Source organism: Adiantum capillus-veneris, chromosome 6 (assembly GCF_014529385.1).
Source record: "Adiantum capillus-veneris isolate H3 chromosome 6, ASM1452938v2, whole genome shotgun sequence".
Classification (NCBI taxonomy): Eukaryota; Viridiplantae; Streptophyta; class Polypodiopsida; order Polypodiales; family Pteridaceae; genus Adiantum; species Adiantum capillus-veneris.
The window spans coordinates 169,597,689-169,886,046 of NC_140936.1; the positions used below are offsets into that span (position 1 = coordinate 169,597,689).

Sequence of the window (288,358 nt, forward strand, 5' to 3'; positions counted from 1 at the left end):
GAGCAACACAATGTTGAGAACGACTACCATAGACGTGATGTAAGAAGGCAAAGAAGGCAAAGGGTGATGTAATAGAAGGCATTCTCAATCATCAAGAACTTGGAAATTTGTAGTTTAAACATGAAGGAGCTAAGGAAGCCTCTCAAAATAGTAAAATATCATGATGGTCCTGAATTACACAACTAAAAAGCCAAAACTAGGAGTTGTGGCAAGGCTTCTTTGATTCCACCAAAGGAATCAAAGTTTCCATTACCATTCTATATCTCATAGCCACACACAATGAGTGTAGCTATATATAGAGGAAGTCAAAGACTTCATCTACAGCTACAAAAATAAAGGTGACAGGAATTGATGGACAAAGAGTAGCAAATAATCATTGTAATAGCAACAAAAGATGATGTAGGATGATGGCGCTCACACCTATATGAAGGTTCAGGCACTATGTTTTGAGGCTCATACTTGAAGGGTTAGGGTTAGCTTCATTGAAGACCTCCAATAATGTGTGTAAAAGGCCTTTGACCTTAGGTAAGCTAGGGCTGAGCTTGAGGCGCGGGAACCCGACCCAGCTCGAGGTGCTTGTCCTGCTTGTCATGCTTGATGACTAAGGTGCTTGATGATTGAGGTGCTTGAGATGCTTGAGGTGCTTAATTATTGAGATACTTGAGGTGCTTGACATGCTTGAGATGCTAGGGTTGCACTTGAGGTGAGAACCCAACCCAAGCTTAAAGTGCTTATGAGCCAAGCTTGTGGTGGGAACTGGGCCTATGCATGAGGGGCTTGAGGTGTCAAAAAGTCAAAGATTCAATCCGTACAAGGAGGGGGCGAGCCCTACATGAGGGGGGATGAGAGAGAACACCCACACACTCAAACAAAGCATGCATGGTACAAAGAAAGCAAAAGGGACACTTGTCAAGTTCCTCCTCATGTTGCCCTCGTGGTGTGCCTGAAGCCTATTGGTTGGCCACCCAAGGGGTCCAATAATAATTTAGGAGATTTAATTAAATGATTTATCATTTATCTAGCTCTCTCTCTCGAAGGGGAAAGGGGGACACTTGTCTCAAGGCTACCCTTGCTGCTTGTAATGCCTCCTGCTTGTGATTGGCTAGGCCTGGAGGGGTCCAATGAGCTTCAAGCATGAGCTACAAGGGGGGGTCGACCCAAGCAAGCTAGGGGGTTGCTTAGGGGGTATACTCACCCACACAAACTCACAAACACTCTCATTGCATGCTATGCAAAGTGCAAGAGCTCCCTCTCCTTCTCCAAGCAAGTAGAGGTTGAGAGCCTACACCAACACTTGGCTATGGAGTGCAACTCCAACCAAGAGCCATGATTCAATGCTTAATCTTTCCATCTCTTTCTTCTTCATTACTATGCTATTATGTATGCTAGCAACAAGAGTTATGATAAGTGAGGAACTAATTCTTTCTCCTACAAAATGTTTCTTCTTCCTCTTCCCTATCCTCATTCCCTGCTAGCTCTCTCCACCTTCGAAGGTGTTTGAGGTCTTGGGACTGAGGCTTGGGATAGTTAAAGCTTTCTTCAAGTTTATAATATTTTTGTGATGCATGAAGCTTTCCATCTTTATTGCATCACCTAGGTCACAAGGAACACAAAGATTGTATTGTAACAAGTCTCTCTTAATGGGAGGAATCATAATACAAATGCCTATTGGAGGGGGGACCGGCTCCACATAAATCCGGTCCTCAACTGTTGTCATGTTCTCTAAATTTTCTCTCTTGAAAAAGTATTGTTCATGCCAAGTTAGCTAATTGCTATGATTATGTTGCTATCTTCAATTATGTTCACCTGCTATGCTCACAAAGTCATTTCTCAAAAGTACTCTCATTAATTTCCGCTACTCTCAAATTAAATAGGCCAATTCCATTACACTAAAAGCTTGATTTCTGTTGATCAGCTTGATGATTTGGGCTACAACACCACATTTGGCAATGGTTCATGGATAGTACGCAAAGGTAATCTTGTTGTACTTAGAGGTCAGAAGCATGGTACCTTGTATTCCATGCATGTGTAAGATGTTGGTCATGATTACATATCTATAGCCAAGCTGCCGTCTACTGAGTTGTGGCATTGCCGGCCAGGTCATATTAGCCAAAAAGGAATGAGAACTCTGACTCGTTTTGGCTACTTACCTGTCTTGTCTTATGTTGACTTTTCTGTTTGTGAGCACTGTATCTATGGCAAACAGACTAGGTCCGTGCACTTACCATTGGGTCAAAAGTGAGCTGAACCTCTAAATTTAGTACATAGTGATGTTTGCAACCAAATCTCTAGGGGGGCCCAACTATTTTGTGACATTCATAAATGACTGTACTCGAAATGTGTGGGCATATCATTTGAAACATAAGGATGAGGTTCTTCCCGTGTTCCAATTTTTTTTAGCACTCGTTGAGAGTCAATCTGGCAAGAAACTCAAGAGGTTGCATATTGACAATGGTGGAGAGTATGTCTCCAAGGAGTTTTACAATTTTTGTGCTAAAAGGGGGATTAAAAGGTAGTTTACTGCACCATACACACCATCTCACAATGGAGTTGCTGAGTGCATGAATCATACGATTCAAGAAAGAGTCATAGCCATGATTTCTAGGGCAAATCTCACACAAGGATTTTGGGTAGAAGCCGTCTTGACCACAGTGCACATTAAATTTTTTTCTCCTAGTACGCATTGAATTATGAGATTTCAGAAGAGTTATGGTCTAAACATAAGCCCCACTATGACCATCTACGTGTTTGTGGTTGTGAAGCTTATGCTCACGTGCCTAAACAACTTTGGCAAAAGCTAAAGCCAAAGTCACACAAATGTATTTTCATTGGATATGGTGCAGATGGAGAGATGGGATATCATCTCTGGCACCCGAAATCTTGTCGAGTCATCCCTAGTTTAGATGTGATCTTCAATGAGTTGAAGATGCATAAACAACCTATCAAGGAAATAGAGATTCAAAGAGTTACTTTTAAGGATGTTGCCACAGAGATAGTGAAATCAACTCAATGGGCTAGTGATGTACCTTCCACTAGCAATGCTCCACAGGAGCGGATAGCAATGGTCAAGGAGTGAGATGGTCTACTAGAGTCTCTCTTCCACCTACGCGTTTCGAGCCAGGTCTTGATTACATCATGTTGACCGATTGCGGTGAGCCAAGTTGCTACCAAGAAGCCATGATGACGAATGATGCGGTGAAGTGGGAGCAGGCTATGCAATTTGAGTATAGCTAGATTCTGGCTAATGACACATGGGACTTGGTAAAACTGCCAAATGATGCGAAAGCTTTACCTTCCAAATGGGTTTACAAGAAGAAATTTACCTCAGTTGATCCAAATACAAAATACAAGGCTAGACTTGTAGCCATAGGGTTCAAACAGCAAAAGGGAGTCGATTTTGATGAAATCTTCTCTCCCGTGGTCAAGATGACAACACTTAGAAGTGTACTTGGTCTTGTAGCGATTGAGGACATGGAACTTGTCCAAATAGATGTGAAGTCAACATTTCTTCACGGGGATCTCAATGAGGATGTTTACATGCAGCAGCCTGAAGGGTTTGTTCAGGAGAACGCATCTCGTGAGGAGCTAGTATGTAAGCTAAAAAAGGCACTTTATGGCTTAAAGCAGGGTTCAAGGCAGTGGTATCATAAATTTGATGCATGTATGAGGGCTCAAGGATATAAAAGGAGCGAAGAGGATCATTGCTTGTACACAAGAAAGCTAGATGATGGCTCGATGATCATTCTAGTTTTGTATGTTGATGACATGCTTATAGCTGGGAAATCCATTGCGAAAATTGCCAACTTGAAGAAAACACTTAGCAATACTTTTGCAATGAAAGATTTGGGGGATGCTACACACTTTCTTGGCATGCAAATTAGAAGAGATCGCAAACGTCGTATTCTTGAGTTATCTCAGGAAACATACATTGAGAAAGTTTTGCCAAATCTAATGCTGAGCGAGCTGAAATGGCTAAGGTACCATATTCTTCGGCAGTGGGCAGTCTCATGTATGCTATGGTGGCCACAAGACCAGACATTGCTTTTGCAGTGGGAGTGGTGAGTCGATAGATGGAAAATCGTGGCAGCAAGCATTAGGAAGCAGTGAAGCACATTCTTAGGTACCTCAAAGGTACGGTTGGTAGGTGTTTACGCTTTGGGAACAATGATGCATCCATCGTGGGTTATGTGGATACAGACTATGCGGGTTGTGTCGACAATAGGAGATCGACATTTGGGTATGTCTTCATATTTGCTGGAGCAGCAGTATCTTGGAGGTCATGTCTTCAAGATTGTACGTCATCTTCCACTATGGAAGCAGAGTGTGGTGCATTGTCAGATGCAAGTAAAGAGGCTACATGGTTATCTCGCTTGATAAAAAATATTGGCATTGATGAGACTCCAGTGATATATTGTGATAGCAGAGTGCTCTTGCATTGGCAAGGAATTCCGTGTTTCACTCCAAATTGAAACACATTGAAGTCAGGTATCATTTTGTGAGAGATTTCTTGGCCAAAGACCTCATTGATTTGGTCAAGGTACACACTGACGACAACCCAATAGATGCTTTGATGAAAGGCTTAGCTTTGGAGCGGTTTACACATTGCAGTGAGTTGATGGGTATAGGTTGAAGCCACTAGATTGCTTCACGGTTGTACATACCAGGTCACTTGGGCTGCGTTGGCCTTCAAGTGGGAGTTTGTTGGGATTCAGGCCAAGTGGCCGGACATCGCACTTACTACTAACCCATCTACTAACTTAACCATGTATACACTTATTCTTTAATACAATAGAATAAGGAGCTGCAATAGGATAAGTTGTTGTGCGCTCCACCCAAAGCAGGTCTCTCTCTCTCTCTCTCTCTCTCTCTCTCTCTCTCTCTCTCTCTCTCTCTCTCTCTCTCTCTCTCTCTCTCTCCTCTTGCACTCACACACGCTTCTCGCGGCACCTTCAGCAAGAAGAATCTTTTGTCTGTATCTGCACTCGCTAGACTTGGTCTTGTAGTCAAATTTATGGATGAAAGATGTACAATACATGATCTTAATTTTGGTGATGAAATTGTTGCATCTCGCATTTTACATTGTGGATTGTATAAGCTCACTTTGTATGACAAGTGTGGGCAAAATTTTGTGAATGCTGTTGTTGATTCAAAGGTTGTTTCATATTCAAAACTTTGGCATGCACGTTTTGGGCATCTGAATTTTGTCGATTTGCTGCGTTTGTAGAAATCTAACATGGTTTCTTCTTTGCGGCCATTTGAAGAACCTGTCAAACATGTTTGTGAAGACAATATTTTGGGTAAGATGCAATGTTCGAAGTTTTCAAAGGATGCTTCAGTTAGCGCTACTTGCAAGTTGCAAATTGTGCATAGTAATGTTTGTGGGCCATGCAAACTCAGTCCTTGGGCAATTACCTTTATTTCACAACTTTCATTGATGATTACTCTAGGAATGCATGGGTGTATCTGCTTAGGCAAAGTCCAAATTGTTTTTGTGCTTCAAGCAATTTCTGGCTATGGTTGAAAACGTCTTGAAATGTACTATGGGCACCCTTCATTCCAATCGAGGGGGGGAGTATATGTCTCATGGCGATTCATGGGATAAAACACCAATGTACAGTGACATATATACCTCAACAAAATGGTATTGCTGAGAGGAAAAATAGGTCTCTTACAAAAATGGCACGATGGTCAAAATTCAAGCTTTACCACATTCATTTTGGCTTGAGGCTATTATATGTGCCACTTATATACTTAACATGTGTCCTAAAATAGCCTTTTAGTCTATGACTCCATATGAAGCATGGCATGATAGAAAGCCTTCTACTGAGCACATGCGTGTTTTTGGATGTTTGGCATATGCTTTGGTGCCACAAACGCAATGTAAACAATTGGATGATAAGGGTGTCAAATTTATGTTTGTTGGTTATAGTGCTAAAAGCAAAGGTTATAGGTTGTATCATTTGCAAACAAAGTGTATCTTGGTCTCACGAGATGTTGTGTTTGTAGAAGATTCTGTTCAGCCCTTGTTATCATATACTAGAGACAATAATGTAAGCTGACAGGATATTTATGACTCTTTGTTGCCTCTTTTCAATGGTGGAAGTTCAAATGAGACAAATATACAGCCTATGGGGTTTTTAAAAATGTTACAGATCAGCCTATTACTGATGCAAATGTACATGATGTACTTGATGAGGAAAGGGACAAGAATGAGGAGGCTAGAGGTATGTCAAAATGGCTGGTGCATACTTTGCGTGACAGTAAATTGGATGCACCTTTGTCTAGTCGTAATCGTTCAGGTTCTCACCATGTATCTTATGCATCACATTGTTATGCTTTGGCTATGTCTAGCTTATGTGATGTTGAGGAACCTCTATCTTTCAATGAAGCACAAAATTCAAAAAATTGGATGGCTGCCATGCAATCAAAATATGATGCACTTATAGAAAATGACACATGGACTTTATGTGATTTGCCTCCTGGCAAAAAGGCCATTGGTAGTACAAAGTGGGTTTACAAGCTGAAACGGAATACGGATAGTGAGATTGATCCCTATAAGGCTCGACTTATTCAAAAGGGTTATGCACAACAAAAAATCATAGATTATAAAGAGACTTTTTCTCCCACTTGTCGTATGACTACTGTGTGTTTTCTATGTGCACTAGCAACTCATTTTGGTTGGTATGTACATCAATCAGACATTGTTACTACTTTTTTGAATGGTGACATATTTGAGGGAGTTTATGTAACACAGCCTCGCGGTTTTGTCAAGAAAGGACAAGAGGATAAAGTGTGTAAATGTAAGAAAGATTTGTATGGGTTGAAGCAATCTCCTCGTGCTTGGTATGAGAAAGTTGCATCTTGAGTAGAAGTGCAAATGCTACCCAAGGAGGATCTGGCAAAGGAAGATGCGGTTAGGCCACTATGGGAAAAAATTGGCCTAAAAGATTACATTGAGATGGAACCATGTGGTGTAAATTGCAAGAGAGCCTATGAATTGCTACACAACATCACTGAAGAAGGTCGGGCTACCATCTCAGACATAAATGACACCCCGATCATTGTGAACATCACAGAAGATCAGGTAGAAAATGCTCTAAGATTGCCAAAGGGGTGAAATCCAATGAGAGACTGCAAGTTTCCCACCACTGGCATATTCACTAGCAGATCCACATCCTTCTTGGATCTCAAACAAAAGGAAATAGAATGGGCTCTTTGACTCTACCATCAGCACTTCCACTTTACTGCAAAGAGGCCACCAAGATACACAGTTCCAAACCATGTAGTGGCTTCTACTTTTACCTAGGCATCCAAGAGAGAGGGAGCCACTGAAGTAAACCATGCCTATTAAATTCATACCACCCTCACACATGTGAAGAAGCCATAGAACATCACCTTCTTAGGGGATCTAGAAGTACTTACAAGGATGACATATCATGGTATCGGCCAGATAGAACATCTACCACTAGCCCAGAACAAATCTATGGCTAACATGCAAAAGAGAAGAAGAAGAGGAAGTACAAACAAGAGCACCACCAGTAGTCACAAGGTTGCATACAAGACTTGTCAATGTATCTCAGCAAGAGGCAACCACAGTAGCTGTTGCCGCAACAAAGGCAACGAAAAGTGACAAGGAAGATGAAGAGGAAGAGGAAACTCCTCTAGAAAGGAAAACAAGGGACAAAGGGAAATCTAAAGTCAATGAAGAGGATCCCACGAAGAGACCATGCCCTACATCATTGGTAGAGAAGCCTATTCAGAAAGTGGCACGGGTAGAGAGAGAAGCTGCCACATTTAAGCTCAAAAGAGGACTCAAACGCAATTTCAAAACAAAATGGAAACCCTCACCCAAGAAATTCAAAGTTTGAACAAAAATCCCATGTAAAATTTGCATGATGATCCTATGGCCGGATTAAAATATCTATATCAAAGAGAGGAGAGACAAAGAGAACAGGCAAAGGCACAAGAAGAAGAGTCAACACCACCTAAAGAGGACCGGCCTAAACAAGAACAAGTACACAATGACGAAGTTCCACACTCAACTCCTCCAAGTGAGAAACCCCAACAAGACACAAGTGCTCCAAATGAAGAAAATTTAGAAGAACAGACAAAAGCTCTCTAGAAACCTGCAAAACAACAAGCCGACAAGCCATCTGAAGTATTCTCGATAGAAGCTCAAGATACACAATTGGAATCAGCCTGAAGCAAGAACTTCTAGAAAGTTTGAAATCTTGGAAGACATTGATGAGTATGCCCAATATGCACATGTAACTGTGGATAGAATGAAAAAGATATTTATGCTCTCCATCAGCAGCTTCACAACTTGTATCAGAAGCGATTGAAGTATACAAATGAAAACAATTGACCTAGAAAGCTCTTTTAATGAAGCATACAAAGAATCCATGGAAATAAAAAACAAGCAATTGGAAGAACTAATTGCAAAGTCCAAAGCAGACTTGGAAGCCCTAAGAGCAAAGAATTAGCAACAAGAGCATTTGTTTCAAGAGGCAACAACCGCGTTACAAGACTCAACCTCAATAGTTCAAAGGCTTAAACATTTCCAATACTCAACTGGAACAATTAGAATCTCACTGCCAAGAGTAGAACACACTACTGAATCAACTCAAAGATAAGCCCACCATGGCCACAATACAAGGCATGGATGAGGCCTACAAATCCCTAGAGCAAAAGGTTAGAGACCTTGAGATGGAGATAAAGATGGAACAAATGTAGTGTCAAGAACTTTCCCTTGGATTTATACAGTGGGTGGAAGGATAAAAGTTACATTCATCCACCTCGATAGAAGGAACGAATAGAGATGGTAATGGGAGATACAGATGCCTTGCAATTCATGAATTTTGAAGTAGAGACAACTCAAGAAGGCAATCTCCCAGAGCTAGTGATTCCCAAGAGGAAGCTGGACCCTCCACTATGGCCAAAAACCTTACTGCAAAGGAAGAAACTGCACTCAAGAAGCAAGTGGAAGAGGAAACAAAGCACATATGGAAATAGGTGATGCAGTGGCAAGAGCGCATCCTCCATTCAATTAATGTCAATCTTCTCACACCGACCAATATCAATGAAGAATGGCACCAACAGGCTCTCCCCTTCCCACTCATCAACCTCTGAAGTGTTACAGATCAAGGAAAGATTGCTCAAAGAAATTGAAGCCAACCCTTCAATGGTAAATCCAAAATGGCGAGGGATCTGGTTAAATCAACACCCTAGGTATCTCATCTTGTATACAAATGCACCAACACTTATAAAGTAGAATCTTGTGCAGTTTCCAATACCAAGAATCCAAAGTTGGAAACAACACTTTATCATCCAGTAGAGGCATCCAACCTGGCTAGATTATCCTAGTTTCCACCACCACCAACTGGTAAACCCAGTGAAGACTATATGGTGGATAGCCTTTCCTCGACTATTTAGCTGTCTTGTGGGATACCAAAATTGATATGCATCATGTTGGTCGAGATATCCAAGATTTTCCTTACCTGCTTACAAACCCTCCACTACACGGAGCAAAGAGATGCAACATGGATGTCCTTCCTTAAAGGTAAAAACAGATTATGCTATGATCTATTAGGCCAACCTTCGGAGGAATATCTCCACGACTTTTATGCCCAGGTGATGTTCTTGCCATCCTACTGTATGCAAAATTTTGAAGAGGCATTCTATACAAGCTTCTTCATTTACAGATCCAAGATTTTTGGCCTTGTCATCACATAAATCTCCAAGCAAGGTTTGTAAGCTACTCAGTAGTCGAGCAGAGGATCAAAAGCACCATGCAGTTCATGTCCACTGCATATAAAGATCTTCACCTAAAGTATCAACAAGGCCGGGAAAAACATGCAAAGTGGACTGAAGCCAGAAAGTTCAACGACTACTTAGCACCCTAAGTAGTTGTGTCGCGGACGACACAATCAAGGAGGGGGAGATGTTAGCTGCTCAACTAACAAAAGGACAACATTCTTATTTTAACCCTCATTGATTATATCACAAGTTTATGTATTAATGAGAAATCCCATAAAAGTTTAAAGCCGTTGTATTATCATTCACTGTCAAAGAGTGTAAAGGGGGGAAGGGCTTCCAAATTTGTAATTATGTGCAATTTTTGAGCCTTATCATTGAGTCCAATCAGCTAGGTTTCCATCGTTCAACCTTGTCTAAGGTATAAAATTTAACTTTTGTAATTTTGAACCTAATTTTTTGGATAATGAAAGTGAGCGTATGCTACAGTTGAGTACTATGAGTTTTGTGTTTCTTTCAATCGCTTGTGTCTCCCTCATGCGGTGTTGCATTGTGAATTCAAGCATACCAACACGCTCGCAGGTGAAAGCTCTCTCTTTCTACGTAAGTTTCTTACGATGAAGTTGTGTTTTTAGGCGTGCCTATGTCTACAAGCTAATTTCATTCTCTACGCACAATACATGCATCTAAACTGATTTTTGACCATAGGGATATATAGATCATGTCCTAAGGAAGCTATAGAGTGCTTCAGAGGCTAAAACCAATCTAGCCAAAATAGACTGGTTATCTTAGGTGCAATTTTATCCAGGTGTCAGAAATGACTTTTGAGTACATGGGGATGTTGAGGATACTCTGCACATTCTAAGTAGTAAGTTTCATTGCATTTGAAGCATGGTAGCTATACAAAATCATCGGGTGAATCTTGCAATAAAAGTAGCTTTTGATGTTTGACACACATTTGAGACCGATTTAGGCAAGAGCACATTGGACGTGGGTTTTTCGGAGATTAGCTATCTCTTGTAGCCTCCAAGCACTAGTTGGGTCAGCTACGTCCCATGGATTGACATTTTATGTTTGTGGTTCTTGCTTTGCTAGCATCGATAGGGTGAGGCTTGGCAGCCAGCCGACACACTCATTTCTTAATGAAACGTGTACACTAGCTCAAATTTGGTCCCAATGCGGGAAGGTCAGTATACGATAACTTACTTGCAGTTTTTCTAGGAGTGGATTATATTAGAAGATCTCATTAGAAAATTTGTTGCAATTATATTTTGCAAAGGCCTTTGACAGTTTGCAATGGGACTTCATAGCATCTATGTTAGGATTTGGGCCTAGAAAGTCTAGATGCATTTATATGCTGGGTGAGCATGCAATCTCCATAATTTCGATAAATTGGAGACTCTCATGCAGGGTTATTAAAATTAGATTAGGTAAACATGGATATCCTTTAAAGCCTCTCTTATTTGCAACTGCTTCTCCACTATTTTGTTTCTTACAACATCAAGTAGATAATGGTAGTATTACTAGTCTTACTGTGGATAGAGAATATTCGGGTTTTGTAGATGGCACTATCACCTTTTCTCAATTAATTAGTGCTAATATAGAAAGAAAACATGGGATATAGTCTTTGGCAACTTGCGTGGAGCTCTATTTGAGTAAATCACAACTCATAGAGATATCAACTGAGAACTTTGAAAGCCTCATCTAGAGAGGAAAAATGCTCCCTAAAGGACACATCTTTAGACACATGGGATACCCATTGCGAGTAGATATAACTCAAAAGAAGAAAAAGAAAACGGGTTATTGAGAAATTGCATATCAACTTTCCTCTTGGCACTACCAAGCATGGCCACTCCATGTCAACCTCAAAATAATGTGGGCAAGATCTAATGTATTTTCTTCCCATGCTTGACTGATCTAGTACTCAATCTAAATTGTTCAACTCAATGATCTTGAATTTCATTTGGGTGAAATGTAAATCTTCTACATGTATGGATAAAAATTATGTCACCAAAAGAGCATCCATTTTTGTAGTCACTTGCTATATTAATCATCATGATTACCCCTTTTATGCTTTCATGGATAGAGATCAGCCATTTGTTGATTTGAACGAGGATGTTGCTTGTTTTAAAAGGCAATGGTGATGCTATTTCCTTTGGGGATATGAATTCCTGCATAAAAACATTACAACATGATATTCAACAATTTGACATGCCATGCATTTCAAGGGATTTGGAAGAAGCTCACTTCAATGATCATACTTTAATGGATGAGAAAGAGGCAGATCGCTATGAAAAGATACTTTTACATATGTGTAATAGTATTGGTGTGTTCATAAAATGGAACTAAGGGATTTACATGTAGAAAATACAATGGCGCTAGTGTGATTGACTATATTATGGGTAGACTCATTGCCAATATTTATATCTTTATGAAGTGAAATTGATGGATTTACATGTAGAAAACACAATGGGGATAGTGTGATTAACTATATGCTACTCTCCAAAGCCATCATGTATCACATTAAGAGTTTTACACTTGGTCAATGGACCTCTAGAATCATACCACAAATCTTATGTATTGATCTTACATATCAAGAAACAAGTAAGAATGAAAATCTCAACCAAAGTGAATAAAAGTTCTCTTTGTATGGGTTTTAAACAAACGCCAATGTATAATGAAATGGTTAAAAGTTATGGATGACAAAGATTCAATATGATGCACCATTGGAAATGAAATGGGAAGCTTTCAAGAAATTTTTTTATTCTTGTATTGAAGAACGATTTTAAATAAAGCATGTCCATGTTATTAATAAGGTAGATCACACAAAAGGTGGCTCTATAAAGAGTGTCAAGATGCTTAAAAGTCCTTGATAAAACTAGATACAACTATGGACAAAGATAACTATCAAAGTCATTTGCATGCATACAAGGAATTGATTCAAAAAGAAGAGAAGAACATGGGAATGAAAGTGTGAATTTTTTCAAGTTCAAGAAAAGGCACATTGCATATGGGAAATTTTGGAGAAACTTGAAGGACAAGCATATTAAGAGTTTTGGTGACTTGAGTCTTATGGATATCTATCTACATGTGTTGCCTCGACGGGTTGGGGGGGGGGGGGGGGGGGGATTATCTTTAAAAAAAGGCCTATCACTTGGGTTCAATAGTAGGGATTATATCATTCTACATTTCCTTTATTTTCACATACAAAAGGGTGTTGAAAAAATGATCTTGAGAAAAATATTACAGCTTGAATAGCAAAAAGGTTCCTTTTATTGGTGAAAAGTTTACATCTAAGAGGTTTTATAATTAGTCTTTGAACGCAAGCGATATATATATATATATATTACACACAGTGACCTCCCCCCCCCACCTTTCCCCCCTTCCGTGGGCCTTGAGAGGCATTGTAGGCAACTATATGAGAAACCAAATGCCAGAAAGATGCCATTTTGTGGTTTACTTCCATGAGTGCCCTCTTTTTTAGTATTGAGGGTGTGTGTGTGTGTGGTGGTATTGAAAAGCTGGTCACTCTCAAAGCAAGAGATCTTCAAGGTATCAAGTTAGGAATGATTAAATGAATGGGATATTTATCACATGATTGGATGTGTGATATGTTCAACCTTTCACTTCAACATGGTATGCCTTGTGATTGAGCACTAATTCTGTCCAAGCCTTTCCATAAAGGAGGGGATGTGAAGAATATAAATAGCTATCAAACTATAATGATTGGGTCTCTTATGGAAAAGTTATTTGAATGCATAATGGCAATAAAATTGAATGATTGTGCTGAAAAGAATAGCAAGCGTGCAAAAGGACAAGCATTTTTTGTCAGCTTCATAGAACCATTGACCATCTCGTCTCCTCATAGACAAAAAGTGGTTAAAAGACAAACAATTGTATTGTTGCTTTGTGGACTCAATAAAGCCTTTCATATGATTCCATGTAATAATTTGTGGAGAAGGATGGAATAACTCCAAGTGCCAAGTGATTTTATGATTGTGGTTTCTTGAATCTGAGATAGTGATATGTCAATTGCGCATGAGAATAGGAAATTTAGAAATTTTTGCAAGCACTATTGGGGTTAAAAAAGGATGTCTGTTGTCACAAACTATCTTTGGTCTATGCATTGCTCAATTGGAGCAAATGGTACTTGACTTTATGCAGCAAGAAGGCATTGAAGAGGCTACTATTTGCAATGTGACAATCATGATTTTGTTGTATGCAGATGATTTAGTACTTCTATAACACACTTTAGAGGATGCACAAAAGCTTATGGTTGTCCTTGAGAACTTTTACTTGCATGGTGGGCTGATTGTGAATGAATTCAAAACAAAGGTTATGCTTGTGAGAACCGACCATAAGGAAGGCATGCATTGTGTACAACAATGAGACACTTGAAGTTGTGGAGAACTTTAAGTACCTTGGCCTTGCGAATCCGAAAAATCACAAGTGGCATGAATTGTTTGGAATCTTGGACGAGAGCGTACTATGCATTTGAGAAAATGTGTAATGTTGGGGATGCCAAATATTGGGTTCTTAAGAGGTACCTTCTTGACACATTCATGACAATGGTTCTTCTTTATGGAGTTGAACTGTGGGGCGAGAGCATATCAAATTCTATTTGGAAAGAGTTCGAGAATGTTCAAAAGCATTTTCTTACAAAATATCTCCAATTTAAGCACAAATACCATATATGCTCCTACTTCTTAAGTCGGAATATCTTCCAATTGACGTTATGGGCATTAAAAGGGTTGTAGAGTACATGATAAACATGTGTCAAAAACCCTCACATTGACTTCCTACAATTGCATGGGGAAGTAAGCAAAAAGGTTCAAAAGATGCATAAAAGTAAGATCTTGAGCACAGGATGGATGACAGACATAAAGAAGTGGTTTGGGAGATAGGATGCATTTCACTTGCTACATGATGCCTAAGTAGACTCCCAAGTGAATAAAGATTTTCTACAAGGCCAATGTATTATGGCTTGGAAGGAATCTGGTGGGTCATGTTTCATACATTACAACACCCATATTACCCCCAACTACAAAACCATGTTCTTCATGGAGATGTAACAATACTCACCCTTATATTCTTGAACTTATCTCCTTATCAGTAATACAAACTATCGCAACCATTTTTCTTAGCTCCCACCCCCTTCAATTTAAGACAAGCTACTAGGACAATGGAGAAGAGGCAAATCGACTCTGCACATTATACCCACTATAATTTTGAGAGTTTGAGGACCACATACTACTAGAGTGCTAAACTTTTGCTTACATCCAAACTTTCTTGCCTCACATTTTTAGCCACCATGACTTAGACCTACACACATCCCTGTCCCTGCCACAATGTGGACTCTCCATTGCAACTCTCATCATCACAATCTTGAAACAGGTCACGTCCTTCGACCATTGTTCAAAACATACAAAGAATACATTATGTTAGAATCTAAAAGTACAAACAGACATAATTATCAAACCTAAAGAGCAATGCAAAAACACTTACAAAATCGGCCTCAAATGATGCCCACCCGTCGCTCCCCAAGTGGTGCGAGCTCCCTGCTTCTACTCGCACTTTGGCTGCTTCCTTTTGTTGCTTCCACTTGTCACGATTCTTGCTTGCTGCTCGCTTTGCATTCTTCCAATCTTCTTTGGCCAGCCAATTTGGCCTGTTCCACCCATGCTTTATTTCTTTTTGTACTTAAGAACGCTTGTGCTTGGAGCATTCGCGCATTCGAACCTTCATCAAGTCTTCATTGAAGCGCTCATCCCAACTTGACACGAAAAACTTGTTATGCAGCATGCTGATGACTATGTCTTTTAATTCATTTGGCACTTCACTCCAGGTGTTTAGTATGTAATATCAAAACACCTGAGAGCAAATATTGTGCATGTGCGAGGTCACCTTCTTGCCTTCGTCATCCAAGATGATGCCGTCGTTGATGTCGATCGAGTATGGCAAGCCCTCTTGCCTGTGATGCGTGAACTTGGGTGTCTCGGTAGGGGTCTCAAGTGGTGTCTCTAGCAACGTCTCGTTTGGTGTACGGACGTTAGGTGTCTCCACTGGAGTCTGGGCCCCGAAGCGAGGAGTGTCGACGGGGTGACTCCCAGAGGAGTAGCTAGTGGTGTGTAGCCAGGAACGGCCGATAGCCGCACAAAACCTGGTGTAGATGGCAATGTAATGGCTGGCATGGGGACGAGCAAAGAAGGGGAAGGTAAAGAGACTCATCAAACACGAGGCGATGTCGAGGCATCAGCGACGGCATCCCCACAACAACCACCATCGCCACCACTAGAGCGTCAATGCCTAGAAGAGTGTGAAGATCGTCTCGTTGACACCGAAGCTTTGGAGCGTGCTGAATGCTTCGAAATAGAGGGGGATGATGAAGGAGTGGAACGATGTGATGGTGCTCCAGAGCGATGACGCTCCTCGTACCACCTCCTCTGCTGGGGTGACAAAGAAGAAAAAAACTCATCATGATCTATACCTACATTAAACATACGAACATTTAATCTTAATATTGAATGGAGAAGAAAATATGGAAAAGTTATAATCTTATACTATAGATAATAGGGGGAGGGATTCTGTGTGTGTGTGTGTGTGTGTGTGTGTGTATATATATATATATATATATATATATATATATATATATATATATATATATATATATATATATATATATATATATATATATATATATATATATATATATATATATATATATAGAGAGAGAGAGAGAGAGAGAGAGAGAGAGGACTCATAAAGGGGGAGGGATTCCTACGACAAGGAGTTCATGCCGGCTTCAACTTAAACCTTAGCAAGTAGCGATGCACATTTCTTGCTTCTTCATTAGAAGAGCAAGATCTACCTGCCCTTTGAGGACTCCTTCGGCTTGGAGTGGAAGCAATGACGATTAAACACAATTTAAATTTCTCAAGTATAGCATATAGACAAGAATGGACAAAAAGCCACGTGAATACAATATATATTATAAAAGGGAGAAAAATTGTTCAAATACAATATTTATGGCTGTAAAAGGTCTCTCTCTCATCCTTGCATAGCTTAGCATAACTCCCTATGTCTATATAGAGCTCTCTGTTTAGGCATATGTCCTCCGTTTCATTTTGTAGATCCTCTGCATGCACCCCATGGAGAGTAGTAGCTTGATGCTTGTCTGGCACCACCTCAGTGGCTTCTGACTGAGCATCCTCTCCAATCTCCTCAATTGATGCTACTGTGATTGGCACATGGTAGCCCTCATACAACCGAGCACTACGAGGGGCTACCTCTATGACGTGCCACCAGTTTGATGTAGACTTTGTAGGATGAAATATCACCTGCCAGAGCCACATAACTTAAGTGCTTCCAGGCACATAACTTCTAAAATTGGGTGTTAAATATTTACAGACTTACTTGTTCACAATGCTCAGGTAGTACGGAAGTTGTCTCTTAGGTCGGCCCATTTTTTAGTTGAATTCATCTCAAGGAAACCAGACTCTCCTCTGCGCACAATAGTGTTGTGACCCTCCATGTTTATCTTGAACCATTGCACGTTGAACAAGTTGACAAAAAATCCTCTATTATCGATCCTCAAAATCTCTTGTAGTGTGCCGAAGTAAGTGAGTTCCACCACCACAGGATCTGCATCAGAGGAATGTCGTCGATTAGAGTGTTCAAATTTTTCCATGATTCCATAATCTTGTGTAAAACGCTTTTTGTCGATCCGTTCCACCCTAAAATGTCGACCTTTACACCATGCTACTGTGTATGACTTATACTACAACCAACAAAGATTATGAGTGGCCGTTCAGACATCTAGAAAGTTGCTAGTCGTACATTGCAAACCTACCTTGGTCGTGCAACCCCGAGAGTACTCCCACTTCTCCTCAGCCACTTCTTCACTGCTCTGTTGTGCACTTTTCAATTGGTTGTGCAACCATCTTAAGCTCATGAATCTTGGTAGGCTCTCCAGACCCACCGGATAATGCATTGGTGGTTGTCTTCCCGTTTCCACTCGATTCATGCCCTTTGTCGCTCTTGCTTTGCATCCTCATATTGTGAAATCCACTTTTGCATCACTAGATTGTGAAGCATGCAAAATCCGTTAGCCTCTAGATATTCCGTCATCTTCTTCTCAACACCGAGTTTGCACATGACAATCCCAAATATGTGCTCATCATCTATGGTTCTCCATAGCGTGTCTCGGGCTTTATCGAATCCGTCTAGTCACTCTCCAATGTAAACTAGGGACTCTGATACTAGCCAACTTTCTGCCATGCTACCCTCCGGATGATGTGTCTTCTGACGCACATATCCATTGAGCGTTTTCATGAAACATTCTAAAAAGAACATCCATCTGGAATGTATTGTGCCATCTATCTCCATCTCATCAACTATGTGAACAAGAAGATGCACTTGAATGGTTAGCATGGTAGTAGGAAAGTGTTTCTCAAACATGCACACAACCTCTGTAGCGTTTAGTTTGGCAAATGGTATGGAGTCTACATTGATCTCCTTTTGTGAGATCCATTGCACCAACTTTGTAAGTTTGTAGATTGTGTTACGGACTTCAGTAGACAAACATCCCTCGTTGGCCACCGGTAAAATAAACTGCAAAACACGTCTAGCAATGATATTAAAGTCCACACACAAATTTGTTACACAATTCCCACTATGATATATTCTACTTCAAACATACCTGACACATTTTATGCCAGTCGTGTGACTTCAAACAAGTAAGCTTCCCTTCTTTAGTGGGACACATTCGGAGCAAGTGCATTACGCTAGTGGGGATTTGCATAGATTGAATGGTCTCTTTTACTTTGCGTTCTTGGTATCCTGTCAAAATCCATGGCACTTTAGGGAGTTTTATTGATTCATTGGGTGCTGTCTGCGGCCAATATTTCTCCATATGATCCACATCTCTAAGGTCAACTCTGGCTCCCAAAGCATCTTTCTTGCCGGTCAGATGGTCCCACAGCAGATTACCCACATTCTTGAATACGTGCATTGGATTAAGCAAGTGATTGATCATGAGTCCAATATTGGTAACTCGAAGATATACATCCATATTCTTCACTTTATACCGCCCCGGCACAATCAAGCATAGAAACATGTGGCCCTTCTTGGTAGTCAACCATTGGGGAATGTTGTTGTTGACGATGACAAAGGGCCATACACTATAAGATGTTGATCTCTGAACAAATGGATTTACGCCATCCATAGCCAGGCCTATGCTCAATTTTTGAGCTTCTTTGGCAAAATCCGACCATGTATTGTTTATATGTTTCCAGGCTACACAATCTGCAAGAATCCGTAGCACACCATCCAAAGATCTATTCTCCTCGTGCCATGACGCTAGGGTGGCCATGGACTTACATTCAAAGAAATGCTTGATGCGAGGAAGCAGAGGAAAATGTTGCAAAACCTTTTGTGGAATTTTTTTGTTCGTGGAGATCTACTCGATATCTCTCGAAATCGCATTTTAGACACTTCTCCATGTCTATGTATTCCCCTCTTAAAAGAATGCATTCGTTATGACAAGCGTGAATCAAATTGTAATCCATCCCCAAGTTTTGCAAGATCTTTTGCTTCCTCTTTGGAATCTGGCATCACATTATCAGCTGGCAGTATGTGCTCTTTGAGCAATCTACACAACGAAAAAATGCAGTACACTTGTGTAAGTAATCTATCAGATCATTATACATCTAGAGTTTTTTATTGAAGTAAACACATTGTAATAGATCACCTGAAAAGCGTTGTGACGCTAGTGTCATTCCATCCAAACTTTGCTTGCATGTTGAGAAGAACTAGGAGCGCCTTCAATCTAGACACACGTACTCCATCATACAATGTCGTATCGGCTTCACTTTTCATATCATCATAGATAAGCCTTTCTGAATCCATGATACAATGTCATATCGGCTTCACTTTTCATATCATCATAGATAAGCCTTTCTGAACATGATTGTCTCGATCATTTCATCGATCTCGGACTCAAACATTGTCTCGTTGGGAATGTGGTCTGCATGATCATCCTCTCAGTTGTCAGAGGCTACATCTTATGGCCTCATGTATGCTGCTTGAGCAAAGCGCCTGCGAACACGTCTATTGGGTTGCAAGATTGCTGCCTGTTGGCCAGCGTCAGAGTCCGACGAGTTATAATTGGCAACAACTAGATCTATAATAGATGGATCAAACTCACCAAATTCGTGAACATGCTGCAAAGAAACGCGTCTTGTCCGTTGCACAACATGTTTGCATTGATTACAAGGATATAAGATCCTTGCTGAGAGATAGGTGTTTCGGTTGGATGGCCCCACATCGTCGTCACTACTCATAATGAATGTAAAAACCTTATAACTTGGACATAAATTTAATCTTCTAGTGGCATCCTTCGTCTTTTATTTCTCTCTCTCTCTCTCTCTCTCTCTCTCTCTCTCTCTCTCTCTCTCTCTTTGTTCACACTGTAAACTACCTCACATTCTCTAGTCATGTCCGATCCCCGCACACCTCGGTCTAGAGGTGCAAAGAGATCATAATCACTGGGTTATAATCTCGTCTTTATTGGTCAATGCCTACATATGTGGGTACAAGAAATCTACACACCCACATCTACATGATAGTGCATGTAGTGGACAAAATCCCTTTGCCTCTTTTCTAGCTGTAACAATTCACAGCATCTTAACATTTCTTCACAGCAAATCCTTGTTTGAGGGATCACTTAGCACATTACATGTTGGCCTCCAATCTGAGTATCATGCCGTTGAAAGCTTTCCAACTTAAGGTCACATCCGTAGAGAGGAAGAGAGGGATTGCCGTTTGCCTAACTCTAAATTTTTCCAGTAATCCCAAAGGTAGACTTTAATATAAAAACTAAATCCAAAATTTAATCTTAAATCTAACCTAATTGAATATATGGTGATTCTGAGGTAATTGAAATTGATTAGTGGGTTAATTAATAGGTGTTAGATTCTGATGGGAATATACATATTGTTGTGTACCTAGTGTTTGCTCTTTAGGCAAAGCCTTCATTGACATGCCCTAAAATCTAACATAAATATAATCTAATCCAATCTTAAATCTGACATAAATCTAGATCTAATCTAATCTTAACCGCAACATAAAACTAAATCTAATCTAAACCTAAATGTAATCTAACCTAATTTTAAATCTAATTTAAATCTTACCCTAATCTAATTTTAAATTTAGCATAAATTTTAAATATAAGTTAAATGTAAATCTAACTTAATCTTAGATTTTAATGTAACCTAATCTTAAATGTAATTTTAAATCTAACCTAACCCTGAATCTTAGTATAACATTTCATTTCATATTTTCTCTACTTTTTTTAATCTATCTCTCTCTCTCTCTCTGTGTTTTCTCCCCTTATCTTTCTCTTTTCATCTTCTCCCCCCTCTCTCTCTTTGGTTTTCTCTCTCTCTCTCTCTCTCTCTCTCTCTCTCTCTCTCTCTCTCTCTCTCAAAGACACAATGTGTGTGTGTGTGTGTGTGTGTGTGTGAGGTTGAGAGGGAGAGAGAGAAAGAGGGGAAGGGAACATGACAGAGAGGAGAGGAAAGGAGCATACCTGGCGCTCCTTCCTCTCCTTGTGTGTGTGTGAAACAGAGAGAGAGAGAGAGAGAGAGAGAGAGAGAGAGAGGGAGAGTGCAGGTTTACCTGTTTTGCTAGACTCTCGGTTTTTTTTTACCCCTGCGTCGCTATGACCGTTGCTATAGTATTTGTTGCATAGCGACGCTCATAACGACACCATGGATTTTAACATTTGAGCGTCGCACTGCTAGCGTCGCTAATATGAAGAACCCCTTGTAGTGTCTCTTTCTAAATTTCTATTTTATTTTGCAAACAGTCCTCTAACTGTGTAAAGGCTATTTCTGCAAGTATTACCTTGGGATTAGATAGTGAAGTTTAGGTCTAAATGAATATCTACTTTGTCTATGCTTTCAAACTTATCTTTTTCTCAAAATTTTGCACTTTAATGAATACAATGGCCAAGCAATAGACAAAACAACTTTATTCAAAATGTACATGACATAAAATGCCCATGGAAACCATAGTCAGTACAAGAGTTGATACAATCCATGAAGATCCTACTATGTACAAAACAACAATCCTACACTAGAATCTTGTGGACTATGGGTGTGTCAGACATAGGATCAAAGAATACAACATCTTTTGGTCCTCTAAAATTGGGGTCTACATCCATGAGTCTAGCCCTACCTAGATAGATAACTTTAGACACCTGATCAAACACCCACTAATTCTGAGATACTTGCACACCATCTATTGCAATGGTGTCATCTAGCCTCTTGGTTCTAATGCAAAAGTGGACATGAATAACCCGGAGTGCTTCAACCCACTTGAGTCTCTTCAAATTGTGTGCAAGGCTTCCTAGATCTCCGGCATCAATGGGGAAGATCTCACCATATCTTGACCAATTGATCCCCTACATGAAAGGAGAAAACGTCCTATCTAGCAATTTCATCTCACCTTTTCACAATGAATAGATTTGAGATTTGCATGTACCCTCGAACATGATGTTGAAAATCATGAACCTGCGGTAGGCCTGATGGATATCTTCCTACATGATGGGAATATTCTCTCTTTATTTTTAATTTTTTACTTTTTAGACTAAATTAGAAATATACTTCACAATTAACACTTCATACAACTCACAGAATCTAAAGTCGGGATGTAGTCCTTGACATGTCTCTAGGCCTAATAAAAATTGGAGTCTCTAAGCGACAAAAATCCAGGGAAGATGCCCTTACCATTAGCAATGGCTTGAGTCTATAACCCTAGAAAAAAGACCTAGTCTTGTTTTGCAAGCAAAATTGGAACAAAATCTAAAAGACCTAGAATATTTCTGCCCCTATAACCTCCACAAATGGGCTAAGGAGTCCTCTTCCATCGCTTTTTCCCTTCTATGCAAGTGAGGGCGCAGCCATTATAGACTCCTCTTCCATTGAAGAAGTTTATTAGAAATTAATGTGCAGGGACAACATTAATCAATCCCCACTTACCACCGCGCAATCATCCATGATTCTTTATTTTACTATATTTTTTAGACACTTAAACTAATGGTTCCTTTCAATGTTTAGTAATAGTGATTTTTTAAAGCAAATTCTTGAAAGCATTATTATAGACATTTTTAATCAAATAGTTATCTTTAGATTTAAAACAAGGTATTGTCAGTAAAACAACGATCATAACAACCATTACCAATACTCCTCTTGTCTCAAGATCACCTATATAAGGATGAAAAATGACACCCATTCCTTTATTTTAAAAACGGGGCGACAGATGACATCACCCAAAAATTCGAGTGTCCATACACCCTAATCAGTTGCCCATACAATTGGACAACTTTCCTAAGATAAGATAACGGTATTCTAACTCATGTAGAAATATCAAGACATGGACATAGTAGAAACTCATCCTTCACGGGGGTGGCCAACTTAAAATTGGCCTTATAGCCATCATTGTTCATCACCTTTAAGTGAAAATATATCAAGGAACCACCGGTGGCCTTGAGACAAGTTGTCTTAAGGATGATCAATCAGTCCTTTCCTATTTCATCAAAATAACCAAAAAGCGTTCTTTCTTAGCTTAACAAACAAGTGCTTGGGGTTTCTTGGAAGATGTCCTTCCATTCTCAGTCAATTTTATTATTTTCTAAGTACCAATCCAGTTACCAAGCAACTTCCTAGAACTCTTACAAAGGGTATCAATGAGGTCTTGAAGTGTTTGATATCCACAAAGATAGCTTATGAGCTGAAAAAAGTGGATTTTGTTTTTTGCTTATGAATTCTAGCTCTAGAATTGTCTTTTATAAGCATTTCCAACCTAAACTGTGCCAAAAAAATGTGTTCTGATTTTGTACATTTTTCATAAAATTGGTCATAGAACACCATAAAATGCCTCTTAGTGAGTTCTAGGATGCTACATAAGTAGCTTTTGTCATTATATAGGTTTTCAAATGCTTCTAATGGATGGATAATTTATGAATTTGAAGTTATAGCCTTTGTATACAAATCATGCCATGAATATTTATAGACAAATTTTACACTTTGATCATTTTTTTTGGCAATGTATATAAAATAGGAAGACAATTTTGATTGTGCATATAGACTCATCACTATGTATTGCATCCCTCTTGAGTTTTGGGGCACCAAATACCCCCAATAGATAACAACACAAAGTCAAAAAAAAATCTAAGCTACAAAAATCAGGCTCATTTTGAGTTAGAAATGTATTATGTCCATTATTGCTCAATTGCTTCAATTAACATGGTCAATTTGTCGCTTAGGTCCAAACCTAATCATCCAATTTGACTACAAGTACTCGCTTATAAAAGGATTCTTAACAGGCACAATATTTTACTCAAAAGCTTACCATAATATTTTTCAAGATGTCTTTTTCTTAACTTGATTGATTCATTCTTTTAAGAATCTAGGCCTTTTTCTTGGATTATAGAACTATATGTAATCCTTTTATGTATGATATATTTATCATGGGCTTATAATACCTTGCTTTTGTCTTGAGTTTTATCATGTAATGTTTTGAGCTACATTGCTAATTTTTCCTTTGAATTTATGATCAAAAGAAGACTTTTTTTGCATAATAACCATCCAAAGACTTTTTTTTGAAGATTATCTTTTCACTACATTTTGATAGTAGGTCGCAACCGTGAAAATTACTCCTTAATTTTCAAAGTCAGTCTATTGATTTTCTTCTTTTTAATCTAGACTAAAAAAGATAATTTTAGATATAGTAATTTCTAAAATAATTATCTAGTTATGATATTATTATCACAAGTTTTAAACACTATGTTTTAGCTTTGAAAATTATCCCATTAATTTCTAGATTAATTTACTAATTATCTTTGCTAAGTTTTTACTAAAAAAAATAAAATTGGACATAATTATTAGTAAAACTAAATATCTAATTAGAAAACTTTTATCACAGCTTTCTAACATTGTATTTTAACTCTAAAAATTAGCCCAAATGTTTCTAGACCAACTTACTGAGTATTCTTTTTCATTTTTTGCTAAAAATATAATATTCGACACAGTAATTAGTTAAACTAAATATCAAAAGTATAAAAATAATTTTAAGATAATTAAAAAAATTAGTTAACATTGTAAAGCTTCTTTGATAATCACTCCATAAATTTTTAAATTATATTTCTAAACTTTTCATGAATAATAAGCTAAGGAATAGATAATTTTTATTTTAATAATTACCAAAATTGAGAAGATAATTTTGATATAATTCTCATAGCTTTTTAATAGTGTGTGGAAGCTTTGAAAATTATTTCATGACCATCTAGATTGATTTTGTATATTTCCTCTTAATTAGAGCCAAAATTGAGCAATTTCAATCCAAATATATTCTAATAATTAAGTAATTTATCATTCATACTTAGAGGATTTATAATAAGCAGTTTAAATAGATATAATATAGTTGATTATCAAAAGAGAGAAACCTAAACTTTTTTATTTACTATATCATTATGAAAATAAACCTAAATTAATCTATCTTTCATTAATCTACAAGTATTAATAAAAATTACCTCGGGTAATCACTTTGAGTTTTGCTCTCCTAGTGATTTTTGAGAAGATTCTCTTTAAGCTACATATATTTTTCTAGGGTCTCCGAGTTTGAGAAAAACTGTGAAGAATAGGGACCTATTTATAGTTTTTTGGCAAGCAGGGGTTGTGCTTAAGCAACCCCCAGCTTCCTCAAGTGCCCCCTACTGTTAAATGAGTCTTGAGAAGTCAAAAATATCTCCCCCTAGCATCTGCTAGCTTGAATTTCCAACCTATTAACTTTGGTATCATTTTATTGCTTCATCTGGATATATCTGGTCCATGCGATAATATATATGCTAGGGCATGTGATTTAATATCTTCTAGCCCATGTGATTAAATATCTGCAAAGGTTTTTAATTATTAAATTATTAAAGTGACCTTGAAACTTCCATGAGGGATTCACAGGTCACTTTCTATTTAAATTCGATTATGAAATTTATTGGCTGAAGTAAAGCTATGCTTAGGATTTCAAAAATACCAATTTCAACTATTTTTTTGGTGAAAAGTTAACTGATTCGTGTATCCAATATTTTCAATTTAAATTTATAACACATATTCTTTATTCCAAAAAGGTGAAAACCTTACAAAAATGCCATTGAGACCAATGATGGAAATATGAGCGTTTTCCAAATGGGGAATTGATTTTGTAGGACCACATGCACATTGAACGCATATGGAGTATATCATACTACCGATAGACTATATTACTAAGTGGGTAGAGACCAAGGTCACACAAAAAAATGCTGCAAGAACTACAAAGACATTCTTGTACAGAAATGTCTTTACCAAGTATGGCTTGTCAATAGAGATTGTTAGTGATAGAGAAACACATTTCTTGAATGATGTAATTGAACATCTCTTGGATGAATTTTTTATCATCCATAGAAAATCCGCACTCTACCATCCTCAAGCAAACGGATAGACTGAGAGTTGTACAAACTTGTCCAATTGTGAAGCATGACACTGGCTTCACTCCGCACCCATCGACTTCATGCAGCATGCAAACCACTTTGTGGAGCTAAGTTCTTTGCTACATCTGCAACGTCGTCATCTATATGGACTTTGACAAGTTTAATCCATTCATCTGCCAACACATTCCAAATGAAGTGATACCTCACCTTTATGTGTTTTGGTTTGAAATGAAACACAAGATTCTTTACCAAAGCAACGGCGTTCTGATTATCACAATGCAACACTAGAATTTGCTAACCATTGTCCAGATCTCCTACTAAATGTGCCAATCATCAAGCTTCCTTATTGGCTCCTGATGTTGTAACATACTCATCCTCTGTAGTGTAAGAGAGCATACAATTTTGAAGACACGATCTCTAAAAGATATCTTCTATAACAAATATGAAAACATAGCCAGATGTAAACCTCATGTTGTCTACATTCCCCAAGTAATCCATATCTATGTATCTAATAATAGATGCATTATTGTTTTTGAAGCGTGAGCACATGCTTGTTGTACCTTTAAAGTAATTAAGGATATACTTCACTGCATCCAAATGTTTCTTGCCAAGGTTATCTATGTAACAATTCACCATTCCCATTACAAATGCAATGTCTTACCTCGTAGCCATCATTGCATCCATGAGAACAACCACAACTAAGGAATACAAAATCGTAGCCATCTCTATCTTCTTAGTATGCAATTTAAGAAAATCATCCTTACTAATTTGCACATATGTGGGACGGGTTTCTAACTTCACTCCTATCTTATTGCAGACATAGCGAGAATGAACCACGAACATAATTGTCAATCCATGGGACGAAGTTGACTCGACCAGTGCATATAGGCTACATGAGGGTGTCAATGTCTTGGAAAACAACAGACAACTTATGTCAAACTCAAGCTACACTCAAATGACCAAAGTCACCAAAAGGTAGTCACTAACCATCCATGTGGCTCTTTTGATGGTGCATTGGCTTCTGTTTGTGGCCTTGTAGGTGGTTCCATTGATTCTCTTTGAGGCCTCGTGGATGCCTCAACTGGTTCTGCTTCAGTGGTTGTAGAGAAGGTCTTGCTTCAGTTCTTTTGGCTTCCTTGAGCTGTTCAAAACTTGCCTCTTCCTGTTGCTCATGCTCTTTTTCCTTTGCTTCCTCGCCTTCATTGAATTTATTGTTGGTGAAGGCCTTGGACTCGGCATCGGCTGATCTTCTTATTCTGCAGGTGATGAAGAGGGTCTTGGAGACATCTCTCCTTGTTCAAGATGTGACTCACTTTGTTATGCACCTTTCGCTTGTCTCTGTTGCATAGCTGCTTTTTTTTTTTTGCTTTTCTTTGAGCTTCTAAAGCTTCCTTAATCTTAATGCTTTGGCCTCAGCATACATCCACTCCAGTAAATCTTTTGAATCCTTTGGAACCTTCTTCGGAGGGTTCTTGGTCCTTGGCCCCTTGACCTCCCTCGAGCTTCATTTCTCAGGGTTTTCACCTGCAGCTTGGTGACTTCTTTCATATGATTATTTCTCTCTTTCGAATCTTCCTTTTTTTGCTGAGGTTCTTCTTGATGAGCTACCACTTCTTTCTTCTTCACTCCTTCTCTTCTTGCCCTCGTTTCTTTATTGTCAGAGCTTTCGCTTGTTGTGGGCTTCATGCAAGCTTTCTACAGATTCCTCATCTTATTTATAAACTCTTTTTGTTGATCTAGTGGTTCGTGGAGAAGATTGAGCTGAGATGATCCACGTGTTTTGATCTGGGACTGACAGCAAGGTGTCAGCCATTCCAATAGCATGGTATGCTATTCTTGTTAGCACTTTTGGAGCACCCATATATATTATCTTTCCCTCTCTCTTTGTGCCCTTCAGTGTTGTAAGCACGTACTTTGCGTGATCTGTAGCTTGCTCTGTTGTTGACTTCAACACTTGAGTGAAAGTAGTCGCGTGGCGGTCTCTTTGAAAGGAAGTGGAAATGTGGTGGTAAAGGCGACCTGGATCCTCCTCTTGCCTTAGGATGAGATCAAAGAAGGTGGCAGTAGTAGTATCCTTGGTAAAAGTACCTGTTGTTTTCCTATCCATGGCCCGCATTGGCATACCTTCTGTTGGCAGCTTAAGTGCCTCAGCCACTATGTCTTTGGTGATCACCACTTTAACTTTTTGCCCCTGCTGATCCATGATTTGAGCCGATCCAACTTCTTTGCAAGCCGTAACTGGTACGCTGGCAATTCTTGTAGCTTATCTTTTTGAGACATCCTTTTCTTTGCCTTCTTAGCCGCTTGCATTGCACCTATTAGGCAAATACAGTGTCAATGTTAGAAAATTTCGCGGATTCCGCTCCGAAATTCCCTGAGCCTGAATGGTTGGCAAATGATGTCCATTTTGCTTTAAAACATTTTTGGAGTATGCATAGATGTATGAAAACATGTAGAGATCAAAATCATGTAATTGAGGTAAAATTTGCAACAAAAGTAAATAATCGTGATTATTTATAGCTAGGGATTTTTTCCAACTTTTTGCATTTTTGACATCTCAAGCTTGAAACATATGGCATTTAGGTACACTAAGTAGAGTGTGGGCTCATTTGAGTGTACTGGGTGGAAATGGTGCTAGATTTAGGCTTCAGACTCTGAAACAATAGATATAAAGAGATTTTGAGTTTTCAGATCCAAACTTGATCAAACTTGATTGGTACGCTTGAAACATCATGTACTTTGGTCCCATAAGCTCAAAGTTAAAATTTGAACCCATTCTGGTATTAAAAAAAATCACGATTATTAACTTTTTCATTAAATTGTACATGTTTTGTTGCAATTTGGTTCTAGTCATGATGCAGAGTCTGTGTGTGAGATATGGGGTGATTTGGATCAAAAAATGTGACAGTTAACCCAAAAATTGGGCCTTTTGTGCATTCTTTTTGACAAAATTAGAGCTTTTCTTCATCATTTTGGCTCATACTTGACATGTGGCAGGTACTATATGTGTAAAAAGTGACAGGTGAGATGAAAAGATGAATTTCAAGCCAAAATTGCACAAAAGTAAATAATTACGATTATTTACATCAGTCACTTTTTTTGCATGAAAGGACAATTTGATAACCTAAACATCTTTAATACATCGAAAACAAGTCCTAAAATGAATTTGGTAAAGTTTGGTCGGGTCGACATCACTTCAATCTCTTTCGACTCTGAGATCACCGATTTTTGTGACTACTTGGCATGAGTTGGTTAGTCTTTTGAAGCCATGGACTTGTCCGTTACATAGTCCTGATGCTGCTCATCCAATTTGGGCTCATTCGGAGTCAGTTTGACTTCATATGTCAAATTTGACACTTTGTAGCCTTCGAGCTGTTTCTAGCTGTTTGAGAGCTTACCTTGTCTGCTTTCATGAAACCATGTAGGTACATTGTGTATAGACCTTGTCTATAAGTTGTCCATGGAGTCAGAATCCAATTCTGGCATGTGACAAAAACCTAGATTATTTACTTGGGACCTCCTCAACCCCTGCCCACTAATGATATGGAAATGTTCTATTATCTAGGGGAATGCTACATTTCAAGTCTCGTCCAATTCGGTTGAGCTCACAGGCCGCTATGGTTAATTTTGTGTCGTAGAAGTTCGTGCGCAGCTGGGATTCTAGGGTTTTTTCCTGAGCCTATACCTGCTCCACGATCGTATATAAATTTTCTTTGATGAGTTTAAAACTTACCCCTCATGTCTCATGTAAGATGGTGCTGTAAATGGGCGACTGTGGGCTCCGAAAATTGTACGTGAAGAAGACAAAACACTCTCTCCTCCAAGAGTGACTAGTGGAAATGAGGCTATTTGGGCTACCTTGGATATCTATACTCGGACTTCCCAAAATATTTTTCCCTAAATTCCTTTGTTAGTTCTACTAGGCCGTGAACACTACAAGAGGTTATGTGCTCTTGTGACGCTCTTAGCGACGGAAATACACTGGGTTTTTATAACCCCCGGCGTCGCTATAAGCGTCGCTAAAAGCGTCGCTACGAGAGCGTCGCTATATGCGTCGCTATAGGCGTCGCTATAGACGTCGCTATATAGCGACGCCTATAGCGACGCTCTCACAGAAGAGTATAGCGACGCATATAGCGATGCTACAGAGCCATAAATAGCGACGCATATAGCGACGCCTGAGAGAATATTTTTTTGGTGGCAGGGCATTGAATGCCTGCCACCCATCAACCATATTGTACTTGATTCACTTTTTAAAAAAAGTGCAAAGGTAAATAATAGACCCAAAATAGTCACCCACAAGACGCATTGTTTGCAAAATTGACAATTGTACACATCATAGACAAACTGAATTGATTGGCAAATGTAATAATGACAATTGTACAACATCATAGGCATAAAGAATTGATTGGCAAAAGGAATTGCGGTGACAAATGTAATAATATACATGGTTCAAAAAGACGTATAAAATCCGTCTCATGATACATAAGCTATGAGAAACCCTAAACTAATGCTATCTAGCTACGGCTAAACTGACGTCGTCTAATCAGACGTCTCATCGCGTCCAAGCGGCGTATCTGTCGGATTCTGCAAAAAAAGACAATAAGACAGTTTTCAGTAAGTATAAACATATAACGACATTTATAAAACAATACAAAAAATAAAAAAGAGTAAACCCTAATACTAACCATGCCGCTGCGAGAACTGAGAATGTCCATCAGGGCGTTTAAGCCCTTCCTGCCTGCGTACTCGCGCTCGTACGGTGTGGGATCACGTCCTGTCATCGACCACTGTCAAAACATACAAAGATTTCATTATGTTAGAACTAAAAAACTCATAAACCCTAAACTATCGAACATGCATAAAGAGCAATGTGAAAAGACTTACAAAATCGGCCTCAAATGATGCCCATCCACCGCTCCCCAAGTGGTGCGAGCTCCCTGCCTCTACTCGCGCTCTGGCTGCATCCTTTTGTTGCTTCCACTTGTCGGGATTCTCGCGCGCTGCTTTCTTCGCATTCTTCCAATCTTCTTTGGCCAGCCAATCTGGCCTATTCCACCCATTCTTGATTGCTTTTTGCACTTCGGAACGCTTGTGTTTGCAGTATTCGCGCATTCGAATCTTCATCAGGTCTTCATTGAAGCGTTGATCCCGTGTTGGAACGGGAAACTCATCATGAAGTATGCTGATGACTCTGTTTTTTAAATCACTTGGTACTTCACTCCATTTGTTTAGTATATAGTGTCTAAACAGCTGAGAGCAAAGACCACGCATGCGCGAGATCACCTTCTTGCCGTCATCATCCATGATGATGCCGCCGCTGATGTCGACGGAGTAAGGCAAGCCCTCTGGCCGGTGACGCGTGAACCTGGGTGTCCCGGCAGGGGTCTCTAGCGGCGTGTCGATGGGGGTACAGACGTCAGGTGTCTCCACCGGCGTCTGGGCCCCGAAGCGAGGAGTGTCGAGTGGGGTGGCTCCTGGCGGAGTAGGTAGAGGTGTGTAGCTTCTAGGAACAGTCAGCCGTGCAAAACCTGGCGTAGACGGCGATGCTGTGGCTGGTGTGGGGGCGGGCAAAGAAGGGGAGGGTAAAGAGCCTCGTCGAACACGAGGCGGTGTGGAGGCATCGGTGGCGGAATCCCCACAACAACCGCCACCGCCACCACTAGAGCGCCGGTGTCTAGAAGAGTGTGACGCTCGTCTCGTCGACGCCGAAGCTTCGGAGCGCGTCGAATGCTCCGAAAGAGAGGGAGATGCGGATGGTGTAGGAACGCGCGATGATGCGCCAGAGCGATGACGCTCCACGTACCACTGTCTCTGCTGCGGTGACAAAGAAGAAAGAAACTCCTCATCATCCATACCTGCATTAAACACACGAATATTTAAACTTAATATTGAATGAATAGAGTAGACAATGACGCAAAGACCATTAAATACAATGACGTAATGACGCATATAAATACAATGACGCAATGAATCGAGTGGTAGAAGAGGCAAGTCGAAAACTCAGAATTTTCAATCAAAAGATGTGAGCGCGAGTAGAAAAGAGCATTACACACCATGGAAGCTACTTAGAGAGCTAGAGCTTTTACAGCACGGAGCAAAATTGTTCAAATACAATATTTGTGGCTTTAAGAGATCTCTCTCTCATCCTCGCATAACTCAGCATAACTTCCTATATCTATATAGAGCTCTCCGTTTAAACACATATCCTCTGTTTCATTTTGTAGCTCCTCTGCATGCACCCCATATAGAGCAGTAGCATCTTGATGCTCGTCTGGCACCACCGCAGCGGCTTCTGATTGAGCATCTTCTCTGATCTCCTCCATTGATGTCGTTGTGATTGGCACATGGTAGCCTTCATACGTCCTTGCACTACGAGGGGCTAACTCTATGACGTACCACCAGTTTGATGTAGACTTTGTAGGATGAAATACTACCTGCCAGAGCCACATAACTTACATGAGAGCTTTCAAGCACATAACTTGTAAAAGGGGGATGTTAACTATTTATATACTTACTTGTTCACAATGCTCGGGTAGTACGAAAGTGTCTCTTAGGTCAGTCCATTTCTTAGTAGAATCCACCTCAAGAAAACCAGACTCTCCTTTACGCACAGTAGCGTTTCGACCCTCCATGATTATCTTGAACCATTGCACGTCGAACAAGTCGACAAAAAATCCTCTGTAATCGATCCTCAAAATCTCTTGCAGCGTGCCGAAGTAAGTGAGTTCCGCCACCACGGGATCTGCATCAGAGGAACGTCGTCGACTAGACTGTTCAAATTTTGCCATGATTCCACAATCTTGAGTAAAACGCTTTTTGTCGATTCATTCCACCCTAAAATGTCGACCTTTACACCATGCTGCTGTGTATGACTTATACTACAACGAACAAAGATTATGAGTGGCCGTTCAAACGTTTATAAATAAAGTCACTTGCTAGTCGTACATTGCAAACTTACCTTGGTCGCGCAACCCCGAGAGTACTCCCACTCTTCTTCAGTCACTTCGTCACCGCATTGTTGTGCGCTTTTCAATTGGTTGTGCAACCATCTTAAGCTCATGAAGGTTGGTAGGCTCTCCAGAACCGCTGGATAGTGCATCGGTGGTCGTCTTCCCCGTCTCCACTCGATTCGTGCCCTTTGTCGCTCTTGCTTTGCATCCTCATATTGTGAAATCCACTTTTGCATCACTGGATTGTGAAGCATGCAAAATCGGTTGATTTTAGCCTCTAGATCTTCCGTCATCTTCTTCTCAACACCGAGATTGCACATGACAATCCCAGATATACGCTCATCATCTATGGTTCGCCATAGCGTGTCCCGGGATTTATCAAATCCGTCTAACCACTCTCCAATGTACACTAGGGACTCTGATACCAACCAACCTTCTGCCATGCTACCCTCCGGACGTGCCTTTTGACGCACATATCCCTTAAGCGTTTTCATGAAACGCTCTAAGAAGAACATCTATGTTAGACTCAAAAATTTCTTCAATCGGATTACGTTAGCTTATCCTGCAAGAATTTGCAAAAGCAGGCCTTGGTGGCTTAATTTAGGCTTCCTGCTTCCACTGTGTTTTGTTTAAAAAATTTTGTGCCTATTTACCTTGTTCTTTTGATCATCAGCGTATCTTTAATCTCTCCATCTGGGCTTATTTGCTATTTATTATTAATTTTTGCCCATGTTTATTAAAAAAATCAAAGAAAATACTAAAACGCAAAGTAAAAATCAATAATTAAGAAAATCCTTTGAATAACACTATTTTATTGCTTTTTGGTGAATTTCTCTATTTTTAGGCTCCAATATCAAGAGAAATAATGAAAATAAGAAAAAAAGGCTATTTTTAAAATGTATTTTTTGATAGTATATACACTATTTACACTCATCAAGGAGATATTATAAGTTAAAATTTCCCTGTGGAGTATTTTTTAAGGGTATTATTAGGTAATTTTGTAAAAAATCACACGTTAACATCCAACTTTTTCCTCCCTCTTCAAACATTGCCCTTAATTACTGAAGTTCTCTTCCACCCGTTCTAGATGGTGTACTCCCGTACGACTGTGTGCATGGGTTGAACAATCGTGTCTATGCATAGCCGTGGTTGGCTTTACCATGCTTTGAAGATTAGTGCAATTCAAACCAGTATACTGTGCAAGAGTTGGGTCTTGAGTAATGAACTCAAGGGTTTCTGTGGTCGAGGTTTCCTGTTGATGTTTCTCAAAGTGCAAATCTTGTAGTTTGTGTTCTCTTTGCTTGATTGTACCGTCAGGATGTTTGGGCACGCTAATTTTCTGAGCTGTTGGTATCAATGATGACGGTTGTTGAACTTTAACACTGGTAGCTTGGTTTTCCATTGATGAACTGTTGTGGTTGAGTGTTTTGAGACTTAACTTTCCACTGCTTCATCGGCTTTACAGTTTGTGGAGAAGATAAATAATCATTTTTCCTCCAAACCCATCTAGTGCTAGTTTCTCTTCTGACTGATGTTTTTCTCTGAGTTATTAGATTTGGAACTTTCTTTGATATGGTAGAAAAAATTTTAGGCACCCAAATCTGAGACAGATTGTCATCGAGTTGTGCTTTTGGTACCCATATTTGCCCGATTCCTTGCATGCTACTTGCAGCATTTGATTTTCTAGAGGATGAAGAAGATTGCTTACTCCCTTGTTTCATTTGTGGGTAACCTCCATTCTTCTTTACTTGGTGCAATTGGAACGATGAGTTGTCCTCCTTTAGGTGATAGCTTGAGTTGATTAGTGTCCCAATCTGGTACTGCCTTGTGCGTTCGCATCCATGAGATTCCAAGAGTCATTGTTTCATTCATGTGTTCATCTTGTAAGCATACAAATTGATGAGGGCATGAACATCCATGTACTATCACATTCAAGTTGACTACTCCTAATGCCGGTGTTGGGTTTTTCTTGCATCCTTTGATAGCCGTTATTCCCGATGCTAAAGAATGATTCGTTGCTTTCTTTTACGTGGAATAATTGACTGCATTTATCCGAGCTTTGATATCTATCAATGCATTTGTGCTATGATTGTTCAGTTGTACTTTGATGCGAAGGTGCATTCCATCTAACCATTCATCATCTGCAATTCCCATAGTCTTTCATCTCGTTCCAAAGTGTTGATGGGAATAGGAGTTTGTTGATTTCTGAAAGAAACTTTCCTCTTGAGTACTCAAAGTTGAGCTTCCTCTTGGGCTACATCAATGACCTAATGTCGTTTTATATTTCTTTGCTTTGTTGCATGCATCTTCTCTAGCAAATCATTGGTTAGTGGCAAATTGTACTTCTTTAAGCGGCATCCACTAATCCAATTAGCCATTGGGTCACCATCTAGAGTGGACAACTTAACTACTCCACTTGGAGATACATCTTCAATGATAAATGATCCGTTTTCCTTTTTCTTGAAATTGGGAATGTGTTGCTTAAGGGAAATGACTAAAACTAAGTCCCCTTTTCTTAAGATTAGTGACTAGATGTGAATCAAAAAACTATTTCTGTTTCTATTTTTGTGCATAGATGTGAGCTACAGCTGTTAGCCTTTGCTCATCAAGCTTTTCTAAATCTTCAAGCCTCTCTAACAATTCATGTCCAGTCCACTCAAGATGCTTAGCTACCCCTAGTGTCGGCAATAGAAATTCTATTGGTAATATGGCATCAAATCCATAAACAAGGTTGAAGGGTGTAGTATTTAAAGTTGTCTTGAATGAAACTCTATAAGTCCATAGAACGGCATGTAGATTCATTTCCCAATTAGTTCGTCTTGAACTAACTACTTTAGTCAAGACCGAGCTAAAAAATTTATTTGTGTGCTCATCTTGTCTATTTGCTTGTGGATGATAGGGAGCGGATTTGTTATTACCATAAATTCATTCAGCAGATACTCAATTACCTCATTGAGGAAATGAGTTCCGCTATCACTAACAATTTCTATCGGAAGTCCATATCTTGTGAAGACATTCTCATACAAGAATGTGGTTGTGGTTCTAGCATCATCCTGGTTGCCTTAGCCTTCATCCACTTGGTCAAATAGTCCATAAATAGCTACAATGATATATAGAGCTTGAGTTCTATAAGTAGGTGGTTGTATTGGCCCGACAAATCTATACCCCATTTTTCAAAAGCTCTAGCCCCCATCATTGGTCTTAAAGGCATGCTATCTACCTGGGTTGGCATTTTAGCTCGTTGACATGCATCACACCTTCCAACATATTCTTTGGCATCTGCAAAAAGTGTAGGCCACCATATGTCTACCATTAAAATTGCTCTAGCGGTGGTTTCACTTGAAAAGTGACCTCCAACTAATCCAACATGTGCTTGTTCTACAATGGGAATGTATCCATCTTCATTTGCACATAGACACAAATGTTGATCCTTTCCTCTTTGATACAATTGGTTTTCAATAAGAGTATAGTCTCTTGCTTCAGTTTCAATTGCTCTTTGACGATGTTTACTCATATCCTCTGGAAATGTTATGCTTAATAAGTAAGTAACTAGATAGTTACTCCACTTAGGAATGAGTGATATTTGAAAAAATGTCACATGAGGTATGGGTGCTTGTTTCTGGCATTAAAGACAATTTTTGACAAATGAGTGTACATCACTCCTCATGGTTGTCCAAAATACTCCAAGTCTCAAAATTCGTTGCATAGTTTGGTCTGATGCAAAGTGAAGTCCCACTATGGTAATGTGTGCTTGACTTAGGTATTGGGTTTTCTCCTCGGTGTTAATGCACAAAAGCAATATTCCATCCCCAATTTCTTTTGTATAACCTTCCAGCTAGTAATTGATACATAGCCGATTGCCCAATTAGCCCGATTGTAATAGGAAGTGGTATTTGAGAATCCACTTGAGCAATGGTCATTAATGAAACCATAACTTCTAACCAACGGGGTATCTTTTCCATGGAGAGCAGATATGCATCTGGTAGATCATTGTCTACCCCTTCTGGTGGTTATCCTGAAATAATCCTTGATAAATGATCTGCTCTTTGGTGAATGATGCCCTTTTTTACAACTATAGTGAAATCAAATTCCAAAAGAATGATGAACCATATCACTATTCTTCATGTGTTGCATGGCTTGTTGACCAAGTACAATAAGGCTTGGTGGTCCACAAAGAACACAAATTTGTTTGGTATATGTAATATCTATACTTTTTCATGGCATAGATCATTCCTAATCCTTCTCTTTCGTTGGTTGTATAGTCTTTCTCTGCTACATTCAATTGTCTATTAGCATAAGAAATAGGAAAATCAAATTTTCCATCTCCTGGTTGAGCTAATATACACCCAATGGCAAAATTGGAAGCATCAACATGTATATGGAATATCTTATTCCAATATGGTGCTTTCAATATTGGGGCTGAAGTGAGAGCTTTCTTAAGCTTCATGAAGGTTTCTTCACATTTATCAACCCATACAAAGAGTGTAATCAGGCTATACACGGGTTTTGCGATTATAACATACATGTAAATGAATCGTCAGTAATATCCACAATGTCCCATGAAAGCTTAGACCCCTTTGACTATTGTTGGTTTAGGCAATTCAGTAATAACATGAAGTTTATCAATATTTGTCTGTATGCCATTTTTAGACACTATATGTCCAAGAATTTTTCCTTGTCTGCCCATAAATGTACACTCTTCAGGATTTAAGCAAATCCTATAGAGTCTACATTTTTTGAATACCTTTTTGAGATGTTCAAAATGATCAGCTCGGATTGATGAATGTACACATAAATCATCCATATATACTTCCAAGAAATTTCAAAGATATTCTTTAAAAGCATGGCTTGTTAATCTTTGGAAGGTGGCAGGAGCATTAGTCAACCCAAAAGACATAACCCTATATGCAAAAATACCCCATTCACTTGCAAAGGCTGTTTTATGCTGATCTTTAACATCAACCAAAAGTTGATTGTACCCTTAAAAGCCATCTAAAAATCTATAAGCTTCTTTTCTTGCAACCGTTCTAAAACATGCTCCATGATTGGAAGAGGATAGTTGTCTCTAATGGTGGCTGCATTCACTATTTTGGGATTGACACATACTCTTAATTTCTCAAATTTTTTTTCGGTACCACCACAATTGGAGACACCCAATCTATGTGTTCAATTTCATTAATGAATTCAGCTTCCTTGAGCTTTTCTATCTCTTCTTTGATCTTTCTTGCAAAGGTTTCATCATAAGTATATGACCTTTGTCTACTTGGTTTTGCATCATCTCTCATGGGTATGGTATGTTGACAGATTTCTGGATTAACACCCTTGAGATCCTTATAAGACCAAGCAAAGATATCTTGGTATTCTTTCAGTAAGCTTAACAAAAGCTCCTCTTCTTCTTTAGTCAAGTCGTTTGCAATGTAGGCAAGTCTAGGCTCTTCTCCTGGTTCGACCAGATCTATCTTTTTTGCATTGTCCTTCATAGGACTCACCCTATTTTCTTAGTTATGTTTTCTTAGTTCCCTGACAGGTTGTTCGACTATGATCTTTCGGTCTTGGAGAGTATATTTCTTGTAATGGGATGGAACACTCATTACATCTTTACTTTATTCTTCTGTCGTTTCCATTTCAATGGTATATATCTCCTTTAGAGTTTTCTTTAACTCTTGATATTTCTTCTTTCGTTCAACTCGGGTCATAGATGAATCATCATCCGGGTGTTTAGGTTTCGATTGAGTTTCCTTTCTCGTTTTCCTTTATGTTTTTGATGTTCCTTGTTTGTTTTTTGAAACATATCTACCCGTGATTTTATATTTGACGCAATCATGTGCATCTATCTGCATCACAAATTGTGTTTTGCTAGAAACTGATGGCATAGGTCAAGATTTCAAGTTTTTGGTGTCTTTTTTTCTTGTATACCATTTCTGCTTCCTTGGTTTTTGGTTTGGAAAGTCAAAAAAGTTTTCCTCTCCTTCTTTTATGAGTAATTTGGCTCTCACATGTTCTTTTCCCGACCCTGAATCATCAGATGTAGTTGAATGTTCTTCAAACTCGTCTCTTGAATCATAATAGAGGTCTGAAAAGCTTTCAGTAAGTCCTTGGGTTTGTGAACTTCATCTTGAACGTGAATGGTCAAAATCATTTGTATGGGAATTATGTCATAGCCATCCTTATTGCAAAATTGAGTAGGCATAGACGTATTCACACACACATCCATTTTTGCCAAAATTTGAGTCCGCTCAAATGGCTCAAACAAATGCTCCAAAAAGGGTTCATTTATATATGCTTCATGTATGCAATCCCTTTCTAAAATACATTCTTCTTGTTTTAAACTCCCGTTTTTGAGGCTCCACACATCCAAATAGGTGTGTCTTTGTTTAACCAAGATGGAAGCTTTGATTCAACCGAAGAGTTCGAGTCAAATTCTTGTATGGGCGTTTTCATGACATCTCTATAAGTGTGATCTTTTAGATTAACCCTTGTGATTGATTCCACTTGCTTCAAGTACAAGTATTTGTTTCCTCAATCCTAAATGAGTTGTACTTGTCGCTTGAATGGTCTTCCCAAGATGATTTCATAGTTAAGTTTCTTTCCAAAGTCCACTATTGCAAAAGTATGTTGATAATCAACTTCCACATAAACTAACTATCACTTTTTCAAGCAGTCTTAAGGTTCTTTCAATGTGTCCATTAGCCAATTGCAATTTCATTTGAATTTGTCTAATGGCCGGTTTTCTCCATGATTCCCATACTGCTTTTGAGGCTATGGCTATGCCTGCTCCACTATCCAGTATTGCCATGGTTTCTACATCATTATATCTTACCGGAAGGGTAGTGTTTCCTTCTTCCCCTTCATGGTATTCTCCAACTTTGTTCATTGGGACGGATCTAATCTCTTTGTTATCCAATTCATGTTTCAATTTTTTCATTTTTTTTGCAATTAGCACTATTATCCCCACTGTCTCTAGATTTTTATGTAAATCATTTTATAGATATGGTCTGATTTTTAATAGTTCTCCCAAGATAAGAGTAATTGGATGGGTGTAGACATGATTAAATGGATGTTGTCTACCTCTAGGGTCTGTTGTGCTCTCTTTATCTGAGTGGTTTTACGCCCTATGGATTCGTCTTCGTTGTCTCCTAAGTAAGAGGGTAGTGTTCTCAGAGTCAAAATTACAATGCCCTTTCTTGATGATGTGGCACTTAAAGGATGTGATGTAAGTGATATAGATGTGTCTCTGAACTTGAGAGGGTGCCGCAAGTATGTATCAAATCATATCAAAGTTTGTGATGATCTTGTCAAGGTTGGAAAAAGTGAACCTTACCTTGTCTAGACAAAAGTCAGTGTTTGGTGTGAACGAAGTTCTTATTGTGGGACATATGTGCAGTCCATATGGTAGAAGGCCTTGTACAACAAATATTGATGTGATTCAAAGAATGAAAGAGACGTGTATTAATGTAGCTAAGGTTCAAATGTTCTTGGGTGCACATGTGTTCTATGTTATCTAAATTCTACATTAGGCGCATGTGACAGAACCTTTGTCTCAACTTTTGAGAAAGAACCAATAGTTTCAATGGAAAGAAATGCATACCCATGCCATGAGAAAACTAAAGAAGTTGTTGCTTATGTCTCTAACTTATGTCTCCAACTTTGAGGACATGGAAGCAAAGGTCTTAAGTGCTCGTCAATGCAACTATCCACAAGTAAAAAGAGAGTTATGGGGAGTACATCATTGAAATGCGACAAAGAGTATTTGATAGGAGAAAATGTAATAGTGGAGACTGATTGTCTACCCCTTCTTGGAATGATCACAAGCTGCTCAACTCCAAACATTGCTATATTGAGATGGATTGCCTACATAAATTCCTTAAATACTGGTTTAGACATTCCTGATGCTTCAGATCCGCAATCCTCATACAAGGATTGGATTTCATTGTCCACATCAGGAGGTAAATGGTCTAACCAAACTTCCTCTATAGGAGCCGACTTTAAGGTTATGCTCCCATTGATAATCTCCCTTACTTTTTTTCATAAATGTCCTGGCCAATCTTCTTCCACAAATGGAATTCCATTTAAAGCATCTTCAATATCAGGCACTATGAGTTCTAGCTCTTTAGTTTCAAGGTGGGATTCTACCACCACTTCGGATTTCTCTTTACTGGTTTCTACCACAAGGTCCCCACGTTTTGCTAGACTCTCAAGCTTGGGTTTTTGTTTTTCCAGCATCTCTTGAGTATTTCTTACCAAATTTTGATAAGCTTCAAGCTTAGCTGCTTCCATATCTGGAGAAGGATAGTTTTCCATTTGTTTTTCATGTTTTGGCCTGCTTTAAGTTCTGCTTGGTAAGCTTCCAAGGTTGCATAAATAGGCTAAAAAATTTTGTCTACCAAAATCAATTCTCCAGATTTCAATGTGGTTTCTTTGATTTCACTTCCTGTTTCTTTCACTTTTTCCTGGAAAGGTTTTTTGGCTTTTTCCTTGATTCAGCTCTTTGTTTCTATTTTCTCATCTCCTACCTTTGACTTCTTCTTTTCTTGGTCTTTTGAGAGAAAATTTTAGTGTTCTCTGATTCATCATAGGAGTTATGTTTCTTTTTCTTAGCCTAGCCTCTAGTGATCACCTTGATTGGAACAATAGGTTCACGCTCCTATGAGCTACTAGGTATCACTTGTACTCATTCACTACTATTTTTTCCTTGTTTAAAGGATTTTTTGGACAATCTTTAGGGAAGTGTCCACCCTTTTTGCAACATTGAGTACAAAAAGCTTCAATTGGCTTAATGTTCATGTCAGGTTCTGGGCATTCATTTTTCCAATGATCATTTGCACCGTAGTTATGGCAATTTCTAGTCCTTGGCTTAATCATGGGTCTTACCATAGGAGGTCTAACACCTTGATTAGCTACATAGTACATTAGTGTAAGCTCTAGTGTAGCATAAGTTACAGGCTCTTCCATTGGTGGTGGATGTGAATTATACCTTTCTCCTTCTACCATTAGTGTAGATGGACTAGGCTCCACATAGGGTGTAACAGGTACTAGTGCTTGTTCATTTATGACTCCTTCTGAATGCATGTACTTTACAGGCACTACATTATGTCCAGGATATGGAGGTTGTTGACCCAACAGTGGTTGTTTCCCATTGGTGGTCCTTGAGTTGGGCCATATTAGGTTGATATATGTGCATGGGTTGTCCTTGCGGCCTCATGGGTACATATTGAACAATTTTATCGTACTTTGGTCGATAATAGCACTCATTGGTCTCATGGTTGGTAGCACACCATTTTTGTGGCCTAATTGGTTGTCCCTGTTGAGATATCTCTTGCCCTGGTCCTCTCATATGTGTTTGTTGCATGTTATTCATCATTTCGTTCATCCTTTTGAGCATATCTTCTATTGTTGTTAGTGGTACACAAACAACTATTCCCACTTGTGTTGGTTTTGAGGATGCTGTTTTCTCACTCTGAGTATCCTTAGGGATATCATCTTCATTGAAAATATCACAATTGTCTCCCAAGTCAATAGCATATGATACACACTCTTCTAGGGTCATATGTTTCTTGCTAAATAGTATAGCATAGAGTTCTTTGTTCAGCAATCCTTCTAGAACCAATGACACTAGTCTTTCTTTTGCAGGTATTTCTAGTTCTTGGCATCTTGCAATGTATTGTTTCATTCTAGTTGCACAATCCCTAACAGACTCACCTTGTTTCTGTTTGAAGCTACAGATTTGAGCTACCGTATTATAATTGATCCCAGTTTTGGAACATGCGGCTACAAATCCTTGAGCTAATGTATTTAAGTCCACGATTAACCTTGGTGGAATGTTTTGAAACCATGTCAATACTTTTTCTTCTAAAGTCATTCCAAATCCCTCAAATAATTACCATTCACTCACTCCTTGAAAGTCACATAGCCATCCGATATGGTTGGGTGGTCAAGGGCCATACTATGTGCTAAAATGGGACATATGGCTCATACAACCCATTTTAGCTCTTCTTTCATGGATTAGAATATGATCATCTAGTATTGTTGGCTCTTTGGCCATGTACATAATTCTTGATATGATTGTCTATATTTTCATCTATATGATTAGATTGATTGCTATATATGTGGAAATCAAATATGATTTCTGCTCTTAGCACTTGCTTAAAGTTAGCTAAGTGGTCATATGGATCCCTAGATCCAATGTATTTTCTAACCCATTTTTGAAAATCAGCTGGTCTGACAAGTTTAATTGGTTCTGCTCCAACTCTTCTGGCAGTTGGTCCTGTTTTGAGTCCTTCAAACCAATCTCTTGGAAATAGTGACTCATGTAGCCCTGGACTGGCTTTAGTGTCACCTGGTTTTCTTCGGGATGAGGTAGGTTTGGGTTTTTTAACATTAGTCCCAAAAGATCTCTCACGGAGTTCTTCTCTTGGAATAGTTTTTGGTCCTTGGCCCAATATCCAATCTCTTATAGAGTACCCTTAGTATTTGGTCTGCTGTACCTCCTCGGGACTCATCATAACAAAGTTATTATTATAACAATCCCTAAAAAGGTAAGTTGGTAGATCTGCTGAACCCTTGTCTTTGATTTTGAAGATATATATGATTTTCATGGGTGTTAACTGCCCTGATTTAGCATGAGAGGTCCAAAAAAGATCCTTGATGTTCCTTCCTCTCAACAATAGACTCCGATCCTAGGATTATCCGTGCTAAGCAATTTCAAAGGTTTCGGATCAACTTGATTGTATCCCTCAAATTCTAAAGTTAGTGGACCTTCTTTTGCTGCCATATCTGGAATTATGGTATTTACTTCTAAGTACCATTTGTCTATCACATTAGGGATTTCAACTTTTAAATACTAAGTCCCGTTCTTATCCATATGCATTTTCCCTTAATTTTTGCCCTTATTTCCTCTTTAAACTCTATGTCATGGTCATCAATGCGAATGGCATACTCTTCATTAAGATCAAGGTAAACCTGAGCTCCATGGCCATTATTCTTATAAAAGGTGAGTATGTGCTTATATCGCACTGTCGTTCCGGTTCCTGAATGAGTTGAATAGGAAGACATTTCAGATGTTGAGTCTGAATAAGTGTTTGAGACTTCTTCAAAGATAGTGTCCAAATGATTACCTTGATTCATACTCTCTTTGGTGGATACTCTACTAGCGGTCTCTCCAAACATGCCTTGATTTGCTAGTATACGACCAGATCTAAGGTTCATCTAGACTGGTTAAGCCCTGGATAGAGTACTTACCATCAGATTGAATTGAATACATCCTATCAAGATTTCAATTCCCTGCATGCAACCTGATTCCCACTGGTTCATACAACTTTTAGAGTGTTATCTCCGGCCGGATTCAATGGTTAATAGTCTTCTGATGATGTTTCAAGCCATAGACCTGAATTTCTGCAACTTCACATAGACAACTCACAATTGATTCTTTTGGAGTGAGCAATGCTTTGAGATCCCACCTCGGATTCTACTTACCCTACTTCTAGGTTCTATTGTGATGGGATTGTGAAAAGTGTCCACAAACACTTGTTTTCTTGTTTTTTATGGTTTTCTGAGCCTTGATCTTAAGATTTGTCTCGTCCATCAATCATTCTCAAAATCTTAATCTAATCCTACAATCATAAAAGGTACAAAGCAAGTACAATTTACTTCCAAGCTACCTCTACATAGCAAAAGACAACAATCTTAAGCTATGCAGTTTTAAAGAGAAAGTTTTAACTCTAGGTAATCATAGAGGAAGTCAAAGGACAACTACACAAAACGCTCGTGTTTCCCTAGTTTACGTCTATTCGATCTCCGACAGCAGCACCAAATGTGGGACGGGTTTCTAATCTCACTCCTATCTTATTGCAGACATAGCAAGAACCACGAACAAATTGGGTTCCTCGCAATTGCCAATGCGCTCTGACTGTCAGTGTAGATAGTGTTGGCAGTGTCCTGTCCAACACCCAAATCAGCCATAAGGCGTCTGAGCCATACACACTCAACCGTAGCTGTGAAGACTGCCCTATACTCAGCCTCACAACTCGAAGTGGCCACAGTAGGTTGCTTCTTGCTCAACCATGATATACATGAACTGCCAAGCATGAAACAAAAACCACTTGTGGACACTCGCGTGTCAAAACAACCAACCCAATCTGAGTCCGAAAAAGCATGTAAGTCTGGTAGCAATGATCCCCCCTTGGGATAAAACAAGCCAACAGCAATTTGGTAAAGAGGTAGCCAACAGCAATTTGGTAAAGAGTGACATCAGCAGGATCGCCAGCATCATGTAGACTCAACTTTAAACCTGTATCCATCGGAGTGGCAATAGGTTTGCAATCCTCAAGTCCAAACTTACATAGCAATGTCTCTGTGTAACTTTTCTGACACAAGGCAATACCACCATCGCACTGCTTAAATTGTATACCCAAGTAATGATGCAATAGCCCCAAATATTTCATCTTGAAAGTAGCATTCAAATCAACCTTAAATTCAGCAATATGTCTCTCATTTGGTCCACTGATCAGCAAATCATCGAATAAAGAACCACAATGAGAAATGCATCACCCTCATGCTTAACATACAAGGTGCTTTCTGTTGGACTGTTACAAAAGCCTTGTTTGACCAAATGAGTGTCAGCTTTCTCATACCAAGCACGAGGAGATTGCTTCAACCCATACAAAGCCTTCTTACATCTACACACTTTGTCCTCTTGTCCTTTTATGACAAAACCGCGAGGCTGCGTTACATAAACTTCCTCAAATATGTCACCATTCAAGAAAGCAGTAACAATGTCTGATTGATGTACATCCCAACCAAAATGAGCTGCCAATGCACATAGAAAACACACAGTAGTCACACGACAAGTGGGAGCAAAGGTCTCTTCATAATCTATGCCTTTTTGTTGTCCATAACCCTTTGCAACAAGTCGAGCCTTATGGCGATCGATCTCACCATCTGGCTTGCGTTTCAACCTGTAAACTCACTTCGTACCAATGGCCTTTTTGCGAGGAGGCAAATAACATAAAGTCCATGTGTCATTTTCATATTCTGATTGCAAGGCAGCCATCCAATTTTTTGAATTCTCGGCTTCATCAAAAGACAGAGACTCCTCAACATCATGTAAGCTAGACACAGCCAAAGCATAACAATCTGATGCATGCATGGTGAGAGCCTGAACGAGTACGACTAGACAAAGGTGCATCCAATTTACTGTCACGCAAAGTGTGCACCAGCCATTTTGGCATACCTCTAGCCTGCTCATTTTCAGCCCTTTCCTCATCAAGTACATCATGTACATCTGCATTAGCAATAGGCCGATCTGTAACATTTTCAGAAGCCCCTATAGGCTGTACATTTGCCTCATTGGAAATTACATTCATATTTCCACTACTAAAAAGAGGCAAAAAAGTGTCATAAATGTCCTGTGAGCTTACATTACTATCTCTAGTACATGACAGCAAGGGCTGAACAGAATCTTCCACAAACACTATATCCCGTGAAACCAGAATACGCTTTGTTTGTAGATGATATAACCTGTAACCTTTGCTTTCAGTACTATAACCAACAAAAATACATTTGATAGCCTTATCATCCAATTTTCAGCGTTGTGTTTGTGGCACCAAAACATATGCCAAACAGCCAAAAACACGCATGTGCTCAATAGAAGGCTTTCTATCATGCCATGCTTCATATGGAGTAATAGACTGCAAAGCTTTTGTAGGACACCTATTTAGTACATAGGTGGCACACATGATGTCCTCAAGCAGAAAAGTATGCGGCAAAGCTTGACTTTTGACCATACATCATGCCATTTCCGTAAGTGACCTGTTTTTCCTCTCAGCACCACCATTTTGCTAAGGTGTATAAGGCACTGTAAATTGGTGTTTTATCCCACGACTAGCCAGAAATCCATTGGTGTTTTATCCCACTGTACATTGGTGTTTTATCCCACGACTCCCCCCCTCGATCGGAACGGAGGGTGCCCATAGTACATTTTGAGACATTTTCAGCCATAGCCAGAAATTGTTTGAAGCACATAAAAACTTCGGACTTCGCTTTAAGTGGAAATATCCATGCATGCCTACGGTAATCATCAATGAAAGTCACGAAGTAAAGGTAATTGCCCAAGGACGGAGTTTGCATGGGTCCACAGACATCACTATGCACAAGCTACAACCTGCATGTGGCCAGAACTGAACCATTCTTTGGAAACTTAGAGCGCTGCAACTTACCCAAAATAGAGCCTTCACAAACATGTTTGCAAGGTGCTTCAAGAGGGGGCAAAGAAGCAACCGTATCAGATTTTTGCAAACGCAGCAAATTGGCAAAATTCAGAGGGCCAAAACGTGCATGCGAAAGTTTTGCATCTAAAATAGCCCTTGAATCTGCAACAGCATTTGCAAAATTTTGTCCACACTTGTCATAAAAAGTGAGCTTATACAGCCCACGACACAAAAGGCCAGATGCAACAATTTCATCACCAAAATTGAGAGCATGAACTATACATCTGTCATCCACAAATTTGACTACAAGTCCAATAGAGATTTTTCTTGATCCCATGTATATAAATTGCAACAACAAGTGTGAAGGAACTGCCATTTGCAGCAATAAGCACAATCTTTCCAACTCCCTGAATTGGATAAGAGGCATTGTTGGCACAAGTGACATAATTCCCATGAGGGACAGACTCTAGAGAGGAGAACAATTCACGATGTGAGGTAATGTGCTTTGTAGCACCACTGTCGAAATACCACACATGTGAATCTGCAGCATCTGACAAGCATGCATCATGGACAGGGAAGATTGTAAGTGCACTCTGCGCTAAAAGTCCATTCTGCATTAACATCAGCATTACACTCTCGTTTTACAGAAGACTCAACAATGGCTGCATTTGTAGTGGAACCACCCTCTTTCTTCTTAGCATCTTTGGCCTTCAACTTAGGACACGACTTGATCAAGTGATCATTAGCTTTACAATAATGGCAATGCATCTTCTTTTTGCCCTTATCACCAGAATTGCCAGACGAAGTGCTGCCAGCAGAAGCATTAGGAATAGAAGTTTTGCCACTCGCAACAGAACCATAAGAAGTGGTTGCATTGTTGTTACCACCCTTTCTTTGAGAAGCAATAAAAACCTATTCAATTGCATGTTGTCTAGTCCTGTTTTTTCTGGAAAGTGACTCTTGCAACAGCAATGTGCATAATGCATCAAACTTGACAACTTCTGGATTTCCTTGGGTCATAAGTCTCCAAGTACTAGCAAAAGTCTGGTAAGAATCTGGTAAGGCATCAAGAACAGTGTACACAAGGGAACTGTCTGAAATGACTTTACCTGCAGAAATAAGTTGCTCATTGATATCCTTGACACTAGCAAGGAAAGTGTCCATATCATCTTCCTCATGCATAATCTTTGACTCCAGCTCTTTACGCAGCAAAGCAATTTTAGCCTCATTGCGGCTTGCATAAAGACCTGCTAGAATATCCCAAGCATGTTTTGTAGATTTTGTTGAACGGATGTGAGGAACGATGGTGCGCTTCATAGATAACGCAATCAATGCATGAGCCTGCGCATCCTTTACATCCCAATGAGCTTGTTTTGCGGTAGGCAAAACAACTCTAATAGGAGCAATCCTTGCAGCAAGACCTGCAACATCCTCAACATCGCCTACATCCTCAGAACCAGGACGTACATCAATGCCCTGCACAATATTCTAGACGCCCTTTGATACAAGAACGTGTTGCATCATATAAGCCCACATAGGGTATTTGTCCCCATCCAACCTGTCCTCAACAGCAAACATCTTGAACACATCTGTGTTGTTGTCAGCCATGGTAAATGCTGCACATGATGTGAAAACTGCCCAAAAATAGGAGAAACGGAGCGGGAACAACACGTGCTATATAGCACAAACCGTAGAAGACTATAAGGCACCTATTATGTAGAAAACGGCACTGACAAAAACTCTGCACAAAATGACGAAATAGCCTATGCAGACCTGCCTGTAGTGGAAACGGAGGCCGAAATGGGCCCGAATAAAAAATCTGAGCAGATAGAGCTCTATGAGTTCCTCCGAAATTTTTGTCAACCTGCGAACGCTTGCCAAAGCTCACTGAAATCGAAGAAAGCCAGGTGTGTGCTGGAGCAGCTGGTGACTAAGCCGAGGAGGACATAACCTGCTCTGATACCAATTGTTGGAATTAGGGTTGCAAAGAAATGCACACAACTTCGGGAAGACGAAGGAAGCTCAAGGCACACAATAGAGAGAGTATTACTTAGTATGCAATGGAAAGATAGATAGCGCTAGATTGATGGGCGTATATACAATGCTCGGGGGAAAAAAACCTCCTAAAGAGGGGAAAAGTGCCTCGGCGGTCCTAGTGTGTTCACACACATCACTACCACATGTGTATGGTAACAAAGCATGGAGCTAGAGATCTCCTTGAAATTTTGCATGTTTTGTAGGTGAAATCGAGGATGAGATGGTGAGGAATTTTCATATGAATGCAATCGGGAGTAGTGACTGCTCAAGAATGAGGAATTTGCATATAAATGCGATTGGGAGCAATGACGGCTCAAGAATGAACCCGATCACGATTCAAGATACAAATCATGAATTTTGTTTGAAGTTTGAATGAATCATGATGATGAATGATTCAAGTACATCAAGATTCCTATATGAACGAGATGACTGGATACTGTATCGAGCGCATCAAGAGTTTTCGAGGGATTAGATGGCTACAAAGGGATCTAGGTGCATCAAGACTTCTAGACAAATGAGATAACTAGACTAATTGATAGAAACTATGTATTCAATATGAACTAAGTGTGTGATTTGTGGACTGCACGTTCAATGAATGAAGAACTTTGAAATGGGAATTCCCAAAGATGACTCTGATTTATGTGTGCTCTGATATGTGACTATGTTTGAGTGCGATTTGAAAGACAAAATGACTGCAAGAATTCGGTCTTGAGATTCTATGGACATGATCGCAATAAGAATTAGTTAATCTGACATGAATGAGGTCCGATGTGGATCTAGATGCTATTGCTAATCACGTTGCCAAGAATCATGGTCCTAGATGGACTTTATGTTATATGATTTGAATGGGGATGTGAATGTTCAATTACTGTCATCTTTGTGCAAATGTTGTATTTGTGTCGTCTAGTGTGTTAGTACTTAGAGTCGGTGTCTACGGAGCCCAAGGGACACAAGATTATTAAAAATAAAGCCAATCGTGCAAGAGGTGCTGACGTGGCAGTTGTACGGCATTGCACGAAATGCTTTGACACATGTTGACGTGGCACATCGTACGGATTTTTGCATTTTTTGCTGGAACTTTTGGGTCTAGAAGTGAGTTTGAAGCTTTGCATGTAGTGTTTTTGTGAGAGGCCATGGGCCTTTAAATATGTATTGAGAGGGCCGCCTACACGTAGACTTGCTGACGAGCAGCTGAGCAGAGAGGACCTTCGGACTTTGTACTTTGCTCAAGCATTAATATAAAAATAAATACCGGAAGGGACATTAGACTTTGGGACCAATATATATGGGCACAAAACTATGTCGGGCCGTGTCGACTCTATTTAATTGTGATAAAGTTTGTGAAGTATTTTTCTTGATTCTCTCATGTGTCGTATAAGATTAACGACTTGGGGTGTCCAAGTCCGTTACACTTTGCCGTGCCATGTAGACTCTCTCTCTCTCTCTCTCTCTCTCTCTCTCTCTCTCTCTCTCTCTCTCTCAAAGTTCAGTGATTTGAAGTTTCTGTTTGTGTGTTGCTATTGATTTCAAGCTTGAAGTGCACAAGCGTGTAAGAGCTTCAACCTATGCTTCAATTATACGCAACTTTTTAAGGTAAGTATATAGAGCCAAATTGTGTCTATTATCTCACCACAAGAAATGCATCACTATGTATGTATACTTTTCACATAATTGAAAAATAATACTTGAAAGGCTTCTACCAAGCATAGCCATCCTTATGCAAGATTTTCAAACACCGCAATTTTCAGCCCTATGCAGACGGAATGATTTGTCGCAGTTGCAACAAAAGCACCGTATGCATTACACAATCACTTCGAGAGATATTTCCATTCAAGGAGAAATTCAGATATGCATATCCTTTGACAAATTCACAATAAGAGGTAACAGCTTCACATATATGCCCTTTCAGCCTTTCACTTCCTACAATATATTTCGTGTTTGTTACGTCTATATTGATTATCATACAGGTACCTAGAGATGGTGATGTGGCATTGCAGGAGTGGTTGGAACTTGGGGCTAGGTCCCTAGACATTGTCCTCTTGCTATCGAGTTGAGACAACCAATCACTACTTAGTACAGGTCCGTGACAGCTAGGCTCATGATGATGGTAAAACCCTAGTCAAAAGCACTAAAAATTGGCGAGAAAATGGCCATCGCTCAAAAGGCCAGACGGCTACTTTGCATGGGTAGAAAAAAATAGAAATTGTGCAACTTTTCGCACGAAATTCATATCTAGAGAGAGAAGAAACGGTAAGAAGTTTACCGGACAGTTTGCAGAGAAGCAAGCCATGCGACCCTAGCCCTAGGTCCTCACACACCTATGCCACTGCAACTTTGAGCAAATCAAACCAAGGATCTTCGTATGGAGAGTGGTCAATGTCCCATCATTTAAGTACGCAGATTTAATGTATATCAATTTGCATCCACCTCTCTTCTCAGTATCTACTAACATAATATGGCGAAAGGGGGAGCCCTTTACATGTGTCGCAATATGTGACCTGAAGGCTAAAGTCCAAAACAAAAACAAGCCCCTTTGCACACGATAAAGAGGGAGAGAGGGGGAAAGAGAGAGGTCGCCGAAGGCAGCTGGCCGTACTAGTGTTAAATATACTTTAGAGATGGTGTTAAAGAAAAGCCTAACACGCTTGTTGTCCACGTCGCTCGTCGCTCTCTGATCTCCTTGATCCTCTTCCTAGTGTCCCTTGCATTCTCTCTTTCTCTCTCTCATCTTTGCAATCCATGCACCTAAATCTCTCTCTCCTTTGGTTTCTTCTCACATGGCATCATATATAGCCATCATGCTCCAAGCTTGTTGATTCGGCAACGCGCTTTGGACGAGGTCGATTTTAATACTTTGGAGGTGAATCTCTACATATTTTGGACTGTTGTGGTTGTGTTTTCATCATCAGGGTACTTGTTTCAGAGGGGACGATATCAAGTGACTTCTTGCCGCCCTTTCATTTGTAACAAATCCCTCAAAATTGCTTGCATTCTCAACGTAGCAAAGGAGGAAGGTCTTGCCCTTAATTAGATGAGCTCACCGAGGAGCCCTAGTGCCTGTAAGAGGAGGATTGGAGGGAGCCGGTTAGAGGCTGCACATTAGCCTTATACTTGGACCAAGAGGGCCCGAGGGCCCGATCCTCCACACTATCTCGCACGGGCATGCTCAAATGGGATCGACGGCTAAGGTGATTTGGGCCGTCGGATGTGCATTTGGTAAATTCGGGGCGTTTCGTAAATTCGAAAAGAAAAGTAAATTTGAGCAGGCTTGTAAATTCGGGTCGATCCGCACCCCATTTCTCGAACCCCCGACCTCTTCACCACGAGCCATGTGCACTAACCACTATGCCCTCATGCGTACGTTGAAATATAAGCGATTTGAGTATGTCATATTGTAAATGTGGGCCTATCAGTAAATTCGGGACAAATTTGTAAATTCATGCAAATTGATAAATTCGGGGCAACTTCATATCTGACGGTCCATAATTGACGCGTCGCCTTTTCCTCCTCCGCCGTTGATCCCATTTGACCATGCCCGTGTGATATAGTGATGAGGGAGCCCAATACCTAATACCCTTGCCTCATTTTCCTTTTCCAAGCTGGGAGGGATGTACATAATTAAGCTTCCAACCAAGTGGTAGTTTTGTCTGACGTATGTATGTGCGTTCTCTTATACACCTTTAGCACGTCACTGACTAGAATCAATATTGTCATCAATACAACGTCCAATTCAGGTGCCATTTGAAATCCAAATGGCATAAACAAGCCAATCGCATCTTCATCCATCAGATGGAACAAAGGAAAAAACCGCACCCCTTCGAATGGTGCAAAAGGACAAGCATTAGATCATTAACGTCAAACTAATCTACATACAAATTAAAGCACCTTCCTCTCCGCCAAGACGTGGAATGGAGACTATAGCAAGTGTTTAGAGTCATTGGACATACAGTGTACTGAGTAGGTATCCAAAAAGCAGATCTCGATATGATGCATGACAAGGTCAATTCCATTTCAATAGCTGGTAGCAGCTTGGTCTGTTGCTATGACAATAATCCTGTAGATATCGTAAAGTCCCATGGTGAACATGCACGAGGTGAACATGCAAAAACGGCTAATCACATGCAAAAGAGAAGAGTACTATAGCACGATATCTTGCCTTCCCGTCCTACGTACATGGAGCAACCCATTCTTGCTACCATTTTACTCCTCCATAGCTCGCACTCGGCTCACTCGGCTCCACATCGATGCATCGTTGCCACGTTAATAGTATCCTTCACCCAATACTGCAATCCACTAACTTTTGCATCATATGATCTGAATGTTCTTGTTACCGTTGCTGCATGTTAAGATACATTAGCAGCTGCAAATGGGCTAGGTAAAGGGGCCAATATAAGGCCACCTAACTTGTGGAGCCTTATGTCTCGTCTTCAAACTCAATTAAGATGAGTGAGTAGCTTATTTGATTTGTCTTGTCGGGAGCTTTCCCAAAAATTTGATCTCAACTTTTTTGACAATCGGAGTCGAAAGCTACAATTCTATTTGTGCAATCCCATGTAACAAAAATGGGTGTGAAAAGGGATACACACTAACCCCAAAAGAGAGACATGGGTGCCAATAAAGCTTGAACTCACCCATTGCCCAATGAACAGGCTTCAATTCAAATAAAGTAACTGTTCAGCATCCTTTTGAATTGTAAAAAATAGGTCCAACTTTGTCTTTTTATTGGGGCTGTCATTGTCCTTTCTTTGGGGGGTGGCTTTTTATTGGCCCCCTTACCTTATAATCCTCTCCATAGGCTACGTAGCATCCCGTTCCCGCCAACTTTCAAATGAAGGCTCGGCTTACAAGGCAAGTATCGTACAATATGAGGTACGTGGGTGCTTTTCAATTTTCTTGCAAATTGCGATCCTTCCTCCAGGTCTCGTCTCTTTAGTTTTAGTTGTACACAAGGAAAAATGGACTCATGCATTTCTCTAATAATCGTTTGGCTCAAGTGTAGTACACGCCAAATAAACAATGGCGTGCATCATCCTTATAATTTTATGTTTGAATGTTAAATTATTACCTTGTTGGCCTCATGGAATTTATATCTATATGTATACTATCTATTAAAATGAAGGGGTGATATGCCATGTATCATCATATGGAGCTAGAGAGAGCATTTTCAGGAAAGGGCTTGAAGAAAATGTTCTTTTAAGCTCCAACAATATATTACCACACCTGCACATACCTCACTTTCTCTTTAGCAATGTGTCCCTCTATCATCAACAAATTTCCACAACTCCTACAAGGCCAATGTCCACCTCCATTGTCTCGCCCTCATAGTGTCTTCTCTTTGCCAGCACCCATGGCCCAGTACTGCAAACTATCCCATTAATAACCTTTGTGGTGCACCCATGATTGCTTGACTTTTGCTTTGTCATATACGTGCATTATTGCATTCGTATGTGCACAACCACATATAGTACACATCCCGATCCACACAAACCTTATCCAAAGATACAAGCATGAAAAAGGAGACACCTTTGTGCAAATGCTAGCAGAGTACATGAGAAATAGACAACTCATGATCATCGTGTCTAAAGGAGCTTCGAAACACACATGCAATCATCAAAGGTTTCTCGATGCACTAGGAGTTTTCAATGAGCGGATGGCAGCTTTGTATAGCATAAGTTGTGGCTAAGTGGATGGAAACTTCATCCTCAATCCCCCTCTTTCTGACTGCTTGGTGTACCACGGTTAGAAGAGCTCATCTAGAGTGCCAAGTAACACGTACAACAACACAAGGTGTAGGAAGCAAATACAGGATTCCAATAACTTTGCTTGATGAAGATGGCACATCAGGGGTTGGCGTCTCTCTCTCTCTCTCTCTCTCTCTCTCTCTCTCTCTCTCTCTCTCTCTCTCTCTCTCTCTCTCTCTCTCACACACACACACACACACACACACACACATGTGTGTGTGCATACGCGATAGCAAGGTCTTGAGTGAGGTGTTGCCACCACATTGTGAGGAAGGGATGGCGCTACAAGACTAAAAGGGTGTGAGTTTCTGGGCCAAGGGAGGTGGCTACTTCCTTGATGAATATGGATATAGTGTTGATTCATTCTATGATGCATTGTCAAACGTCTGAAAATGTGCTCTTGCAAAGTATGAGTTTTTACTCAACCTTGCATGGAGCACTATCGTTGGCACTACCGATCTCATAATTTTGGAGCCATGGCCATAATCTCCACCCTTTGACAATATGGATGTATAGATAAACGGTTGATATGGTTGGCAATATCAATCTCAAAGAGGAATCTCGAGCACTCTTTCTTAGAGTGATTGTAAACTCTTTTTAAAAGTTTAATACTTTGTGGTATTTTATGTATAATCTTGATTTGAAAATCACTCGTGAGTTCATGAACAAGTTAAAGGGAAAACTTTATATATTTCACAAAAAAATTACGCATTTTCTTTAATTCCAGTAGTGTGTATCTGGGTGGTTCATAGTACCTGCTTTGATACATACCAAATTATTTTTTTGTACTATTAGCTCTTTGTTATTAGTAATGTTAAGATTCTATTATAGTACCAAGTTTGGTGGTCAGTAGTACTAGTTTTGGCACCCGAGAGTACCAACCTTGTATCCAAGGTAGATTGCTTTATGAATAAAGTTATTTCTCTTGTTATACCATTGTCTCTCTTATACATTTGATTATTTATTGGTTCTTCTCTCTCATATATCTTGGCAAGACATAATTTTTTGGCGAGCGCTTTTTTGGAATCCGGCGAGCAAATTCCAAGAAGATTCTTTTTTTCTTCTCAAATTTATTCTCTCTCTTGATTTTCCCTCTCTCTCTCTCTCTCTCTCTCTCTCTCTCTCTCTCTCTTTCTCTCTCTCTCTCTCTCTCAGGTGTGTGTGTGCTTTGCCGATGGTTGTATGTGTGTTAAAAAAAAAGCGGTAAATGGTTCTATCACTATACCACCCAAGCTTTTTCTTCTCCATCATCATCTGCTTCTCTCTCTCTCTCTCTCTCTCTCTCTCTATCAAACATTCATAATTTATAAATCTCTCTCTCTCATTATCCTCTTATTCATAGATGCAACTTGTCTTCTCAAATGTTGTGATATATAAGGGGCAACAAGATTAACCACCAACGTGATTAAGTGTCGTACTATTTTGTCACACTTGTGAGCACTCGTAGACATGCAACAAATCAATTTCAACGGTTCACACTCCATAATAATGAAACTCAATTTGGAACAACATTTAAAGACTGCAATAAAAAAACCACATACTGATATTAAAAGGGTTTAGGGTACACTACTTAAAACAATGACTAAAATAAGGTAGATATGGAGAAAAAAACAGTACAATATGCTAATATGGTGTCAAGGCCTTATTTCTCCAACATTAGCAAGAAAGGGTGAGATCTAGTTGTTGTTGTTGTTGTTGGCTCCATTGGTTGTTCCTTGCATAGCAACGTATGCCATCCATACTTCTACCCAAGCCTCCACATGTCATTCAAAGGATGCATGCTCCTATGGGGTGTGAAAACCATGTTCCCCCCAAATCACACTTGCATTGTTGGCTAGTGCGGCAACTTGATCGATATCCCTTTGATTGGATGTGCATTGAAATCAAAATTCTGCATGGTGTTGAATATAGATCTTGTGGCCTTGTTGATTGCACAAAGAGCATCCGTGTAGTTGTGTGCACTCTATGCTATGCAGACAACATTCATAGCATATACACTATTGATAATGTAATTGGCATGCACGTTGTTGATAGGGTCAACACAAGGAGGGGGTAGAACATGCTAATCGCGTTGTTCGTGATTTCCTCTAGGCATGGTAAATATGTGAAAAAACTAAAGGAATAACTTTAGAAACTAGATACTTAATTAGCGTGACTGAATGAAATTAGAGTTCTTCTAGCTATTTATGAAAAAGCCCAAAAGTCTTTACTTCAAAACTCATTCACACCATGTCCTCCGTAATATTTTCACTTAGAATATTACGAAGAAAAAAAATCACTAAAAGATTAACCCCATCGATTGACTTGCCTTCAAAAATTAAACATAGTTACAAAAATAAAATAAAAGACATAGTGGCAGACACATATCAGATTATGTGAAAATTAAAACATAGTATGACCAATCAGTAAGTTTAGGTGTGTCATTACATAGAAATAATAATCAATACAAGTCGAGATTTAGGTTCCCGATGGCTGCAAACTTTGTGGGGGTTGCGCTACTGGGATGTGTGCAGGTGGGGGGCCCATGGGCAGTGTGAGAAATAGTGGCCGATAGAGCGGTTGACAATAGCTTGGCCAACCAGGAACTATCACTGAAGGTCTACTCGGAGGAGGAGCAGATGGCACAACCGACTCTTAGCAACGTCGTAAAGGAGACGGAGGTGGTTGTGATTGTGCTCTACATGATACCTCGCCCACGTGATGAGTCGATCCTACACCAGTAGGAAATGGCTTCTACGGTTGAATACGTGTCGAAAATAATTTTTTGTCCTGGTGGTCAGTGTTGATGCAATGTCATTTTAGACGCTCGCACTTCATTGCCAAGCCACCACAACGTACAAGACTATCTAAAACTGCATCATCCCCAATATTTGGAAAGGTACCCAACAACCACCTATTTACAAAAACGCAAACATCAGACATTTCAATGGTACATTAGCGGACTAGTTCAACGGCAAAATAGAGCATAAAAGTGTCCTCCTTGACTTACCGAGCAAAGAACTTGCTCTACTCCAGTCCAGGCCAAAATGGTGCTCCAAGGGCATTTAGCATCCATGGCAACTCCCGTAGTGGCTCTCAGATCATGTCACAATCAAACTCAAACCGATCGTTGTCAGCTGCCACATATCTTGCTTGACGATTGTATAGTGGAATCACTGGAAGGCCTTCAATTTTACGTGTGAACATGACCAGCAATAAGGTCGCGACCTGCAATATGGGTAATGTTTCAAATAAAAAACACACCAATATCTACCAACCATGAAACTCATGGAGAAATGGTTGAGAATTTACTAGATCCGTGAAGTCATCTATCACAGCGTATGTGCGTGACAGCATACAGAGAAAATAGTGCGAAGATGGCAAATATCGTACAAGCGGGCCTATTGGGTGATGAGTGCCAAGTGGTCTTCCTGACACACCATGACTACTACACCATTCGATAATAAAAAATTTGCAGCCATGGTGAACATACTGGCAATGAGCTCAATAGAGAATGCATTCCATCGGGGTATGCCACCAATGGCGAAACCAAGTTTGCAATGTGTGGGAAGGTTTGCCCACACAAGTCGCACTCCTCCAAGCCGCTCATCAGGCTCCATTTTGCCGAAGTGTGAGAGAGACCCAATCAAACATTGGATCGCTTGAAGGCTACTGCAATACAAGATTGAGAGAGTGCTTATCAAGTTCAAATGGATGACAAAGTGTCATATACTCATTTAGAATAAATATTTGGATCTCTAATAGCCTTCCCTAGATGGCATACATAAGCAAGTGCTATGAGATGTTCTGGGACTACCCCAACACTTAAAATTTCTGCCATTTGTGCGTCAAAGTGAGCCAAAACTATGTCAATTGCAAAACTTAATGAAATGTTAGGTACTACAATTTTGTTACCTAGTGGTACCTAGTGGAAATGGATATGATTCGCTCAGGACCCCGGGATCTGGAAGGTTGGGAAGGACTAGATTAGTTGTGCTTAAATGGCAAAAAAAAATTCTCCACTATTAGCACATCCGGCATAGCCACATCTTGCCCCGATTGTGGAGGATCTTCAAAATAAATTGTATAGTCGTTTAAAATACTATATTTCAATGACATAACGGAAATCGTGCAAAATTGTGCTCCTTGAGCAAATCAATGAAGCCTTGAAGACCTTGTCTTGCTTGTTTTGCAAACATCAAATCCCCTTCTAATGCTCAAACTTCAAAGGAATACCAGCTTTAAAGAGCTTATAACAAATCCTAGAACAAGGCCCTTTAAAAAGGCGATAAATTTGTCTTTACCTTTGATCCAAACATCAATATGCAAATCATACTTAATTTCTGCAAAAAATACTGAGAAACCTCAAAAATTCAAGTGTCGAAATTTACTTGCTTACCGACTTGAGTGCCTCTTGAAGAGTATACCATACTACCCCACCATATTTTCAAGATTCTATAGAGTCTCAGAAGTAAGGAAATCCCTTGCTATGTGGGAAACCCTCTTAGGAAGGGGTGGCCAAAAGGCTTGTTTGAAATTAACCCCTAAAGGGTGGGTGCCCTAATGTGTAAAAATCTTCGAAAGAAAAGAGATGGTGCAAAACCTACTTACGACATTGCAAAAGTTAATGTTTCAAGTATAGACTGCTCAAACCTAGACTATGTGCCAAGAAAGATAGACAAGGATATGTTGGAGTACGCAACAAAATTGGAAGTGCATAGTGCAAACTACCGGCATACACATGATTGCATTCAACGGAAAATTGAAAAGACTAAAAGGCTAGAGAAAAGCATGCATAGAAGTTAGCCAACCTCCAGTATAGATTCAAACATTTCAATTTGTAGAATGCAAATCTTAAAGCCAAAGTGGAGCAGCAGGCAAGGGATCTGGATTCATTGTCTATAACTTGTTGAATGATCATCAGTACAAGGAAGGACTATGATTAACGAAAAAACCAAGCGCTTGAGGCACATGTTAAATAATTGTAGGATTATAAGGTAAAAGTTGATGAAAAATTGCAAGTGGCTATGGTGGTTTATTGATCCTTTAATAATACAACGAGTGCCGATTAACAAAGATATAGACTTCTCTTCATTATAGTTGACTGATAATTAAAAGAGATAGGTCATGACATTCTGCCTTAGAATGTGCCACACTAAAGCCTGAGGCACAAGAATTGGATTTAGACTTTGTCCTTAGAGAGCAACACAACTCTATTGCATTTGCACTTTTGACCCTTGCAAGCTTGATTGGTGTGAGTCGAGTTGTCTGTGGTACCTCCTACTTTTGTGTCGAAAACTTGCATCGACAAATCAAAATGTGGTGTTGCTTTGTCGATTGATGGAGCTACATTTGAAAATTCTAGAGTGGACAATTCCAATGAAGAAGCCAAATGAAGTTTCATCTTTCCATTGTACTATGTGTGCCCACATGTTGCCCAATTTACATACTTCCCCCTTTTGAGCAATTAAGTGTTTGTAGGTTTAAACACTTGGGGGTAATCAAGCCTCTAAGCCAAGAGTCTTACATCCATGTTGTAGAAAAGTTTGGCTTCTAAAGTTCATAATTTCTCTGAATCTTGTGTCAATTCAAGCCTTCAGAATCCCTTTGAATCCACCAGGTGTGCCAAGTGTTAAGGAGCCCGATAGTTTCTAGTTACCCACGCCACAAACAATCACCTTTTTAGTTCATTGTGCCGTTGTGCCGATGCAATTACGTTGCGGCATGGGTTGATTGTACATATTGATTTTTTTGGATGATACGAGCTTCTACAAAGTTCTCCTTCTATGCCATGTCTTGTCTCTGTTGTTTATTTCATTGTTGTTTCATTTCACTCATGAGAGGATGCATGCCTTTTGGATGCATAGTTTTTTATTTTCATAAACTTGGGGCGGACACATGCCCTTTTTTAAGTCTAATTTTGTTTCTGAATTAACTTGGCGAGATACACATTTCCAGTCATACACACCACATTCCCCCCCCCCCCCCCCCCCCCCAAACAATGTTTGTCCTCGCACACACGCTGCACTTCCTCCTGAATTTCAGAATATGCTTGAATAAATAAGGCAATCTATTGGGTCTACTATTTTCCTCGTTCAAATGCAATGAAGGCAAACTTTGAAAGTGCAACCAATGGTGTGAGAGCAAGTGGATTTACCATTGGCTATACACAATGCGAGCTTTTCATTTTAGGCCTTGTCACTATATGGCACGAGGTCAAGGAAGGGGAGTTCCAAGGTTGGAAAAGGATGTTGCAACCTGGCTTAATCTACGTTGGTAGATCCAAAGCAAACAAGCAAGAAATCCCCCCCCCCCCCCCCCCCCCCCCCCCCCCCCCCCCAAAATTTTTTTAAAAATAAAAATAAAAACCATCTCCTTTGTGGCCTCTCATGTCTAAATCAAGTCCTAGTTGAGGAACTTGAGGCCCTCCAAACTAAAATAAACAAGTGATTAAATCATGAGGCCCGCCACTTTGGAAGTAGAAGGTAAATTAGAGATGTTTAAAGTATGTTCTAGATATTTTAATTGAAGACCTTGTATTCACTTTTCTACTACTTGCAAACCTTGATAAAGCACATGAATATTCATAGCTAAGCCAAAGAAACACACGTATAGCCAGATTGCCAAAACTGCATGCAATCATACATGGTTAAAAAGTTAAATTTCATCTCCAAGCAATTACCTCTTTTTAACTCTTTTAAAAAGAGCAAATAACTTCCAAAACCTTTTGAATAGGAGGAGCATGCACAATGCTAAATTCAACGATGTTCACATGGAACTCTCTCTCTCTCTCTCTCTCTCTCTCTCTCTCTCACACACACACACACACACACACACACACATACTTGTGTTACTTGAAGTGCCTTCGTCTCCAAGCTAATCTTTTTATTTTTCCTCCACCTAATGTTGTTTGCACAACAAGTCCCATCCTCTGATGAACACACACACATGTGCTTTCTTAGAGTTTGGTGCTTCCATACTTGCACACAATCTTTGGTTCCTCCCCTTTTGATATCTTTGAATCTTCTCCCCTTTTCCACTATACAACTCACTTTAATGTGCATCATCCCTAACCATTTCAAAACCTATTTTCCCTAAAGGAACCTCACCTTACTTTACCCACAACTACTTCTCCTTGGAATGGGGGGGGTGAGAATTATTTCCTCTTCCTCACTGCAGCACACCGATCAATACATACGTCTACCTTCCATCTTTTCCTCTATTGACTGAGGGTACAAGCATTGAAGATGGCTTTCTCTCCCCCTCTTGACCTTTTTGTAGATGCAAGCCTTTACTCCCCGCACTATATGCCATTGACGGGCATTGATTTCGTGTAAGTCTTGCATCCTCTTGTCCTCATTGTGTCTAGTTCTTGCTTTTTAAGGAATATTATGCTTAATTAAGGATGTGTTTCCTTGGTTTTTGTAATGCATATGGTAGGCATCTCTACTACCTGCATATGGTCTTCTCCCATTTTGCTTAAGGAGGCTTGAAAGGGTTATGCAAACACTTGGATACTTGTAGCACTTGGACTCTAGCTTAATGCACTATTCCCTTGGTGAACACTCAATGCCATGATGACCTACTAGCAATGCTTCATCTCCCCTCTTGCCACCTTGCAGGTAGAATTTTTGTGCCTAAACCCCATGCTGAATATATTGTCTTGTTGAAGGGTCAAATACATCTCTATCCTACCTAAACTTGTACATTTGTGCTGCCGTGTTTAATTCTTGATTGGAATGTGAGCTGGACATGAACAACAACTAGATGGATCTAGAGATGGCTGCTAGCTTAGTCCCTTGCCATTCCACTATATAAAGGTGAGGGTTATCCCTTACTTAACCTTGCGATTTTTATTTTCTAATTGTCAAGGAAATAGAGTGTACATAAGGAAGTGGTACTGTGGAACAATGAGTTTTTGAGTGATTGAAGCGCTTTGGCTTTCTGATTTGCTATGCGGTGAAAACTGTGGGCTTTACTCTTATTTTCACCATGGAATTGTGGAAGCATCTCGTAGGTTTCCTCTTAAATCACTTGATTTTGGCTCTATCTAGATTAAGGAATGTTGGCATTACTAGACATTCATTATGGTTTTCCTTTGCTCTATTACAGTATTGAGTACATGGCCCATGTGGACATTCACTTAAAACATACAATTGATTTGATGTGCTACTGATTTGGGTTTGATCCTAACCTTGATGATCTTGGTTGTGACCTACTAACAAGGTCTACTATACATGGTTGATGTTCTTTCTAGCTCTAGGATGCTTTGATGCCTAATTAAATCTAGGCTTGCTAATTGAGGGGTTTAGATTTTTGGAAAATTTGGTCCAATGATGATGGCCCTTAAATTCCTCTAGCTCATATCTCTAGCATGACTTATATTTGCTTCACCATTGATGCTAATGGGAGACTTCACCATTTGATGCTAGTGCCTATAACTAATTTGGAATTGGTAGTTTCACTTATCTAAATTATGGCAAGGTTCTAACTGGTGGCTGGTTGGTTCTTGTCTATTCCTAGCCGCTTTGCCCCACCATACTATTGATGTGTTTTTGAAATTATGAATCCTCCTTGCTTTACTGCTTTTGAATGTTGCTAACCTTCTCTACTTGTGTCTAAGCACCTGTATTTAGAACTTGGCATGCTTGAAGGATTCCCTTAGACACAGGTTTTGTAGGCTCACTGCTTACCTAGTGACTTCCAGCTATGATATCTTTTACCCACTACTATACTAAGAATTTCCTAAAGGGCCATTATTGTAATGGTGATGGGCTCCTACCTTTGACTGACATAGAAGGCTGTTATGTTCTTCATCCACTACCATAATTTGAGCTTGGAAAGTTTTCCTATCTAGTTTCTCACTTATGGGCAATGGTATTGTTTTTTGAACATTGCATGGCCTATTGGTTTCTCATGTGCCATAATAAAAAGCATCTAACCATGAGAGGATACTGGGCTTAAACGTATTTGGAGATACTCTAATACTTTGCTACTCTCGGCATATGATTGTCCCTTGCTTTGATTAACCATTATCATTACTAGTAGATATTGTTTTTACTTAGTTTCTCATTCCTTAATGATATTATTAAGTTGGTGCTCTTTGATCTATTGTTGATAGTAACATTCTCAAAAAATCTATCTTACTTTGATTGGTTTGGGTTTTAAATTTGTGGCCTGGAACTCAATAAATCTTTTAAGATTTTCTAACCTTGGGCTAATTTGTTGGCTACTGGTCTATAGAAAGAAAATTTTCTCTTTTACTGATTTTGCTCTACTTGGAGAGATCTGTTCTCTTGAACTTGAAAAGTGCTCCTATCTTGACTCTATGGACAATGGTAAGGTTTGATGGGTGTTTTGAGATTTGAAGATACTAGGTCTTACACCCACTTTACTTAAATACCTAGCTGCATTTTATATAACAAATGATGCTTATCTTAATGATTACTTAGGTGTTGTACATTGCTTAAGATTCTTCTGAAACCCTAGGTAAGTCTATCCAGATTTCTCCATAGGGAATTTGGAGTTTATTGTTTCACTTTGGCTCGGGCTAACACTTTTGGAATTTGTCCTTACTCACTTGAATTTGAAATGACAATTGTTGATTTGTTTTTTTGTTTTTTTGGAGCAATCTGGCTACTTTTTACCTTGTGTCATACTACTCTTCTATATCTCTTGCATAACATGAGCTACATGGATGCATAACATGAGCTACATGGAGTGATCACTCTCCATCAAGTTGGAATTTTTTGGGCTTTGAAGCTTTTGTGCATTAACTAATAAGTGTACTATTTTTTTTTGCATGTGGTATGCTGTCTTCATGAGGTTTGGTTTTCACATGGTATTTTAACACGTTGGCTCACAAAATGGTTTTTAGATCGCCTCGTATTTACTTTTGACCTTGCACATCTGCTGGTTGTTTGGTTGGCTATGAATTCACCCTCTTTCACGCCTCATGGTCTTGATATCATTATCATTGAGTCTGTTTCTTATCTATGCCTTTGATTGTCTTGTAATGGTACCCTCTCCCAATTCTAGTTTAACCTAATTCGAATTCATTGAACCATTGGTGCTTCTTCAAAAAACTTGCTCTGATGATATTTTGATATGCCCTAATACTTCCACTCTAAAAGGTTTCCATATGGTTTAATTGCTGGATATGCCTAGCAGGTTGTCTTCTTTAACTGTATATTGTTTGAATATCAATTGCATATAGCACTTAACTTGAAGAAGGGTTATTGTTCAAGCCTCCAAGAGGAATAGCATGTGTAAAACTTGATTATGAAAAGATGTATTAAAAAACTCTACAAACTAAACATCAACTGCATATAGTACTTAACTTGAAGAAGGGTTATTGTTCAAGCCTCCAAGAGGAATAGCATGTGTAAAACTTGATTATGAAAAGATGTATAGAAAAACTCTACAAACTGATGGGTGGCACCCTCTTGGATAGATGAAGAAATCAGGGCTCTATGCTAACTACAAGTCTAGATGAATACTTTGATTACTGCTTGGGTACTACTCTGCTAATGAGTTACGATGCTAAAGTCTTCTAGTGGTTCAAAAAGTGCAATTTTGATGATTTATGCTGACTGAGTTGAGCTACAAAGGAAACCTGGTGTCAAAAAACATACATATATCTCTTTAACACGACACAAAATAATAATATTTTTTATAAAAATAATTTGAAAAACTTTAGAAAAATACACCTAAAACATTGAATATTAAAAAACTTTTAACAATGCTTATAGTGATGAACCTTTGATGGATTCATAGAAGCTGTTGGGAGGAGTTAAAAAATTCAAAGATAAAAACATATAGTCGAATAGGAGATTCTTGAGGAGTGTGCACAATGCTAAATTCAAGGATTTCACATGGAACTCTCTCTCTCTCTCTCTCTCTCTCTCTCTCTCTCTCTCTCTCTCTCTCTCTCTCTCTCTCTCTCTCTCTCTCTCTCTCTCTCTCTCTCTCTCTCTCTCTCACAAACACACACACACACACACACACCCTGCTTTCCCTCCGCGTGCTCAATAAAGAACTTTCTATATGATTGTATTGGTCCATGAAAGAACTCTCCCTTCATGAAACACCATGGGCCACCAGTTTTATACAATTCTGCAAACATGACTGACTAAAGAATTTGCTCCTCATGACTTTTTACTGCTTCCATTCAAGGTTTTACGTGTGACAGAGATAGTGTTTGAATTGAGTTTTTTTTTGGCAAAAACTTACTCTGAAAGGGGGGGGAGAGAGAGAGAGAGAGAGAGAGAGAGAGAGAGAGAGAGAGAGAGAGAGAGAGAGAGAGAGAGAGAGAGAGAGAGAGAGAGAGAGAGAGAGAGAGAGAGAGAGAGAGAGAGAGAGAGAGAGAGATGAAAGCAAGAGGAGGAAACCATGGGAAGTCATCCGAGCCTGTCTTTAAAACCCTCTACATCACACCTTGTGTATGTATGTGTGTGAGGCGCATGCATGTTGTTGCACCTGTTAGAGACCATGGCTGGAGACATTGATTTTGGCTCAGCAGGCAGTTTGCAGGGAAGTGGAAGTGGAAGCTCATCAGAATGATCATTATTATACAATGATGCCCAGAATTTAGTTTACGAAGTAAAAGAGATGCAGAACAAGCAGTGACACTGACTAAGGGCATAGAAGGGGTAGGGAAAGGTCCTTTCCCCATAAATTGTGCGACCTCATGGCGACCGGTGGGGAGCCGGGAGCCATGGCGGGAGCAGTTTCACGAGGGAAAGGTCAGTAAAAGACCTTTCCCAGCCATCAAGGTCTAGGGGAGTGGGGCCAAGCACTGGACTCTGACGATAAGCACGTGTAGTGTTGCAGCGCAAGTATAGGCAATTATTAATCCGCGTGCTGATGTGTCGCAAAATGATTGCCAATCATTGCCATGCGTGATTAGGTCCGCTGACTTGTCTCACATTTGACGGCCCATGCTAAAATTACTGTTGGTTATGGATAGTAGATGAGTGGCCGAGATCTCCTGCCCCGCGACCCTGGACCTTGATGAGAAAGGAAAGATCGCGCTCATGCTAAGTGTTATAGGTATAGGTAATGTTATGTAGACAACAACTGATGGAGGAGTCAGGGCTTGTCACAAATAGCGAAAGTTGGCGAAAGAATCGCCACATGCTAGCAAAGCTGCATATCTTAACCCTAGAGCATGTGCCACGACGAGAGAGAAAGAAACAGAGAAACATCTATGTGAGGCTGAAGTCATTTAGATATACATGTATGTATGTCCTCCATCTATCGGAAAAAACAAAACAATCCAAATTGGTACAAAATAAGTATTAGGATAAAAACCTTGGTTTGTGATGGGATTTATTGGGGGTGGGGGGGGGGGGGGGGGGGGGGGAGCTCTAGTACTAGGGGTATGTGCATGTCTATATGCTCAAGTAGTACAACCATGCAAATGCATCAAGCTAGCTAGCTCCATCCTATGCCAATAGGAGGATGTAAAATGTGGTACATGGAAGGATCGTGAGCAAGGGCTGTTCTGACGAGCACAGCTGGGTGAGCCATCATCTAGGCTCGTCGCTCCTCATTGGCTCGACGCACTTGGGTCTGGATCTCCTTAATCTATCTGCGATGAAGTCGTGGGGTCCGGCATCCAGTAACATGTAGGCGTCGTCTGGCACGACTCATCTCAGCCTATTGGAGAGTGACTCTCCTTGGTGGATCTGGGAGTGGAGGGGGTGTGGTCCTCTGGAAAAAGTCTATAAGTTGTGGCTATCTTCCCCCACTGTGTCTTTGTAGGTGGTTGTAGAAGTGTATTTGTGTGCGTCTTTATGTAATGCCCCAACTGTCTCTGATCTCGAGAGTGCATGGTCTTGCAGAGGGTAGGTTGCCCTCTGAAAAGTGACTCGTATCTACCTCTCATATCATCATAAGCTCTACATATGCAAACAAAGCGCTCCTCACTCTCCACCTCCTTTTTGCATACTCCTTCTTGGAAATGTCATGAGCACACCCCACCTCTATCTTTAGCATGTGTAATGATACTCTAAGTTGACCAATCGCCACTTGTGAGATGTGTGGGATGTAGATGTCCATATACCGTGGTCGTTATATGAACCCATCCTCCAGTATGGTAAGGAAATGATCTATGTAGTGTGACATCTTCCGTTGAAGGGGAGATGTGATCCAAGTATGTCTGATGCATAGCTGCTAGAGATCTTTTCGGAGCACTATATTTCTCTCACTGCATGAGATATGAACCTGGGGTGAGTCAAGGTCATACTGGAAAGGTGGCAGGCTCTCAAGATCAAGGCCATGTGCTCCAAACCATGTTATAACCTGTGTATACCAAGCTCTATCATATCTAGATTCTATTATTTGTATGGCTGACATACTGCTACTCCGTACATCAGGGCTGGGGTGACTAATGTATCAAATAGCTAGCCCTTCGTGAGAGCCTCCTGAAAGTGTGCCAGATGACATCTCCACTCTAACATGGCCAAAGCTGCATATCCTTAGGTGAGTCTGTTAGTGGAGGCTTGTGCCATGGAGAAGGGTCCCTGTTTGCTAGTGAAGGTGATTCTCAGGTAAACGTAGGAGGTGACCACCTCAGCAGGGCCTCCTGCTGCTGTAAAAGATGCTGCTCGTCGCACTGATCTGGAGTTGTGGAAGATCATGAACTTTTTCCTAAGGTTCAATGTTAGTCCTCTATGTGTACAAAACTCATCCAAGGTGCTCAAATGGCTCTCTAAACCCTCTTGTGACTTTGAAATCGAAGCAATGTCATCACCGTACAACATAATGTGGACTAAGGTACCTACTAGGTCAGCTCCTGCTCCTCCTGCTCGTACAATGTAATCGGATATCTTGTTGATGTAGAATCCAAAGAGGGCTGGGGAGAATGGGGTATCATTGCTTAACACCAATGGTGCTAGCAATAGACTCTGATAGACCACCTGGACAACAAACTCTCCCAGTCACTCTCTCTTAAAGAGCGTAGATAGCCCATATCATCTTTGATGGTATCCCCAGACTCTGAAGCCGCCGAAAGAGCTTCTCTTGTGGGACTATATCAAACGCTTTGCAAAAATCCACAAAGCAACAATATAGTTTCTTCTTTCGCACCTTTGCCCCATCAATGAGGCAGCGTTGCACAAAGATGTGGTCGATAGTGGAAAAGGTCTGCTTGGACCTTGCTTGGCCAGGAGCCCGTAGGCCCTCATTTTCTCGAGATGAACTGAGCTCAACCTCAAGTACTGCCCCATATAGTTTGTCCATTGTACGGCCAATCATAATAGTCATGTAATTCCCTAGGTCCAAGGTGTTCCCAGACTTGTGGATTGGCACAATGGTGTGCCAAGTCCACTCCTCGAGAAAGCCCTCCCCTATAGCCCTGTTGAAAACATGTGCAATCAATGGGACTATAGTGGCGGCTGCATAGATGAGGTGCTCGCTCTGTAATCATGTATGATCTGTAGACCGACGGTGCTGTAGATGGTGGATGGTCTTCTTGACCATCTCCACTGTAAAGAGGAGCTCGTGGGTTGAGGCCTGGGGGTGGCTGTGGGATGGTTTGGTACCTCATAGAGTTTCTCCGCATAATCGTGCCATATATGTGGATCCTCAATAAGGGTAGGCGATCGTGGCTCTCGAAGGTTGCGTCATGCTATGGCAGTGTCCATGCTCATGATAAGCGGTATAGCTCTAGCTCCTAAGCCTCCTCAAAGGCTCTCCGCTTTTTGACATGTGAGTATCTTCATCTATCGCGTGTCCTCTCGATTAGTGACTAAGGGTCAGGCAATAAAGGTCTCTGCACTCATCATCATACCATTTGTTTTGTGGCATAGTCCTTGGGGGAGTGGCATGTGTGGGTGGTGTACGGGAAAGTGCTAATGGCCGATGTCTGAAGGACAAATATGATGTGGGAGGTGAGCACGGGTAGTGGTGGAGTAAAAGGAGTCCCTTCCCGACCTCTGCCAAGTATAGGGGGCTAGCTCATGTGTGGAATGAATCATGGTGTGTGGGGGGCGTGTCATGGGTGTGGTGTTTCTAGTGAGGGAGGGTAAAAGATAGATGTGATCGGCTCGAATATGTATGGACAGGATGGTGAAAGAGCTAAGTAGGTGGGTGGCCTCTTTGGATCCATGATGTAATCCACAATACCCCCCCCCCCCCCCCCCGATTGTAACTCCATGTGGCATACATGTCAGCCCTCTTGAAGTGGGTGACTCGGCCATCCCGTTATAAATAAAGAGACGGTGTTGAGAGCCTAATCTAAGCAAATGATGGCCGTACTACTTTGTGATGCACCATGTCTGCTGAATCTCTCATGGTAGTCTCCTCCTGAGTGGCATGCAATGCCACCGGGTCCTCTATGTCGTATGTCTCACACTAGTCACAACATGTCCTGTCATTGAAGTCTCCCATAAGAAAACCTTCCCCCAATGTAGAGTACTCCATAATCTCATCTGATACACATGCATATGGGGATGGTTTCTCCTCTCCATGTCTCTCCATCTCTGTAGTAGAAAATTTGGAGCCTAAGGGGGGGAAGTAGTAGAGGGCAATGTAAATGATCATGTCCCATCATAGTTCATAAGAGAATCCAAAGGTAACGGGCATGCGGGTCCTGTGCAAGAATCTTTATCCTGCTTTGGAGTCCATGTCTGAAGAGTATAGCCACCCCACCGGACCCTTGTGTAGTGTGTTGGTGACTCGATGGCGAGTACTTTCTCGCCTCGGTAGAATCCGCTTTGGGCTCTCATGTGTCTCTGTTAGGAGAATGAGGTCCCATCCTCTCATCACCTCCTCAAGTCTCTCTAGGTGTGTCCATAGACCCCAATTGTAGTTCCAAACCGCAATGTGGATCTCCTCACACATGAATGCAGTTAGGTGGGCCATCATCTGGGCTTGTTTGTCCTCAGCAACTCAACGTGATCGGGCTTGGATCTCCCCAATCTGACTACGGTGGAGTCGTGGGCCAACAACATGTGGGCATTGTTTAGGCTGACTCGTCTCAACCTGTTGGAGAGTCACTCCGCTCAGTGTATTTGAGAATGGAGGGGGTGTGGTCCTCTGGAAAAAATCAGTAAGTTGTGACTGTCTCACCCCCTCCCCCCAGCCCGTGTCTCTCTAGGTAGCTATAGAAGTGTGACATTGTGCCTCTATATCTCTAGTAGGTAGCACCCCAATTGGCTTTGATCTCAAGAGTGCATGATCTCGTAGAGGGTAGGTTGCCCTCTGAAGAGCGGCTCGTATCAGCCTTTGCATTTGCCCGCACAAGCGAAACCTCTGACTTCCATTGTCATCCTCATCACCAGCTATGTTGATTCTCCACTTGCCCTCTGAAGGTGCCGCGGGAAGCGTGTGTGAGTGCAAGTGCGAGAGCAAAGAGAGAGAGAGACCTGCTTTGGGTGGAGCGCACAGTAACGTTATCTTGTTGCAGCTCCTTATTCTGTTGTATTAAAGAATAAGTGTATAATATGGTTAAGTTAGTAGATGGGTTAGTAGTAAGTGGGATGTCCGGCCAGTTGGCCTGAATCCCAACAAACTCCCACTTGAAGGTCAACGCAGCCTAAGTGACCTGGTATGTACAATCGTGAAGCAATCTAGTGGCTTCAACCTATACCCATCAAACTCACTGCAATGTGTAAACCGCTTGAAAGCTAAGCCTTTCATCAAAGCATCTGCTGGGTTGTTGTCAGTGTGTACCTTGACCAAATCAATGAGCTTTTTGGCCAAAAAATCTCTCACAAGATGATACCCGACTTCAATGTGTTTTGATTTGGAGTGAAACACGGGATTCCTTGCCAATGCAAGAGCACTCTGACTATCACAATATATCACTGGAGTCTCATCAATGCCAAGATTTATGACTAAGCGAGATAACCATACAACCTCTTTACTTGCATCCGACAATGCAAAATACTTTGTTTCTGTAGTGGAAGACGACGTATAATCTTGAAGACATGACCTCCAAGATACTGCTGCTCCAGCAAATATGAAGACATAGCTAGATGTTGATCTCCTATTGTCAACACAACCCGCATAGTCTGCATCCGCATAACCCACGATGGATGCATCACTATTTCCGAAGCGTAAACACCTACCGACCGTATCTTTGAGGTACCTAAGAATGTGCTTCACTGCTTCCCAATGCTTGCTGCCAGGATTTGCCATTTATCGACTCACCACTCCCACTACAAAAGAAATGTCTGGTCTTGTGGCCACCATAGCATACATGAAACTGCCCACTGCCGAAGAATATAGTACCTTAGCCATTCCAGCTCTCTTAGTATTAGATTTGGGTGCATCTTCCTTGCTGAGTTTCAAGAATGCCTGCATTGGGGTACTCAATGCTTTCCCCCCTACATATTGAAACGCTACAAAACTTTCTCAATATATGTTTCCTGAGATAACTCAAGAATACGACATTTGCGATCTCTTTTGATTCGCATGCCAAGAAAGTGTGTAGTATCCCCCAAATCTTTCATTGCAAAATTATTGCTAAGTGTTTTCTTCAAGTTGGCAATTTCCGCAATGGATTTCCCAGCTATAAGCATGTCATCAATATACAAAACTAGAATGATCATCGAGCCATCATCTTGCTTTCTTGTTTACAAGCAATGATCCTCTTCGCTCCTTTTATATCCTTGAGACCTCACACATGCATCAAATTTATGATACCACTACCTTGAACCCTGCTTTAAGCCATAAAGTGCCTTTTTGAGCTTACATACTAGCTCCTCACGAGATGCGTTCTCCTGAACAAACCCTTCAGGCTGCTGCATGTAAACATCCTCATCGAGATCCCCGTGAAGAAATGCTATCTTCACATCCATTTGGACAAGTTCCATGTCCTCAATCGCTACGAGACCAAGTACGGTTCTAAGTGTTGTCATCTTGACCACAGGCGAGAAGATTTCATCAAAATCGACTCCCTTTTGCTGTTTGAACCCTTTGGCTACAAGTCTAGCCTTGTACTTTGGATTTGGATCACCCGAGGTAAATTTCTTCTTGTAAACCCATTTGCAAGGTAAAGCTTTCGTAGCATTTGACAATTCTACCAAGTTCCAAGTGTCATTAGCAAGAATCGAGTTATACTCCGATTCCATAGCCTGCTCCCACTTCACCACGTTATCCGTCATCATGGGTTCTTGGTAGCAGCTTGGCTCACCACAATTGGTCAACACGATGTAATCAAGACCTGGCTCGAAACGCGCAGGTGGATGAGAGACTCTAGTAGACCGTCTCACTCCTTGACCATTGTTATCCGCTCCCTCTGGAGCATTGCTAGTGGAAGGTATATCACTAGCCCGCTGAGTTGATTTCATTGTCTCTGAGGCAACATCCTCAAAAGTGACTCTCCGAATCTCTATTTCCTTGATAGGTTGTTTATGCATCTTTGACTCATTGAAGATCACATCTGAACTACAGATGACTCGACGAGATTCTAAGTGCCATAGACGACATCCATCTCTCCATATGCACCATATCCAATGAAAATACATTCGTGTAACTTTGTCTCTAACTGCTGTCGAAGTTGTTTAGGCACGTGAGCATAAGCTTCACAACCAAAAACACGTAGATGGTCATAGTGGGGCTTACGTTTAGACCATAACTCTTCTGGAATCTCATAATTCGATGGCGTACTAGGCGAACGATTTATAATGTGCACTGCGGTCAAGACGGCTTCTACCCAAAAACCTTGTGTGAGATTTGCCCTAGAAAGCATGGCTGTGACTCTTTCCTGAATCGTACGATTCATGCGCTCAGCAACTCCATTCTGAGCTGGTGTGTATGGTGCAGTAAACTGCCTTCTAATCCCCCTTTTAGCACAGAAATTGTCAAACTCCTTGGAGATATACTCTCCACCGTTGTCAATCCGCAACCTCTTGAGTTTCTTGCCAGACTGATTCTCAACAAGTGCTAAAAAAATTTGGAACACGGGAAGAACTTGATCCTTATGTTTCAAAGGATATGCCCACACCTTTCGAGTAGAGTCATCTATGAATGTCACAAAATAGCTGCCCCCCCTAGAGATTTGGTTGACATAGGACCATAAACATCACTATGTACTAAATCTAGAGGTTCAGCTCGCTTTTGACCCAATGGTAAGTGCACGGACCTAGTCTGTTTGCCATAGATACAGTGCTCACAAACAAGAAAGTCAACATAAGACAAGACAGGTAAGTAGCCAAAACGAGTCAGAGTTCTCGTCCCCTTTTAGCTAATATGACCTAGCCGGCAATGCCACAACTCAGTAGACGGTAGCTCGGCTGTAGATATGTAATCATGACCAACATCTGACACATGCATGGAACACAAGGTACCATGCTTTTGATCTCTGAGTACAACAAGATTACCTTTGCGGACTATCCATGAACCATTGCCAAATATGGTGTTGTAGCCCAAATCATCAAGCTGACCAAGTGAAATCAAGCTTTTAGTCAACTTGGGCACATGTCTGACATTACATAAAGTAAAGTGCATGCCATTCCTTAGATGTAATTTGACGTTTCCGACACCCTCAATGTCTAGTTCATAAGCATCACCAAGTCTCACTTTTCCACAGAGTGAGAATAAGTAGAAAATCACTCTCTATGTGGTGTCACATGGAAACTTGCACCATAATCTACTATCCAATTATGTGCATACTACGCATCTTCTGTAACAAGATCCTCGATAGGTAGATATGATGTGAAGACCAATACGTCAGAGTAAGTGGCAACAACCGCTGGAAGAGTCTCTACAATAGGAGTATTTGAAGACTCTAGCACATTGATCTCCTCTAACTTTGCTTTGCCCTTGTTTGAATCATCACACTTAGATGTTTCACCGGATTGTTTATCCTTCTTGCTTTGCTGCCATTTTCTACAATCCTTCTTCACATGCCCTTTTATAGCACTCGACATTATGTATAGAACCCCAAGACTTATTGCGTGAGCCCCCATGTTCCTTGCTTTTGGCACGACTTTGAGTGCGACCCCTCTGTCTATCACTAGCAACATACATATCACCATCCTTCTTGCTTTCGAGAGATTTCCTGCGAATCTCCTCGGTAAATAGACTCCCAAGGACCTCATTGTACACTAGACCGGTACCAGGTGCTGAGTCGCTAATCGCAGTACAAAACGTATCCCAAGACGAGGGTAAACTGTATAGCAAGAAGATACATTTGATTTCCTCATTGAAGACCAAACCTTTGAGTGGTCAACTGAGTGAAAATGATATTGAACTCATTAATGTGAGTAGAAATAGTGCCCTCTTCCTTCATATGAAGGTCAAACAGCTTCTTCATCAAGAAAACCTTATTAGTGGCACTTTTCTTCTCATAACTGGAACATAACTTATCCCATACATCTATAGTAGTCCTTTCTTCTACTATAGTAAAGTACACAGATTCGGCCAAATGCAAACGGAGGGTAGATTTGGCCTTAGCATCAAGTTTCTCCCACTCAACATTTGTATACTCATCCTCTGGGCGCTCCATGATAGGATCCAGCTGGCCTTTTTGTATAAGAACATCTTGAATCTGCTCTTTCCAGATAGCAAAATTCGTCCCATCAAATTTTCGGATATTGAAAATATCCTTTTCACCACTAGATGACATGGCTGCAAACTAAAGATAATATGGTGATAAACACCGGTAATTCTGGGAAAAATTATGCAAAGTTTCCTCAGAAAAGCTGACAGAATCTCAATCCAAAACTGTCACAAGAGATCAGTAACGCATCAAAAGTAATGCTCTTAGAGCATAAGACAAGCACATCAACCACTAATTGTGCATAAAAAGTCAAAAGCTGACCCAAGACTTCCAACACAGCGTCAAATGCACCTAGCCCTCTCTATACATGTCATATGGCGAGGCCATGAAAAAAGGGGTACTCCAACAACCTGTATGACCGAAAGGATCTCAACATTTGAGAATCCCCCAACTCAAGAAAACCTCAAGCTATCGACCCTCACAAAAGGTTATGCAGACAAGAAACCAGCCCAGTCTCAGAAAGGGCCTCCGAACCGAGTCTCAGAAACAGTCGGGATTGCTAGAAACAAGCCAAATTGGCTCCACAAAAGGTACATATGGCAGTTTCCGCAACTCAATGTACATCCACTATCAACAATACTGCAAGGTGCAGTATACACGCTCAAACAAGCGCCAAACAAAATGTGCAAGCAGTAAACAAATCCCTGCGGGAAGTAAAACCACTCTCAATAGAGCTCAAGCACTATCAAAAGTGCCGAAACAATGCATATCCGCATCAAGTACTCCCACTGAAATCTGTGGTGATGCTAAACACTACAACGTGTAAGAAACCTGGATGTCCTGTATGTATGTAAGAACCTATGAGGAGATGGATGCCTGAAAACCCCCCGGGGCGGTCACTTTTTAGAATGTGTATGCTATCATGTGAGTTAACCGGAGAGGATTATTAAAAGATCAAAATGTATCAAAATGTATACATACAGAGGGGGGTGGGGTTTTTTTAAATAGGCACGTAGTGTAAATATAGTATGTATATTGAGGTATTATTAATAACCTCTTGAACGCACGTGATATAGGAAGCTTTTGATAAGTGACCGCCCCCGGGAAAAACCCGAGACAATGTCGATGCCAAAAAGTGCTCCTAATCAGCCCATAAACACCATCTGAATAACACATAATAGCCATAAAACGGCTATATACCATCCCAAAATAGTCTTTGAACAACTTGCACCAGTGTCCTGTACCTGTATCTGTATCTATAGCAAAAGTGGAGTTGAAAAATACAACTCCTAAAGCGTAGCTCGAATGAAGCTTTCGACTGCACGAACATCTTCAAAAGGAGGGTAAAACCCCATGACGCCTGCTGGAAACACTCTCGGAACACTGAATTTGCCGATGCCGAAATTGGAAACCTATTTGCACTTTTGAAAGTGCGCGTGCGCGGATGCGAAAACGGCAAGCACAAACCCTGCTTTGATACCAGTTGAAGGTGCGGCAGGAAGCGTGTGCGAGTGCGAGAGAGAGAGAGAGAGAGAGAGAGAGAGAGAGAGAGAGAGAGAGAGAGAGAGAGAGAGAGAGAGAGAGAGAGAGAGAGAGAGAGAGAGAGAGAGAGAGAGAGAGAGAGAGAGAGAGACCTGGAGCGCACAACAACGTTATCCTGTTGCAGCTCCTTATTCTGTTGTATTAAAGAATAAGTGTATAATATGGTTAAGTTAGTAGATGGGTTAGTAGTAAGTGGGATGTCCGGCCAGTTGGCATGAATCCCAACACCCTCATGCTCACACACTTTATCACACACTACCATTGCCATTCTTGCATGACCTTACTTGGTGATACCCAGGTCTCTCTCTCTCTCTCTCTCTCTCTCTCTCTCTCTCTCTCTCTCTCTCTCTCTCTCTCTCTCTCTCTCTCTCTCTCTCTCTCTCTCTCTCTCTCTCTCTCTTACTCTTATGAGGGTACCAAGTTGAAGTGCCCCCCCCCCCCCCCCCCCCCCCAAAAAAAAAAAAAAAAACCTCACCCTCAACGGTCGACATGCTGAAGAAAGCAAAGGAGGAGGTGGCCAAGCCCGATGAGAAGGTGACGGCCTACTTGACAAACACCATCAACCACATCTCCAACTACCTCCACAAGCTCGAGAAAGAGGTCAAGGCTTTGACCAAGGATAAGGAAGCATGGAAGAAGGAGAAGGAGAAGTGGGAGGAAAAGAGAAAAGGAGAAAGAGGAATGGAAGAAAGAAAAGGAAGAGTTGAAGGAGCAAATCGAACTCCTCCGTGCTTCTATCGCATCCCTCACCCCCGAAGAAGGAGAGATCAAAGCAGAAGCCAAGGAATCCCTCACGTGCATGCATGCCTAGAGTCAAAAGTTCACAAATAAGGGAAGAAGGTGGTATACCGAGATGGTAGGGTCATCATTGATGGCAAGACCATCACATAGGGACTCACGGCCTATGAGACACATGAGGAGTTCCACATTGCGGTTTGGAATTGCAACGGGGATCTATGGACATACCCAGAGAGACTTGAGGAGGCGATGAGAGGATGAGACCTCATTCTCCTGATAGAGACACGTGAGATCCCAAAACGAAGTTTACAGAGAATCCACGACTTTCAGTGGGAATCCTCACATGGAGGGAGTACTTTCCAGCACACTACACGAGGGTAAGGTAGGGTGGCTATACTCTTTAGACATGGACTCAAGAGTAGGATACGGATAGTAGCACAAGACCCACATGCCTGCTACCTTTGGATTCACTTTGAACTATCATGGGAGAGGATCATTTACATTGCCCTCTACTACTTCCCTCCCTCAGGCTTCAGATTTGCTACTACAAAGATGGAGAAGCATGGGGATGACAAACTATCCCCATACGCATGCCTATGAGATGAGGTCATGGAGTACTCTACATGGAGGGAAGTTTTCCTTATGGGAGACTTCAATGCCAAGGTAGGTTGTGACTAGTGTGAGACATACAACACAGAGGACTCGGTGGCATTGCACGCCACATAGGAGGAGACTACCATGAGAGATTCAGCAAACACGGCCCACATCACAGAGTACGGCCACCATTTACTCAGATTAGGCTCTCAGCACCGTCTTGTTATTTATAATGGGATGGCCTAGTGGCCCACTCGAGGAGGTTAACATGTATACCACATGGAGTTACAACGCCGCGGGGGGGGGGGGGGGGGGGGGGGGGGGGGGTTGGGGGGGTTGTGGAGTACCCTGGATTACATCATGGGATCCAGAGAGGCCAACCCACCTACTTAGCTTTTTTACCCGCCCATACCTATTGGAGCCAATCACACCCGTCTTGCACTCTCCCTCATTGGAAACAACACGCTCTCTGCACCCACGACACACTCCCCACACACCATGATTCACTTCACTCATGAGCCCCCTATACTCGAAAGAGGTCGAGAAGGGACTCCTTTTGCTCCACCCCTCTACATCACTACCCGTGCTCACCTCCCACATCACATTTGTCTTTCAGACATCAGCAATTATCTCTTTCCCGTACCCCCCCCCCCCCCCCCCCCCCCCAACATCCCAAAGCCACATAACAACTGGTATGATGATGAGTGCAGAGACCTTTACTGCCATTTGCATGCGGAGCGGGCCCTCGGGGCTATCACTGATCGAGAGGCCAAGCAACATATGAAGATACTAACACGTCGAAAGCGGCGAGCCTTTGAAGAGGCTCAAGATCTAGAGCTATACCGCCTATTCATGAGCATGGACAATGCCATAGCATGGTGCACCCTTCGAGCGCAAAGATCACGTACCCCTATTGAGGATCCACATGTATGGCCCGATTATGCAAAGAAACTCTATGAAGTACCAAACCAACCTCTGATTCCACAACCACCTAGGCCGCGACCCATGAGCTCCCAGAGATGGTAAAGAAGGCCATCCAACATCTACAACATCGTTGGTCTTCAGATCATACAGGATTACAGAGCGAGCACCTCATTTACGCGGCTGCCACTATAGCCCCGTTGATTGCACATGTATTCAACCAAACTATAGGGGAGGGCTTCCCAAAGGAGTGGACCCGGCACACCATTGTGCCAATCCACAAATCTGGGGACACCTTGGACCTAGGGACTTATAGGACTATCATGAGAGGCCATACAATGGCCAAACTATATGGGGCAATACTTGAGGTTGAGCTCAGTTCATATGGAGAAAATGAGGGCCTACGGGCTCTTGGTCAAGTAGGGTTGAGTCTAATCTTCTCCACCATCGACCACATCTTTGTTATGTGTTGCCTCATTAATGGGACAAAGGTGCAAAAGAAGAAACTTTATTGCTGCTTTGTGGATTTTCGCAAAGCGTTCAATAGAGTCGAAAGGGAGAGGCTCTTTCGGCGGCTTCAGAGCATGGGAATACCATCAGAGATGATATGGGCTATCTATGCTCTCTATGACAGAGTGATTGGGAGAGTTCGTTGTCCAGGCAGACTGCTAGAGTCTATTGCTACCATGATTTTGGCGTTAAGCAAGGATGTCCCCTCTCTCTGACCCTCTTTGGATTCTACATCGATGAGATCTTCGATTACATCCTACGAGCGGGAGGAGCAGGAGCTGACCTAGCAGGTACACCAGTCCACATTATGCTATACACTGATGAGATTGTTTTTATTCAGAGTCATCAGAGGGTTTACAAAGCCATTTGAGCGCCTTGGATGAGTTCTGTACACATAGAGGACTGATAATGAACCTTGGAAAGACCAAGGTCATGATCTCCAGATCAGTCAAGCGAGCAACCACCTTCATAGCAGCAGGAGGGCTAGTCGAGGTGGTCACCTCCTACGTCTACCTAGGAGTCACTTTCGCTAGTAGAGAGTGACCCTTCTCCATGGCACAGCCCGCCACTAACAAACTTACCCGAGGATATGTAGCTTTGGCCTTGCTAGAGCAAAGATGTCATCATGCAGGAGCCTCGCACGAAGGACTGGCTATTTGATACATTAGTCACCCCAGCCCTGATGTACGCAGCAACAGTGTGGGCTCCTAGATTGATAGATAGCCAATGAGAGCGGATCGAGAGACCACATGTATATATGATCTCTTGCCTGTTTTGAGGCAAGCACACAGTGCCACATGACATCATCAAGGCATATCTTTGCTTTTCCCCCATGGTAGTGGAGGCACTCTTTCAAATGATCTGCTTTATCGATAGAGAGAGTATTTGAGTCAGCCATACAGATAGCAGAATCTGGATATGACAGAGCTTGGTACACACATGTTAGAGCATAGTTTGGAGCACACGGCCTTGACCTTGAGAGCCTGCTACCTTTCCAGTACGACCCTGACTCATCCCGGTTTCATCTCTTACGCAGTGAGAGAAACATAGTGCTCCGATAGGATCTCTGGTAGCTATATATCAGATAGACTTGGATCACATCTCCCCTTTAGCTGGAGATGTCACACTATAGAAATAATTTCCTCACCATACTAGAGGATGAGTTCATACAACGACCACGCTACATGGACATCTACATACCGCACAACTCACGAGTGGCAATTGGCTAGCTCAGAGTATCGCATGCTAGAGATAGAGGTGAGGCGCGCTCATGACATCCCTCGGGAGGAGAGAGTCTGCCGAGTATGCACAGAGGAGGTGGAGAGTGAGGAGCACTTCGTTTGGGGGGAGAGAGAGAGAGAGAGCTTCTATAGCTAATAAAGCATACTTTTCCCAATTCTAAACCCAAACAAATAATTTTGAGGCGTGTTAATCGTAGTTGCAGAGCCGCTTCTGAGAAATGGTTCCCTCAAGTCGCGCCCTACTGCTTGTGCTCACTCTGCTGAGCCTCTGTAGCATCATCGCCGCTTTCCAATCGGACGAGCTGCAGGAGGAGGACGATGAGTGGGGAATTATTGGCGCCAAGAACAACAACAACAACAACAACAACGACCACCTTGAGCAAGTCACTGCCCGATCTCCTCGGAGGCCAAGCCAAGTCTCCACCAGCGATGGTTCTCCCTCCTCCTCCGATACCAAGGTGGCATTTCAGCTTGAGCATTCGTTTGGAGACTCCGCAGATTTTGGTCCAGCGGGAACCTTCACAGCGCGGCTGCGCAATTTGCATCATGGTGGTCAGGCATGCCTCTCTTTTCCCACCTCACGAGCATTGATTTTCCCTCAGTGCCTTTGAGTCGATGTTTGTCCTCTCACACATGCTGCACTTCCTCCTAAGTTTCACAATATGCTTGAATCAATTGACCTATATTGAAGCACTTCACTGATAGGCTTGTGTTCAAGCACTTTATCGATAACACAACGATGATTTTTTCGGAGAGTTCGTTGTCCAGGCAGCCTGTTAGAGTCTATTGTGGTGTTAAGCAAGGATGTCTCCTCTCCCTGACCCTTTTTAGATTCTACATCGATGAGATCTTCGATTACATCCTTCGAGCGGGAGGAGCAGGAGTTGACCTAGTAGGTACACCAGTCCACATTATGCTATACACCGACGAGATTGTTTCGATTTCAGAGTCACCAAAGGGTTTACAAAGCCATTTGAGCGCCTTGGATGAGTTTTGTACACATAGAGGACTGACAATGAATCTCGGAAAGACCAAGGTCATGATCTTCCACACCTCCCGATCAAGCAACCACCTTCATAGCAGCAGGAGGGCCAGTCGAGGTGGTCACCTCCTGCGTCTACCTGAGAGTCACTTTCGCTAGTAGAGAGGGACCCTCTCCATGGCACAGCCCGCCACTGACAGACTTACCCGAGGATATGCAGCTTTGGCCTTGCTAGAGTAAAGATGTCATCATGCACACTTTCAGGAGCCTCACACGAAGGGCCGGCTATTTGATACATTAGTCACCCCAGCCCTGATGTACGCAGCAAGAGTGTGGGCTCCTAGATTGATAGATAGCCAATGAGAGCGGATCGAGAGACCACATGTATATATGATCTCCTTCCTGTTTTGAGGCAAGCACACAGTGCCACATCACATCATTAGGGCAAATCTTTGCTTTTCCCCCGTGGTAGTGGAGGCACTCTTTCAGATGATGTGCTTTATCCATAGAGTGAGCATTTGAGTCAGCCATACAGATAGCAGAATCTGGATATGAAAGAGCTTGGTACACACATGTTAGAGCATGGTTTGGAGCACACGGCCTTGACCTTGAGAGCCTGCCACCTTTCCAATACGACCGTGACTCACCCCAGTTTCATCTCACGCAGTGAGAGAAACATAGTGCTCTGACAGGATCTCTGGTAGCTATATATTAGATAGACTTGGATCACATTTCCCCTTTAGCTGGAGATGTCACACTATAGAGATCATTTCCTCACCATACTGGAGTACGAGTTCATACAACGACCACGCTACATGGACATCTACATACCGCACAACTCACGAGTGACGATTGGCTAGCTTAGAGTATCACATGCTAGAGATAGAGGTGGGGCGTGCTCATGACATCCCTAGGGAGGAGAGAGTTTGTCGAGTATGCGGAGAGGAGGTGGAGAGTGAGGAGCACTTCGTTTAGAGAGAGAGAGAGAGAGAGAGAGAGAGAGAGAGAGAGAGAGAGAGAGAGAGAGAGAGAGAGAGAGAGAGAGAGAGAGAGAGAGAGCGCTTCTATAGCTAATAGTGCATACTAGCTTCAACAATTTTCCCAATTCTAAACCCAAACAAATAATTTTGAGGCGTGGAGCTGGCGTTAATCGTAGTTGCAGAGCCGTTGCTGAGAAATGGTTTCCTCAAGTCGTGCCCTATTGCTTGTGCTCACTTTGCTGAGCTTCTGTAGCATCATCGCCGCTTTCCAATCGGACGAGCTGCAAGAGGAGGACGATGAGTGGGGAATTATTGGCGAACAACCACCACTACCACCACTACCACCACCTTGAGCAAGTCATTGCCCGATTTCCTCGGAGGCCAAGCCAAGTCTCCACCAGCGATGGTTCTCCCTCCTCCTCGATATCAAGGTGGCATTTTAGCTTGAGCATTCGGTTGGAGATTCCGCAGACTTTGGTCCAGCGGGAACCTTCACAACGCGGCTGCGCAATTTGCATCATGGTGGTGAGGCATGCCTCTCTTTTCTCACCTCACGAGCATTGATTTTTCCTCAGTGCCTTTGAGTCGATGTTTGTCCTCTCACACACGCTGCACTTCCTCCTAAGTTTCACAATATGCTTGAAATAATTGACCTATATTGAAGCACTTCACTGATTGGCTTGTGTTCAAGCACTTTATCAATAACACCACGATGATTATGTTGTTCATGCCAAATTTCTTTTTTGGCGTGCCTCCCTCTCTCTCTGTGGAAAAGAGCATTGTGTTGGAACTGCTATTGCTTGCGTTGGATAGAAGCCAAAGCTGTGTGATACCCACGCTCTCGTCTTTTGTAAAAGATTCCCTGCGTGAGGAGGTAGCTGCCCTACATGTTGTAGTGGACAAAGTATTGCAAGAAACCAAAGGGTCTCTCTCTCTCTCTCTCTCTCTCCCCCCCACAAGTTGGGCTTACCCTAACAAGCTCTTTATATAAGACATCAAAATATTGTTGTAACCACATTGGTTTAGGGTAAGAAGATTGCTCTTCTACCTTGTTAAGTTTGACTACAATTTTTTTTTGTCCTTTGCGAAGACCATTCAAAAGATGCTTTGCTTTGACCAATTGAGCCTTCAATAATTCGTTCTTTGCGTGAGCTTATACTTCTTGGCCTTGGTTGTTAATAAATAATAGGCCTCCTTGTGCACAATGAATACGCACATGATGGCTAAAATTTAGGGAACTGCTATTTTGGGCCACGAAATGTGTTCGCGTCATTACCTCCGGTATGACTAAGGGAATACTTTACAACCCTGCCGCGAAGTCAAGTGGGCTACCAGTCGGGATATTTTTAAGCGGCAAACTCGAAACGGGCAAATGCTTGTAAACGCGCCAAGTGTCATTTTTTCATGAACGTGCCTCATGCAGAAAAAAGGGCGCTGAATTTTATGCAGGGAAGGGGCTTCATTTGCAATCTCTCACAGGTTAAGAGCTATGGAGTGCTTCCTTTCCCTCTTATGTACAATACGGTGCTAGGAGTGATGCCTTGCACGCTACGCACTACTCTCTCTGTCACAAAGTGATGACGTGGCGGACAGCAAAAACCCTAACCAGAAACCCTAAAATTCCTGCAAACCCTAATTTTTGCCAAAAACCCTAAATTCCGGAAATCGCGGAGGCGGATTATTAAAAAAAAAAAAATAATTTTTTTTTCTTTTTTTTTTTGGAAAATGATGAGCAACGCGAATTTTGCTTTTGCTTTTTTTTTATTAAAAAAAAAAAGAGAAAAGACTCTCTAAGAGAGAGAGAGAACTGATGCTTTTGATTTTAAAAGCTTTTGGGGCTTTGCTTTTGGGCATCCCTTGTAACCTTTAAATTAGTGGTGAGGGCCTCACTTCTGAGAGCATCTGGACGCAGAGTCTGAGAGTGAAACCCTAACCGCTCTCTTGTACTTTGATGATTGATTAATACAAAAAGAAATACCGAAAGGGGCGCCAGTCTTTGGGGCCAATATCTCTAGGCACGGAACTCCGCCGGGCCAGTGCAAATCTATTGTGATCTGTGAATTGTTTTGAAGTGGTTATTTGGTGCTGTCGCGGTTGATTCTTGACTTGGAGTGTCCAAGTTTGTTACAGTGGTATCAGAGCACGGCCGATTTCTCTTCTACGGGAAATCCGATCTCCGAATTTTTTTTATTTTTTTTTTCCGCGGCACCTATGGCTTCAGGCAATGATCAGTCGACTCCCTCTGCATCTGGAGATGCGGGCTGGGATCACAACGAAGATTCAGGCAGAGAGTATGGCCCGCCTTGGCCTACTTAGGCGGAGCGGCGAGAGATAGAGCGTCGCCAGTTGATAAGCGATGCAACAAAGATGATGCTCAATTTTGCCAAGGACCCGAAGATGGTAAAATATATGAACCAGACCTCTTTGAAAGAGGTACAGATGGAGTGGCAGAGAACCACAACACCACTCCCGAAACCCGCTCTCAAGAAACCTTCTACCTCCAAGAAATATACGGAGAAGGAACTGGAGAACGTGGTTGATGCACGGATTGCTCAGCTTTTCGACGTGCAAACGAAAGGCAAAAAGCACGGCAAAAAGCAGAACAAAGGTACTGACTTCCCGGGATATTTGGGTCGTCAGTCGACATTCGACAAAGCAAAGAAACGGAAGAAGCGTGTTCGATTTGAAGGAGTACCCAGTTCTTCTTCTTCTTCTTCTGACAGTTCTTCTAGCTCCTCGGATTAGAGCGAAGAAGACAGAAAAAAAGCAAAAAGCGAAGCAAGACACAAAGCTTCGGAACGGGCAAGAAAAAGGCAAAGAAGGCTACATCTCGCCCAGAGACTGACAGTTCTACTGAGGACTCGTCTACAGACAGCTCAGATTCCGATGACGGAAAGTTTTATGCGAACAAGAAGAATTTTTACAAAGCAATTTCGACAAAGCCAAAAGTAGAGAGTCTGGCCACTCGATCAAGTTTGATACTTTTCAGAGTACTAAGGATGCTTCGAAGGCTTTGTCATCTTATTTGAAGTCAGTTTGACATCGCTTTCGCGGAGGACGCTATTCAGAGCACTCCAAGATTCGGAGAGCTGCCTCTTACTCTGAGGGGAATGCTCGTACTTGGTGGTCCACGCTTCTATTAAGCAAGACTGTGCCAGTTACATGGCTGAAATTCAAGAGGCTTTTTATTTCTTCTTGGTTGACTCAAGAGTTTGAGCGAGATATACGAGCTGCTTGGAACCATCTCCGGATGACCAAGAGCGATACAGTGAATTCTTATTGTGAAAGATTCTGGAGCTCTTTTCTACCCGCCTCTTCATTCAAGAAGATCTCGTTCAGAGAACAGATTGAGCAGTTTACCTTGGGTCTACCTACAGAGATCCGAAATCACTGCTTGGAACAGAAGTCAGCTTCCATTCAGGAGTTGATGAGTCATGCGAAGCGGGGCTTTGCCATTCACTCTGGCAGTCTGACCTACCGCACAGATGAGGCCATGACACAACGAGCCGAACAGACTTCTGGGAATGAAAGTAGAATGAAAAAGAGCAACCCAGAGAAAAAAAAGGATGCACGACCCAAGCTTACTCCTGAGGAGAGAGCTCGCTTCATCAGGGAGGGGAAGTGCTTTGGATGCGGGGAAACTGGACATATCTCCGCGAAGTGCCCTAAAAAGGCACAGAAAGAACAGAATGATAAAGACGACGACAGGTCTGAGAGTTCGAGAGCAGCTGAGGAACGTGGCAGAAAAGGCAGATAGAAAAGCAGAACTGGTACCACATGGTGTGGGACCTGCACCGAATCTAATGAATGAAAGTACAAACTTTGCCGCTTTTTTTGGGGCAAAGTGAAGGATCAGGAAGCTCTTTTGAAGGAGCCAAGGCCAACTTCTTTTCTCTTGGAATTGGCGGCTCGATTTGGAACTACGCCCGACAGACTGACGCCATAGGCAGAGGTAGTTCGACTGGCACCCGGATGGGATGTTGCCATTACACCGAGCATTGGCAAACTTCGTTTGCAATGACAGGGGTGTTCAGGGCACGTGAGTGACGTTCTACTCGGGATCCCTTGGTACCACAAGAACTACGCCGTGGTTGACTACCGGGCCGAGAAAGCGACTTTGATAAATGAAGGGCTTAGAGATTGTACTTGATGAACTTCAGTTTTCTTACTCATTCTTTTGGGAGAACTGAATGATGGATAAAAGTTGAATATGTTTTGACCTGAAGAAAAGAACGCCAAGATTTTTTTTTCTCCACGCTCATGCCGATTGCTTTTGAGAGGGCCTGAAGATCATACCATTGATCTGATATCTGGAAACACGCCACCGAATCGGCCACCTTATCGTGTGAGCCGAGTACAGAATGAAAAGATTATGAACTCAGTGAAAGACCTCTTGGAAAAGGGTCTTGTCCAGCCTATTACTTCACCGTATTGCTCTCCAGTGTTGTTGGTTTTGAAGAAAGACAGATCTTGGAGAATGTGCATCGATTATAGCACTCTCAACGAAATCACCATCAAGAACAGATTTCCGATTTCTAGGATCGATGATATACTCGACAGGTTACAGGGATCCTCGTGCTTTAGCAGGATTGACTTGAAGAGTGGATATCATCAGATCAGGATAGCACCAGGAGATGTCTACAAGACAGCTTTTCGGACGACTTTTGGGTTATTTTTTTTTGGTGATGCCTTTTGGCTTAACCAATGCTCCTGCGACATTTAACCGGATGATGGATAGGATTTTTCGAGAGTATAGGCTATTTGTTGGCACTTTCTTTGACGACATCATTGTTTTCTCCAAGAATGAGGCAGAACACAGAGATCATCTGCTTCAAGTCTTTCAGGCATTACGAGATCACACATTAGTGATTAATGCTACGAAAAGTGAACTTTTCCTACCAGAGATACATTTTTTGAGACACATTGTGTCAACAGCAGGAGTGCAAATGAACCCGGCCAAGATAGAGACTATCCGTGATTGGCCCGACTTGAAGAATGTCCATGAAGTTAGAAGCTTCTTGGGACTGTGTTCGTACTACAGGCGGTTCATACGAAAGTTTGCAGAGGTTGCTTCCCCTTTGCATACCTTGACACAGAAAGGAGTACCTTTTCCGTGGGGACCCACAGAGGTGACTGCCTTTCGGACATTGAAAGAGAAATTGACTACGGGACCAGATTTGACTTTGCCGGACTTGCAGAAGTCATTTGAAGTATATTGTTATGCTTGTGGTCGTAGTCTGGGTGCGGTCTTGATGCAAGAAGGCCATGTCATAGCTTACGAGAGCCGTTTGTTCTCTAGGCCGGAGATGACAGCACAGATCTATGGGAAAGAGCTTTTGGCGGTTATCCACGCTCTTACTCAGTGGCGGCATTACCTACTCGGAGCGGATTTCATTGTCTTTACAGACCATCAGAGTTTGCGCTACTTCTTGTCACAGAAGCAGCTTTCGGAAAAGCAGATGCGGTGGGTGAACATCTTGTCACAGTTCCACTTCCAGATTGTCCATGTGCAGGGACAGAAGAATGTAGTGGCAAATGCTTTGTCTCGGAAACCGTTGGTTCTGGCTATTTCCGCGATACATCATAGGAGCTTCGAGGATATGGTCGATCAATATGCCACAGATACAGGTTTTGCAGATATTTTCACACGGATACGGGATGGGGAGACAGTAGCTGGATACTCCCTTCGGGAAGGCTACTTGATGAAAAAGACTATGTTGTGCGTTACACAGCCGTTGAGGGAAAAGGTTATGACTGATTGCCACTGTCCACCTTTTACGGGTCACCGCGGCATTGCTACCACCATGAAAGGGGTAGAGAGATATTTCTTTTGGCGGAGACTCAAGAAGGATGTGGAAGAGTTTGTGCGCAGTTGCTTGGTATGCCAGAGGTCAAGTTTGACAGGCATAAGGCAAAGGGATTGTTACAGCCTTTACCATTACCCACCCGCCCCTCGGAAAATATTGAAATGGATTTCATTTTTTTTGATCTCCCGAGAATACAGAATGATCACGATGATTTTCCGATTACATGGCACGTCTGAGACGATTCTCTCCGACAGAGATTCCAGATTTATGAGTTGGTTTTGGAAGGCAATTTGGGAGAACATTGGCACGTGGTTGCAGTTCTCGTCATCGTTCCACTTGCAGACTGACGGGCAATCTGAGATTGCCAATTCAGTGATTTTCGATTTATTGAAGTCTTGTATCTCGCATCAGAAGACTCAATGGGAAAAGAACTTACCTTTGGTGGAATTTGCCTACAATAACACGATACACTCTTCGACGGGGAAGATGCCATGTGAGATTGTTGAAACTGCTGCGAAGGTTCCATCCTTCCTGAGCACGAAAGATTAGAAATTTTGAAGCGGATGTATATTCGCGAGATTTGGATACGGCTTTTGCCAAGGTTCGCGAGACTTTGCAGGAGTCTCAAGAACGACAGAAAAAGGCAGCGGATCGCCATCGTCGCGACTGGAAACTGAAGGAGGATGATTGGGTGCTCTTACTTTTGAGAAGGCACGCCTAAGAAAGAAACAGGGAAAGGAGAGGCTTTTTCCAAAGCTTAGTATGTGATACTACGGACCTTTCCAGATTACTGACAAGATAAATGATGTCTCCTTCCGATTGAAACTGCCAGATACTTGGAGGATTCATAATGCATTGCATGTGAGTCTCTTGAACCCTGTTAAGGGTGATGTGCCTGATGATGGGGAGCCTGATGAGCAACCCGAAGTGGAAGAAAACGAGGAGATCCTTGTTCCTGAACAGATTTTGGCACATAATGATACGAAGAAAGGTAAAGTCCGAAGGCGGTTCTTGGTTAAGTTCAAGAACTTTCCTGCATTTGATGCGAAGTGGATGGAGGAGGAGGACCTAGCAGATACTCCTCGGATTGTGAAACTTTACCTCGATGTTTTGGTTTAGCATAGTCTACTCCAAACGGAATCCAGAAACTCAGCTTGGCCGAAGATCTGGTGCAGTGGGATGCACAAGAGGGGAGTCGCTCCACTCCTTTGTCAACAGATGCCTCGATTTTGATACTAAAGTCACTGATGTCTCTTTGAGCTTCAGGGATACTGAGAGCTGACAGTATTCTGCTGGATGACTTTATGAAATGGAATTCCTGATTATGATACTGATTTGTTCTTGACTTCTTGTGAGTGCAGGAACTGATAGCCGAAATGACTGCAGCATTTTGGTCTGATTGATCTCGAATAGACATGGTTGCAATAGGGGTTAGTCAATCGGACATCGATGAGGTCTCGATTGGACCTAGATGTGATTGCTAGCTACATTGCCGATAAATCATGGTCTAAGATCCGAATGAATGTTGAATGTCATGTGATGTCCTGTGATGTCTGGTGATGTCCTGTGATGTCATGCGATGTGACTGTCGATTTTGTACATGTGCTAGATGTGTGTTCCTAGTACGTAGGTACTAACAGTCAGTGTCTGCTAAGACGGTTTATGGCTTTTGTCGGTTTTGCAGGCGTAATCGCGGTCGATTACAATGCTTTCAAGAGGGGGGTATGTCACAAAGTGATGACGTGGCGGACAGCAAAAACCCTAATTTCTGCCAGAAACCCTAAAATTCCTGCAAACCCTAATTTTTGCCAAAAACCCTAAATTCCGGAAATCGCGGAGGCGGATTATTAAAAAAAAAAAAATAATTTTTTTTTTCTTTTTTTTTTTGGAAAATGATGAGCAACGCGAATTTTGCTTTTGCTTTTTTTTTATTAAAAAAAAAAAGAGAAAAGACTCTCTAAGAGAGAGAGAGAACTGATGCTTTTGATTTTAAAAGCTTTTGGGGCTTTGCTTTTGGGCATCCCTTGTAACCTTTAAATTAGTGGTGAGGGCCTCACTTCTGAGAGCATCTGGACGCAGAGTCTGAGAGTGAAACCCTAACCGCTCTCTTGTACTTTGATGATTGATTAATACAAAAAGAAATACCGAAAGGGGCGCCAGTCTTTGGGGCCAATATCTCTAGGCACGGAACTCCGCCGGGCCAGTGCAAATCTATTGTGATCTGTGAATTGTTTTGAAGTGGTTATTTGGTGCTGTCGCGGTTGATTCTTGACTTGGAGTGTCCAAGTTTGTTACACTCTCTCCCCTATGAGTAGTATGTTATGCCCCTCTAGTGGGCTTTTCATTTGACCAATGTATAGTTATGTGGGTTCATACGCGATTGCCGAGGCAAGAGTCTCTTGCACAGGTACTGGATTAGCTAGCGGCTAATCCCCCGCAGGTACAGGTGAATTCGAAGAGGTTTCACGGGAGAAATCTCGTCCGATTCAAAGGGCAAGTAGCCCTACAGGTGCGTGAGCTCGAGGTCTTACTACAGATGCGACCGGCATGCGAAACGGAGCCCAAAATAGGGAATTAAGCCTGCTGTGTATTTTTGTAGGTTTAGGGTTTCGGCCCTAAATGGACCCAAATACCCCCAGGAGGTTCGGGGACGCGAGGGGACCGTTGTACAGGTGATCTGGTGCATTTTCGGGGCAGAAAACAGAGAATTCAGTGTGCTGCAGATTCTCGCCAGGTTTTGCAAAGTGTCCGTATGCATCGGGAAAGTCACCTATTGCGTGGGGGTACTGACTGTGAAGCGTCCTAGTATAGTTATGTTGTCGAAATCGGGCCAGAACAGGTGTTTCTTAGCTTGGATTGTGCGGGGCAGCTCGTAGGAGATCACAGGTCTTATTCCCTCTGTTAAAGAATAAAGAAATACCGAAAGGGGCGCGAATTTTGGGGCCTACAGGTTGTCGGCGTCTGCTCGGAGCATTCTAGCTTCCGAGCTGTGTGTGTACTTAGGTGTTAATCCCCGTTACAGGTTACCTTTGCAAAGTGCTGTGTGTGTGTAAAGTAAAGAATTTCGAGTGAAAGCCAATGCCTAGCGCCCCACGGGCCGGTTTCAGGGACCTTGTCCAATGGGGCCCCAAGTGACATAAAGGACTCAAATAAAGCAGGACCTGCACACACAAATTGATGACGTGGTAAATTTTTCAAAAATTGCGCTATCATGATGACGTGGCAAGATGTACAGGATTCCGTGTTTTGCGTTGGTTGATGACGTGGCAGGCTGTACGGATTTCCGTGATCTACGTTGGCAGCTTTTTGGCTTTGCTTTTGGACCAGAAGCTTTTGACTTTTAAAGGCTTTTTACTGTAACTGCTTTTCAGGCCAAGGGCCTTTAAATAGGAGGTTAGGGTTCATTCTCTGGCATGCTTCTTGGAGAAGGTGCAGAGTATGGAGTACTGGCTTGTACTATGTTGATGCAATATAAAGAAATACCGAAAGGGGCGCCAAGGTTTGGGGCCAATACTCTCTGGGGTGGAATTTCGCCACTCTGTGTCGCGTGTCGTCTCTCTCTCTCTCTCAATTCAATTGTTATTGAAGTGCTAAAAGTCTGTTCAGTCTGTTCTTTGCTATTGGCACGTGGTGCCCGCCTTGTGACAGCATGACACACATGATTTGCATGATGATAAGCATGATGATTTGAATGATAATGACAAGCATGAAGAATTGCATGACAATGACAAGCATGAAGAATTGCATGACAATGACAAGCATGATGATTTGTGTTGCTAAATTGGCTTTATTTGACAGAAAAATAATTCTGAATGAATTATTGGATTTATAAGTGAGAGGGTTTTCTCGCTTGGAACACCAAGAAAATAATTCTAAATGAATTATTGGAATTTTAAGTGAGAGGGCTTTTCTCACTGGAGACATCCGAGTGCAAAGTATCCCTAGTGCGTCATTCAAAGTAATGACAGGAGCACTGTGAAAGGGAATATCTATAAGGCCACCAGGAATAGGTACTTCTGATGCGTCACAACGGATGGGTGATAGGGAGCATCAGTAAGAAGTATCCGACAATCCGGAAACGGACATCTCTGATGCGTCATAGGATGGGTGACATAGAGCATCGTGAAGGGAATTGTACCTTAAGTTTAGTAGGAAAGGACTAGGTGATGGGTATTCTTGATGCGTCACAGGGTGGGTGACGGGTGCATCGGAAAGGGGATATCCATAGTCGAGAGGAAATCCAAACTGGAAAGAGGAATACACGTAAAGACGCAAGCACAAGAATAAAGATGGGTTCTGAGAAGCTTTTCTTAAAAAGCGAAAAATTTTAACGAGTTTTCCAGGAAGAGCAAACGCTTTCCCGCGAGGAATCTATGTCTGCATTGCATTTGTGCATGTGGTTGCATCCAGGGACGCCTGGGAAGTGTTGTGAAAAGCATTGTTTTAAATTTATAAGGTTTTATTGAGTTTTTGGGCAGGTTAAGACCAATTTTAAAATATGCCGGCCGCCCACTTAATAAGTGGGCAACCACTCAGAAAATAAAGCAACAAAACCAGCCAGCGAATTCTCTCTCCCTATTTCAGGTAGAACCACAAAAAAAAAAAGCCGCGGTCTCTACGCGAGCAACTATTCGTGACGTGGCCAAGGAGCTATAAAAGCACCACATGCACTCACTGAAAAGGAACTACGAACGTCAGCAAGAGAAGACTCTGCCGCAAGAGATCGCGAGACTACGAAGCACGGAAGTCGCTTTTCCCGCGCAAGAGCGACAGGTATCTATTGTGGATTCGCCATATGAATTGTTGTCGCGTGTTTACGTGTGTGTTTGCAGGCGAAGGAGAAGCGAGAAGGCTTCGGCCTACGCTTGGGAATTCCGGAAACGGAATTCGGAAATTGTCTGCGGAGTCTCAACTTTGAGTACAGACGGGAAAAAGATTGAGAGCTCGTCTCTCGGATTTCCCTTACGAGAAGGAACGACCATCGAGTCAGAGAAGTAGAACGGAGGGGTTTTCTCTGGTTCTTGTGCTTGTAAAAAGATTCTCCTTAATAAAGGATTCTCTTTAAGGGGAGGGACCAACCCATCTCGATCTTCTCACTCTCTCTCTCTCTCTATTTATTTCTCTCTATACCCTTTGGCTTCAATATTAAGTGATAAATTCTATTTATTCGAGTATATTTTATATTATTATGCGCTCCCGTTTGTGACAATGGTATCAGAGCATGGTTTCCTCTCTTTCTATGTAAAGGAGGACGACTCTGGGAAGATACGGGAAGAAGCCATGACAAGCCAAGAGAGAAGTAAGCAAGCAGAAACCTAAGTCCTGCAGGAAAAGCTCGCAGAGTTGGATTTTTTTTTTTCTCTCTGCAGACGTTGACACAAGACTTGGGATTCTCTGAGAAGGCGACAAGCATGATGCTCAAGAACCTAGAGAATCCAAGGAGCCGAATGCTCAAGGTCCTTCAGAATCCAGAAAATATCCATGAACGTCAATCCAGAACTATAGCCATGAAATCCCGTCATTCTGGGAAGGATATGAAGAAGGTCTCTAGATCTGAGAACACTCCGGTCAAGTTTGATACTTTTGACGGAACGGAAGATGCCCCGAAAGCTTTCATTCGACAGTTTGAAGTTGCCTTTGCAAACGGCAATTTCTGAGAAGCTTTGAAGGTGAGGCATGTGACCAAACACCTCAAGGGGATTGCAAGTACTTGGTGGTATACCAAAGCTCTGCAAGGAACTTACAACAAGACTTGGATTCAATTCAAGGCTGAATGTTCCGACAATTTTTTTCCCTCTACGCTTTGAGGAAGGCATCCAAGAAGATTGGGATCGGTTTGCCCAATAGGAACACGAGTGAGTCAAAGCAAGTAGTGGTTCACTCTTGCCAAGGTAGCTCCACTCTCGACTCTCTCTAAGGGAGGAAAGATGAAGAATCCAATCCCCGCAGTGGGACCAGAACCATTGAACATAGAAAGTTTGGAGTATGGGAATTCAATCTAACTCCTGAGTTCTTGAATAAAAAACCCTCGAACTTTAAGTGAGAGGGCAGGTTTTCGATCAAAGTTACATCTTTGCGGAAATCATAAAGTGCATTGTGCTTGTTCGCTCTTTTGTACGAGGTATGGGTATGTCTAACCGGGACTACTCACTCTCGAGTGTTTATGAGAGCAGGATCAAATTGAAACATTGTTTTTTGAGATGAATTGGTTTGCTTAACTAATCGGAAGGTCCATGATTGATCTGGTATCCGGTAGTTCTCCAACAAATTACCTGCTTTTGCGGGTAGGAAATTATGAAGGAACCATTCCGAGCTTTCAAGCAAAGAAAAGCTTTCATGAAACTTGAATACTCTTTAAGCCCACACCCCCTACCCGGTAAGGGAAGATATGGTAGTGCTTTTCGCACAAGTGAAGGAATACTCTCTTTACGAGGGAAGGAACAAGCGACGACTACGGCCTGTGATCGAGAAATCCAAGGATTAAAATCCTAGTTTATTTGATGAGCGGGTTTTGCTCTAAGATTGAGCCAAGGGATCGACAGGTTGAGCGTCTTCGCTCTAAGGATCTTTCAAAGGGAAGGTAATTTCCTAGGCTCATTGAACTTATGTACACCTTTGGGTACATGGATAACACACGAAGATGCAGACCTATGCTAAGGTGGGTCATCTACTAATCGAATTTTTTTCTGCTGAACGGAATGAGATGAACCAACTTCCTTTTCAAGAACTGGACAGGAGTTTGTTATACTCTCTTGAGCGCCTTTTTGCGCGCAAGGATATTCAAACACGAGAATCTCTATTTGAGATGTGTTCGGTAGAAGGACTTTGAATTACAGTAGCAACTTTCAAAAAGTTGCGGTATATGTTTCTCCATGAGCAGGTCAAGTAGCATTTACACACTGCTGGAATAAATTCGAACTATTCTGTTCGTAAGAATATAATTCACCAACCGTTTCAAAATGGTAAGAATTACATATGGGAGAACATCCCTGAGAATCAAAGAGGGTTCGCTCTATTGTGAACTGGGTTTGAACGTACATTCAGAAAATGCTATGGCTAGAATCGTATTTGCTTGAGATTTTGCAAGGCGTCATTGATGCTCGCAAGGTGAATCATTTTTTATGATTCTGTAAGGAAGAGACTCTAATGGGTGTCTGGAAAACACTGCTGGTGGTAATAACTCGCAGGAGGAAAAAAAATTTGGAAGGAAGTGCCGTCGTGCACAAGGAATCTTCGGATTGGAACCGTCCGCCTACGTTGAGCGATGGCCCGGAACAAGAACCTTCTTTAAGGTGATCGCAAATTGTGAAAGAAAGACATCGAGCTTAATGCTCTATGACTTGGGCATTCCCTATGTGGGAGGACACAAGAGGTTTAATACCCTCTGGACTACCAGCGCAGGAATATGCGCAAGGACAGATACCTAGATTGATATCTAGGAATATTATTCTTCTTGAATTTGAGAAGACGGAATCAAGTTAATAGAGTCTTGGATAAGGAAACTTTGGATCAGAACAATTGGCCTACCCAAAGCAAAGGCCTGGAATAAGAACTTACTTTGGTAAGATGACACACTTTGTCTGCCGCAGGAAGATTCACATGAGCTTAATGCTCTCGACATGCCCTATGCGGGAGGACACAAGAGGTTTATATCCTCAGGACTAATAGCGCAAGGTTATGCGCAAGGACATAGACCTAGATTGATTTATAGGAGGATTATTCTTCTCGGAATTGAGAAGGTGGAATTGAGTTAACAGAATCTCGGATGAGGAAATGTCCAATCTGTTGGAAAGACGCGAATGACGAGTTCTTACATGGCTCGTAACTTCAATGAAAGGTAAAGGATATCCTCGAGGTACTAGAGGAAAGACATGAATTGGTAAGGTAAGTAATGAATTATTGAATTCTTGAATTTTTGTTTAATTTACATTTAAAGTTCTCTTTTGAGAAAGGACCAGCTCAACTCACCATTGAGCAAGATTTGGAATCTTTCCGGTTTCTTCTCGGCAGTTTAGTTCGACCTCTACAGTTGAGGACAACTGTTTATAAGTGAGAGGGATGTTGCTAAATTGGCTTTATTTGACAGAAAAATAATTCTGAATGAATTATTGGATATATAAGTTAGAGGGTTTTCTCGCTTGAAACACCAAGAAAATAATTCTAAATGAATTATTGGAATTTGAAGTGAGACGGCTTTTCTCACTGGAGACATCTGAGTACAGAGTATCCCTAGTGCGTCATTCAAAGTAATGACAGGAGCATTGTAAAAGGGAATATCTGTAAGGCCACCAGGAACAGGTACTTCTGATGCGTCACAATGGATGGGTGATAGGGAGCATCAGTAAGAAGTATCTGACAATCCGGAAACGGACATCTTTGATGCGTTGTAGGATGGGTGACATAGAGCATCGTGAAGGGGATTGTACCGTAAGTTCGGTAGGAAAAGACTAGGTGATGGGTATTCCTGATGCGTCACAAGGTGGGTGACGAGTGCATCGGAAAGGGGATATTCATAGTCGAGAGGAAATCCGAACTGGAAAGAGGAATACGCGTAAAGACGCAAGCACAAGAATAAAGATGGGTTCTGAGAAGCTTTTCTTAAAAAGCGAAAAATTTTAACGAGTTTTCCAGGAAGAGCAAACGCTTTCCCCGAGGAATCTATGTCTGCATTGCATTTGTGCATGTGGTTGCATCCAGGGACGCCTGGGAAGTGTTGTGAAAAGCATTGTTTTAAATTTATAAGGTTTTATTGAGTTTTTGGGCAGGTTAAGACCAATTTTAAAATATGCCGGCCGCTCACTTAATAAGTGGGCAACCACTCAGAAAATAAAGCAACAAAACCAGCCAGCGAATTCTCTCTTCCTATTTCAGGTAGAACCACAAAAAAAAAAAGCCGCGATCTCTACACGAGCAGCTATTCGTGACGTGGCCAAGGAGCTATAAAAGCACCACATGCCCTCACTGAAAAGGAGTTACGAACGTCAGCAAGAGAAGACTCTCCCGCAAGAGGTCGCGAGACTACGAAGCACGGAAGTCGCTTTTCCCGCGCAAGAGCGACAGGTATCTATTGTGGATTCGCCATACGAATTGTTGTCGCGTGTTTGCGTGTGTGTTTGCAGGCGAAGGAGAAGCGAGAAGGCTTCGGCCTACGCTTCGAAATTCCGGAAACGGAATTCGGAAATTGTCTGCGGAGTCTCAACTTCGAGTACGGACGGAAAAAGGATTGAGAGCTCGTCTCTCGGATTTCCCTTACGGGAAGGAATGACCTTCGAGTCACAGAATTAGAACGGAGGGGTTTTCTCCGGTTCTTGTGCTTGTAAAAAGATTCTCCTTAATAAAGGATTCTCTGTAAGGGGCGGGACTAGCCCATCTTCTGGTCCCAGTACTGTGTCGATCTTCTGACTCTCTCTCTGTATTTATTTCTCTCTATATCCTTTGGCTTCAGTATTAAGTGATAAATTCTATTTATCCAAGTATATTTTATATTGTTATGCGCTCCCGTTTGTGACAATTTGGATGACAATGACAAGATGGGTTAGTTGATATTGTGTCTAGTGAAGCTAACCTCATTGCAGATTCGATCAATCACGAAGAACCAATCTTGGCTCTCGAGCCTAGGTCCCAAGAACCCCCTCAGGAAGAACGGACCTTGGCTCTCGAGCCTAGATCCAAAGAACCTTTCAGGAAGAACCGATCTTGGCTCTCGAGCCTAGGTTCTTTGAACCTAGGCTCTCGAACCTAGGTTCAAAGAACCCCCACAGGAAGTACTATGTGTTCGAATGATTAGTCAGCACGCATTGTTCGAGTGTTTCATTCGTGTTGCTTTCCTGTATTTTAGTCACCGTCCTTATGTGATTCCTTTCCATAGGCATGACATATTGTTCGATGAGCACGATACGCTCATGAATGAGCACGGATGTATGCGGATTTCTCATGAAAAGCTGAAAAGTATGCATTCAAGGAAGTCACATTCCATGTCTCTTCCTTGGCACGACGCATTCGTAGAAAGAGCACAAGAAAGATTGAGCATCAAGCATAGGCATTTCCATTATGATTTGGCACAGTTGATTGATTTAGATCAGAAAGAAAAGATTCGATCTCAGTGTTTGCATGTGTTTGATGAACGGTTTGGCACTCCATCTCTTGTTTCATCTGCATTGCATACATAGTCTTTTAGGATGATTAGATTTTTTCCAGTCACTTGACATGGAATGGGTATGTTCATGTTTTTGCGTTGGAAGTGGTTTCATGAATTTTCAGCCTCGGAGATTCTAGAAGAAGATGGACCTACGTCCATAGACAAAGTTGAAGCATTGAAGGAGACTCATATGATTTTGTGTCGCTTTCAGCGCGGCCCAAAGAAGCAAGCATTGCAGACCTTTATGAAGTTTAAGTACCGCACGACCCACACATCAGAATGGGCCGGCGAAGAGTCCTTTCCCGGATTCCGGACTTTGTTGGCGATCCCCCTCGACGCCATACAGTTCGGTACCCGTACCTCACTTTGAAAAGGAGGGGATGTCACGTGACACATCCAACCCTATGTGTCCGTGGACAAGCTACATCATGACCAGGGTTTAGTTCAGTCAAGTCAGTCTAGAATAGAAAGTGTTCTGGCACTTTTGTGAGTCTGTTCACAGACCGTGCAGGACCAGTCACTTAGATTAGATGCACATCCTCCGATTGCACACAGCATGATCATCAGATTTTCATCAAAACCCATCAGGAGCATTTTTACAATGCATAGACCTATTTTTCCTATTTTTGACATTTTTCACTTATTATTTTTAAGTGACTTTTGTTGGAAAGTAGGTAGGGCAATTTTGCTAAGTTTGTATATAAGCAAACCTAGCGCTAGCACTTTCTGGCAGAAGAGGCAGCAGTAGCCCACGCTCAACAGACACCTTCTCAACAGGACCCCCAACAGCATGGCCTAGCGTTTTTGCAACTTAGCATCAAGCTAGCGTTTTTGCAAGGACAGATCAGCCTTGGCGGTTTTGCATTGCAGAGGAGCTTCGGCATTGGCAGACACAGCAGAATCACTTCATGACAGCAGATCAGCCCTAGCGTTAGTGGATTTTCCCCCAGCAGTAGAATTCAGCCCTAGCATTTTTGGAGCAGCAGGCGACCTAGCGTTTTGCAGTTCCTTCGCGACGGAATCCACAATAGCACCAGCGTTTTCAGTTTTCAGCATTCAGTACCTGCAGTAGAACCCCCAAACCTCGCAGATCTCACCTTCCCGCAGCAGATCCTCGCCGCACGGTCAGATCCAGCATAGTTTGCAGATTCAGCCCGGAAAACACAGATTTCAGCATCTGCGTTTTGAGCACGTCGTCGTCGCATCGTCGCCATTGACATCATCACCGACAAAGAGTCAGAATTCAACAAATAAAGATTTACAGATTTCAGCCCTTAGCATTTTCAGATTTGAGCCCGTCTCGTCGTCGTCCTCATAGTCGTCGACATCGTCGGCAAGTCCAAGCATTGTAGAGATTTGTGCAATCATAAGTAGACCGCTCTTGCCATAGAGAGTGGGGCCCTTGAAGGAGGGTTTGACATCTCTGGTGTCGTATTCTTCTCTCTCTATCTCTCAGTTTCAGCACCTTCATCCATAGTGTCCATTCACTTTGTTTGTGTCCATTGCACTCTCTCACTAAAGGAATGGAAGGCTCTCCCTTCCATAAGTAAAAGGAACCCTTGAGCACAGTTCGGAGCACTCATCTTGAGCAAAGTTCAACATTCACTTCCGTTGCACCTTACACGATGTGTCCCAAGAAGTGTATCTTAGGCAAGAAAAATTCGCTCTTTTTCTCATTTTTAACCAATTTATGCTTCCACAGTGCGTGGAAGATTTGCAACAGTTGGTGTTTGTGTTCTGCTTCATTCTTGGAGAAGAGGATGATGTCGTCAAAGAAAGTGCCCACAATTGATCGGTACTCTCTGAAAATCCTATCCATGATTCGGTTGAATTGTCGTTGGAGCATTTGTAGGGCCAAAGGCATAACCAAATATTCTTCGAACAGCCTCTGCCTGTGGCTCCATTTGCTTGGGCGTAATTCCAAGTCGAGCCGCCAATTCGGGTGAAATAAAGTTGGCCTTGGCTCCTCCGTCGAAGAAGATTAGGGCTTCTTGATCTCGTACTTTGCCCCATGCGCTGCAAAGCTCAGTGCTTTCATCCATTTGATCCGGGTCGGTCACACACAATCTTGTATCAGTCCTGCATTCGTCTTTCCTTTTTTTTCCGCGTTCTTTGGCTGCCTGGAACTCTTTGGCCTATCTTCTGATTGTCCACTGGGTGCCTTTTTGGGGCTCTGTGCGGAAATATGTGCTTTTTCTCCACAGTCAAAGCACTTTCTTGTTTTGAGGTACTCGGATTTCTATTTGAAACTTCGCTTTTCTTCTGTTATCATTTGTCGAATTTTGTCCTTCCTTGTTGTCAAAAGTTGATCAGTTGGAAGTCAGATTCCTGAATGCATAGCAAAGCCTTGCTTAGCATGTTCCATCAATTGTTGTATGGACTTGACCTTCTGTAGTAAGCAATAATCTCGTATCTCTTTGGGAAGTCCACAACCAAATCACTTGATTTGCTGCTTAAAGATGATCTTTTCAAAAGAAGAGGCAGGTAGAAAAGCATCCCAAAATCTCTCGTAATAAATGTCCAAAGTAGCTCCCTTGGTCATCCGAAGATGGTTCCAAGCGGTAATCACATCACGTTTGTACACCTGAGTGAGCCAAGAGGAACGAAAAAGTCGCTTGAACTTTAGCCACGTTGTCGGTGCTTCTTTTCGTATAGAAGAGTGGACCACCATGTCCGTGTATTTCCTTCCAAATAAGATGCTGCCCTCCTGATCTTGGAGTGCTCTGAATAGCACCCTCAGAAAAATGTATGTCAAATTGTTGAATAAAAGCGAGGGCCTTGTGAGCATCTTGAGAACCTGAAAAGGTATCAAATTTTAGTGCTTGTCCACCCTCCTTGAATTCTTTGGTCTTCTTGCTCTTATCCTCAAGGAAAGTCGTACTGATTGGCTCGATAGAAGTGCTTCCTCTTAGAATAAAACATCTGGCTATCAGAGTCCGAGCTCTCAGAAGAGGATGAATCCTACTCAGAACTGTCAAGAAGATTTTCGAGATCTTCGGTGGGATCTGCTCTTCTTGGCCTTCTTCTTGTGCTTATCGTGTCTCTGAATCTTTCTTCGTTTCTTGCTCTTTCGGTCCTCATCACTCGAATCAGAGGAGCTGTCTGAACTGTCAGAAGAGGATGAGGATGAACTGGAAACACCCTCCAAACGTATTTGCTTCTTTGGCTTTCGTACAGTTACAAAAGAAGACTGATGACCCAAGTAACCAGGGTCGCAATAATCTGATCTAAATCCTGATCGGGCTTTGTGGTCCTCAATATTTGGTGACTCGTCGTTCTATCACATCATCAAGTTCATCTTCAGTTTTTTACACCTGCAAGGCAGGTGGTTTCTTTAATGCCGTATGCCACGTCAACAATCAACGCATTTTTGACGTCCGTACAACTGTCCACGTCAGCCAGCCACGCAATTAGAGTTATTTTAGTAACTCGTGTCCCGTGGGTCTTGTCGAAAAGGGACCCATAAGTTGGAACAACTTATAAAGTTATTTTTCATCTGCTAGGTGCTAGGGGGTGTCCGGGTGGTCATGCTACGTCATCAATTTGTGACAACTGGAAGTAGTATAGCCCCCTAACTCAAATTCTACAAACCCCACAGAAAACTGGGATGTGATTTCCTTTCTGTTTCCTAATTCTACCCTCATTTTCCTTGTCGAATTTTGATTAATTCTTAACCTCCTTAAACATCTCAATAATGAGTTTGTTTCGATGGAAGCCGATCCCTGAGAGAGCTCGCTGCTGCTGCACGCTCCCCCCCCCCCCCCCCCCCTCCGCTTGCGCCATCGCTCCCCCTCACCCCCCTTCTCCTTCTAACCCTCGCGTTGCCCTCAGCCACCCCCGCGCTGCCCCCCCCCCCCCCCCCTCAATGTCGTGCTGCACCCCCTCCCTCCTCCCGCCTTCGCGTTGTTTCCCCCACCCTGCCCAGCCCGCCTCCTCCTGCCCCTTGCCACCCGCCGCCCTCCCCCCCTAGCCCTCCCGCTGCCCCCCCCCACTCCTTGGCTGTTTTCTCCCGCCCCCCCCCCCCCCCCCCCCCCCCCCCGCAGCCTTCTGTACCCCTGCTCGCCTCCTTTTCCTTCCCTCCATCCCCCCCCTTTTTTTGTCCGCATTATCTCCGAAGGGTTTTCTGCGCCTGGCTCTGCAACACCTTTTCTTCGGACAAGTGTTCGGCGTTCTCGACTGCAGATTGTTCTTCTCCGTCCGCTTCTTCGACTCAGCAGTAGACACAGATGGAGGCTCCAGCTCCGCCACAGAGGGACTCGCCTGAAGCCCCCTCGCCCGACCCCGCTGAGCCCACCATTCGACTTGCTCTTTCGCCGACAGAGCAAGCGAGCCTTGCCGCAGAGGTAGAGCGCTTGCAGGCGACTTCTGTCATCTGCAAGGTTCTCGGCACCCGTCCTAGCAGAGGAGAGCTGCGAGACCTTCTCCAGGCCCGCCTTCTCGCAGAAGTGGGCAAGATTTTGGATGTCCAGATCCTCGGACGGGGGTACTACCAGATCGAGTTCGAGACTTCCAAGATGGCCTCCAAGGTCATAGCTATGAGTCCACTGGCTATCCGAGCATCACGCGCCCACTTTCGACAGTGGCGACACGGTTTTGACCCGACTTCGGATGTGCAAGTAGAGGAGGCAGACATCCCCATCTCAGTCTGCTTTCCGGGTTTACGGAGGGAGTACCTTCCACTGCTCTCCAGGATTGGCTCCGCCATCAGGACTGTTCTGGAGACACCTCGTACGGCAGCAGCAGTAGCTGCCAAGGCGGCCGGCATCCCTTCAGTTCGAGTTTTGGTCAGAGATACCCACACGCTCCCGAAGGTCATCCATCTGCCTCGGGTGAGTGGGGGTTGGTTTAGGCAGAGTGTGGAGTACTCGGGTCTCCCGAACCAGTGCTTCAGTTGCAGACAGATGGGCCACCTAGCGAAGGCCTGTCCACGGAGGAGGCCTCGACCTGCACCTCAGCCTTAGCCCCAGCCTGCCAAGGCTGGGCCTCAGCCAGCGACAGCGCACAGATTCTGAGCCACCCTCCGAGCCTGGGGCTCCAGCGGAGGAGGGGTGGCAGCAGGCCCGTGGCCGTCGACGCCAGGGGCCACAGCGACAGCTTGGCACTCAGAGTGGCCCTCAGGTGCCTACTCAGCAGCAGTGGGTTCCCACGGGGAACCGCTTTGGTCCTCTTGAGCAGGAGGAGCCCCCTACGCCAGCCTCCTCTTCCGCTTCACCCTCGCCAGCCCCCCCACCTTCAGATTTCCCCTCTTCCTCCTCATCCCCTCCCTCGCCCTTTGCTCCCGCCCACTCCTCACCTCACCCCCTTGTCTCTGTCGCCCCGCCCCGCTTCTCTTCTCCTCCGCCCCCCCCCCCCCCCTAGCTCCTTCTCCCCCTCCTCCTGCTTCAGTACCACAGTCGACTCAGGAGACTGGTCCCTCGCCGGCGGCTAGGAGATCTCTTGGCAGCGCTTTTGCCACGAGTCGCCTAGCGAGAGAGGGCCAGCCCTTCTTGCGGCCCCCTTTGCAGATTCAGACATCTTCCCTTGCAGCTATCCCTCGTGGTCTGACGAGCATTGACCTCCGACGCTGCTGGGACTTCTTCGATTACGGATTCACTCGCTTTCTCGGCGATTCCGCAGCAGACCATGAGGCAGCCTGCTTCAGGGTCCACGCTCTGTTCCTCGCCGCTAGGGGGATAGAGGCCTTGGACTCAGCAGTTGGTTTCTCCTTTCCCCTCTGTGGTAGGACCGAGACAGAGTGGTCACTCGACTTAGTGGTGGGATGGTTGCATACACAGGTTCTCGAGTTCTCTCACCACATGGGAGAACTTGGAGTTACAGATTTGCTGCAGACTTTGTGGCCACTGGCCAAGTTTGCGGTGACACCCCCAGACTCAGCAGGATGTAGGCACATTGTGGTGTACTTTTTTGCTGATACACAGTGTTTGCCTTGCTATGTATACATACATGAGGACTCCTGGACAGAGGAGGTTGCTTTACGCACGGCTCGCTCTGCTTGGGCTTGGGCCAGGCACTCACTACAGGCTCGCCTATCTAGAGGACGCTCGGATGCGGAATACTCCCCATCCAAGCCTGCCTCGAAGATAGCCTGTCTTGCTGCGGCGGCAGCATCTGTTCTCTCTCGCTCCCCATGAGGATCGCCCCGTGGAACGTGCAGGGATTATGTGGGTCCCAGTTTCAGCGACAGCGGGGCCGATTGCGTCAGGAGCTTCAGCGTTGCCTTGTGGGAGGAGAGATTGATCTCCTTATGCTTCAGGAGCACCATTTGTCTGAGAGCCGCATTCGGCGATGTGGTCAGATTTTGCGTGGACGTTATGATACCTTTTGGTCAGCTGCTTTTGGACCTGGAGGCATCTAGGGTGGGGTATGTATGACTATTGCGGACTCATTGCAGCAGGCCATTGTGGGCAAAGGGATTATTGTGCCAGGCAGGGCTCAATGGATTACTGTGCAGGTTCAGGGTGGCCTTGTGGGCTTCCTGAACATCTATGTGCCCAATGTGGCGAGTGCTCGTGCAAAGTTTTGGCCACAGATTGTTGAGTCTTTGCCACATAATGGCCATTGGTGTGTAGGAGGGGACTTCAACATGTTGGAGGACCCCTCTGACAGGATCGGAGGCAGCCATGCTACTGTGCATGGAGTCGAGTTAGCAGCTTGGGAGAGGTTGTGTATGACTTTGAGGGTCTCGGATACATGGCAGCATTCTGGCTTTGTGAGGCCTCCAGAGAGTCTTGCCTTCTCTAGATCAGACTGCAGAGTGGGAGGAGTGAATCTATCGTGGATAGATTGCTTCTACACTAGTGACCACTTCAGTGACTTGGGGGGATCAGTGGGCATCCTGGCAGGGACATCCTTCTCGGACCATGCACCGGTGATCCTCACAGTGGCAGACAGGCAGAGGAGTGGGAGCACGATGCTTCGCATCCCAGAGCGGGTCTTGTTGGACACAGCACTGAGAGAGAGGGTAGAGGCTCTTTGGACAGAGGGCATGGACAGCCAGGCTCTACTGGCAGACAGAGTGGCCTTAGGCCTAGCTCAGCTTAGCCACTTTTTTCTCCAGGATTCTTTGGCTCGACGGGCTACAGCGAGAGAGGTGGAGCAGCGTCTCAGACGAGGCATTGCTTCACTACAGAGGATGCAGGAGCAGCATCCAGACAGTCCATGGTTGGAGGAGCAGTTACAGCAGGCGCGACAGGAGCTTGCTTGCACAGAGGAGAGGCGCCATGAGTTTGCCTTTCACCGACAGGCATCTCAGTGGACTCAGGTAGGTGACAGAGTGACAGGTGCTTTTTTTGAGACAGTAGGACCTCGGCACTCGCATGCCAAGGTCAATCAACTGAGGAGACCCGATGGGTCAGTTGCTTGTGAGCCTGAGGATATGCGTGCAATTGCTACTGACTTTTACCGTGAGCTACTGTCGGCTGAGCCCCAGTCAGAGAGACTGGATGCATGCAGGGAGCAGGTTTGGGCGCAGATGCCTTGTCTTGTGACTGAGGAGATGCGCCAGAGGCTGGAGATACCCCTTCAGCTTGAGGAGCTGCACACGGCTCTTAGGGCCCTTCCTCGTGGTAGCTGTCCAGGTGAGGATGGGCTGACTTCCAGCTTCTTCTTGGAGTACTGGGACTTGCTTGGCCCAGATCTTTGTAGTGCCTTTCAGTACATTCTACATACAGGAGTGATGCCGGATAGCATGAGTGAGGGCCTGATTTACCTCATTCCAAAGGAGGGTGGCTCCTTGGATGAGATTCGACAGTGGCGCCCCATCACCATCCTCAACTCAGCCTACAAAATTCTTGCCAAGCCTCTGAGTTTGAGGATTCAGCCACTTTTGGAGAGCCTTATACATGGGACTCAGACAGGTTTTGTCAAGGAGCGCAGTATCCTTGACGACAACATCTTCACTTTCTGGGAGGCTTCTGCCCTGGCACGTCTCCGTGGGGAGGACCTTGTGATTCTTCTTCTCGATTTTGAGAAGGCATACGACAAAGTTGACTGGGACTTTCTAGAGGGCACGCTTCGCAGGATGGGCTTTTCAGATGCTTGGATCAGAGGGGTGTCAGCTTTGTACAGACAGGCTCACAGTCAGGTGCTTTTGGCAGGAGGTAGAGGTGAGCGCTTCATTCTCACACGATCGGTCAGACAGGGTTGTCCTCTTGCCCCCTTTCTCTTTCTGTTCTATGCGGAGGCGATGAGCAAATTTTTGGTGTCAGAGCAGGTTGGTTTGAGGGGCTTAGCACTCCCTATACGGGGAGATGAGCTTCTGGACGCTGAGTTTGCCGACGACTCAGCCTTGTACTTAGAGGGCCAGGAGGCCAATTTACACAGGTGTGGGCAAGCTCTAGAGACCTTCTGCTGTGCATCGGGCGCACTGATCAACTAGAGTGCTTTCTCGGTTGGCAGTGCTCCTGTGCCAGAGTGGATGCCAGGAGAGGGTTTCAGGTGGATTCCTCTAGGGACTGCAGTTCGATACTTGGGTTGTCAGGTTGGTTTGGATTTGTCCCCCGAGCAGCAGATTGTTCCTCTTCTCCTGTCCATCAGGAGAAAGCTGTTACACTGGAGCTCAGCACGACTTTCGCTGGCTGGTAGAGTAGTAGTTGCCAACCAGGTGTTGTTGGCAACTATGTGGTACATCACTTCTTGCTGGATCTTCTTGAGTTCTTGTATCAGCCAGGTAGAGAGGCTGATCAGGAACTTCCTTTGGTCAGGTTGTGACACTCAGGTCGCCCGAGCCAAGGTGGCTTGGTCGGTCATCACACTCCCTTGTTCTCAGGGAGGGCTTGGGATCATTGATCCAGCACAGCAGAGCAGAGCCCTTCTTGGGAAGTTCGTCGCCAGAGGACTTCTTCCAGGCGAGGAGCCCTGGAAAGAGTTCTTGCTGCAGAGGCTTCGTGCCAGGGTGCCTCAGTCAGGAGGCCCTTGGCAACCTTCGACCAGATGGATCTTTACAGAGTTGTGCCGAGTTGGTTTGAGCAGGAGACTGGAGGACCAATTCGCTGTGAGTTTACTTCGCTCTTGGGAGCTCTTACGGCGTGGCCTAGAGCAGAGACAGCGGACATGCACAGGAGCGCCTACGACAGCCCCTCGTCTGGAACCCCATGGTTAGCACTCAGAGAGGCCACTTGGTTGGGAGTAGGCCTTATGTTTCTTGGGGTCCCATGGCAGCAGGTCCAGCGCGCTCTCTAGGTGACTGGCTAGAGTTCACAGGTTTGTCAGAGGAGGTGTAGGGTGTCCAGCTACAGGGCATGAGAGGGGTTCAGAGCATGTGTCAGGACATCTCAGAGTCAGTTCTAGTTGAGTGGCTCACGCCTCTCGAGCCAGTAGCACCCCGATGGATGGGAGCCTTCACACGACTGGAGGTTCTCATCTCAGTCAGGGCTTGTTCAGAGACTGTCCCAGCCCTGTTCTTCGAGCTTCAGGGTGGGGGACGATTACAGCGAGTTACAGTAGAGGCCCCGCAGGTAGCAGAGTGCCGTTTCCAGAGGATCCGAGTTGTGGGCATCTGTGGGAGGACTTGCGTCATAGACCCTGACCCAGCAGCTCTCGAGACAGGAAACTGGAGGCTATGGGCTTGGGAGTGCTGTCCACTGGCACGAGTACAGAGGGATCCTGGTGAGTGGCTTTGGAGGGACCCCTTCTCTTCTGCAGACCGCCCAGGAGTCCCTTTCTTTCAGTACATTGTTCGGCTTGGACATCATATACTTGCAGCGCAGAGAGAGGCCCGCCCCGCTGCAGCACGGCATTGCCAGGAGGAGGGTCTCACAGTTGAGTTCTTGGCAGCTTTTTGGCAGAGGCTGTGGGACTCCAGACAGTCGAGGCGCGTCACTTTGTTCCAGTGGTTGGTTGCACACAGAGCCACAGCAGTAGGGAGCTGGCTTGTGCATAGTGGTCTCTTGGCCGCATGTACAGCCTGTGACCAGTTGGTGGAGAGTCAGCGACACTGTCTTTGGGACTGTCCCTTGGCCCAGCAGGTGTGGCTACGAGTTCTTCGGCTGATGCCTGCCCTCTCCACGGCTCGACAGTACACTTGGGGGGCAGCGGCTTGTCCACCCTCACGGGCCCGGCACTACAGTTTGAGCTATCTTCCACCAGCAGGATGATAGTGATACAGGGGGGGCGACCTACACTCCAGCCTGCTACAGACCTTACTCCACAGGAGTGGTGCAGTGAGAGAGAGGAGTGATGGGAGCTCATCAGCGGCCTAGCTCTCTGGTTCATCTGGCGGGCCCGTTGTTTCCGCATCTTTGAGGCTCGCCCTGTGCCACCTGCAGAGACTGTTCGTGACTTTTGGCTAGAGCTGATCCATACTCTCAGAGGACAGCTTGAGGGACTACAGGGCAGCTCCGACCGCATGCGGGAGCGCCGCGAGGCTTTCCTTCGACTCTGGCGCCCTGGGCCTTTCTACACCATGGTCTAGGGGGTGCTCAGATGGCACTACTGTCCACCTGTGTGGCTCTTCCCTCCTCCCATCTCTTGATTTAGCCCCATTGTATATATGCTGTTTTTTCATTGGGAGAGTCTCCCCATCATGCTTGTTGTAGCCCTCTCTAGCAGAGGTGGATGTAGCCCTATGGGCAGTTTTCATTAACTAATAGAAGGATCTTTTTCTCGGAAAAAAAAAAACATCTCAATAATAAAAATCAAAAGAAGCTCAAGAGCACACAACACAGGAAGTACTACTACTGAGTGTGCCAATCCAAAAATAAGGCTTGCCCTAGGCACACCAGCTGCATCACCATTCCTTCAAATCTCCTAGCGTTTTCTGCATAACAGATGGGCGCCTTACAATTGTTATGCTTTGTTGCAAAGAATTTGGCTGCCACCTCCGCCCTTGCTTAAAATCTACGCAATCTGTACATCCGAGCCCAAAGCGACCTATACATCTAAGCCCAGTGTTGGCCTGCTGAGGCCTTTTCATCATAGATTACCACCTAGTTCTACTGGCATTTTCTGTTTGCTGCATTGCTTTTGCATCAGTTACATTTTCAGGAGCCTTGTCTGCGTTTTTTTATTTTTTTTGGGGGGGGGTTAGTAGTGCTACAGCTATGCCATGTTCTTGCCGGATCTGCCCTGATCTGGTGTGGCATTTGTTGCTGCGACCGGTGAGATCTCTTTTGTGGCACTGTTTTGCAGGCATCTTGGTACTGATTTTTCTCTATTTTCAGCCCCCTGTCAGCTGTGCACACAGAGCTTTACCCTTGTTGGACCTTTTGCAGTATTGGTACTTGCCGGGAGTGTACGAGCACACTAAAGTTTGCATTAAAGCTGCATTGTCAGCCCCTCACAGCTGCATTTTTGGGTGGAGAGCAGCCTATTGACTTGCGTTTTGTACATTGGAGCATTGGTAGCGCCCTTATGCTATCGTATCTTAAAATCAAACTCCCCCATGAGTTTGGCCCACCTTGCCTTGCGACCACAAAGGTCAGGCTGATTGTAGAGATATTTCAATGAATGGCGGTCAGTCCAAACCACGAAGCGAGCACCATAGAGATAATGATGCCAAATTTTCAGAGCATGGATGACTGCCAGCAGTTCCTTCTCCTATGCAGAGTAACAAGATTGCGTCTCCGTGAGCCAACCCACAACCAAGGGCCTTAGTGCATGTGAGAAAAGCTGTAAGCAAGAGTGAAAGCACCTGGAAGGTGAATGTAAAGCCCTAACATATTTTTCATTTTAGAGTTTGCCATCTGGAGTCACTGGGCTTGCCAGCCTTTTGCATTTGTTTCTCGTTTCCTCTCTCTTTCCACCTCATGTAACATGTTCCCTTGTCTCTCTCCTCTCGTCTTCCACTGCACACCCTGACATGGTATCAGAGCATCTGCTCCTCTCAGATCTACGATCACCCTTGCTTGGAGACCACGTGGACGAGTCTCGTTGCCACCAGCGTTTTGAACCCACGTGTGCTCTTTGGAGTCAGAGCCTCTTCTGCAACAACTCTTCCCATCGCCCTCTCTTCCTGAGGCTCCCTATAGCCTCTTGATCTCCAATTAAGCACTACTTTTTTACTGATTGTTCAGTCTTGTGGTACTGCACATGAGGTATGTACTATGGGAGTTCCTGTGCATTATGTATGAGGTGAAGACGCTTGGGAGGATCCTTGCACTTGAGACACCTTGATAAACCTTTCGGCATTGTCATTCCCTTCTATCCAGGCATTATTGCCAGCATGCCCCTCTTGATTGTGTGTATGTGCTTGTGTATTGTTCCTTATTGTTCGAAGCTCAAAGTTCAAACCTTTCTGACTTCATGGAGGTACAAATGAAGCTTTTCAGGTTATAGACCGGATCCATACTTTATTGCAGTCTTTTGCCCAAGATTGATCTTTACAAAGCTTCCATTGATGTTGCTCTGTCAATTTGATTAGGGTCTGGATTTATCTTGCCTTCTTTGTTTACTATCTTTATTCTTTGCCAGGATATATTTCTCATTTATGTTTTTCTGTGGTCTTTACTGAATTCAAATTTAATTGGATTCCATATCCTATGGTGCAACACCTGTGTAGATGTCCTACAATGTAGTCAGATATCCTTTTGGTATTATGTTTCTATGTCAGTCATGCTCTGTATCTGTACCTGGATCAATTTCGTTTGCATGAACTGGACCTGTTAAAAGTTAGTATCGGCTAGCAACTTTATGTTATTTGGTTCTACTGTTCTCTGCAGACCTTGAAGTTAACATGGATTTACATCTTTACGTAATTTTTCAGAGCTTTTAAACGGAAGATCTTAAAACAGCGGCAGACGTCACTCCTTACTTTTCTCTTGCCTTTAGTAGTTTCCTAACCATAACATGATTTGTGCTTGTCATTGTATCATGATTGCCACTATTTAAGTTCATTTAGCATTTGATATATTTTGCAGACTCTCACAAAACTTCGATTGACAAGGAATGCCTTCACAACCAAGGAGGAAGAAGCTTTTCAGGTCAGTGCATGGTTTTGGGATCCTTGGGGCATAGGCTCAGCTTAAATGTGCACTTCCTGTTAGCCTTTGTGGTCTAATTTTGCTTTTCAATGTTGGTGGTCAAAAGTATTTTGTTATGGTTAAGAGTCGCTGATTTTTGGAAGATTAATGATAATTTGGTTGCTGTAGACATTAGTGGAGGAGGATGGCTTCTATAGAGTACGCATGCCTGCAAATGTGCTGAGTCCAGGTCAGGATACAATCCTCTCATCGGTCAAAGCGGTAAGGTGAAGAAATACCACAAGTTCCATACCACTCTTCTGCTATTGGTCTCTCACCTGGTTTTTCTGTCTTGTTTGATTGTTGTACTTGCAGAGATGCTTAGCTGCAGTGAACCTTCAAGAGCGTTTTGAATTTTACATGGTATGAACTCTAATTTTTTATAGACAAAAGGGTTTCCTAAGATCATAGAGAGAAAGAAAGAAAGGCAGACAGAAAGAAAGACTTTATTTATGTCTTGTAGAGGTCGAATTTGTTCTCTTAGACAAACAATGTACAACTATGATGTTTACTATGTCATCTCAAAAAAGGAAAACATATGATAAAACTAAACTAAAGTAAAGCTAAAGCTGAAACTGGAACTGAAAGGTATGGTCCACTTGAGTATACAATGATTGAAAGAGGGTAGTGTGGTGTGCTGTAACATAGAGGGGGATGGAGCTCTATGGCTAGCGGCTCCAAACTCCAAAAAGATATGGAGGAGCTACGAGCTTTGTTGGATTCCAGTACTCAGGTATTGTGCACACTGTGTCACTCTGCAGGGCATCCTCCCCAGGATTGTCCCCAAAGGGCATATTGTCATTTTTGTGAAAATGACAGAGTGCTGACAAGGACTGGTACTACTTCAAGAGGGGCAATGGTAAAGCCTAAAATACATCCAAATAAAATTTTGATAACATACCCCTCCCTTGAAATCATAGTTTCCAAGGGTTTCGGAGACGGGAAAACAGAAGATTTGTTTGGCTCCGGAGTGTGAAGCCAAACGCAAATGCACCAGTTCGCTAGAGGACAGAGGCAAAGGCAAGCTTGACAAGGATGGTAGGGCGAGTGCTCAGTTAGCTGCCTCTGTATCTACAAGGTCCGACCACGAGGTTCGAGAGCGGTTGTTATAAATGGGAGAAGACGCTTTGTTTGGCTCGGGAATGCGAAGCCAAAGGCAAAAGCAGGAACTCACAAGAGGACAAAGGCAAAGGCAAGCTTGCTTGACAGAGATACTGGTGATAAAGATTCGACAAAGGAGATCGGCATGGCAGACGTGGTGGCGACCACACAATGGCCACTACGCTAGATTTCTAGTTAGATGGCCGTTGGCGCAACTACCTTCAGCCAGGGAGGCTTATGAGCGGTTGAGAGGGGCAAACAAAGCTCCCTACAAATGATTTGGACACATGTTCAAGTTATCAGCGTTTGAACCTATGGGTCGGAGTTCAAGGCACATGCATCTGGCAAGGAACTAACGCGACATATATGTCACTATGGATGTGCTGTAGACAATCCATCATTGCTGGCCGGATTATGGACAAGATGTGTTTCAAAGTTCATTGTCTAGGAATGTTTGAACGTAATTTTCTGGGGTGTCCATGGTAGCTTCTTCATCGACTTGGTCTTCCTACATGTCCACTATGAGTTGCAGAGAGGGTGTTAAGAGTTATTGTCATGTGCACACCTAACCCTATGTGCATGTGGACAAGCTATTCCTACTTCTAGGGTTTAGGTAGCCTAGGAAGTGTTCTGGCACCCTTGTGAGCCTGTACGCAGACCGTGCATACCCTCTGATTGCACAACCCATGATCACTAGCATCAGTACCTAGTACTCAGCATGAGCATTTTCCACCACAGGAACCCAATGTCCCAATTGCATGTGAACAACCTCTTATGTCATTTATTTACTAAGTGACATTTTTATTTGTTCCACAATCGTGGGGCTCCTCTAGCACTCCTCGACCCAGCAATTAGCATCTATATAAGCACGGCACGAGGCACCCAATAGAAGCAGAAGAGACATATAGAGCATATTGTCCAGTGACAACAAGCTCTCGAATGTTTCTCTCCATAGCAAGGCCAACGTTTTTGGCCGCAAAGAATTAGCGTATTCAGCCATCAAAGATCAGCGTTTTTCTGCCCAAAAACAAGCGCCTCTAGATCAGCCCTTAGCCTCGCCGTATTTGTCATAGTTGCTGGTTTCTTTTCCTTGATTTTTTATTTGATTTTTGCTTTTTGAAGTCACAAATGGTCGGACATTGTGTGGCCAGTGTGAAACGGTCCACGGTCGAGAGTTTCACCTGCAGTCGGGAAGGGCAGGTCGCCATGAGATGGTCGGGCCAGTCGGCACTAAAATACGAGCAGTAAAAGGTTGGCTAGGCTCAATTCAAAGTCATTTAGGCCCCTCTCTACACTTTATAAGCTGGTGGGTACTAGGAAATTAAACCAAAGGGAGTGAAATGAACACATGGCAGTCAGGGAGCTGCATGCAGGCCACCACATAGCTTCCAGAAGCCTTATCCAAGAGGGGGAGCCCAAAGTTGAGGGTAGAGGCTGATTTTTGGTTCATTGTGCTTTACAGAGTGTGGGTGAGTAGTGGGTGCGAGTTTCACAGCTTTAATGGAAAGCTTGCCTTCTCCCTTGTCTCATGTAGTGCGATGATTTGCTCTCGCGCATCTCTCTCTTCCCTTTGCACATATGGTAATGCCCCTCTGGTTGGGCTTCTCGGATGACCATGTACAGTTCTGGGGGTTTTATGTGCATTTGCCAAGGCAAGAGCCTTCTATATAGGAACCAGATTAGCTAATTGCTAATCTCCTTCAGGTACGCATAATTCTATCGCGAAGGAATGTGAAAACTGAGATTTTCCTCGCGTGAAAACTCGTCCGATATACAAGGGAACTGTCCCATTGCGTGTGGGAGCGTCTGAGACACGCGTAGACGTGTTTGCTCCGCCCAAAACAATCCAAAACAGAAAATTACAGCCTGCTGTGTTTTTATGCAGGTTTAGGGTTCGCACCTAAATTGCAGGAAATTGCCAGGGGAGCCATGGGAAAGCCGTGGGATGCTTAAAACAGGGCTTTGGGCACTTGACATTGACAAAATAGGGAATTACAGCATGCTGAAATTGACCTGCAGCTCACTAGAAAGCTTCCATACCACAAGGGAAAGTGTCCTTGACGTGTACTTTTGACCCACAAGGATTTTAGTGTCGTTATGTTGGCGAAATTGGGGCCAAAACGTGCAATTACAGCCATGGGCAGGTTTGGACACCCTGGTGAGAGTTTTGTATCGTTATGGAAAGTCACTGTTTACTTGGGATTTTGTTTGTGGAGACTTCTAATGTGGTTATGCTACCGAAGTCGGGTTAGAGTAGGGATTTCAGCCCGATAAAAGTGGGTCAGCTTGTAGAAGTTTATAGGTTTTTCTCAAGTGTAATAAGAATACCGAAAATGGCGCCAATCTTTGGGGCCAACAGGGTGTCGTCTGCTTTGGAGCGCTCAAGGTGCCAGGCCGTGTTTTGTTTTGAAGTGTTGAATTCCAGTCACAGGCTTATACGTGAGGTTTCTCTGTGTCGTAAAGTTTTTGAAGTAAAGAATCGGGTGAAAGCTAAAGTCTACCGCTCTACGGGTCGGTTTCATGGTTCCGTTGCCGGGACAAAATCTTTTTTTCCTTAAAGAGTGAGCCTTGGTTGGTTTGTGGCGAAGACAATTTCATGGTTCTGTTGCCGGGATAGAATCACTTTTTCCCTAAAGAGTGAGCCTTGGTTGGTTTGCGACGAAGACACAACACAAGAATTTGGAATTACACTAGGGTTGACAAGACAAATGACGCCGTGGAAGAGGGTTTCTCTTCATAGGACGGACATGCTATTCCTCAAGTGTTCGAGGCTAGGGACAGTTCACGACCACCCTTGTCTGTACCTTTTTGTTGATGTGAATGCTCCACCAGGTCAAGGGTTTATGACTGGGCAACTCGAAGATGATGCGTTCAGGACACAGTTTGGTTGTTGCTTTGAATGTGGGTCACACGATTGGTGCAAAACCCCAGGTTTATGGAATTTTTGCAAGGGCCACAATTGTCACAGCAGGCAAGGCAACTTAGCGAGCCTGTTGAGGCTCAAGCCGAGGTCCCTTATACTTCCCAGCAGGACAGGGAGCACTCACATGCTGCGGAGTCGGTTGGGGCTCCAAGGCAAATTCCTTTTTTCCACGAATAGGTGGTTGGGATGCTAGTTCCACAGGCTATACCAGTTCAGCCAGCCACCTTTCGGAGTCCAAATGTTGGTTTAAATGGACAGGGAACCAATTTGCAGGCTATGCGTCAGGTTTTTCCACCACCCACGGTGCATCCGGGTATTTCGAGGGTGGATCAATTTTTCAGAACATGGCTGGTTATGCGCTTGGAAACCAACAATATATGCGAGGAACAATGTGTGCAAGGCATGATGCCAAACCCCATGTATGGAAATATTGGCATGCAGCAAGGGTTTCAGTGCAATCCGGGCCAGTTTGGGGTGCCACAGGGCAATTTTGGCATAGGTGGTTTTTCCGACCAGCAGCCACATATGGCACCGGTGACGCACAATGTCAATGGCCAAGGGGCGCCGATGATCCCTATTACAGTGCCCATGTTGCAGACGCTTCCTTATGACAATTTGGGAGCACTGGAAAAGCCGAAGCCAAACAAGGAAAGTGGTGCAGCTGTGAAGTTTGAAATTTTCAGCGGCTTTAAGGATAAGGCAAAGGCTCTTACTTTCCTCCAGCAGTTTGATATAGCTTATGCAGGAGGGAATTTTATAGAGGCCTCCACGGTTAGGAAAGCTGCCACTTTCTTGAAAGGCAATGCGCTTACATGGTGGACGACGCTGTTAATGCAAGGACAGGCACCCGCTACATGGGTATACTTCAAGAAAATGTTTGCATCTGCGTGGCTGTTAAATGAATTTGAAGTCGATGTCATGACGGATTGGCACCAACTCACTGCGGCTACTTGCAAGAGCCTACAGGAGTACAATCGAAGGTTTTGTAAAGCGTTGCTCTTAGTAACCTCCTACAGGTTTGTGCCACTGACATAGCAGAAAAGTATTGTTGCAGACTGCCTAAAGGTCTTCGAGATTACTATACAAAGAACAGAGTGGCTACCCTCACTCACCTTATGGAAGTTGCCAACACTGGTCATACCTTGTTGAAGAGAGAAGACAGTGGGTTTCAGGGCAATGTGAAAGGGGGTACATCAAAGAAAAGGCCAGCAAAGGGGTCCTTTGCAAGAGCGGCTCTTGAAGCTTCCTAGGAATTTGAAAGAGAAGAGAAAGCTGAAGATTCAGCCGAGTCTTCTGGAGCATAGTCCAAACTAAAGAAAAGTTAAGGGACATGTTGCAAGATGCTATTTGGTGAAGTTCAAGAACTATCTACTTAGGGATGCAAAGTGGATGGAAGAGTGAAAACTTTTGGAGTCACCAAATGTATTGCAGCTTTATCTTGAGGCCTTTGGGTTACAATCTACGTATGCCCCAACTCAATGTGTTCGAAAGAGGGGTTGTCACAAATTGATGACGTGGTAGTCCTGCCTGGACACACACACGCAGGCAAACTATACGGACGTTGACATGGCAGACTGTATGAACTCCCTTGCTTTTGCACCGACTGTTGACATGGTAGGACAGTACGGATTTCCGAGATTTGAGCTGACAGTGTTGATGTGGCAGCCTGTACGGATTTTCGCAAATTGCGTTGGTGCTTTTTTGATGGTAGATTTTGGGAACAATTGCTTTTTGGAACATGTTGCTTTTGGGATCATTGCTTTAAGAACCAATTGCTTTTGAGTTTAACTGCTTTTGGGGCTCTGCTTTTGGCAACCCTATGTAAGAATAAAAGAGCCCTAAGGGTTGCACTTTGTAGAGCATTTGGACGTAGAGTATGAGAGCGGAGGACCGTGCGGGAGTTGTACTATGCTCAAAGATTAATATAAAAGAAATACCGAAAGGGGCGTGAGTCTTTGGGGCTAATCTCTCTGGGCACGGAACTTCGCTGGGCCGTGTCGACCAAACTGAATTGTGATTTTAAAGTTGTGAATATTTTAAGTGACTAGTAAAACGGCGCCGCCTTCGATGGCGGCAAGGCCCCTCTTACCCTCAAGCCCCTTCCTCCTCACAAATTTCATAAAGCAAATCAAGAAAAGTATTCTCTCTCTCTCTCTCTCTCTCTCTCTCTCTACTTTTGGTCTCATAGATAATAATGGCCTTTTGGAGGCATCTATACTACTATAATAGGGGAAGGATTCTGGCCCCCTCCCCGGGACACATGTCTGAAGGAGATTCATCCGGCTGGTGTGGACTGAGCAAAATGGGAACATAGGAGACAATGTCCGACTAGAGAGAGAGAGAGAGAGAGAGAGAGAGAGAGAGAGAGAGAGAGAGAGAGAGAGAGAGAGAGAGAGAGAGAGAGAGAGAGAGAGAGAGAGAGAGAGGCTTGCCTCTACCTGAGAACATTTTGTTTCATCTCTATGCAAAGGCATGTTTGAATTTGGAAAATGATTTGACATAGTCATCACATCTTTCCAAAAAGAAGGCTAAAAATAACAGTATGGCCGGCCGCCTTCAGCGGCCTGTGTGTGCGCGCGTGTGCTCGCGTGCGCTATCTGTCTATGTCACCGGGGCTACAGGAAACACAGCCGGATCAAGCTGCCTGCGATGTAGTCGGGGGAGGGGCCGGAATTCCTTCATGCCTATATATAGTATAGATAGTGTGTCCTTTTCAAGCAACTCACTATCACAAATATCAGCATGTATCCTATTGCCTTGGTACAAATCCTTCTTCTTAGCATTTGTCTGCCTGGTTGTCGTGCCATGCCTTGGGAGCCCAAGCTACAGATGTCTCACTGCAGATCTCCCCCTCTACCTTGCCATGTTTGCCTTCAAGATGCAAGCTACTTGTGATGTGGTCGAGGGAGGGACCGGAATTCCTCCTAGCCTATAGATAGTATAGATAGTGTGTCCTTTTCAAGCAACCCACTATCACAAATATCAACATGTATCCTATTGCCTTGGTACAAATCCTTCTTCTTAGCATTTGTCTGCCTCGTTGTCGTGCCATGCCTTGGAGCCCAAGCTACAGAGGTCTCACTGTAGATCCCCCCCTCTACCTTGCCATGTTTGCCTTCAAGATGCAAGCGAATGTGATTGCATCTGAAGAGACACCCTCGCTTGGCATCTACCGAAAAACAACACAAAGCTTCTTAGCCCTGCCCAAGTTGGACATATCCCACAATCAGTGCATTCCAAGAGACAACATCCCGGATAGGAAGCTCCTCGCACACTTTTTGTGCTTTATGAAGTGCACCACATTTGGGATGCATGTCGACCAAGGCAGTGCCAAGCGCGACATTTTCTTTCAACAACCCAGTCTAACAATATCATCGTGTATTCTTTTGCCCATATCAGCATGTTGTGTAATGTCACATGCCTTCAAGGTGCAAGTATACGCGATTGCATTTGGAGAGATGCCCTCTCTCTATAGCTACTGAAAACAGCATGGAGCTTCGTGACCATGACCCTTACCTTCCCTTTCTCCCATTATAGAGCTCGAGCTATAGACGTCTCGTCGCAGCCCTTCGCCTTGCCATGTTTGCCTTGAAGATGCAAGCAAATGTGATTGCATCTATAGAGAGACCCTCGCTTTGCGAGAGAGAGAGAGAGAGAGAGAGAGAGAGAGAGAGAGAGAGAGAGAGAGAGAGAGAGAGAGAGAGAGAGCTCATTTGCTGTCTTCCATATCCCACAATCAGTGTATTTCAAGAGAAGAAATCTCGCATAGCAAGCTCCTCAAGAACTTTTTGTGCTTTATGAAGTGCACCACATTTGGCATACATGTCGACCGAGACAGTGCCAAGTATGGCAATTTCCTTCATTTATGCATGACTACCAATATCATCTTTTGCCCATATCAGCAGGTGCGAGTGTACATCATTGCATTTGGAGAGATGCCCTCACTCTTCATCTGCTCAAAATAGCCCAAAGCTTCATGACCCTGCTGTTGGACATATCTTGCAATCAATGCACTCTTGCGAGTACCCATCGCAACCGAAAACAGCCCAGACCTCTCTCTCTCTCTCTCTCTCTCTCTCTCTCTCTCTCTCTCCTACAATTACTTGAGGCCCTTCATAGCAAATGGAAGAATGCAATGCACAGGTCCAAGTTTGAATACTATTGCAAGCACATAAACCCACGATACTGGGAAGAATACAAAACCGGGGAAACCCAAATACATATCAGGACACCCATGTCCTACCGTGCGAGACAGGCCATCACCTTGATGCAGACAAGATCACACATGCTCAAAAGTGAAACGGGAGGATGGCTGAATATTGATGCAAACATGAGGAGATGCACTCAATGCAACTTGAATTCATTGGAAAACGAGGCACATGTAACCCTTGAATGTCCAGCATATGCGCACATTGGGGTCGACTTTCCTCAACTTATTCAAGGATGTACTACATTTGAGGAGCTTCTCTCAATAACACATCCCTCTCCAGTAGCACTAGGCATCTATCTTGCCAAAGTGCTAGAACATCACACCACACTCACAAACAAGATCACCACACAATCATGACACGCCCCCTCCTTCACATGAGAAGGGGGGAGTCTCATATATGAGATTTTGGGTCCCATGGGTCATTCTGGCCCCCCGAGGACGTAAATATATCATCATCATCTCTCTCTCTCTCTCTTCGACATCCCGGACAGGAAACTCCTCAAGAACTTTTTATGCTTAATGGAGTGCACCACATTTGGCATACATGTCCAGCAAGGCAGAGCCAAGCACAACGTTTTCTTTCATCAAACCCTTGACTAACCATATCATTGCGATTTTCATTTGGAGAGGTGCTCTCTCTTTGCATTTACTAAAAACAGCGCAGAGCTTCCTGATCATGACCAATGGTACAATGGTAAGGCATCCGGCAGTGCTCACGCATGCCAACACTATCTACATAAGCCCATTTGAGAGAGAGAGAGAGAGAGAGAGAGAGAGAGAGAGAGAGAGAGAGAGAGAGAGAGAGAGAGAGAGAGAGCTCATTTGCTGTCTTCCATATCCCACAATAAGTGTATTCCAAGAGAGAAAATCTTGCATAGCAAGCTCCTCCAGCACTTTTTGTGCTTTATGAAGTGCACCACATTTGGCATACATGTCGACCAAGGCAGTGCCAAGCACGGCATTCTCCTTCAATTATGCATGACTACCAATATATCCTTTTGCCCATATCAGCGGGTGCTAGTGTACATCATTGAATTTGGAGAGATGCCCTCATTCTCCATCTGCTCAAAATAGCCCAAAGCTTCCTGACCCCGCTGTTGGACATATCTTGCGATCAATGCACTCTTGCGAGTCCCCACCGCAACAGGAAACAACCCAGGGCTCTCTCTCTCTCTCTCTCTCTCTCTCTCTCTCTCTTCTCGACATCCAGGACAGGAAGCTCCTCAAGCACTTTTTGTGCTTAATGGAGTACCACATTTGGCGTACATGTCCAGCAAGGTAGAGCCAACGGATTGTTCAAGATTTTGTAATCTTTATTCCTTTTTGACCAATGACAACTGAGAGTAATTTTTGAGTGCTTAGCATGTAAATTGTCATAAATTCCCTCGCAAAAACAGGCGGTTATGTCTAAAAATTGGAGGGATTAATCTCCAAAGCCTATATAACCAACTCAAATTCTAGTTTTAGTATCTTGTGTTGAAGGCAATCACTCTTCTTATGAAAAGCTACAAATTTTTTCAGCTTTAGAGAAATTTAATGTCACGACAGGGGTATTTTGGAAAATTTGAAGGGCAGTTTGGGAATTTATGAAAAAATATTGGGGGTATTTTGAGAATGTTTAAAATTTGAGGGGTATGTTGAGAATTTCCATAAATTAGAGGGGTATTTTGGTAAATTTCAACGAAAGGGCCTTGTCTCTCTCTCTCTCTCTCTCTCTCTCTCTCTCTCTCTCTCTCTAAGACTTGGAGTATGTCCACTATTGTGCCTATCTTCAAGTCGGGAGATCCTATGCTTCTCGGGAATTACCGAACCATCATGGTTGGTCACACTCTGGCTAGGCTATATGCATTAATTCTTGAGCATGAGCTGAGTGGATGGGCAAAGACAGAGGGCATACGGGCAACAGGACAGACAAGGTTCAGGAGTGGTTTCTCCACTCTTGACCAGATTTTAACAGAGCCATTATTGAGGAGGGTAGACACCATGGCAGGAGGATATATTGTAGCTTTGTGGATTTCCGCAAAGCCTTAATACAGTGCCACGAACCAGACTCATACGCAGATTGCAGGACATGGGGGTGCCCACAGAGCTGATCTGGGGGATCCTAGCTTTATACAGGAGAGTGGTAGGACATGTACGCACTACTCAGGGCATGTCCGACATGGTTCATTCCACCATTGGGGTGAAGCAGGGTTGTCCCTTATCTCCGACTCTCTTTGGGATATATGTAGACGAGTTTTCAGATTATGTACACATAGAGGGTGATAGAGGTGTCCAACTTGCAGGGACATGGATTTCGTTTGTCACGAGGACATGGCAACTGCTAACCTTAGTTGTTGGTTTCTTTCCAATGATTTTTGTTTAATTTTCGAGACCCTCTTTTTGAAGTTGCAAATGGTCGGACATTGTATGGCCAACGTGAACGGTAGTTTCACCCGCAGACGGGAAGTTGGTCGGCACTGGAATTCGTAAAGCAAGAGGATGTCTAGGCTCAGAGGAAGATCATGTAGGTCCCCCCGTTGCACTTAGCAAGTTGGTGGATACTAGGAAGTGAACTCAATAAAGGCATAAGGTCAAGGTGGGATCACCAACAGAAAGTATCCGACAGTTAGGTCACATTGCACTTTTGGATGCGGTCCCAATGAGGATAGATGGTCAGATGACCAGTGAGAGTGCAATGGAAGCATTTCCTAAAATTTAGGGAACTGCTATTTTGGGTCGTGAAATGTGTTCGCGTCATTACCTCCGGTATGACAAGGGGAACATTTTAGTACTCTGCTGCAAAGTCGATTGATGCACTAGTTGAGAGATTTTTAAGCAGGAAGTCCAATGCGGGGAATTGCATGCATGAGTGCCAAGTGGCACTTTTTGGTCAATTTACCAAGTCTGGGAGAACAGAACCCGAAACTGACTTTCTGGAGCAGTTTTGGAGGCTGATAACTATGATTTTCAGCCATTTCTCTCCATTTTTGAGCTTCCCATGACTTTACCTAAGACTATGGAGCTCATTTTCAGCATTGGAAGGCATCAGATGCGTGTTTACAAGGCTGTTTTGCTGCGTTTTCAGCGATACGTAGGTTTTGGCAGCCATGGAAATGTTCTCCTTTTTGCATCTATTTGTTCACAAATGCATTACAGGTCAAGGGCAGTAGAGGGGGCGCTCGATTTATGCTTGGGGGATGCTTCATTGAGAACCTGTCTCACAGGTTAAGAGCTATGGAGTGCTTGCTTTCCTCTCTATGTATAGTGTGGTGCTAGGAATGATGACCTGCACACTACACACTGCTCTCTCTCTCCCCTACGTACAGTTATGTGATGCCCCACAAGAGGGCTCTTCATTTGACTGATGTATAGCTGTGTGGTTTCATGCTTTTGTGCTGAGGCAAGAGCCTCCTTGAGCAGGAGCAGGGGTAGCTAACTGCTACTCCAAAGCAGGCACCGGTGAGGGTCATAACCTCACCGTACAGGTGCGTTTTCAGCGCTGTGTATTCGCTGTAAATTGACTGTCTTTCAGCCATACGGACACCAGAACCATTGGGAATAGTGCCCCACTGGCAGAGAACAGTTAGAGGACTGTTTGGGGCTGAAAACAGGGCAAAAACCAGTAAATACAGCGTGCTGAATTTACTGTTTTTGGGCAGGAATCAAAGGGTATATGCGAGTAGAAGCGAGTTCCAGCAGGGGAATTGGTTTCGCGCAAGTTTAGGGGCTGTTATGTTGCCGAAATTTGGCCAAACAGGCGGTATCTAGTGGGATATAGTCAAAGGATTCCCAGGACTCTTCTTTGTATTTTACCCTCATAAAGAATAAAGAAATACCGAAAGGGGCGCCAATTTTGGGGCCTATAGGTTGTCGGCGTCTTCTCGGAGCATTTTAGCTTCCGAGCCGTGTGTGTGATTAAGTGTTAATTCCCGTTACAGGTCTCCTTGGCAAAGTGCTCTGTGTGTGTGTCTAAAGTAAAGAATTTCGGGTGAAAGCCAACGCCTACCGCCCTACGGGCTGGTTTCATGGTTCCATCGCCGGGACATGAATCACTTTTTCCTTAAAAAGTGAGCCTGGATTGTTTAGGGTAAAGACACAGAGTACAGGAACGCGGGATTACACTATGGCCGACAAAGTGAAGGGCATTATGGAAGAGGTTTCCTCTTTACAGGACATAAATCAAATTCTGCATGTACACCTTGCTAAAAAGTGATCAAATTAGGGCTGATTTTGTGCTGCGTTTTTTGGGTTTGCAAGTATGAACCAAGATGAGATAGGGAGAGGTCTCACGGTGGTAGATTGGCCACTAGACGTTCTGCGGGAGTGATGTGGGTCTGCCAGGTGACACGTTGCTTGCCGATTCTCTGAGGCGATTGCTTGGATTCTTTGACGCATCGGTAAATCATCTTGAAATTTGAGCTTACTTGGTCATGGGTGGTACATCGGGTTGTGGAATTATGTCCGTTTGCAGAGGCAAGAGCCTTTTGCATATGTAAAAGTTAAGGGACAGGTTGCAAGATGCTATGTGGTGAAGTTCAAGAACTATCCATCTATGGATGCAAAGTGGATGGAAGAGCATGAACTGTCAGAGTCACCAAATGTATTGCAGCTTTACCTTGGGGCCTTTGGGTTACAGCCTACGTATGCCCAAACCCAATGTCTGCAAAGGAGGGGTAATGATAGAGCTAGCACATCAAATGTACTCATGGACTCAGTGCAACAACAGTGTACAATTTGACAAAAGTATGAACGTCTCATTAAGTCATTTATACATATGTTTTGACAGTCTTTCTTGCGGATACATGCGATGATAAAAGAGTGCTAACAACACAAGATCATCAGTGGCATGTATTTATGGTATGCAATCGAGGACGTTTGCAATTTCAAGAGGGGGGTATGTCACGAGGACGTGGCAACTGCTAACCTTAGTCGTTGGTTTCTTTCCAATGATTTTTGTTTAATTTTCGAGACCCTCTTTTTGAAGTTGCAAATGGTCGGACATTGTATGGTCAATGTGAACGGTAGTTTCACCCGCAGACGGGAAGTTGGTCGGCATTGGAATTCGTAAAGTAAGAGGATGTCTAGGCTCAGTTCAAGATTATGTAGGTCCCCCCGTCGCACTTAGCAAGTTGGTGGATACTAGGAAGTGAACTCAATAAAGGCATAAAGTCAAGGTGGGATCACCAACACAAAGTATCCGACAGTTGGGCCACATTGTACTTTTGGATGCGGTCCCAATGAGGATAGATGGTCAGATGACCAATGAGAGTGCAATGGAAGCATTTCCTAAAATTTAGGGAACTGCTATTTTGGGTCGTGAAATGTGTTCGCGTCATTACCTCCGGTATGACAAGGGGAACATTTTAGTACTCTGCTGCAAAGTCCATTGATGCACTAGTTGAGAGATTTTTAAGCAGGAAGTCCAATGCGGTGAAATTGCATGCATGAGTGCCAAGTGGCACTTTTTGGTCAATTAACCAAGTCTGGGAGAACAGAACCCGTAACTGACTTTCTAGAGCAGTTTTGGAGGCTGATAACTGTGATTTTCAGTCATTTCTCTCCATTTTTGAGCTTCCCATGACTTTACCTAAGACTATGGAGCTCATTTTCAGTATTGGAAGGCATCAGATGCGTGTTTACAAGGCTGTTTTGTTGCGTTTTCAGCGATACGCAGGTTTTGGCAGCCATGGAAATCTTCTCCTTTTTGCATCTATTTGTTCACAAATGCATTACAGGTCAAGGGCAGTAGAGGGGGCGCTCGATTTATGCTTGGGGGATGCTTCATTGAGAACCTGTCTCACAGGTTAAGAGCTATGGAGTGCTTGCTTTCCTCTCTATGTATAGTGTGGTGCTAGGAGTGATGACCTGCACACTACACTCTGGTCTCTCTCTCCCCTACGTGCAGTTATGTGATGCCCCACAAGAGGGCTCTTCATTTGACTGATGTATAGCTGTGTGGTTTCATGCTTTTGTGCTGAGGCAAGAGCCTCCTTGAGCAGGAACAGGGGTAGCTAACTGCTACTCCAAAGCAGGCACCGGTGAGGGTCATAACCTCACTGTACAGATGCGTTTTCAGCGTTGTGTATGCGCTGTAAATCGATAGTTTTTCAGCCATACGGACACCAGAACCATTGGGAATAGTGCCCCACTGGCAGAGGACAGTTAGAGGACTGTTTGGGGCTGAAAACAGGGCAAAAACCAGTAAATACAGCGTGCTGAATTTATTGTTTGTGGGCAGGAATCAGAGGGTATACGCCAGTAGGAGCGAGTTCCAACAGGGGAATTGGTTTCGCGCAAGTTTAGGGTTTACCTAAGACTATGGAGCTCATTTTCAACATTGGAAGGCATCAGATGCGTGTTAACAAGGCTGTTTTGCTGCGTTTTCAGCGATACGTAGGTTTTGGCAGCCATGGAAATGTTCTCCTTTTTGCATCTATTTGTTCACAGATGCATTACAGGTCAAGGGCAGTAGAGGGGGCGCTCGATTTATGCTTGGGGGATGCTTCATTGAGAACCTGTCTCATAGGTTAAAGCTATGGAGTGCTTGCTTTCCTCTCTATGTATAGTGTGGTGCTAGGAGTGATGACCTGCACACTACACACTGCTCTCTCTCTCCCCTACGTGCAGTTATGTGATGCCCCACAAGAGGGCTCTTCATTTGACTGATGTACAACTGTGTGGTTTCATGCTTTTGTGCTGAGGCAAGAGCGTCCTTGAGCAGGAACAGGGGTAGCTAACTGCTACTCCAAAGCAGGCACCGGTGAGGGTCATACCTTCACCGTACAGGTGCGTTTTCAGCGCTATGTATGCGTTGTAAATTGATTGTCTTTCAGCCATACGGACGCCAGAACCATTGGGAATAGTGCCCCACTGGCAGAGGACAGTTAGAGGACTGTTTGGGGCTGAAAACATGGCAAAAACCAGTAAATACAGCGTGCTGAATTTACTGTTTTTGGGTAGGAATCAGAGGGTATACGCCAGTAGAAGCGAGTTCCAGCAGGGGAATTGGTATCGCGCAAGTTTAGGGGCTGTTATGTTGCCAAAATTTGGCCAAACAGGCGGTATCTAGTGGGATACAGTCAAACGATTCCTAGGACTCTTCTTTGTATTTTACCCTCCTAAAGAATAAAGAAATACCGAAAGGGGCGTGAATTTTGGGGCCTACAGGTTGTCGGCGTCTGCTCGGAGCATTTTAGCTTCCGAGCCGTGTGTGTGATTAAGTGTTAATTCCCGTTACAGGTCTCCTTGGCAAAGTGCTCTGTGTGTGTGTCTAAAGTAAAGACTTTCGGGTGAAAGCCAACGCCTACCGCCCCACCACGGGCCGGTTTCACCGTTGCTATTATATGTGATGATATTGTGCTGATCTCCGATTCTCCGGAGGGGATGCATCGTCATTTGGATGTATTGCATGGATGCGCACGGGACAGTGGATTCTTTGTAAACCTTGGTAAGACCAAGGTAATGGTGTTTAACACCACGGCGCAATGGGTAAGGAGGTCCGCCCCCACTTTTACATATGGTCAAGAGATTGTGTAGTATGCAGATACATACACTTATCTTGGGGCGGTTTTCAGTGGTCCAGTATTTTCCGTGAGGCGTGCAGTAGATACGCGATTGACTTGAGCCTATGCAGCATTGGGGAGACTTGAGAGGATACGTTCGCAGGTTAAGTTCCAGGAACCTCGGACAAAGATTTGGCTCTTTGATACTTTGGTCACTTCGGCCATGCTGTATGGAGTGGAGATATCGGGCCCCTCAATTGATCACCATAGTAGAGTTGGCAGTACTGATGGATGGGGATGTATGGAGAAGCCCTTGGTGTCTGATTTCTCGGATGATTAGGGCCAATGCCTCAGTACCACATGACATTGCTAGGGCGGAGCTCGGTGCTCCTCCATTGGTAGTGGAGGCACTCACTCGATCAGTTTCATTTATGCATAGCACTTGGGCTCTCCCTAGAGACAGATATGCTAGATTAGCACTAGAGTCTTCGCTACAGCTGGCATTGCAGGGAGGTAGATCATGTTGGTATGTAGAGATGGCATCTTGGTTTCAGTTACATGGCTTTAGTATGGATCGGCTACCCCCATTTCAGTACTCTGTGGATGCACCCTCCATCTCCCTCACTAGGGCAGAGATTACAAGGTTCATCAGATAGTACTTGATTCAGCTGGATACGAAGAGGACATGGATACAACCTATACATGAGCTAGGTACGAAGATGACTTTCTATAGAGAGCATCTTCTCCAATTCACGGAGGATGGTTTTGTGATTAGACCAGGATACATAGACACTCATCTATCCCACGGGATACAATGTGGAACTGTCGTGCGCGCATCAAGAGTTCTTGAGGGATGAGATGGCCACACAACTGGAATTGAATGATTGGACCACTTTGTTCAGTATGAACTTAGTGATGGATTGGGATCCTCGGAAATGATTCTTGCACACGAGAGTGCTTGAGGCGAATGATTCTCGCACACAATAGTGCTTGAGGCGAATGACTACTTGCACAAGAGAGTGCTTGAGTTGAAAATCTCTATAGACATGATCGCAATATGGGATTAGTTAACCCGACATCAATGAGGTCGGGAATGGATCTTGATGTGGTTACTAAATACGTTGCTGGCAGTCACGGTCTGAGATTTATAATGAATTTTTCTGTGATTGATTTTTCATGTGATGTCCTGTGATGTGATTGTCGTCTTTGTACAAGTGCTAGATGTGTCGTGTTCAGTGCGTCAGTACTTAGAGTCAATGTCTACGGAATTTGTTTATGGCCTTTGTTTGTTTTGCAAGCGTAATCGAGGGCGATTACAATTCTTTCAAGAGGGGGTATGTCACAAATTGATGACGTGGTTGTCTTGCCCGAACACACACACGCAGATAAACTGTACAAAGGCTAACGTGGCATGCTGTGCGGACTCCTCTTCTTTTGCGTTGACTATTGACGTGGCAGGACAGTTGGATTTTCGAGGTTTGCGCTAACAATGCTAACATGGCAGTCTGTACGGATTTCCGCAATTGCGCTCGTGCTTTTTGCTGGCAGATTTTGGGAACAATTACTTTTTGGAACAAGTTGCTTTTGGGATCATTGCTTTAAGAACCAATTGCTTTTGAGTTTAACTGCTTTTGGGGCTCTGCTTTTGGCAACCCTTTGTAAAAATAAAAGAGTCCTATGGGCCTCACTTTTTAGAGCATCTGGACGCAGAGTCTGAGAGTGGAGGACCGTGCGGGAGTTGTACTTTGCTCAAAGATTAAAATAAAAGAAATACCGAAAGGGGCACCAATCTTTGGGGTCAATCTCTCGTGGCACGGAACTTCGCCCGACCGTGTCACAAGACGGGACCACGTGCCAATAGAAAAGAACAGACTGAACAAACTTTTAGCACTTCAATAATAACTGAACTGAAAGAGAGAGGCGACACGCGAGATGAAGTGGCGTAATTTCACCCCAGAGAGTATTGGCCCCAAACCTTGGCGCCCCTTTCGGTATTTCTTTATATTGCATCAACATCGTACAAGCCGGTACTCCAGACTCTGCACCTTCTCCAGGAAGTATGCCAGAGAATGAGCCCATGGGCTTATATTTAAGGTCCTAGGCCTAAAAAGCAGTTTACATGAAATTCCTTCAAACTCAAAAGAATCTGGTGCAAAAGCAATGCCCAAAAGCTGCCAGCGTACATCACGGAATTCCATACAGCTGCCACATCAGCAATCAGCGCAAAATGCGAAAATCCGTAGAGTCTGCCACGTCATCATGTCAACGCAATTTCCAGAGCGTTCGTACAGGTTTGCCACGTCATCAGTTGGCTATGCAAGCCTTTCTGTGTGTGTGTGTGTGTGGGTCCTGCATTATTTCAATTCCTTTGTCTCTTGGGCCCCATCGGAAGGGGTCCCATAAGTTGGTAGGACTTCTTGTTCTGTTGTTGCTTGTTCTTCTTAGGGTTTAGGTTCCTCGGCCGTGATCTGAAGGTTGGCTCTGCTCTTTACTGACTTGACACGTCAGCAGTTTGTGACATCCCCCCCTCTTGAAAGAGAGTAATCGTCCATGATTACATCATATCTGCAAAACAACTCATGTTAGCTTAAATTTTTTTTCGGAGGGTCATTCCAAGGGACAATCAATTTGCTATTTTTTTGTTAAGGAGTTGGCTTCTCCTTTCGGCTCTTTTGATCAAGGAGTTGGCTTCTCTCTTCGTCCAGATCAGAACTCTTGTGATATGCTGGCGTAGTAAAATTTTCCATCACACCCAGACCGCACTGATCTTCCACGGGTGTCTTGATGCACGAAAATTACATACCTTGGCAATCTCATCCAGTTAGGAATATTCAGTAGTTGGCACATCACAATGCAACACAAATGCTCACATATGTATGGTACAAGACACAACAAACAGCACCACTGAGCACTCCCTCGAGACAAACGGTTTGTGGTATGAAGCTACTCAATGACTACCTCGTCACTCCTCTCGCAAATAACCTAAAAAGGTTTGGGCAATGAGCTCAGAGGACTGTACAACCAAACGCTCCCCAGGCGTCGGCCAGCGTCGTTCGGAGGTTTTCTAGCATACAATGGAACGCTCCCTAGACATCGGTCTGTGTTGTTTTGAGGTTTTTAAACATACAACGAAACGCTCTCCAAACATGGGTCTGCGTCGTTTCGAGGTTCAAACAATACCAAAGCAGTGTTTCTCACTTCTCAACCCGGGAGTAAAATCACCACTCAATGAAACGAGTATAAAAACCAGAGTCAAACAATTCAAATCGGCACCAAGATAGGTTCAAAACAGATACCATCCATTTCAAACAAATTCCAAACGGATCACCAAACAAGTTCAAAGAGAACTCAAACTTAAAAAGAAATCTCGACATCGGTCGACCTCGAAAAGTCGACTGACTTTCCATCCTGAAACCTGCACCAAAAATTAGGATTAGGTTTTTTCCATAAGGTTGTAGCCGACCATAACATGGTCCATGAGCTCTTCGACAAACAGTGTTCCTTTGGCGGCGATGGTAGTCTGAAGACATAGCAATCACAGTGGACCTCCAAGGTTATCTGCTCGAGAAGAGACATCTACTAAGAGATGTCGAGAAATTTCAAGATATAATCTGTGAGGGTTTCCATGGCAAGCATTCCAAGATACCGCACTCTGCGAGAAGTTGCACTTCGAAGGAAGATGTCAGAAACCATATAACTTTGGGCAATAATTTTCTTGAAAGCTTGCGAAGTCCTTGGAGTGTGCGGCTTGGTAGCTATAGACATCAACATCTGCTTGGCACTGCTTTTGAGAAAAACAGTGACTGGAAACAAGTCTCGGATCCTTCTCTTGCAAGTGATCTTTTTGGCTTATGCCCTGTAAGACATGAGCGGTGAAGACGGGAGCGCGTCGGATGCGCGATGAAGTAAGGGTGGGAGTCGCTTATAAGTTCGGAATCGGGGCCACAAAGATTCTTTCAAATAAAATTATACTTCGTAGTCTCTGGTTTGCTTTGTCTGCTCTTTTGTAGGACTGGTATGCTTTCAGAAAAGCACACATCTGATGCTCTGATACCACTATCACAAGATGGGCACCACATGCCAATAGAAAAGAACAGACTAAACATACTTTTAGCACTTCAATAACAACTTAATTGAAAGAGAGAGACGACACGCGACACGGGGTGGCGGAACTCCACCAAGTATTGGCCCCAAACCTTGGCACCCCTTTCGGTATTTCTTTAACTCCAGACTGTGTACTTTCTCCAAGAAGCATGCCAGAGAATGAGCCCATTGCCTCATATTTAAAGGCCCTAGGTCCAAAAGCAGTTTACACGAAAAGCCTTCAAACTCAAAAGCATGTGGTTCAAAAGCAATGCCCAAAAGGTGCTAGTGTAAATCACGGAATTTCATACAAGTGCCAGGTCAGCAATCAACGCAAAACGCGGAAATCCATATAGTCTGCCACGTCATCATGTTAGCGCAATTTCTGGAGCGTTCGTATAGGTCTGCCACGTCATGAGTTGGTTGCGCAAGCCTTTGTGTGTGTGTGTCTTGCATCATTTTAATTCGTTTGTCTCTTAGGCCCCATCGGACGGGGTCCCATAAGTTGGTAGGACTTCTTCTTCTTTTGTTGCTTGTTCTTCTTAGGGTTTAAGCCCCTCGGCCGTGATCTGAAGGTTGGCTCTGCACTTCATTGACTTGACACGTCAGCAGTTTGTGGCAGGCCGTGTCGACCAAATTGAATTGTGATTTTAAAGTTGTGAAGTATTTTAAGTGATTCTCTCTCGTGTCGCGACAAATTCTAGACTTGGGGTGTCCAAGTTTGTTACAGGGGTGATGATGGAGCTCGCACATCAAATGTACATATGGATTTAGTGCAATAGAAGTGTACATTGCTTGACAGGTGTTACAGGTACAATGATCACTTCTATGATTGATAGAAATGACAAAAGTATGAAGGTCTCACTAAGTCATTTGTATCTATGTGTCATGACCTTTCTTGCAGATACATGCAATGATAAAAGGGTGCTAACCATACTAAATCATTTGTGGCATGTATATCTGGCATGCAATCTAGGATGTTTGCGATTTCAAGAGGGGGGTATGTCACGAGGCTGTGGCAACCACTAACCTTAGTTGTTGGGTTCTTTTCCTTGATTTTTTATTTGATTTTTGGGATCCTCTTTTTGAAGTCACAAATGGTTGGACATTGTGTGGCCAGTGTGAAATGGCCGACGGCCGAGAGTTTCACCCGCAGTCGGGAAGGGCAAGTCGCCAGGAGATGATCGGGCCAGTCAGTGCTGAAATCCGAGCAATAAAAGGTTGGCTAGGCTCAGCTCAAAGTCATTTAGGCCCCTCGCTACACTTTATAAGTTGGTTGGTACTAGGAAATTAAACCAAAGGGAGTCAAATGAACACATGGCAGTCAGGGAGTTGCATGCCAACACACAGCTTCCAGAAGCCTTATCCAAGAGGGGATGCCCAAAGTTGAGGGTGGTGGATGAGTTTTGGTTCATTGTGCTTTACAGAGTGTGGGTGAGTAGTGGGTGCATATTTTACAGCTCTAATGGAAAGCTTGCCTTCTCCCTTGTCTCATGTAGCGCGATGATTTGATCTCGTGCATCTCTTTCTTCCCTTTCCATATATGGTAATGCCCCTCTAGTTGGGCTTCTCAGATGACCATGTACAGTTCTGGGAGTTTTATGTGCATTTGCCAAGGCAAGAGCCTTTTGTATAGGAACCGGATTAGCTAATTGCTAATCCCCTTCAGGTACACATAATTCTATCGTGAAGGAATGTGAAAACTGAGATTTTCCTCGTGTGAAAACTCGTCCGATTTACAAGAGAACTGTCCCACTGCGTGTGGGAGGCATCGGAGACACGCGTAGACGTGTTCGCTCCGCCCAAAACGATCCAAAACAGAAAATTACAGCCTGCTGTGTTTTTCTGCAGGCTTAGGGTTTTGCACCTAAATTGCAGGACATTACCAAGGGAGCCTCGGGAAAGCCGTGGGATGCTTAAACAGGGCTTTGGGCACCTGACACTGACATAACAGGGAATTACAGCATGCTGAAATTGACTTGCAGCTCATTGGAAAGCTTCCAAACCGCAAGGGAAAGTGTCCTTGACGTGTACTTTTGACCCACAAGGATTTTTGGGTTGTTATGTTGGCGAAAAACCTGCAATTACAACTATGGATAGGTTTGGACACCTTGTTGAGACTCTCGTATCGTTATGGAAAGTCACACTTTACTTGGGATTTTGTTCGTAGAGACTTCTACTGTGGTTATGTTACCGGAATCGGGTTAAGAGTAGGGGAATTTTATCCCGATAAGTGGCTCAGCTGGTAGAAGTTTACAGGTTTTTCTCAAGTGTAATAAGTATAAAGAAATACCGAAAGGGGCGCCAATCTTTGGGGCCAACACGGTGTCATTGTCTGCTTGGGAACGCTCTAGTTGTTAGGCCGTGGTTTGTTTTGAAGTGTTGAATTCTAGTCACGGGCAGTAAAGAATCTGGTGAAAGCTAAAGTCTATTGCCCTACGGGCCAGTTTCAGTATCCGCCACTTCTCGGGAGCAGATCCTTGCCGGTTTCTCCCGATTGTAGCAGTTCAGCAAGCGCTCAGATTTCAGCCCACTTTTCAGCCAGCGTTTTCAGTTTTCAGCCATTGGTGCATGAGATCCACAACAGTTTCGGACCGTCGCGTCGTAGTCGCAGTCGCATCAGTCCTTGAGCAGTTCACTTAGCGTTTTCAGATTTCAGCCATCAGCCTCGCAGATACGGACCTTGACGGCGACACCATCGTCGTCATCGTCACAGTCACCATTGTCGTCGTCGTCATTGACGTCGACATCGTCATTGTCAAGTACCTCAACATCTAGAAGCATTGTACCATACCTTTGTGCAAAGTAAAGCAAATACCTGTCTAGCAATAGAGAGGAAGGCCCTTGGAGGGGGGTTTGGGACCCCATATGGCGTCGTCTCTCTCTCTCTCTCTCTCTCTCTCTCTCTAGCACTCTTATGCACTCTCACTCACAGTTTGCATTCCCTTTTGTTTGGTCATTTCGTGTTCTCTCATTAAGTCGAGGAAGGCTCTCCCTTTCTCTAAGTAAAAGGAACCTTGAGCACTCACTGATCACTCATCCTGAGCCATACACCATCATTCACTTCCGTTGCACATTACCTTTGTATCAAAGCTCTTTGGTAATGTTCGTTATCATCACTCAAGGAAAGAAGCACAAAGAACCACAAGATTTTTTTTTTTGCTTGTGGTGGTCCCACGTAACCAAAGACTACTTGGGCGTGTCGATCCCTAATCTGTGTTTTTGAAGAGTGGCAGGTAACCCAAGAAAGCTGGGCTAGTCTAGCTTCCCCTCGTTCCTCTTTTTCACTTATTGAGAGTGGACCTTGCACTTAGCGGTAAGCCAATCAACACAAGGTGGGAAAAAACAACCTTAATGTGAGCGCAAGGCTGCCAAGGGGTGCACCCACAGGAAGGGATTGAGCTTGTGTAAGAGCTTAGAGAAAAGCCTTCTTAAACGCAAGTTGCAAGCCAAGAACCCTGAGTACTCAAGAACCCCAAGAACCCCAAGTACCCAGGTACTAAAGAATTTAAGAACTCAAGAACCCAAGAATCCCAAGTACCCAAGAACTTAGTGCATGGTGATCATATGAAGCGGTATGGATACTTTGCTTGAAGGTGATGAGAGTGGAGTTGGAGAAGACGAAGTTTCTACACCAGGAGGATTGTTCTCCGATCCTCCCTCATTGTCACGAGGACGTGGCAACTGCTAACCTTAGTCGTTGGTTTCTTTCCAATGATTTTTTTTAAATTTTGGAGACCCTCTTTTTGAAGTTGCAAATGGTCGGACATTGTATGGCCAATGTGAACGGTAGTTGCATCCGCAGATGGGAAGTTGGTCGGCACTGGAACTTGTAAAGTATAAGGATGTCTAGGCTCAGTTCAAGATCATGTAGGTCCCCCCGTCGCACTTCGCAAGTTGGTGGATACTAGGAAGTGAACTCAATAAAGGCATAAAGTCAAGGTGGGATCACCAACAGAAAGTATCCGACAGTTGGGCCACATTGCACTTTTGGATGCGGTCCCAATGAGGATAGATGGTCAAATGACCAGTGGGAGCCTAACAGGAGCATCTCCTAAAATTAGGGAACTGCTATTTTGGGTCGTGAAATGTGTTCGCGTCATTACCTTCGGTATGACAAGGGGAACATTTTATTACTCTGCTGCAAAGTCAACTGATGCACCAATTGAGAGATTTTTAAGCAGGAAGCCCAATGCGGGGAAATTGCATGTATGAGTGCCAAGTGACACTTTTTGGCCAATTGACCAAGTTTGGGAGAACAGAACTCGTAACAGACGTTTTGGAGCAGTTTGCCACTAGATCTCCTGCGGGAGTGATGTGGGTCTGCCAGGTGACACGTTGCTTGCCGATTCTCTGAGGCGATTGCTTGGATTCTTTGACGCATCGGTAAATCGTCTTGAAATTTGAGCTTGCTTGGTCGTGGGTAGTACGCTACAATGTTGTGGAATTATGCTCGTTTGCAGAGGCAAGAGCCTTTTGCACATGTAAAAGTTAAGGGACAGGTTGCAAGATGCTATGTGGTGAAAAGTTCAAGAACTATCCACCTATGGATGGAAAGTGGATGGAAGAGCATGAATTGTCAGAGTCACCAAATGTATTGCAGCTTTACCTTGAGGTCTTTGGGTTACAGCCTACTTATGCCCCAACCCAACGTGTGCAAAGGAGGGATAATGATAGAGCTAGCAAACCATATGTACATACGAATTCAGTGTGATAGATGGAAATGACAAAAGTATGAAGGTCTCATTAAGTCATTTGTATCTATGTGTTACGACCTTTCTTGCGGATACATGCGATGATAAAAGAGTGTTAACAACACAAGATCATCAGTTGCATGTATTTATGGTATACAATCGAGGACGTTTGCGATTTCAAGAGGGGGCTATGTCACGAGGACGTGGCAACTGCTAACCTTAGTTGTTGGTTTCTTTCCAATGATTTTTGTTTAATTTTTGAGACCCTCTTTTTGAAGTTGCAAATGGTCGGACATTGTATGGCCAATGTGAACGGTAGTTTCACCCGCAGACGGGAAGTTGGTCGGCACTGGAACTCGTAAAGTAAAAGGATGTCTAGGCTCAGTTCAAGATCATGTAGGTCCCCCCGTCGCACTTAGCAAGTTGGTGGATACTAGGAAGTGAACTCAATAAAGGCATAAAGTCAAGGTGGGATCACCAACACAAAGTATCCGACAGTTGGGCCACATTGCACTTTTGGATGCGGTCCCAATGAGGATAGATGGTCAAATGACCAGTGGGAGCCCAACGGAAGCATCTCCTAAAAATTCGGGAACTTCTATTTTGGGCTGTGAAATGTGTTTGCGTCATTACCTTCGGTATGACCAGGGGAACATTTTATTACTCTGTTGCAAAGTCAACTGATGCACCAAGTGAGATTTTTAAGCAGGAAGCCCAATGTGGGGAAATTGCATGTATGAGTGCCAAGTGGCACTTTTTGGCCAATTTACCAAGTTTAGGAGAACAATACTCGTAACTGAGTTTTTGGAGCAGTTTTGGAGGTTGAGAACTTTCCATTTTTGAGCTTCCTATGACCGTGCCTAGGATCAATGAGCTCATTTTCAGCATTGGAAGGCATCAAATGCGTGTTTACATGGCTGTTTTGCTGCGTTTTCAGCGATAGTTAGGTTTTGGCAGTAATGGAAATTTTCTCCTTTTTGCATCTATTTGTTCATAGATGCATTACAGGTCAAGCACACAAGAGGGGGGCGCTCGATTTATGCAGGGGGGATGCTTGATTGAGAACCTGTCACAGGTTAAGAGCTATGGAGTGCTTTCTTTCCCTCCCATGTACAGTGTGGAGCTAGGAATGATGCCCTGCACGCTACACACTGCTCTCTCTCTCTCTCTCTCTCTCTCTCTCTCTCTCTCTCTCTCTCTCTCCCCTACGTGCAGTTATGTGATGCCCCACAAGAGGGCATCACCTGTGTGATGCCCCACACAGGTGATGTACATCTGTGTGGGTTCATGCTTTTGTGCTGAGGCAAGAGCCTCCTTAACAGGGGTAGCTAGCTGCTACTCCAAAGCAAGCACCGGTGAGGGTCATAACCTCACCGTACAGGTGCAAATTCAGCACTGTGTATGCGCTGTAAATTGACTGTTTTTCAGCCATACGGATGCCAGAACCATTGGGAATCGTGCCCCACTGGCAGAGGACAATTAGGGGACTGTTTGGGGCTGAAAACAGGGCAAAAACCAGTAAATACAGCATGCTGAATTTACTGTTTTTGGGCAGGAATCAGAAGGTTTACACAAGTGGAAGAGAGCTCGAGCAGGGGAATTGGTTTCGCGCAAGTTTTGGGGTTGTTATGCTGCCGAAATTTGGCCAAAACAAGTGGTATCTAGCTTGATACAGATAAAGGATTCCTAGGACTCTTCTTTGTAATTTACCCTCCTAAAGAATAAAGAAATACAGAAAGGGGCGCCAATTTTGGGGCCTATAGGTTGTCGGCGTTTGCTCGGGGCATTCTAGCTTCCAGGCCGTGTGTGTATTCAAGTGTTAATTCCGGTTGCAGGTTCTCTTTGCAAAGTGCTTTGTGTGTGTGTGTGTGTGTGTCTAAAGTAAAGAATTTCGGGTGAAAGCCAAAGCCTACCGCCCCTCGGGCCGGTTTCACTCATCCCCAGCTACACCACGGATGGGCAGCTATGGAGCTTGAGCGTGAGCTAGCACGCGAAGCTCAACGCTTAGCGGCCGAAGATAGAAGGGCAGCTATGGAGCTCGAGCGTGAGCAAGCATGAGAGGCTCAATGCATAACGGCTGAAGAGAAGGGAGCGGCTATGGAGTTAGAGCGAAAGGCGCAGAGAGAGCAATGCATGCAGGAGTTGGTTCTACAGGTACTCTCCTCGAAGTTCGAGCCACTCAAGGAGGTCGGCGAGTCATCACGTAGTAGAGGTACAGACGAAGATTGCAACAATCTAGTCACTGAGAAGTTGATGTTTAGTAAGTATGATAAGATGGATGCTTGTGTGATTCGTTCGTGGTTGCATCAATTTAATGCTTACTTTGCGGCTGTCACAAACTATTGACGTGTCAAGTCAGTAAAGAGCAGAGCTAACCTTCAGATCATGGCCGAGGGGCCTAAACCCTAAGAAGATCAAGTGACAGAAGAAGAAGTCCTACCAACTTATGGGACCCCGTTTGATGGGGCCCAAGTGACATAAAGGATTAAAATAAAGCAGGACCCACACACACTCAAAGAAGGATTTGCGTAGCAGCTGATGACGTGGCAGTTTTTCGGATTTTGCGTTGACAATGCTGAGGTGGCAGATTTTCGCAAAACGCGTCGATAGTGTTGACGTGGCAATTGTACGGGATTCCATGATTTACGATGGCAGCTTTTTGGCATTGTTTTTGGACGAGAAGCTTTGAGTTTGAAGGCTTTTTATGTAAACTGCTTTTGGGGCCTAGGGCCTTTAAATATGAGGCCATGGACTCATTCTCTGGCATGCTTCCTGGTGCAGAGTTTGGAGTACCGGCTTGTACTGTGTTGATGGAATATAAAGAAATACCGAAAGGGGCGCCAAGGTTTGGGGCCAATACTCTCTGGGATGGAATTTCGCCACTTCGTGTCGCGTGTCGTCTCTCTCTCTCTCTCTCTCTCTCTCTGAGTTCAGTTGTTAGTGAAGTGCTAAAAATCTGTTCAGTCTGTTCTTTTCTATTGACACGTGATGGTCGTCTTGTAACAGTGGTATCAGAATATCAGGCGTGTGCTTTTCTAAAAGCATACTGATCCTACAAAAGAGCAGATAGAGCAAACCAAAGACTTTTGGAATTTGATTTGAAGTATCTTTGGGGTCGGGGACTTTTAGAATTAGGCTTAAATATGCTTAAAATATGCTGGATTTAAAATATGCTTAAATTAGGCTGGATTTAACCTATATGTTAGTAGAGAGCCATACACACCCTTAAGTCCAAGTAGAATCCTATTTAGGCATGCTTTGCAATGATTCTTCAGTCTTAAGGCTTACATGCGATTGCGCAATACACAATACATGAATTGGGATCATCCTTTACAAAAGCATCTTGATTCTTCATAGAAAGAACATAGTTAGTTGCATATTGCTACTTGTTGTCCCTCTAGCTTAAGGAGGTGAGCACGTACTTTAGTTGTTCCGGATTGCCGTTCGAAGCCGCATAGTTTGCACTTCAATGCACGTGTACCACTGGCCTTTCCCAACACTCGGGAATGCACTTCGTCCCACCATGAAGCTTCGTCCTTCTTCCTCTTCGTGCCCAAGGGCAGGCCTTCACTTGATGCGGAAGCTTGGGCCATGATGATGAGAGAGAGAGATAAGAGAGGAAGCTTGAGCCTTGAGGCCCAAGAGAGAGGGAGAGAGGCGAGAATGAATGAATGAAGGCTTGAGCAATGAGCCTTACCAAGGGATGCGGAGAGAGTTGAGACTCGAGAGAGGCTTGATGGAGAGGGCCGAGGCTAGAGGCTAGAGCATGTGAAGCTTGAGCCTTGAGCACGAGAACTTCAAGAAGCGGCAAGCCACCATTGATTGTTGTCGACCTTGGCCTTTGAGGCTTGACAGAGATGAGGTTTAGGGGAGGCAAAGGTGCCCTTATATAGGTATTAGGATGGGCTATAGCCCCCTCATCCCCTCTCCAAGTGTCCAAAAACACCACCCTAAACGGTTGTTTTTTATTAAAAACAGCCATAATTTTGAATTTTGAAAATCTGTCGCCGTTTCGTCGCCCGTTCCTCCCGTTCTTGTGCCGTTCCGGTTATGCTCCTGAATGGAACGCCGTTCCGCCTCCGTCTCTGTTCCAACCGGCTTACTTCTGTAGGAACGCGTTCCGGGAACGGTAGGGGCACGTTCCGGCCGTTCCCTGTCATTTTGTTTCTGACATCTTCCTTCAGAGTGCAACTTCTAGTAGAGTGGGGTATTCATAAAAGCTTGCCACGGAAACCCTAGCAGATTATAACTTAAAATTTCTCGACATGTCTTAGTAGGTGTCACTTTTCGAGTTGATAACCTTGGAGGTCCGGTGTGACTGCTATGTCTTGGGACTACCATCAACGCCACAGGAACAGTCTGTCCAAGAGCTGGCCGGCTACCACCTTATGAAAGGAATCTAACCCTAATTTTTGGTGCAGGTTTCAGGATGGAAAGTCAACTTCTCGAGCTCGGCTAATGTCGAGATTGCTTTCTAAGTTTGAATTTTGTTTGAGAATCTGTGTGAGAACTTGTTTGGTGATCCTGTTTGAAATGGATGGTATCCGTTTTGAACCTGTCTTGGTGCCGATTTGAATTATTTGACTTTGGTTTTAATACTCGTTTCAATGATTCGTGATTTTACTCCCGGGTGGAGTAGTGAGAAATGATGTTCGAGAATGCTTGTTCATACTCATGGCCCGGACCCTTGTGGTTATTTGCGGGGGGAGTATTGAATGATTGAAAAGTGTTGTTTTTACTCATGGCCCGGACCCTTATGGTTATTTACAGGGGGAGTATTAAGAAGTCTGAGCACTGGTAAGCAGGTTGCGGTCTGGGGGGCATTTGGTTGTAAAAGGCCTCTATATCTCATGGCCCGGACAATCAATGGCCTCACGCCATCTCTAGTAAATCTCATTAATTGGGTAATTCGCAAATCTCGGGTCTCTAGAGTACTTGATCAATCTTTTCACACACGTGTCAACCTGCAGTTGATGCTTGTACTCCGCTCTGGCAAACTTTTCTGTCGAAAATTTGCCCAAATCTTCCTTCTTTCAAAAAAAACAAACTGCATGAAGATTCTTTCAAAAAAAAAACTGCGTGTGCTATAAAAAGGATCGGATTCTTCATAGAAAAAGAATCTTTTTGAGCTTTGATACCACTATTACAGGCTTGGACACTCCCAATCGAGAAATCAATAGCAACACACGAACAAAAACTTCAAAATCACTGAACTCTAAGAGAGAAAGAAAGAAAGAAAGCTTTATTAACCTCTGCTAGAGGCCAAACTCGGCCTATGAGACAAAACCATGTACATGTGTGTATCCTCTGGGTATCCCAAAAAGGATAAAAGTGCTGAAAAAGAACTGAACTAAAGTGATACAAGACTAGAGGTGAGGTGGTACAAATCAGATAAGAGGTGGGGTAGTACATGTGTCAGTATACTGAGGGGATGGAGCTCTATCTATAGTAGATGTGAAACTATATTCTCAGGGGGTACAATGATGAGAAGCAATCTAGCTCCATCCGATAGAAAACTGAGGGTGTAGGATATCATGCATAGGAGCGTAGGGTGTGAAGAGCCCCTGTAATATGGCAGCTGGGTCGGAGAAGACTCGTTGTATCTCTCTTTGTCTGGCCTGCTCGTGCTGTGTCCGAATCTGGTAGATCTCCCTCTGGCGTGCTCATCGAGCACGATATCCCTTTTCTCTGGGTCGTCTCCTGGCTGGGATCACATCTGCCTGCTGGAGAGTGACCCCTCTCTGTGTAGTCGTAGCAAGTAGTGCTGGAGTCGCTCGATGAAAGAAATCTGTAAGCTGGGGCTGTCTACTCCCACTGGATGACCGTAGTATCAAGTCTCTATGTCTCTGAATCTCAATGAGAAAGCGCCCAAGCTGTCTCTGGACTCCATAAGCTCTCTGAGTGTAGGTTGCCCTGAAAACAGAGCAGGTAGCGGCTGCAGATATCCTGGTAAGCTCGGCATCTACAAACATAATGCTCCTCGCTCTCCGCCTCTGCTGTACATACCCTACATATCCTCTGGTTTCTAGGAGTATGTGATGCTCGACCTGTCTCAATCTCCAATCTGTGTGATGAAAATCTCAGCTGTCCAATGGCTACTCTTGCACTATGAGACATGTAAACATCCATGTATTTAGGCCTTTGGATGAAGCCATCCTCTAAAGTAGTCAAGAATTAATCCCTGTAGTACAACATCTTCGGTGGACGAGGTTGTCTCGGTGTGATTCATGCCTTTTGATATACAGCTGCCAGAGATCCTGTCTGAGGACCTGATTTTTCTCTGCATGAGAGAGGCAAATGAATTGTGAGTTGGGGTCGTACGGAAATGGTGGTTGTTGCTCGATATCCAAGCCATGTGTGCTAAACCACTGCGTCATCTGTGCATACCATGACCATTCTCTCCAGTCACAGCTAGCAGGCGGGATGCCTCAAGTGCTCTGTATGATAATCTGTCAAATGGAAGCTGTCGCACTCTCTGGATGAAGCATACTGTCTGGAAAAGTGCCTCTCCTAGCATAGGCGGTGCAACTAGCTCTGCGCTGATGATGTCGTGGGGCACTGAGGATTTCCCGTGTATTAGACGGGATAGCATGATAATCTATGGCCTCAACTTGTGTCCACCAAGAACCTATAAGGCTCGGCGCCCAAACTGGTGCTGCATACATGAGAGCTGGGGTGACTAATGTGTCGAAAAGCCACCCCTTGGTGCGGGGCTCTTGGAAAAAAGCCTGGTGGCATTGGCGCTCTAGCATCTCTAATGTCGCATATCCTCGTGTGATCCTATCTCTGGTTGCACTCGCCATGGAAAACCTTCCTGTAGCAGCAGTAAAAGTGATCCACAAGTATACATATGAATCACTGACCTACAGTTGCCCTCTTGCTAGTGTGAAGGTGGCTTTACTCTTGACCTGTCTGGAAGTATGGAAGATAAGAACCTTGATTTTACCACGGTTCACATTAAGACCTCTCTGTGTGCAAAAGTCATCTAGAATCTAAAGATGTCGTTGTAGTCCCTCCTATGACTCAGATACCAATACAATGTCACCAACATATAACATGATGTGAACAAGTGTGCGTGCTAAATCCATGTCCTCGCCCCATCTTGAAGTATATGCTCTGACAACTCGTCAATGTATAACCCAAACAGTGTCGGTGAGAGAGGGCAGCCTTGCTTCACACCAATGTTGCTAGCAAGAGATGGTGAAGTCCCTCCTAGACAGCGTACTTTGGCTGAGACGCTCTCACAGAGGGCGAAAATCCCCCAAATCATCTTTGGAGGAACTCCTAGTATTTGAAGGCGCTGGAAGAGTCTATGCCGGGGGACTGTGTGCGGAAATCCACAAAGCAGCTGTATAGTCGTCTCTTCCGCGCCTTTGCCTGATCAATCAGACAACGCAGAGTGAAGATGTGGTCGATGGTGGAGAAAGCTCGTCTGAAGGCAGCCTAGCGTGGTGCTCGTAAACCCTCGCGCTCAGCATATGAGCTCAGCTCTACCTCCAGTACTACTCCATAAAGCTTGGCCAATGTGTGGCCAATCATGATAGTCCTGTAGTTGCCTGGGTCAAGTGAATCCTCGGACTTGTGGATAGGCACACTATCTTGTGGATAGGCATGATAGTGTGCATAGTCCACTCTGAAGGCAATCCCTCTGCTAATGCCCTATTGAAGAGCATTGCGATGAAAGGGGCAAGTGTATTTGCAGCATATATGATGTGCTCACTCTGCATACCTGTGTGGTCCATGGAGCGCCCATGTTGTAGGCGGCATATCGCTCTCTCCACCATACTTGCTGTAAAGAAAGTAGATATGATCGGGCGTGGTCCTGGGGGCTTTGGAATCTCATAAAGCCTTTGAGCATAATCATGCCATCTCTGGGGGTCCTCAATCGGGGTGGATGGGCGGGGTTCCCGTAATTGGCGCCAAGCTAGTGCTGAATCCTGGCTCATGAGTAGGTGGTAAAGATCTAGCCCGTGTGCCTCCTCGAACTCCCGCTTCTTACGGCGGGTAAGGGTCCTCATCTGTCTGCGAGCCTCCCTCTCTATGATCTTGCCTGTGGCCTTGTGCGCGTGTAGGTGTCTGTATAGCTCTCTGCACTCGTCATCACCATCTGTCCTGGGGCATGGCCCCAGATCGAGTGGTGCTACCAGTGTGTGTGATGTGGGAAGTTGATGAGTGCTAAGTCACCTAGAACAGATGAGAGTTGTGCAGTAAGTGTGTCGAGGGGTGCAGATGGGTCAAGCTGATATATGCCACTATAAACGTGCTGAGTATATATGTCAGAGAGATCATGCGTGAGGTAGATAGTGGTGTGATGTGTGTGGGTGGCTAGTGTATGTGGTGGGGGTGTGCTATCCAATGAGAGTGAGATGTAAGTGTGGTCCGCCCCAATGGGTATGGGTGGGATGTGATCAAGTGTGGCTCTCTAGATTCAATGATATAGTCCACTGACTCCCTCCCTGTGGTGCTAATGAGGGGATGCATGTGAGGCCTCTTGAGTTCAGCCATTGGGTCATCCTGTTGTAGATAACGAGACGATCTGTGAGCCTAGTCCGAGTAAATGTCTCCCATATAGTGTCGGGATTGCTGTGTCTGCTGATGTCCTATCCACTTCTACCTCATCTAGTAGATGTAGAAGCTCTCACTGTCACAAGACGGGCACCGCGTGCCAATAGAAAAGAATAGACTGAACAAACTTTTAGCACTTCAATAACAACTAAACTGAAAGAGAGACGACACGCGACACGGAGTGGCGGAATTCCACCCCAGAGAGTATTGGCCCCAAACTTTGGCGCCCCTTCCGGTATTTCTTTATATTGCATCAACACAGTCCAAGCCGGTACTCGAGACTCTGCACCTTCTCCAGGAAGCATGCTAGAGAATGAGTCCTAACCCCATATTTAAAGGCCCTTGGCCTGAAAAGCAGTTACAGTGAAAAGCTTTCAAAACTTAAAAGCTTCTGGTCCAAAAGCAATGCCAAAAAGCTTCCAGCGCAATTTACGGAAATCCGTACAGTCCTGCCACGTCAGCACCGCCAGCATGAAAAGCAGAAATCCGTACAGTTTTGCCACGTCAGCAGTTAGCGGAATTTTTGGAAATCTCCATACACTTGCCATGTCATCAGTTGCCACGCAAAACTATCAGTGTGTGTGTGGGTCATGCTTTATTTTAATCCTTTATGTCACTTGGGGCCCCATTGGACGGGGTCCCCATAAGTTGGTAGGACTTCTTCTGTTACTCGTTCTTCTTAGGGTTTAGGCCCCTCGGCCGGCATGTGTAAGTTGGCTCCATTCTTTAGGCTTTGACACGTCAGCAGTTTGTGACATCTCTCCTTCTTGAAAGAGAGTAATCATCCGCGATTACAGCATATCTGCAAAACAACTCAAGTTAGCTAAAAAATTTTCGAGGGTCATTCCGAGGGACAATCGGTTTGCTCTTTTTGTTAAGGAGTTAGCTTCTCCTTTCGGCTCTTTTGATCAAGGAGTTAGCTTTTCCTTTCGTCCAGATTGGAACTCTTGATATTCCGGCGTAGTAAAATTAGCCATCACACCCAGACCGTACTGATCTTCCACGTGTGTCTTGATGCCCTAAAATTACATACCCAGGCAATCTCATTCAATTAGGATATTTAGTAATTGACAATCACAATGCAACACAAATGCTTACATATGCATGTTACAAGACATAACAATTAGCGCTGCTGAGCACTCCTCCGAGACAAACGGTCTGCCCCTGACCGCAGTCTGCATCGCTTGGAGGTTCAAGCATACAACCAAATGCTCCCCAGGCATCGGCCTGCGTCGTTCTGAGGTTCAAACAATACCAAAACAGTATTTCTCACTTCTCCACCCGGGAGTAAAATCACCAATCAATGAAACGAGTATTAAAATCAGAGTCAAACATTTCAAATCTTCACCACAACAGGTTCAAAAGAGATACCATCCATTTCAAACAAATTTCAAACAGGATTACCAAACAAGTTCTCAAACAAAACTCAAACAAAATTCAAACTTAAAAAGCAATCTTGACATCGATCGAGCTCGGAAAGTCGATTGACTTTCCATCCTGAAACCTACACCAAAAGTTAGGGTTAGATTCCTTCCATAAGGTTGTAGCCGAGCAGAGCATGGTCCATCAGCTCTTGGACAGACAATGTTCCTCTGGCGGCGATGGTAGGCGCAAGTCATAGCAGTCACATCGGACCTCCAAGGTTATCAACAAGAGGCACCTGCTATAAAGAAATTTCAAGTTATAATCTGCTAGGGTTTCCATGGCAAGCATTTCAGGATACCCCACTTTGCCAGAAGTTGCACTCCGAAGGAAGATGTCAGAAACCATATAACTTCGGGCAAATTTTTTTCTTGAAAGCTTGCCAAGTACTTGAAAGTGTGCGGCTTGGTAGCTATAGACATTTGCATGGTACTGTCTCTGAGAAAAACAGCAGCTCGAAACAAATCTTGGATCCTTCTCTTGCAAGTGATCTTAATGGCTTATGCCCTGTAAGACATGAGCGGTGAAGACGGGAGCGCGCTCGATGCTTGATGTAGTAAGGGTGGGAGTGCCTAGAAAGTCCGGGGTCGGAGCACGAAGCCAAAATTTCCAATGAACTTTGGAAGTGCGATCTTGCTCTGTTTGCTCTTTGGTAGGACCGGTATGCTTTCAGAAAAGCACACGCCTGATGCTTTGATACCATTGTCACAAGACGGGCACCACGTGCCAATAGAAAAGAACAGACTAAACAAACTTTTAGCTCAATAACAACTAAACTGAAAGAGAGACGACACGCGACACAGAGTGGCGGAATTCCACCCCAGAGAGTATTGGTCCCAAACCTTGGTGCCCCTTTCCGTATTTCTTTATATTGCATCGGTACTCGAGACTCTGCACCTTCTCCAGGAAGCATGCAAGAGAATGAGCCCTAACCTCATATTTAAAGGCCCTTGGCTTGAAAAGCAGTTACAGTGAAAAGCCTTCAAAACTTAAAAGCTTCTGGTCCAAAAGCAATGCCAAAAAGCTGCCAGCGCAATTTACGGAAATCCGTACAGTCCTGCCACGTCAGCACCGCCAACGTGAAAAGCGGAAATCCGTACAGTTCTGCCACGTTAGCAATCAGTGGAATTTCCAAAAATCTCCGTACGCCTGCCATGTGATCAATTGCCACGCAAAACTGTCAGTGTATGTGTGGGTCCTGCTTTATTTTAATCCTTTATGTCACTTGGGGCCCCATCGGACGGGGTCCCCATAAGTTGGTAGGACTTCTTCTGTTACTTGTTCTTCTTAGGGTTTAGGCCCCTCGGCCGTTATGTGTAAGTTGGCTTCATTCTTTAGGCTTTGACACGTCAGTAGTTTGTGACACTCACACTGTCTGCTCTGTGTCCGTTCATTGAAGTCTCCCATGAGAAAGACTTCGCCAAGACTAGAGTACTCTATGATCCCCTTTGTCAGGCATGCATAAGGCGAAAATGTATCTCCCCCTGCCTCTATGTCTCTCTCCTGAAACTCTGTGTCACCCCTGTTGTGTCTTCATTCACTGTGGCAAACCTCGATCCTGATGGGGCGAAATAGCATAAGGCAATATAGATAAAACTCCCCTCATGTAGCTCCACTCTGATCCACATGAAGCGCGCCTCCGCATCTCTAGCCACAATCTATATCCTGCCCTGTAGCTCTCGCTTATATAATACTGCTACCCCTCTTGAGCCTCTGGAAGTGTGTTGACGCATGCTCTTTTTGTGCGCTGACTCCCATACATATCCCTGTACCCTCGGTGAGTTTGTAGTCCTCTCTTTGGGCTCTCATGTGTCTCTGTTAGAAGTATGATATCTCGGTCCTCCATCACCTCCTCTAATTCCTCGGATGCGTCCACAAGGAACCATTGCAGTTCCATACTGCCATGTGTAGCTCTGAGTGAGACAGCGCGAAGGAGTTCGGTGCCCTGAAGTATTGTCCCCAAAGTCTGGTGCCCCTTTCGGTATTTCTTTGTCGTTAATCAAGGCAAAGTACAAATCTCGAGGGACCTATGCTCTCAAACTTTGCGTCCAGAGGCTCTGTAGAGTGAGGCCCCAAGGGCTCTTATAAACAGTACAAGGGATGCCAAAAGCAATCAGTTCAAAAGCTTCAAGTCCCAAAAGCATCTGGCCCAAAAGCTAGCGCTCCAAAGCTGCCAGCACTAATCGTGGATTTCCGTACAGCCTGCCATGTCAACCAACCAGCGCGTTTTGCGGGCGTCCGTACAGCCAGCCACGTCAGTAGTCCGACACGATTTAGTTATTTTGTAGTTTCTAGTGTCCCTAGGGGCCCCATCGGATGGGTACCCTATAAGTTGGAACAAATTTAAGTCTATTAGCTTCCGGGTGGACAGCCACGTCATCATTTTGTGACAGTTCGAGTAGTGAGCTATTTGGGGAGATGACCTTGTGTTGACACCTGTTTCACTGCAGAGGAGGCATCACTTTGGAGGTTGTGGATCTGGCAGAGACGGCCACTGGCTGAGTTAGAAGACTGGGATCTTAGTGAATGGTAGTGGCCTTCTTTACAGGCTGATGGGGCCCCTGTCTCATTTTTTGAGTACAATGTATACCTTGGGAGGAGGATTGTCTTGAAAATAGGACACCCGGCTCACTGTCCAGGTCAGTCAGAGGTATGACGAGATCGGTGCATTTCTCTGGCTTTTAAACAACAGTTTTGGACCTTGGTCATGCATTTGGACCTCAGGATCAGCCACAGGATCTGCTATTTCATGTGGATGATTGCGCATTCAATCGTCTATTGGCACTTAGGCTGAGCATATTGGTCATGATCTGACTTGTCAAAGATGTACTTTGCAGCGTGAGTCCTTGAGGCACTGTTTTTAGGTTTGTTCGTATGCTCAGCCAGTGTGGAGGAAGGATTGATGTTGTTTGTTGATCAGATTTGGCATTCATAATCAGTTTGTGACATGGGGGACAGTCACATGGCTTTTGCAATTTCCGAGGTTGCACACCTTTTTCCGGTGCTCTCTGACAAATCCCGTCTTCATACTTACGTCATTGGGATAGAGACTGGGCACTCTACAGATGATTCCATATACAAGTCATCAGGTGGACCTTTCCCCAAGGAAGGAACTTTTACTATGATCTGCATCATCACTCTCTAAACATATGGAAGGCTCGTTGTGCTCGTAGTCTTCCCCTTCATCCACCACTTTGACAACTATTTGGACTAAGTTGTTGCACACACTTCATAGCACAGTGGGATACTTCAGCGGGCTCCTCTAGGGCAATGGAGAGGCGTCGATACTCTTTTCTTCGCACATGAGCAAGATCTTTTGTGCTTTTTAGTTTGGACCATGGTCGCATCACATGGTATTATGCAGCTCCACAGTGGTTCATTTTGCATTCTTCAAACATGCCATCTTGATGTTTACATAGCCCTCACATTCTTCCCCCCATCTTGTACATCCTCCGGGTGGTAGGCCTTTGAGCATCTCTAGAGGTCTCTTTCCATACAGTTAACAACCACTTTTTGTGCGCGCGCGAGAGTGAAAGAAAAAGATTTATCTATATATATATATATATATATATATATATATATATATATATATATATATATATATATATATATATATATATATATATATAGAGAGAGAGAGAGAGAGAGAGAGAGAGAGAGAGAGAGAGAGAGAGAGAGAGAATTATCGTCCACGAAGGTCATATATGACCATGGGACCAAAAGGAGCACTACAACAATTCCTTCTTAGAGTGAAGGGTGATACATATCAACTAAGGACTGAGGGTCCATCAAGAGGGTAAAGTAAAGAAAAAGAGAGACAAAACCTAAGGGGGTTTAGCTGAGGGGATAGCTGGCTTAGGATTTCGGAACTCCTGGATGATCGCTTTGCCACCTCAATAGATTGCCCATTTGCCTTGTTTACGTGCTTCATGCATCTTCTTGAGCTCACTTGCTTTACTCTTGAGTTGATTCGTGGTCAATTCTTTAGCAATCCAGAGCTTTTTTCCCTTGAGAAGTCGAGATTGGCGTAGCAGGTTCATACGCTCATCTTTGTCCTTGAAAGTGAGTATGCAATGCTCGGGTGGCACATGCCTATGTGTGTCGTTGATCCATGAAACAATTTCGGGCTTGATGTAGACATGTTGAAGAATGTCATTGAGCTTGGTGATTGCTTCCTCGAGGGTGTCCTCGTTGGTGCACCACGGTGAGTGGAGCCCCCCAATCTTGACCTTGAGGCCAAGAGAGTCTTGTAGTCGGTATTCATGTAGGCCCGCCTGTATCTTGCTATCGATCTTCTTATTTGTTGCTTCATGTGATTCTTTTTGTAATGCCGCCATGACAGTCTTGGTGAGTGAGCTTTGAACCTCATGTGCTTTTGCAAGTAGAGCTTGGCTCTCTACTTCCTTTGCGTCTTCGAGCTTGCGTAAACATTCTTTGAGTTTCTCATTTTCCCCAATGAGTTCTTGCTTCTTGGCGGGGGGGAGGGTCCTTCCTTGGTGGTGCTGCCACTGCAAGAAAGCTCTTGCGTGCAATGGGAGTGCCAAACGACGACATCAGTGCCACCGATGGGGCTAATGACACCTTCTTAAAATTCCTAGCTTGCAACTCTGTCGAACTGAGAGTGTGGTGGGATTGAAGGCTTACTTTTGATTTGAATAAATGAAATTAGCCTTAATCTAGGCTCTGTGTAGACAGGTCAGTAGGTTGGCAGCTTCAGTAGTTGAAGCAAAATGTGCCTCGGATGCAGGTCCGCAGGAGTTGGCAAAAACCACCATGTGCCTGAGACAGCGCAAGTGGTCTTGCACCATTGATAGGTGACACGCGCAGAGATGAGGGCAGTAAGAAATGAACTCGGGCATACAAGGGCAAGGCTCTTGTATTAACGCCCCCCATAGGGCCGCCCTCGCCCAGGGGCAGACGTGCAGAGAAGCGTAGGGTTAGGGTTGAGAGAGAGAGAGAGAGAGAGAGAGAGAGAGAGAGAGAGAGAGAGAGAGAGAGAGAGAGAGAGAGAGAGAGAGAGAAATGAAATGAAATGTTATATTAACGTCTTCAAAAGGCCAAAGTGACCTATGAGACCAGAAAGTTACAATGTGGTGGATCTGATACAAAGTCAGAGTCAAAGTAACAAGATGACAACAATGACAAAAATGAAATGACAAATGCCACAATAAAATACTATACTACTATACTACGGAATCCTAAACTACTAGGTGTGAACAGCAGCTAGCTGGGATATCTAGATCACAAGAGATCCAGCATCGGTCGCTGGCGGATCTCATCAATCTCCTCCATGGTTAGTAGTCTGACTGGGCGTCGTGCATGTCGAGCCAACGTGATCCGAATCCTCTGATGCAGCCTCCGTCGATGCTGTGTAGTCCTCCACAGTCGTGGGCGTCTGGATCTTCCAAGCTCAGTCGCTCGGTCGATCAGTGTGCCTTTGGTGTGAGACGACAAGCTCTGCTGTGGTAGTAACTCCTCCGGGTGTCCAGTGATAGCTCTAAAGAAATCTGTGATCTGTCTCTGGGACTGGCTAGCCTCTCCTCTCATCAGGCTCTCTCTGTGTCTGTGTAGCTCGAGCAAAAACAAGCCCAAGCATCTCCGATCCTCGTACTGCATGACTCTGGAGAATGGTCCAAAGCCCTCTCTGAACAAGCAATGGAAGCGGCCTCGTATCTCATAGTAGACGGGGCAGTGGCATGTGTAGTGCAACTCTGTCTCAGGCTCGATGTCACACAGGGGGCATGTCCTCGCCTCTGTTGGTACTCTGCTGTATCTCCCAGTCTCGATCCGCAGCTAGTGTGAAGATGTACGTATCTGGCCGATAGCACATCGTATCCCATGAGACAAGTGGGTGTCCATGTATCTCGGCCTCGTCACAAAGCCATCAACCGTAAGCTGGAGGAGATGCTCTCTGTAGAAAGCCATCTTCGTGCCCAGCTCCTGTGCTGGCTGTATCCATGTCCTCTTGGTGTCTAGCTGAGTCAAGTCGTGGCGGATGAGCCTGGTGATCTCGGACTGTGTAAGAGTCAGAGAGGGTGCATCCAGTGAGTACTGGAAGGGAGGCAATCTGTCTATGTTGAACCCATGCGCCTGAAACCATGATGTCATCTCCCCATACCAACATGCTGTATCTTCTTGCATGGCTAACTGTCGAGAGGACTCAAGTGCAAGGCGAGCATATCTGTCCTTGGGAAGTTCCCACATGCGGTGTATGAAGGAGACCGATCTGGTGAGCGCCTCCACCACTAGTGGGGGGGCAGCTAGCTCTGCTCGAACAATAGCACGTGGTACTGAGGCCTTGGCTCTAATGAGCCGCGAGATCATAGAGACCAGAGGCTTCTCCATGTCCCCCCATCCATCACTGCGGCCTGTCCTCCCCGTGATGATCTAATGAAGGTCCCCAGATCTCAGCTCCATAAAGTAATGCAGAAGCCACCAAAGTGTCAAAGAGCCAGAGCTTCGTCCTAGGCTCCTGAAACTGAACCTGTGAACACATCCTTTCCAATCTACCCAATGCTGCATGGGCTCTGGTCAGTCTAGTCTCTGCTGCCCTCCTCAATGAAAATGTTGGCCCACTAAAAACTACTCCGAGGTAAGTGTACGCATCTGTATACTCCACAGTCGCCTGGCCGTATGTGAATGCTGGTGCTGACCTCCTGATCCACTGCGGGGTGGTATTAAATACCATGACCTTGGTTTTACCAAGGTTGACGGACAAATCACTTTCTTGAGCAAACCTATTCAAAGCATCCAAGTGACGTTGCATCCCCTCCGGAGAGTCGGAGATCAACACAATATCATCAGCATATAACAATAATGGAATCCATGTCCCTGCCATCTGTGCATCTCTATCACCATCTCTCTCAATGTAGTCAGAAACCTCATCCACATACATACCAAATAGAGTAGGAGAGAGTGGACAGCCCTGCTTCACCCCAATAGTGGAGTGAATCGGGGTGGATAGACCCTCTGAGGTGCGTACCTCCCCACTACTGACCTGTATAATGCCATGACCCCCCATATGGGCTCTGTGGGTACTCCCATCTGCTGTAATCTGCGCATCAATCTAGCTCTAGGCACTGTGTCAAAAGCTTTGCAGAAATCCACAAAGCTACTCCCACGCGATCTACCCTCCTCAATGATGGCTCTGAGTGTCAAGATATGGTCAAGAGTAGAGAAACCCCTCCTGAACCCTGCCTGCTCGGCTGCGCGTATCCCCTCCCTCTCTGCCCATCTACTCAGCTGCTGCTCAAGAATGGATGCGTACAATCGTGCCAATGTGTGTCCAATCATGATAGTGCGATAATTCCCAGGTTCCATAGGGTCTCCCGACTTGAAGATAGGTACAATAGTAGATAGGCTCCAAGTATCAGGCAAGCCCTCACACATGGCACGGTTAAACATCACTGCTAGCTTTGCTAGTAGATCTCTGGCATGTGTGAAATGCTCAGCCACTAAACCATCATGATCATAAGCTCTCCCAGTCCTCATCCTGTCAATGGCCTTCCTCACCATCTCTGCGGTGAAAAAAGCACGTGTGTGGGCATGGATCGGGGGGGTCGGGAAGGGGGGGCTGCTCAGGAACTGTGTACAGAGATGATGCGTACTGGCCCCAATCCTCTGTAGAAGTGATGGCGGGGGGGGGGGAGAGTGCTCCTAAAAGAGCCGCCATGCCTCACGTGAATCCTGACTCAAGAACAACTGATATAGATCCTGCTCTAGTCGAGCCAAAAATGCCCTCTTCTTCCGCCGCACTAGGCGCCGGAAGTCAGTCTGTGATTATCTGTGAGTGATGTCCCCCAAAAGCACCTCCCTCTGAAGTCTAGCTCTAGTGTCCCGGCATTCCTCATCATACCAACTGTTCTGGGGCATGCTCCCCGAACGGCGTCTCTGCTCAGGCTGGGTATGTGGGTATGCCTCTGCTGCTGCATCATGTAGTGTCTGTGTCAATATAGTAGTAAGCTCCTCCAGAGGTCGCCCTGGCTCCTCTGTGCATAGGCGTCTGTAGATCCCATCTATGTATACAGAGTCTGTCTCCTGCGTGAAGGTGTAGCGAGTAGGGGCTGCTGTCCGTAGTCTTGTGTGCTACACTAAACTGAAAGGAGATGGTCATTGACACAAGAGCATGATCCATTGCCACACCAACAGGTCCGGGTCCAATCGTGAGATCCTGGATACTAGAGATGAGGCTCGGCTGTGCCATGACATAGTCCACTGTGCTGGCTCCATGTCTATGTGGAAAGCATGTAAAACCCCCTGAGGCGGGAAATCTCTCTAGGTCATTCAAGATGGCCAATCCATGTGCAGTCCCCATGTCTATCAAGTGTCGTCCATACTCAATGTGTTCTCCATCTTGTGATACTCTGGATAGGCCTGTCTCTGCAGCATCCAGCTCTCTCAGCATCTCCTCTGAAGTATCATAAAATACTGTCTGATGATGGGCAGTCCTAGCATTGAAATCCCCTAGAATGATGATGTCACCATCTCTAGAGAACTCCCATATGTCATCATCCAAAATAGAGAAAGGGGACTGTCCTCTGGGTGGTGCATATACTGACGTGCTCGGGGGAAAGTAGCAAATAGCAATGTAAAGATATCTGTCTGTCTCTGCTCTCAGCCTCACCCACATGTACCTAGCTTGCTCATCTCTGCGGGCTATATGTTTCAATGGCTGCAACTCCTCCCTGAATAACACTGCCACTCCTCCTGATCCCCGCCCTCTGCGCTCTGATCGTGTCTCCTGTCTATAGGCAGTCTCCCATCTGTATCCACTGATGTGAGGCATAGACTGGCCATGGGCCTGATGTGTCTCAGAGTAGAAGACAATGTCTCTTCCCCTGAAACTATCCTCAAAGGCGCCCACATCAAGTCGCATAGATCCATTACAATTCCACGTGGCAACTTTGAGGGTGGTCCCACGGGTCTCGCACCGTCATGTGGAGCGCCGCTCTACAATCACAACCCGGCCATCTCTGTAGAAGGCCGTCTTTCCCTTCTCCCTTGCCGCTTGAATCTCTGGCATTACCTCTCTCATATGCGCAAGCTGTGTGAGAGTGAGGTCATCTCCAAGGAATATGCCCGTTTTCTTTAGTGTAGGACGCTTCTTCAAGAAGTCCTTCTTTGCCTCCATGGATGGGAAACGGATGATTAGAGCTCTCCCTTTTGAAGTCTCCCCATTGCCCTGTGTCTTCTTCCCCACCCTCCTTGCCTTTGTATGAGTAGCCTCACTACCCATCATGCGGAGAAGTTCTTCAACTTCCCCTTCCACATCATCTCGGTCTTTTAAACCGGTTACTCTTATATGCAAAGCTCTAGTTTTCCTGCGTTGTTTTTCCTCTGGAGTCATGTTCATGAGTGTAGGAGTGGGGACAGATGTGGTTTCTTTCCCCTTGCCTTTCTTAGCGACTTCTATCCACTTCTCGGCCTCATCCGCCTTCTTTTGCGTCTTCGTGATCGCATCCATCCACGAAGACGTCTTTACCATCTTTTGTTTCTCCTCCTCTTTGATCATCCGTACTTGCTCTTTGATGACCTTGATTTCCTCTACTACCGACGGCTGGAATTCCCCCTCCTCTAGTCCACTGCTCGCTCTATCGGCAAGTTCTCGCTTGAGAGCTGAGACCTCTTCTTTAAGTGCTTTGGAGTCCGCCTTAATTGCTTGTAGCTCTGCGTGCAGGTCCTCTTTCTCTTTCTTCCACTGCGCGCCTTCGTTGAGAAACATTTGAAGAAGGTTGGCCTTCTCCTTCCACCATCCCTCCATATCGGCTTTCCAGTCTTTCATCTCCCTCTCCATTTGTGTAATCCGCTTGTTTGTGAGCACAAAAGTTGCCTTCGGATGGGGCTTACATACCGGCGAAGTAGTCATTACGTCCATCAAAAATCAACAGTACAATCTGCACTTCTGCCAAGTCAAACCCCCTATGTCCACATCACACATACATCCTTGTCCCGCATGATGCATACATAAGTGTTCCCCATATCAATCATACATTTTTTATTTTCTGCAATTTCTGCAATTTCTTGCAATTTCCTGTCAATGCTGCAAATTATTTAAATCCTGAGATTCTGAGCTTTCCCTGCAGGAAATCTGAAAATCTGACAATGTTTGCACTGTAATGCACCTGCGGGTTTTTGGGGGCGGGGGGCGCGTGGGGTGCAGTTCAGATGATAGTAATCCCGTGTGGTGGGGGGTTGGGGGTGGCGGCGCACTGTCACAACAGGGGGGGAGGGCACAGTCCAGCTGAACAGCAAGGTGCAGCCCAGGTGGCGCGCAGGCAGCAGCCAGCAGTTGGCGCGCGTCAGCAGCAGGCAGCAGCAAACAGGTGGCGCAGGTCAGCAGCAGCAGTGGCTGCGCGTCAGCAGCAGCAGTGGCTGCGCGTCAGCAGCAAACACTGCGCGTCACAGAGAGAGAGAGAGAGAGACGACATGATGGGCTGCAGCCTGCCTTCACCTGCCCTTCTGTACCTGCGCATGTGACGTCTCCTTTATAAAAAACAACTTCCAAGTACTTTCAATTTAATCAAAAAGCCATGTCAAAGGCAATATATCGCACGAGTGTGTGGGTCAGGTGGGTGGGCTCCTTTCTGCTTGTTTGAGTACCCTTTGCTACTTGTTTCTGTGTGGGTGTCTGCTTATATGTGGGGGCGGGCCGTTTCTCTTCTTTTTGCTGCGTTCTCCTACAACTGTTCTCCACTAGAGTTTGGTTCTGGATTCTGCTCCCACCTTCCTGGTTGAGATGCACTCGATTCTAAGTAGCCACCTTGAGCAAGTAGATCAATTTAGCATTTGAGAATTCTCTTTGTTGTTCCAGCTCAAGGGTGTCGGTGCTTCCTTTTTTGGAGTTTGGTTGCGGGGTTCTTTGTGTCTCGATGTAGCCTCTTCAAAGTTCTTTCTCATGGTCTTCTTCAATCGTTCTTCCTCCCTGGTTCGACATTGGCTGTATGGTGGCAGTTGATGCTGTTTTGATAATACTGCTTACAATATCTATGCAAGATTTATGCACAACCGAACAGTTGTAAAATGAATTAGATTGGACATGGATGTCATGCTGATAGGCTCACAAGGCTCTTGCCAAACCACGATCCCCTAGGTTAAATTGACTTGGGGTCAGAAGTAGGTGCATCACGTGCATGCATGTGACCAAGATTCTTGGCGGTACTTGTGGGTGTAGTATAGAATGCATGCAGAAATGGCTGCCATTGGGGATGCTATCAAGAGGAAAGCTGGGCTTCCCTCCTTCCCTCTTAGTTTCTAGCTTGGATTGTCTCACTCTATAATTTCTAATGAGGTCTGCTGCTCACACCTCTTAGTGTTGAGAATGTTGAGCATCTAGGTTTTTACGGTTGGTCTATGGCAGTATGTTATGTAGTCCGACCAGGTGAGGTAGAGGCTTAATTTAGCTTGCCGAGGTCAGAAAGATGGAAAGTGGGTAGTGTATAGAGGAGGAAAGGCAATCATGAGAGAGTTCAACAATTCACATACCAACCTATTTTCACCATACATAGTGTGGTTTGCTCTACAACGCGGAAACTCTTATAAGTCATAAGGGTTTTGGGAATTCTGTTTTATTTCTCTCTTTTTATGCCTTAAGCAAGATGCCTGCAGTAGAACTGTTTTGGCTTTCTGTTTTTTTAAAAATCCATGTACATAGGCATGAATAATTTTGTACATTGTTTTGTCCCATAGTTGTGGATAAACGACCATGATATACATACATAGGTATGCATACATGTAATATTCTCATATAGGGTTTTTTCTTCTCTATTCATTTTTGTCTGACATTTGCTTCTTTGGTTTGATCCAGTTTAGTTGTCGGCATTCAATACAGGGTTTGGTATTTTGATGGAGGGATACTGATGCGTATAGTTGTTGTGAAATTGTGTATTCAGGACAGAGGAATTATTATTGCGGTTGCGTATGGAGCGAGTGATTGTGCATACCCTAGAGACTTGAAATTTGTAAGTAAATAACCTTGTCAACTTAACAAGTTCTCATTTATTCTGTTTGCGGGATTGTGGCGTGTTTCTTTATTGCATGGTGTTTTTTTTGCTACATTATGTATTTTGACTCTTCCTAATCAAAATGAACTCGCTTGTTTTCTCATATCCTGGAATATGCGGAATTAAGTATTGTTTTGCTCTCTATTATAAGCACATTCTTTGTTTGCTGTAGATGTTGTAAGTGTCTTATGTCATCAGCTTTTGCATATAAACCTATCAATCACAGAAAGATTACATGTGTTGTCTTGCCAATTGAAAGATTATATAATTGGACACGTGTTCTTGTGTTTACGGAATGATGATTGATTAGACATACTTCTATTTCTAAGTGGGGAAGTATGAATGGCCATTGACATGCTTGAAAAGCATAAACAATTATATCCTCTCACCTAATTGGAAGAGAGATGTAGATGGATACAAGTGTATGGAACGGATGGAATCTACCTTAGGCGCACACACACATAGTAAAACATGCATGATGACTTGCATTGAGTGCTGTGTTGAAAATTCTTGAGCATGAGGTATTCTACTCGAAAAGCATAAAGAACTATATCCTCTCACCTTATTGGAAGAGAGATAGATGGATACAAGTGTATGGAATGGACGGAATCTACCTTAGGCATGCACATATAGCAAAACATGCATGATGACTTGCATTGAGTGCTGTCTTGAAAATGCTTGAGCATGAGGTATTCAAGAGCTTTCATTTGATTCCCATATTTATGTTTTGTTATCAGTTTTCTGCCGATTCTAGAATGTTCTAGAAGCTTCTAGTCAAGGGCTAGAAGAATCCAACAAGAGCATTCCAAAGAAAGACAAGTGTCAAGACTCTTGTAACATGTGTAAGGACACATGTCAAAGACGAAAGACAATTCACAGTTTTTTCTTTTTACACAAGGTAAGACACGTGTGCCAAGACACTTGAGACATGTAAGGACACTTGTCAAAGATAATTTATCTTCTTAGACAAGTGGCAAGTCACTTGTGATAATGCTACCACATAACCTCCTTATTCAAGAGGCAAGTTCATCTATAAAGACAACCCCTTTTTCCCCATTTTGGAGATCACCTCATTGCTGAAATTACTTTCTAAGTTCAACCCAAGAAGCCTCTATACAACCATCACCATTGCCCTCTACATGCGTGCTCTCTCTCTCTCTCTCTCTCTCTCTCTCTCAAAAGCTTACGTGAGGAAGGAAGACATTGGAGGAGGTGCTACTGAAGTGATCGCATGAAGGAGAATGCATGAGGAAGCCAGTGCTGAATTTTTTTGTGCACTCTTGTATGTGCTTGTAAGGGTACTACATGCAAACAAGGGGAAACCAACAAGATTGCACTTTTTACTTGTCTGATGGTGATTCCATCCTGAATTTTTAGACTATACACTTGTAATTTTGGAGGAATAGACACATTCCTGTGAAGGGGCCCGACCGTTCCGGGTCAACGTTGTCTCTCTCAAGCTTCTCTCTCTATCTCTTTGATTTGTCTCTCTGTGTCTTTCAAGTTATCCATAGCTTTACGCGTCTAGTATGCTATATCTCTACAATTATATGTCCCTCTCTCTCAAGCTCTAACCGGAGATTAGTATTTATCTTTTATGAAAAGTGTTAATTGGGAGTAATAAGCCTGTGGTGTGTCAAGGGCGAGTTTCATTGGTATCAGAGCGGAGTGACCTTCCTTACCATCCGAGTAATTGAAGGCGACCTTGGATTTAAAGATTGTTTTGCCCAAGAAAAAGATCCTTCTAGGCCATGGTTGCTAGCGTCGCAAGAGGCCTCGCGGCGCTCTTGCATGCGGTCGGAGATGCCCTGAAGTCTCTCAAACTTTCCCTTGAGTGTATGGATCAGCTCTAGCCAGATGTCACAAACAGTCTCCGCCGGTGGGACGGATCAAGCTTCGAAGATATGGAAGCACCAGACTCTCTAGATGAATCAGCGTGTTAGGCTGCAGATGAGCTTCCAAGAACACTCTGTATGTTACCATGTTGGACAATAAGAGGACAAACACTTTTATACTTCAAAGACAAAGCCTCTCCCTCAAGACTTTTCTTTAATTATGGGAGAATTGTATATAATATCATGGGCATTACAATGCCAAACCTCCATATTGATGCAAGTGAAAAATTCAGCATTGCAAACAAGTGAATGTCGATGTCGATTCTGTAAGTTGCTTGTTCCTTCTATCTACTCTCTCAAGTGGCCACATTCTCCTCCATTTGCTTGCAATTGTCTTCCAAACAAGAAGCCACAAACTTCGTAAGCATGTAGGACAAGAGAATGCCTTGCACTAGAGTAGATTGAACAAAGATTTCGCGATGGAAGTCGTTGAATGGCTGAAATCTTCAATTCCGATGCAATTCTTCATGACGAAACTCTTCCATTGTCAACATAGGTTAAGGAGAGAGCTTCCACATAATCTCCATCAAAGAGGGATGGCTGAAATTGCAGAAAGGTGCTGAAAAACAGAGAATTCAGTGATATAATGGACTGTTTTGATGAAAAACAGCTCCATTAAGGTAGATTAGTGGCATAGGATGAAGAAAAGAGGCTTCCCCAAGGTACATACGGTTATGGAAAGCTTCAAAGTGTAGAAAAATGCTGCAAAAACAGAGTTTTCAGCGCCCAAAAATGCCCTAGAAACTCAAACTCGCAAATTCACTTATAAGTAAGTCTTTTTAGACTAGCCACTTGTCAAAAATCTCAAATTGGTCAAAGGGCTTTAATTTAAATCCTTTATGTTTACCTAAAAATACAAAATGTGTGTGAACACACATTTACTTAATGTTTTTAGTGACTTTAGGTTGCCCAAGGCTGTAATCCTAGGATTTTTCATCCCAAAAGGAGGGTTATACTTACTACCTGTTCACAAGCCACAAAACGTGTCAGTAAATAGCATACGTACAGTTTCGGGCGGGCGTCCCCATTTCCCAAAACAATTCATGGCATTCATGTCACGTGACACATCCAACCCTATGTGTCCGTGGACAAGCTACAACATGATCAGGGTTCAGTCAGTCGAGTCAGTCTAGATTAGAAGTGATCTGGCACTTTTGTGAGTCTATTCGTAGACCGTGCATGCCCAGTCACCTAGTGTAGATGCATATCCTCTGGTTGCACACAGCATGATCATAAGCATTCCCATCAGAATCCATCAGAATTAGTGAGGGGAATTTTCCAGTGCATTTAGCCTATTTTCCCTATTTTTGACATTTTTCACTTATTATTTTTAAGTGACTTTTGTTGGAAAGTAGGCAAGGCAATTTTACTAAGTTTGTATATAAGCAAACTAGAGCTAGCACTAAATGGCAGAAGAGGCAGCAGGAGCACATGCTCAACAGGCACCTTCTCAACAGAACCCAAGCAGTAACCTTGGCGTTTTTGGTTCCCCCAACCTCGCCATAGACTTCAGCCCCAGCATTTTGGTTTGCCATCGCCAGCCTCCACCACAGCCTTGCGTTTTCAACATTTCCTACCCGCAGACGACCCCTACCCCCTAGCGTTTGCAGATACCCCATGATCGCCAGCAAGTCCCAGATTTTGCTAGCGTTTCCAATTTCTGCCATTAGTGTTTTTGGATTTCATCCGCAACCACACATCAGCCTCAGCGTTTTTGGTTTTCAGCCTTAGCGACAGGAGATGTACAACGTTTTCAACAGGCATTAGAAGCAGACAATTCAGCCCTAGTGGTGTAGCGCGGATAATGTGTCGCGCTCTCTACAATGGGTGGTCCTCAGTGCAATGTGCGTGACAATCTCACTCAACAGTCTGAAAAGAAAGGAAACAATAGACATCTACAGAGCTCACAAAGGCACAACAGCAGACCAAAAAATATGACTCGACTATCTCAAAGACTGATACAGACTTTGGCGTGGCAGCACACTCAGCTCCAGCCCAGGACTCACAGGTACAATGGGGGTGTCGAGGCTCAGATGTGCAGGGATGGTGAATCCGTGCTCTGTGTATAGACTCACTACTCTCGACGACGATGCTGGACCAAAGGTGAAGAAGATACACCTGATGACCAATCGCTACTACTCATATGTACCACCATAAATAGCCACCAACGGCTCATAAATGTCAGCCATGTGACCTGGCCACGATGTCCACTAGACCACCGTCGGTACCCTGCTACGTGTCACTCCCAGCCCAGAGGGTCTGTCCAGTGTGAACCAGCCTAGACCAACTCTACTAACTGTGTCCTGTGAAAGTGACACTGTAGTTTGCTACAGGTTGCTCGCCACAAGACCGCTCACTGTCTCGGTGAGAGGAAATTCTGAAAAAATTGTGAAAGAAAACCATTAGGTACTGCATGTGTAAATCTTTCTTGAAGAAGGTTCTAGGCCCAAAAGTGGAGTTTAAACACACTGCACTGCTTACAAACTTTTTAAGCCTTTGAATAAGTGCAACTCAGTATGATTGCGTAATCCAAGAATCCCAATTGGCAAAACTGAATAAAGCTCCACAGCAAAGAGATATGCTCGGTTTGGATCCAACGCATCTTTATCCTCCATAACCTTAGTGAGACGAAAATGACCTGGTCCATCCTTGCAGATGACCCTTGCAACAATTTCTGAACAGCTTTCCTCTTTAATGAGAGATGCCCATAAGGTGGAGTAACACCGCAAATAAGATTAAGCTCCATAGTGATGGCAGAACGAAAAGCATTAAGAGCAACAGGATGGCAACCAGGTGAATTCTTGAAAGCCACTTGGAAACAGCCAAAAGCTCTGCTGTGATCCGATTACAGGAAGCTGCTTGCTCTCCCCTTTGTGTCGCTAGTCATCACCTATGAATCAAGGAAACAAGGCCTGAGGCCCGCTTGATTGTTAAATTACAGGAGGTCTCCGGCTTGATTGTGAAATTACAGGAGGTCTTCGGCTCGAGGTGGCCCTGGTGAGAAAAGGGAGCGAGGGCTCGGCAGGAGGGCGAGGGGTAAGGGGAGAGTAGGGCGAGGGGTGGTGAGGGGGGCGGAGGGGAAGGACTAGGGACGAGAGGGTGAGGTTTTGGGGGAATGTGAGGGGTTGGGTAGGGGCGAGGGGAAGGTGAGGGGACTGGGTAGGGGCGAGGGAAGGTGAGGGGGAGGGTAGGACGAGGGGAAGGCGACGGGGGCGAGGGCGAGTGGGTAGGGGGCGAGGGGGTAGGGGTGAGGAGGAGGGTAGGGGGGAGGGGAAGGTGAGGGGGCAAGGACGAGGGGTAGGGCGAGGGGTGAGTAGACAGGGGCTAGGGGGAGGGCAAGGGCGAGGGCGAGGGGTAAGTAGGGGACGAGGTCTGGTGAGGGGGAACTAGGGGTAAGGGAGCAAGTCGCGACTCCTCAATACAGCACAGGGATGCAGCTCGCCCATCAAAGGGACTGTACTGCATACCAACTCACGCCCTGCAGAACCATCTCAACCCAGTGTTTCCCTTGAGTGTGGCAGTGATGACAACAGGGATGCGTCGCCTTTGGCATGTCGGTATGAGAGCCATTTGGGATATGCTTCAATACACTCTGGTCAATGTCACGCTCTTCTCCACCACACTTGTCTTTGTCAGTACTATCTACTTAATGACATGGCCATACCCTGTGAATATGGTGTACTTCTCCTGCTATAAGGCGTCCAAAACGGACATGTGCAGTAATAAGGATTTCATAAGATACTCTGCTGCCATGGGTGCCTTCAATGCTAAGAGCTTGCAATTTCAGCGTAGGATTTGTGAGCGATCTGGGCTTGGTGAAGAGACATATTTGCCGCCTGTTGTGATTAGGGAGCCCCTTAATCCATGTATGGCAGAGACACGTCCTGAAGCAGAGCGTGTTATGTTTGGCGCTCTTGATGATCTCTTTGCCACTACTAGTGTGAACCCTAAGCATGTGGGCATTCTGATTGTGTGTAGGGTCGAGGGGATAGGGGTAGATTGGGGCAAGTAAGGAGCACACAACTATCATGAGCAAGACATCTATCATGATCTTGGAATTCATCTTGCAGGACGGGCTCTGTGAAGGGAGTTTGCTAGACACAGAAGAGAGCTTTGTTCTGGTCGGAAAAGCAGACACCAGAGGGGTTGATGTTTTAGGGGGGGCGAACTCGTGTAGAGGGGATTTCTTACTGCTTCTATGCTTCTTCATAGGCTCCGGTGGCTCATTAGGTTAGTTACAGATGGAACATTTGAAGAGGGTGTACCCTCAGGCAAAGAGTGAATAGAGACTCCATAACAAGGCATAGATTTGGTAGCCTCCAACCACTCCAGCAAATCTTCGTCTAACCCTTCAGGTGTAGTAGGCTGTTCTTGTTTAGGGTTGGTTTCATTGACAAAGAAACTTGCTGCACCACTGGATCCATACCTCCTTCTAAGAGAATGGGTTGCATCGGAGAGCTAGAAGTATGTATCCACATTGCGTCGTTTCCCCATTTATGAAGTGCTTTAGTGTGTCGCAGCCATGGTCTTCCAATGAGCAAGGGAAATCCGCCCTCAACCTGGGGAACACGAACCAGAACAAAATCCAAGTTAAAAGTAAAGTCTTGTACCTGCAGAGGCACATTGTCCACTATGCCCACTGGGTAGATTGTTCGCTGGTCGGCCAATGTAACTGTTAAGGAGGAGGGCGAGTAGGCTGTAGACCTAGAGCTAACATAGTGAACTTGGGCATCAAGTTGATGCCAGATCCACCATCCACTATCACTCCTGAGAATTGCTGACCCAACACGGACACTGTCAGGCGAGGGCTTCTATAATCAGTGAGTGGAGCAGTGCGATTGGATTCATATAGGACTCTGATGGTTGCACTAGGAGGTGCCCGTCTGTCACCAGTGTGTGACTACTATCTATCCTTTTTGTTGATTTCTTTCTTATTATCTATTTACTTTCACTTTTTGGAAACACCCTCGGGAAATCTAATTGCCCTGCATTGCATAGCTAGTGTGGAACTGTCCAGAGGGAGTCCAGGCCTGAGGGCAAGAGAGCACTAAGGTTGGACAAGGACTATGGTTAGCCAAGTGGGGTCATTGACTAGCCAAAGTGGAATCCTTTGCTACAGAGGCTACATTTCAATTCTGGGTGTGGCCGCAGTGTACAAAGAGGGTCGGATGACCTAGAAAGATACAATGGCAGTATCTCCTAAAATTTAGGGAACTGCTATTTTGGGACCTGAAAATGTGTTGACGTCATTACCTCCGGAATGACAAGGGGAACATTTTCTTACTCTGCCATGAAGTCAACTGGGCAACCGGTTGGGATATTTTTAGACGGCAACCCCGAAACGGGAAAATGCTTATAAATGTGCCAAGTGGCACCTTCTGGTGCACTTACCTCATGCAACAAGAAGTGGCGCTGAATTTAGGAGGGGGAGAGCCTCATTTTCAGTTTTTGTCACAGGTTAAGAGCTATGGAGTGCTTGCTTTCCCTCTTATGCACAGTGCGGTGCCAGGAGTGATGCCCTGCACGCTACACACTGCCCTCTCTCTCCCCTCTGGCAGTATGTTATGCCCCTCTAGTGGGCTCTTCATTTGACCAATGTACAGTTTTGTGGGTTCATGCGCGATTGCCAAGGCAAGAGCCTCTTGCACAGGTACTGGATTAGCTAGCAGCTAATCCCCCCGCAGGTACAGGTGAATTCGGAGAGGTTTCACGACAGAAATCTCGTCCGATTCAAAGGGCAAGTAGCCCTACAGGTGCGGGAGCTCGAGGACTTGCTACGGATGCGACCGGCATGCGAAACGGAGCCCGAAACAGTAAATTACAGCCTGCTGTGTATTTTTGCAGGTTTAGGGTTTTGACCCTAAACGGACCCTAATACCCCCAGGAGGTTCGGGGACGCAAGGGGACCGCTGTACAGGTGATCTGGCGCATTTTCGGGGCTGAAAACAGAGAATTCAGCGTGCTGCAGATTCTCGCCAGGTTTTGCAAAGTGCCCGTATGCGTCGGGAAAGTCACTCAATGCGTGGGAATACTGACTGTGAAGGGTCCTAGTACAGTTATGCTACCGAAATCAGGTCGGAACAGTTGAAATTCAGCCAAGTTTGTGCGGGGCAGCTTGTAGGGATCCACAACATTTATTCCCTCTTTTAAAGAATAAAGAAATACCGAAAGGGGCGCCTAAGTTAGGGGCCAGTCTGGTGTCGGTCTTCTCATACAGGTGCATTCTAGCATCTGTATCCCATTCCCCTCTCTTGTGTCACTATAGCGCAGGTAAAATTGACGACTAATAATGGGTGAAAGCTAAATCAAGGTTTAAAGTAAAGTCTATCGCCCTTTTTGGATTGAACAGGCTTGAAGTGAGCCTTGGTCAGATTGGGCTTGAAGACACAGGGGATCATAGACCAGACAGAGGGAATAACAATTATGGCTGACAGACCAGATGATGTGACTGAAGAGGTTTCCTCTTCACAGGGTCAACAGACGCATGAAGTGGGTGAGTCTTCAAGACCACCACATACGGATGATGATATATTCAGGACCCAGTTGGCTACTGCTGTGGCTATGTTCACACAAGTAATGCAGAACCCGAGGTTTTTAGCCTTTCTGCAACCTCCTGTTCCGTCTCAGCAAGTTGGGTCACTGGATCATATTCAAAAGCCTGTTAAGGCTCGAGCACAGGTGATTCATACTGCAGAGTCGATGGAAACACCTGTACACTTGACGGAGAACATGCAGTCTCCACAACCTATGCCTAAGGTGCAAGAACAGGTGGCTGAGATGCCAGTCAGCCAGTCTTTCAAGCTGTACCAGTTCAGCCAGCCAACTTTCAGCAGCCTATAGCTGGTTCTAATGGGCAGGGAAGCAACCTACAGCCTATGCAATAGGTCTTCCCACCACCTTCAGTACACCCTGGCTATTTTAGAGGTGGATCCGTATTCCAGAGCATGGCTGGTCATGCACCTGGAAATCAGTTTTACACGTCAGGAACAGTGTTTGGGGGTGCTCAAACGATGATGCCTAACCCCATGTACAGTGTCATGGGTATGCAACTAGGGTTTCAGAGCACTCAGGGCCAATTTGGGATGCCACAAGCAAATTTTGGTATGGCTGGAATTACAAATCAGCAGCCAAATATGGCATTTCTAGGTCAAGTTAATAGCGGCCAAGGAACACAGATGAACCCTAATAGCGTTCCCATGTTTCAGTCACTTCCATATGACAATTTAACGCCGCTGGAGAGGCCAACTCCGTACAAAGAAGGTGGCAAAGGTGTGTCATTCACGACCTTTACAGGGTTTGATGACATGAAGAAGACTCTTTCATTCCTCCAGCAGTTTGACAAGGCCTATGCAGGGGGAAACTTTACAGAGGCTTCAAAGGTCCGCAAGGCAGCCACTTTCTTGACAGGGAATGCGGGACAATGGTGGACAACTTTATTGCTTCAAGGGCAAGCTCCGTCCACATGGATTTACTTCAAGCAGATTTTTGCAGCAGCATGGTTATCTGATGACTTTGAAGCAGATGTCATGACAGAATGGCACCAGCTAAATGCTGCCACTTGCAGAAATCTGGATGATTACAATCGGAAGTTTTGGAAAGCTCTACTTCCAGTAACTTCCTATAGGTTTGTGCCATTGACAGAACAGATTGAAAAATACTGTTGTGGCCTACCCAAAGGATTGAGAAAATACTGCACAAAGACAAAATACTGCACAAATATTGATAGGGAATGCGGGACAATGGTGGACAACTTTATTGCTTCAAGGGCAAGCTCCGTCCACATGGATTTACTTCAAGCAGATTTTTGCAGCAGCATGGCTATCTGATGATTTCGAATCAGATGTCATGACAGAATGGCACCAGCTTAATGCTGCCACTTGCAGAAATCTGGATGATTACAATCGGAAGTTTTGGAAAGCTCTACTTCCAGTAACTTCCTATAGGTTTGTGCCATTGACAGAACAAAATTGAAAAATATTGTTGTGGCCTACCCAAAGGATTGAGAAAATACTGCACGAAGACCAAAGTCACTACTTTGACGCAGCTCATCGAGGTAGCAAACACTGGCAATGGTTTGCTCAAGGGAGAAGATTGTGAATTTAACACTTGGTTTTTGCACGTGAAGTGTCAGATTGTGATGAATCAAATTTATCTGTGCTAGATAAAGAAAGGTCAATGTTTTTACAACAGTATAGTGATTGTTTTTCCGATTCATTACCGTCTCAATTACCGCCAGAGAGACCCGAGGACCATGCGATAGATTTGGTGCCAGGCAGTAGCCCACCAAATAAGCCTCCGTATAGGGTTAGTGCGGCTCAGCAGAAAGAGATAATGGGCCAGGTACAGGAGTTGTTAGAAAAGGGGCTGATTCAGCCCAGTTCATCTCCATTCTGTTCTCCAGTGTTGTTGGTGCAGAAAAAGGATGGCTCATGGCGTATGTGCATCGACTACCGTGCACTGAATAAGAATACCATCAAGAATAGGTTCCCTATATCCAGAATTGATGATATTCTGGACAAATTAGAAATTAGGAGCAGCAGCTATGTTTAGCCTTTAGAACAATGTGCATAAGAGTGCTTTTAGAACAATGTTTGGCCTTTACGAATTTATAGTGATGCCCTTTGGTCTCACAAATGCTCCTGCTACGTTCAATAGGATGATGGACGGAATTTTCCGTCCACACCAGCAGTTTGTTGGTACATTCTTTAATGACATGATAGTCTACTCAAAGAATGAAGAGGAGCATAGGCATCACTTGGCCATTGTGTTCAAAGAGCTACGCAGTCATAGATTGCTCATCAATGCAAAGAAAAGTGAGTTTTTTCTGGAAGAGATTCACTTTTTGGGACACATTGTCTCAAAGGATGGTGTCAGAATGGATCCTGCAAAAGTTGAAGCGATCAAGTCATGGCCAAATTTGAAGACGGTGCATGATGTCCGAAGCTTTTTGGGACTATGCTCCTATTACAGAAGGTTTATCCGAAATTTCGCTGAGATTGCTTCACCTTTACATGGTCTTCAAAAGAAGGCAGTCACCTTTAGATGGACACAAAAAGAGATTTCAGCTTTTAATCTCTTAAAGGAAAAGGTGCAGTGCTAATGCAAGATGGCAGGGTAGTAGCCTATGAGAGCAGAATTTTGCAAGGGCCAGACATGACCATGCAGGTCTATGAGAAAGAGTTACTGGCTTTGATTCATTCGCCCTTAAGTTGGAAACACTACCTGCTAGGTGCAGATTTCGTTGTCCAAACGGACCATCAGACCTTGCGATACTTCTTGACACAAACCAATTTATCTGAGAAGCATATGTGATGTGCAAATATCTTGTCCATGTTCCATTTTCAGATTGTGCATGTGGAAGGCAAGAAGAACGTTGTGGCTGATGCCTTGTCAAGGAAGCCACAAATTTCAGCTGTGTCGATTCCTTATCATCATGAACTTGATGATATGAGAGAACAGTATGAAAATGAAGAAGATTTTGCAAGGGTCTTTGAGCAGCTAATGCAAGGACAACGTCATGAACACTATCTTCTTAAAGACGGGTTCATGAGGATGCATGGCAGATTGTGTGTCACAAAGCCATTGCGACGCAAAGTTATGGAAGAGAGTCATGTCCCACCGTATGCAGGGCATCGTGGTATTGATGCTACAGTTAAAGCGGTTGAGACATTCTTCTATTGGCCTACATTGAGAACGGATGTGGATGCCTTTGTGCGAGAATGCCTAATATGCCAAAAGGTCAAGTTTGACAGGCAAAAGGCACCACTACCTATTCCAGATAAACCATGGAAAAGTATTGCTATGGATTTTATCTTTGATCTTCCGAGAACGCAGACAGGAACCGATGGTATTTGGACCATTATTTGCAGATTCAGTAAACAGGCTCATTTTATTCCTGTCAAGAAGAAGATAAAGCCAGATCAGATGACACGCTTGTTTATGAGCAATATTTTCAAGTATCATGGCATGCCACAGTCGATTGTTAGCGACCGTGATCCACGCATGACATGTTTGTTCTGGAGAGGCTTGTTTGAGAATATGGGCACCACGCTCAAATTCTCTTCGTCATTTCATCCTCAAACAGATGGGCAGTCAGAAGAGGCAAATTCTACTGTCCTAGATCTGCTGAAGTGCTATTTGTCAGAGCATAAAGGAAAGTGGGAGCAGTATTTGCCATTGGTGGAGTATGCATACAATAATACAGTGCATTCATCAACTGGCAAGGCACCTTTTGAGATAGTTGAAGGTGGCAAGAAAGTTCCTCCCATACTGCATACAAAGGACAAGATATTTGAAGCACATAAGTACGTTCAGGACATGGATGAAATGTACTAGAAGGTCAAAGTGGCCTTGGAAAAGACTCAGGCAAAGCAAAAGAAAGCAGCTGATCGTCACCGTCGTGAAGTGGTATATTCACTTGGTGATTGGGTGCTTTTACGCTTTGAAAAGGCAAGGTTAAAGAAGATGAAGGGCAAGGAAAGACTGTTTCCAAAGCTCAGCATGCGTTACTATGGGCCTTTTCAAGTGTACGACATAATCAGTGATGTTGCATATAGGCTGAAATTGCCTGAGAGTTGGAAGATTCACAATGCGTTTCACGTGAGTCTTCTCAGACCCTATGTGGGTGATGTGCCAGAAGATATGCCAGCTGAAGATCAGCCGGAAGTCGAGGAACTTGACGAGATCTTAGTCCCGGAACAGATTTTGGCACACAAAGAAAGGAAAGTGAAAGGCAAGGTTGCTAGGCGTTACTTTGTAAAGTTCAGAAACTATCCACCAATGGATGCTAAGTGGATGGAAGAAGGTGAACTTGCAGAGTCACCAACTGTGTTATCACTTTATCTGGAAGCCTTCGATTTGCAACCTACCTTGACCACTTGAGTTTCAAAGTTACATGGATTGGCAATGTGACAATGGCTTCTGAAACAAATGATGTACATGGTATTTAAAGTGAGCTCAAATCAAATACCTGTTACATGAATGTTAGAGCTGTACAGATTGTCAGTTTGGCAATTGCTCTTATGGAATGTCCAAAAGTATGGTTAGTGCTATAGAAGTGAGTATTTCTTGTCAGTTTATCAAGGATACAGTGATTGCTTCTATTGAAGAGTACATGTGTAACTGCATTCTTAAACTGTCGGTTTGGGTATGCTCGAAAGTGTTACGGGATCCAACGTGTACTATAAGACAGTGGCAAAATGTGCAGCTACCATTTTGTCATTGGAAAGTTAGTGACTCAAAGCAATGGCAGAGTGCGAAGCTACCACTATGTCTTTGGGACAGGGTTCACACGCAAGCAATACATGAGTCGACGAGGTGTTGAATACACCAGGGTTGACAATGAGCATGTATGTGTCGTACATGTGTCAATAGGTGTTGAATACATCAGTGTTGACTAGGAGCATGAACGACATAGATGCAAAGGAGGACGTTTGAGATTTCAAGAGGGGGGTATGTCACGAGCGTGTGACTACTATCTATCCTTTTTGTTGATTTCTTTCTTATTATCTATTTACTTTCACTTTTTGGAAACACCCCTCGGGAAATCTAACTGCCCTGCATTGCATAGTTAGTGTGGAATTGTCCAGAGGGAGTCTAGGCCTGAGGGCAAGAGAGCACTAAAGGTTGGACTAGGACTATGGTTAGCCAAGTGGGGTCATTGACTAGCCAAAGTGGAATCCTTTGCTACAGAGGCTACATTTCAATTCTGGGTGTGGCCGCAGTGTACAAAGAGGGTCGGATGACCTAGAGAGATACAATGGCAGTATCTCCTAAAATTTAGGGAACTGCTATTTTGGGACTTGAAAATGTGTTGACGTCATTACCTCCGGAATGACAAGGGGAACATTTTCTTACTCTGCCGTGAAGTCAACTGGGCAACCGGTTGGGATATTTTTAGACGGCAACCCCGAAACGGGAAAATGCCAGAAATCTCGTCCGATTCAAAGGGCAAGTAGCCCTACAGGTGCGGGAGCTCGAGGACTTGCTACGGATGCGACCGGCACGCGAAACGGAGCCCGAAACAGTAAATTACAGCCTGCTGTGTATTTTTGCAGGTTTAGGGTTTTGACCCTAAACGGACCCTAATACCCCCAGGAGGTTCGGGGACGCAAGGGGACCGCTGTACAGGTGATCTGGCGCATTTTCGGGGCTGAAAACAGAGAATTCAGCGTGCTGCAGATTCTCGCCAGGTTTTGCAAACTGCCCGTATGCGTCGGGAAAGTCAGTCAATGCGTGGCAATACTGACTGTGAAGGGTCCTAGTACAGTTATGCTGCCGAAATAAGGCCGGAACAGTTGAAATTCAGCCAAGTTTGTGCGGGGCAGCTTGTAGGGATCCACAACATTTATTCCCTCTTTTAAATAATAAAGAAATACCGAAAGGGGCGCCTAAGTTAGGGGCCAGTCTGGTGTCGGTCTTCTCATACAGGTGCATTCTAGCATCTGTATCCCATTCCCCTCTCATGTGTCACTATAGCGTAGGTAAAATAGACGACTAATAATGGGTGAAAGCTAAATCAAGGTTTAAAGTAAAGTCTACCGCCCTTTTTGGATTGAACAGGCCGGTTACACCGTCACTAGGACTTATTCCGGGGTAAAGTGATTGAATAATAGCAAGGGTGTCACTTCTAAAATTCGCATCTAGTCGCAGCATGTCATAGAGGGACACTTGTTGAAAAGTGTTCTTCAAGATTGTCTCTGTTGTAAGCTTCTCTTTTTCTACCTGTTGTTTCTCCGGTACCTTGATCTTCTGTAGATCGGAAACTGCTTCCAAGAAAGCTTCATCAAGATCGGAGAGCAAAATTTGGATTCCTTCATGGCACTGGGGGATGGCTTGTTTACAGTTGAAGGCAGGGTATCCACTAGTGTGAGAATGTGTGGGGGAGTTGAACTTGCTGGAATGCTTGTCAACTGCGGCGGCTTGTAACCACGTGGGTAGAAGGGGGTGGTTGAGAAACGGTGCTCACTGCTATCAAGTTGAGCTTGGGAAAGGCAAAATCATTCTGGCTTTGACTTGAGTTCGAAGCCGTGGATACACGAAGTTTAGGGCAATCCTTATCGTAGTGATCCTTCGTTTCAGGTCAATGACGGCAAGGAGGGGACCCTTCTGGCAGGGGGCATTTGCTTTGGTAATGCCCATATTCCCTGCATCTGTAGCACAAAATGGGCCGATTCAAAGGGCGAGTCGACGGACGAGGTGGTCCTTGCTCCTGGTGCATGGAGTTGGAGGTGGAGGCATAGAAGTTTTGAGGGGATGGAGCATGGGTATGATAAAAGCTCTGAGACGGAAAAGTACTTTGCATACCTTGCATAGGAGGGGTTGTCAGCAACGGTGGCATATGGTGTGGATAGCCACAGGGAGAAACCATGTTGGATGCCGGAGCTATCCCTTGTTGAAGAGTATGACCAAAGCTTTGCTGTATTTGTCGCAATCCCTTGAGGTAGTAGCAATCCTTGTCCTCATGACCAGACTTCTCACAGAAGTGGCAGTAAACCCGAAGGGGACAGTCCTGTGGAGGGTGTCCTGGAGAGCGGCATGAGCTGCACCATACCATAGCCTTAGTCTCCTGCTGAGACCTAGGCTCTTCTAGCTCTCTCTTTATTTGATCCAAAGCGTCGTGATGTGGGGGCTTCTCTTGTCTGAGGGAGATTGACTTCTCCTCTATAAGAGCTCTCTGTAACTTTAGGGCTTTCAGTTCCCTGCGTAAAGAAGTTATCGGATCAGAAGGACTTTCCAAAAACACTGAGGTGGTCTCTACCTGAGGGGAGTTTGTGAACAGCTTCCTAGCCTCCTCTATCCTAGTAGCAGCTGCGATGAATTCCTCCAGAGTGGCGTCGGGTCGAAGGCTCTCTCGTAGTTTTTGCTGAGAAGTTTTGGGAAGCGCCTTCTATACCCACTTTTTAACCATAAATTCACATGGTTGCTGAGGAAGCTTGGCAACCAGAGACTTGGTTTTCGTCATAAGTTCTGCAAAGGTCTCCTCTGGCTGGAGCACCATGTTGGCCAACTCATCCAATACTTTCTCTTGGTAGTCACCTGGCTTGAAAGCTGCACAAAACTGTTGTCTTAAGGCTGCCCAAGTTGCAAAATGGTTCTCTGCAAACTGGCTATACCATTTGTCTGCTAAGCCATCCAAGGTGGATGGAAAGAGTACCAAATAGGCATCTTCCCTGTTAAGACCCCGCCCCCTACAGAGAGATACAAACCCCCTTGCATGGTCGTCAGCATCTTCTGAAGAGAGTCCTTTGAATGTAGGGAATTTGATGTTTACCTTAGCCAAAACGCTAGCCAACGGCTCCATGGCCCCTTGCCGAGCCTGTTGCTCAATAGCCTGCTGTAGCAAAATAGGAGAGCTTTATTGGAGAAGGTGATCTGGAAGATATGGAACCGAAGGGAGGAATGGGTGATGTCGTATGTGGAGGTATGGTTGATGAGGTTGATGGGCTTCTAACAGGTTCCAAGGGTCGTCTTCTGTTGTAGTACTTCAGAGGACTCAGTAGTGCACTTTGACGCTCGACTGACCTCCTTGTATGGGTCATGCAGTGACCACCAAACCAACCAAGCTTTTGGGCAAGAAAACTTTGAACTGGCTGAAGACTAGTCTAGACTCTACTAGACCAGGCAAGTGACTAGACCAGGCTGGACCAGGGACGAGACCAGGCAGGCAAGTGACTAGACCAGGTTGGACCAGGGACGAGACCAGGCTGGACCAGGGACGAGGTCCAGATCAGGCCGAGAGATGACTAGTGCGAGGGACTAGACCTGTTGGACCAGGCGAGAGAGGAACAACGCAAGGCAAGGTAGGCGAAGCTAGATAGACCCAACTAGCTTCAAGATTTGTACCTCACAGAGTGAGATTTCAGTTGAGGTCTCACCGTGATCGCCAAAATGAGAGCACCTGTAGCGCGGATAATGCGTCGTGCTCTCTACATTGGGTGGTCCTCAATGCAACGTGCGTGACAATCTCACTCAAACAGACTGAAAAGAACGGAAACAATAGACATCCAGAGAGCTCACGAAGGCACAACAGCAGACCAGAACATATGACTCGACTATCTCAAAGACTGATACAGACTCTGGCGTAGCAGCTCACTCAGCTCCAGCCGAGGACTCACACGTACAATGGGGGTGTCGAGGCTCAGATGTGCAGGGATGGTGAATCAGTGCTCTGTGTATAGACTCACTGCTCTTGAAACCGGCCTCTTCAATCCAAAAACGGCGGTAGACCTTAGACTTAAACCTTATTTGCTTTCACCCATTTGTCCACTTTACCTGTACTTTCAAGACACAACAAAGGGGAAAGGGATACAGGCTGCTAGAATGCACCTGTATGAGAAGACTGACACCAGATTGGCCCCTAACTTAGGCGCCCCTTTGGGTGTTTCTTTATTGTTTAAAAGAGGGAATAAACGCTGTGGTTCCCTACAAGCTGCCCCGCACAAACTTGGCTGAATTTCAACTGTTCCAGCCCGATTTCGGCAGCATAACTGTACTAGAACCCTTCCCAGTCAGTATTCCCACGCATTGAATGACTTTCCCGACGCATACGGGCACTTTGCAAAACCTGGCGAGAATCTGCAGCACGCTGAATTCTCTGTTTTCAGCCCCGAAAATGCGCCAGATCACTTGTACAACGGTCCCCTTGCGTCCCCAAACCTACAAAAATACACAGCAGGCTGTAATTTACTGTTTCGGGCTCCGTTTCGCGTGCCGGTCGCATCCGTAGCAAGCCCTCGAGCTCCCGCACCTGCAGGGCTACTTGCCCTTTGAATCGGACGGGATTTCTGGCGTGAAACCCCTCCGAATTCACCTGTACCTGCGGGGGGATTAGCCGCTAGCTAGTCCAGTACCTGTGCAAGATGCTCTTGCCTCGGCAATCGCGCATGAACCCACACAACTGTACATTGGTCAATTGAAAAGCCGACTAGAGGGGCATAACATACTGCCATTAGGGAGAGAGAGGGCAGTGCGTAGCGTGCGGGGCATCACTCCTGGGACCGCATTGTACATAAGAGGGAAAGGAAGCACTCCATAGCTCTTAACCTGTGTGACAGGAACTTGCAAATGAGCCTCCCAGCTATAAATTCAGCGCCACTTCTTGTTGCATGAGGAAAGTGCGAAGAAATGTGCCACTTGGCGCATTTACAAGCTATTTCCCGTTTCGGGGTTGCCGCCTAAAAATCTCCCGACCGGTTGCCCGGTTGACTTCACTGCAGAGTAATAAAATGTTCCCCTTGTCATTCCGGAGGTAATGACGTGAACACATTTTCAGGTCCCAAAATAGCAGTTCCCTAAATTTTAGGAGATGCTGCCATTGTATCTTTCTAGGTCATCTGACCCCCGTTGTACACTGCAGCCACACCCAAAACTGAAATGTAGCCTCTGTAGCAAAGGATTCCACTTGGGCTAGTCAATGACCCCACTTTGGCTAACCATAGTCCTTGTCCAACCTTAGTGCTCTCTTGCCCTCAGGTCTGGACTCCCTCTGGACAATTTCACACTAGCTATGCAATGCAGGGCAATTAGATTTCCCGAGGGGTGTTTCCAAAAAGTGAGAGTAAAGAAATAATAAGAAAGAAATCAACAAAAAGGATAGATAGTAGTCACACGCTGGTGACATACCCCCCCTCTTGAAATCTCAAACGTCCTCGTTTGCATCTATGTCGTACATGCTCAGAGTCAACATTGATGTATTCAATACCTGTCGACATATGTACGACACATAACATGCTCATTGTCAACGTTGGTGTATTCAACACCTCGTCGACACATGTATTGCCTGCGTGTGAACCCTGCCCAATGACATAGTGGTAGCTTCGCACTCTGCCATTGCTTTGAGTCACTAACTTTCCAATGACAAAATGGTAGCCACACATTTTGCCACTGTCGTATAGTACACGTTGGGCCCAGTAACACTTTCAAGCATACCCAAACCGACAGTTTAAGAATGCAGTTACACATGTACTCTTCAATAGAAGCAATCACTGTATCCTTGACAAACTGACAAGAAATACTCACTTCTATAGCACTAACCATACTTTTGGACATTCCATAAGAGCAATTGCCAAACTGACAATCTGTACAGCTCTAACATTTATGTAACAGGTATTTCATTTGAGCTCACTTTAAATACCATGTACATCATTTCTTTCAGAAGCCATTGTCACACTGACAATCCATGTAGCTTTGAAACTCAAGGGATCAAGGTAGGTTGCAAATCGAAGGCTTCAAGGTAAAGTGATAACACAGTTGGTGACTCTGCAAGTTCACCTTCTTCCATCCACTTAGCATCCATTGGTGGATAGTTTTTGAACTTTACCAAGTAACGCTTAGCAACCTTGCCTTTCACTTTTCTTTCTTTATGTGCCAAAATCTGTTCGGGGACCCAAAACTCATCAAGTTCCTCGACTGCCGGCTGATCTTCAGCTGGTATATCTTCTGGCACATCACCCACATAGGGTCTGAGAAGACTCACATTAAACGCATTGTGAATCTTCCAACTGTCAGGCAATTTCAGTCTATATGCAACATCACTGATTATGTCGCACACTTGAAAAGGCCCATAGTAACGCATGTTGAGCTTTGGAAACAGTCTTTCCTTGCCCTTCATCTTCTTTAACCTTGCCTTTTCAAAGCGTAAAAGCACCCAATCACCAAGTGAATATACCACTTCACGACGGTGACGATCAGCTGCTTTCTTTTGCTTTGCCTGAGTCTTTTCTAAGGCCACTTTGACCTTCTTGTACATTTCATCCATATCCTGAACATACTTATCTGCTTCAAATATCTTGTCCTTTGTATGCAGTATGGGGGGAACTTTCTTGCCGCCTTCAACTATCTCAAAAGGTGCCTTGCCAATTGATGAATGCACTGTATTATTGTATGCATACTCCACCAATGGCAAATACTGCTCCCACTTTCCTTTATGCTCTGACACATAGCACTTCAGCAGATCTAGGACAGTAGAATTTGCCTCTTCTAAGTGCCCATCTGTTTGAAGATGAAATGACGAAGAGAATTTGAGCGTGGTGCCCATATTCTCAAACAAGCCTTTCCAGAACAAACTTGTCATGCGTGGATCTCGGTCGCTAACAATCGACTGTGGCATGCCATGATACTTGAAAATATTGCTCATAAACAAGCGTGCCTTTTGATTTGGTTTTATCTTCTTCGTGACAGGAATAAAAATGAGCCTGCTGAATCTGCAAATGCTTGCTGAATCTGCAAATGATGGTCCAAATACCATCGTTTTCTCTCTGCGTTCTCGGAAGATCAAAGATAAAATCCATAGCAATACTTTCCCATGGTTTATTTGGAATAGGTAGTGGTTGCAATAACCCTGGTGCCTTTTGCGTGTCAAACTTGACCTTCTGGCAAATTAGGCATTCTCGCATAAAGGCATCTACATCTCTTCTCAATGTAGGCCAGTAGAAGAATGTCTCAACCGCTTTAACTGTATCATCTATACCACGATGCCCTGCATACGGTGGGACATGACTCTCTTCCATAACTTTGCGTCGCAATGGCTTTGGGACACACAATCTGCCATGCATCATCATGAACCCATCTTTGAGAATATAGTGTTCATGACGTCGTCCATCCATTAGCTGCTCGAAGACCCTTGCAAAATCTTCATCATTTGCATACTGTTCCCTCTTATTATCAAGTTCATGATGATAAGGAATTGACACAGCTGATATTTGTGGCTTCCTTGACAAGGCATTAGCCACAACGTTCTTCTTGCCTTCCACATGCACAATCCGAAAGTGGAACATGGACAAGATATTTGCCCATCGCATATGCTTCTCAGATAACTTTTCCTGTGTCAAGAAGTATGGCAAGGTCTGATAGTCTGTTTGGACAACAAAGTCTGCACCTAGTAGGTAGTGTTTCCAAGTTAAGAGCGCATGAATCACGGCCTGCAGTTCTTTTTCATAGACTTGCATAGTCTTTTCTGGCCCTTGCAAGATTCTACTCTCATAGGCTACTACCCTGCCAGCTTGCATTAGCACTGCACCAATGCTACTACCGCAGGCGTCACACTGGACCACAGATGACTTCCTAAGATCTGGCAACACAATGATTGGATCTGAAGTCATCTTCTCCATTAAGAGATTAAAAGCTGAAATCTCTTTCTGTGTCTATCTAAAGGTGACAGTCGCCTTCTTTTGAAGAGCATGTAAAGGTTAAGCAATCTCAGCGAAATTTCGGATAAACCTTCTATAATAGGAGCATAGTCCCAAAAAAGCTTCGGACATCGTGCACCGTCTTCAAATCTGGCCATGATTTGATCGCTTCAACTTTAGCGGGATCCATTTTGACACCATCCTTTGAGACAATGTGTCCGAGAAAATGAATCTCTTCTAGAAAAAATTCACTTTTCTTTGCATTGATGAGCAACCTATGACTGCGTAGCTCTTTGAAGACAATGGGCAAGTGATGCCTATGCTCCTCTTCATTCTTTCAGTAGACTATCATTTCCTCAAAGAATGTACCAACAAACTGCTGGTGTGGACGGAAAATATTGTCCATCATCCTATTGAATGTAGCAGGAGCATTTGTGAGACCAAAGGGCATCACTATAAATTCGTAAATGCCAAACATTGTTCTAAAAGCACTCTTATGCACATGCTCTGATCTAATGCGGATCTGATTGTACCCACTCTTTAGATCTATCGTGCTAAACATAGCTGCTGCTCCTAATTTCTAATTTGTCCAGAATATCATCAATTCTGGGTATAGGGAACCTATTCTTGATGGTATTCTTGTTCAGTGCACGGTAGTCGATGCACATACGCCATGAGCCATACTTTTTCTGCACCAACAACACTGGAGAACAGAATGGAGATGAACTGGGTTGAATCAGCCCCTTTTCTAATAGCTCCTGTACTTGGCCCATTATCTCTTTCTGCTGAGCCGCACTAACCCTGTACGGAGGCTTATTTGGTGGGCTACTGCCTGGCACCAAATCTATCGCATGGTCCTCGGTTCTCTTTGGCGGTAATTGAGACGGTAATGAATCGGAAAAATAGTCACTATACTGTCGTAAAAACATTGACCTTTCTTTATCTAACACAGATAAATTTGATTCATCACAATCTGACACTTCACGTGCAAAAACCAAGTATGCAGAAAGATGCTTTTTCATTATAGAAGTAATAGCAGAAGCTGATACAGTGGGAATGGACTCCCCTTTAAGCTTTACATCCAGAATGTGAGTCTTTCCCCTGCTCTGTACAGTGATCTTTTTGTTGTAGGCATCCACGATTCCCTGTACACGAAGTAACCAAGGAATGCCTAGCAACACATCACATCCGTCCAGTGGCATGATGTAAAATTCTTCAGCATCTACATAGGACTGGATATGTAGGCGCAACTTTCCGATGATGGGTGTCACAGCCTCTGTATGGCCAAGACATGCCAAACCTGCCTCTACTGTATACCCAATCTCTTCAGGTCTGATTCTCAACTTTGAAGCCAATTCTGGGGAAATGAAGTTGGCTTTGGCACCTGGATCAAAGAAGATAAGCACTGTTTGATCCCTGATCTTTCCCCATGCTCTGCAAAGCTCACTTGCATCTGAATTTGGCTCGTCGCCCACCATATCTGGCAGTAGACCAGCCATGGGCTTCTTTCCTTTCTTGTCCTCCTTGTCTTCAAAATCAGCTGGCCTTTTCTTTGTAGGACAATTGTAAGCAATGTGGCCAGGCTGCTCACAGATGAAGCATCTGTTCTCTGACCTCATGACCTTCTTTTGCTCTTCCGACTTGCGAGGAAAACGTTTTTTCCATTTCTTCGCTGGTCTCTTTTCTGATTCAGTTGTAGCTTTGTCTTTCCCTGCGTTGGCTGGCTCTTGAGTCACTTTAGGAACCTCCTTGGGAACATACTTCTTCGTTGAATTTTTCTTGGTTGATCCTTCCTTGACGCCAGTATTAAATTCACAATCTTCTCCCTTGAGCAAACCATTGCCAGTGTTTGCTACCTCGATGAGCTGCGTCAAAGTAGTGACTTTGGTCTTCGTGTAGTACTTTCTGATTCCTTTGGGTAGGCCACAACAGTATTTTTCAATCTGTTCTGGCAAACGCACAAACCTATAGGAAGTTACTGGAAGTAGACCTTTCCAAAACTTCCGATTGTATGTAGTCATCCAGATTCTTGCAAGTGGCAGCCTTAAGCTGGTGCCATTCTGTCATGACATCTGCTTCAAAGTCATCAAATAACCATGCTGTTGCAAAAATTTGCTTCAAGTATATCCATGTGGACGGAGCTTGCCCTTGCAGCAATAAAGTTGTCCACCATATTCCCGCATTCCCTGTCAAGAAAGTGGCTGCCTTGCGGACCTTTAAAGCCTCTGTAAAGTTTCCCCCGTCATAGGCCTTGTCAAACTGCTGGAGGAATCAAACCCTGTAAAGGTCGTGAATGTCACACCTTTGCCACATTCTTTGTACGGAGTTGGCCTCTCCAGCGGCGTTAAGTTGTCATATGGAAGTGACTGAAACATGGGAACATTGTTAGGGTTCATTTGTGTTCCCTGACCGCAATTAAGTTGACCTGGAAAAGCCATATTTGGCTGCTGATTTGTAATTCCAGCCATACCAAAATTTGCCGGTGGCATCTCAAATTGGCCGTGAGTGCTTTGAAACCCTGTGTCTTGTCTATGATCCCCTGTGTCTACTAAGCCCAAACTGACCAAGCCTCACTTCTATGGGAAAAAGTGATTTAATCCCGGCGATGGAACCATGAAACCGGCCTGTTCAATCCAAAAAGGGCGGTAGACCTTAGACTTAAACCTTATTTGCTTTCACCCATTTAATTCGTCGCCCACTTTACCTATACTTTCAAGACACAACAAAGGGGAAAGGGATACAGGTTGCTAGAATGCACCTGTATGAGAAGACCGACACCAGATTGGCCCCTAACTTAGGCACCCCTTTCGGTATTTCTTTATTGTTTAAAAGAGGGAATAAACGTTGTGGTTCCCTACAAGCTGCCCCGCACAAACTTGGCTGAATTTCAAATGTTCCGGCCCGATTTCGGCAGCATAACTGTACTAGGACCCTTCCCAGTCAGTATTCCCATGCATTGAATGACTTTCCCGACGCATACGGGCACTTTGCAAAACCTGGCGAGAATCTGCAGCACGCTGAATTCTCTGTTTTCAGCCCCGAAAATGCGCCAGATCACCTGTACAGCGGTCCCCTTGCGTCCCCGAACCTCCTGGGGGTATTAGGGTCCGTTTAGGGTCAAAACCCTAAACCTGCAAAAATACACAGCAGGCTGTAATTTACTGTTTCGGGCTCCGTTTCGCGTGCCGGTCGCATCCGTAGCAAGCCCTCGAGCTCCTGCACGTGTAGGGCTACTTGCCCTTTGAATCGGACGAGATTTGTGGCGTGAAACCCCTCCGAATTCACTTGTACCTGCGGGGGGATTAGCCGCTAGCTAATCCAGTACCTGTGCAAGATGCTCTTGCCTCGGCAATCGCGCATGAACCCACACAACTGTACATTGGTCAATTGAAAAGCCCACTAGAGGGGCATAACATACTGCCATAGGGGGGAGAGAGGGCAGTGCGTAGCGTGCAGGGCATCACTCCTGGCACCGCACTGTACATAAGAGGGAAAGCAAGCACTCCATAGCTCTTAACCTGTGACAGGAACTTGCAAAATCAGCCTCCCAGCTATAAATTCAGCGCCACTTCTTGTTGCATGAGGAAAGTGCACAGAAATGTGCCACTTGGCGCATTTACAAGCTTTTTCGTGTTTCGGGGTTGCTGCTTAAAAATTTCCCGACCGGTTGCCCGGTTGACTTCACTGCAGAGTAATAAAATGTTCCCCTTGTCATTCCGGAGGTAATGACGCGAACACATTTTCAGGTCCCAAAATAGCAGTTCCCGAAATTTTAGGAGATGCTGCCATTGTATCTTTCTAGGTCATCTGACCCCCTTTGTCCATTGCAGCCACACCCAAAACTGAAATGTAGCCTCTGTAGCAAAGGATTCCACTTTGGCTAGTCAAGGACTCCGCTTTGGCTAACCATTGTCCTTGTCTAACCTTAGTGCTCTCTTGCCCTCAGGCCTGGACTCCCTCTGGACAATTCCACACTAGCTATGCAATGCAGGGCAGTTAGATTTTCCGAGGGGTGTTTCCAAAAAGTGAAAGTAAAGAAATAATAAGAAAGAAATCAACAAAAAGGATAGATAGTAGTCACTCGCTGGTGACAGCTCTCGACGACGATGCCGGACCAAAGTTGAAGAAGATACGCCTGATGGCCAACCGCTACTACTCATATGTACCACCCTCATAAATGTCAGCCATGTGGTGACCTAGCCACGATGTCCACTAGACCACCGTCGGTACCCTGCCACGTGTCACTCCCAGCCCAGAGGGTCCGTCCAGTGTGAACCAGCCTAGACCAACTGTACTAACTGTGTCTTGTGAAAGTGACACTGTAGCCTGCTACAGTTGGATGCAGAAGAACCCCCATTTTCAGCCATAAAAACGCAGCCAAAACAGTCATTTTCAGCCACCCAAAACAGCCCAAAGATTTGCAGATTTTCAGCAGTTAGAAGACCACAGGTTTCAGCCCTAAAGTCGTCGTCGTCATCACTGTCGTCGTCATCGGCATAGTCCCAGATTGCATCAGTCCATTGCATCGTCATTGTACCACTTTGTGCAATCAAAAAGTAGACCACTCTCGTCGACGAGAGTGGGGCCTTCGGAGGAGGGTTTTACAACGTCTCTGGTGTCGTATCTCTCTTCTCTCTCTATCTCTCAGTCTCATTCACTTGCACGCACACTGTCCATTCACTTTTTTTGTGATCATATCACTTTCCATTATGAACGGAAGGCTCTCCCTTCCATAAGAACTAAAAGGAACCTTGAGCACAATTCGGAGCACTCATCTTGAGCAAAACGCAACAATCATTCCGTTGCACGTAACATTGGTATCAGAGCTTTGGCAGTGTTCTGTATCACTCAAGGAAAGAACCACAAGAATTACAAGAATTTTTTTTCTGCTTGTTGCGGTCGCACGAACCCAAGTTCGCTTGGGCGTGTCGATTCCTAATCGTGTTTTTGAAGAGTGACAGGAATCCCAAGAAAGAAGGGCTTGTCCGGTCTCCCCTTGTGTCTCTTTTCACTCATTGAGAGCGGACCATGCACTTAGCGGCCGGCCAATCGACGTGAGGTGGGAAAAAGCAACCTTGGTGTGAGCGCATGGCCGCCAAGGGGTGCGCCCGCGGAAAGGAGTAGAACTCGGGTGAAGAGAAGATCCTTCTCGAACACGGTTTGCAAGCGAAAGAAAACCTCAAGAGCCTCAAGAACTCAAGAACCTCAAGACCCTCAAGAAGCCAAGTTCCTCGTGAACTTAAGAACCCAAGACCACAAGAACCCACAAGAACCCACGACTTCAAAATGGTCATCACTCGAAGCGGAATGGATACTTCGCTCGGAGGTGATAAGCATGAGATGGGCGAAGAAGAATTTTCCCCACGAGGTGGTTTTTCTGACTCTTCTCCATCTACGACAAAGATTGCACCAACTCCAATGGAGGAGTTGGAGCTGATGTTTCTGGAACATAAGTTATAACGCGAAGCAAGATATGCAGAAAGAGTGGCAGAAATGGAACACAGACACGCAGAAAGAAGGGCAGAAAGAGAAGTAGAACGAGAAGCATCAAGGAAGGAAGCCAAAGCAATACAAGAACAAAGCGACCGACAAAACAAAGAGTTTTGGCGACTCTATTCTCAAGTTTAGGCACAGATGCAAGAGATTTGGAGAAAGGAGACTCTCTCAGTCTCTTCTTCTCCAAAGCATGACACACAGGATTTGCATGATTGTGAGCAGCATGATGATTTGATTGACAATTATCAGCATGATGATTTGGATGATAAAGACAAGCATGATGATTTGCATGATCAAGATGTGATTTCTCACAAGCATGATGAGTTGCATGAAGAAGATGTGTTAGTTGATGCTTTTTCTAGCGAAGCTAACCTCGTTGCAGATTCGATCAGTCACGAAGAATCGATCTTGGCTCTCGACCCTAGGTCCAGAGAACCATCACAGGAAGTATTATGTGTTCGCATGATTGATACGCATGCATTGTTCGAGCGTTTCATTCGTGATCGTTTCCTATATTTTAGTCAGCGTCTTTATGTGATCCCTTTTACTAGGCATGACATATTGTACGTTGAGCACGTTTCACTCATGAATGAGCACGAATATATGCAGATTGTTCATGAAAAGCTGAAAAGTATGCATTCAAGGAAGTCACATTCCATGTCTCTTCCTTGGCATGACACATTCGTAGAACGAGCACCTGAAAATATGAGCACTAAGCATGGGCATTTCCGTTGTGAATTGCCACAGTTGATTGCTTTAGATCAAAAGAGAAAGATTCGATCTCATTGTTTGCGTCTGTGTGGTGAACGGTTTGGCATTCCGTCTCTATGTTCATCTACAGTGCATGCACAGTCTTTGAGGAAGACAAGATTTTTTACAGTCACTTTACATGGAATAGGTATATTCATGGTTTTGTGTTGGAAACGGTTTCATGAATTTTCAGCCATGGAGATTCTTGAAGAAGAAAGAAGCATGACTCTAGACGCAGTTGAAGCATTGAAGGAGCCACAAAAGACTTTGTGTCGCTTTCGGTGTGGCCCAAAGAAGCAAGCGTTGCAGACCTTTATGAAGTTCAAGTACCGTACGACCCACACATCAGAGTGCGCCGGCGAAGAGTCCCTTCTAGGATTCCGGATGCTATTGGCAATCTCCCTCGACGCTATACAGTTCGGTACCAATACCTCACTTTGAAAAGGAGGGGATGTCACATGACACATCCAACCCTATGTGTCTGTGGACAAGCTATAGCATGATCAGGGTTCAGTCAGTCCAGTCAGTCTAGATTAGAAGTGATCTGGCACTTTTGTGAGTCTATTCGTAGACCGTGCATGCCCAGTCACTTAGTGTAGATGCATATCCTCTGGTTGCACACAGCATGATCATAAGCATTCCCATCATAATCAGTGAGGGGAATTTTCCAGTGCATTCAGCCTATTTTCCCTATTTTTGACATTTTTCACTTATTATTTTTAAGTGACTTTTGTTGGAAAGTAGGTAGGGCAATTTTGCTAAGTTTGTATATAAGCAAATTAGAGCTAGCACTAAATGGCAGAAGAGGCAGCAGGAGCACATGCTCAACACGCACCTTCTCAGCAGAACCCAAGCAGTAACCTTGGCGTTTTTGGTTCCCCCAACCTCGCCATAGACTTCAGCCCCAGCATTTTGGTTTGCCATCACCAGCCTCCACCACAGCCTTGCGTTTTCAGCATTTCCTACCCGTAGACGACCCCTACCCCCTAGCGTTTGCAGATTCCCCATGATCGCCAGCAAGTCCCAGATTTTGCCAGTGTTTCCAATTTCAGCCATTAGCGTTTTTGGATTTCATCGCAACCATAGATCAGCGTCAGCGTTTTTGGTTTCAACCTTAGCGACAGCAGATGTACAGCGTTTTTAGCAGGCATTAGAAGCAGACAATTCAGCCCTAGTTGGATGCAGAAGAACCCCCATTTTCAGCCATAAAAACGCAGCCAAAACGGTCATTTTCAGCCACCCAAAACAGCCCAAAGATTTGCAGATTTTCAGCAGTTAGAAGACCACAGGTTTCAGCCCTAAAGTCGTCGTCGTCATCGGCATAGTCCCAGATTGCATCAGTCCATTGCATCGTCATTGTACCACTTTGTGCAATCAAAAAGTAAACCACTCTCGCCGACAAGAGTGGGGCCTTCGGAGGAGGGTTTTACAACGTCTCTGGTGTCGTATCTCTCTTCTCTCTCTATCTCTCAGTCTCATTCACTTGCACGCACAGTGTCCATTCACTTTGTTTGTGATCATAGCACTTTCCATTATGAACGGTACGCTCTCCCTTCCATAAGAACTAAAAGGAACCTTGAGCACAGTTCGGAGCACTCATCTTGAGCAAAGCGCAACAATCATTCCGCTGCACCTAACAATTCATGCAAGAAGGTAGCATTCAAAAATTGAGCACGCAAGCACATAAATATGCTATGCAATGCAACATTGGTATGGATGGTCCCCGTTCACGAGCCTATGACTAGAGGACGTACACATGCAAGTACACGATGGTACCAGACCTTGCGGAAAGTTTGTGCACGAGGCATTTCCGGGCATGGGCAGCAAAGTCTTAGGGGAAAGCCAAATCCATCGTTCTGCGCATAAACTCAATGTTCAAGACCCTACGGAACATAAGATTTGAGAACACCTAGAAAGAGGTGTCAATCCATGAGGTACCATCATTTATTTTCCTCAATGGAAGCATAACATTTGGTCCACAATCGCAACTGAAAAGCATCCAAGTATGTATGAAGCAAATGTGGGGTTTCTTTAAAGAACTCTTCGTCAACACACTTTGCATCGATGGGAAGATAGTTCTTGAACTTAACAAGATACCCTCACAATCTTTCTATCTGTTGCCTTGTGTTCTTTACGAAACACAATTTGCTCAGGTTGCAAAATCTCTCCAAGCGCATCGACTTTTGGAGGATCCTTATTGATTGGATCTGTGGGTTTTGGTCCAAAATATGAAAAGCATTATGTATTCGCCAATGACTAGGTAAAGCAAGTTTGAAAGCCTGTTCATTGATCCTTTCAGTCACACGAAAAGGACGATAATATCTTGTAGCAAGTTTAGGATACATTTCTTCTTTCTGAGAACCTTTTCTTTTGCCTTTGGAATTCAAATTTTCATCATTTGGCTTCCTTCTCAGTCTAGCTTTCTGAAATTTCAGCAATATCCAATCATTTTCTTTTACATCCATTTGTCTTCTGTGCTTATCAACAGCCTTCTTATGATTTTTTTGTGACGTTGCAATGGCTGTCCTCACTGCTGCAAAGATTTCATCCTTAGTGCGTAGAATAGGTGGTAAATCACTTCGCCATACACAATTTTAAAAGAAGACTTTCCTGTGGATGCATGCAATGTATTGTTATAAGCAAATTCCACAAGTGGTAGATACTTTTCCCATGAAGCCTATTGATCCGCAACATAGCATTTCAAAAGATCCAAGACCGTTGAATTTGCAACCTCACTTTGCCCACCTGTTTGAGGATGATAAGCCGACATTGAATTTTTGTTCCCATGTTATCAAACAATGCTCTCCAAAGAGGCTTGTGGTTCTCGGATCTCTATCTCCCACAATAGATTTCGGTATTCCATGATGTTAAAACACCCGTGCAAGAAATATTTTAGCCATATGTTCAACTTTGATGGTTTTCTTGACCAACAGAAAGTGACCTTGTTTGGTAAATTTGTTGACAATTGTCCAAATAGTATCATTGCCTTGTTGCATCCTTGGCAAATCCATTATGGAGTCCATTGTAATGCATTCCGATGGCTGCGAGGGAATAGGTAAAGGTTGAAGGAAACCACGCATTTTATGCCTGCCAAACTTGACCTTTTGGCAAGTAATACATTCACGTACATATGCTTCAATATCTTGCCACATTCTTCGCCAAAAGAAATATCGCTCTATCATATGTGTTGTAGGCATTATTCCTCTATGGCCAGCAAAAAGGAGTATGTCACAAACTCTGACGTGTCAAGCCACTGAAGAATGAAGCCAACCTGCAAATCCCGACGGAGGGGCCCAAACCCTAAGAAGATATAGCAGAAGAAGTTCCAACCAACTTAAGGTTCCTGTCTGATGAGGCCTAAAGTAAAGCAACCCCCCCTCCCCACACACACACACACACACACAAAGCATAGAAGCTGATGACGTGGCAATAGAAGTACGGAATCCCGTAATTTACGTTTGATTGCTAACGTGGCAGCCTGTACGAAATTCCGCAAAACGCGTTGACATGCTGACGTGGCAGATAGTACGGATTTCCACAGTTTGCGCTGGCAGCTTTTGGGCACGATACTTTTGGACCAGACGCTTTTGAGTTTAGTGCTTTTTATGTAAGTGCTTTTGAGGCCAAGGGCCTTTAAATATGTGCGGAGGGCTCAGTCTCTTACACACTTCAGTGTGAAGGTGCAGAGCATGAGTACTGGCATTGTACTGAGTTCAAGCAATATATACCGAAAGGGGCGCCAAGGTTTGGGGCTAGTGCTTTCTCTTGGGGTGGAATTCCACCACTCCTCGTCTCGAGTGTTCTATCTCTTTCAATTCAGTTGTTATTTGAAGTGCTTAAACTTGTTAAGTCTGTTCTTTCCTGTTGGCACGTGGTGCCCGTCTCTTATGACAGAGAAGCATGGCACTCATCCGTAACTTTATGCCTCAACTCCTCTATAATACATAAGAAATTTTCTTTCATTAAATGTCCATCTTTGATAACAAAAGAAGCATGTGAACAACCAGCCATCAAATCAGCCCATATAGCTACGAAATCAGCATATGTATCATACTTTTCACACATCACTAATAAATCATTATGAGATTTTCTTGACAATGCATTGGCTACTACATTTTTCTTTCCTTGGGTACGCAAAGAATACACCTGTAAACTTTCTATGCTCACAAAAATGCGATCCATCATTCTATTGAGGCCAAAGGGGCCAGGGCATGACAAGATACTCATAAAGACCAAAAGATGTGCAAAACGCAATTTTATGTACATCTTCGGGCACCACTCGAACTTGGCGATACCACCTCTTGAGGTCAATGCGACTAAAACATGCAGAGCCACTCAGTTTGTCAAGGATATCATCTATGCGTGGAACTGAAACCGATTCTTGAACGTGAGCTTGTTCAAAGCTCGATAATCCACACACATGCGATAGGATCCGCTCTTCTTTTGCACTAGAAGTACAGGTGAACAAAAGGAGGAAGAGTTAGGTTGAACCAAACCTTGCTCAAGAAGCTCATTCACTTGTTTCAGGACCTCCTCTCTTTGTGAGACACTCACACGATAGGCTGGTTTATTAGGAGGTGAGCTTTTTGGCACAATATCAATACGATGATCTTCCAAACGTGCCGATGGTAGCTCATTTGGTAATTCATCGGCAAAACAATCCTCATATGCGTGTAAAAATCTGACCGTTTCTTCAGCTGATCCTACTTCAATTTGAGGACCATGTCTGTTACATCAAGATCCAAAGCATCCGCCATTTGTGTAGATATGAAATTTTTCTTTGCACAATCATCAAAGATAAAGAAAACGGGTTGATCCTTAAGTTGTGCCCAAGCTTTGCATACAACTTGTCTTCATGCGGTGCTCCCCTTGTAGATCTAGAATCATATACACTTTAGGCTTTGTATTCTTATTTTCATTGTTCTACTTCTTTTTGGGACAAATCTTTGCCCATGTGATCTTTGCTTGCCTTTGCGCATATATTCCTTTTCTGCTCCAAAGTAAGCGAGTAAGTTGGAGGTTTGAATGGACGCTTTCTTAGCTTTCGGGCTTGATTTGCTAGAGGTTTGCTCCCTTTTAAATGGCTGTCCAGAATTTTGCACGTAATGGCCAGTCCTCTCTTTTTCCTTCATAGGAGTCACATCCTTGCCGGATTCCAAAATTTTCGACCAATGCCTTTATGGCAAGAGCCGAAGCAATCAAGTAAAGTATCCTTAAGAAGCAACTTTGTGCCCTTTTGTTACGCAGGAAGTAAGCCTCCGATAAACTTTCTCTTCTCCTCCTTTTCAGTGATAAGCAAAACAGGAGAGGCTTGTAGCAAAGCTTCTCAAAACTTTTCTACATATTGAAGAATCTTCTCACTCTGATTGTTCAATTTTGTTCCATCTTTGAGTGATGGTTTGCATTGCATTAGGAGTTTGGAATTGAGCAAAGAAGCGTTCTTTAAAGACTTTCTAAGTCTTGATGAGTGGAGGTGATAGCTTTACAGACATCCACCAACGTGCAGCTGTACCTTTCAAAAACATACTTACATGACGAAGCATAGATGTTTGGGTGAAGACTTTGTCGCCAAAAGCAATATCAAGTTAGCAACAAATGCCAACACTTTGCTTGCATCATATTCACCATAGAATGCATCAAAACTTCACGGATTTATTCCCGGCCTTAAGGTCTTTGGGCTCCATGGATTTGTTTGCATCACTTGAGTGTTGTGAATCCAAATGACACTTGGATGGAGCTGCTGGCTGACACAATTGTTCCCCTCTTGAAGGAGGTATAAGCGGCTGAAAATCACAATTTTGCACTCTAAATGGCTATACATGATCACTCATTTGTGTAGGAACGTGTTCTCCCACTTCATCCCTATCAAATGTATGTCTTGAAGCACGTTTTTGTGACCATAGTATGATGTTCATGCGACCATAAGAAGCAGCGTAAACTCTGATGGTCTCAGAAGACAATAAAGTCAGCTCCGAGTAGATAGTGTCGCCACTGCGTAAGAGCATGGATAATTGCCAACAACTCTTTCTTGTAAATCTCTGCAACCAATTCAGGCCGTGAAATAATCCTGCTCTTGTAAGCAATGACATGGCCTTCTTGCATGAAGACTACGACCACAAGCATCATAGTAAACTTCGAATGGCTTTTGCAAGTCTGGTAAGGCCATCACTAGTCCCGTAGTCAACTTTTCTTTCGAAGTTTGAAAGGCTGCAATCTTTGTCGGTCGCCAAGTAAAGGGAACTCTTTTCTGAGTGAGTATATGCAAAGAAGAAGCTATCTTTGCAAATTTTCGAATGAACCGCCTGTAATATGAGCACAAGCCTCGAAAACTCGAACTTCATGAACATTCTTTAAATCAGGCCAATCACAAATAGTCTCAATTTTGGTCGGGTCCATCTTTACCCCTTCTATTGAGATGATGTGTCCCAAGAAATGTATCTAAGGCAAGAAAAATTCATTCTTTTTCGCATTTAGAACCAATTTATGCTTCCGCAGTGCGTGGAAGACTTGCAACAAGTGGTCTCTGTGTTCTGCTTCATTCTTGGAGAAGATGATGATGTCGTCAAAGAAAGTGTCCACAAATGATCGGTACTCTCTGAAAATCCTATCCATCGTATGGTTGAATGTCGCTGGAGCATTCGTAAGGCCAAATGGCATCACCAAATATTTAAAAAACCTCAAAAGTCGTCCTGAAAGTTGTCTTGTAGATGTCTCCAAGAGCAAATTCGGATCTGATGATATCCACTCTTCAGATTAATTTCGCTATAACAAGAGGATCCTTGACCTCTGTAGAGGATATCATCGATCCTTTGAATAGGGAATCTGTCCTTGATGGTGATTTTATTGAGAGCTCTGTGATCAATGCACATGCTCCAAGATCCATCTTTCTTTAGTATTAGCAACACCAGTGAACAGAAAGGTGAAGTGCTAGGTTGGATGAGACCCTTTTCAAGAAGTTCTTTTACTTGGTTCATTATTTCTTCATTTTGGGCTTGACTAACTTAGTAAGGCGGCCGGTTCGGTGGTGTACTACTGGGAATCAAATCATCTGTGTGATCTTCAGGACGTGAAAAAGGTACCACGCCTGGTAAGCCCTCAGGGAAATAGTTAGTCTGAGCTTGCAGAAAGTCTTGTCGTCCGCTTCGGGTGATGACCATGCACTGAGTTCTTGGGTTCTTGGGGTTCTCGAGTACTTGGATACTCGGGGTTCTTGGCTTGCAACCTGTGTTTGAGAAGGCTTTTCTCTTACCCAAGCTCAACTCCTTCCTGCAAGTGCACCCCTTGAAGGCCTTGCGCTCACTCCAAGGTTGCTTTTTCCCACCTCACGTTGATTGGCCTGGCGCTAAGTGCAAGGTCCGCTCTCAATGAGTGGAAAGGAGGAACGAGGAAACTGAACAAGCCCTTCTTTCTTGGGTTACCTCCCCCTCTTCATAATCACAAATAAGGGATCGGTACGCCCAAGTGGTCTTGGGTTACGTACGACCACAACAATCAAAAAAAAAAATTCTTGTGGTTCTTGTGCTTCTTTCCTTGAGTGATGATACCGAACACTGCCAAAGAGCTTGGATACCAATGTAATGTTCAACAGAAGTGAATGATGGTGTATGGCTCAAGATGAGTGATCATTGGGTGCTCAAGGTTCCTTTTACTTAGACAAAAGGGAGAGCCTTCCTCAACTTAATGAGAGAATGTGTAATGACCAAAACAAGCAAGTGGAATGCAAACTGTGAGTGAGAGTGCATGAGAGTGCTAGAGAGAGAGAGAAAGAAAGAAAGAAAGAAAGCTTTATTAACGTCTACTAGAGGCCGAACTCGACCTATGAGACAAAATCGATGTACAACTGTCAATGCCCTCTGGGTGACCAGAAAAAGGACAAAATATAACATGAAATAAAATAAAATAGGACTGAACTAGTAGGATAGGAGTGAGAGTGCATGAGAGAGAGAGAGAGAGAGAGAGAGAGAGAGAGAGAGAGACCTGATGGGGTCCCAAACCTCCCTCCAAGGGCTCCCCTCTCTATTGCAAGAGAGGTATTTGCTTTAGATTGCACAAAGGTCTGGTACAATGCTTCTAGATGTTGTGGTACTTGACGATGACGATGATGTCGACGACGACGACGTTGTCCCACGATGACAATGATGTCGACAACGATGACGAAGGCTCATGGCTGAAAATGGTAACACTAGGTTTTGATTTATGTGGATCTGCTATTGCTGCGAGGCAAAGGCTGATCTACTACCTCCAAGGCCTGCTAGGTTGAGGACTGCAAAAACGCTGACTGCTTAAGGCTGAGAACAGAAAACGCTGGCTGATCTGGGCTGAATCTGCGAAACGATGGCTGGTTTGTGCTGAAAACTGAAAACACTAGGCTGATTTGGGTGCTAAGGTGGCAACGGCGAGGATCTGCAACAGATGTTGCGGGTTCTCACGAGGCTAAGGGCTGATCATGAAAACGCGGGTCTTGCAGGCTGATTTTGCTGATGCAAAAACGCTAGGCCTTCTCTTGAGAAAAACGCTGAAGATCCTGAGGGGCTGAGGTGCCGCAGGTGCTGAACCTCCTTGTGCCTTCTGCCTCTCCTGCTGACTACTGGCACCCTGGGTCTCCTTATATAGCTTCAGAAAGCTGGTTCACATGCTGCGACAAATTGGGTTCCTATGGTGGAAAATGCTCATGTTGGATACTGGGTCATGATGTTAATGATCCTGAGTTGTGCAATCCGAGGGTATGCAACTACTGTGATTTCTCACTACTGCACCCGGGAGTAAAATCACCAATCATTGAAACTAGTATTAAAACCAGAGTTGTGCAATCCGAGGGTATGCAACTATTGAAACAAGTAGAGAGTTCATTCGAGGTTTTGTTCGGACAACCGAACTTTGAGGACGACTGGCTTGTCCTTCTGCATCACGGTGATGGTTCGGTTCCGAACCTAGAGGGTCGCATCATCCTTGTCGTGCCAAGGCATGCCCAAGAGAACGTCGCAATTGCCCAACGTCATGATGTGGAAATCAGCTTTTAAATGATCATTTGAATAGTCACTAGAAGAGCACCAATGAGCGGTACCACTTTCTGAGTTTGCCCTGTGGCTAGCTCACCTTCAATTTCTCCACCCTCTGCATCATAATCAAAGTGCATCTGCTTTAAAAATTCTTGATGGATAAAGTTCTCTGTAGCTCCGGGATCAAAGAAAATAAGGGCTTTGAAGCCATTGACTTTGCCATATGCTCGACACAATTCATTTGTACTCTCAAGGCGTATGCCATAAATATCAGAAACTAGTCCAATAGCGGGTCTAGCTCTCTTAGTGGGAGGTGGCGTTAGGGTTGTGTCGACCGTTGGTGTGGGCGTCGGGACAATTAGAATGATTATGCCCTGTTTGAAAGCATCCAAAGCATCGGCCTTCTTGTAGTAAGGCGTCTCGTTGTTGAGGCGTCAAACGAGGCCTTTGTGGTTGATTTTCACGAGACTCTCGAGAATTTGTTCGTTGTTGCCGAGAGTTGTGGTTAGTGGCCGGAGATTCTTCTGTGGTGGTAAACTCTAGCTTTCCCCTTATCAGTTTGTAGTCGACCGCGTCATGGTCCATAAGTTCTTGCATGGTAGAGACTTGCTTGGATAGACAACATTCCTGCAATGGTGTATCGCTCCCATTGGGCCTCTAAGGGAACAGATCTAAAGAAGGACATCGGAAGGTACACGTCGAGAAACCTCTGGTTATATTCCTCCATGGTTTCGGTGGCAAACATTTTCAAGGGGCCCCACCTGTCAAAATCCGGACTTCAAGCATAGAAGTCATGTAACTTCGTGCAAAAACTGTCTTGAAAGCTTGCCAGGTCCTTGGAGCATGCGGTTGTGTCGCGATTGAACTCCACCATTGCATAGCATTATCTTTAAGAAATCCCGTTGCTCGAGAAATCTTGGATTCTTCTGTATAGTTTCCTAAAGCATAGATGTTGTCGAATTGCCGTAGGAACTGCAATGCTTTCTTGCGATCTTTTACCCCGGAAAAAGTGAAAAATTTGATTGTCGTGCCGCCATCTTTGAAATCTTTGGGTTCGTTAGGGGCATATCCTGGGTATGGATAATAAGGATATCCATATAGGCTCCAACCATTGTAGCCAGGTGGCGATGGTGGTGGAGGTGGGGGCAATGGCGGTGGCAAAGGCAATTGCATTGGATCAGGGTCAGATGGCTGCAGGATATTCCCGAAGACTCCCCCAATTGGAACAGAGGGCTGAGAAGGTTGCCGGTTGGAAGCTCTCGTACTTTCTGGTGCCAAAGGAGGAGGTACCACCTGGGGCATCAGAGGGGGTAACATGTAGTTCAAAAATTGTTGAAAACTTTGCAACATCGGAAGATTTTGTTGAGGATGCCGCAAAAGAATGTCGTGAAGCTCGTTGAGCAGAAACTACAAAAATTCAGTTGAATCCATGAATTCCAAAAAAAAGGAATCAGCTGGTAGATCAGAGAATTTCCTAGACCAAGGATAAGAATCTTGAAGCATATCGATATGATCTACATCTGGATACTGCTTTGGCCAAGGTGCATGAGGCTCTTGAGAAGTTTGAAACACCGCATAAGAAGGCAACCGACAAGAATCCACGCGACATGCAGTTGAAGGAAGATGATTGGGTGCTCTTACGGTTTGAGAAGGCACGCCAAAGGAAACGAAAGGGAAAGGAGTGGTTTTTTTCCAAAGCTAAGAATGCGGTACTATGGCCCTTTTTAGATTCAAGAGAAGATAAATGATGTATCCTTCAGACTGAAGTTGCCAAATACTTAGAAGATTCACAATGCTTTTCATGTGAGTCTTTTGAGACCTTTCAAGGGTGAGGTGCCAATCGACAAGGAGCCTGAGGAGGAACTTGAAGTGGAAGAGAGCGAGGAGATTCTCGTTTTGGAACAGATACTGGCTCACAAGGAAAGAAAAGAGAAAGGTAAAGTGAACGGTGGTTCTTAGTCAAGAACTATTCGGCATTGGATGCGTAGTGGATGGAGGAGGACCAAGCAAATACTCCTCAATTATTGGAACTTTACCTTGAGGCTTTCGGTCTAGCTTCGTATATTCCGAGAGATCCCGTGGATCAGCAAGGTTGAATGTGTAGTGATTTTGAAGTTTCTATTTGTGTTTTGCTATTCATTTCTCGCTTGGAGTGTCCAAGCCTGTTACACGGCCACCTCTGGTGCCTCGGTAGTGACTTTGTAGAGGTGACCCTCTCTCCGAACCTCAAAGAACATGTACGCTCGTATGTCTCAAGAAGCCCTAATTGCAATGAGGACATCCAATCGAGTGAAAGCCCCAATTCAACAGGGAGTCACCGGCTCAAAAGGGATGTGCTATGCCACTTTGCTGGTATAGCCTCTACAATACCCTGACACATGCTTTGCACTCCCCTCAAGTCTCACAGCTGAAGGCTCTGAATCTCCTCAGGAAGTACTGTAGACTGTAGCGAGTCGCCGAGAGTACAGGCTGCCCCTTTGCCATGGGACCCCAAGAAACGTGATGTCGGCTACCAACCATGTGACCTCCTTTGTACTCTGTCAAGAAACTTTGGCATGAGTAGACTGTGTGTCTTACTCTGACCACAAAAAGTTCCAAATCAACCTCTCCAGCTGGTTGATGCAAGAACTCGAGAAGATCTAGCAAGACGTGATGTAGCACACAGTAGCCAAAAGCACCTGATTGACCACTACAGCCGTACCGAACTCCAATGGAGCAGTTTTCTTCTAATGGATAGGATAGGATAGGAGCAATCTGCTGCTCTAGTGACTGAGCAAGGCATCTGTGTCCATATTTTCTCTTTGTATGCATCCCTGGGCTCTTATTGTGACTCAGCTCGGAGCAACTCGTGGAATTATGCTCGTTTGCAGAGGCAAGGGCCTCTTGCACAGGTAAAAGTTAAGGGACAGGTTGCAAGATACTATTTGGTGAAGTTCAAGAACTATCCATCTATGGATACAAAGTGGATAGAAGAGCGTGAACTGTCAGAGTCACCAAATGTATTGCAACTTTACCCTGAGGCTTACGTTTGCCCCAACCCAATGTCTGCAAAGGAGGGGTAATGATAGAACTAGCACATCAAATGTACTCATGGATTCAGTGCAACAACAGTGTACATTGTTTGACAAAAGTATGAACGTCTCATTAAGTCATTTGTACACATGTTTTGACAGTCTTTCTTGCGGATACATGCGATGATAAAAGGGTGCCTACTGCACTAAATCATCTATGGAATGTATATATGGCACGCAATCGAGGATGTTTGCCATTTTAAGAGGGCGGTATGTCAGGAGGACGTAGCAATCGCTAACTCGAGTTATTGGTTTCTTTCCGATGATTTTTGTTTAATTTTAGGGACCCTCTTTTGGAAGTTGCAAATGGTAGCCAGTGTGAAACTTTCCCTTGCAGATAGGAAGTTCGTCGGCATTGAAATTCCAATAGTAAAAGGTGTCTAGGTTCAGTTCAAAGTCATTTAGGTCCCCTCGCCGCACTTAATAAGTTGGTGGATATTAGGAAACTAACTCAAATGAGGCACGGTGCCAAGGTGGGGTCACCCAGAGAAAATCACCCGAGAACTCGGCTACATTGCATTTTTGGATGTGGTCCCAATGGTGAAAGATGGTCAAATGACGAGTGAGAGTCCAATGGAAGCATTTCCTAAAATTTAGGGAACTGCTATTTTGGGCCACAAAATCTGTTCGCGTCGTTAGCTTCAGAATGTCAAGGGGAACATTTTATTATTCTGCTGCAAAGTCAATTGATGCACCAGTTGATAGATTTTTAAGCGGGAAGCCCAATGCGGGGAAATTGCATGCATGAGTGCCAGGTGGCACTTTTTGGCCAATTTTCCAAGTATGGGAGAACAGAACTCGCAACTGACTTTTTGGAGCAGTTTTGGAGGCTGATAACTTTGATTTTCAACCATTTCTCTGCTTTTTTGAGCTTCCCATGACTTTACCTAGGACCAAGGAGCTCATTTTCAGCATTGGAAGGCATCGTGCGTGTTTGCAGGGCTATTTTTCTGTGTTTTCAGCGATACGCACGTTTTGGCAACCATGGAACTCTTCCCCTTTTGCATCTATTTGTTCACGGATGCATTACATATCGAGCGTGGAAGAGGGGGCGCTCGATTTATGCTGGAGGGATGCTTCATTGAGAACATGTCACATGTTAAGAGCTAGTGTGCAAGCTTTCCCTCTTATGTATAGTGTAGTGCAAGAAGTGATGTCCTGCACACTCTACATTGCTCTCTCTCTCCCTTGTGTGCAGTAACGTGATGCCCCACAAGAGGACTCTTCATTTGACCTATGTACATTTGTGTGGTCTTATGCTTCTGTGCTGAGGCAAGAGCCTCTTTGAGCAGGAACAGGAGTAGCTAACTGCTACTCCAAAAGCAGGCACCGGTGAGGGTGATAACCTCACCTTACAGGTGCATTTTCAGTGCTGGTTATGCGCTGTTTTTGGACTATTTTGCAGCCGTATGGATGCCAAAAGCATTGCGAATAGTGTCCCATTGATAGAGGACAATTCCGGGACTGTTTAGGGCTGAAAACAGGGTAAAAACCAGTAAATACAGCGAGCTGTAATTGCTGTTTTTGAGCTGAAACAGAGGGTTTATGTCTTTGGAAGCGAGTTCCAGTAGGGGAATTTGTTCAGGGCGATTTTTGGGGCCGTTATGCCACCAAAATTTTGCCAGATTGCACCTAGTTGGATACATGTGAAGATCCCCAAGACTCTAGTTTTGTAACTTTACCCTCTAAAGGAATAAAGAAATACCGAAAGGGGCGCCAGTTTTTGGGGCCTACAGGTTGTCGGCGTCTGCTCAAAGCATTCTAGCTTCCGAGCTATGTGCGCTTTGAAGTATTAATTCCCGTTATAAGTTCCTTCTGCAAGGTTTCTCTATTTGTTAAAGCTTAAAGTAAAGTTTTGGGTGAAAGCTTGCGTTTACCGCCCTACGGGTCGGTTTTGGGGGGGGGGGGGAGGGGGGATGTGTCATTATGCATGAGTTCTTATTAGATTTTTCTTGAAATTTTATATAAAAACTAATCATATGCCATCTACCTTGTTAATGACCTTTATCTATGCTGTTTTTGCTCAAATTGACTCAGTGGTTGAGATCTGATATTCAGCAACTGTTCCTGCTTATGCATTTTTATCCCCTCTTTCTGAACAGTCATGTAGTTGATGCCCTTAACATGGTTTCCATAATGACTTTTGTTGAAATAAGAAATTATGCTGCTATAGCATCAATTTTTTAATCGTGAAAGATGAAGATCAAATACTGGCTTTTAGTAAGAATCTAACTGAAATGCAGCCAACAAAGTGGACTTTTGACTCACATATTGTGATGAAGAGTGGCGAGCAAGCTGCAAGGTACATTCTTATGCCTTTTTTGCTTTGTTTTAGTGTCAGTGCCCTTTCAAATAGAGCCATGTTGTGATGCTGTGCACAGGTCGTCTTGTGCTCTATTGAACGAGTTAGGTTCCTCTAACTTCACCCATGTGTTTCTCATGCATTGCTACAGATCTCTTGTGGTTAATAATGAAGTCGAAGTGGAATTAGGGGAAGATGGTCAACCAAAGGTACCGGTTGAGAAGACTTTCTGGCAGAAATATGTAAGACTTTTGCGATCTTACAAAGTTGCCTGCATATGTTTCATTCCAGTCCTACATATGTTCCTTTTTAGAGCACGAACTTTGCCTTTATGATTGAATGACATAGCAATACTCTCTCTCTCTCTCTCTCTCTCTCTCTCTCTCTCTCTCACACACACACACACACACACACACACACACACACACAGGAGCTGATTTTTATTACTCGAAAGTCCCTCAGAACCCCTAAATAGTGGCAATTCTGAGGGCAAGTACAAAGCTGTTTACAAAGCAGGCCCGAAGACAATATCTGGAAAACCCTGTATATAACTAGTCACAAGGGCAGAACTGTGGAAGCCAGGGGAAAAGACCTCTCGTAAAGAGAGTAAAATGTGCCCCGGCAGGAGAGAGGATGCCAGCAGCCTCTGAAAGAAAAGCACTCCCCCCAAAAGCTCACTCTGCAACTGTAGACCACAAACCAAAACTACCAAAAAGCCACCAGTGGGGAACGTCTGCAATGGCTGTAGCTCGTGGGGCAAAGCCTGCCAGCTGGTACTATATAACAGGAAAGGAAAGGGAAGAACAGAAGGGTGTGAGCAGTCGATGAAGACGATGATCGAGAAGAAACATCTAGCATCACCAAGAAAACTGCAGGTGGCCACAAGATAATGAACAAAGTGCTGCACTGGAGCAGAAAAGAGCTGTCAGCCAGGATAGAGACAATTCCACATGATAATGGTGGCTCCTAAAATCCCAGAGCTAGGGAGGGAACTTCAAGATGACAGTGAAGGAGGCCCTGGGGACAACCATGGGATATCCTACTATAGAATTCTAGCAGAGTGGCAACCTAGATTGCCACTTCCCAAAAAGACAGCCAAACAAACACAAAAGCAGCAGGCAAAACAACGAGAAAGAAAAACAAAAACCAAGAAAGACGAAACAAAGCAGAAAAAAAACAAAAATGTACTCCAAAGACCCCCCCCTCCCCCACACACACACACACACACACACACACAAGCAAGTCTAGAGAGCACAAAGAAAAACAAAGCAAAAATTAAAAACAAACAAATCAACGAACAAGAGAAGAGTCAAAACAAACAAATCAACGAACAAGAGAAGAGTCAAAAACAGAGTACACACAAATTGCAACTACGATTCGAGGTAGTAGGGCTACTTCCTTGTAAGGGTCTTTGCAGGCTCGGCGAGAGCGGGAGTGGGGAGGCCTTCCAAGAGGTGGCAGCTACACTTGGCTGAAGCAAGGTAAGGGTCTTCTGTGGCTCTCGGTGGCGGAAACTCCAGGAGTTGTAGAAGAGTCCGGTTAACACACCATCCAAAACCTGAAACAGGGTCAGCGGGGAGCCAGCTGAGCAGCAAAGCAGGTAGGCCGCAAAGAGGAAACTAGGGCGGGCAAACAACATCAAACTGAAAGACCAAGGGAGGGGGTGTTGAAGGTTTTGTAGGCTGGAAGAGCTGCCGACAGGCTGCAAAGTCAAGGAGCTGCGGCTGCTGGTGGTCAAGCACGCATGGGAAGGCAGCCTGACCTCCACAGCAGCGTGCGGACTGCAGTTCAGTCACGGGCGTGGGCGGCCAGACATGGGCTCGGGCAGAGAGGGGCGCCGCACAGGCCTGCTAGGGCATCCCAGCGTGTGTCTCTCTCTCTCTCTCTCTCTCTCTCTCTCTCTCTCTCTCGGGTTGGTGATTTCAAGCCTTCTTTTGGGTCCTTACGAACATTTTGAGCATGTGCATGTTTACTCTCTTTAGTCCTAAGCTGTGCTCTTTGTAAACACAATATATTGAAATATGTGGTTTTCTAACATGGTTTTTTTTTTGGGGTCTTTGCAGTGGCTGTACATTGTTCCCTTGGTATTTATTGTTTTGAATGTTGTAACACAAGCTGCAAACATGCCAGATGAATCTGCAAGCCAGAGTGGAGCTCCTCAGAGGGCCGTCTCTAGCGGACCTCGCAGAAGATAATTTTTGATAGATCTTCTCCTTCAGAGCAATCTTCTTTATATAGTGGTCATGCCTCTAGATTGGCAGTCTTTGTCACCGTACAGAGAGATCGGAATTGGGGGAAGTCTACTTGGTAATGGAGAAAATTTTCAGCCGCAGTTCTCAAAGGAAAACAATTATACCTGTGATGGACATACCATGCTTCATACGCTAGGAAAGACGGACTGCCAAATGAAGCCTACTTGCATCCCTTTAATTTCTGTAAGTGTCCATGTATTTTGGCAAATGTAATTGGCCAATCCTTTACCTCTCATTGTTTGTCTTTAATGTTCTTGTTTTTCTATGTACAAGTTGGCCTACCTACTTTTCCATGATTCTCTCTCTTAGAAAGTGGATGAACAATCAACGTCAGTGCAAAGCTTGAACAAAGACTTTAATTAGTTTTACCCCTTTAAATTGACCATGATTGTTAAGAATCGTGCCAGTTTTGAACTGTTCCTTTTAAAACATCTGACCTGCAATTTCTGAAGTGAATTCAACTAATTTTTATCCCTAGCTTGAGACAAGTAATATTCTAGTGGCAAGGAGTATGGCTTGCACTTTTTTTTGCAAACTTTGTGTAAAAGTTAGAACCTTCTTAGTAAATTGTACGGAGCCCTTTGTCATCCCACATATATTTACTACATGAGCAACTAAAAGGATATTTGAAGAAACTTTCACCTTTCCAAAAATTGTGTGCCCTTGTGGGTTGACTTTTATTCTCAAGTAAAAAAAGATAGACGGCAAGAAAATTTATGTTTTAGAGTTGTGATGGATTGATTTCTTTACACATTCACATATTAGAACACTAAAATTATGCACATAATTCAACGAGACTACCACAATTAAGATCAGCAATTTGATAACAACGGATTTATTTGGACCAGTCTTTTTTTAAAAGGTTTTTGTATTATAATTCTCTCTCAAAGAGGCTTTGATTGCAACACAACTTGTGCCCTTGCGGAGCTTTCCTTGAACAAAGAAGATGTCGTTCTTCAAGATTCCATGGTGTAACCTTCCTTCACAAGTCTTAAACACCCCAACGGAGAAAAAGAATTCGGGGGTAAGATGTAAATGAGTGTGAAAGATGTATTTTTCAAGCAAGAGAAATTGTACTTTGTATACACTTACTCAATGGGCAAGCTCTTATTATAGCTTAACATAATAGAGTAGCAGAGATGAAGAAAAAAATGAAGCTTTCACTTGCTTGGATTTGCATCATAGCCAAGCTCTAGAACTGTCTCTAGAGCTTCCATATGAGAGAGAGAGAGTTTGATTGGCCACGCTTAGCACTTGAGAGTGTGTGTAGTAAAACTCACTTGGGTTTTAAAGCTTCACCTCTCGTGTAAAATTTTGGCACAATGCTTTGAAGGTGTTACCAAGATGATCTCAAAACCTGCTAAATTTAAACAATTTATGATAAGTTAAAAATTTATCATAAAGCTTCTTAAACTTCATACTTAGAATCTAAGGAGTTATTTTGATGATTTGAATTTAGCACATGTACTTTCTATTTTTGAACTCCTATAAGCAATTATAGGTAACCTCCTCTGTCTCGTATCTTTGATCAAAGCTGCTTAGGATACATGTATCCTTCTTTCACTTGTATTTATGATTAAGATAACTAGAGAACAATTACTACTTGGTCGGTCTGTAAGCACTTGAATCAATTTCACTTGTTCTCTTTTACTTTCCTTGGATTTGATTGGCCAAGTTAACAAGTAAAATACTTTTAAAAGGTTAGCTATTAATTTTCATGGCATTACCTCTCTCTTTTAATCAGAGTCATCCTCAATTATGGGGTAGGAAAAATAAAGTCATAAGTAGTTTTGTTGCTTTGGATAGAGGATCCCTTTTTGCTCATCGATATTCTTACACAGTGACGACCAACTCCACTTGGTGGTTGGAAGGCTTAGCTGTCGCAAGCATGTATGTACTTAGCCCAAATTATCTTTCATAGTAGATTGTCAAGGTCTACTAGGTGCTTGTGAGACGTAGCTGTCGCAAGCTTGATTCATGGCATGCATACACTTAAAAGAACGCTTAGAGTCAAAACAAAACAAAATTCTCTATAAAATATACTTTTTCATATCTCATTCTTACCTTTGACAGGAGTCATTGTAAGTATTTACAAGGTTTACATTATCCTTTAGTTGAATGTCTTGCATCTACCTTATATCTTCAAAAGGATAATTCTTAAATTTGACAAGATATCATCGGATAGTCTTACCACTTCTTAAAACCTTATTTTCATGTTGTAGAATACTCTCAGGTTGTAGGATCTCTTCTTGGTCTTCAAACTCGGGCAGTTCTTTAATTATCGGTTCTTTGGGTCGCTTTCACTTATAAAGTTTCAAGAGGCTCACATGAAAAGCATTATGAATAAGCCAAATACTTGGTAACCTTAATTTGTAGACTAATTCATTGATAGGCTTAAGAATTTGAAGTGAGCCATAATATCTTTCTGCTAACTTAGCATAATTTTTTGGGTGACTTCAGTGGGCGTCTTTATGTTATCTTTCTCGTTGTATGGCTTAGGCGTGCTTTTGGAAACTTTGAAGATCAAGTCTTGCCTATGGTTATCAGCAACAACCTTTTGGTTCTAGTGCATGAGTAGAAAATATCTTTCCAAGTGTTTTGAGTATCAATGGGAGCTTGGTTCTTCCTTCAATTACTTCAAAGGTTGCCTTTCCTGTAGAAGTATGGACAATGTTATTGTACACATACTCTACTAAGGGTAATTACTTTTTCCATTGATCTCTTTGATATACTTTCGCAACATAGGCTTTAAGTATATCAATAATAGTTGAATTTGCTAGCTCACTTTGGACATCTGTTTGTGAGTGATAGGCCGAAGATAAATTCAGCTTAGTACCTAGATTCTCAAAGAGACCCTTTCAAAAATTGCTAGTCATTCTTGGGTCTCTGTCAGCGGATACTATAGATGTTGGTATGCCATGATATGTAAAGATTTATGTCATGAAGAGGATTTCCATATGGTGTGCTTTAATAATCTTTTTGATCAGTATAAAATGCGCTAGCTTGCTAAACTGATCAACTATTGTCTATACTCCTATATTCCCATGAATGGATCTTGGCAATCCGAAGATATAATTCATACTTCCCCATGGGGAATTATGTATAGGCAATGGGTGAAGCAAGCTAGGCTGCTTCGTGTCAAAGTCAATGATGCGGAAGCATAGAGAGAGAGAGAGAGAGTCTCCTAAACCAATCAACCTTGGAAATGAATAATTGAATGTACAATACAATGGGAGGCAAGGGGTCACATATATATCCACATCAAGAAAGTGCTCTATCCAAACTTTGACAAATAAGTAAAATAAATATCTAAAAGCCAAAATAAATAATGGGGTCACTATGGACAGTTCACTTGAGATGCCAAAACTCTAACACCCTCTCTGCAGCTCATAGTGGACATAAATAGTGAGACCAATTCGATAAAGAAGCTACCATGGATACCCCAGCAACACTGGTCATGATGGATACGCCTCGGATTTACTATCCTCAACTTTGTACCTTAGAAGATTGCCATCTTGAGCATCGATTGCCTTCTAGAAAATTTAAACTGTAGACCACACTACATCCAAGAATCCCCATTCGTGAACTGTGAACACATCACGTTCAAAATACTTCCAAGATAATGAAATGTAGAACACATCTTATCCATGATTAGACCAACAAAGATGGATTGGTGCACTCATCCATAGTGTTTTATATACTTCTGATTGGTTCCCTGTCAGATGCATGTGTTGTCATAAAATCTAATATCTAGCTTACCCAAATGATTTTCTTATATTAAACTGATCATTTAATGTGGGAGAATAAACGGAAACAAGAGTTAGAATTGAGACATGTACTTCTAGACCTATCTCAGTAGGGGACCAAAAGGAGAGATGGTTGCATCTCAATAGGGGTCCAAAAGGAGATGGTCTATCAAAGAGCAATGTGCAATAAGTGCTTCTAGACTTACCTCAGCAAGGGACCAAGAGGAGAGATGGTTACATCTCAATATAGGGGTCCAAAAGGAGGTAGTCTATCAAAGAGCAACATGCATCCAATGGAGCTTAAAATACCTTAGGGTTAGCTTCATTAAAGACCTCCAATAGTTAGTGTTAAAAGTCATTTGACCTTAGGCAAGCTAGGGTTGAGCTTGAGGTGGAAACCCGACCTAAGCTTGAGGTGCTTGTCGTGCTTGATAACTAAGGTGCTTGATGACTAAGGTGCTTGAGGTGCTTGTCATACTTAATGAGGAAGGTGCTTGATAAGCTTCCCATGCATAGGAGAGTAAGGTGCTTGAGTAAAAAAGAGATCGTACAAACTTAATGAGGAAGGTGCTTGAGAAGCTTCCCATGCATGGGGGGTAAGGTGCTTGAGTCAAAAAGAGACCCTACAAAGGAGGGGGAAAGTCCCAAAGTTAGGAAAATCTTTGACTTAACCTCCCACTCACCCAAAGGGCACCCCTTTTCTCAAGGGACACATGTCAAACTCTCCCTATACTTAGCCACATGGTGTGCTTGAATGCTATTGGTTGGGCTAAAGAGGGGTCGAATGAGCTTCTAGTTCCATCCAACAAATATCTAGATATTTTCAAGCTCTCTTTCTCTAAGGGGTAAGGAGGACACTTGTCCAAATACTACCCATGTACTTGAAATGCATGCTACATGTGATTGGCTAGGGGGAGAGGGGTCCAATGAGCTTGAGGCATGAGGAAAAAATAGAACTCGCCCCAAGCAAGCAAGGGGTGTGCTGGGGGGATATACACCACACACACACACACACACACACACTCATTTTGTGGATTCATTCTCACTTGGTGAAAGTTGAGGAGCTCCACCTCCTTCTCCAAGCTTGTGAGAAGTGGGAGCCTACACCAACACTCTTGGCTATGGAATGCAAATCCAACCAAGAGCCATGCTTTAATGCTTAAGCTTGCCCTCTTCTCCATCTTCATTACTATGCTATTATGTATGCTAGCAAGAAGAGTGATGATAAGTGAGGAACTATTTCTTTCTCCTATGGAATGTTTCTTCTTCCTCTTCCCTACCCTCATTCCCCGCTAGCTCTCTCCACCTTCGAAGGTGTTTGAGGCTTTGGGACTGAGGCTTGGGATAGTTAATGCTTTCTATAAAGTTTATGTTATGTTGGTGATGCATGAAGCTTTCCATCTTCATTGCATCACTTAGGTCACAAGGAACACAAAGATTATATTGTACCAAAGTCTCTCTTGATGGGAGAAACTATAATACAAATGCCTATTAGAGGGGTACCGGCTTTGTATGAATCCGGTCCTCAACTATTGTCATGTTCTCTAAAGTCTCTGTCTTGCAAAAGTATTGTTCATGCCAAGTTAATTAAGTACCATGTTTATGTTGCTACCATCAATTAAGTTCACCCGCTATGCTCACAAGATAATCTCACAAAAGTGCTTCATCTAATTTCCTAATTCCGCTACTCTCAAAGTTCATAGGCCATTTCCATTACATATGCATTGAACTTTGACCCACGGGTTTAAACATCGAGAACTTGAACTCCGATACGAGGGTCCAAATTAAGTATACGAGGCACTATTTGCCCCTCTGCCACTCACAAGCCTCTCTTTGGCTGAAGCTAGTGGTAGCACTAGTCTTCATGTAACTAGAAGGCGGAAATCTGTGCTAGTGTAGACTCCACCACACTAGCAGCCTCCGATTGTTGTCCTTCCTTGAGTCACTATCAGTGCTTTCCAAATGATGGTTGCTTTTATCTTTGTCCTTTGTAAAATCTTTGTCTTTGCCTTTGGATATGCAATCTTTAGCCAAATGACCACGCTTTCCACAATTGTAACAACAGTTCTTTGTCTTCTTTTTGGAATCTGTAGCAATAAGTGCTTCCACACTTTTATGAGAATTTAAAAATTTGCCTTGGGTTATCAACACGGCTTCCTCGTCAATGAGAAAAGAGCTGAGATCATCAAATTCTAGCTTTTCCTTTGTGATTTGTAGACGAAGTGTCCTAGACATTGTTTCATACGCCACACGCAACTTCGTGAGAACGAAAGAAGCTAACTAAGTACTCATCAGTGTACTTTTCATAGTCAATAGTTGATCTTGAATAACTTTAGCCTTCATCTGAACTGAGTGCATGGAACTTCCTCTGTGGAAACTGGATGGCAAATAATTGTCTAAGAAGGGTGACTACTCGCATTGTAGAATCTCGATTAAACATTCCAACAAGATTGAACCACGTATCGTTGGCAGTCTTCAAAGTCTCAATGGCCGGACAAATGTCCTTTGTAAGAGATTTCACAATGGCCGACATTGCCTTCGCATTGGCAGCATCCCAATCGACACATGATTTCAGATACACACAGATGTACCTGTTGTTGGGATCTGGCGTACTGGGAATCCTTCTCGCACTCCAATGGGTGGCCACAAAATCCAAGCTACTCCACACACTCTTCTCAGAGATCCATGCTTTTCTTATCTTAAACTGCTCCACAAAAGGGCTTTTTATGCCTGCTTTGGAGCTCCAATCTCCTCGCCTTAATCTTCCAAGTTGCTCATCTCATTCCTCTCTACAACCAAAAAATGCCACCAATTTAGAGCGTTTTGAGATGCTGGAATCACCAAAGGAAAAATGGGAGGTCGATGAGGAGAAAGAAGGTGGGTCGACTCCACTAGCTGTAGAAAACAACGTTTTGAAACGCTGAGACAAGAGGGATGCCAGACAGTGCCAAAAAACAACGTTCTAAAACGTTGTAGAGTCGTTGCCGCCAAGGGGGGAGGACTTATCACTAACGGCGTTTAAAAACGCATGCAAGAACCAAGGGGGGAATTCCGATGCCGACTCCACGCGCTACCGTCCAACAGCATTTTAAAATGTTGGCGTGGGGGAGAACATCGATGCCGCCCAAGGAGATCGTTACGACTGCAAATGCTAGTGTTTTGAAACGCCAACCACATCGGTTAGGGCAACAATGGGCAGCGACAGAGGAGGTGGTGGGGCAGAGTTTTGCAACTCAGGAGACAGCGTGAGGGGAAATGGATGTCGGTGAGGAGGGAGATGGACCGTCTCGCTTCACGGTTCTGATACCATGTTAAAGTCAACGGTGCGGAAACAAAGAGACCAAGGAAGGAGAGAGAGAGAGAGAGAGAGAGAGAGAGAGAGAGAGAGAGAGAGAGAGAGAGAGAGTCTCCTGAACCAATCAACCTTGGAAATGATTAATTGAATGTACAATACAATGGGTGAAAGGGGTCACATATAACATACCCACCTTAGCAAAGTTCCCTACCCAGACTTTGACAAAAAAGTAAAATAAATAACTAAAAGCCAAAATAGATAATAAAATCACTGTGGGCAGTTTACTTGAGATACATACTCTAATACTTTTCCCTATCATACTTTGTCATTTGACATACAATGCATTGGCAACATAGTCTGGTATCTTTGCCTTCATTGTTGGCCAATAAAAGTACATCTCTACTCCCTTGAGAGTAGCTTGAATCCCTATATGTCCCGCATATGGTGTAACATGAGATTCGTACATAGCCTTTTCATGTGAAACGATGTGTAATGCATAGCCATCTTGTACATTGTATGGTTCCTCTTTCTTCCAATGCAATAGCTGACATTACATCTTTGTAGTGTGAAATCATAGCATTATCATCTAAAGGATAGATCATTGTGAGCAACTATTGACACAACATTCACCATTGGTCTTATGAAAGTGCATCAACCACTCGGTTGTGCTTACCAACTATGTGAGCAATATGGAAATCAAACTATAAAGAGTGTTTTCCCACCTCATTTGTTTACCAGTTAATTTAGTTTGCATCAAAAATTATTTAAGACTTTGATGATCTTTGCACAAAATAAATGGAATGCCTAGGAGATAGTGCTTCCATTTATCTAGGGTATGTAAAATAGCTAGTAACTCTTTTTCATATATGCCTACATTTTTTTCTTGGTCATCCCATCTCCTACTTTTGTATGATATAGCATGCATGCCCTCTTTGAAGCAAAACAACTCCAAGGCATTGTCCACAAGAATCACAATGGACTTCAAAGGCTTTGAAAGGTCTGGTAGTATTAACACTCGTTTGCCTTTAAATTTTCAAAAGATACATTGTCTTTTTCAATCCATACAAAGGTTCTCAATTCATGTAGATTCGTTGGTATGGGCCATCCTTTTATTACCTCCAGATTTTCAAGGTTCATTTGGATCCCTGCTTGGGAGATAATATGAGCTAGATATTGAATCTCCTTTAAGAAAAATTCACTTTTTATTTATTAATATAAAGTTTATTTTCTCTCAAAACTTGAAATATTACTTGAAGATAATGCTTATGTTCCTCAATAGACTCTGAGTAGATGATAATGTCGTCAAAGAACACTCTCGTGAAGCTTCGATGAGGCTGAAGAGCCTCTCCATCATTCAATTAAAGGTAGTTGACGCATTGGTAAGTGTAAAGTGTGAGCTTTGTCCTAAGGTGTGAGTCAAGGAGAGGAGAGTGGATTTATCCCACATACTGTGGAGCAAGGCTGTAGAGCTACTTAAAGCTCATTTCTTGAAACAATAAACAACAACTCATTTTGCACTACATGCTTGTCTATGGTGAGCTTGTGCTAAGCTAAGTCAATACTCAAGATTGTGTTTATGAGTCCAAGCTAATCTATCTTGGAACCTAATTCACTTGAGTGATAACCTTGCTTACACACACTCACACACTTGCACCATGTTTCTCTTTCATCCACCATAGCTAGCACGATCCAAAACCTAACATTTGGTATCAGAGCCATGGTGTGCTAGCTAGGGTTGTCATTATGCATTAGTGTGTGTTAATCATTAGCATCTCCATTAGATCAATTAGCATTGCATAATTGTTGTCACGACCCATTAACAGTTTCATAGTTAAGTTGCCTATCTCACTAATTAAGCACTAATCTAGCTATGTGTGGGCCTGTCCTTGGCACACCCAAGAGGCCACTACCTTCCATGGCTAGGTAGACTTGATTAGGGAGAAGATTAGCATCATTTGAATTGCATTTTAGATTGCCTTTTTTGCATCAATTTTTGCATCATTTGCCTCTTCAATTAAATTCATTAAACTCGTTTTCCTTTTGGATTGTTCACCTCATCTTGAAGCTCTCCTTGCAAGCTTTCCATAAAACTTGCAAGCACTCAAATCCGAGCTCAAGAACCCCCTAAAACTCCATCCCCAATCTTGCCTAAAAATAGGTGTGTGTGTGAGTTTGTGTGGGAAAGTGCCTGCCGACTTTAGCTTAACACTCTGTTTTCCGGAGCCTTTCCACAAGCAAACACATGGGCTTGTTGACTAGCTCAAATTAGTAAGTCCATTTGAGGCGAGGTTCAAGGCTCAAATCAGGCTTCCTAAATTCGGCAACCTGGGCGGACCCGAAACGGATTTCAGATTTGGTTTTTTGCAGCCTGGTGGGTCCGCTGGGGGTGGAGTCCCACGCTTGACGCGCTGGCTTACGCGCCTGCCCAAAAGGTGCCTGCCCGAACTGGTTGCCCTGGTGCCCCCGCATGCCCGATCTCCTGCCCACCTGCCCGCGCTTGCCCGGTAGGTGCCCGGCCTGCCCGACGTGCCTGCCTTGCCCATTGGCACTAGCCCTGCTTCCCACGCTGCTCCCGGCCTCAAAGCTCCAAGGCAAATCTCCTAGGGCTTTTTAAGCCCCTGCTCCCACGGTGCTGCTCCTGGCCAAGCTTGCATAAGCCCCCTTTCCCACAACCGCGCTGCCTCAAGTTTTCGAGGGTTTTAAGCCCCTGCTTCCACCCTATGCACCGGCTCTAAGGCAAACCTTCAAGAGCTTTCAAAGCCTCAAAGGCATCAAAGAGCCCGACCAAAGGCTGCCAAGCATCTCAAAGATATCCAAGCAATCCAAGAAGACATTCCTTGTGAAGAGTGACTTCACTCTGTGAAGAGGAGCTTTACAAAGATTTCAAGTCCATTCATTAAGATTGAAAATAAAAGTCATTAAATCTTTTGAACCCACATCTATTGTATCTACCACTTGCAAACGGGGTTTAGACACTGCCAGTGTAATTGTGCACTTGGTAAGACCGCCCTTTATATTTTGTATGTCAAATTTAGCTTCAAAAAGGCTCTCGTATGCACGGGATCTCATGGAACTAGACAAATAAGTAATGACTGCAAAGCACATGACCGAGTCAAAAATTGCAAATCCAGCAAATTGAGTGACTCCAATGGAAAAAGAAAAGGCATTGATCAACCAAGGGAGAATGACCATAGAAAGATTGGTAGCATTAACATACGTATCAGGTCTTTTACATCATTATTTTTGCATCGTGTTCGTTTTTTCAGTAAAGCCTGATTGCACAACAAAAAGGGGGACAGAAGCACTCATTCAAGGGGAGGATACGAAGTCAGACCATGAAGCAGTTGAAAGCAACAACAGAAGCAACGAAGGCAAGAGACCTGACAGAGGACCAACTCATGTAGTAGAAGACAAAAAGGACGAAGACGAAGGTAGTGTTTGGGAAGACCCATTTTGAAGATGCAGACTCTCTACTTGTAGGGGAGGACTTTTTCCTATGTGGATACCAGCTTATCATCCTATGTGGACATCACCATCCTTTGTGGATCTTTCTTGTGTGGATTTTACCATCTTGTGTGGATATCACCATCCTTTGTGGACTTTATTTTCCAGCTTATCATCCTGTGTGGATATCACCATCCTTTGTGGACTTTATTTTCCTGTGTGGATATCACCATCCTATGTGGATTTTGTTAGCCTGTGTGGATCATGCATCTTCAGTATCTTGTCTTAGTCCAAACCTCAAGGGGAGGATTGTAAAGTGTGAGCTTTGTCCTAAGGTGTGAGTCAAGGAGAGGAGAGTGGATTTATCCCACATACTGTGGAGCAAGGCTGTAGAGCTACTTAAAGCTCATTTCTTGAATCAATAAACAACAACTCATTTTGCACTACATGCTTGTCTATGGTGAGCTTGTGCTAAGCTAAGTCAATACTCAAGATTGTGTTTATGAGTCCAAGCTAATCTATCTTGGAACCTAATTCACTTGAGTGATAACCTTGCTTACACACACTCACACTTGCACCATGTTTCTCTTTCATCCACCATAGCTAGCATGATCCAAAACCTAACAGTAAGACCAAAAGGAAGTACCAAGAATTCATATAGGCCAAAATTTGTACAAAAAACCGTCTTATGATTATCTTCAAGCACAATCTATATCTGAAGATAACCAATCTTGAGATCTATTATACTAAAGTAGGTAGCCCCTTGTAGCTTATCAAATAGATATTTTATCCTCGGAAAAATAAATTTATTTTTTTTGGTTATCGGATTAAGCATCGATAGTTCATACACATTCTATAAGTACCATCTTTCGTACTAGTAGAACTAGTGAACAAAATGGAGATGAACTCAGCCTGACCATCCCCTTTTCTACAAGCTTATTCACTTGCCTCATAATCTACTCTTGTGAACTACCATGTACTTCAATGGAATGATCATCTTGTCCCTTTTGGTAAGTAGCTATTTAGGAATTCCATATGTAAAAACATCTTGAAACTCATTTAGAAAACTAGAGAATTCTCTTTAGTTTCATTTTTAACTTCATTAGGAACATGCATCTTTCTTAGACTCCTTGACAAAACCATGTAACAAGAAAAAGAAAGTTTTATTACTTTGTCTAAAGTTTGAGACTGTGCAAATGGTATAGTGTTGCCTGCACTATTTACATCAAGTGCAACATCTTTGTCTCTATAGGAAAAGAGGACTTTTCTCTAAGGAAACTTCATAGTGACAGCCATGCAATCAAACCTTGGTGCCCCTAGGATAACATCTTCATGCTTGAGTGGAGGGACGAAGAAATCTTCTTTGTCAACATAAATTTTCACATAAAGCCTTAGCTTACCAATCAATGGAGTGAATGAGGCCTCTTTCCCTTTGAAAGCTCTATCTGCTTTTACATCCCCCATCTCAAAGTCATTTATTCTTAGCTTAGTAGCTAGCTCAACAAAAATAAAGTTGTGGTTAGAGCCAGGATCAAACAGTATGAAAGCATCATGCTCTCTTACTTTTTCCCAAGAATAAGGGAGTGGTGATCCTTTGCAATGGCCTTCCTCTTTTAGAGCTTCCACCATGGTGGCTCTAAGAGGGTCATCACGTTCACTTCTCTTGGGACATACTCGGGAAACATGATGTTGCTCCCCACACTTGAAACACTTGTTATCTTTATGATAACGCTCACCTCTTCAGCAAATTTTTTTAAAAAGAAATCCTTTGTAGCCTTTTTCCTTCGCCTTTCCTTTATTGTTGTTGTTGACATTGTTAGCCTTGGGAGAATTTTGCATTGCATTGTTCTTCCCCTTTGGCTCAGCTAGTTCTTTAGCTTCCGTTGGCCTGGAGACTTTTTACTCCCTTGTTGGAAATGAATCCTTGAGGTGACCATTGTGTGATGTATGACCGCTAAGATAGTTTTAGGTCATTGCCAGCTGACTACCTGTCCCGTCTCCTTAGATATGCTAGCACAAAATTGTTGGTCATATCTTCTTGTAGACAGTGTCTTTGAGATGTAACTCCCAAAACTTATTCACATATTTTTTAATAGGCTCGTATGGGGCCATCTTCAAGGTATGCCATTCCATGAGAACTTTGTCTTTGGCATCACTTGTAAGTAATCGCTTCATAATAGCAATCCCCTCAAAGCTTTCCATGTCTTTGGAGCTTCACCTTGAGCACATAGGCTTACCCACCATTGACGAGCTAAATTTTGGATGTGCATGGAAACATTTCAAAGTTTTGAAGATTCCAAGAAATCTTCATCTCCAAAAGTTGCGTCAAATTGTTGGATAAAAGCCAACAGTTTATCAGTTGCTCCAAAGGTTTCATCGTAGGTAAGAAAAGTGATGTTCTTTCCTCCCCCTTTGAACTTTTTCAACTTATGTGACCTCTTCTATGCTGCATAAGTGCTCCGTTTACCCCTTCTCTTTTCCTCTTAGGTGGCGAGTCACCGCTCACTGTGTCAGAAACTGGTGACTAGGATGAAGAAGAAGAGGAAGAAGAAGGCGAGGATGGTGACTACTTTCTTCGCTTCCTCTTGCTTGAATTTATTTCTCCCTTGTTTGGATTTACATGGGAGAGAGTACTTGACGACTTTCTCTTCTTTTTGAGAGGGCTAGATGAACGTCGTGCTCGCCATCTTCTTGGAACAACATTACTTTTAGTAGGAGGGGTGTTGCTCTCATACCTCTCCCTTGAAAGTTTGGGATGCACTTCTTCTTCTCAAATAGTTTGCATTGGAGGTCCTTCATGTAGTATCTCCTCTTTATTACCAAGAGATTCCTCTTTTGGAGGTCTCACTAAGAGGCCTCACATGAACTCTTTCTTCTTGGATACTTGGGGAAATGTGAAGGGCTTGAATTTGACTTTGAACCTCCACTTGCAAAGTAGGATTTCCATTGCTTCCTATAGCTTGCCAATAAGATACTTGAGGACTCTCTGACCATCATCAAATGTTACACACTGAGCTAGATCTAAGTTTTCAATATTAATTACATTATCTTGATTATGTTGTGCCATGGTTGAATTTCCTTGAAAGTGTATGCTAACTCTTTTCTTGGCACTTCAAAAACTTTGGCTACTACTCCTCTTATCCCTCAAAAATAAGCACTACACCCGTGGTTTAGGTTATTTAAAATTGCAAAGATTAGTGGAGTGGGTTTAAAAGTGCTAAGTTGGCACAAGTTCTATCAAGCTTGCTAACAACTCAATAATGGTTAAGCCAAAGTCAAGTCCCGAAAGACTCAATTATTAAGAAGTATAGTTCTCGATGGTGTCCCCCGTACCCTATAAACAGGCATGCGAACCGAGATAATAAATCCTAGTTCCACTTACGCTATTGCAATAAACAACTCCAACATTTCATAGATTACTCAAAGACTCTCTTCTTAGGTAAGAAAAAAGAAACCTTAGCTCTGATACCAATGTCACAGAATCTAATACTTACTTTAGATTCATTGGAATTAACTTATGAAAGGAGAGAGTTTTCATTAAGAGAATTCAGAGGAGACTAGAGGTTGTACCACGCTGATTTTGTTATACATTCACACATTAGAACATTGAAATTATGCACATAATTCAAAGAGAATACCATAATTAAGATTGTTGATGAGGACGGGATTTGCTAAGGAACCCCCCCCCGTGCCCGGTCCCAAAAAAAAGAGACATTTGTATTATAATTCTCTATTGAAGAGAGTTGTGATTGCAAGACAAGTTGTGCTCTTGCAAAGTTTTCCTTGAACCAAGAAGATTGTGTTCTTTAAGATTCTACAGTGTGACCCTCCTTCCCAAGCCCTAAACACCCTAGTGGGAGAAAGAATTGTAGGTAAGAGGTAGATGATGGTAAAAGAAGTATTTTTTAAGCAAGAGAATTTATACTTTGTATATGCTTACTCAATGGGCAAGCTCTTAGCATAGCTTATCATAACAAATTAGTAGAGATGAAGAAGAAGATGAAGCTTTCACTTGCTTGGATTTGCATCCATAGCCAAACTCTTGAGCATAGAGTCCGTCTCTAGAGCTCCCATGAGAGAGAGAGAGAGAGAGAGAGAGAGGAAGAGAGAGAGTTTTCTTGGCCACACTTAGCACTTGAGAGTGTATGAATGAAGGGGGGAGAGAGAGAGAGAGAGAGAGAGAGAGCAAAAATTTAAAATCTCCCTTGCTTTTATCTCATGCAAAACTTACAACTAGTCTTCAAATGGAATGCATACAATTTGACCAATGAGAAGTGAACATTGAAAGTGCAACATGCAAGCTCATACACTTTTCCACTCTTGCTAAGCATAAAAAAATCGCCCCCCCTTCTTTGACTCTTCTTGGCAATACACACCCGCTAACTTCACATAAAGCAAGTTGGTGCTACTTTGGACATGTGGTGTAGCCAAGCTCATAAAAGAAGGACTAGAGTCAACTTTTTTAATAAAAGGAAGAAATGATCTAACCTTAGACTTTAGATTTTCCCTTTCACTTATTAAAAACCATAAACTTATACTTTAATTTAATTAGCTCGGGTACAAGACCTTTGCATAAATTTTGAAGGCTTTATGAAGCTGACCTGAGCTACAACCTACCTGCTAATTTAGGACCTGCTCAATTAGGATGGACTGTAGTAAAAATAAAACTCGCCCTTTGGCTTTCAATCTTAACCTCCCATGCAAAATCTTAGCAGAGTGCTTTGGAAGTGCTACCAAGTTGATCCCAAAACCTTCTAAATTTAGACTTGATAGATTTAGATAATTTACGGCAAGTTAAAAATTTACCCTAAGGCTTTCGAGACTTCATACTTGGAGTCTAAAGAGTTATTTTAATGATTTCCACTTAGTACAATTACTATTTATTTTTAGACTCCTATAATTTCTCTAAGTAACCTCCTTTGTCATGTACCTTTGACCAAGGCTCCTTAGGATATATTCATCCTTCCTTGACATGTACCTATGATTGAGATAACTAGACAACAATTACCCTTTCTCTTTTATAGACTTCTCGCCTTTTGGTCCCAAGCCATTGATCGGGTTGGTCGATAAGCACTTACATCAACTTCACTTGTTCTCTTTTATTTTCTTTGGACTTAAATGGCGAAATTAAAATGGAAAATACTTTTAGAAGGTTAGAAATTAATTTTCATGACACATGCCCGCCCACCTTAAGCCGTATTTTGACATTTTGAGTCTCGTAAAATTTAATATGTTTTTAAAGTGGCATTCACCTTTTGGTAATCCGTTAGCCATGAGTGCACTTTCTTGCATGTTGTTACCATATACATGTGGTAGTGATGTGTGTGAACACGCTAGGACTGCCGAGGCATTTTTTTCCCTCTTTAGGAGGTTTTTTCCCCCGTGCATTGTATATACGCCCATCACTCTAGGGCTATCTATCTTTCCATTGCACACCAAGTAACAGGCTCTCTACTGTGTGCCTTGAGCTTCCTTCGTCTTCTCCAAGTTGTGTGTGATTCTCTGCAACCCTAATTCCAACAATTGGTATAAGAGCAGGTTACGTCCTCCCGGGCTTAGTCGCCAGCTGCTCTAGCACACGCCTGCTCACTTTCTCTGATTACAGTGAGGTTTGGCGAGTGTTCGCAGGACGACAAATATTTTGGGTAAGCTCGTAGAGCTTAGTCTGCTCAGATTTTTTATTCGGGCTCATTTCGGCCTCCATTTCCACTACAGGCAAGCCTGCACAGGCAATTTTGTCATTTTGTGCAGAATTTTTGTCAGTGTCGTTTTCTGCATAACAGGTGCCTTATAGTCTTCTATGGTTTGTGCTATATAGCACGTGTTGTTCCCATTCCACTTCTCCTATTTTTGGACAGTTTTCACATCAGGTGCAACATTTACCATGGCTGACAACAACACAGATGTCTTCAAGATGTTTGCTCTGCTGAGGACAGGTTGAATGGGACAATTACTCTATGTGGGCTTATATGATGCAACACGTTCTTGTGTCAAAGGACATCTGAAATATTGTGCAGGGCATTGATGTATGTCCTGGTTCTGAGGATGTAGGCGATGTTGAGGATGTTGCAGGTCTTACTGTAAGGATTGTTGCTATTAGAGTTGTTTTGGCAGAACAAGCTCGTTGGGATGTAAAGGATGCGCAGGGTCATGCATTGATTGCGTTGTCTGTGAAGCATACCATTGTTCCTCACATCTGTTCAACAAAATCTATAAAACAGGCTTGGGATATTTTGGATGGTCTTTATGTAAGTCGCAATGAGGCTAAAATTGCTTTGCTACGTAAAGAGCTGGAGTCGAAGATTATGCATGAGGAGGATGATATCGACACTTTCCTTGCTAGTGTCAAAGATATCAATGAGCAACTTATTTCTGCAGGTGAAGTCATTTCAGATAGTTACCTTGTGCAGACTGTTCTTAATGCCTTACCAGACTTTTGCTAGTACTTGGAGACTTATGACCCAAGGAAATCCAGAAGTTGTCAAGTTTGATGCATTATGCACATTGTTGTTGCAAGAGTCACTTCCAGAAAAAACAAGACTAGAGACAGTGTGCAGTTGAACAGGCTTTTATTGCTTCTCAAAGAAAGGGTGGTAACAGCAATGCAGCCACTTCTTATGGTTCTGCTGTGAGTGGCAAAAGTTCTGTTCTCAATGCTTCTGCTGGCAGCACATCGTCTGGCCATTCTGGTGATAAGGACAAAAAGAAGATGCGTTGCCATTATTGTAAAGCTAATGATCACTTGATCAAGCAGTGTCCTAAGTTAAAGGCCAAAGAGTCTAAGAAGAAAGAGGGTGGTTCCACTACAAATGCAACTATTGTTGAGTCTTTTGTAAAAAGAGACTATAATGCTGATGTTGATGCAAAATGGGCTTTTAGTGCAGAGTGCACTTACAATCGTATTGTCCATAATGCATGCATGTTAGTTGCTACAGATTCATATGAGTCTTTCCCTCATGGGAATTCAGTCACTTGTGCCAACAATGCCTCTTATCCGGTTCAAGGAGTTGGAAAGATTGTGTTTACTGTTGCTAATGGCATTACATAAACTCCAAGTAATAATATTAAAAATTCAAACACTTTGTATTTAATATACATTCATTGAGAAATTCAAACAACTTCGTAAATATACATTCATAGAAGAATTAATACTTCTCTATCATAGCCAAATCTAATCTCAATGATGTCTTCTCCCTCTAGAATTCCATCTTTGATATGTTTAGATAGCCATGAAAAAATGGATGGAGGTTTAGTCTTGGTAGATTTGCTAGCTCTTCGTCTTCTTTGTGGGTTGCAAGCTTCCTAGTACTCTTCGACAAATATATCCATACATTGTGAGTTGTAAGTAAAAAACTTGGATATGTTGGATATGTTCAAGCGTTCTGTTGATGTGAGTTTACGAGGAATGCCCTTGCCACATAACACCTCATCTGACAATGTAAGAGACTCTTCCATTGTCCATCTCCGAGGAGCAGCTATGTCAACACGCTCAAGGTACTATGAAAGGTAATACATGCAATCTCCAAGCACCCATCCCTTGGCCATTGAACCCTCTGGTCGTGCTCTTTGGCAAACAAGCCCCTTTAAAACTCCCATAAACCTTTCAACCCAAAACATCCAACGAGTGTTAACAACACCTGCAAGCTCTATCTCATCCACGAGATGAATGAGTACATGGACTTGGATATTAAAAAAGGACGTCGGTAACTCTTTCTCTGCTAAACAAAGGAGTGTTGGAATTAGGGTTGCAGAGAAACACACACAGCTTGGAGAAGACGAAGGAAGTTCAAGGCACACAATAGAGAGTGTGTTACTTAGTGTGCAATGGAAAGATAGATAGCCCTAGAGTGATGGGCGTATATACAATGCACGGGGGAAAAAACCTCCTAAAGAGGGAAAAAATGCCCCGGCGGTCCTAGTGTGTTCACACACATCACTACCACATGAATATGGTAACAAATCCCCCCTGGAGTGATGCAGTGAACGAGAGCTGGCACATGAGTAAAGGGAAGTGCCATGCCCTGAGGACAGGATCAGTCCACAAAGGGGAGTAAGCCCAAAGCTTTGCGGAAAGCTTCAAGATTCTCACGAGACAATGCCTTTGTGAAAAGATCTGCAAGGTTGTCCTGTGTTGGCACATAAGCCAAGCTGATCTCTCCTGCTGAGAGCCTCTCCCTGACATAGTGGTAATGCACCTCAATGTGCTTTGTGCGAGTATGAAAAACTAGGTTCCTCGCAACTGCCAATGCGCTCTGACTGTCAGTGTAGATAGTGTTGGCAGTGTCCTGTCCAACACCCAAATCAGCCATAAGGCGTCTGAGCCATACACACTCAACCGTAGCTGTGAAGACTGCCCTGTACTCAGCCTCACAACTCGAAGTGGCCACATTAGGTTGCTTCTTGCTCAACCATGATATACATGAACTGCCAAGCATGAAACAAAAACCACTTGTGGACACTCGCGTGTCAAAACAACCAGCCCAATCTGAGTCCGAAAAAGCATGTAAGTCTGGCGGCAATGATCCCCCCTTGGGATAAAACAAGCCAAGATGTAAAGTGCCACTAAGGTAGTGGAAAATCCTCTTGACAGCCTGCCAATGCTTAGACCCTGGGCTATGCATAAATTTGCTGACCTGCGAGACTGCAAACTGGATATCTGGCCTCGTGTTGCATACATAAATGAGGCAGCCAACAGCAGTTTGGTAAAGAGTGACATCAGCAGGATCGCCAGCATCATGTAGACTCAACTTCAAACCTGTTTCCATGGGAGTGGCAATAGGTTTGCAATCCTAAAGTCCAAACTTACATAGCAATGTCTCTATGTAACTTTTCTGACACAAGGCAATACCACCATCACACTGCTTAAACTGTATACCCAAGTAATGATGCAACAGCCCCAAATCTTTCATCTTGAAAGTAGCATTCAAATCAGCCTTAAATTCAGCAATATGTCTCTCATTTGGTCCAGTGATCATCAAATCATCAACATAAAGAACCACAATGAGAAATACATCATCCTCACGCTTTACATACAATGTGCTTTCTGTTGGACTGTTACGAAAGCCTCGTTTAACCAAATGAGTGTCAGCTTTCTCATACCAAGCACGAGGAGATTGCTTCAACCCATACAAAGCCTTCTTACATTTGCACACTTTGTCCTCTTGTCCTTTTATGACAAAACCGCGAGGCTGCGTTACATAAACTTCCTCAAATATGTCACCATTCAAGAAAGCAGTAACAATGTCTGATTGATGTACATCCCAACCAAAATGAGCTGCCAATGCACATAGAAAACGCACAGTAGTCATACGACAAGTGGGAGCAAAAGTCTCTTCATAATCTATGCCTTTTTGTTGTGCATAACCCTTTGCAACAAGTCGAGCCTTATGGCGATCGATCTCACCATCCGGCTTGCGTTTCAACTTGTAAACCCACTTCGTACCAATGTCCTTTTTGCCAGGAGGCAAATCACATCAAGTCCATGTGTCATTCTCTATTAGAGCATCATATCCTGATTTCATGGCAGCAATCCAATTTTCTGAATTCTGTGCTTCATCAAAAGACAGAGGCTCCTCAACATCATGTAAACTAGACACAGCCAAAGCATAACAATCTGATGCATAAGATGCATGGCGAGAGCCTGAACGAGTACGACTAGATAAAGGTGCATCCAATTTACTGTCACGCAAAGTGTGCACCAGCCATTTTGGCATACCTCTAGCCTGCTCATTTTCAGCCCTTTCCTCATCAAGTACATCATGTACATCTGCATCAGTGATAGGCTGTTCTAAAACATTTTCAGAAACCCCCATAGGCTGTACATTTGCCTCATTGGAACTTACATTCGTATTTCCACCACTGAAAAGAGGCAACAAAGTGTCATAAATGTCCAATGAGCTTACATTACTGTCTCTAGTACATGACAGCAAGGGCTGAACAGAATCTTCCACAAACACTATATCCCGTGAAATCAGAATACGTTTTGTTTGCGGATGATACAACCTGTAACCTTTGCTTTCAGCACTATAACCAACAAAAATACATTTGACAGCCTTATCATCCAATTTTCTGCGCTGCACTTGTGGCACCAAAGCATATGCCAAACAACCAAAAACACGCATGTGCTCAATAGAAGGTTTTCTATCATGCCATGCTTCATATGGAGTAGTAGACTGCAAAGCTTTCGTAGGACACCTGTTAAGTACATAAGTGGCACACATGATGGCCTCAAGCCAAAAAGAATGCGGCAAAGCTTGACTTTTGACCATACATCGTGCCATTTCCGTTAGTGACATGTTTTTCCTCTCAGCAACACCATTTTGTTGAGGTGTATAAGGCACTGTACATTGGTGTTTTATCCCACGACTAGCCAGAAATGCATTAAATTCATGAGACATATACTCCCCCCCTCGATCAGAACGGAGGGTGCCCATAGTACATTTTGAGACATTTTCAGCCATAGCCAAAAATTGTTTGAAGCACATAAAAACTTCGGACTTCGCTTTAAGCGGAAATACCCATGCATGCCTGGAGTAATCATCAATGAAAGTCACGAAGTACAGGTAATTGCCCAAGGACGGAGTTTGCATGGGCCCACAAACATCACTATGCACAAGCTGCAACCTGCATGTGGCCCTAACTGAACCATCCTTTGGAAACTTAGAACGCTGCATTTTACCCAGAGTACAGCCTTCACAAACATGTTTGACAGGTGCTTCAAGAGGCGGCAAAGAAGCAACCATATCAGATTTCTGCAAACGCAGCAAACTGGCAAAATTCAGATGACCAAAACGTGCATGCCAAAGTTTTGCATCTGAAATAGCCCTTGAATCTGCAACAGCATTTGCAAAATTTTGTCCACACTTGTCATACAAAGTGAGCTTATACAGCCCACGACACAAAAGCCCAGATGCAACAATTTCATCACCAAAACTGAGATCATGAACTGTACATCTGTCATCCACAAATTTGACTACAAGTCCAAGTCTAGCAAGTGCGGATACAGACAAGAGATTCTTCTTGATCCCAGGTACATAAAGTGCATCAACAAGTGTGAAGGAACTGCCATTAGCAGCAGTGAGCACAATCTTTTCAACTCCCTGAACTGGATAAGAGGCGTTGTTGGCACAAGTGACTGAATTCCCATAAGGGACAGACTCGAGAGAGGTAAACAATTCACGATGTGAGGTAATGTGCTTTGTAGCACCACTGTCGAAATACCACACATGTGAATCTGCAGCAACTGACAAGCATGCATCATGGATAGCAGGATTGTAAGTGCACTCTGCGCTAAAAGCCCATTCTGCATCAACATCAGCATCACAATCTCCTTTCACAGAAGACTCAACAATGGCTGCATTTGTAGTGGAACCAGCATTTGCAGTGGAACCACCCTCTTTCTTCTTAGCCTCTTTGGCCTTCAACTTAGGACACGACTTGATCAAGTGATCATTGGCTTTACAATAATGGCAACGCATCTTCTTTTTGCCCTTATCACCAGAATTTCCAGACGAAGTGCTACCACCAGAAGCATTAGGAACAGAATTTTTGCCACTCGCAGCAGAACCATAAGAAGTGGCTGCATTACTGTTACCAACCTTTCTTTGAGAAGCAATAAAAGCCTGTTCAACTGCACGCTGCCTAGTCCTGTTTTTTCTAGAAAGTGACTCTTGCAACAGCAATGTGCATAATGCATCAAACTTGACAACTTCAGGATTTCCTTTTGTCATGAGTCTCCAAGTACTAGCAAAAGTCTGGTAGGAATCTGGTAAGGCATCAAGAACAGTCTGCACAAGGGAACTGTCCGAAATGACTTCACCTGCAGAAATGAGTTGCTCATTGATATCCTTGACACTAGCAAGGAAAGTGTCCATATCATCTTCCTCATGCATAATCTTCGACTCTAGCTCTTTACACAGCAAAGCAATTTTAGCCTCATTGCGGCTTGCATAAAGACCTGTTAGAATATCCCAAGCCTGTTTTGCAGATTTTGCTGAAAGGATGTGAGGAATAATGGTGCGTTTCACAGACAACGCAATCAATGCATGAGCCTGCGCATCCTTAACATCCCAACGAGCTTGTTCTGCCGTAGGCAAAACAACTCTAACAGCTGCAATCCTTGCAGCAAGACCTGCAACATCCTCAACATCGCCTACATCTTCAGAACCAGGACGTACATCAATGCCCTGCACAATGTTCCAGACACCTTTTGACACAAGAACATGTTGCATCATATAAGCCCACATAGGGTAGTTGTCCCCATCCAACCTGTCCTCAGCAGCAAACATCTTGAACACATCTGTGTTGTTGTTGTCAGCCATGGTAAATGCTGCACCTGATGTGAAAACTGCCCGAAAACAGGAGAAAGGGAGCGGGAACAACTTGTGCTATATAGCACAAACCGTAGAAGACTATAAGGCACCTGTCATGCAGAAAACGGCACTGACAGAAAATCTGCACAAAATGACGAAATAGCCTGTGCAGTACTGCCCGTAGTGGAAACGGAGGCCGAAATGAGCCCAAATCAAAATTCTGAGCATTGCGAAGGCTCGCCAAAGCTCACTGAAATCGGAGAAAGTGAGCAGGCGTGTGCTGGAGCAGCTGGTGACTAAGCCCGGGAGGACGTGACCTGCTCTGATACCAATTGTTGGAATTAGGGTTGCAGAGAAACACACACAGCTTGGAGAAGACGAAGGAAGCTCAAGGCACACAATAGAGAGTGTGTTACTTAGTGTGCAATGGAAAGATAGATAGCCCTAGAGTGATGGGCGTATATACAATGAACGGGGGAAAAAACCTCCTAAAGAGGGAAAAAATGCCCCGGCGGTCCTAGTGTGTTCACACACATCACTACCACATGAATATGGTAACAAGGAGTTCAATACATTCCCTTTTCTTTTGCGGTATTGACCTTGTATCAATCTCCTTAGACATGATCCATTTATTTTTAAAAATGAAAAAACAATGTGTGAAATCTTTATTAAAAGTACATATACAAACATCCGCGAGCTATACACATACCTTGCTAGCTTCCCTAAACGATAGATAACATCTTGGATACCACTCGTTAAGCAACCATCAATAATAAGGGAGAGAACATGCTACATGTATCAATTTACAGTTAAATTAGTATCTCTTGGTTGGAGGAAGGAGTTGTTACGATTAAAAGAATATTGGGTTACCTTGATGAAATTATGCAAATTATGTGTCTTCAAGTCTGAAAGACTCGTGTCATCCATAGTGAATATATTCTTCAATGAGACACCATATCCCGTGGGTGTACGGATAGATCATATTCGTTGATTAATCTTGTCAATCTCTTTCGAGGTAAGCACACATGGTACATGTGCATATTCTTTCTACCCGTCTCTTCATCAACATGGGCCCACAAGTTGCGTTTGTAATTTTTATCTTTTAAGTCATTTCGAGATGCTTCCATCTCTTTCAAACCAATAAAATATTTCCACAAAGAGTGACCTACATTTTTTAGTATATGCATAGGATCAAGAAGATGAGCGATCTTCAAATCCTTTCAATACTCCAAAGAAAACCATACAGAGATAAGGGAGTTAGAGAGGGTCGTCCTCGAGATCGGTCATCATGTCTATTGCTTGTATGCTCTGACTCTGGATCGATTGTGGGTCCTTCGATCCACTTTAGGTATATATCTATGGGTGTCATCTATTTTGGACATCGTTTGCTCTCAACCTTTCCATTGAAATGTCTAGTTTGTGTTCTTCGATGTAGCAAATGATCTTTGGGTAAGAATCATCTATGTCGAAGGCATATATTCTTATTGAGATACTTATAATCAATCACTACGTGAGGGATACGATTTATAACCTTTGATTGAGTACCCTACATCTATATTAAAATATTTAGTATGATGATAAAAAATAAAATGAAATGAAAAGTATCTGCATGTATTACTTAAACACAAACTAGTACCAACATAGAATCCATAGCCAGGAAAGTCATGTATAGTCCATGCTAAAATTCCTCAAACTCTGAATCTCCTTTCATTTTTTGGTCTTGACACATCAAGCACGTCTATGTCTCTCCAGCACTCTAGGAGGTCGTCAATTAGATGTGCCAAGTATACGTTAATGTTTTTAACTTGATGTTTTCCTCAAATTATGAGAGACAAAAGTAAAAGCTCTTTTTTAAAGCAAATAAAGGATGGCAGATTGTAATTAACTATAACTACTAGCTAAGTAGACCATTTACTTGAGTGCATGGAGAATGGATTCACACCATCTAAGCCAACGTCCATCTTAATGTGGCGTGGCAGAGCGTGGCTCTGCTTCAAACTAATGCCATTTTGTATTGATATGTTTGAAAGCACGTCAATCCGAGGGAATTCTCATAATCCCATTTGTGCTTGTATTTTTTTCACCCGAGTCATAAGTCTTGTTAAATCTGCAGTTCAAATATGGCATGTGTTGTATACGGGGTGCCAATGAAAAATGTCAAAGCACCTTATGAGGGATTTGTCCACTCGTATCTTTATAACAAGATGTTTTACATTTTGGACATGCCTTTTTCCCTCAACATTGCTATGCCTTCTTTGGCATGTCTGATCCACCTCGTCCCACATCCGCGTGGCTCTACTATCCACTTAAGCTTGGATTGAAGAGGGAATATTTTCACTTGTTAGGTCCACAACTTGCGTGATGAAGAGACTCTCAGGCATCTGGATTGCATCACCCATGCTAGATACTCCTTGTAAAGATATGTGTCCAGTGCGTGGGGGGGGGGGGGGAGAGAGAGAGAGAGAGAGAGAGAGAGAGAGAGAGAGAGAGAGAGAGAGAGAGAGAGAGAGAGAGAGAGAGAGAGAGAGGAGACAAGCCACGTGGAGGCCATGCCTCCCAGTTAGGAAGAAGATTTAGAGGTAGAGGAGTGAGAAGGGGAGGCAAGCCACGTGGAGGCCATGCCTCCCAGTTAGGGATCTCTCTCTCTCTCTCTCTCTCTCTCTCTTTGCAAAGCAAAGGTAGGAACGCTTCATAAGGCAAAGGCGAATAGAATCCCCCCCCCCCGTCTCACAGAACAGAGGTAGGGCATAGATGAATAAAAACTATTCTTCTTCTTCTTTCTCTCTCTCTCTCTCTCTCTCTCTCTCTCTCTCTCTCTCTCTCTCTCTCTCTCTCTCTCTCCCCTTCATAAGGCAAAGGCGAATAGAATCCCCCCCCCCCCCCCCCCCCCCCCCCCTCTCATCTCACAGAACAGAGGTAGGGCATAGATGAATAAAAACTATTCTTCTTATTCTTCTCTCTCTCTTCTCTCTCTCTCTCTCTCTCTCTCTCTCTCTCTCTCTCTCTCTCTCTCTCTCTCTCTCTCTCTCTCTCTCTCTCTCTCTCTCTCTCTCTCTCTCTCTCTCTCTCTCTCATTGCAAAGCAGAGGTAGGGATGCTTCATAAGGCATAGGGGAATAGAATCTCCTCCTCCTTCTCTCTCTCTCTCTCTCTCTCTCTCTCTCTCTCTCTCTCTCTCTCTCTCTCTCTCTCTCTCTCTCTCTCTCTCATCGCAAAGCAGAGGTAGGGACACTTCAGGCATAGGGGAATAGAAACCCCCCCCCCCCGCTCTCTTGTCGCACAACAGAGGTAGGGCATAGATGAATAGAATCTCTTCTTCTCCTCCTCCTCCTCCTCCTCTCTCTCTCTCTCTCTCTCTCTCTCTCTCTCTCTCTCTCTCTCTCTCTCTCTCTCTCTCTCTCTCTCTCTCGTCGCAAAGCAGAGGTAGGGACGCTTCATAAGGCATAGGGGAATAGAACCCCCCCCCCCCCCCCCCTCTCTCTATAGCTCTTACGTTCTTCCTTGGAAGGGCAACACTTAAACGAGAGAAGGTTTTGGCGACATGAGCATGAGGTGAGGGCTAGGCGATGAGGACAGAGGGGATCTTGAAGGCATCTTTCAATTAATATATTTTATTTTAGACAAGACAGGATGTGCCTACGATTTTTTCAAAAGAAATTAGGAGCCAAATCAAACGATAAACTGCCCAGGTGCAATCAACAATGCAAGTGTGCTCGACTGGTTAGCAAGATTCTAGGTGGGCTCTTTCCTCTGTGTGATTGAGTTCGATTCCTGCATACTGTTTTTGAAGGGTAAGAATACCAAGGTGGGACGAATGTCTCAGGTGCAAGGAATCTTCCAAAGTAATGAATAAAATAAAGCTAGTAGGAGCCACTCCCTCGTCCCTCTTAAATTAGCAGGCCTTGGTGCCTCTTCACCTTGTTGTTTTAGAGTTCGATCACAAAAAACTAGTCTTGCTTGGTGGCCCTTGCTAAAACATATTATAGCAATGAATAATTAAACAAACATGATTTTGACACGCTGTATGGAGCCAAATTCATGTGTATCGGATGTGATATATGCATGTTGTCTTGGTGGCTCAACCAATGTTTCCAAAATCAAGAAACTGGTTTCGTTTTGGGCTTGATCCATTAGGTCAAAGGATTGTAGTTGTGAATGGTGATGGTTCATGTTGCCTAGAACCTCTTCAGATAGTATGCAGAATCCTATTCTTTTGTATGGCCGCTTGGCTAGGATTGTTCTTGATGTTGAAAGCAAGGACAATTGAAATGGTTGAGCTGGATAGTTCATGAGTTGTAGAGTGTAGACTAGCATTATTTGACCAAGATATCAGTGGGTTATCTAGCAATGATCTTCGATCTAGCGTCTGTAATTAATATGTACAAATGCTGATCATAATGAGTGTATATTTTTAAAGACAACATACATGTAAACCAAACTAAAGGAAGCATTGTGAAAAATTCTAAAACGAGCAAGTGATAAAGCATCAATGAACTGTAATAAGAAATAAAATGCTTTATTGACCTGTAATGATGTATAGGTGCGTTTAGATTGTCCAAATTGCAGACCAATATTTGAGTCAAGCTACAAAAAAAGTAATGTGAATAGTTAAAACATTTCGCCTTGCAATGAAGGGTCACAGACTCAAAATACGAAGTATACAATGCACGTCATGCAGAAGTGCCATACACAAGTATGGTGGAGAGTTGGCACTTTGGTCTCTCCAAAAATTATAAGAAACGAAAGCCATGCCCTGCCCCGTAGCATTTATTGGCTCAAAAAAGCATGACTTTAAATGTATTATTTATCATTTTTATTTTCTCTCTCTAAGTTGAAGTGGAACTTCTTTAAGGGTACAACAGTGAGTCCAAATTTCTTATAATGACACCGGAGGGCCCACAAGGAGAGGTGCTTATCCTTTTCAAGTATTAGCCATGAAACATGGTCGGAAAAGGGCCGCGTACCATTGGGCAAGAGCCACACATAGGCATCACCATGGCCACCTAATTGATGCACCACATGTACTGAGAAAAACCTCGCAGCTGCCAACAACAACAAGCTACGAACGCGAGCACAAGGTGTCTCTCTAGAGGGGACCCAACAGGGCGCCCACAACCTGTAGGTTGAGAAGACAAAGCCTTATCATTAGACCAACGCTTTTGAGACCCTAGGCTAGCATCTTTACTATTTTGCTATAGAGCCAGTTCACGTGTCAGAGGGATTGCTAGATGATTGCTCTCATGAAGGCTGTCACCTCCAAATTTGACTACTCTCCTCTGCATCTTTAGGCAAGGGCACTAGTGCTTACCTGCTGCTTACACATTGTAGTGAGCACTTTCTGCGCTTTAAGAGATGGCGATTAATGGGGGTTGTTCTGATGTTGAAACAGACAAGGTGTCACAAAGAGATACTTCACATATCCATACATTTTGCTAGCAGACCATGCAATGCTTACTGCACAAAACCAGAAACGTGCAGGGATTCCACTCACAAGCTTCTGGCACATGGAAGATGCTCTTGCATCATGAAGATCCTAGTGCCGCAATTGCCCTCATCGTGTCTTTGAAGGCTTGTAAATGCCATGAATTGCACAAAGAAATCGTGACTGGTGGGTTTCTCGAAAAGAATGTATATGTCGGCAACACCCTTGTCAGTGTGTATGCCAAATGCGGTGCACTTGAGAAAGCAAAAGTAGTGTTTGATGAGCTCCCCTTCAAGAATGAAGCTTCATGGAATGCCATATAGGGAAGTAGAGAAGGGCTTTTCTCCCAATCTGGACACACAAAAATTTCTTGGAATTTGTGTGCATCCACTAACTATACAATATCTTTGGGAATCAACCACTATTATCTGGTGCTATCATAATGACATATGTGCAGCTAGAAGAGGTTAAACAATATGGAACGATAGTGTCAGTCAATCATGTCATAATTACAGCAGCATGAAATAAATTTGACGCGGAATAAGAAAAATTCAGTAATCGACCATCATACCTCGCTTCAAGTTCATCCGGCTGCAACTTCCCATCTTGGATATTTCAACATCAACCCTTCATGACAAGCATTGCCAGCAAGTGGGATTCTCTCATTAAGCAAAGCTACCTTGTCCTAGTGGGCTACATGCCCAAAACGTTTGACCATATCGTTGTAGTCATCTACTCTCGGGTTAAAAACACAATCTTTGCTTATCCCCAGTTGCGGTCCAGAAGATCACTGCGACGACATGAATCTAAAAAAATTGCAAAAGTGACCATATATGGCTGTAGGCCTTGTTCCACCATCTTGTCAAAGAGAGAGAGAGAGAGAGAGAGAGAGAGAGAGAGAGAGAGAGAGAGAGAGAGAGAGAGAGAGAGAGAGAGAGAGAGAGAGAGAGAGAGCAAATTCGTCATTCTCAAGCCAGCATACCTGACCATGCTTATTAAAAGCATGTGGCAGTTTACCAGAGGTAGACAAGGGCCATGAATTCATGCTCATATTTGTAGAGCATTTTTTGGAGAAACATATCGAAATTGGGAATGCTTTCGTAGATATGTATGCAAAAATGCGATGCATTGGAAAAAGCACAGGCTGTGTTCTATGCTCTCCAAGGGCATGGTGAAGAAGCCTTAAGTTGCTTTGAGTGGATGCAGATGCACTTGCCTTTGCTTGTGGTTTAAAAGCTTGTGCAATAATAAGAGCTGCAAATAAAGAGCAAGAATTACATGTCCCTCAATCGTGGATTTGATTTAAAATTCCCCAGCTTTATAGGAAGATCGCAACAGAGGACCTGAGGCGATATATCAAAAACCCTGCATCCACGAGTGCAAGTGTCTTGGAGGATCATTATGGTGGCGGTAGCAGTACCAGTCTCACCACCAGTCCAACATTCACCAATGTTAGGGCATTTTGCCTCTTTACAGACTGTGTGATCGATCCTGCTAAGCTTTTTTGCCCTCACGTCCACTTTGACGTTTACTCTTTTCCTTTCATCGGCCTTTGCCATCTGCATCGCCAACAGCCTGATACCATCAACAAAAAAATGTGATGAACAGGCCTGCGAAGGCATTGAGTTTTGGTGATTCGACTCCAAATGAGGCCAACTGATCATCGAATTAATATTTTCTGTTTCAGTAGCACTAGAACAGACCTCTTCCATGGGTTGATTGCACAAAATATATGATCTTTGAGAGTGCTCATCACGTCGACAAGCATCCGCAGTACCCTCCACCTTGACGATCTGCAGAATATAACTAGGGCTTGAAAGGTCTCCAGTACTACTTTCTGGTTTTTCTTGTTGCATCACGTTTCCATGCACGTTTGAGGATGTCTCTTGCTCAATTTAAATTGCTCCATCATCTGCTTTTCTACGAACGACCCCGATTTCAATCATGGGATGGTTCAGCTTGAACCAAGTGGCTCACTCCACGATCCGGAAAGTGAAAAAAGCTATTAGGCTCACTAAGTACATAATTCTCTTTAGGCCATATTATTCTCCTCGTTAAAATTTTCTTCTTCTTCTTCCTCCTCTCTCTCTCCCCCCCCTCTTTCTCACAGGACGAGATGTATCACCCGTCGCGTGGAGGCGTCCGAGGTGGCCGCGATCGTAAGCTTTCGAGCCATTTCTCAAATTTTTCTGTTTTTTTTTGTTTCCTTTGGATTGGTATAGTCATTCTGAGTATCATTTGCGAAGTTGCAGGACGAGAGAGAGAGAGAGAGAGAGAGAGAGAGAGAGAGAGAGAGAGAGAGAGAGAGAGAGAGAGAGAGAGAGATCCAATATAACATGTCACACCTAAATTCTCCCCTTGAGAGTTTTCTTCAGTGTCCACTTTTGCTGTACGGAAATCCTTGATCATACCTTTGCCATGTGCCCTTGCCAGTTCTCGTTTATTGTTCTTTGCTGCATTGGTGAGCTCATCGTCTGAAGAGGACCTTGTTTGCTTATTACTTCACTCTTATCCTGCAAATGCCCATATCAAAGGTGTACATGCTTGCCTTAGGTATCCAATGGTGGGATGGGATCACTGATAAATTCCAATCTTCATTGCATAAGTTTGTAGCTGACCACATCATGGGTCCATTATCTCTTGGATTGTCGAAACTTGCTTGGACAAACAATATTGTTGCGAAGAAGGGGCAATCAGATGGTATAGCGCTTACACTCGTCCTCCAAGGTTATCGGTTTGAAGGACACTAGAAGATAGATATCTAGGAACTTTTGGTTGTTGTCTTCCATGGGTTTTGTGGCCAACATTTTCAAGTTGCCCCATTTTGCAAGAAGTGCACTTCAAATAAGGATGTCATGTAACTCCGGGAAAAAATGCAAGTCCTTGGAGCGTGAGGCTTGGTAGCTATAGAACTGGTCACGAAGTGATGACATGGCGGCACTGGCGTGTCCAATAGGAAAGAAATGGCCGAGAAGACAAGAGAAATTGAATCGAGAAGAACCCAAAAAGTGTGGCCGAGGAGCCTATCCAGAAGGGATCAGGGGTTTAATACAAACTAACTCTACCCAACTTATGAAGCAACGGCGGAGGGGCCTAAAACCTAAAATATCAAAAGCTTGACATCTGGGGCTGAATTTCATAAATTGCGTTGACTGATGATGTGGTAGGTTGTACAAATTTTCACGATTTGCACTGGCTGTTTTGGGCAGCTTTTTGCACGAGGTTTTAAGAGCACATACTTTGGGATCAAGTGCTTTTGGATTTGAAGCTTTTGGGGCTCTGCTTTTGGGCATCCCTTGTAAGTTTATAAGTGCCCAGAGGGCCACTCCTCAGAGAGCATTTGGACACAGAGTCTTGGAGAGAGTTGGACCCTCGGGGGGCATTCCAAAGGACATATCCATCTTCATCTCCCATTTGGTGTTGCTCTCGCCAATCTTCCTGCGTAGGGGCAGCATAGGCTGGCCGGTAACCTTCGCGGGCATCGGCGTTTGCATATCCAACCATTCGCTCTACAGGCATTCATTTGGTTTGCAGTCACACGATCCGAGTTGGGGCAACAAAGACTGGTTGGTAACCAACAAGGGAATCGTTCATCTAAGAGGCAGTTCGGTGTTTGCGAGTCGTCGAGTAGATTTATGATCACCATCCTTGTCTTTTGGACATTTCCACATCACCCGGGGAGCCTCTCTCAAAAGTAGATGTGGATCGGCCATTCATTCAAGACCATCTTATGGCAAGCATGGAGTTCTGTACCAGTACCTCATCTTAGGTAGTAGGGGATGTCACTTCATATGGCTCTGTGTGCCACATGGACATGCTTCATTGACTTCTAGAGCCAATTTTACACCTATTCCTAGATAAGAGTGTCTAGACTCTAGAATTCTAGGAGGATTAGTATTGGCAATTTTGTGAGACTGTTCGCAGGACCTGTATGTTCGGACGAGTTCATTAGATTAGGTTTTCCAATTTTGGAACCCTCTTGCATGAATGGTTTGCACAAGCATTTTGACAGATGTTATTACACTTAGCTGGGCATCTGATATGACGTGTATGTAGGTCTAGGTCAGAAGGATGTGTCAGTCCAGTCCGTTCGTCAAATGGGTCATAGAACAATGAGATATCGCTTGAAAATTCCCATGTGTGTACATTTGCACATTTTTCCGACCTGGCACAATTTTCCCAACTTAGGACTTGAAAGTCAGTATAAAAGAAGCACATTGCCTAGCGTTTCTCCATCAGACGAGCCAACACTAGGAGAGAGCTGCCCTAGCGTTTTGCATCTAGCCAAACGTTTTTACTCCTAGGCAGCAGATGAGCCTAGCGCTTCCATTTGGCAACAGATCAACCCAACGATTTTAGTTTTCAGCCTTTTCCCTCGCCAGAAGAGCCACGGATCTGCTAATGCTAGTCTCTCTGTTGTAGCCTGGACCTTTGGCAGCCCATTGAGCCTCTTCTCGGCCATTCTCTCACCTCATTGAGTGCTCCCCCATTGCTGTCCATCATCACTGCATTTCCAGTCATGCTTTACGTGACAGGTCGGCTACGTTTTTGCAGCCAGCTTTCAGCACTTCATTCCTCTTATTCCTCTCCCAGATCTACGACTTGGTGGCCATTAGCAACCCCTTATCGAGATGGATTCAAAGGTGCATCAAATCAGTCCCGGAGGTGCTTCATTTTTGAAGAGTTACCGCGACGACATTCCCCATTCGAGTCAGCAGAGTCTGCATTTGAGGAGGTATTGCATGTGTGTACATTCCATTTAGGCAATCCTCTATCTAAAAGGAACCATCTCTCGTGCTCATTCAAGCAAGGAAAAAAGTAAAGATTTATGGAAGTGTAAAGTCTAGATCTTGTCACCATCTTAATTCTGTTGCACCTGAGATACATGATGTCACAAGACGGGCACCACGTGCCAATAGAAAAGAATAGACTGAACATACTTATAGCACTTCATTATTAACTGAACTGAGAGAGAGACTACACGTGACACGGAGTGGCGGAATTCCACCCCAGAGAGTATTGGCCCCAAACCTTGGGCGCCCCTTTCGGTATTTCTTTATATTCCATCAACACAGTACAAGCTGGTACTCGAGACTCTGTACCTTCGCCAGGAAGCATGCCAGAGAATGAGCCCTAACCTCATGTTTAAAGGCCCTTGGCCTAAAAAGCAATTATAGTGAAAAGCCTTCAAACTCAAAAGCATCTGGTCCAAAAGCAAAGCCAAAAAGCTGTTAACGTAAATCACGGAAATCCGTACAGCCTGCCACGTCATCAATCATCGCAATTTTTGGAAATCTCCTTGCTGCCCTTAGGGTTAGGGTTAGGGTTTTTGCAGTTTTAGGGTTTTTGGCAGCAAAATTAGGGTTTGTAGGTTTTAGGGTTAGGGTTTTCTAGAATTAGGGTTTCAGTAGTTAGGGTTTCTGGCAGAAATTAGGGTTAGGGTTTCTGCTCTCGGGCAGCCATGTCATCACTTTGTGACACTTCTTATATGCCAAAAAGACAAATTTGAGAGACACAAGGAACCCGGATTGTTTCAACCATTGCGGATTCATGAAAGGCTGTCACAAAGTGTTGATGTGGTATGCTCCACTGGAAGAGAAATGGCCGAGTGGACGAGAAATTGAAGAACTGAACTTCGAAGAACTTCTGAGCCTCGACGAAGGGGCCTAAAACCCTAAAGACCAAAAGCTTGAACTCTGAGGATGAATTTTGTGAAATGCATTGACATGCTGACATGGTAGTCTGTACGGATGATGACGTGGCAGGACAGTACGGAATTTTTGCAATTTTCGATAGCTGCTTTTTGCAATTTCTAGCGCTAGCTTTTGAGAGCAGATGCTTTTGGAAGAAGTGCTTTTTGAACTAATTGCGTTTGGGGCTCTGCTTTTGGGCATCTCTTGTAAGTTTTGGGCCTCTCACTCTGTAGAGCATCGGGACTTTCGGGAGTTGTACTTTGCCGTGAGCAATAATAAAGAAATATTGAAAGGGGTGCCAGTCTTTGGGGTCAGTGAATCAAGGCGCAGAACTCTGCCGTGCTCTCTCTCTCTCTCTCTCTCTCTCTCTCTCTCTCTCTCTCTCTCTCTCTCGTCAAGTTCAGTGATTTTGCAATTTCTGTTCGTGTGTTGCTATTGATTTCTCGCTTGGAGTGTTCAAGCCTTAACAGTGGTATTAGAGCCTGTCACGAGGACGTGGCAGTTATTAACCATGTCACAGAGATGTGGCAACTGCTAACCTTGGCTGTTGGTTTCTTTCCAATGGGGTTTATTTTATTTGTTTTGAGACCCTCTTTTTGAAGTAGCAAACGGTCGGACATTGTATGGCCAATGTGAACGGTAGATTCACCCGCAGACGGGAAGTGGTCGGCACTGGAATTCGTATGGTAAGAGGATGTCTAGGCTCAGAGCAAGATCATATAGGTCCCCCCGTCGCACTTAGCAAGTTGGTGGATACTAGGAAGTGAACTCAATTAAGGCGTAAAGTCAAGGTGGGACTACCAACAAAAAGTATCCGACAGGTGGGCCACATTGCACTTTTGGATGCGGTCCCAATGAGGATAGATGGTCAGAAGACCAGTGGGAGCCCAACGGAAGCATCTCCTAAAATTTAGGGAACTGCTATTTTGGGCCGTGAAATGTGTTCGCGTCATTACCTCCGGTATGACTAGGGGAACATTTTATAACTCTGCCGCGAAGTCAACTGACGCGTCGGTTGGGATATTTTTAAGCGGCGAACCCGAAACGGGAAAATGCTTGAAAATGCGCCAAGTGTCAACTTTTCATGCACTTGCCTCTTGCAGAAAAATGGGCGCTGATTTTTATGCTGGGAGAGGCCTCATTTCAGCTTTTGTCAGAGGTTAAGAGCTATGGAGTGCTTCCTTTCCCTCTCATGTACAGTGTGGTGCTAGGAGTGATGCCCTGCACACTACACACTGCTCTCTCTCTCCCCTACGTGCAGTTATGTGATGCCCCACAAGAGGGCTCCTCATTTGACTGATGTACAATTGTGTGGGTTCATGCTTTTGTGCTGAGGCAAGAGCCTCCTTGAGCAGGAACAGGGGTAGCTAGCTGCTGCTCCAAAGCAGGCATTGGTGAGGGTCATAACCTCACCGTACAGGTGCAAAATCAGCGCTGTGTATGCGCTGTAAATTCACTGTTTTTCAGCCGTACGGACGCCAGGATCATTGGGAATCGTGCCCCACTGGCAAAGGACAGTTAAGGGACTGTTTGGGGCTGAAAACAGGGCAAAAACCAGTAAATACAGGATGCTGAATTTACTGTTTTTGGACAGGAATCAGAGGGTATACGACAGTGCAAGCGAGTTCCAGCAGGGGAATTGGTTTCGCGCAAGTTTTGGGGTTGCCATGTTGCCGAAATTTGGCCAAATCAAATGGTATCTAGGTGGATACACGTGAAGGATTCCCAGGACCTTACCTTGTAATTTACCCTCCTAAAGAATAAAGAAATACCGAAAGGGGCGCCAATTTTGGGGCCTACAGGTTGTCGGCGTCTGCTCGGAGCATTCTAGCTTCCGAGCCGTGTGTGTATTCAAGTGTTAACTCCCGTCGTAGGTTCTCTTTGCAAAGTGCTTTGTGTGTGTGTATAAAGTAAAGAATTTCGGGTGAAAGCCAACGCCTACCGCCCTACGGGCTGGTTTCATGGTTCCGTTGCCTTGACATCAATCACTTTTTCCTCAAAGAGTGAGCTTAGATTGTTCAGGGTAAAGACACACAGTGCAAGAACGCGGGGATTACACTATGGCCGACAAGGGGAAGGGAATTATGGAAGAGGGTTCCTCTCCAAAGGACAGGCAGGAGATTCCTATGGTTTTTGAGATTGGCGAGAGCTCACGGCCACGTCAGTCTGTACCTCCTGTCAACGTGAATGTCCCTCCAGTAGTACAGGGCTTTATGACAGGGCAACTTGAGGATGATGCGTTTAAGACTCAGTTAGTTGCCGCGGTGAATGTCTTTTCGCAGCTGGTGCAGAATCCGAGGTTTATGGAATTCTTGCAAGCGCCACCAATGCAACATCAAAATAGGCAACCTACGCCGCGTACGGAGCTTGTTGAAGCTCAAGCCCAGGTACTTCATGAGGCGCAGGAGGAAAGGGAACACTCGCATGTTGCGGAGTCGGGGGCTCCAAAGCAGGTTCCTCCCGTGCTTGAATAGGTGGCTAGAATGCCTATTCCACAGGTTATGCCAGTTCAGCCCGCCACCTTTCAGAGCCAGCATGCTGTCTTGAATGGACAGGGAGCTGGATACCAGGCTATGCACTCAGTTTTTCCACCACCCACGCTACATCCTGGGTATTTCGGGGGTGGATCAGTGTTCCAAAGTATGGCTGGTTATGCGTCTGGAAGTCAGCCGTACATGCCAGGAACAGTGTTCGGGGGTATGCAAGGCATCATGCCAAACCCCATGTATGGTACTATCGGCATGCAGCAAGGTTTCCACGGCAACCAGGGCCAGTTTGGGGTGCCACAGGGTCATTTTGGCATGGCTGGTTTTTCTGGACAGCAGCCAGATATCGCACCTCTGACGCAAAATGTGAATGGCCAACACGTGCCGATCATGCCTAGTACAGTGCCCATGTTGCAGACCATTCCGTATGACAACTTGGGGGCACTAGAGAAGCCGAAGGCTTACAAAGAGGGTGGTGCAGCAGTAAAGTTCAGTACCTTCAGTGGTTTCGAGGACAAGACAAAGGCACTCACTTTCCTCCAGCAGTTTGATACAGCTTATGCGGGAGGGAATTTTACAGAGGCCTCGAAGGTCAGGAAAGCTGCCACTTTCTTAAAGGACAATGCGCTTACATGGTGGACGACATTGTTAATGCAAGGACAGGCACCCGCCACTTGGGTTTACTTCAAGCAAATGTTTGCATCTGCTTGGCTATCAAATGAATTTGAAGCCGATGTCTTGACAGATTGGCACCAGCTTACGGCAGCTTCGTGCAAGAGCTTGCTGGAGTACAATAGGAGGTTTTGTAAAGCGTTACTCTCAGTGACCTCCTACAGATTTGTGCCACTGACAGAGCAGATAGAGAAGTATTGTTGTGGGCTGCCTAAAGGGCTTCGTGATTACTGTACAAAGAACAGAGTGGCTACCCTTACTCAGCTCATGGAAGTTACGGACACTCATCTTGCCCTGTTGAAAGGAGCCCTGTTGAAAGGAGAGGACAGTGGATTTCCGAGCAGTGACAAAGGAGGGCAGCAAAAGAAAAATTCAGCGAAGAAGCCCTTTGTGAAAACGGCTCCTGATGCGTCACAGGGGTCAGAACAGGCCACCAAAGACAAGGATTCAGCTGGGACTTCTGGAGCGCAGGCAAAGAAACAGAAAAGGAAGCCTTTTGTGCGCAAGTCGCTCGAGGAAAAGAAGGTCCTAATGGTTGAGAACAAATGCTTTATATGCGAGCAGCCTGGTCATATTTCTATAAATTGTCCACAAAGGAAAAGGCCAGCTGACTGAGAGGATAAAGAAGACCAGAAAGGCAAGAAGCCTAAACCCACGGCAGGTTTAGTGCCAGACATGGTGGGTGACAGGCCCAACACAGATGCCAGTGAGTTATGCAAGGCATGGGGTAAAGTTAGGGATCAGACAACACTCATCTTCTTTGATCCAGGTGCCAAAGCCAACTTTATCTCACCAGAGTTAGCTATGAAGCTCGGCATCAAAGCTGAAGAGATGGGGTACACAGCAGAGGCAGGGTTGGCATGTCCTGGCCACTCAGAGTGTGTTACTCCCATCATTGGAAAACTGCGTCTGCATATTCAGTCGTATGTGGACACTGAAGAGTTTTACATCATGCTGCTGGAAGGTTGTGACGCCTTGTTGGGGATCCCGTGGATGTTCCGAGTGCATGGAGTCTTGGATGCCTACAACAAAAAGATCACTGTACAGCATAGGGGCAAAACTCACATCTTGGATGTAAAGCTTAAAGGAGAGTCAGTCCCTATTGTATCTGCTTCTGCTATCACTTCTGTAATAAATAATCATCTTTCTGTGTACTTGATTTTTGCACGTGATGTCTCAGATAGGGATCAGTCAAATTTATCTGTGTTAGATAAAGAAAGGTCAGCATTTTTGCAAAAGTTTAGTGACTGTTTTTCTGATTCATTACCGTCGCAATTGCCGCCAAAGAGACCTGAGGACCATCGGATAGATTTGGTGCCAGGGTGTAGCCCACCAAATAGACCTCCCTACAGGGTTAGTGCGGCGCAACAGAAAGAGATTATGGGCCAGGTTGAGGAGTTATTAGAGAAGGGGCTGATTCAGCCTAGTTCTTCACCCTTTTGCTCCCCAGTGCTCCTAGTGCAGAAGAAGGATGGCTCATGGCGCATCTGTATTGATTACCGTGCGTTGAATAAGAATACCATCAAGAATAGGTTCCCTATTCCTCGCATTGATGATATTCTCGATCGTTTAGAGGGTGCTGCAATTTTCAGCAGGATAGACCTGAAGAGTGGGTACCATCAGATTCGTATAAGCCCAGAGGATGTGCACAAGACTGCGTTTAGAACGACATTTGGTCTTTATGAGTTTCTAGTGATGCCGTTTGGGCTAACAAATGCTCCTGCCACGTTCAACAGAATGATGGACCGGATTTTCCGCTTGCATCAACAGTTTGTTGGAACGTTCTTCGATGACATGATAGTGTATTCGAAGAATGAAGAGGAGCATAGGCGTCACTTGACCATTGTGTTCGAAGAGCTGCGCAGTCACAGGTTACTTGTCAATCCTAAGAAAAGTGAATTCTTCCTTGAAGAGATCCACTTTCTGGGCCACATAGTCTCAAAGGATGGTGTTAGAATGGATCCCGCAAAGGTCGAAGCTATCAAGACATGGCCAGACTTGAAGACTGTGCACGATGTCAGAAGCTTCTTGGGATTGTGTTCCTACTATAGAAGGTTTATCAGAAATTTTGCAGAGATAGCATCGCCTCTTCACGCATTGCAAAAGAAAGAGGTCACTTTCAGATGGACCCAAAAAGAGATTTCAGCTTTTAGTCTCTTAAAGGAAAAGTTGACTTCAGATCCAGTTATTGTTTTGCCAGATCTCAGGAAGTCATTTGTGGTCCAGTGTGACGCGTGTGGCAGTAGCATCGGAGCAGTGCTAATGCAAGATGGACGGGTAGTAGCTTATGAAAGCCGAATTTTGCAAGGGCCAGAGAGGACTATGCAAGTCTATGAGAAAGAGCTCTTGGCCGTGATTCATGCGCTTTCTAGCTGGAAGCACTACCTCTTAGGTGCTGATTTTGTTGTCCAAACAGATCATCAGACCTTGCGATACTTCTTGACACAATCAAAGTTATCCGAAAAGCATATGCGATGGGCAAACATTCTTTCCATGTTCCACTTCCAGATTATGCATGTGGAAGGCAAGAAGAATGTTGTGGCTGATGCGTTATCAAGAAAGCCACAAATTTCAGCTGTGTCAATTCCTTATCATCATGAGTTAGATGACATGAAGGAACAGTATACTGTTGATGAAGATTTTGCAAGGATCTTTGAACAGTTACAAGAGGGGCAACATCACGAGCACTACCTCCTCAGAGATGGTTTTATGATGATGCATGGCAGACTTTGTGTCACTAGGCCACTGCGACATAAGGTCATGGAAGAGAGTCATGTCCCACCGTATGCAGGGCATCGTGGCATAGATGCAACAGTTAAAGCGGTAGAGACGTTCTTCTATTGGCCTACCTTGAGGAGAGATGTGGATGCCTTTGTGCGAGCATGCATAGTTTGCCAAAAGGTCAAGTTTGACAGGCAAAAGGCACTAGGGTTGTTACAACCACTGCCGATTCCGGATAAGCCATGGGAAAGCATTGCTATGGACTTTATCTTTGATCTTCCAAGGACGCCAACAGGGAATGATGGTATATGGACCATTATCTGCAGGTTCAGCAAGCAGGCCCATTTTATCCCTGTCAGGAAGAAGATAAAATCTGATCAGATGGCACGCTTGTTCATGTACAATGTGTTTAAGTACCATGGTATGCCACAATCGATTATCGGTGATCGTGATCCTCGCATGACCAGTTTGTTCTGGAGAGGATTGTTTGAGAACATGGGTACTACGCTCAAGTTCTCGTCTTCGTTTCATCCACAAACTGATGGACAGTCAGAAGAGGCCAATTCTATTGTCTTAGATCTGCTGAAATGCTATGTGTCAGATAATAAGGGCAAGTGGGAACAATATTTGCCTATGCTTGAGTATGCGTACAATAATACGGTGCATTTGTCTACTGGCAAAGCACCTTTTGAAATTGTTGAAGGCGGCAAAAAGGTTCCTCCCATTTTGCACACGAAGGACAAGATCTTTGAGGCAGATCGATATGTTGAGAACATGGATGAGATGTATAAGAAGATTAAAGTTGCCTTGGAGAAGACTCAGGCAAAACAGAAAAAGGCTGCTGATCGTCACCGTCGTGAATTGTTACTATCACCTGGTGATTGGGTTCTCTTAAGGTTCGAAAAGGCAAGGTTAAAGAAGATGAAGGGCAAGGAACGGCTGTTTCCTAAGCTCAGCATGCGTTACTATGGGCCTTTTCAAGTGCTTGACAAGATCAGCGATGTGGCTTACAGGCTGAAATTGCCTGATGCATGGAAGATTTATAATGCGTTTCACGTGAGTCTTCTAAGACCCTTCGTGGGTGATGTGCCAGAAGATATGCCAGTTGAGGATCAGCCAGAAGTTGAGGAACTTGATGAGATCCTGGTACCTGAGCAAGTTTTGGCACATAAGGACAGAAAAGTTAAAGGACAAGTTGCAAGACGCTATTTGGTGAAGTTCAAGAACTATCCCCCTATGGATCCAAAGTGGATGGAAGAGCATGAACTGTCAGAGTCACCAAATGTATTGCAGCTTTACCTTGAAGCCTTTGGGTTACAGCCTACTTATGCCCCAACCCAACGTGTGCACAGGAGGGGTAATGATAGAGCTAGTACATCAAATGTACATATGAATTCAGTGCCATAGATGGAAATGGCAAAAGTATGAAGGCCTCATTAAGTCATTTGTATCTATGTATGTTACGACCTTTCTTGCGGATACATGCGATGATAAAAGAGTGTTAATAGCACAAGATCATCAATGGCGTGTATTTATGGTATGCAATCGAGGACGTTTGCGATTTCAAGAGGGGAGTATGTCACGAGGACGTGGCAGTTATTAACCATGTCACAGAGATGTGGCAACTGCTAACCTTGGCTGTTGGTTTCTTTCCAATGGGGTTTATTTTATTTGTTTTGAGACCCTCTTTTTGAAGTAGCAAACGGTCGGACATTGTATGGCCAATGTGAACGGTAGATTCACCCTCAGACGGGAAGTGGTCGGCACTGGAATTCGTATGGTAAGAGGATGTCTAGGCTCAGAGCAAGATCATATAGGTGCCCCCGTCGCACTTAGCAAGTTGGTGGATACTAGGAAGTGAACTCAATTAAGGCGTAAAGTCAAGGTGGGACTACCAACAACAAGTATCCGACAGTTGGGCCACATTGCACTTTTGGATGCGGTCCCAATGAGGATAGATGGTCAGAAGACCAGTGGGAGCCCAACGGAAGCATCTCCTAAAATTTAGGGAACTTCTATTTTGGGCCGTGAAATGTGTTCGCGTCATTACCTCGGTATGACTAGGGGAACATTTTATAACTTTGCCGCGAAGTCAACTGACGCGTCGGTTGGGATATTTTTAAGCGGCGAACCCGAAACGGGAAAATGCTTGAAAATGCGCCAAGTGTCAACTTTTCATGCACTTGCCTCTTGCAGAAAAATGGGCGCTGATTTTTATGCTGGGAGAGGCCTCATTTCAGCTTTTGTCAGAGGTTAAGAGCTATGGAGTGCTTCCTTTCCCTCTCATGTACAGTGTGGTGCTAGGAGTGATGCCCTGCACACTACACACTGCTCTCTCTCTCCCCTACGTGCAGTTATGTGATGCCCCACAAGAGGGCTCCTCATTTGACTGATGTACAGTTGTGTGGGTTCATGCTTTTGGGCTGAGGCAAGAGCCTACTTGAGCAGGAACAGGGGTAGCTAGCTGCTGCTCCAAAGCAGGCACTGGTGAGGGTCATAACCTCACCGTACAGGTGCAAAATCAGCGCTGTGTATGCGCTGTAAATTCACTGTTTTTCAGCCGTACGGACGCCAGGATCATTGGGAATCGTGCCCCACTGACAAAGGACAGTTAGGGGACTGTTTGGGGCTGAAAACAGGGCAAAAACCAGTAAATACAGCGTGCTGAATTTACTGTTTTTGGACAGGAATCAGAGGGTATACGACAGTGCAAGCGAGTTCCAGCAGGGGAATTGGTTTCGCGCAAGTTTTGGGGCTGTTATGCTGCCGAAATTTGGCCAAATCAAATGGTATCTAGGTGGATACATGTGAAGGATTCCCAAGACCTTACCTTGTAATTTACCCTCCTAAAGAATAAAGAAATACCGAAAGGGGCGCCAATTTTGGGGCCTACAGGTTGTCGGCGTTTGCTCGGAGCATTCTAGCTTCCGAGCCGTGTGTGTATTCAAGTGTTAACTCCCGTCGCAGGTTCTCTTTGCAAAGTGCTCTGTGTGTGTGTATAAAGTAAAGAATTTCGGGTGAAAGCCAACGCCTACCGTCCTATGGGCCGGTTTCAGAGCCCAAAAGCATACATGGGTTCTCACGGAGAATCTGACAATGATAACAGTGCTCGAAGAAAAGTTGAAATCCGGTGCCAGAACTGATGAAAAGAATGAAGAATTGGGCAAGTTTGTCAGAGCGGAGCACAAATGTTGATTGCAGGTTGACACGTGTGTGAAAAGATTGATGAAGTACTCCAAAGACCCGAGATTTGCGAAACATCGTAAGAATTATCCAATCGATGAGATTCACTATAGATGGCGTGAGGCCATTGATTCTCCTCTCAGGTCTGGAAGAAAGCTAAAAGGACAGACGAGTGCAAAAAAGCGAAAGCTGTACTCGTTGAAGAGCTGGCAAGAGATCTTGATAAGAAGATGAATCAGATAATGAAAGGCTTGAAGCACTCTCGAAAGAGAGAAAATCGGTGGATTTCCCTGGTTATATGGGCCAGAAGTGTGCTTGTTTCGAGGATGACCCAAATTTTTCTTCGTCTTCAGAGAGTTTTAACAATTCATCATTCTCTAGAGTCTAGTTCTGGAGAGGATGAGAAAAGGCGGAAGAAGCGGAGAAAAAGCAAGGAAAGCAGATTTCTGAAGAAGTCGGAAGAAGCGGAGTAAAAGCAAGGAAAGCAGCTTTTTGAAGAAGTCTAGAAGGCATGGGAGGCCATCTAGCAGCTTAGAGGAGGAGAGCTCGTCCTCTTCTGGCAGTGAACTGATGAGCAAGAAGACCAAGGAGTTCAAGGAAGAGGGTTAGGCCATCGTTCTTAGGCTATCATGACACCATTGAGCCCTTGAGTTTATACAACAGATTGACGTCGCCTTCTCAAGAGGTTGGCCCGGAACACTCCAAGGTGTGAAGGGCGGCATCTTACTTGAAAGAAAATGCACAGACATGGTGGTCAACTATGTTGCTACGTAGAGAAGCACCTGCGACGTGGGTAAAATTCAAGAAAATTTTCACGTCAACTTGGATATCAAATGAATATGAAAGTGATGTTGTCACAAACACAGGCAATTTGACCTACCTCACAGATGAAATTATGACGCAAAGGACCGAACAGACTTCGAACAATGAAAGTAGAAATAAGAAGAGCAACCCAAAAAAGAAAGAAAAGGATGCACGACCCAAGCTCACTCTTCGAGAGAGGGCTAACTACATCAAAGAGGGGAAGTGCTTTGGATGTGGAAACTGGGCACATCTCCGCGAAGTGCCCTAAAACAGAACGACAAAGATGAAGAAAGGCCCGAGAGTTTGAAAGGAGCTGAGGAACGTGGACGAAAAGGCAAGATGAAAGCAGGACTAGTTCCAGATTGCGTGGGTACTGACCCTAGCATGATGGATGAGAGTACAAAACTTTGCCGAGCTTGGGGCAAAGTGAAAGACCAAGAAGCCCTGATTTTCTTTGATGGAGGAGCCAAGGCCAACTTCATTTCACCTTAATTGGCGGCGCGGCTTGAGATCACAGCAGATCGGATGGGACCACTAGCAGATGCAGTTCTAGCGGCACCCGGCAAGGACGTAGCCATTACACCTATCATTGGCAAGCTTCGGTTGCATTGTCAGAGGTATTTGGGCCACGAGGACTTCTACATAATGCCCTTGGAAGGTTGTGATTTCCTCTTGGGAATTCCCTGGTACCATAAGAACAATGCCGTGGTCGACTATCGGGCGAGAAAAGCGACTTTGACTACAGAGAAGGGCCGAACCATTGTACTTAATGTAAAACTAAAGGGCAAGTCTGTCCCTATTGTATCGGCTTCGGCCGTTTCAAAATTAATGAAATCCAGTCTGTTTGTTTACTCGATCTTTTTGAAAGAGTTGAATGATGAGAATAGAACAAATATGTCTGAACTTGATAAAGAACGCCAAGATTTTCTCCACACTCATGCCGATTGCTTTTCACAAGGTCTGCCAGGCGAGTTACCACCCGCTCATCCTGAGGATCATACCATTGATCTGATACCTAGAAGTATACCACCGAACCAGCCACCTTACCATGTGAACCGAGCCCAAAATGAAGAAATTATGAACCAAGTGAAAGACCTCTTGTTCCTAGGATCGATAATATTCTTGACCAACTACAGGGATCCTCGTGTTTTAGCAGGATTGACTAAAAGAGCGGATATCATCAATTCCGAATCGCCCCTTGAGATGTCTACAAGACACCTTTCCGGACGACTTTAGGGTTATTTGAGTTTTTGATGATGCCTTTTGGCCTAACCAATGCTCCAGCGACATTTAACCGGATGATGGATAGGATTTTTCGAGAGTACAGACTATTTGTTGGCACTTTCTTTTACAACATCATTGTTTTCTTCAAGGATGAGGCAGAACATAGAGAACATCTGCTACAGGTCTTTCAGGCATTACGAGATCACGAGATCACAAGTTGGTGATTAATGCGAAGAAAAGTGAATTTTCCTACCCGGAATACACTTTTTGAGACACATTGTCTCAGTAGCAGGAGTGCAGATGGAACCGGCCAAGATAGAGACTATCCGTGATTGGTCCGATTTGAAGAATGTCCATGAAGTTAGAAGCTTATTAGGCTTGTGTTCGTACTATAGGTGGTTCATTAGAAAGTTTGCAGAGGTTGCTTCCCCTTTGCATATCTTGACATAGAAAGGAGTCCCTTTCTCGTGGGGACCCACAGAGGTGATTGCCTTTCAGACATTGAAAGAGAAATTGACAACATGACCAGTTTTGACTTTGCCGGATTTGCAGAAGTCATTCGAAGTATATTGTGATGCTTGTGGTCGTAGTCTGGGTGCGGTCTTAATGCAAGAAGGCCAGCCTACAAAAGCCGATTATTTTCAAGGCCGGAATTGACAGCACAGATATATGAGAAAGAGCTTTTGGTAGTTATCCATGCTCTTACTCAGTGGAAACATTACCTACTCGGAGCGGATTTTACTGTCTTCACTAACCATCAGAGTTTACGCTACTTTCTGTCACAGAAGCAGCTATCTGAAAAGCAGATGCGGTGGGCGAACATCTTGTCACAGTTTCACTTCCAGATTGTCCATGTGCAGGGATAGAATAACTTGGTGGCAGATGCTTTGTCTCGGAAGCCGTTGGTTCTGGCTATTTCGCGATACATCATAGGAGCTTTGAGGTTATGGCCGATTAGTATGCCACAGATACAGATTTTGCAGATATTTTCACTTGGATACAAAATGGGGAGATGGTAGCAGGATATTCCATTTAGGATGGCTACTTGATGAGGAAAACGATGTTGTGCGTTACACAGCCGTTGAGGGAAAAGGTTTTAACCGAATGCCACTGTCTGTAACCGACTTGGACACTCCAAGTCAAGAATCAACCGCGGCAGCACCAAATAACCACTTCAAAACAATCCACAGATCACAATAGATTTGCACTGGCCCGGCGGAGTTCCGTGCCTAGAGATATTGGCCCCATAGACTCGCGCCCCTTTCGGTATTTCTTTTTATATTAATCAGATCAAAGTACAAGAGAGTGGCTAGGGTTTCACTCTCAGACTCTACGTCCAGATGCTCTTGAGAAGTGAAGCCCTCACCACGTATTTAAAAGTACAAGGGATGCCCAAAAGTAGAGCCCCAAAAAGCTTCAAAATCAAAAGCATCAGCTTTCTCTCTCTCTTAGAGAGTCTATTTTAAATAAAAGCAGTTTCCCTCTCTTTCTCATTGCGTAAAGTCCAAAAAGCAACGCCCAAAAGCTGTCAGCGCAAATTGCGGCGCAATTTTCGGAATTCCGTACCAGCTGCCACGTCAGCATCCTGGCAGATTTTAGGGTTTGCTGAAATTAGGGTTTCAGCCAGAAATTAGGGTTTCCTGCAAATTAGGGTTTCTGGCAGATTTTAGGGTTTGCAGGAATTTTAGGGCTTCAGCCAGAAATTAGGGTTTTTGCTGTCTGCCACGTCATCACTTTGTGACATACCCCCCTCTTGAAAGCATTGTAATCGACCGCGATTATGCCTGCAAAACCGACAAAAGCCATAAACCGTCTTAGCAGACACTGACTGTTAGTACCTACGTACTAGGAACACACTTCTAGCACATGTACAAAATCGACAGTCACATCACACGACATCACAGGACATCACCAGACATCACATGACATTCAACATTCATTTTGATCTTAGACCATGATTTATCAGCAATGTAGCTAGCAATCACATCTAGGTCCAGTTGGGACCTCATCGATGTCCGATTAACTAACCCCTATTGCAACCATGTCTATTCGAGATCAATCAGACCAAAATGTTGCAGTCATTTCGTCTATCAGTTCCTGCACTCACAAGAAGTCAAGAACAAATCAGTATCATTATCAGGAATTCCATTTCATAAAGTCATACAACAGAATAGTGTCAGCTCTCAGTATCCCTGAAGCTCAAAGAGACATCAGTGACTCTAGTATCTAAATCAAGGCATCTGTTTTGACAAAGGAGTGGAGTGACTCCCCTCTTGTGCATCCCACTGCACCAGATCTCCGGCCAAGCTGAATTTTGGGTTCCATTTGGAGTAGACTATGCTAAACCAAAAGCATCGAGGTAAAGTTTCACAATCTGAGGAGTATCTGCTAGGTCCTCCTCCTCCATCCACTTTGCATCAAGTGCAGGATAATTCTTGAACTTAACCAAGAACTGCCTTCGGACTTTACCCTTATTCTTCGTATCCGCCAAAATCTGTTCAGGAACAAGGATCTCCTCGTTTTCTTCCACTTTGGGTTGCTCATCAGGCTCCCCATCATCAGGCACATCACCCTTAAAAGGTTTCAAGAGGCTCACATGGAAAGCATTGTGAATCCTCCAAGTATCTGGCAATTTCAATCGGAAGGAGACATCATTTATCTTTTCAGTAATCTGGAAAGGGCCGTAGTATTGCATACTAAGCTTTGGAAAAAGCCTCTCCTTTCCCTTTTTCTTTCGTAGGCGTGCCTTCTCAAAACGTAAGAGCACCCAATCATCCTCCTTCAATTTCATGTCGCGACGATGGCGATCCGCTGCCTTGTTCTGTCGTTCTTGAGACTTCTGCAAAGTCTCGCGAACCTTGGCAAAAGCCGTATCCAGATCTCGCGTATATTCATCAGCTTCAAAGATCTTATCTTTCGTGCTCAGGAAGGGTGGAACCTTCGCAGCACCTTCAATAATCTCAAATGGCGCCTTCCCCGTCGAAGAGTGTATCGTGTTATTGTAGGCAAATTCCACCAAAGGTAAATATCTTTCCCATTGAGTCTTCTGATCTGAGATATAAGACTTCAATAAATCTAGAACCACTGAATTGGCAATCTCGGATTGCCCGTCAGTCTGCGGGTGGAACGATGACGAGAACTGCAACCGCGTGCCAATGTTCTCCCAAATTTCCTTCCAAAACAAACTTGTAAATCTGGGGTCTCTGTCGGAGACAATCGTCTCAGGCATGCCATGTAATCTGAAGATCTGGGCCACAAACAGTCTCGCTAAGTGATCCGGCTTGACTGTTTTCTTCACTGGAATGAAATGAGCCTGTTTACTAAATCTGTCAATAACAGCGTAACAAATTGTTGACGTGTCAAAGCCTAAAGAATGGAAACCCTAATTTCTACCAGAAACCCTAATTGCTGAAACCCTAATTTTGGAAACCCTAACCCTAAAAATTGCAAAAACCCTAACCCTAACCCTAACCCTAAGGGTAGTGTGGCAGATTTTTGAAAATTGCGTTGGCATGATGACGTGGTAGGCTGTAGGGATTTCTGCGTTTTGCGTTGGCTGATGACGTGGCAGGCTGTACGGATTTCCGTGATTTACGTTGGCAACTTTTTGGCTTTGCTTTTGGACCAGAAGCTTTTAAGTTTGAAGGCTTTTTATTGTAAATTGCTTTTTAGGCCAAGGGTCTTTAAATATGAGGCTAGGGCTCATTCTCTGGCATGCTTCCTGGAGAAGATGCAAAGTCTGGAGTACCGGCTTGTACTGTGTTGATGCAATATAAAGAAATACCGAAAGGGGCGCCAAGGTTTGGGGCCAATACTCTTTGGGGTGGAATTCCGCCACTCCGTGTCGCGTGTCGTCTCTCTCTTTCAGTTCAGTTGTTATTGAAGTGTTAAAAGTGTGTTTAGTCTGTTCTTTTCTATTGGCACGTGGTGCCTGTCTTGTGACAGTGGTATCAGAGCATCAGGCGTGTGCTTTTCTGAAAGCATACCGGTCCTACAAAAGAGGAGATAGAGCTATTGGAATTTTATTGGGAGGTAACCTCGCCCTCCAACCCGGACTTATCAGCCACTCCCACCCTTACTTCATCGTGCATCGGGCGCGCTCCCGTCTTCACCGCAGTGTCTTATAGGGCATAAGCCAATTAAGAACCCAATACTTGGAATTCATGGATTTAGCAGAATATTTGCGTTTCTGCTCAACGAGCTTCATGACATTCTTTCGCGGCATCCTCAGCAGAATCTTTCGATGCTGCAAAGTTTTCAACAATTTTTGAACGACATGTTACCCCCTCTGATGCCCCAAGTGGTATCTCCTCCTCCGACACCAGAAAGTACGAGAGCTTCCAATCGGCAACCCTCTCAGCCGTCTGTTCCGATCGGGGCAGTCTTTAGGAATATGGTGCAGCCATCTTACCCTGATCCAGTGCAACCGCCATTGCCCCCACCTCCACCACCGCCGCCACCTACAATGGTTGGAGCCCATATGGATACCCTTATTATCCATACCCGAGACATGCGCCTAACCAACCCAAAGATTTCAAAGATGGTGGCACGACAGTCAAATTTTTCACTTTTTCCGGGGTAAAAGATCGCAAGAAAGTATTGCAGTTCCTACAACAATTCAACAACATCTATGCTTTGGGAAACCATACAGAAGAATCCAAGATTTCTTGAGCAGCAGGATTTCTTAAAGATAATGCTATGCAATGGTGGAGTTCAATCGCGACACAACCGAATGCTCCAAGGACCTGGCAAGCTTTCAAGACAGTTTTTGCGCGTAGTTACATGACTTCAATGTTTGGAGTCCAGATTTTGGCAGAGTGGGGCAACTTAAAAATGCTTGCCACGGAAACCATGGACGACTATAACCAAAGGTTTCTCGACGAGTACCTTTTTGTGTCCTTTAAGTTCATTCCCTTGGAGGACCAGTGCGGGCACTACACCATTGGACTACCATCACCATTGCAGGAATATTGTCTCTCCAAGCAAGTCTCTACCATGCAAGAGCTTATGGACCATGCCACGGTCGGCTACAAGCTCATGAAAGGAAAGTAGGAGTTTACCATAGAAGAACCTTCGGTCACTAACCAGAACTCCTGGCAACAACGAACAAATTCTCGAGAATCCCGTGAAAATCAACCTCAACAGCCTCGTTTGACACAGCTTCAACGAGACGCCTTGTTACAAGAAGGCCGATGCTTCGAATGTTTCCAAACAGGGCATACGTTCAATACATGTCCTGAGCGACCCTCGACGTCCTCAGTGCAACCTTCTGCTCCCACGACAGAGAGATCCTCGCGGCCACCTCCGGCCAAGAAGCCTAGACCTGCTATTGGACTAGTACCCGATATTTATGGTATACACCTCGAGAGTTTTAATGAATTATGCAGACCTTATGGAAAAGTCAATGGCTTGAAAGCCCTTATTTTCTTTGACCCCGGAGCTATGGAGAACTTCATCCATCCAGAATTCTTGAAGCAGATGCACTTTGATTATGATGCAGAGGGTGGAGAAATTGAAGCTGAGCTAGCCACGGGGCAAACTCAGAAAGTGGTACCGCTCATTGGTGCACTTCCAGTGACTATACAAGATTATCATGGAAAAGCCGATTTCCATATTATGAAGTTGGGCAATTGCGACGTTTTCTTGGGCATGCCCTGGCACGACAAGAATGATGCAACTCTCTAGGTCCGGAACTGAACCATCACCATGATGCAGAAGGGCAAGCCCGTTGTCCTCAAAGTTCGATTGTCCGAACAAAACCCCGAATGACCTCTCTAGTTGTTTTCTACTTAGATACTTTTGAATATTGTTTGAGAAAGTATTGTTTGAACTTTGTTTGAAATGGATGCCTATCTGTTTTAAACCTGTCTTGGTGCCGATTTGAAATGTTTGACTCTGGTTTCAATACTGGTTTCATTGATTGGTGATTTTTACTCCCGAGTGGAGGAGCGAGAAATATTGTCTTGATATTGTTTGAACCTCGGAACGACGCAGGCCGATGCATGGGGAGCGTTTGGTTGTATGCTTGAACCTCCGAGCGACGCAGACTGCGGTCTGGGGAGCGTTTGGTTGTACAGTCCTCTGAGCTCATGGCTCGGACCTTTTTAGGTTATTTGCGGGGGGAGTGACGAGGTAGTCGTTGAGTAGCTTCATACCACAAACCTTTTGTCTCGGGGGAGTGCTCAGCGGCGCTGTTTGTTGTGTCTTGTAACATGCATATGTGAGCATTTGTGTTGCATTGTGATGTGTCAATTACTGAATATTCCTAATTGGATGAGATTGCCTGGGTATATAATTTTAGTGTATCAAGACATCCGTGGAAGATCAGTACGATCTGGGTGTGATGGCTAATTTTACTACGCCGGAATATCAAGAGTTCTGATCTGGACGAATGGAGAAGCTAACTCCTTGATCAAAATAGCCGAAAGGAGAAGCTAACTCCTTGATCAAAAGAGCAGAAAGAAGAAGCTAACTCCTTGATGAAAACAACCGAAAGGAGAAGCTAACTCCTTAATAAAAAGAGCAAATTGATTGTCCCTCGGAATGATCCTCGGAAATTTTTGAGCTAACTTGAGTTGTTTTGCAGATATGCTGTAATCGCGGACGATTACTCTCTTTCAAGAAGGGGAGATGTAACAAACTGCTGACGTGTCAAAGCCTAAAGAATGGAAACCCTAATTCTGGAAATCCTAACCCTAAAACTTGCAAACCCTAACCCTAAAAATTGCAAAAACCCTAACCCTAAGGGTAGCGTGGCAGATTTCCAAAAATTGCGCTGACATGATGACGTGGCAGGTTGTATGGATTTCTGTGATTTACGTTGGCAACTTTTTGGCTTTGTTTTTGGACTAGAAGCTTTTAAGTTTGAAGGCTTTTTATTGTAAACTGCTTTTTAGGCCAAGGGCCTTTAAATATGAGGCTAGGGCTCATTCTCTGGCATGCTTCCTGGAGAAGATGCAAAGTCTGGAGTATCGGCTTGTACTGTGTTGATGCAATATAAAAAAATACCGAAAGGGGCGCCAAGGTTTGGGGCCAATACTCTCTGGGGTGGAATTCCGCCACTCAGTGTCGCGCGTCGTCTCTCTTTCAGTTCATTTGTTATTGAAGTGTTAAAAGTGTGTTCAGTCTTCTTTTCTATTGGCACGTGGTGCCCGTCTTGTGACAAACAGTCCAGATACCATCGTGACCACTCTGTGTTCTCGAGAGATCTTCTGGCATACCAAGCAACTGCGCACAAACTCTTCCACATCTTTCTTGAGTCTCGGCCAAAAGAAATATCTCTCTACCCCTTTCATGGTGGTAGCAATGCCACGGTGACCCGTAAAAGGTGGACAGTGGCATTCAGTCATAACCTTTTCCCTCAACGGCTGTGTAACGCACAACATAGTCTTTTTCATCAAGTAGCCTTCCCAAAGGGAGTATCCAGCTACTGTCTCCCCATCCCGTATCCGTGTGAAAATATCTGCAAAATCTGTGTCTGTGGCATACTGATCGACCATATCCTCGAAGCTCCTATGATGTATCATGGAAATAGCCAGAACCAACGGTTTCCGAGACAAAGCATCTGCCACCACATTCTTCTGTCCCTGCACATGGACAATTTGGAAGTGGAACTGTGACAAGATGTTTGCCCACCGCATCTGCTTTTCCGAAAGCTGCTTCTGTGACAAGAAGTAGCGCAAACTCTTATGGTCTGTAAAGACAGTAAAATCCGCTCCGAGTAGGTAATGCCGCCATTGAGTAAGAGCATGGAACCGCCAAAAGCTCTTTCTCATAAATCTGTGCTGTCATCTCCGGCCTAGAGAACAAACGGCTCTCGTAAGCTATGACATGGCCTTCTTGCATCAAGACCGCACCCAGACTACGACCACAAGCATCACAATATACTTCAAATGACTTCTGCAAGTCCGGCAAAGTCAAAATAGGTCCCGTAGTCAATTTCTCTTTCAATGTCTGAAAGGCAGTCACCTCTATGGGTCCCCACGACAAAGGTACTCCTTTCTGTGTCAAGATATGTAAAGGGGAAGCAACCTCTGCAAACTTTCGTACGAACCGCCTGTAGTACGAACACAGTCCCAAGAAGCTTCTAACTTCATGGACATTCCTCAAGTCGGGCCAATTACGGATAGTCTCTATCTTAGCCGGATCCATTTGCACTCCTGCTGCTGACACAATGTGTCCCAAAAAGTGTATCTTTGGTAGGAAAAATTCACTTTTCTTTGCATTAATCACTTACTTGTGATCTCGTAATGCCTGGAAGACCTGAAGCAGATGATCTCTGTGTTCTGCCTCATTCTTGGAGAAAACAATGATGTCGTCAAAGAAAGTGCCAACAAATAGCCTGTACTCTAGAAAAATCCTGTCCATCATCCGGTTAAATGTCGCAGGAGCATTGGTTAAGCCAAAAGGCATCACCAAAAACTCAAATAACCCAAAAGTCGTCCGAAAAGCTGTCTTGTAGACGTCTCTCGGCGCTATCCTGATTTGATGATATCCACTCTTCAAGTCAATCCTGCTAAAACACGAGGATCCTTGTAACTTGTCGAGTATATCATCGATCCTAGGAATCGGAAATCTGTTCTTGATGGTGATTTTGTTGAGAGCTCTATAATCGATGCACATTCTCTAAGATCCGTCTTTCTTCAAAACCAACAACACTGGAGAGCAATAACGTGAAGTACTAGGTTGGACAAGACCCTTTTCCAAGAGGTCTTTCACTTGGTTCATAATCTCTTCATTCTGTGCTCGGCTCACACGGTAGGGTGGCCGGTTCGGTGGTGTACTACCAGGTATCAGATCAATGGTATGATCTTCAGGACGAGAAGGTGGTAACTCTCCTGGCAGGCCTTCTGAGAAGCAATCGACGTGAGAGTGTAGAAAATCTTGGCGTTTTTTATCAAGTTTAGACATATTTGTTTTATCATCATCACTCAACTCTTTCATAAAGATCGAGTAAACAAATAGACTGGATTTCATTAATTTTGAAATGGCCGAAGCCGATACAATAGGGACAGACTCGCTTTTCAGTTTAATATCAAGTACAATTGTTCTGCCCTTTTCTGTAGTCAAAGTCGCTTTTCTCGCCCGATAATCGACCACGGCGTTGTTCTTGTGGCACCAGGGAATCCCTAAGAGAACATCACAACCCTCCAAAGGCATTATGAAGAAGTCCTCATGCCCCAAATACCTCTGACAATGCAACCGATGTTTGCCAATGACAGGTGTAATGGCTACATCCTTGCCGGGTGCCGCTAGAACTGCCTCTGCAAGTGGTCCCATCCGATCTGGAGTAATCTCGAGCCGCGCCGCCAATTCCGGTGAAATGAAGTTGGCCTTGGCTCCTCCATCAAAGAAAATCAGGGCCTCTTGATCTTTCACTTTGCCCTAAGCTCGGCAAAGTTCTGTACTCTCATCCATGGTGTCGGGATCAGTACCCACACAATCTGGAACCAGTCCTGTTTTCATCTTGCCTTTTCGTACACGGTCCTCGGTTGCTCTCGAACTCTCAGGCCTTTCGTCGTCCCTGTCATTTCATTCTTTCTGTGCCTTTTTAGGGCACTTCGTGGAGATATGTCCAAGTTCCCCACATCCAAAGCACTTCCCCTCCCTGATGAAGCGAGCTCCCTTCTGAGGAGTAAGCTTGGGTCATGTATCCTTTCTCTCTGGGTTGCTCTTTCTTTTTCTACTTTCATTCCCAGAAGTCTGTCCGGTTTGTTGTGTCGTGACCTCATCTGTGGGGTAGGTCAGACTGCCATAGTGAATTGCAAAGCCCCGCTTCACATGACTCATCAACTCCTGAATAGAAGCTGACTTCTGTTCCAAGCAGTGATCTCGGATCTCTGTAGGTAGACCCAAGGTAAACCGCTCAATCTGTTCTCTGAACGAGATCTTCTTGAATGAAGAGGCGGGTAGAAAAGAGCTCCAGAATCTTTCACAGTAAGAATTCACTATATCGCTCTTGGTTATCCGGAGATGGTTCCAAGCAGCTCGTATATCTCGCTCAAACTCTTGAGTCAACCAAGAAGAAATAAAAAGCCTCTTGAATTTCAGCCATGTAACTGGCACAGTCTTGCTTAATAGAAGCGTGGACCACCAAGTGCGAGCATTCCCCTTAAAATAAGAGGCAGCTCTCCGAATCTTGGAGTGCTGTGAATAGCGTCCTCTCGCGAAAGCAATGTCAAACTGTTGTATAAAAGACAAAGCCTTCAAAGCATCGGAGTATCCCGAAAAAGTATCAAACTTAAATGCTTGGCCACCTTCCTTAAACTCTCGAACTTTCTTGCTTTTATCTTCGAGAAAGTCATATTGGTTGGCTTTGTAAAAATTCTCTTGTTCGCATAAAAGTTTCTGTTGTCAGAGTCTGAACTGTCCGTAGACGAGTCCTCTGTAGAGGAGTCACTCATTGGGCGAGACTTAGACTTCTTTGCCTTTTCCGAAGCGTTGTTTCTTGCTTCGCTTTTTGCTTTTTCTGTCTTCTTCTCTCGAGTCTGAAGAGCTAGAAGAACTGTCAGAAGAAGAAGAAGAAGAACTGGGTAAGCCTTCAAACTTGACACGCTTCTTCAGTTTCCTTGCCTTGTCGAATGTCGACCGACGACCCAAATATCCCAGGAAGTCAGTGCCTTTCTTCTGCTTTTTGCCGTGCTTTTTGTCTTTCTTTTGCACGTCGAAAAGCTGAGCAATCCGTGTATCAACCACGTTCTCCAGTTCCTTCTCCGTATATTTCTTGGAGGCAGAAGGTTTCTTGAGAGCGGGTTTCGAGAGTGGTGTTGTGGTTCTCTGCCACTCTGTCTGTACCTCTTCCAAAGAGGTCTGGTTCATATATTTTGCCATCTTCGGGTCCTTGGCAAAATTTAACATCATCTTTGTTGCATCATCAATCAATTTTGGACGCTCCATCTGTCGCTGCTCCGCTGGAGTAGGCCTAGGCGGGCCATACTCCTTGCGGAATCTTCGTTGTGATCCCTGCCCGCATCTCTAGATGCAGAGGGAGTCGACTGATCATTGCTTGAAGCCATAGGTGCTGCAGAAAAAAAAATCGGGGATCGGATTTCCCATAGAAGAGAAATCGGCCGTGCTCTGATACCACTGTAACCGACTTGGACAGTCCAAGTCAAGAATCAACCGCGACAGCACCAAATAACCACTTCAAAACAATTCACAGATCACAATAGATTTGCACTGGCCCGACGAAGTTCCGTGCCTAGAGATATTGGCCCCAAAGACTGGCGCCCCTTTCGGTATTTCTTTTTATATTAATCAGATCAAAGTACAAGAGAGTGGCTAGGGTTTCACTCTCAAGACTTTGCATCCAGATGCTCTGAGAAGTAAAGCCCTCACCACGTATTTAAAAGTACAAGGGATGCCCAAAAGCAGAGCCCCAAAAAGCTTCAAAATCAAAAGCATCAGCTTTCTCTCTCTCTTAGAGAGTCTATTTTAAATAAAAGCAATTTCCCTCTCTTTCTCATTGCGTAAAGTCCAAAAAGCAACGCCCAAAAGCTGTCAGCACAAATTGCGGCACAATTTCCGGAATTCCGTACCAGCCGCCACGTCAGCATCCTGGCAGATTTTAGGGTTTGCTGAAATTAGGGTTTCAGCCAGAAATTAGGGTTTCCTGCAAATTAGGGTTTCTGGCAGATTTTAGGGTTTGCAGGAATTTTAGGGTTTCAGCCAGAAATTAGGGTTTCTGCTGTCCGCCACGTCATCACTTTGTGACACTGTCCACCTTTTACTGGTCACCGCGGCATAGCTACCACCTTGAAAGGTGTGGAGAGATACTTCTTTTGGCCGGGACTCAAGAAGGATGTGGACGATTTTGTACGCAGTTGCTTGGTATGCAAGAAGGTCAAGTTTGACAGGCATAAAGCACAGGGTTTGTTACAGCCTTTACCCATACCCACCCACCCCTGGGAAACTATTGCAATGGATTTCATTTTTGATCTCCTGAGAACACAGAGTGGTCACGATGGTATCTGGACTGTTATTGACAGATTTAGCAAGCAAGCTCATTTAATTCTAGTGATGAAAACAGTCAAGCCGGATCACTTAGCGAGACTATTTGTGGCCCAGATCTTCAAATTACATGGCATGCCTGAGACGATTGTCTCCGAGAGGGACCCCAGGGTCACGAGTTTGTTTTGGAAGGCTATTTGAGAGAACATTGGCACGCGGTTGTAGTTCTTGTCATCGTTCCACCCGCAGAGTCCAGACTGACGGGCAATGTGAGATTGCTAATTCAGTGGTATTAGATTTATTGAAGTCTTACATCTTGGATCAAAAGACTCAATGGGAAAAGTATTTACCTTTGGTGGAATTTGCCTACAATAACACGATACACTCTTCGACGGGGAAGGCGCCATTTGAGAGTATTGAAGATGCTACAAAGGTTCCACCCTTCCTAAGCACAAAAGATAAGATTTTTGAAGCTGACGAGTACACGTGTGACTTGGATACTGCTCTTGCCAAGGTCCGCGAGGCTTTGCAGAAATCTCAAGAAAGATAGGAAAAGGCAGCAGATTGCCATCGTCGCGATTTGAAATTGAAGGAGAACGATTGGGTGCTTTTACGTTTGAGAAGGCACGCCTGAGAAAGAAAAAGGGAAAGAAGAGGCTTTTTCCAAAACTTAGTGTGCGATACTACCGACCTTTCTAGATTTCCGAAAAGATAAATGATGTCTCCTTTAGATTGAAACTGCCCGATACTTGGAGAATTCACAATGCTTTTCGTGTGAGTCTCTTGAAGCCTTTTAAAGGCGATGTGCCCGAAGATGGGGAGCCTGATGAGCAACCCGAAGTGGAAGAAAACGAGGAGATCCTTGTTCCCGAAGAGATATTGGCACATAAAGACAGAAAGATAAAGGGTAAAGCGATAAGAAGGTTCTTGGTTAAATTCAAGAACTACCCCGCATTGGATGCGAAGTGGATGGAGGAGGACGACCTAGCAGATACTCCTCAGATTGTGAATCTTTACCTTGAAGCATTTGGATTAGCATAGTCTATTCTAAATGGAACCCCGAACTTAGCTTGGGCGGAATTTGGTGCAACGGGTATGCACAAAAGGGGAGTCACTCCGCTCCTTTGTCAACAGATTGCCTCGATTATTTTTTATACTAAAGTCATTGATGTCTCTTTTGAGTTTCAGGGATACTGTGAGCTGACAGTATTCTGTTGTATGACTTTATAAACTGGAATTCCCGATAATATGATATTGATTTGTTCTTGACTTGTTTCAGTGCAGGAATTGATAGACGAAATGACTGCAGCATTTCGGTCGGAAAGATCTCGATAGACGTAATTGCAAATTGCAATATGGATTAGTTAATCGGGCATCTATGAGGTCCCGAGTGGATCTAGATGCGATTGTTGCTAGATACGTTGCCAATTGATCATGGTCTGAGATCTGAATGAACTTTGTCATGTGATGTCAAGTGATGTCCTGTGATGTGACTGTCGATTGCTACATGGTGCTAGATGTGTGTTCCTAGTGCGTCGGTACTAACAGTCGGTGTCTGCTAAGACAGTTTATGTCTTATGTCTGTTTTGCAGGCATAATTGAGGGCGATTACAATGCTTTCAAGAGGGGGGTATGTCACAAACAGGTGACGTGGCATAGCCTTTTTGGGGTAGGAGAAAAACACACACACACACACACACACACACACTGTGGCTGCTGGCTGAAATGCTGACATGGCAGTGACGTGGCTGATCTTTCCGAAATTCACCTTGTATGCTGACGTGGCACTGGCGTATGGACCCTTTGCGTTTTGCGGTGCATTTCATGGCAGTATGGGGCTGCTTTTTCTACGCAGATTCAGGCTGGAAATCCTACGCAATTTGTTGCTTTAATTTCCACGCAAGTTTGAGAGAGAGAAAGAGCTTTATTTTTAAAAGTTGCTTTATTTGTGAATGCTTTTATTGGGCAGCTTTTGGGGCTCTGCTTTTGGCATCCCTTGTAAACCTTTATAAGTGTGGTTTGGGCTCTCACTTCTCAGAGCATCTGGACGTAGAGTCTGAGAGTGAGACCCTCCCACTCCCTTGTACTTTGTGCAACAGATTCAATACAAAAAGAAATACCGAGAGGGGCGCCAGTCTTTGGGGCCAATACCTCTTGGCACGGAACTCCGCCGGGTCGGTGTCGAATCAAATTGTGAAGTGTTTTGAAGTGAATTCCTGTCGTGTCGTTGTAGATTCTTGACTTGAAGTGTCCAAGTTTGTTATAGATGTCATCACTGCTTGGCATCATTTGAGAATGACTAAGAAAGATACATTGGATGACTACTGCCGGAGGTTTTGGGATACTTATTTGCTAGTGCCTTCGTTTCGGAAGATTACTTTGAGGGACCAGATTGAGTGGTTTTGTTGTGGTTTATTGAAAGTGATTTGAGAGTATTGTCTAGACGAGAAGTCTGATTCTATCCAAAGACTTATAGGGCATGCTAAGCAAAGATTTAGAATGCGTGTCGGCTCGTTGACTTATCCTACGGACAGCATAGTATCCACCTCACCAGGGCAAGAGTCTTCCAGTGAAGAGAATGAATTAGGGGAACCGGAGCAATAAAAGAATTAGATGGTAGCGCATCCGAGGAACTAGGGGAACCAGATGCAAGTTCATCATAGGAATGCGGAGAAGAAAGGGGATGAGATGATAGTGCGTCTTAGGGTTTCGACGATTGAGATTGATGTGCCAGCGGATTGGAGAGGTCAGCTAGGCTACCTAAACGTCCCAGGGCACGAGGAAAGAAAGAAAAGGGAATGAGCTGGTAGATCAGAGAATTCCACAGATCGAGATTGAGGTGCCAAGGACAGGGGGGCTAGCAACAGGTCAAAGGGCACGAGAAAGAACTGAAAGGTAAGCTAGGTCCACCGGATAATTTTTGGGTCAAGGGTACTTTTTGGCCCTCGATGCAAAGTGGATGGAGGAGGAGAACCTCGCAAATTGTCTTCAAAGAGAGCTGTACCTTGAAGCTTTTCGGTCATTAGCAATGTCTATGCCAAAAGTTTCCGATGAATCAGCATGTTGAATCTAGCGCGGTGCAGACTGCACTAGAGGGGAGCCACTCCACTCCTTTTGTCACAAATTGCCTAGATTGAATAAAGTCACTAACTTCTCTTTGAGATTTTAGGGTACTGACGGGCTAACAGTATTATGCGGAATGACTTAATGAACTGTGTGCATTGAATTGGAAATTTTCTTGATTGAAATGAAAACATGTGCTCTTTCATGTGTGTATTGAGTTGGGGATGATTTCGCTTTTTTGCTGACATTAATTAGGATGTAAGATTTGTTCTTTTGTCTTTTGTTTGTGTTTTCGTGTGGGGTCTGAATTCTCGGATTAAGTCTTTCTGTTGTCTTATATTGTTTGAAGTTGGGTAATTGTTTTGAAGTTACAGTCAGTTTGCCTATTTCTAAAAGCATTTTTAAGTAAATAATGGTTTGTTTTTATCTATGTTTTGTTTAGAATCAAGTAAGGTGCTTTAGTTATCTGTTTTCTTGTGTGCTTCAGTTTCTCTTCTTTATCCGTTTTCTTGTGTGCCTTCCTTGCTTTTGTCTTTTTCCGAGTGTTTTAGGCTCTCTTATAATTTGTGAGTTCAGATTTTTCTGATCTTATGAATGTACATACATATATGATCTAGCTTCGAAGGGCTTCAAAATAGAAGGATGTGATTTTTGTTTTCTTCTCAAAGGGTAACTCATGTTTGGATGTATTACGGTTGATTGGCTGCCCACAAAGTTGGGAAAGGGAGTGATTATAATATAGTGGGGTTACCATCTAGGAAGCGGAGAGGTTTATAATAAGTTGGGCTTATTATTTTTCAAGTACCATGCTTTGGACCAATGCTAATTTTATATGTTCTCTTACAGAGTTCAACTGGGAAGATGTTAAAAGTGATAAGCATAGAGAAAACTATCTTGGTCATAGCGTGAAAGCTCCAGTAGGAAGGTGGCAGAAAGGTCAGTTTCTGGAAAAGCATGACATGTGAAGCTCTGAATCGATTTTTTTTACTCGCATTATCTTTACATTCTCGTGTATTATTGCTGATTTTCTATTCAGGAAAAGATCTTACCTGGTATGCTAAGGATAATACGGGAAATGTGGATGCTGAGGCGGCACTTAAAGCTGAAATCAAGAAAATTAAAGAGGAGGAAGAACAGTCAATGAGGGAATTGTTGGGCTTGGCACCGAAAAGGGAAAAGCGAATTCTGGGCAGTAGATTGGACAAGCAAGAAACTGCAGAACTTTTCAGAAGGGGGAAAACAGAGGAAGAATTGGCACCTGGTTATGCAGAAGGGGAACGTGTACAAGGCTTAGGTTTTACTCCGTAAGTGTATTTTATATTGCAGTCAAGCTTGTATTGTCGATTGATAGGTTGTGGTGGGCATTTGTGTAGATGGTGGCTGGCTGCCATTCCACGAAACTGTTGCCCGCTTTCTCCCTTGTCTTATTCCCTTCTTTTCCCGTTCCCCTGCCCTTCCTAGTTGACCTGTGCGACTGCTGCACCTTTGTGTTTTTACCACTTCTTGGGCTTGTGGTCCGGGTCAGCCAATTAAGGAGTTTAGGGAAGTCCATGTCACATTTTTGGTAGGGAAGCTTGAAATTGCCTGCGTAGGAGGGAAGGACTTCTCTAATATTCTTAGAATCTGGACTGGATTGAGAAAGGTAACTTTTTTGCAGCAGTATACTAAGGATAACTGTAATCAGCATTCAAGCTTCTATCACAGTATGTTTCTTGCCATTCAAGCAGAGTCGCCTTTGCTGCAAGGTACGGTAGAGTAATTTCATGAAGTAATGAGCAATCCAGAATTTCCATTTTCCCTTCTCCCAACCATCTTTCTTTCTTCAAGAAACAGGTTACAGTCCTTTTGATTGAGGGAGGGAGTGGGCTGAGGGTAAGGCTCACTGGTGTTTTTTTGCTTTGGGTTGGGAGAAAGCTTTGCTATACTGCGAATGTCATATTCGACATGCATGCAGGTGCCTAAGGTTCGGAGTTTACATGAACTTTTATGACTTATCATGAATGAAGCAGACGCTTTTGAGACTTTTTTTTTTGTCCTCAATTGGTCTCTTTGTTCTTTGTCCTCTGTTTTTTTTTTCTTTCAACTTTTCTCGTCAGATCGATTTCTTCATCTTTCCTAAAGTGGCATGGATGAAGGTACTGAGGAAAAGAAAGCTGACATGTATGGCACTCATGATAGATTTTGATTGATTTGGTGGGAGTTGGGAGAGTCATAAAGCACATTGCCCCTATTTTACAACTTTCTCAATTAAGCAGCAAAGTAATTCTTGCATATAAAGTTCATTTCTGCAGTGGCAGGAAATTTCGATTTGAACATTTGAGCTGGATTTTACTCGATAACATTTTCTTCATCTGAATTTTGTTCGTGTCTGCAGGGCTCCTCGCCATGGCTCAAGCAAGGGTGTATCTTTCAAACAATCAAACGTCCCTGAAACGATGCCTCAAAACCATGCAGTGGAGCAGAGTGATGGTCTAAAGTATGAAGATGATGCTGAGATGGATCGAAGGGACAAGTCAGATGACGCAAAAGAAAAGAGGAGGGAGGAGAAAAGGGAAGCAAAGAGGGATAGGCGACACAGAAGTGATGGGGATATGAGCCGACACCACAAGAAACGGGTACGGGAACATTGATCACGTGTGTTGATGTAAAGAACGAAGGAGATACCAGTGTGAGCTCGGGCCCGTTCTGGGATCAGTCTGTCAGAGGGGAAGCGTACTCGACATCCTGAAGAGTTTCAAAAGTCCCCTTCAGTTCTTGCTCTCACATGCTTGTATTTTATTCCTGAATTGACTCTGATCTCAGGGGAAGCTACTTGAGCCTTAACGTAATTTCTAAGAACATAATGTCTCTATCTAAAGGCTAAAAGACAGGTGGCAGCTTCATGTAAAGCGCTTGGGCTCTTCAGAGATCATGATTTAAATCCTGGAGGAGCAAAATAAGACAAGTTTTTAAACAAACCTAGAATATCTCTGACCTGAGCTGTTGAGAGAACACAAGCAGCTTAGCAAATGAGTTTATGCTGTTCAAAATTATGGTTGCTTCTCGTTGAGGTGCTGAAAATGTAATGTTCTCTTTCGCTGCTTTATTGTAGCTTTGCAATCTTTGTTAGTAAGACGGTTACTATTCAATGGGCGGCCTTGATTGAGCCTTCGATTGATTTACTCATGCAGGGAATGGTTTGAGACTGTTTAATGATGTGCGGAAACACATTTTGGGTTTTATTTTTTGATGTCATTTTTTGCACATGAGAAAGGAAAGAGGTTCTTTGGGTGTTGCTTTAACCCAGCAAACCTGACAGGTTACAGTAAAAAAGAGTGCTGAAAAATGTAGTATTGAATAAGTTTTCCTTCGAAATGTTGAAGAAATGTTTTTAGGCTGGTGTTTTTGGACTGGGCTTTGCAAAAGCAACGTAACAACTAATCTCCTTCAGCAACTCTAGCAATGTTCAAAGTCGAGAAATTATTCTGCTCAATTTCTGCACTCGCAAAAAACCGTGCACAAATTTTTCCACAGACCTGCCTGGTTGGGTCTCAACTCTATACCCGTGGAGCCCAAGATCAGTTATTTATTAATGAAGTTTTAGTGTTATGGTGGACTTTTGAACCCCATAGTTGTTCCATATTAGTGATTAAAGTGGTAGGCTCTTATGTCTTTTCATGATGATAAGTTGGGGTGGAATTGTTTTAGTTGCTTCATGCAGGGTGATGTGCAAAAATACACTTGTGGTTAAGCTCCATGTCCTGAGAAGCTGGAATAGAGGAGGTTATTTTTTGGTTTTGCCTTGGCCCTAAACAAATTTGACAGGCTACAATTAAAGAGTTTTGAAATGCTAGTACTGAAAAGATCCCTGGAAAAGCTAGTAAAGCGGAAGAATATGTGCATGGCTTTGCTAGCAGAAATCTAAATGTTGGGACTTGAGCACAGCTCATGAGAGAGGAGATTATTTTGGAATCTCATAAGGTTGTGATTTTGAGAGGAAATTTTTTAACATCGTAGGAACTTCCCCCAAGGATCTATTTGCAGAGAGAGAGAGAGAGAGAGATATGCTTGTATACAGTAAGTTCATGTCTATGGCTAACCTTTTTGACAAGGGCATCAGTATCTACATTAGTATTTATACGCATAGGAAATGTGAGCATCCCTGTTAGTATTCATCTTTCTAGTTATACCAGCCGCTCATATGCCCTTAAGGAAGCAGCTGCTGCACACATGCCTCGGGATCGTGCTGTTGTGCATCTGCGAAGCGATTCACATGTACATCAATAATTTTCACATCAGTACTTTTTTCATTTGAAGTGGCTTCATTTAATCTTCTTAGTTGTCCATCTTGTGAGTCGTGACACACCGGTTGAAAGTGGCTTCATGTGGTCAAAAGGTACCTGTAAACTACACTAGACTTGCAAGAATTCACATAGAAAGAAGAGTCAATGATTAAAGTAATCATATCCTTCAGTGTCAGTTTTGGATCATGGTAGAGAACTGCTTTCCTTTAAAAACATCTCCAATGCAAGGGTGAATTTATTCACCATGGATGCATCGGGTACAAACTAGGTCCCTACACCATTTTACCATGTCAAAATGCGATGTAAGAAGTAGCAATCAATTTCTTCTTATGTCCTTGGCATCCTCAGCTTGAAGCATTGTACGCAAGTGTGGACTATCCTTCTTATCCTGAAGCTCAATAGCAAGTCGTCTCAAATGGTACATGACAATAGACAATCCAGTAATGTTGGTACAATAATTTGCCCCAAAAAAGGAAGAATAGCAAAAGTTGGCAGGACCCCTAATCTGGTGTCTTGGACCATGCTGTCCCCTTGTCTTGATCCCTGTTGGAAACCTTGATCTCAAGAAGCCTCTCCACTGGTGTTCTGCAGATGGGGCAACGGCTAGATTGGAACCTCAGTACTTTCGCACATGCGCTGCACATACACTGCCCAAAACAAGCATAATATGCAATGTGAAGATAGTCTTAACACAATAAGCAAGCTTTAAAACACACAATACCTTGCCCCAAAGTCTGATGTTCCGTACGGGACAATTGGTACTAGAGATGTTATCAAATACCCTCTCACTTGCGTTCTACATTTAGGAAACTCAATTCAAGACCACATGCAGGAAAAAGTATCAGATGGATGTATTAAAATTATAGGATGGTCCCAATGGATGTGCTAAAATTATTGGATGGTCGTATGCAAAGCAGTAAAGTGTTTGTGTGTGGACCGGGGCTTGATTAAAGGAAAGGAAAAGAACATATCCTTGTGAAGGTTCTAAAACTGAGGAACTCAGGTTAAGACCATGCAGGCTGTTCAAAAGTCATGTGAGTTTAAGAAGCATGAGCTAGCAGTTGACCACAAGTTCTACCTCAGAAAAAGCACATGGCCATCCATGAAACATCTATGAGGACATAAGGCAAACATGCACTCAGACTTCAAGCTCGAAGGTTTGGCTCTAGCTCATGAACGAGAACTGACGCAACTGGTTTTGCAAGCATCATAAAAGCTTACCACGCCCACTTTGTTGGCCTATGTCTAAAGACATCACACAATTACTAACAAATTTCTGAAAGTAGACCACCATGAAATAGAAAGAAGAGAGATTACCATGTGTCTGCAAGGAAGCACTGTCGTATCTCGCAGCTCTGACAAACAGATAACACAGTCCTTCCCGCAATCGTTGCCGTAAGCACCTTCATCAGAGCCATCAGCATTCTCAATCCCATAAATCTCTTGCAGCTCATACCTCACCCCCTCAACATAAATGATCTGCTTCCCCACTTTTACTTGATAAATACCATCCTTCTTTTCCAATGCAGCGTGTGTTGTTTGGGCATGTACCCAAATAGGTAGAGGAGCATTCAGCGCAATGTCAATTTTTGCCTGTTCAGAATTGAGTAAACAGGCTTTCGGAACCGTCTCTGTTCGCACTACTATTGGAGAGACTTCCCCATTTCCATCATCTAAAAGCTCACACTCATCAAAAAGCGAGAGGTTCACACCAGTACCGCAAGCCTGGCGGAAGTTCTGCCCCAAGCCTTTCTCAAAAGGCACTCGAATGGGCATGAACAGATCCGGCTTGATAGGGTTCAAGCTGCACTGCTCTCCTTCTTTTGCCAAGAAAAAGATGCATATCCTGCAAATAAATTTCCACAAAATCAGACTGGAATTATCCATCTTTGAGGTCTTGCAACTGATATACCTCTTCTCACTCAAAGAATTCACATCAAATTGTCAGTACAAAAAGGCACAAAATTCCTTACCATCCGGGTACAAGCGCATCAAAAGAAAAAGCAACCAGGGAATATCCAGGGTTCTCTTCATCCTTCTCCAGACGGAGAGTCGATTTCTTAAGGTTTACATCATTCTTGATTGTGTTCGCCTTGTGGTTCTCAAGGTCTGGGAGAGGTAAAGGCACGGCGGCTGATGGGTCGCCAATTATGTTAGGATGCTCGACTGCAGAAGGTTGTATGTTAACAGCAAGCTGCCCATTATTCTGGATGTAGGCTTGTGCTGTGATAGCTCCGCCAGCTTGATGGAAGTAGGGCAGTTGTGCACCTTGCCTGCTGCTGGGACCGCTGCCACTCGCTCTTCCTTGATGAGTAGTGCTGCGCATGCGCCGTATGGCACTCAGCCCATTTCCCATTTTGGGCTGCTGCTTCCTTCCACTAATCTAACGACCTACAGATGCGTATCCAGCATGCGTGTGCCACAGCACTGAAAGTGCAAACATAATCAGGGCTTTCTCATTCCTGCGACAGAGGCAAACAGCGGCGTGAGCATACGAAAATCTTGTCTTACGCACGACAATGAAGAAAAACACGAGGACTCAGACGCTGCACCACTTGGATCGGCACCTTCATCATCTATTCTGGCTAGAGAAGAGAGGACGAGAAGCAGTAGCAGGAGGTGAACCCACGCCCACCCACAGTGCGTTCCTGCGTGGCAACCACCTTCTCAAAGGTGGTAGGTGAAAAGCCCGGCACCATACAAAAAGTTGCAATCGGCCTGGGTTCAAATCGGAATACGATATAACTTCACCACTTCCAACGCCCCTTAGTAAACAGCCTCATCACTATTGTAAAGGCTTTAGTAAAGGGTTACATTTTGGGTGCAATTGTGGACCATTTTGATTGCATACGGCTTTAGTAAAGGGTTACATTTTGGGTGCAATTGTGGACCATTGGATAAAGCTAGCTCCTTAGTTCCACATGGCAACAAATTTTCTTTTTCACTATTTCTTGGAAGCCTTTCTTGTAAGTATCGGGCCACACACTACACACACTCTTTCTCATCTTCTTTCACCTCCTTTTTTTCCGATTTGTTACAATATTTCCAAGTGTTTTTTTGAGCCATTATTTTTTATGGTTTTGAAATATATTGTAATCAAAATAGCTCATTGTTACAAACGTTTTAAAATTTAGTGTCACTTTCTTGTCTTCTCTCTCATAAAAAATCTTTTTATTATTCGTCTCAATAGCCTTATGTAAGCCATAGTGAGCTTTCACCTTGTTTATCATAAGCTATAGTAATTGTGAGCTATCTTATCTTCCTGTTATTACTTTCGAACTAGTCTTGCTTGGTTGGTTTGCCAAAGAAATTTATTGATATGGTTTATTGCTACAAGTCAGAAACAATTTGATTCCATATAGTGATTGTAGTGTAGAGAAATACAAAAACTAATATGGATTATTGACATGGTCATTGAGTAGGTGTATCGTGTGAGTGTGGAAGGCAGAGAACATTGTTTTGTCAAACTACAAGAAAACCATGTGAATAGTTAAACTTTTCGTCATGCAATAAGAAAATGACACAAACTACATACATATATAGTGCACACCATGCAAAAGTGGCTAAGAGTTGGATTTGTGTCTCCCGAGAAGTTATAAGGAATGAAAATTGTGCCCTGCCTCATAATCTAGTTGTGCGGTCCAAGCAAACACATAAACACAGAGAAGCAGATGAAGAACCTTTACAACTTTGTAGATGGCGGTAATGACCACTGAGTAGGTGACTGGACTGGAAACTTCCAGAGACAGTAACTACGGGAAATTACTATGGTAAATGGCACAATGCACAATCGACCAAAGTCCAATCAGGAAGCCTATAAATAGGGGCCACTACATCATTTTGGGGGACTTACGACTTGACACTTAAGAACTGAATTAATTTTAGACTATTCATGAATCCTAATCCCTTGTCTCTTGTATCTTTGAGTTGTTATGCTGTTGTAATCCAAATCACACATTGAGATTGTTTCATCATTTTACTTGATTTGGTCTGAATATACATTTCATTTCCATTTCCAGTGTTCAATATTATTTCTAGTTTCAATCTTGTCTTTCAATTTCTATCTTGTCTGATTTGAAGTCTCATACCAATATAAACTAACTCTAACTTCCAACCTGGAATAGCTAACTAAAAGTTTCCAACTCATTCCATTTTGGCGATCATGGTGGCTTGAGCTAAGTTTCTCTTAACAGTCGAACTATCTCCCAGTTGGTGATAGAGTCATCACACCACATCAATCATGCTGCCCAGAGGAGCTGCACGGGGTAGAAGGCCAACTACCAGGATCATGGAGAATATGGACCACGTCAGCCCAGTCCCAGAAGAGTCAGAGCGAGACTTTGATACAGAGAGAGAACCCCATAGAAGGACTAGGAACAACTTATGAATTAAGGGATTCTGAACACTCATCTCATTCCATGTGCAGATACACAAAGAGAGCGAAACGATGCAACCAGTCTCATGGATCTCGACGTAGCCAGAAAGGTGCTGAAAAAAAGAGAGGGCAGCAAGAGAAAACATCACGCAGAAAAACACAAGCCAACAAAGAAGAAAATAGTGAGAAACAATAACTGAAACCAAAACTAACAATGATTGGAAAGCATATAAAAACCATTACAACAAATGAATATCCAAAGATAAGAAGCCAGTTTCCAGAATCAGAGCCAACAGTCACGAGCATTCCACTAATCTAAAAATTCCTTTCTAGTATTCAAAGGAGGCAAAAAGTATGACCCTGATGATCAAATCGAAACATTTGAGCAGTACATTGAGCTTAAGGATATTGATGAAGATGAATGGGGGGATACTTTCCCTAGATACTCAAGGAAGCAACAAGGAAATGGTAGCCATCTGAGATGATGAGGTTTCGATAATCTAGGTGGACTATAAGTTGAGAAAGCAATGGGAACCATTATCATGGTCATATTGGATGAAGGAACTGGTGTCAATTATGGCTTAGATCTGCTGGTGCAATACACAAATATGCCAATAAAAAATTGACAATTCAAGGCGCTAGCAAAAGAACTCAGATAAAAATTGACAACACCAGAAGCTGGAAGAAGTGTTGAGACCTAAAGAGCTTTGCAAGAAGTATGGAACAAAGAAGATAGAAAAGATGATAGCCTCAATGAACAAATTCCCACTCACAGAGATAGACTTGAGTGTTGTGTTAATGGACGAGGACCAGACTGAGAGACAAAGAAAATAATACCCAAACCATTCACTGAGCTGACTTTGGGGAAAGGTCGGTTCAATTGGATGGTCGATCGCTGAAACAGCCAACACTAGACAAATTAAATTTCAGACCAATAGGGGATAACATTCAAGAAAATTCTGATAAAGGGAACCCAACAATAGAAGAAGTAGAGATTCAGAATGATTCAGATGTATACAGTGGCTACAATCAACTCAAGATTGCATTTGAGGATCGAACCAATGGGGAGCATTTATGTATCTCGTAATGCCATTTGGATTGTGTAATGCTCCAACGACCTTTCAAAGATGCATCATGGAAATTTTTTGTGAGTTTCTTCATAAGTTTTGGCCATATATGTGGCCTTGTATGAACTAGCTCACAAAGGAAAGAAAATCATATGGACCCGAGAATGTGAGCAAAGCTTTCAATGCTTAAAGGATGCGATCAGTAGGAGGCCGGTCCTTTGCCAACCAAACTAGGATGTGATTTTCCATGTGCATGTTGATGCATCTAGAATGGCGATGGGGGATATACTGGCTCAACCTGATAAGAAGACAGACTGCTTAGTCTACTTCGCTAGTCGCAGATTTAGCCTCGTTGAACAAGGTTACTTGACCACTGGGAGAGAAGCATTGGGAATGGTGTTAAGTATGGAGCCTGATTTACCCTTGTAATTTTCTGTGGTAAAAGCGCACATTTGTAAGGCCCCCATTATGAGGAGAAGCCATCGTGCGTGAAGGAAAATCACTCACCGGAAACCAAAATTTTCACGGACAAGAATCAGGGGAAACTTTAAAGTCCTCGAGGGCGGAGGTCCCCGAGAATTTTTTTTCGCCGAAATGTTCTTTTTCGCCGGAATATTATGGCGAACGGCGGCCGGAAAGTGGTCGGAAAACAACCGGTCGGTTGGCCGGTGGCCGGTAGTCAATGGCCGGTGGCCGGTAGTCGGAAGTCAATGGCCGGTGGCCGAATTCAATGGCTGGTGGCCGAATTCAAAAGCGGACTTGTCTTCTCAAGGGCGGCCACACATGGGCGGATTGGAGGGTCCGATTTGGACTTATTCGCACAAGGGCGGCTACACATGGCTGTCTCTCATAAGAGAGGGCAGCCCTTTTGGCCTATAAAAGGAGGCCATTTCTACACAAATTTCATAGTGTGAAGTTGATGCAACAAGGTGAGTGTGAGGTGGTGAGAGTGAAGCAAGGCGGGAGCTCCATTAAGGGTATAATCCCTTTGTAAACTACTTCTTGTTTTGAAGTACTAAAGCCATTGAGTGGCTGCTTTCCCGTGGACGTAGCCCACATTGGGTGAACCACGTATATTGTGTGTACTCTCTCTCTCTCTCTCTCTCTCTCTCTCTCTCTCTACTCCATAATCTCGTGTATATAAATCTGTCTCTCTCCATTAATTAATCTACTCAATTATCTATTTAGCTACGTCTTATTTCCTAACAAATGGTATCAGAGCAAGGTTTGCTCGTAGCTAAATTATCTCAAGGAAAGGATTCCTTGAATTGAGTGGGAGTTATGGCGGAGGAAGGGAAGCTCAAGATTGAGAAGTTCAACGACAAAAACTACCAACATTGGAAGATGCAGATTGAAGACTATCTCTACCAGAAGGACCTCTATTTGCCACTAGGCGGTCTTGCGAAGAAGCCTGCAACAATGGCAGATGAAGCATGGATTGTCCTTGATCGAAAGGCACTGGGAACAATCCGGTTAAGCTTGGCGTCAACGGTGGACTTCAATGTTTCGGAGATGAAGACCACAGAGGACTTGATGAAGTCACTTGACGACTTCTACGAGAAACCATCGGCATCCAATAAGGTATTTCTTATGAAGCGCTTGTTCAATCTAAAGATGGCAGAGAATGGTTCAGTTGCAGAACACCTAAATGACTTTAACACAAACATAAGTCAACTTCGATCAGTGAAAATCAATTTCGATGACGAAGTGCGAGCTCTCCTTATACTATCATCTCTACCGGATAGTTGGGACAGCCTTGTGATGGCTGTAAGTAATTCTATCTCTGGCACAAATACTCTTAAGTTTGATGATGTTGTGGGTGTTCTCCTAAGCGAGGAAATGCGAAGGAGAAGCACATGAGAATCATCAAGTGCTGCACTATCAGTGGAAACAAGAGGAAGGCTTAAGGAGAGGTTCAAAAACCAAAAGGGTCGTGATCGCTCAAGGCGGAGCAAGTCACGCACAAAGTCAGTTCTTGAATGTTGGAACTGCGGCAAGAAGGGCCACGTCAAGAAGGATTGCTGGTCCAAGAAGAAGAAGGAGACAGAGTCTCAAGACAACAAGCCAACATCGGAGGCCAATGTGGCAGGTAAAGTAGAGCAAGATGCTCTAATTCTCTCATTAGACAATGTGTCTAATTCCTGGATAGTAGATTCCGGGGCTTCATTCCATGCGACACCACACAAGCAACATTTCCAAGACTACACCAAAGGTAATTTTGGGTATGTATACTTGGGAGATGATGAAGCTTGTGAGATTGTCGGCAAAGGTACAGTTTCTGTCAAAACTGCTAACGGAAATGAATGGAAGCTTAAAGATATTAGGCATGTTCCTTCTCTTCGCAAAAATTTGATCTCTACAGGACAATTGGACGATGAAGGTCACAACATTGCATTCGGAAACAAACGGTGGAAGATCTCAAAGGGATCTTTGGTGGTTGCCAAGGGTGAAAAAGTCGGTACACTTTACTTGTGTACTGTTAGCACGCAACCTACAGCTTGTGCAGCAACTACAGAAGTTGACAGTGCGGTGTGGCACTACCGACTTGGGCATATGAGTGCCAAAGGAATGCAAATCCTTCAAACAAAGAATCTTCTACTAGGTTTGAAAGAAGTGGACTTAGAGTTCTGTGAAGATTGTGTTTATGGTAAGCAAAAGAGGGTAAAATTTCAAAAATCAGGAAATGAAAGAAAAAATAAAAAACTTGAGTTGGTTCATTCTGATGTTTGGGGTCCTGCAAGTACACCATCACTTGGTGGCTCATTGTACTATGTAACATTCATAGACGATGCGACTAGAAAAACATGGGTTTATGTCATGAAGAATAAATCCGATGTATTTTCCATATTTCAAAGGTGGAAAGCCTTTGTGGAGAATGAAACAGGTACCAAGGTTAAATGCCTCAGATCCGACAATGGAGACGAATATTGCAGCCAAGCTTTTGAAAGCTTTTGTGCTAGAAATGGCATTCGGAGGCAAAGGACAACCCCAAGGACACCTCAACAAAATGGGATTTCGGAAAGGATGAACAGGACAACCATGGAACGAGCACGAAGCATGCGGCTACATGCAGGCCTACCGCTTGAGCTTTGGGCGGAAGCTGTAAGTACGTCTGTGTACTTAATCAATCGGTCACCCTCAACGGCATTGGATGGGGGAGTTCCAGAAGAGGCATGGACAGGTAAACCGGTGAATTATGCATTTCTCAAAGTGTTTGGGTGTGAGGCTTTCATGCACATAGATAGAAGCCTAAGATCAAAGTTAGATGCAAAGTCCAAAAGGTGTTTCTTCATTGGCTATGGAGAAGGAGACTTTGGGTATCGCCTATGGAATCCTGAAGATGGTAAAATCTTAAGGAGTAGGGATGTAATTTTTAACGAACAAAATATGTACAAAGATTACTTGGAAAGAAAACAAACAAAAGAAACAGGTGATGAGTACATGGAGCTTGAGGATGATGAAGACTCAAGGACTGCAAACGGTGACAATGTGCAACAACGTCAACCAAATGAGGAGCCTCAACCTATTCCCCGAAGATCTACAAGAGCAAGTAGACCTCTAGAAAGGTTTGTTCCTTCCTTCAACCATCTCTTGATCTCAGATTCTGGAGAGCCGGAATCATATGAAGAAGCTATGCAACATGAATCCAAAGAAGAATGGACGAAGAGAATGCAAGTGGAGATGGACTCACTACATCGCAACCAAACATGGGAGTTGGTTGAGTTGCCTAAAGGTAAGCGGGCACTTCAAAACAAATGGGTGTACAAGCTAAAGGAAGAAGAAGGTGGAAAGAAAAGGTACAAGTCTAGGCTTGTGGTAAAAGGTTTTTCTCAAAAGAAAGGTATTGACTTCAATGAAATATTTTCTCCTGTTGTAAAAATGAACTCAATTAGGCTTGTCTTAAGCCTTGTTACTCCTCATGATCTAAATCTCGAGCAAATGGATGTAAATACGGCATTCCCTCACGGTGACTTAGAGGAGGAAATCTACATGCTTCAACCAAAGGGGTATGAAGTAAAAGGTAAGGAGAAAATGGTTTGCAGATTAAAGAAGAGCTTGTATGGTTTAAAGCAAGCATCAAGACAATGGTACTTGAAGTTTGATCGATGGATGTTGGATCATGGATTCACAAGATGCAACTCGGATCACTGCGTCTACACTCAGAATTTGGGAGATGGGAAATTCATCATCCTAATGTTGTATGTTGATGACATGTTGATTGCAAGTGCTAACATGTAGGACATCAAAGACCTAAAAGAGGAGCTGTCCAAATCTTTTTCAATGAAAGATTTAGGTGCTGCAAAGAGGATACTTGGTATGAAAATATCAAGGGACAGGACGAAGAAGACAATAAAGCTATCTCAAGAAGATTAATCAAGAAGGTACTAGAAAGGTTTGCAATGCAAAATGCAAAACCAGTTTCTACACCTTTGGCTGGTCATTTTAAACTAACCAAGGATATGTGTCCAAAGACACAAGAGGAGATAGCCTATATGTCTAAAGTTCCATATGCTGCAGCGGTAGGTTCTCTAATGTATGCTATGGTCTGGACAAGGCCAGACATTGCACATGCAGTGGGAGTTGTGAGCAGGTTCATGGACAACCCAGGTAAAGAGCATTGGCAAGCTCTGAAGTGGATACTTAGGTATCTAAAAGGGACAACAACAAATGCTTTGTATTTTGGAGGAACTGATATTTTTCTAGAAGGGTATGCTGATGCAGATATGGCAGGTGACAAAGATACTCGAAGGAGCACTATTGGCTATGTGTTCACGGTTGGAGGCGCAGCAGTAAGCTGGGCTTCAAAGCTGCAGAAAGTGGTTTCACTTTCTACCACGGAAGCAGAGTATGTAGCAATGACGGAGGCAAGCAAAGAAATTCTGTGGCTTCACAGATCCTTAGAAGAGCTTAGATTCAAACAAAACAATTGTGTCGTGTACAGTGATAGCCAAAGCACTATCCATCTTGCGAAGAACTCAGCCTTTCATTCAAGGACAAAGCACATTGAGGTGAGATATCACTTCATACGCACTCTTTTGGAAGAGGGACAACTAAAGCTAGGAAAGGTGCATACAAGTGAAAATCCTGCAGACAAGTTTACAAAGGTGGTCAACAAGGAGAAGTTGAGCTTTTGCTCATCTTCAATCGGCATTCAAGGATAAGAAGCCAGAATGGAAAGCAGTCACAGGTTTGGTTTGGAGATCAGTCTCCAAGTGGGAGATTGTTAAGTATGGAGCCTAATTTACCCTTGTAATTTTCTGTGGTAAAAGCACACATTTGTAAGGCCCCCATTATGAGGAGAAGCCATCGTGCGTGAAGGAAAATCACTCACCGGAAACCAAAATTTTCACGGACAAGAATCAGGGGCAACTTTAAAGTCCTCGAGGGCAGAGGCCCCCGAGAATTTTTTTTTCGCCGAAATATTCTTTTTCGTCGGAATATTATGGCCGAACGGCGGCCGGAAAGTGGTCGAAAAACAACCGGTCGGTTGGCCAGTGGCCGGTAGTCAATGGCCGGTGGCCGGTAGTCGGAAGTCAATGGCCGGTGGCCGAATTCAAAAGCGGACTTGTCTTCTCAAGGGCGGCCACACATGGGCGGATTGGAGGGTCCGATTTGGACTTATTCGCACAAGGGCGGCTACACATGGCTGTCTCTCATAAGAGAGGGTAGCCCTTTTGGCCTCTAAAAGGAGGCCATTTCTACACACATTTCATAGTGTGAAGTTGATGCAACAAGGTGAGTGTGAGGTGGTGAGAGTGAAGCAAGGCGGGAGCTCCATTAAGGGTATAATCCCTTTGTAAACTACTTCTTGTTTTGAAGTACTAAAGCCATTGAGTGGCTGCTTTCCCGTGGACGTAGCCCACATTGGGTGAACCACGTATATTGTGTGTACTCTCTCTCTCTCTCTCTCTCTCTCTCTCTCTCTCTCTCTACTCCATAATCTCGTGTATATAAATCTGTCTCTCTCCATTAAGTAATCTACTCAATTATCTATTTAGCTACGTCTTATTTCCTAACAAATGGTGTTCAGTGCTACAAAGTTCAGGCATTATCTAATGGGAAAGTTGTTTCATTTCTATGTGGACCATTAGACTCTTCTCTTTCTAATTAACAAAGTGATCATTCAAGGAAGGCTCATTAGGTGGACAATGTTTCTAATGGAGTTTGAATTCACCATTATTCAAATGCCCCAAATGCCTTGTTATCAAGGAATTAGCTATACTTTACTGGTTTTGACTAAACTTTCAAGTATTACATTGAGTTTTGACATAAGATATCAAGAATTTATAGCATGAGTAGTGTTACAAAAAGTACCTCATTTGGTTTCTTCAACGCTCTTCAATTATAATCTCCCTTGGAATTTAGAATCATACATGTATATATAACATAGTCAAGACTATAATGCACATATATAATGTGTTTTACTTTGTATATGATCCAATTTATAAAACATGCCTGTATATTTATATATGTGTGTATATATATGTATAGATATAAATGTATGCATAAAAGAGACTTGTCTTGTCTCTCATTAACATGTCTACAACCAAATCAAGACCGAACTATCTCATAACTCAAATACATGCATAGAATAGACCAAGCCACTTTGGGCTCCCATCACAATCACTAGCACTCCGTGATGCATTTGGAAAGAGTGCTCTCAAAGTAGTGTATGACATCCATTATATGTTAGTTATCTAATTGATATCATTTTTTCAGCTGAGGAGCATAATGCAGATGCCATATCATCTATGATGCACCATTGGCAATGACAATCATACATCTCCTGCACCTCCAATGTCATATGCTAAACCATCAGCTATATGCACACTACCAAAGCTCCCACTAGAGAAGGTTCTAAACCACTCATGACATGGTGTGATGTGAAAAACTGCATCCTCATCCAACAACCAATGGAAGAAGTGTCACTTGTAACAGACATGCAAACAAGAGGAACACTACATGGTAAACATGACATCACTATCATTGGCATACTTAGCCATCTCTCCAGCGCATGTGTCAAAAATTTCTTTGCATCACACATACATTGCTACCACTACGTCATACACTGAAAGCAATGATGCCTAATGTGCCCTTTGTGACCACAATGCCAACATTGCATAAATTGGCATGATAAATCCCATCGTCTCTCATGAGTCATAACTGTCGGCTCGTCACACATGATGTCAAATCAGTGAATACACATATGCATCAAAGTGTATGGTGATAAAACCAAAAGAATATGGCAAGAAATCCTAGAAAAAATCCAAATTGCATAAAACACATAACCATATACACAACTAGTGAGCAAACACAATGCTCAAAATGCGTTCCAAAAATTTGTGTGAAAAAATTGACAACTGCATGTAAATTGTACTTGTAACATGTATAACCAAAACGTGTGACTACCTATTTACTTGTAGCCACAATGAGCATACAACAATCTCACTCTTGAGCCAAACATGTCAAAACATGTCAAAGTGAGAGTCAAAACCCTACCACTATCAAAGTGGGAGTAACACTCAACCATTATACCATCAAAGAGTAAATCTATAAATACATAAGTTGTGGTGAGAATCTAGGTAAAATCAGATAAAGTCTCCCTTGTAATTTGAGATAAAGTTTTCCTTGTAATTTCCCTTGTAATATGGGTAAAATTAGTTTAAGTTTCCCTTGTAATTTGCGCAAGAACTCAAATAAAACTCACTAAATTTGGCGTACACAAAACCTGTCAATAAAGCCAACTAGGCTATGTGTATAAATAGAGACTTAGTCTCTCATCCACAAATGTCATACATGTGGCCAAGAGCATGACCCAAAAGCTCTCCAAAACCATGAAGAGGAGCAACATAACCTGTAGAGAATCCCAAAGCACATAAACTTGTACCTAGACACTCAACATTTCTTTAAAAAATCCAGTAATCATACATAGCATGCTCAGTCTCAAACGAGTGGTTCTCTGGAGACAACTCCACTTGTCTAAAACATTAGTATTTCCTTGAAGCTATCAAAATCAATCTATAACAAGCTCAATCTGTATCTTCATTCATATGAATACATAAAAAAATTTGCACCAACTCATACCAAAAACATTCTCTTGGAGTCCACACAATCAATACACTAGCACTATCATGTGCTGCATCCGTGAGGAAAAGTCTATGAGAATTTTTTGGAAAAAATGCATACACAAAACCCTCCGCCGAAATATATGTCGACCATCAAACATCCAAGCTATGTCCACTCTATGTGTTCCAAACCAACTTCAAGTTTTACTTAGATCATTCACTCTCACACAATTGAGTATCTGTGAAGGAATAGACTTTAAATATGCATGCCTATTGTAGCAATGACCATGCTACAAAGCCTCATCCTTATGTATATCAATCCAAAATCCACATCCCAAATCAACACTTGCATGCATAAATGCAAGCTAAATCAACCCTCAAAGAGCACCACAACATGACATACATGTCCACAAACCCAAAATACACATGCAATTTAGTAGTCCATCTTCACAATTCCTATGTGTCTAATTTGTTGCAGGCTTCTGCAAAAAAAATTGAGTGTAGAATTTCAGATTTCTAATATCATTAGCACATCTAAAACATCAAGAAACATTGGGTTAGGCTCCTTGATCGTCTGTATTCGAGCGCGCATGAGAGAGAGATATGCAAAGAATTGCATTTTGAGACCTAAAAATAGAAAAATGAGTTGTAGAAATTCTTGCTCTTGCGTCTTCTCTGCAAAAATCAGCAAATGGATTGTTGCTAAAGCTGTACACAAGCTGAAAACACATCCCTAAGCTTAGATCTACAATTTGGGCTCCCCTTGAAATTGGGAAACTCACTGTCGTTGTAACTTGATTATGATACCATTTGAAAGAGTGCATGTGCGGACAAGTATATACAAGAGAGACAAGAAGGAGAAGATGGAACTATGTGTCGGTGGCGCCAACCTCATAGAATAGTAGTGAGAGAGATCCTTATTAATATATATGTACAACACACGAGGACTAAATAAGTGGGAAATTGGACACTATTGTTGACCTTGGGGTGAGGCATACCCCCTTTATCCCAACACTCTGCTCTGCATTCTCCCCATAATGGAGCCCTAGGCTATCGTAGGTCATCATAACCCATCTGCCTAGACTTTTCCTTTGACTGTCCTATCCTTCTCATCATTACTGAATGCACCTTTGAGACTTTGCATACCTTATGAAGTTGGTGTTGGGCAAACATTCGAACACCCCGTTTGTACCACTCTCAACTCAAGAAAAGTTAGTCAATCCTTTAGCATGGCACAAAGTTCCACATGGATGGACTTGTCCTTGTATCAAAAGTTCTAGTATAACCATACAATCATTGTAAAAGGAATGAACACTACCACAAAGGTTAAGAGCTTTGTGCTAGGAGGGAATATTATGTAACATCATGTAGACCTATCCCATTGTCCACTTCAAGAGGGGAATGTGGGCACAAGTGTACATGTTCCTTGAAGAAACATATAATTAGCAAAATATTCTAAATCCTAAGGGAACTTCCTCCCTCCTAGAATATTCCACATGCCCAAGAAATTCCTGTAGCACCTTCATCTCTCAAAAATTTGTAGATACTTCTAGCCAAACATCTATAGCTCATTGTATGTTTTTACAAAGGTGCTTATACACACATCATAACTTGGTTAGCTTTTGTACCTAAAGGTGATTATTTACCACCCACTTTACTGGCATCATTATATGAATTCCATCATGCGTATTCCCTTTCATTGCTTAATCTCCATTTCTCCACATTGTCCACCATGTTTTCTCTCATTTGGGCTTATTACACATTATGAGGCTCCATTAAGCTTCTAGGCTTCTACATCAGTTCCTACTAATACTACCTAGCATTTTATGGCAATTTGTCTTTACTCAAGTCTACCTAACCTTTTGTAAGGGTTATGTTGAGGTTTTTAAAGTTTAGCACTTGAGGTTGGGCTACCTAGTTTGAGATGGATTAGGTGACTAGAGATCCCTTTACAATAGGTCTCCATAGGTGAATTAGCCATGTTAGCTTAGTAGTTATTAGATTTTTTAAGTTCACAATCTATGCTCATTATATAAACAATGCAAGTTTGTCACAACTTAGGCTATTATATATTGAGACCTTTGTCAAAGTACTACCAAAATCTTGCCAAATTTTTGGCAAGTTCTTGCCATACACTATCTCATTGAATCATGTGTCTTTCTTTTGCAATTTTTGGTTCTGGCATATTTCCAAGATACTACTGGTGGAACTCTACTAGCTTTTCTTTGTGAGCTTTTCATTGACTACGGCCATGTCTATGTTAGATAGAGAACTATTTAACATCAAGAATCTCTATGATATAAATTTTTATTATGGAAAGTGCAGACATATTCTTGTGCAAAAACAACACAACCAAAAACTTTGAAGGGTTAAGCAGCTTAGTTAACTACCATGGTTGACAAGGATTGGCGAGAATTATATACGCCAGTAGATTCTATGATTGCATTTGGAACTGGAAAATTTGATTCACTTTATAATTATCCATGAGAAGATTTTCATGGGACACTTTCATATTGCAATTTGATGATGTGGCTAGTAGTTGGCTATTTGAAAAGATTAGATTTACCTGGTCATACCTTAAAATTTGATGATGTGGCTAGTAGCTTTCTATTTGAAGAGATTAGATGAAAGTTTATGGATCAAGTAAAGTCTAATGTAGTATTTTTTGTTAACGATGGTATGAAATCATTCATGGGGAAGTCCCATGAAATAAGAGACTCTCGTGGCAAACTTAGTAAGTCTATGGATTAAGGCAAGTATAATGTAGTATTTTTTTGTTAACGGAGGTATGAAATCATTCACGAGGAAGTCCCATGAAAGCATCACATCCCTTTGCAAATGTTGGGGTGAAATGTTCTTTGGTGGACACAAGTTTTATGAGAGAAAATTAGAACCACGTTTTTGGTGATAAGAGGATACACAGGTTTGATTAGAACAACAGGTTTGATGAACTTGGAAAATGTTGAGAAGATTCATCACATGCTCACAATTCCTCTCTCTTGTTTGGTGATTACTCGAAACACTCAACCCTTGCTTTAACTCTCATGCCAAGGCTTCATCTTTTTCACTTCATGCTTCCATGCATACTCTGAAGCTCAACATATTCATTTTCTCATTGATCTCTTGCAAATTAGTGCCAAAACCCTCACCATAATCACTCTCATGCATTTTCTTGCAAATTGCACCCACCTTTTCAAAATTTGCCTCACCTTGGTATTTGCTTCCACCTTTGCATGCTTATGCAACCGATGCAACTGCATGAGCTTAACAATCTACAAATTATACAACCAACAAGCACTTAATTGGCAACCTCTACACTTATAATGTCCAAGGTGCTTCACATGCTTTTACACCAAAAACATCGTGTCTGCCATTCAATAGCTTGAAACCAACAACAAGTCGCAATGTGCATATGAATTGTTTTATTCAATTTGATGACATTGTTGGAGATATGTTACATTCATTTACCACAAACCCTCTACTCCGGAATGCGATTTGCAGGAAGCAAGATGTTTATCGATTTTTTTTCCTAGACATGGAGTCCAACATCAAACCTTTTTCGGATGGGGGTAGAGATTCTCCGCTACCACCACCCTTGGAGCAACGGATTTACCTATGTAGTAGAATTATCCTCCGCATCATAGAACGGGTTCTAGTAAATTCTTTACAATGTAAGTAATGAAGGCTTACCAAACAAAGTACAATCCAAGCTCAATTCACTCAAACCAACTTCACTTTATGAGGCCACCTCCGTTGCACATGATGCAAAGAAGGAAATCAACTCCATCATTCAAGAGATACATGTTACACAACCAAAACACAATAATCACCCTAATTTTTAGCCATGCCCTTGTTGGGGCAAGCACAACTGCAAAGTCAACAGTTTCAATAGGTATATTCCTATCCCTCTCACAAACAATTATATTCCTATCCCTCTCACAAACAATTACACACAAATGTGCCCACCCCCTTCCCACATAGAAACCACAATAACAATCCACTATTTCAGGATCTTGTAATTCCACCTACACACCCCACTCCCCACAACATGAGCACACACACCGACTCTACCCCACCCACAAATTGGAACTAAGTATGGTGCCAAAAATTCTTCCAATATGGTCACGTTCTAGCAAATTGTCCCAATTAGCAACAATCTAAAACCAAGCACCCCATGGCTCATGTACAGAATATTGACGAGGAATTGGAACCCATGAATAGCTTCATCAAGATTGGACAAATGAAAAAACACAGCAAGATCCAAGGCAATTTCAATTTATGCTTTGCTTTAACAAAGAGGCACAATTTAGAATTATAGTGTGTTTGTTTTGCATGATGACAGTGGTTTGCACCTTTCTTTTTGAAAAACCCGTTAAAAAATCAACTTAAAAACCATGCTGACTGCATAAAGTATAATGCACTTTTCAAGGTACTAAATACAATGGAACACATGAAAATAAGTCTCTAAATTTTCATTGGCACTTGCATAAAAAAGCATGATTTATTGATTGCACATTTAGAGACCACACACATTACTTTGGATTATACCACACACAATGAATTTCACTTTCAAAAAACAAAATGTTTCTCTTTTTGGTGATGCTTCTCTTGTAATGTTCACTCTCATATCACACACACAAGCAAAACATGCACTTCAAAAGGATGACAAAGCATGTGATAATCATCACAAACATTGAGCACAAGGAATCTTCTAGTTCACAAAAATACAAAGCTTTCATCTCACAATATGTGTATTGTTTTGTTGACAACTGCCTCCTTACCTTCCACCTTCTCATGGTGATCTTGACAACGATAGAGAATTTTTTAGGATCTCAACCTCCACATAGATCCCCATATAGGCATAGCCCTTTGCATTAGTAAGAAATATAAAAACAAATAGCTCAACTTCTAGAAAAATGTCTCATTCATCCTAATTTATCTCCTTTTGGTGCCCTTGTACTCCTAGTCCAAAAGAAAAATAAAACATTTTGCATGTGCATGAATATAGGGTCCTAAACAAAGTGATCGTTAAGAATTGATACCCTATTCCCTCTATAAATGACCTTCTTGATGGGTTAACAAGTACCAAAATATTCAATAAAATTGATCTATAATCATGCTATCTACCAAATTTGTATGCACCCAAATGACATCTTCAAAACAACCTTTCATACACAATTAGCCTCTATGAATTTGTTGTCCTACCTTTTGGCCTCATCGATACACCCACCACATTTGCACAACTAAGCAACAAAAATTTTATAGATTCCCAAGATTTTGTGACTGTCTTCTTTGATAATAATTTTGTTTTCAATCAAAACGAACAAAAGCTAAAGATCATTTGCATGTTGTCTTTGAATTTCTTCGTGAAAAGTAATTGTTTGCAAACCTTGAAAAGAGGAGTATTTTCCAACCAAAATTGATTACTTAGGAAGATCTGTGTATTTGTTGACCTTGATAAAGTTGAACCCATTCAAAACTAGCATATCCTTAAGTTTGTTCATGACATCAAGTCCTTTCTAGGATTAGCAAGCTTCTACAGTAAATTTATGAAAGAAAAATCATGCATTACCTCACCCAAGACCATCTTGTTTCACAAGGGAGTACCCTTCAAATGGGGTAATGAACATCAAAAATCTTTTGACACCCTCAAATACATTTTGGCACATGACCCTATCCTTCAGTTAGTTGACTTTTAATTGCCATTCTTTGTGGTTTCCAGTGATGCTAGTGGTTCAAGGCTATTCTAATGCAAAATGACCCCTTAATGCCTTTGAAAGTAGGAAATAAAACCCACAAAAGGCTGATAGCATGAGGTCTTAAAATTTTCTTTTATTTGACTTGCAAGTAGTTGAAGGTGTACTTGCTTCGAATCGATCTACAAGGTAGGTGAAGGTGTACTTGCTTGGAATTGACTTTGTAGGCCAATGAAGATTTACTCTTAGTCCTTGCTCCATGGTTGCATGGAGTAGAATCCTTTATTCATTGTGCAAGGCACATGCTCAAATCTCTACTAGGAGCAATCATGGGGTTTGCAAAGTGTGGGCAACATACTAGCATTGCAAACCAACGCCATTAATAAGGTATGTAGTTGCAACCTTCACCTTCAATCTAAAAAGTGTGTGTTCTTGATTGATGACCCTTTTTCCGATTAGAAAGCCATGCATTTGCTGATAAGTATGAGCAACAAATGATCAAACATTGGGGCTTCAAATGATGCTCCAATTCTATATGTCAATTTCTCACACACATTGTTGGGCTCAGAGTCTATGTGCATGAGGAATCACCTGTACATGATGGTCATTCTCCAACGTTCAAGAGCATGTGCCATCTACACTACCACATTGCATGGTGTGAGAATGCACAGGTAGTAGGTGCAAATGTATGAATTGTAGTGCTTTCTTGCTCCCTAGAAAAGCTAGAAATTTGCATACATCTAAATTAATAATTGCTTACTTTGTTTTCTATATTGTAGTAAAATGAAGGCCCTCCCTAGAAAGTGCTCTCTAAATAATGTTTTGCTAGTGCTTACAGAATCAGCAAGTAGCACTAAATCTAAACCTTCGGGCACAGTGCAAGCTAGCAAGGAAAGGATGCCCTTGAAAGGTAGTGGAAATTTTTGAAATAAGCCTCTATCACAACCTTTCTTCACAACATGAACTTGAACAATTTCTTTTTTGTATTGTGGTTGTTCATGTCGGCTTGCAGTAGGTAGGGAAGCTTGGCCACCCAAAACATGACATATTTTGCTTTTCCTGACAAGATTTGCATGAAGAGTATGGATTGAGCTTGGAAGGCAAGCTCTAGCAGCATCTAGGTCCCAACCTAGCAAAGGAAGATTGGCTCTCTGTCATCACCAAGAAGTGAGCGAGGGGAGCTTTAAAGAAATTCTATGGTGTGGCCCGAGTGTGAAGAGAAGTGGAGTTTACTCTACCACAAGGTTTATCAGGCTATACCTACTAACAAGGAGATATAGAACATTTAGTAACACTCTTTGCATATGAGAGGTGTCTAACTCGCTAGCAAGATCCACTAGGTCACAAGGTCGCTTGGGCTTTACTTGGTGAATGCATGTGCATTGTAGAAGGCTCCTAGGGGGAATTAAGAAGAAGGTGTGCAACTAGGTTGAGTTCAGTGAGGCTAGGGTTGCACCTCCTTTAACAATGTTAGCACATGCCTCCTTGAGTCACAGGATAGAGAAAAATGCATCATCAAGCATTGACAGTCCACTCAATCATATAGAGAGTATGGACAGTTTCATTTATCATTAGTTGAAAACTCATTATGAGCACTGGTTATTTTTATGTCCAAGTGGACGGTTGTAATGATTTTTTAGCATCACCATTCATCTAAAAATAAATACATGCATGCGGAATGTGCTGGCTCTTGCGCAAGGGGAGATTGCACCCATTGCCCAATGTCATGATCTTCTGGGGTTTGGACTATCTACCAGCCATATACAGAATGGATCATTGATAAGTATAGAAATTACCCCTCATGTCTCGTGTGAGACGGCGCTGTAAACAGGTGATTGTGGACTCCGAAAAATGCATGCGAAGAAGGTCGAAAGCTCTCTCTCCAAAGGCGACAAGTGGAAATGAGGTGATTTCAGACTATCCTGGATATCTATACTCGGACTTTCCAAACCATTTTTCCCCAAATTTCCCTGTTAGTCCTAGTAGGCTGTGAAATCTATGTTAGACTCAAAGAATTTCCCAATCGGATTCATGTAGCTCATTCTGCAAGAATTCTGCAAAAGTAGGTCTTGGCCGCCTAATTTAAGTTTCCCGCTTCCATCTGCCGATTTGATTGTAATTTTTTATGCTGGTCCGCCTTGTCCTTCTGATCATTAGCGGATCTTTAGTTTTTCCATCTGAGCTCATTTGCTATTTATTATTAATGTTTTGACCTGTTTATTGAAAAAATCAAAGAAAATAACAAAATTCGCTAAAAAAGAAAAGTAAAAATCCAATAATTAAGAAAACAAAGCTTTATTGTTTTTTGTTGGATTTTTTCATTTTTAAGTCCCAATATCAAGAAAAATGATGAAATATAACCAAAAAATATTAATTTTTGATGATTTTGTGATAGTATATACACTATTTACACTCATCGGGGAGATGTTATCAGTT

General features: G+C 43.5%; 3 protein-coding genes across 7 annotated transcripts; 2 read left to right on the forward strand and 1 right to left on the reverse strand.

Moving 5' to 3' along the window:
- The first annotated feature begins 81,357 nt into the window (after positions 1 to 81,357).
- Positions 81,358 to 202,805, forward strand: LOC147456694 (ER membrane protein complex subunit-like protein). The gene is made up of 8 exons (XM_086515137.1): positions 81,358 to 81,744; positions 111,949 to 112,011; positions 112,180 to 112,272; positions 112,366 to 112,413; positions 158,421 to 158,489; positions 200,113 to 200,171; positions 200,323 to 200,413; positions 202,235 to 202,805. Exons 1-8 carry the CDS (start codon positions 81,406 to 81,408, stop codon positions 202,364 to 202,366), a joined length of 894 nt encoding a protein of 297 aa, XP_086371263.1. The 5' UTR covers positions 81,358 to 81,405; the 3' UTR covers positions 202,367 to 202,805.
- Positions 202,806 to 232,655: 29,850 nt separating this feature from the next.
- Positions 232,656 to 265,600, forward strand: LOC147456695 (leukocyte immunoglobulin-like receptor family A protein). Its single transcript, XM_086515144.1, has 4 exons — positions 232,656 to 232,799; positions 263,282 to 263,371; positions 263,472 to 263,739; positions 264,810 to 265,600. Exons 1-4 carry the CDS (start codon positions 232,757 to 232,759, stop codon positions 265,063 to 265,065), a joined length of 657 nt encoding a protein of 218 aa, XP_086371270.1. The 5' UTR covers positions 232,656 to 232,756; the 3' UTR covers positions 265,066 to 265,600.
- A 1,241-nt stretch (positions 265,601 to 266,841) lies between these two features.
- LOC147456696 (putative E3 ubiquitin-protein ligase LUL2) lies at positions 266,842 to 269,438 on the reverse strand. Of its 5 annotated transcripts, none has more exons than XM_086515139.1 (4): positions 269,286 to 269,438; positions 268,692 to 269,180; positions 268,036 to 268,564; positions 266,842 to 267,365 (listed from the first exon to the last, which is right to left on the reverse strand). In XM_086515139.1, exons 2-4 carry the CDS (start codon positions 269,072 to 269,074, stop codon positions 267,219 to 267,221), a joined length of 1,059 nt encoding a protein of 352 aa, XP_086371265.1. In that variant the 5' UTR covers positions 269,075 to 269,180; positions 269,286 to 269,438; the 3' UTR covers positions 266,842 to 267,218. The 5 variants fall into 5 exon arrangements, with proteins under 5 accessions (XP_086371265.1, XP_086371266.1, XP_086371267.1 ...); XM_086515140.1 differs by having other exon boundaries at positions 269,271 to 269,423; XM_086515141.1 differs by having other exon boundaries at positions 268,692 to 269,145; positions 269,230 to 269,379.
- Between the last annotated feature and the right edge of the window lie 18,920 nt (positions 269,439 to 288,358).

Bases quoted from the DNA above. Each gene is read 5' to 3' on its own strand.
- LOC147456696 (XM_086515139.1), bottom strand. From the start codon at position 269,074: ATGGGAAATGGGCTGAGTGCCATACGGCGCATGCGCAGCACTACTCAT. The intron at 268,565-268,691 runs GTAAGGAATTTT...ATTTATTTGCAG, and splicing joins GATGCGCTTGTACCCGGATG to GATATGCATCTTTTTCTTGG. The intron at 267,366-268,035 runs GTAATCTCTCTT...TGTTTTGGGCAG, and splicing joins TGCTTCCTTGCAGACACATG to TGTATGTGCAGCGCATGTGC.
- LOC147456695 (XM_086515144.1), top strand. From the start codon at position 232,757: ATGTATCACCCGTCGCGTGGAGGCGTCCGAGGTGGCCGCGATC. The intron at 232,800-263,281 runs GTAAGCTTTCGA...GTTCTCTTACAG, and splicing joins CGTCCGAGGTGGCCGCGATC to AGTTCAACTGGGAAGATGTT. The intron at 263,740-264,809 runs GTAAGTGTATTT...TCGTGTCTGCAG, and splicing joins CAAGGCTTAGGTTTTACTCC to GGCTCCTCGCCATGGCTCAA.
- LOC147456694 (XM_086515137.1), top strand. From the start codon at position 81,406: ATGGTTCCCTCAAGTCGCGCCCTACTGCTTGTGCTCACTCTGCTGAGC. The intron at 112,414-158,420 runs GTATGAACTCTA...TTGTGTATTCAG, and splicing joins AGCGTTTTGAATTTTACATG to GACAGAGGAATTATTATTGC. The intron at 200,172-200,322 runs GTACATTCTTAT...GCATTGCTACAG, and splicing joins AGTGGCGAGCAAGCTGCAAG to ATCTCTTGTGGTTAATAATG.